Genomic DNA, 288358 nt, shown 5'->3' with positions numbered 1-288358 from the left:
CCCCTTCATCTCAAATTCTCTTGGTTCTTGGTTCACAACGGCCAACAGCTCTGTCACATTCAGCCAAGTAATGGGTTCATAGGTTTGTTCTCTACTGGATTACATGTTTCACCATGTTAGGAACAATATTCCATCTGTGGGGTACTCCAAAACGTTAGCTTGAATACATTGTAAAGATGAACCTTGCTCTCAAAAGACATTATACCCAACAAAGAAGAGAATAAAACAATGAATAATTAGAGAACAAACTAAGACAGGATATAATTAACTTCTAAATTACACAGTACAGATGCAAAGTGTTTTTAGGAGGTAAGAGAGGTGGGGAGTCGTGGTCGAGTACGGATCATGCAGGGAAAATTCACAGATGAGGCAGGATGCAAGCCTGAAATTCAGGGTGCAGGAGGAAATAGCTGGAGAAGGAAGTCGCATTTGACAGAGAAACCCGCTAGAGCTACAGGGCTGCTGTAAACAGGATGTGTCCACCAAAGAGTGAAGAGACAGACGCCTGTTCATGAGCCCTAGGTGTAGGGAACAGCTTCAAAGCCAGCCTGTCCTTAACATGAGAAATACGAATTCTTGTCTTCATCAGAATCATGAAGTCACATTATCCTTGAGTATAAAAATCATAAAGATATTTCCTAAGCTATGACCTGGGACATGTGAGGACAAAATATTTTAATCCAGCCTCGTTTGAGAAAGCTGAGGAAACGCTATCACCTTGCATGCTAAGGTCCTGCGCGAACATCTGTCCATTCCGAAGAATCACCTGCAAGAGAGTGCCTACTCCCTCAGCTACACCCAGCTAAAGAGCCCTGACTCCCCACAGTGTGAAGAACCAATGTCACGTTCTAAATGGAACCCTGCTGTTAACACCCACTAAGTGCCACAGACACAGCAGGGCGCTGCCTCTGAGCCTCCTCCTGCAGTGAGGCAGAATGTGGCGGGCTCTGGAACGGAATGCCGGTGCATTTCCCTGTGTTCCTGACCTCCACTTCCATAGAAGCAGGTAGCCTGATGGCACTGTCTCAAGCCTGGAGCAGCCTGGAGCCTGAGACATCTCTAGAAGAAAGCAGCCCTAAGAGGCTGTCACCTGCACCTGTGGGTGACTCCACGTAGGCGACAAGAGGAAGAGGCATCGTTAAGCCACCGGTTTTGGAGTTTGTTACTGCAACCCGGTGTGACCTCTTCTAACTAATCCTACACGGATTTACTTCGATGTGTTTCTGAAACAGAGCTTACCTTCGCCTCAGAGACAATGAACCCATGGCTCCGAGACACTTGGGTTTGAGTGAACAACCCAAGAGCCCATTGTCCGGTACTGAGTAAATCCTGCACCTGCAATGAGCTGTGCACCTCTGAGTTGGAAGATGAAGTCTAATACGGTGCCTGGCTATCACCTAGGAAACAGACTGCTCAGTGGAAGTCCATCTACCCATGTGTGCTCAGTGACTCTGCATGGCCAGGGAGATACTCTGCCCAGGCCCTTCATCCATGGAAGCAGAACACTGCACAGATGCCTCCATCCCAGGAGAACTGGGAGAGACTGGAACTTTCTCTCCATCCCTTGCTGACTCATTCCTGGGAAACAAAAGCAGGTGTACAAATGGTGTAGAAAATGGGGAGTCTAACAGCTGTCAGCCCTTTGCCGAATTGTCAGAGCTAACAAATCAAAGAAACTCTCCCACCCAAGGCTTTCTTCTGAAGACACCTGACCCCTCAGGCCACTAGCAAGCCATAGGAGGCCCTGGCCCACTGTGAACCATGTACTTAGCCACAAAGTTGAGCTTGGAAGAAAGGGAGCAGGAAGGTCACTTTGGCTTTACCAGTAAAGCTCCATGTATCCTCTTCCTCCAGCAAAGAGTGAAGCTGGTCACTGTCTGGCTTCCCTGCTCCTTCCCCCGTGAGAGAAGAGTAGGTTGACCCTCTCAAAGTCCTTCAACACCATCATCCTGAAAGATCAACAAAAACTGCCTCACGTGAGACTTCAGTGCATTAGCTTAGCACATAGAAAGGACAGCACAGTACATACCGATCATTCTTCATGACAGGCTCCTCATACTTCCTCTGAACTGGACTCTGAAAGCACAGCCCCGCCCCAAACAAAGCTCTAGGATCCATAGGCTCCAGGCCTGAGATTTCTCTTCCCTTTTTTTTTCTTCCTCTATTCTCTGTGTATACAGGAACAGGGCTTCCTGTGGATCCCGTGCTGGTGTGGGGGAGGGGCTGTTTTATTGTTTACAAAGCTACCACCATCTCTAGAAGAGGCAATGACTATTTAATTGCAGCCTCTAGAACATAGCAACATCTCTAAGAAGCCAGGTGGCAAGGATAAACTTTCATCACAGCTACCTTTAAAAACAAGAGCACAATGAAACAGACCTAGACCCAGAGTGAAGAAAAAACAGAACACCCCGGGGAGGCCACAGACTGTCTGCCAATCTCCTCCTAGATTGGAGGGCTTCAAGAGTACTCAGCTGACATCTCCATCCAGGGATGCTGGTCCACATGCTTATCACCCCTTCCTCCAGCTGGGCCCCAAGCTACCTTCCCTCTCAAACCTGGATCCATCCATATTCCTTCCCCACACTTCCTTTTCCTATTGACTGGCTCCAAGGAGAAAGCCTGCTTCAGAGAGAAGCCTTCACACTCCATCTCTGACCTTCTCTCCAGGCAGAGGTATCTGTGTTCCCAAGCTGGTCATTGACATGCACTGAAAATTCTCATCCAGCCAGACCCTGCCCATGTGATCTAATTTGTACGTGGGGTCCTTGCAGATGTCATCAAGTTAAGATGAGGTCATGCAGACTCACAGGGAAGCCAGCCAAGTAGCAATGGAGACAGAGAGATTAGACTCCTGGACCTACAAGCCAAAGAACACCCAGGAGCAGTGGTCCTGTCAGAGCTAGAAGCAGCTGGGAAAGAAATCCTTCTAAGACCATTCAGAGGGAAGCCTGTCCAGTGAGTCAGTGGAGGCTATGGATTTCTGCCCTCCATCCCTGGGAGAGAACAAGCCTTGTAATCTTAGGTCACGTAGTCCATGCTCCTTTGTTATAATAGCCCTAGGAAGCTATAGATACCTCTTTCTGGATTGTTCTCCTTACTTCCTTGTGGGAGTTAACACATCTCACCGCTCCATTCTTCCTGATGCTCTCCTTGGCGACGTCAACAAGGCAACTTCCATCTCTCCTCTCCCCTCTATTTGACAGTTGCTGGCCCTTCTCAACGGTTTTCCCCAGTCCTTACTATTTGTCCCACTCTGTCCTCCACACCGATAAAGACTAATATATATTTACAGCTTGTCTCTCTTCAGAGCTTTAGACCCGTATCTCTAAGCACTTACCAGGCATGGCTACTGTATGCAATTCCCATGCACCCATCCAGGATTGAATTTATTATTTGCATCTTAAAATTATTTTTACTTATTCTTTCACAATTTTATACACACACATAAAGCAATTTGATCATAATCTGCTTCTCTCATTCCCTTCTGTCTCTCCCCAAGCTCCACCTTCTTCCCGAGACATCTCTCTCGAACTTTCATGGATCTGTTAATGGCCCACTGAACTTAATGACATGAACATGGGTGGGAGGTTATTTACTTGAGCAAAGGGCAACTTGCCAGTGGCTTCCCCACGGAGGAGTGTGATTATCTTTTCTTCAGAAACCTTTGACTGCTACAGTTCCTCAGGGAAAGGTGGGGCTGGATGAATCCTTCCTTCCATGATGAATGTTCATGGGCATAGTCTTGGGCAAGTCCTGTGCAGATGACCACGGTTGCTGGGTTCACCAGTGCCAAAGCCATCTCATGTCTGGAAGAGAGTGTTTCACAGCACTCCTTCCGATTCTCCTGCTCTTACGCTCTTTCCTCTCCTTCTCCCACGCTGTCCTCTGGGTCTTGGAGTTGGTAATACAGATGTCCCACTTAGGGCCAAGCACTCAACAGTAACTTATTCTGCACACTTTGACCAGTAATGAGTCTCTACACTAACTGGCATCCACTCAAACAGAATCTTCTCTGGCCACGGCTAAGGGCCGCACTAATCTGTGGATTTGCTACCATGCCTATTTAACAAAACAACAGTTGTTGGCTCCCCACTAAGGTCTATGGATCCCCCAAGTCATGTGTTTTTGATCAGGTTTGCAAGACAGATGTGAACTCCTCCTGTGGAGGAGGCCTCAAATTCAAGACAAAAACAGTTAGTTAGCCCTGTAACAGTCATACCACTACTGTACCAAAGGGTGCACCTTGCCTATCAGGTTGTTGATTGCAGTACTCACGACTGGGTAAGACTGTTGATGCTTTTTCTCCTCCAGCAGCTTATGTAGCACTTTCCAGAACTGTCCAGTACTGTCCGGCTAGCCAACAAAACAATGGCTTTTAGTTCAGTTCCAGCTGGACTTCTCTATTCTGCACCCAAAATCTATAGTGTCTTAGGGAAGCTTATCATCTGGTTGAAGTGGGCAACCAAGAATGATGGCAATATTCTGTATTGTTTTGGAGGCCTCTGGGGTTTCCTTGACCAATGATTTATGAGGAGGTAACAGAATAGAGCCCACCTATTTCCCATCCTAAAAAACAAAGACTGTGAGCTCCAGCACTCAATGCAAACCACAAAGACAATAGGAATGTTTAGAGTATCATCTGACAACTTACTATGGAAGACACAATGGTAGCTCTACCTCATGTCAGAAAGTGGTGGCTGGTATGAGACCTGTGGTAGTTGCTTAAATGACAGCATCATGACAGTCCTAAGAACTAATCTTGTCTCTTACCTAAAGCACCCGATGCCCTATGGTGCCTAGCTTAAGAAAACTGCAGACATCTCTCGTCAAGAGTTCACAGTATTGCCCAGCACCAAAAGCTTCAGTGATCTCCTCAGCCCCACCCAACCTTAAATAAAGCCTGGGCAATTCTCTAACATCTCAGGGAGGGATAAAAATGGAAGGTGGCATCTCAACACTTTGAATTAGACATGAGTCATCTTTCCAAACCAACTTCGCCTTGCATTTAGATTCCCAGCTAAAACAAACTAGCAAACAAACGCCCAGACTCATTCTAAATATTCAGAGTTTGCTTTTCATTCCTTCTCCAAACAGGTGCAGAGGTTTCCTCCTTGAGCTCATTTTAGCTTAGGCTTACTCCGTGGCAAACAATCCCTCAGGGGCAGCAGACATGAAGGTGTTTGTGTAAGGGGTGATGAGAGAGCCCTCGTGGATCATCAGAACAAGCCATGGGCAGCTGCCCTCCAGCTGGGCAGAGGGCAGGAGGCCAGGCTCTGAGCAGATGGAGGACTCCCACACAGAAGCGTGTGGATGACTTCCACAGTCCCCCGCTGAGAGCCATAGAAACATCTGTCTCTCTTTTCACTAAGAGCCAACCATCACCATTTCTTCACCCCTGGAGTGATTTCTTTACGTAAGGAGGGAGTTCAGCCTATTGGCCACATCAGTCACAGCTGGGTGACAGGTGTGGCATGCACTGTCTGCCCTGAAGTGTTGGGTGTTCATACACCTTCACTATTATAAGAATGTCACATGTTCATGTATGCACTTAGGGAGAGGGCTTGGCACACTAGGTTGATGGAGCCGAGAGGTTATGGCTAAGATATATCATATGTGTAAGGGAAGCTTTTCTGTCACAATACATATTTTATAGTTTTAGGTCAACTAATGGATCCATTTTTTCCAAAATTCAAATTTAGCTTATCATCTACATAAACAAGGCTCATCATTTATCTTATCTCTTAAGTCACAGACAATGGGTCATCTTGAAGTGTATTTTCACAAAGTATGGAAAATTACCGTGTTGTACGAACCTGAAAGCCATTGGACCCAGGGACTTCTCATGCCTCATGAAACTTTGAGCCATGAAGATCAGGGAATCATCAGTTTGCCTGGGGCCTGGAACATCATGGAGAAGAGCAGATGGTCTTTTCTGCAACCCTAGGATGTTCTGCGATGCCTCAGAACCTCTCACCAAGTGCCCACCCACAGAAAGCAATAAAAAGCTGTGGAAGAAGGAAGAGTAGCATGGAGCCCGACACAACACAAGGGTCTGAAACCTCTTTGGACCCCACCGTCCTTGCATGGCAACATGGGGAAGTGGCGTTGAACAGAAAGGAACCAGGAGGCTCCTCAGGAACCTCGATCAGTGAGATCATTCCCGAAGGAGGAGATTAGTGTCCACTGGCCAGTGTGGCACCCAGGTGGCTCAGACGGCTGTGTTGACGCGATCACCACCGCCTTGAACCTGTGTAGCTAATAAGAGCCTTCCCCTGGCGGCCTAAATGTTGACTTCTGAACTAAGGTAACCCTCAAGCTCTTGGAAGTTTCCACAGAGAGGAGGGCAAGGGGAGCCTCAGGAGGGGACAGCAGACTTCCCGCTTTGTAGGAGGTTAGGACAGCAGAAGCTGAAAAGGAAAAGTTGTGTGACCACATCACACTGCAGTTTGAAGAGTGGATCTTGAGAACCACATATACACAAGCACATGCCACAGGTCTTTTTACATGCCTATATGTATATGCGTGTGTGTGTGTGTGTGTGTGTGTGTGTGTGTGTGTGTGTGTGTGTGTGTATGGGCATGTTCCTATGTGTGTGGGCACATGTTGGGGAAGGTGCTTGTGCACATGTGTGTGGAAGCCCGAGATTGATGTTGGGAATCTTCCTTGATCATACTCCCCCTCCTCCTATGAAGCAAGGTCTCTCAGCTCTCAGTATAGCTAGTCTAGGGAGTCTGCCTGCTCCAGAGATGCTCCATGTCTACCTCCTGGGAACTGGAATTACAGGCCAACTACCACACCCATCCAGCACCTTTGGGGGCTCTGGGGATCCGAACTCACGTCCTCAGGCTTGTATGTCAAGTGCTTTATCCACTGAGCCATCTTCCCAAGCCCTGTACTGTTACTTTTCAAAACCAAAATTAAATCTGCATTTTCAGAGATGAAATATGTAAAGCACAGTATTTTGGAGTATGTCTTTTAATGATTTTTCACAGTTACTGTGTTTTGTGGGGGTTGGTATGTGTGCATGCATGTGGTGTGTGTTTATGTGTGTGTGTGTGCATGTGTATGTGTGTGTGTGTATGTCAGAGACAACTTGGGAGATTGGTTCTCTCCTTCCACCACATGGTCCTGGAGACTGAACTCAGATTTCAAGGCCCGGCAGCAAGCCTGGCCCACTGAGCCATTACAAAGGCCTGGAGTGTGTTGACTAGAGAGGTTTCTCCTGTAGCAGTACACAACCTGCCCCAGTACAGGCTGGAATCCAGATGGAACCTTGCAGTTTGTATTTTTGACTCTTTGCTCTTTGGGGGCCCACCACCCAATTTCCAAATAAATACAGGGAGACTTATTCTTACTTCCAAATGCATGGCCTTAGCTTGGCTTGTTTCTAACCAGCTTTTCTTAACTTAAATTATCCTGTCTACCTTTTGCCTCTGGGCTTTTAGCTTTCTCTGTTTCTATATCTTTCTTTCCTTCTTTCTCCACAGCTGGCTGTGTTGCTGAGCCCTGGTGTCCTCCTTTCCTTCTCCTTTTCTTACTCCTTTCTCTTTTTCTATTTCTATTTATCCTCTCTGCCTTCCAGCCCTGCCTATCCTTTCTCCTGCCTTGCTATTGGCCATTCAGTTCTTTATTAGACCATCAGGTGTTTTAGACGGGCACAGTAACACAGCTTCACAGAGTTAAATAAAATGCAACACATCTTTGCATCATTAAACAAATGTAACACATATTAAAATACTATTCCACAGCAGGTCCTCATCGTTAGCCCAGTAGGACTAAGCTTGAGCTACTCCAGGATGGAAGCCGATAGCTCACTCTCAGGTGACGGTGAATCCTGTTGTCATCTTGTGTCTCAAACAATCTGACACCAGAGTCCAGGGTCTGTTTGAAGACAGTAAGCAGCCTTCATTTCCAGGATAGAGCTTTGTCCTCCTCACTCCTAATGACTCTAGAATCAGCATCTGCCCGTCTGTCTGCCTCCCCACCTCCATGCCAAATGGTGACTGATTAGATGTCAGGCTTCTATGGACCGGCTGTTGTCTTCAAAGAGACATCGCTGTCTTCAGGTTCCCACCGCCAGAGGATGCTTACCTGACAGCTTAACCGGAGAATATGGTCCTAATGTTGTCTGGGAAGTTGTGTTTTCCTTCAGCTCCCAGCTGCTCAGTCTGCCCTCCATCCAGGGAATTCTATTGAAAGGGACCCCAAACGCAATGCCTGTCTCGTGAGTCCCCTGCCTGGGTCAGGAAACACTGATACATCCCTTGCTCCAAAGCCTTCGAGACAAGCAACACCTTCCAGGCATATCCATCCTTTGCCTGGACCCACTTTATCTTTCTCAGAATGAGCTAAGCAACAGTCTCCCGTATTTCATAAAAGTCACATTGGAAGAGATGCTGGAAATCCCCTCACTACGCTGGAGACCAGGAGTGTAGCTCCTGGGACACCCCTCCCGACAGAAGAATGGAAGCAGGGAACCCTGGTGAACAGTAACATCCCCAAGGCAGCAGCTTGGGGTCCTCTGGATGGGGCACAACCCACCGGCATTTCCTAAATGCCGCTCCCCAGAAACACTCACAAAGCTGCTTGATCCCCGCTTAGGGGTTCTGTCTGGCTTTGAAGTTCAAGATTCACAGAAATCCATTTGCAAAGTTCCCGTCTATAAAGTTCACATCAATATTTGTCTCCTGCTCATTTTAATGTCTGACATTTACGAGAGTTGTTCTTCCATCTTAAGATCCAGTCATACATATTAACAATTTTTTTTATTAAGATCTGGACTTACTATTTTAACCCTACATTTATTTACAAACATATTGCCTATCCAGCTTTTGGTGACTCATCTCTGTACTTGACGTGACTAAGCCAGAAATTATTCTACTTAATGGTAGAAATTGGCTGGTATTGACTGACTCTGTGTATGAGTGTGGGTATGCATGCATGTGGGTTGTGTGTGTGTTTGTATGTGATGTGTGTGTGTGTGTGTTGTGTATTTGGGGGGGGTATGCCTGTATGTGAATACGGATGCATGGATGCCATGGTGTGTGTGTGTGTGTGTGTGTGTGTGTGTGTGTGTGTGTGTGTGTTATGTGGGATATGTATGCACATGTGTGTGTGGTTATAGGCATGCCATGATGTGTGTGTGTGTGTTATGTGTTACGTGTGTGCATGTGTGAGTGTATGTGTGTATGGATGCATGCATGACACAATGTGTGTTTTATTATGTGTGTGTGATGAGTGCATTTGTGAGTGTGGATGAATGTATACCATGATGTATGTGTTATGTGTGATATGTGTACATGTCTGAGTATGGTTGAACACATACCTTGATGTGTATGATATATACATGTGTGTGTGATATGTGTGTATGCATGCATATCATATGTAAGTTGTGTGTAGATTTCCTCCTTGTTTTCCTTAGCTATGTGAACCAGACTAATGGCACAGGGTGTTTCCAGCAATTCTCCTGTCTCTGCTCCCCAGTTCCTGGTAGGACCATGTGGGATTATAGATGTGCGTATTGCTGCATCTGGCATCTGCATGAGTTCTGAGGATCTGAACTCAGGTTGTCAGGTGTGTGTGGCAAGTACTTTACACAGTAAACCACCTTCCCCCATGACTCCTAGGTGTCACTCTTGTGTGCTTCCTCTCTGTGAGGATCACTGTGGACCCAGAGCTTGAGAAACACAGCCCTGCTTAAACTCCAGTGGATGACAGTGTTGACCTCAGAGCCACTGCTGACATCCAGCAAACCTGGTGAGCCTTGGAGAGGTTGGTGGATGGAGAGATCCAGTGCAGGGGTCTGTGATGTGGCTTTCCCATTACAAAATAGATTTATTGTGTGAGACTAGAAGGTGCTATTTGCAAGGATGTGTACCATGGCATAAAATAATATTTGTGAGCACATGAATAAGTTATGAATATAACATCAAACGCCAGCGCCTAAGGATTTCACGCCCAGTACTAACAAAAAGGGATATCTGTGCTCAGAGGTGCAATTTGGTGGCAGAGTGCTTGCTCACTCACTCCATGTAAAGTCCTTAGCTCAACATCCAATACTAAAAACTAATGAATTGATTAAAATAACTAATGAATTGATTAAAATAAAAAGCCACTTTCCAGACTATACTGTATTTTGTTCAAATCAAACACTATTAAGCAGGATTTCGAGGGTGTCTTGGTGGTAGGGCTAATGTTTACTGTGCACAAGACCCTGGGCTTGATCCCTAGGAACCATCTTCAACAGACATCATAAATCCACACAGATGGTATCTGTTTTTATGATTTTAAGTGATAAGTGGCAAATGCAGACTCTTTCTGATTATGTATGGTGGTTCTGCTGCTTTAACATTGTTGCCCCATGTTTGGAAATACTTTAGTTAAAAAGGAGACATTTTAGAAATGTCTGCATAATTTTCTTTAAAATTGTACAAAGAAAAACACACACACAGTTTGCAATCAGAAGTTCTCTTGAGTCTCAGACAGAAGCTCAAGCCTCTGCTTGGTGGAGCATCTCCAAGGCAACAGGAGTGGCCTGTCGTCCTGGAATCAGAAGGAATGCCTTCTCCTGGGAAAACAACAAGGGTAACTTTTGATTCGTAACACCCAACAACTGTCCATCAAAGAAATCCAACAATGATATTGTTCAAAAGCTCCTTAGAAAATGTGTGATGGGCTCAAGTCTCTCAGTGCAATTGCTGGGGGTAATCTTGCCTTAATATTTCACAAAATGTCACCAAAGTAACGTTTAACAGATTTTCCCACAGTTGGCACAATGGCCACTTTCAATCAGCGCTTTCTGTTTAATCACAAGGGACTAACCTGCGTGTGTCAGAATGCCCAGCAGAATGTCAATAGCAACCACCGCCACCCCCTTCTGACACCATAAATGTCTCCAGACATTGCCTAATGTCCCCTGGGAGGCCAAATGGCTCCAACTGAGAACCACTGACACCCGTGCACCACCTGGGACACAGATGAAGTTCAATTCATTTTAACCCGTGTTTGCTGTTATCTACACCCATTGCTGGGGGCTCTCGGCCCATGCAGAGCTTGGCCATGGGCTCTGCAGTCATGTTGCTCAGCATCGAATTCAGAGTTTCCTGTCCTAGCTGCCTCTCTCATTTAAGGGTTGGACAGTTCATCTGGTAAATGAGAATAGTAACAACACCTACCTCGCATGGTGGGGCTAAGTACTGGACATTTATTCCATACTACTGGTATATAGTTTCTCTGAACTCAGCTAGAAAGAAAGGATCATGAACCACTGCTAAGAACCAAAAGAATGAAATCATTGGAGTGTGTGTGTGTGTGTGTGTGTGTGTGTGTGTGTGTGTGTGTGTGTGATCACATGGATGTGTGGTTTTCAGAAGTTCCACTCTGTACATTCCTACTCTATTACATCATTCCTACTGTATAAAGATGTCAAGTGCATTGGGGGGGGCTTCATCTCTAATAAATCAGCCAAATTAAATTTGTTTTCTTCCAGCTCAGAAACACAGCACGCCTCATTGAGCTCTAGATAGCCCCCACACCTGCTACTTTAAAAGCTTTTTGTCCTATTTATTTTGGAGTTTAAGAGGCTTTGATGGACCACATTCTGTTTTTAGATTTTCTTTTTCTAAGGACCGTTCAATAAGGATGAGAAGTGGGCTGGGGAGACGGCTCCATGAGCAGAGCCCTGGCATACAAGTGTGAGAGCCTCGGTTTGGATTCCCAGCACCCACGTCAAGCCTGGAACAACCCCATAGTTCCTAAGCAAGAAGGGAGACAGAGACAGAGCCCCCGACACGGACATCCCGGCATATACAGCAGGAAACAAGAGGCTCTGTCTCTGCTGGGGAGACGGCTCCATGAGCAGAGCCCTGGCATACAAGTGTGAGAGCCTCAGTTTGGATTCCCAGCACCCACGTCAAGCCTGGAACAACCCCATAGCTCCTAAGCAAGAAGGGAGACAGAGACAGAGCCCCTGACACAGACATCCCCGCATATACAGCAGGAAACAAGAGGCTCTGTCTCAAGCAAGGTGGAAGGTGAAGCCTAAGATTGTCCTTAGGCCTACACACACACACACACCTGCTCATCATGGCCTATGAGTGGCCACAGTCACGGACATGAACACATGCACAAATATTAAAAACTACAATAGGAAAAAAAATGATCTGTGATTTGAAAATGGATACTAGTCCTTAAAACACCTTTAGATCTGCTTCTCTCTTAGTAACAGATGGGGGTGCAGTCCTTAGTCATTCCACAAACCCCAGAGCATGGAGGCATGATGGGGACCGCTGCTCTGATATCTCTGGCCCAAGGTTACTTTGTATACTGGTTTGAATGAATGGCCCCCATTTTTAGGCTTGTATATCTGAACACTTGGTCCCCAGTTGGTGGAACTATTTAGGAAGGACTGTTGAGTGACACATCTCCTCAACAAGGTTGTTGTCACTAAGGAGATGTGTCACTAAGGGTAAGCAAAGAGGTTTAAAATTCCACAGCACTCCAGCTGGCCTTCCCTCTGCCTTGTGGTTGTTGTCTCACCATGTAAGCTCTCAGCTACTGCTGCATCACTATGCCTGCCTGGCCACTTCAGAAGGTGGTTATGGACTCACCGTCTGAACTGTAAACAAGCCCCCAATTAAATACTGTCTTTTATAAGTTGCCTTGGACATGATGTTTGGTCATAGAAATAGAAAAATAACTAAGATGACTGGAATCCCCATAAATAGACCTGCTTGGGAAGTGTTGAGAAATGATCTAGCAGGGGTCTGTTTCCCTGAGGCCAATCACTACAGCCTTCTTGGGTCAAGACAGACCTCCTCCAGATGGGTGCAGCCTTGGATGAAGACACTCAGTTTAAAGACTGGACAATGGTCGGCATCAGACAACTCTACCAACCCTCTCAGGCTTTCCCATCTATGGCCACTGACCCTTGCAGGTCTGTACCTACAGGGCCATGTGGCTAGAAGGAAAGAACTGTGCTGAGTCCTACTCTGGCTCCCAGCACAGACACTGAACTACCTCCTAACTCCAAGAGAAGCACATGCCCTCTGTCACCATGCCTTTACTGAGAACCAGTGTACAGGGCCAACTGAGTTAGTTCCACCACCTTGAATCCATAGAAACTCTTCCTCTTTGTCTTTGTTAAGGTTTCTATTGCTATGAAGAGACACCATGACCTTGGCAACTCTTATAAAGGAAAACATTTCATTGTGGTGGCTCCCTTACATTTTCAGAGATTTAGTTCATTATCGTCACAGCAGAAACATGGCAGCCTGCAGGCAGACATGGTGCTAGAGGAGCTGACGTTCTTACATCTTGACTCACAGGAAACAGGAAGTGGTCTGATATATTGGGTATGGTTTGAACATATATGAGCCCTCCAAGCCTGCTCTCTTAGTGACACACTTCTTCTAATAAGACCACACCTACTCCAACAAGGCCACACCTCCTAATAGTGCCACTACCTTTGGAGGTCATTTTCTTTCAAACCACCACATTCCAATCCCTATCCCCCATAGGCTTGTAGCCACATCACAATGCAAAAATGCATTCAGTCCAACTTCAAAAGTCCCCACAGTCTATAACAGTCTCAAACTTATTTAAAAGTCTAAAGTTCAAAGTCTCTTCTGAGATTCATGCAATCTCTTAACTGTAATCCCCTGTAAAATCAAAATCAAAAAGCAGATCACATACTTCCAACATATAATGGCACAGGATATACATTATCATTCCAAAACATAGGGAAGGAAGCATAGTGAGGAAATACTAGACAAAAGCAAGACTGAAAACCAGCTGGGCAAACTCCAAACTCTGCATCTCCATGTCTGATGTCAAAATGCTCTTCAGATCTCCAACTCCTTTCAGCTTTATTGACTCCAACACACTTCTTTCTCTTGGGCTGGTTCCACTCGCTGTTAGCAGCTCTCCTCAGCAGGTATCCCATGGCTCTAGCATCCCCAACATCTTGGGATCTCCAAGGCAATCCAGGTTTCAACTTCACAGCTTCACAAAATGGCCTCTCTAGGCCTCCATTCAGGGACACCCCTGACACCTGCCTGGCCTCAGCAGCTTTCCTTAGTCACAAAGGAAGACTATACAACCCCTTTCTTCTGTCCTTGACTCTAAAGCCAGAACCACATGACCAAGGCTGTCAAGTTCTGCTGCTTGCTGGGGCTGGAACATGGCCCTCTTGTTCAATTACATCTTCATCAGCTTTCTGTTTTCCATGGTTTCCTTCATTGCCTAAGCTTGGCTGTTGTGGAATTTGCTCTGTAGACCAGGCTGGATTCAAACTGAAGAAATCTGTCAGCCTCTGCCTCTGGAATGCTGGGATTAAAGGCTTGCACCACCACACCTGGTTCTAAGCTTTTCTTTAATTCCTTTTCACAAGTTGGAAACTTAGCTGGGTGGGATCTTGCCCTGAGGTCACCATTCCCTTTATTCCAGTTCTTTATCTGTTTATCTCCTTGAACGCAGGACTTAGCTCCATTCCACTTCTGGTGTTCCTTTTCTCTCAGATTTTTACATTCTGTAATTTACCCGGCTCAGCTTGCTCCTTTTCATCATAGAGCTTCATTAGAGTTAACACTAATAACCACACGACAGAGTCAATACTAGGCTGTTTTAAGATGCCTCTGCCCACAGAATTAATCCAAATCTCTTCACTTTAGCCTCAGGCAGACACTTTAGACAATAGCAAAAAACAGTCACATTTCACCAAATTATCACAAGAGTGGTCACTAGGTCACATGTTAATATTCTTCCCCTCTGGAACCTCTTGATCCAGCCCCCCACAGTTCAAATCACACTCAGCACCACTGTCTCCCATGTTCCTTCTAGGATGCCCCATTAAGCAGCACTTAAAGCATTCAACTGCTTTCCTAATCCACAGTCCCAAGGTCCATATTCCTTCAAACAAAAGCATGGTCAGGCCTATCTCAGAAATACTCCAGTCCCTGGTACCAACTTCTGTCTTAGTTAAGGTTTCTATTGCTGTGAAGAGACACCATGACCTCAGCAACTCTTATAAAGGAAAACAGTTCATTGTGGTGACTTGCTTACAGTTCAGATCTAGTCCGTTATCATCATGTGGGAAGCAAGGCAGCATGCAGGCAGACACGGTGCCTTGAAGGAGCTAAGAGTTCTACATCTTGACTCATAAGCAACAGGAAGTAGTCTGTCTCTTTGGGCATGGATCGAACATATATGAGATCTCAAAGCCCGCCTCCACAGTGACACACTTCCTCTAACAAGGCCACACTTCCTCCAACAAGGCCACACCTTCTAATAGTGCCACTCCCTCTGGGGGTCTTTTTTTTTTTTTCCAGACCTCCACACTCCTCTTGACACTCCTATCCCACTTGGCTCAGAAGGAATCTGATGCTGAAGCCAGCCCAGCTTCCTCCTTCACCCAGATAATTTCTCCAACTAGCCGTGCATTGGGGTAACACTTCACTTGAACCCCACCCCACCCACCACTCACCCCAACCCACCACCCACCTCAAGCTCTCCATGTTATACTGGACATAGATGTCTTGATTGGTATCACTCTAGGCTAAACTGCTGTTTTGCTCCCAGAGAAATCTGTCATGTATTCTGGGTAATTGAATGTTTTCCTGGCAGAATCATCCAAATATGAAAATAGCCACTGTCCCTCAGAACAGGTCAGTAACCCACTAGAGATTGGACTGGTGGCTTCCGGCTCTCAGAACAGTTGTGACATTTGTCACTTATGCCAGAAAAAAAAAAAATGGTGGAGAAGATGCCATGCTGGTAAGAGGTATAACGTCACAAGGCAGCTAAGGGACCAAGAGCTAGGGAGCCCCTGGGCCCTGCAGAGCCCAGGGGAAGGAACTATCCACTGCAGCCTGCCACTCACTGATTAAGAATGTCTTTCTGTCCTGGGTGGGAAGGAAAGGTGACAATTCTGGAGGAATGTCTGAATCCTTCCCATTTGAAGTTCAGTCATGTGCTGGGTCAGGCTGACCTCTTCTATGAAGGAAAGCATCTCAGAGCTCCATCCAGGGCTCCCTACGGGATCCTGAGTTGCTGTGACCTCTTACATAGCAGACCTGTCTGGGAAAGACTGTGTCTTCAGTGCCAACAATGGAGTAGAAGAAAAGGCTTCATAAGCTCCTTAAACCTTGGCTTCCACATCTGCATCTGTAAGATGGAAATTGTCTAAAAAGCAAAGCAAAGAGGCCGGCGGGGTTCCCTCCTCACACTGGACCACAAATTTCACAATGGGAAAAATCAGAAACATTCTTTCTCAAAGTATGAATGCTTCTAGAGCACTCAGGCCCCACCAATCACTAAAACATTGGGGGCATCTGGGCAGAATCCAGCACTGTGCTTATAGCAGCCTGAACAAAACATCTCAGAGTAGGTTCTAAAGGAGGAGAGAGAGTGCGAATCCTTTCCTTAATAATCCCCTCTGCTTTCAGAACATGATCAGAACCTAATTTTAAAAGATTATTGCTTTCTCTGACCATCAAAACTAAAGCCACAGATTATCCTTGGGGAAGATAAAAATAAGAGGTCTTAGAAATCACAAGATTTGAGCCAAGATCGATCAAACAATTGCAATGTGCACGCTCATCAGCTCACATGTGCACGTGTACACACACACACACACACACATCCGAACACCAGTGTGATGATTGACACCTATCGACAACTTGATGAGACTTAGAATGACCTGGGAAATAGGCCTCTGGGGGTACTTGTCGGGGATTATCTAGGTTAGGTTAATCGAGGTGGAATGACGGCCTGCTCTGATCGGCACCCGTCTCTATGCTGGGAATCCTATTCTGTACAGATGGAGAAAGTAAGCTGAGCACCGAGTCCATTGATTCAACTTCCTGACTGTGGGTGTGATATAGCCAGCTGCCTTAGATCCTGCTGTTATGGCCTCCCCACCACAGTGGACTGCACCCCCAAAGTGGATATTTTATCCTAACAACAGAAAAATAATTAAGACAGCATGAATATGCAGATGAGACCAGAGAATCAAAAGTATGTGATTTCTTCCAGTTCACCAGAAGACTTCAGAACCTAACATCAAATTAAATCTCTCAATACCACTTTCTCCCTGAAATTCCAAACTACTTTGTGTTTAATTCCATCTGAGTATTTTATGAGAGACCCCTGAACCTGGGGATGATTACCTCGGCAGTCCACATGCTGGGTGCTCAGGTTGTAGCAAACATATCGGCGCTGGGTGGGGTTGGGGGGCACATTCTTTCAACTGGGCTCAGCTGGCATGGGCATCCACTGCAAAAATGTGTGGCATTCAGAACAGGACAACCAGTAGCGGAGGCTGGACACCATCCTGTTTAGAGTAAAACCTAACAAAATCATCACTGGGTGGAGGGCACAGTGTAGACAAAGAACAGTGGGTCCTACTCAGCATGCATGCCTTCCATATCCAGAGCCAGAGACATAAGTCAAAGCAGTTCTACACTGGATCATGATCAAGGAGACACTGTGCACAGGCTGTAGCCTCTGCCATCCCACTTAGCCTTCTGCCGCTAGCTACTGCAAAGAACGGAACTTAGCAGGCCCATCTGCTCCTTCGCTTGCCCAGTTGACCGACTTGTCTGTTCGTTGATTAGTTGATCAGATACTTGGTTAGTTAGCAAGTTGATTTCATGAAACCAAGAGAGAGTATTAAGATTTCTCTGTAGGCCTGGGAATGAAGTTCAGTTGGTAGAGTATTTGCACAGCATGTACGAAGCCCTGGTTCAATCTCCAGCACCAAAGAAAACCAGTGGTGGTACCCTCCTGCTATCCCAGCATTCCAGAGGTAGAAGGTACCCTCCTGCTATCCCAGCATTCCAGAGGTAGAAGCTCAGGCTCAGAAGTTCAAGGTCATCCTCAGCTACAGAGCTCAAGACCAGCCAGGGCTATATGAGATCTTGTCTCAAACAAGAAAATAAATACTATTTCTCTGTCGATGTCCCCCCTCATTTGCAGCTTGGACTTCCTGTAGAAGGGTTGTTCTTACATTGTTAATTCTATGAATGTGCCATACTTTCCAATTACTGTAAATAACCAAGCAATAGCAAGAAACAACGTTTCTACAAGATTAAGCTACTAAATGATCGTGTCCAGGTAGAACCCTCACACTCAGCCACTCTTCCTGAAGCTTGGGGAAATGCAATTTTTAAGGGTAGTTTTAAAAATTAGCAAAGGAAGTAACGGGTTTTGTGATAGAGCTTTCACACATACTCTTTGTTCATCCCACGCCCCACTCTTAACTCTCTCCCCTCTCCCCCAGACCTGGCTTGGTAGGTCCCCTCCTGCTCCAGTAACCAGCAAGTAGCACTTTCATCTCAAAGGTATCGTATTACCCCAACCCCACCCCAAGACCTCTTCTTCCGCTGTCATGGTCCCCAATCCAGTTTTATGACCCATGCCCACACTCCTCCACACAGCCAGTTTTCACTCAGGAACGTGAGCATTGTTGGTCAGGAACGAGAATGCCAAATCAGTGGGCACTTAGAAGGTCATCAGTTAGCTACCACAACCCTAATGTTTCCTAGCTCTGTTCCCCAAAGATTTTCAAAACACCCACTAACTTGTCCGAAGAAGAACAAAGCTCCTGACCAGGAGAGCAAGCAGAAAATCCCTGCCCTGTCAATCCCCAGGACCCTCAAACAAGGACACAGGGCATGAGCCAGGGTGGGGCTCAGCTCTAAGGGAGGGCGTGAGAGGCCAGCCACGGCTGTCCACTGAGAGAATACAGGACTGCCTGGTACACAGAAGAGCATCCTCTTTGAGCCTGGGAGGCAGAACCTCTGTTCGGTCCAGCATGGCTGCTGAGTAGCACTGAGTGGGGAGCAGGGGGATGACAGACAGACTCTGGGGGTGCGGGGAAGACCCCACAAGGGGACTAGTGACGGCTGCAGGCAGGCAGCCGATCACAGAGTAGTAGTATCATGGAAGGACTTCATCAAGATTTCCCCCAGAGAAGCCTGATGCTCACAGGAATCACTACGTGAGAGCAAGGTTAGAAGAGAGAATATGTAGACTGTAAGGCAGCCATGCCTCCAGAAGAGCAAGCAGAGTCCTTCAGGCTAGGAAACCTTAGTCCAGCAGGAGTACCCAGGGCGATCCCCTTTAGGGATACATGTGAACGGGCTTTATTTACCCCACAAAACCCTTGACCCGTGTTTGATTGACAGGGACTGTAGCCTCACCGTGTTAACACATTGTTGCTGTCATAGGACTCAGTAAGTATAGGCACCAGACTCTAACGTTGTGACTGAGTACCAGTCCTGTGCCAGTGGGTGAGCTACGCAGCTGCTGCGTACCTTGGGGAACTAGTTTGACTTCCATTGCTGTGACAAAACACCCCGATATAAAGCAACATGGGGGAGAAAAAATTTCATTCTGTTTACAACTCCAGGTGACAGTCCATCGTTGCGGGGACGTCGCAGTGGCTGGAGCTTGACGCAGATGATCACAAGACATCCCCAGTCCAGATCACAGAGAAATGAACATGTCCATCCTGCCTGCTCCCATATACTCAGCAAGTTTTCTTCACTCTTCCAGGGCCCAGCCTAGACGACAACGGTACCACCTGCGGTTGGCAGGCTTTCCCTCATCAGCTAACAATCAAGACCGTCCTCCATAGGCATGTCCACAAGCCCACCTGATCCCCATTTGAACTCCCCAAGCTGACATTTAAAACCAAGCGGCATCCTTGGTAACTATAACGACGCAGTGGCAACACATCTTCCCAACGACATTGCTTTGGAGAAACGTGGAAAGGATTAAACTCGTAAACATAAAATGCTCAAAATGATCTGGAAGTGTAATAAGAACTAGGAAGTGTTATCCGTCACCACTACCGTGATACTGGTTTTGACTGTGACTGTGATGGGGGAGGAGGGATCTGTGCAAGTACTTGAGGCTCCTAAGTCTTGTTACCTTAGCTAGTCGGTGGCACAGCCAGGAATCAAGAGTCTGAATCCAATACTTGGATGAATGCTTATTTAGCATATATTGTTCATAGCATCATGGGAATGTAAAGCGTAAACCCAATTCCTGTACTAGTAGGAAGAATAAGCTGCAGAGAAATACTACCTACATGCTAAATGAGGGAACTCAGCATCAGTCATTAAAAGTGCATGAGGACCAGGCATGGTAATATCTGCCTGTCATCCCAGCTACTCTGGAGACCGAGACACGAGGATAGTTAAGTCCAGAAATTCAAGGCTGGTCTGGGCAACACATTAAGATTCCCAGCTTGGGAAGGGAAGGGAGGGGGTAGGAGGGGAGGGGAGGGAAGGGGAAGGGAGTAGGAGGGGAGGGGAGGGAAGGGAAGGGAGGGGTAGGGAGGGGAGGGAAGAGGTTGAGGAATAGGAAGAAAAGAGGTGTGCAGATAGGGGAGGTGGCTTTCCCCTGTCAGTCTGGAAAGGTCTTGGGAGTGGTGAGCTCCGGGCAGGATTGGACAGGTTGGAAGGAGCAGGGCAGAAGAGGCAGAGAGGGGCTGTGCAGACAAAACGGCACAAAGCCCAGAGCTTGGCCAGTGAGACAACTCACAATGCAAAACTGCAGCTCCAGACGCTGGACAGAGTCACCTCACTTAAGAAACAATCCATTCACCTACTCAAGCCTGTGTGTTTGTACATAAATCCCCAAACATGGCTGTAACACAAATTGCTAAAGGGTCTTTTAATAAAAAAAAAAACCCGGAGTCAGATATTGGGGTAAATGCTGAAAGATCAGAGAGACAAAGGAACAAGCCATAGACAGCCACGTTTTACCTCTAGGACTCAGCCTGAAAAGCTTCCTCAGCCGAAAAGCCTCTAGTTCCTGTCTCCTCACGCCTTATATACCTTTCTCCGCCCAGTCATATTACTTCCTTCTTAGTGGTCAGATTAAAGGCGTGTGACCCTTCAAGCAAAACATGAGATCTCAAGTGTTGGGATTAAAGGCATGTGATTTCCACGTACTGGGATTAAAGGTGTGAACCACCACTGCCTGGTTCTGTTTCTCTCTTAGACAAAATCAATCTCATGTAGTTCAGGGTGGCTTTGAACTCACAGAGATCCAAATGGATCTCTGCCTCCCGAATGCTAAAATTAAAGGTGCGTGCCACCACTCTCTGGCCTCAGTGTTTAATCTAGGAGCTTGTTCTGTTTTCTGATCTTCAGGCAAATTTTATTAGGGTACACGATTTATCACCACACATGGCCCCACAACTACACAGCACACCTGGACATTAAAAACACCTCTTTGTGGTGTTGTCCATTGAGTTCCATTTCTCCCCAGAGCCGGCGTCATTGGAGCAATGGATACTGCAGCTGGCTTGCATTAAAAAAAAAAAAAAAAAGTTCTACCACACTGGCACAGCTGAAGGATCTTATTTTACAAATTGTGTAACTAGAAAGCACTGGCTTTGCCTTTTGTACTAGAGATGTGGTGGAATTAAAGGATTCAAGAGTGCAAAGCCTTCATGAATAATGGAGAAACTTCCAGTCCCGGCAAATAGTGGCTCCATTTTTCATGGGCCAATACTGGCATCTAACATTTGAGGAGAGCTTAGTAGTGCCAAGTGCTCCTTGGTTTAGTCATCCTCACAAAGGGCTTAGTAGTGCTGAGTGCTCCTTGGTTCAGAGTCATCCTCACAAAGGGCTTAGTAGTGCTGAGTGCTCCTTGGTTCAGAGTCATCCTCACAAAGGGCTTAGTAGTGCTGAGTGCTCCCTGGCTCAGAGTCATCCTCACACACACTTACCTGTTTGCAGCTGCTCTGTGGAACCATACATCTAAAATCCCAGAATCAATTCATTCTTAATATGATGAGTTTAGTAGGTAGAATTTAGTGGTACAATTTAAATTAATAAATAATAAATATTGACTACACACATCTCAAATCGTAGTTTTTCAAGGTTCTCAGAACAAACTCGTTGGGACAGAGCAACAATTATGCTCTTTTTATGAGTGAGGCCATAAAGGACAGGGGTCACTTCCCATATACTCAGGAAGGACAGGCTCGGGTTGAGAAGCCAGTTCTCTGGCCCAAGTCTACACATTCCTCCACAGAGTGGCCTTTCACACCGTTCTCTGAAGGAGGAGTAGGAACATCTGGGTTGGGTAGCAGACTGAGTAAGTGAAACACTTCCCACACGAGCATGGAGACCTGGGTCCAAATTCGCAGAATCTGAGGAAAAGCTTGGCACATAACACAGGTGTCATCTGTAATCCCAGAAATCTCAGTGCTCTCACAGCAAGATGGAAGCTGGGGTTATGAGCACCCCAAGAGTTCAAGGGCCACCTAGCCCAACATATGTGCCAAGAAACAACAGGGGCCCTGCCTCAAACAAGGCTGACGTGAGAACTGACACCAGAGGTTGTCTTGACTTTCACACCCATGCCACACCCATGCCACATGCCCATATATATATAAACACATCTACATATATATATATACACATACACACACACTGTACCTCTCTCACCTCTCACCTCTCTCTCTCTCTCTCTCTCTCTCTCTCTCTCTCTCTCTCTCACACACACACACACACTCACACATGTGTGTGTGCGTACGAGCACACATGCACTCACCCAGTAACAGCAACACCCAAGGGCTCCTATAGCCTCTCTACCATATGCTCAGAAATAGTTGGGACATTGGGCCTGTCCTTGCCCAATCTGAAGACTCCACTCTCAACTTGAATCTTGACTAGCGGTCACCATTCCGCCCACCTGCAGTGGAGAGGAGGCTCTCTCTATTGCTTCAGCTGGCCAACAGCAGGCAGGCCAGAGGAACGACCCCCCAGGGGTCCATGGGAAGTATTTCAGATTCTGAATAAGCACTGACTGTGTATGAGGGAGTCATTTCACCCTAAAGGTGTCCACAGAGGCTCCCAGGCCCTGAAGCGGGCCTCTGGGATAGTTACTTTTCTTGGAACTATGGGAAAATGCCTGCCAAGATACAACCTACCGGAGGAAGGACTGACCCTGCATCATTACCTGAGGGCACAGTTCTCCATGGCGGAGAATGAAGAAGTAGCTAACCACTGTGACAGCAGGCACCTTCTTCTCACATCAGCAGACCAGGACACAGAGAGAGATCCGTGCCACAGCCAGCCACCTTTCTCCGTTCCCCCCTTTTACTCAGTCTGGCACCCTGGCTCATTGAATGGCATCACCCACATTCAGGGTGAGTCTTCCCTCCCCAGGACGTCCTCCGTAGAAACGCCCTCACAGACATGCTCAGAGGTGAGCCTCCCAGGTGGCTCCAAGAGCAATCAAGCTGGCAGTGAAGATGAGCCATCACAGCCAGCGTGGAGCACAGAGAAAAGGGGCAGCAGAGTCCGGACCACAGACAAAAAAGATGCAGACAGGCCTTCCGTGTGTGCAGGGGGTCCTGTTGACCAGCTCTGGACACTGTCCCTGGAATGAAGGTCACAGGAGTCTGCACAGACTTGGGCTCCTCCTCATCACTTGGGAAGAGCAAGTTAAGCTGATGCGGGAGAAAACGCAGCACAAGGGAATCCACTTCCAACCGAAATCAGTACCTCACAGGGATAGAGGCCATTGGGTGAGGGGGGGTTATATAGAAAATACTTTAACACGAAAAACCTAAGAATCGATTGAGATCAACCTGCACCAATCATTCAGTTCACATTTAACAACATTTCAGGTTGTTATTAAGTGAAAACACAGTAAGTATGGACGGAGAGGGAATCACAGCAGAGCATGCTACATTTTATATTCAAGTTCAGCACCGTCACAAAAGAGGCTCAGTTTTGAAAACTTCATCAGAGTATGCTTAATCAGCACTTCCAAGCACACGCCCTTGATGTACTGAAAGAGACCACTTACAGATCCTGTGGACTTTGTACCAGCACCTGTAAGCAGACATCTCCTTCAAGGGCTGTGTGTAAGATCTGAAGAGTTCTCTGTCATTTCTGTCAACGCCACACAAGCCTGCCTCTAATGCAAGACTTGAAATTTTGCTCTACAAATGTTTGACTACACGGGCACGGATATGTCTGATGGGAAGGAAAGAAGGAAGGAAGGATCCACGGAAAGGACTTCTCCTTTCATAGATCCGGGATGCCTGTCTCGGCTGACTTGTTTTCTGAGAGTAAACACTGAGGAAGCCGAGCTCATACACAGACGCTAAGACCCTCCTGCTGTCTGTCACCTCCTACAGCAATAAACCACGGGCTTCTCTAGTTAGAATTCAGGCTCTTCCATGTGTTCATGGCGTCCCATCCGGAGGTCCCCCAGTACAGATGAGCTAAGGAAATTGCAGTCAAACTACTCAGGCCAGATGTCCCTAACCGCCAATACAGTTCCAGTACTTCCCATTTCCACCAAAATAACCAATGGCATTCATCAAAAGTCTCCAAATAGAGAGCCATTAAAACTAACATAGAAAAATTCATTTTTAATTCTTTTTATAGTTAACTTTGCAAGAATTTAGAGGAAGCCCTGACATTGTAAAAGTGAAGACAGGCTTGAACAGAAAGAAGTAATGGCTCAGGCTGAGAGATGTAGTGTCGGGCAACATCTGGGGCTGCGCAAAAAAAAAAAAAAAAAAAAAAAAAAAAAAACAGAAGGCCAAGCCACGGATTTATGTAAGGTACAAGATTGGCTCAGAGACCACCACATAATGAACACAGGACCCTCGGGAAATCACAGCCATAGGAAGGAGAGTGAAGTCTTAGTATTGATTCTGGGTTTGGGGTTTTTTCTTAACATTTATTTATTTGTGGGGGGGAGCATGTGCTTGCCTCAGCAGGAGTGTGGAGTTCAGAAAACAACTTCCAGGAGTCCATTCTCCTCATCCACCATGCTTGTTTCAGACATCAAAGCCAAGTCATCAAGATTGATGGCAAGCATCTCCACTCCTGGACCCATCTTGCTGACCCTTCATATTGATTCTTAAAGAAGGGGACGAAAAACTCATAAGGATTTCTAAGTAGATATTGGTCCTCACTGTGTTCAGGGCCATGACTCACACCACTGCGTGACCCCTATAGTCCCCGTCCTTTGTATCTACAAGCTCTAGACAAGAACCTTAAGCCCAGATCTCAAACTATGTACAAATTCAACTATGTATTTCACAATGTAAAATCAGGAAACATATGCAGGGATAAAAGCTGACGTGGGTAAAAATGACCAGAAGCGTTCTCACCAAGAGTAAACCCACAAAGCAGAAGTTGGGGCTATCAAGCACAAATGGCAAAGTGTACGCGTGCATTTGAAGACAGAGATGACCTCAAACGCGTGATGCAAGACTACCGGACAACCATGAAAGGGTGAAACATAAGCAAAGGGACCTGCTGAAACCGGAAAGTGAGCGAACAACGGAATAAATGAAAATGGAAAATAAAGTTAAGCAATTGAAAGATGGGTTAGAACCACAGATGAGACATCTCTGAGGAGAGACTGTGCGAGCTGACTGGTAGATTTCAGCATTCAGAAAGAAAAGGAAACATCGAAAACTGGGAAGTACTGGGAAGGAACGAGACCCAGCAGATCTTAGGGGAAATGTGCAAAAGCAGTACCGCAAAGAAGTATGAGGAGGTAACAGCTTGGGATATTTACATTCAGCTCCAGATTCAGGAAGCTCAAGAAGTTCTAAATGAAAAAATATATATATATGTACACCATACACACACAGTATTGATTCTGCTTTGTTTTAAGCATTTATTTATTTGTGAAGGAGCATGTACCTGCCACAACAGGTATGTGGAGGTCAGAGAACAATTTTCAGGTGTCCGTTCTCCTCACCCACCATGTTGGTTTTAGGCATCAAACATGTCTCCTTCTATAAATCTGAGACAATGCTTATCTGTTTACTTGATTTCTCAGAGTGGAATCAACATAGAGGAAGCCAAGTCCACACACAGACACTAAGGTCCTCCTGCCATCTCCTCCTACAAATCGTGGGGTCCTCTAGCCTGAGTTCAGACTCTTACATGTGTTCATGGGTCAGGCACGCCTTTAATCCCAGCACTTGGGAGGCAGAGCCAAGCGGATCTCTGTGAGTTCAAGGCCAGCCTGGTCTACAGAGTGAGATCCAGGACAGGCATCAAAACAACACAGAGAAACCCTGTCTCAAAACAGCAAAAACAAAAAACAACAACAACAACAAAAAAATGTGTTCATGGTGTCCCATCCTGAGGTCCCTTGGTATACATACATACATACATACCTGTGTGTGTAAGAGAGAGAGAGAGAGAGAGAGAGAGAGAGAGAAGAAAATAGTGTTGATTGTTGGCATTGAATCTTCCAGGTCTTGGCAGATGGCTCAGTCAGTAGATTGTCTTACCAGCATGAGATCCCAAGTTTGATCCCCTAGAACACAAACATACAAAAATCTGAGTGTGGGGCTGGCAAGATGACATTTCAGGTAAAATGCTTTTTGCACAAACCCTTTTTTAAAAAATATCCAGAAGAGAACACACTCATGTAGTCCTGAACCACACACACACACACACACACACACACACACACACACACACACACACACACAGAGTGCCACCACTACCACCACCACCACCACTAATAATAATAATAATAATAATAATAATAATAATAATAATAATAAAAATAAAAATAAAAATAAAATTATTATTTTAAAAGAAAGAACAGCCAGATGTGGAGTTGCACACCTGTAATCTCAATGCCAGGGAGGCGGGGCTAGGCAGCCCCCTGGAGGTAGCTGGCCAGCCAAGCTAGCCTGCTTGGTGAGTTCCAGGCCAACAAGAAATCCTGTTTCAAAAAAATATGGCACACTGAATTTAAGAACAGGCATCACACTGAATTTAAGAAAAGGCCTCTGAGATTGTCTTCTGGCTTATACGTACACACATACATTTAACACACACACATACACACTTACGTGTAAATATGCACACACTCATGCGTGCACACAAGTGCACAAAAAAGTCTAAAGTTTTAAATATTTTAAGAAGAAAGTAAGTTTAAATTTTGTTAACATAAGTGTATTTATGTTTTGAGGAAATTACTATAAGATAATACAGTAATTAACAGATAAATAATGAATGAATAATATGATTGCACAAAATGTGAACTATATATAAATAACATTAACTTTTAATAAACATGTGATCACATGTGTTATACAATATACAATGTGTAGTGGTAGATCAGAAACCCTTTCATAAATAATCTGGGAGGGGGAGAAGCCCCAAAAGTAGAGCCCATGTACTAAAATGTCCTCCACTTTAATCCAGAACACTCCCTTGGCTTACCCAGATCTGAAGCCCCCAGTTAAGATCTCGTCTCCCCAACAATTCTCTACGCAGTTGCACACTTAGCGCTCCACCTCCTGCCTTCTAACCTCACTCAAAGACGCCTCCATTTGTGAAATTTCACTTAGATCTGGCACATTTCCTTCTTTGGAAGACCATTTCCCTTTTGGGCGGCATTGGCATTAGGCCATTCTCCAAGGATACCCAGAGCTCCGATAGCTCAAAGTCGCTTCCCATCCCACTCAACAGTACAACGGAACTTGCATCAGACTCAGACTCACGGGCGTGCCTGTGAGGACGGCCACACTCTCAACACCACATTTAATTTGAATAGCGCTTCTTAAGAGGAGTCCTGGAAGATCAAACTCCCCTGGAAATCCTCCACTCCTCCTCCTCTAACTCTCCAGCTCTTTTTCTCTCTCCTCCTCACCCTGAGAACAACAGACAGGTGGACAGACAGACAGGAACTCCCATGTTGCACACACAAAATCTACTCTTCCACCGACGGAGGCAGTGAGCATGCTGTGCACACCTGTAAGCGCTAGCTGGTCACCACAGGTGTAGCAAGAGCCCGTGTGTCACACAGTCATTGCATTTGGGTGCCAGCATGAGGCTTCACAAAGCCTACGGGTACGATGTTAATTATTTACAAAAAGTGAGTCAGTTGCACCTGCATTCAAAACAGAACTAAGTATTAAATAAAATTTATGACGTGCATATGATTTCCACTCTCTTATTACCTATTTGTTTTCTTAAAATAATTATGTTAAAAGGTGCTCCCTCAGGTAATAAATCCTTGTGTTTAACTTACCTCCCATTTCCATCCTAACCAGGTTCCTCCGCAGTAAAAGCCAAACTCATCTGACATGTTTGCAGAGCACTTTATCCAAAGAGTCCCGAAGGCTTTCTGGGTTTCATTCTATCTAGGGAAGGGAGTAAATTATTCACGTTACTGAGAGCTGTGAATAATGCTTCCTGGCTACTCCAGTCCGTTACCTTAACCAGCATGAACTAAGCCAGGCTCGTGAAGCTGTTTTCAGGCCAAGATCCATCTGTAAGCTTGCCAGGACCAGGAGAGGCTAGACGCTTTCCCCACATGGTGTATCATCCATCTTCCCCTCTCCACTCCCATGACACCTCTTTCTCTCCCCTTTGATTTTTACTCAACAAGACAAAGTGTGGAGACAGAAAATGAGAAAATTTCTAAAACGAAGAAATAATGGACTCTGTGGTCCCCTGTTGACCTCAAATGTTAACGTCATCTCAAATGTTAACGTCATCTCGAATATTAACGTCATCTCAAACGTTAATGTCTCAACGGCCTCCACATTCTGAGTGCCTTCTCTCCAGTCAGCTCCAGAACCATTTGCTCCTCTGCAAGCTTCCTCGTCATCAGGGAATGCAAAACAGGAAGAACAAAAAAACAGAAGAAAAAAGAATGAATCCAAATAATAGTGTCTAAAGACAACTATGTTCACATATGCAAGTTATAGTGTCCACTGGAAACACAGCAACAAGCTTAAGAAAATGAAGGCAGGCAGACTGGCAGGAAGGAAGGGTGATCTCTAGCAAGGACCCAGTGAGAAAGCCCATGGACACCTCTTTCTAGTGGGAGATGATTCTCACAGAAGCAACCAGAACACCCCATTGTTGGTAAATCCCTTCTTTCTCATTAGTGTACACTAACTGGACAGGACCATGTGTTTCAAGTACGTGTAATGTGCACATTTGAGCACACCCACTCTCCTGACTTCTCCCTGTCTCTGCCCCTTCTATTTCATGTCATTTTTCAATTGATATAGGAATGATAGAAAAAAAGGGTAGATTATTAAATCTACTTTGATCCAAAAAATAACTATTTATCTCAAAATATTTTACATTGGTATGATTTGGGGTTATTGATACAAATTTAAATTTATTTTTGCTATACTGTATGTATGTTTCTACTCTTGTTTGGGGGTATTGTGCTTATGCAACTCATTTAAAAAATATTTATAATTAAAAAATACAGGTTGTTAGTCATCTATAATAATCAAACTTGTAGTCACATTTGCTAGGTTTTCAAGGCTAAACAGATATATTTAAGTAGACAGGTGGTCTTCAAGCACCTAATGACCTACAGAATATGGTATTTAAGATGTTTAATAACCTAAGGCTTTTCATGACAGTGAGACATGTCTGCTTCTAGCAGTATGAATCTACTTCAGATGAGATAATGGGCATCAAAGAAACTCCATATAGAGTTTGCTTTCTTTATGAAAAAAGCTAACCATTTGGGGAAAAAAAATGCCCTGCCTCAATTGCTGACAGTATACTGTCCAAACTGGACCAGAAAGACACAAAAAAGTAACCACCAAACTTTGCCAAGACAAGGTAGGACAGTCCTTCAAAATTCCCTGCACCTCAAAAAAAGTCTGTCATATATACTAGGCCTGTAGGCCAAAGATAGATGCCCCAAACATTGCAGAAGAACTTTGGGTATCCAGACAGCCAAATGTCCCTGGTCATTATGTAGCATTACACCCTTCTGGGGTCTTTGATGGAGTTAAAGACTAAATAGTTAAACTTACAGTTCTCCTTAATTATGAAAAAAGGTTAATTAAGTATAAAACTTTAGACTCATAAACATAAAATAGATAATGGAGTATTTTCTCTAATTTTGCCAAATACAAATGGACTGGATATTGTAATTCTTACTTGATAATTGTTTTTATTGTATATAATTTTGCTATGTTAAAGTTAAAAACCTTCCTTTTTAATTAGACAAAAAGAGGGAAATGCTATGGAACAATCTTTGTAAACTGTAAATATGTATTACTCTCATTGGTTAATAAAGAGCTGACTGGCCTATAGCTGAGCAGGAAGAGATTGGGTGGGAATGCCAGACTAGGAGGATGCTGAGAAGAAGAAAGGCAGAGTCTGAGGAGTCACAAGGAGACACCAGGAAACAAAGATGGAGCAGGATAGAAAGTATGTACATAAGGTAAACGAGCTTCAGGGCAGAACATAGATTAATAGAAATAGGTTAAGTTATAAGAGCTAGTTAAAAACAAGCCTAAGCTATCAGCCAAGGATTTACAATTGATATTAAGTCTCTGTGTGGCTATTTGGGAGTGGCCGCCAGGACACAGAGAAACTCTGCCTACATCCAATATTCTGCAGATGAGAACACAGGTGTGGCACTTGCCTTTTTGAGCCTGATGAGACATTACAATTTTCCATGTGACCCATTTTCCTCCAAATAGCATGATTTTATTCTTATCACTGAATAATACTCCACTGTGTAAACATATCACATTTTTCCTGTCCATTGATCAATGCACAAGCACCTAGGCTAATCCCACACTGGGGCTTTGTGAACGGTGCCACACTAAGCATGAATGTGCAGCTATCACTGCTGTGTGCTGTGTCTAAATACACAATTACCAGAGTAAAGAGACAGCCAACAAAGTGCATGAAAAATCCTTGCCTACTACTAATTCAACAGGAGATTTATGTAAATAACTAAGGTTATATATACATATATATACATTATATATATATATATTGTATATATATGTTAAACATCTAAATACTGAATACTCCAATCTATAGTTGGGAAAGTGAACAGAATAGGTGTGTGTGTGTGTGTGTGTGTGTGTGTGTGTGTGTGTGTGTGTGTGTGTTGTATATGATCATTAGTGTGGGTGTTGTGCATGTGTACATGCACATGGAAGCCAGAGGTTAATATCAAATATCTTTCTTTAATTATTCTTTAATTATTTAATTATTAGTTTTGAAACAGGGTCTCTTACCAAATCTGAAGCTCATCAACTGGGTTAGACCATTTGACCAGTTTCAGGGACCCACATGTCTTTCCCTCCCACATGTCTTCCTCCCTCCTGCCCCCCACTGCCAAGTGCTAGAGAAACAGGCAGGCACACCCCACCATGCTGGTATTTTTAACATGATTTCTCTAGTCCAAACTTCTTCCTGCCTGAGCCAATGGCCAACCGGACACTTCCCAAGGAGCAAACTACAAATGGCCAAGAACTGTATGAATCATTCCATTTTTGCCAAAGGAAAATAAAAATGGGAGGAGTATATCATTTATCTGCATTGGTTTCTAGAAGCTTCAACATCAACCACCCTAGACCCATCTATCCAGCCAACTTCAGTCATGACCTTTTAACATTACAAGCCAATCTTGGTTGTCAAGTCCACACACTTGGGAAGAGGGAACCTTGATTGAGGAACCATCCCTCATCAAACTGGACTGTGGTCATGTCTGTGGGGCAAGCTCTTGATTGCCAATTAGTGTGGCAGGGCCCCTCCCACTGTGGGCGGTGCCATCCCTAGGCCTGGGTTCTGTAAGAAAGGTAGCTGAACCCGAGCCTGAAGTAAGCCCATGAGCAGCATTCATCTGTGGTTTCTGCTTCAAGCTTTTGCCTTGAGCTCCGGCCCTGGCTTCCTTGGATGACGGAGTGTAACCTGTGAGTGGAGTACACCCTATTCCCCACATGCATGTTGCCTTTGGTCACGGCATTTATCACAGCAACAGAAAGTGAAGCAGAAGAGCCGGGGAAACTATAGATGGACACTCTCCGGCCAGAAGCCAAGCCATCAAGAGTAGCTTCTCTTGGCCTACCCTCCCACAGGCCACCTTCAGAAAGAGCAAACCACAGAACTCTGTGTTTGTTGTCTGGGACACATGCTCACCCCAAATATTCTTTTTAATGTTAATGTTGCTTACACCCTAGTAACAAAGTACATGTAGAACTGCAGAGACGACCTTCATAGATTCCCAATCAATGCACCAAGCACCTTCATGATAACTCCCATGTCCATCAATCCAGTAAGTTTACTACTGTATAGATGCCAAATCGATAAAAATATACACCTCCAAATACCTATAAAATGAAGTGCTGTAGAGCAGACACGGTGGGCCTATGAGAAGCAATTACACTGCACAATTACAGAGTATGATACAAACAGCAAATAGTTATCTAAACTGCCCATGAAAACTTAGGAGAGGTCCCAGGCTGACTTGCTTCCCCTTGCCTCCTGAAGGAAAGCCAGTGTGAGCAAGTGCATTCTTGTCCTTTATCCACACCTTCCGCTACTGTCCCCAAAACCGAAATGCTCGGCACCAAATAGGATGAACAGACTAGCTCAAAGCTGGGCTTAGAGCTGCCTTCCTCTGGGGCCATGTGGAATCAGGCCAAACCTTCAGAGAGACCTGACTGGAATCCTCTCTCCAGGGCCCACATAGTCAACCCACCATAAACAGGGAGCATGTGTCCTATGCACCCCACTTGTCCACAGCAGGTCAGCTGTGGGCTCCATCCCACTCAGGATCCAAGCTACCACCAGGATCATTTCCAGTGGTAGACACAAAGAGATCAAGGCAAGACAAACCACAGACAGGCTCCTAACACTCCATCCTGGGATAAACATCAACCTGAACAAGTCGCAGACTCCCAAAGGTGCTGGAAATAGCACCCCTGCTTGGAGCATGAACCAAAGCAGAAGTGAACAGTCTGAGCAACATCCCCAAGATGGAGTGACTGTCTCCACTGGCCTCAGTCCATGTGACACTAACTGCGCCTCACCAAGGTGGACAGGTCATAGAACCACCTGAATTCCACCAAAGAATTATGAGTCTACAATCCGGAGAAAACCTCAATTTTGTGTGCTGTTGGGGCGGGGGTCAGTGTGCACACATGTGTGAGCAGATACACACACGCATGCTTGTGCGTGTGGAGGCCATTGGGAGTCTGTTCCTATCACTCACCACCTTATTTTCTTTCTTACCTTCTAAGCCTCAGCTTACCTCCCCAGCCCCCTTGGGTATGATTCTGAGAATCACCAAGTCAAAGGCTTTCTGGGGTCTTCCCTACCCTCCCCACCCATTGCTCCCTCTCCCAGTATTCTGCTGGGAGACTGCCTGTTGCCTGGAATGAGAAAAGGCCCGTGGCCGACATTTGTTCCCACCTCACCTGCAGGACTGAGACCATCAGAGCATGAAATCCCTGCCCTGGTTATTGCTTGTCCACATTTCAATGTCACTAAAGCTCTTTGCGGTGTCCAGAGGCGAAAGCTTCAAGATGAGATGGAGACTAATCTTTTAACCCTTCAGTTCTCAGGCATGGCCACCACTCACAGCACACACATCTGTCCATCACCCAGACACAATTAGGCTCATCATCTTGAGAAAAGACAGAAGTACTTAAAGTATCTTTTTCCCCCTTGAAATTGGGTAGAATTTCAATTTCCTCCAAGAGCCCATTGGGCTGTTTTATAAACGGATGCTTTGTCTCTACGGTTCACACTACAGCGAAGCCTGTCGTTCAGAGTTCATCTCAAACCTTTGTCCTGCAGGGTCCCTCGAGGAGGACTTTGCCAGGCTCCGTCCTTATTAGATGCACGTCGAGCGGATCCCATGCACTCCCGTTCTGCTTGCCTCGCGTGGCATCAAGGGCAGGATATTATTTGCAAGCAGCCAAGGTAATTACCATCCAGCAGGGTCCAATTGTTTTCAATTAAAAGCTTTACTGCAGTCTTTAGTTTTAATACCACTGTGGCCATCTGCTCTCGCTGAAGATCTACCCGCCAAAAGCCCAGGCCACGTCTTCATGCCATTAACTCCGGAGAGGAGTTTCCACTGTGAAGTGGAAAAATCTCAACAATCTGGGGAAAATATGGGAATGCCCCCACACATCTTTAGGGACCTGGGGGAAGTTCAGGACTCCAAAAGATTTTCCCACAGGAACCAGCACTTGCCTAGAGTCCTGGGCCACTCTTCATTCTCCGCATCGCTTTGGCAGAGGAGGCTCAGCTTTGTGCCTTGGCCTGTTTGCCACGAAGTCTCAGTATTCTTCAGCATTACTACAAAGAGCCTCTGGAGCAGTTTAGGCTGGATCACTTTGGTACAGACATTTCCCATCACTGATATCCAATATTAATTGGCATCTTCTTAGGTCACCCTGACCCTAAATCTAAGCATCTCTGAATTGTAAGGCACGATCCAAATATCTAGTGGACTCTCCCACAATGGTGTGATGTAACAGCTGTCACAGCTAAGATCCTGCAGCCTGCTTTGTAGCTCATAAGGTTTTCTTTTGTTTGGAAATTCTTGCTGGGCAGCCTGAGTTGTTCTTGAACTTCTACATCCTGCAGACCAGCCCAGAGCTCTCAATCCTCTTGCCTCTACCTACCGAGTGTTGGGATAAATGGCCACACATGGCCGGTCCCAACAATGTTAGGAATCAGCCAGAGTATTCATTTCTAATAACTTGCACAGAGGTCTTGATTTATGCCTGCTGCTCTTTGTGAATAAGAGACTATCAGAGAAAAAGCACCCAGAGTGCCTTCCATCAGTTCTAGAGCTCTTAGAAGGGAATCTGCTGGAATCCTTGGCATCCCATAACTCCCCACACACTGTACCTCTGCCCTCAAGCTGCCAGCATTCCCAGTATCTGTTCATGAGTGTTTTGTAGCATTCTATGTCCAAAGGCAAAGACAGGGTAGGGGAAAAAGAAGAACTATGTTTACATAGCAAGAATCATCAGTCGTTTCCTAATATGCAGAGCCATGCTCAAGAGCATGTCACATCCAGAGCAGGATGAACGGCTGTCGATGAAGAAGCCATGCCAGGGCAGATGATGAAGACTCGGAAGCAGACGCTTCTGTGGAAGGACAGGTGGGGTCACTGCTATCGTTGCACTTTGAGAAGGAAACTGAAGAGCCAGCCATCCTCAGAGGAATACGGACAACAGCAACGTCACAGTGATCATCACTGTGACTTTCTCAACCAAGAAGACCTGGTCATCCTATTAGTCACCCCCCGCCCCTCTAGCCTCATCTCTTGGCTGTTGTTGGCACTTGGTACCAGATTTTTGTGGCTCTGGACTACAGACCGATTCATTTTCCTTTCCCTAAGCTGTTGGTAAAATCAACTCATCCGAAAGTGAGTGACTGGAGAGCCCCAGCTTCCTCAGTGGCACCCAAGTAACCGAGCCTGCTTTCTACTGAGGGGGAGTGGGTGACCTTGACAGTCGCTGTGCTCCTGGCTCAGGAGGGTAGACACTGGAGATGCAGCCTGGCTTGATAAGCCCTGACTTCAGCCCTGGTGGGACCACATCCTTTCCAGGCAACCCCGCCTCCCATGAGACTAATACCCAGAAAAGACCAGCATTTGACCAGCTCAATAGCACCATGAGGTCACACCTGAATTTAGAACTTGGCCTGGAAGTCAGTGTCAGGACCCTGATGAACCAAATCCAACCTGCCTGAGGGTGGGCTGGCAGGTCTCAAATACCAAATGAAGCATACTTCAGAGGGGGTGGGGGAGGGGTGCTCAAGAAAGCACCAAAGCTTTCCGGCCAAGGACAAGGCCAGGGATTTGCCAGTGAGGAAGACAAATCACAGAGCAGGCTGCTCAGAGCTGGTGCACCTGGGATGCATACACACTTGACAGTCTTGTGTGTCGCACCCGCAGGTCTGTCTGTCGGTGAGCATCCCACCCCGTCTCCCTTCCTCATCCATGACTTGTTTGCTTTGGCATTGGTTTTGCTCTGTGAATTCATCTTACCGACTTTTAGGTTAGCACACAAAGTCATGGGCTACATGGTGACATTGACTCACACACATGAGCTACATGGTGACATTGACTCACACACATGGGCTACATGATGACATTGACTCACACACACGGGCTACATGGTGACACTGACTCACACACATGGGCTACATGGTGACATTGACTCACACACATGGGCTACATGATGACATTGACTCACACACACGGGCTACATGGTGACACTGACTGACTCACACACATGGGCTACATGGTGACATTGACTCACACACACACACGGGCTACATGGTGACATTGACTCACACACACAGGCTACATGGTGACATTGACTCACACACATGGGCTATATGGTGACACTGACTCACACACATGGGCTACATGGTGACACTGACTGACACACACACGGGCTACATGGTGACATTGACTGACACACACATGGGCTACATGGTGACACTGACTGACTCACACACATGGGCTACATGGTGACACTGACTCACACACACGGGCTACATGGTGACACTGACTCACACACATGGGCTACATGGTGACACTTACTTACACACACAGGCTACATGGTGACATTGACTCACACACATGGGCTACATGGTGACGCTGACTCACACACATATCATTCTGTGTTGTTCTTATTTGCTCTCCACTGCCTTGCCCTGTCCTGGCCCCTGGCCCCTTCTTCCTGATCCTTCTCTGCCTAAGTAATCCCTCCTGTTTTCACATCATACCGATGTTCTTGTGCTGCGTGTGCCTTCCAATGTCCCTTTAGGTCCCTTCCTCCTGGCCACAGTCCTTTCCGCTTTCATGGCATTATGAATGTATCTAGATTTCACATGAACAAAAACAGGCAGTGTTAGTCTTTCTGAATTTGGCTTATTTATCATAATACCCTCTATTTCCATCCATGTATCTGCAGGGGCCTTAACTCTGTTCTTTTCCCAGTGGAATAAAATTCCGTAATGTGCATCTGTCTTCTAGGCCAGGCGTAGGGCTTCTGTGAGTAGTGCAGGATTTGCATGGATATGCAAGTATAGTGCTTGTTCCGTTCCAATCTCACTGATTGGCGTTGGGGATGGAGATAAAAGAAGGTCAAAATACATGTATGAAATTCTCAAAAATGAATTCAAAACAAATGAACTAAAATATTTTAACATAATAAATCTAATAGCTCAATCTTTAGAGCTAAAAAGCAATAAACAACAACAAATAGGCTGGGGGTTTTTGGTTTGGTTTGGTTTGGTTTGGTTTGGTTTGGTTTGGTTTGGTTTGGTTTGGTTTGGTTTGGTAGTTTTGGTTTGGTTTGGTTTGGTTTGGTTTGGTTTAGTTTGGTAGTTTTGGTTTGGTTTGGTTTGGTTTGGTTTGGTTTGGTTTGGTAGTTTTGGTTTGGTTTGGTAGTTTTGGTTTGGTTTGATTTGGTTTGATTTGGTTTGGTTTAGTTTGGTAGTTTTGGTTTGGTTTGATTTGGTTTGGTTTGGTTTGATTTGGTAGTTTCGGTAGTGCTGTGGTGGCTGTACCTCTCCTCAGCGGATAACAAGCCAGAGTGCTTAACAGTTGTGCCCACTGGCGTTGGATCTGCTGTGTGAAATTTTGTAACTTCGGACAGCTCCTAAGACATTAGTGAATGACGTCACACTGGTACTCTTCCACATGGGAGTTGGCTCGTGGCATAGGTTGTGAGATGGGTGTAGATTAAGTTGGTGTAATCAATCTCTGTAGGGCTGTCTGGCCCAACAACTGTAACTCCACTGTCAAAGTACTTACTGTGCACTGGTTCCCATAGCCACTGTGCGTGTGACCCTCGAGATCCTAGAGGCATTCCGCACACTCTCCAGCAAATTTTAAGTAGATATTTTCCTTTTGTTGTTGTTGTTGTTTTGTTTTGTTTTGTTTTGTTTTTTTGTTTTTTTGTTTTTTTTCTGAGACAGGGTTTCTCTGTGTAGCTTTGGATCCTTTCCTGGAACTCACTTGGTAGACCAGGCTGGCCTGGAACTCACAGAGATCCACCTGTCTCTGCCTCCCCAATGCTGGGATTAAAGGCGTGTGCCGCCGCCGCCACCCGGCTGAGATTTTCCTTTTAGAGACCCTATGAATACTGCAGGTACTTACCCGACTCATGGCTGGTAACTATTTGGATAGTGAGGAAAAAGAACATAAAAACTAGGATCTATTGTTTTAAATACTTCTGAAAATCTAAATAAAGTTTATTTTAAAAATTCGCACAGTCTAGGGTAAAGCTTTTAAATGACACAAAGGGTCACTGTCACTGCTTCCGAGCCCTCCTCTTGATGGTGAAAAGAAAGCCTTGCCAAGGACCTTTAAAAATGGGGAAAACAGAACCTCTTCGTATCAAAGGGGTGGCTCACTGCCCTCATCGCTGTCACGTGCACAGGCCTCTTGGACCTTGTTGGACAATATTGGCATGAGATTAAACTTGGCATGGAATACCCTCCTGTATTGTTTCTCCAGACCTCCCCTGCTCCGCTCCCCAAGAGAAAATACCAAAACAAAAGGTGCCCCATCTCTGTCCACCCTGGAAGAGGCTGGCACCTCAGCGCCTTTCCCCCTCTATGTTTAAGATGCTTTCCCAATCTCCTAGACATTCCATCTGTGGTGGTCTGAAAGTAACTGCCCCATAATCTCATAGGGAATGGCATTATTAGGAGGTGTGGCTTTGTTGGAGTGGGTATGGCCCAGCTGGAGGAAGTGTGTCACTGTGGGGGCGGACTTTGAGGTTTCCTGTGCTCAGGATACCACCTACTGTGTTTACTTGATTTCCTGTTGCCTGCAAGATGTAGGACTCTCAGCTACCATCTGCCTGCACGCTGCCATGCTCCTGCCTTGATGATAATGGACTGAGCCTCTGAAACTGTAAGCCACCCCAGCTAAACATTTTTCCTTTATAAGAGTTGCCGTGATCATGGTGTCTCTTCATAGCAATAAAAACCCTAACTAAGACACCATCCTTCTGTGATAATGCATATGCCATGGTGGAGCTCAGGAGTGTCTATAGGAACTGCCTATTTGTGATCCTTTACCTCAGAACCATCCTCTACCCTAAACTGGTTGCCATTGCCCCATACTGCTGTTGACACTTGCCAATTAGAGATCAACTTCATTTTACAGCAGAAGAAAAAAGAAGAGAACTTCCACAGAGGAGCTTTTGTCTCCTTCCTTTGTCCTTGACTCTTCTGTTTCAACCTAGACTGACTTGTAACTCAGGTCTATTCTACATGAAGACAGAAGTAGATGCTCAGAAAAGGGGGAAAGAAATAGATCATCTCTGAGGCAAGATGGCATCAGTGTAGCTGTGAGCTACTTGGCTCCCAGACCCCTGAGAATCAAGGCATGAGATCACAGCTATTTCAGCCAGGCCATGGCATCCACTGTTATTTGAGAAAGAAAAGTAATGAACCTTCCAGCCACTGGAATAATCCAAACCAAGGCAGCAGTCAGAGAAGAGCCTGAGAACCCTGGAGGTGCCCATGCTCTGACTCCAGGCCAAGTGTTCTTATCTTGAAACAGCCACCCTGGTCTCTAAATCCCAGGACTGCGAGGAACTAGCCAGACTGTAATGTAGTGGGTAGCTGTTCCAGCTTTGACCTTGAAACACTGCCCCTAGTGTGACAGCAGGTAACTGCCACACCTGCCTATGACCTGCCCCTGGGGCGTGGCTGAGAGGGAGCCCCTTAAGACTGGAGGTGTGTGTGTGTTTGGCCCCTTTTGGATACCTCACGGCCCTGGAAGCTGGATGGTAGACCAAGCCAGATTTCTCTGCTGGATGGTACCTCATCTCTCCTGGATCCTGTAACCAACCCCTATTGGCTGTAAGTGACCCCAGAAATAAACCTCTCTTGATTAACAGATATATTACGTGGAATTGCCTCATTAATTACAGTTATACTGTAAAATCTTGGGCGAATGAAGTCATCACCCTTGAGTCATGATCATTGCTGCATTCCTGTGATTTCTGCCTTTCCAGCTTCCAGGAACTTGTTAGGATTGTGGCTTGCTGTCCCTCCAACATAAGCATGCGAGGTTTGCTTGTCACGGCAGCGAAACCTAGCTGCCTGCCCATTGCACTGACAGGCAAGGCTAAGCAATGCATGGAAGGAGAAAGGTATAGAGAGATTGAAAACCTTGACAAGAAGCTTACATTTAAGCAGATACACCAAATGCCAGCCCTGGGTTGCTGCAAAAAGTCCTGATGCCAAGGTCCACACACCACATGCACTAGACTGGAATATCTGGGCTAAGAGCCAGGTTCAGGGCGTTAGAAAGATTCCTCCAAGTGACAGCAACAGGCAAGGAGGATGCAGAGGTATACAAAGTCTTTGCAGATACTTTTGTAATAAGCATAACAATTATTTATGTCAAAGAACTTGGAAAGCAACAGCTGGCCACGCTGCATAGGACAGGCAGGTCCTGTAATGTCTCCTGTCATCTCGGCCTGGGGCATCCTTTGGGGTCCACTTTAGTTACCTCCTATCTTCTCAGTCAGCTTTTCATCAAAAGGTGGCCCATCTCTCTAAGGTTCACACAGCCTCTGCCTTGAGATCGTGCGTGAGCGGCAGGGACACAGGGTACACACCCACCATTGCCCTCTCCAGACCCTCATGCTCAGGGGAAGCCCTCCCTGAGGGTCCTGGGAGCTTGCCTAGTGCTCTGAGTCAGGTCTGAGGTTCAGGAAGCTAACGGGCAGGTGACCCCCTGCAGGCGGTTGTTAGTCTGCTCTGAACCTGCAGTTTGCCTCGGCCCTCATGCAGAAATGATGGACAGGAAACCTTAGTGTATTGCACTGCCCTTGCTAGCCAAGAGTAAAGTAAGAAATGAGATATTTATAAGTTCTTCACCCCTGTGCCCAAAACTATTTTTCAGCAGCTTCGGCATACCTCTGCAAGGCCAGGCCAGCCTTCAGCCCCAGGAAAACCTGAGACAAGCAAGCCACAAACATCTGTTTGTGGACTATGCGTGCACAGGTTGTCTGTCCCCCGGGTGCTTGTGACACCCCGAAGTCTTTCCTTCTAGGCCTGGGGGACTACTTAAGAAACAGTGTGCGTAGTATAGCAAGCAGACATGCTCTCAGAGGCTCGGCTAATGGCCACTTCCTGTGCTTGTCAAATGCAAAAAGAAAAAGCAGCACATCCCTCTGACTTATTGCACTGCTTCCCGTATGCGACTATCTGGCGGCAGCATAATTTAACGTCTCTCGAAAATTAAAAGCCTCTGGCGAGGGTACCACCGCCGCTGAGCCCTCCAACCCCTGTTTCGCTGATTAGAAAGAAACCTTTGCCAAGACTTCCATTACGAATAGTCATTTTCTAAGATGGAAGTCCAACGACAATGACGCACAGCCATATATTAAATGAATGGACAGAGGTTATGTGTCCACACTCTGTACCTCTGAGCTCATTCTGGAGATTAAAGTGACGCCTCTAGTGCTCTCCGAAGCCAGCCTTGCACCCATGATGTCAGCTTCCCCCCATGATCCCACCCTTGGTCCTTCCATCCCCCACCAGACCTGAAGCTTCCCAGCTCTTTGCCCTGTCTCAGCCTGCTAGGGGAGAACAGTAGGATGGACTCAAGCTAAGATGCTGTGTCGCTCCAGATCTTCCCATCCCCTCAGGTTCGGTGGCTGGACAGTTCCATGAACCACCTGGCACCTCTGCACCCAGCCCAACCACCCCGCAGGGCTGCAGCCGGCAGAGGCAACGGCCAGGTCTTGCACAGTGGCTAGACCCCAGGCTGCAGCTTCCTCCCAAGGCAGGAGTGTGGGGTGGAGAGTCAGGTCAGGGGACTGCGGTATCAACAGGAGTTCTCTGTTTTGCTGCCCCGAGCTGAGGGCCCTCTCTCTCTCTCACCTGCTTAGGCTCAGGGGGAAAGGTCATTTTGATGTTCTCAGTGCTCCTGAGTGCCTTCGTTTCCCACCAGTCCCATTAATCTGCTTTTCCACGCAGGCTTGGGAATGGGGAGGAAGAGTCAGAAGCAGAGCACACAACTTATACACTGGCGGTGTCCGTTCACGGTATGGCCCCCTTGTAGTTATATTTGGGGACGTCAAAATCTTTTGGAACCTCAAGTTTCCCCGCGTGTCGAGTGGGGACAGCTCAGAACTCTTGTGGGGACCCACGAGCTAACCCAGGTGAAAATACACTCAGGACTGAAGACAGAGCAGCTTTCCCTGTTGCCAAAAATAGGGGTTGGCTAACTTCCCTCTACCGCGACCGCAGCTGATGGCCCTGTGTCTTCCCGTGTCCCCGAGTGTACCGTGTGCGTGCTGCAAAACATGAACGAGATGACTCGGGTGTGGCAGATGCTCAATATTTTGAGGCATGGCTGTCTGTCATGCACATCTGTGCTGTCCCCGGGTCCAGCTCCCTCTCACGGGCTGCCAAATGCGTGTGTGCAGAGCCGTGAGGTCCAGCAGCAGGGAAACTCTCCTGCACTTTCACTGAGATGTGAAGCAGATCAGATGTGAAGCAAGAGTGTTTCCTGGTAGAGTTAATCACCTTGCCAATACACCCGTGTTGATTAACTGATGGAGTCAATGCAGCCCTTTTTTTGTCGATTTCCATTCCTATTGGGTTGTTTCTCTCCTTCAAGACAAATTTGTCAGAGCATTAGAGGCCATGTACCCGAAATCCACTACTTAATTTACTTTTAATCCCACGAAAAACCAAGACTGATAAAAGTGCTGATGGGCCTTAAGCAATTGACTGTTCCAGTTAAGGGAGAGTGATGCTGGACCCAGCTAGTGATGCTGGACCCAGCTGGTGATGCTGGACCCAGCTGGTGATGCTGGACCCAGCTGGTGATGCTGGACCCAGCTGGTGATGCTGTCCCCAGCTGGTGATGCTGGACCCAGCTAGTGATGCTGGACCCAGCTAGTGATGCTGGACCCAGCTAGTGATGCTGTCCCCAGCTGGTGATGCTGTCCCCAGCTGGTGATGCTGTCCCCAGCTGGTGATGCTGTCTCCAGCTAGTGATGCTGGACCCAACTAGTGATGCTGGACCCAGCTAGTGATGCTGGACCCAGCTAGTGATGCTGTCCCCAGCTGGTGATGCTGGACCCAGCTGGTGATGCTGTCTCCAGCTGGTGATGCTGGACCCAGCTAGTGATGCTGTCTCCAGCTAGTGATGCTGTCCCCAGCTGGTGATGCTGGACCCAGCTAGTGATGCTGGACCCAGCTAGTGATGCTGGACCCAGCTAGTGATGCTGGACCCAGCTGGTGTGATGCTGGACCCAGCTAGTGATGCTGGACCCAGCTGATGATGCTGTCTCCAGCTAGTGATGCTGGACCCAACTAGTGATGCTGGACCCAGCTGGTGTGATGCTGGACCCAGCTGGTGATGCTGTCCCCAGCTGGTGATGCTGTCCCCAGCTGGTGATGCTGTCTCCAGCTAGTGATGCTGGACCCAGCTAGTGATGCTGGACCCAGCTAGTGATACTGGACCCAGCTAGTGATGCTGTCCCCAGCTGGTGATGCTGGACCCAGCTAGTGATGCTGTCCCCAGCTGGTGATGCTGGACCCAGCTGGCTTTGCTATCCCTCTGAGCCTTACCCAGGGAAGGCTTTCCACTCCTGTGGGGGCTGAGGTATTGGGGTTCTTGACATGACTATGCCTGGGTCAACAATACATGTTCATTCATGATTCTTCACTCCCTACAAGTTTGTTCTCCAGATTCATCCAGCCAACCCTCTTACCCAGAAGGGCCACCATCAAGCAGTGCTTGGTCACTACCTCAAGCCCACTGCTTAGCAAGCAGGCTCTCTAGCTGCCCTGACTCCTGACTGGGCCAAGCAGTCTTCACCTTCACCATAGGAAAACCCTACCCTCCCTTGTTCCTTCAACCCTACCCCAAGACCTGGCTCAGACCCTGCTTCACGCATATGACCTTCTCTGCTGAGCTTGACCAGATGGGCAGACAGAGCCCTGACCATCCAGTAAAAGGACCCTTAGCTTAGCTCCCAGTACTAGAGAATCACTGTGAGTAACGAGCTCTGCCGAGCCTCACAGGAAGAACTGAGACCCATTGAAGGCTCTCTTACCAGTAGCCATTCATAGTGGGAAAATCTGAGGACGATTCATACTCAGAAGGTCACCTCTAACAATTAGCCTATCTGACAGTCACACAAGGTCATGTTGCATTAGAGCCCAGGTTCCTCTTTTTCACTTGACGCATCTCCTCTGATCTGGGGCATTATAAGCCTGTATCTCTACCAGACCACCACGACTTGGCTCCTTAGAATGAACCTTGCAGGGGTCAAGGAGGACCCCCAAGGATGGCACTCCCCTGCCAGGATGCAGCATTTGGAGTTAGGCTAAGCTGCTTCTTTGTTTTGCTTTAAAACTATTGGTTAGTCAATAATTCTGCTTTGGGATCCTGTGATACTCTGCTCCTGAGCCCAGGAATAAACAGGGAAGTGTCTTGGTGACCTTAACCCTGTGTCATTGGGCCTGCGTGTCTGTGATGAGGACAGAGCAGGAAACATCGCGTTTTATCTTTTTTATATGTGGTAACAGGCTTTCCACCTAAGCAGAGGGGCCATCGCTGAGGCTGGGAGATATTATTGGATTGGGAGGCAAGTCAGCCTGCCCAGAAGAAAGACTCTGCCTGACTCACTCTAAAGCCCACCCGTCAGACACCAGAAGTCAGCAAATAAAATCACCCCCGTTCCCAAATCTCTGGGGATGGAGTTCGGGATGGCTAGATTGTTTGTGCTGAGGCATGATCCCTAAGCAGAACTGAGCAAGGCCGGGAGCTGCAAGGCCAGGTATGATGGGAAGGGAATCTCAGCTAATGCTTGGGATTGTAAACACATCCGAGACAAGCCATAGACCGTCAAGACCCATCTAGATGGCGATGGTTCACAGTGAGGAGACACGCGTGAGGTGGCAGGCTTTTGTTCTGCCATTGATTCCACAAATCCCTTCACTGTAGCGGCTTCTGCTTACCAGTTTACTTTGATCCCATCAGAAACACAGCAGGAGATGCTCCCAGGGAATCTAAGCGCGTCCCCAGCGCAGGCCTGACCTCTACTCTGACCTCTACTTGACATTTGCTTCGTGATTTAATTTACCTTTTCCCGCTCACCTTTCCCTCTCTTGTTTACCTGGATCTCAATTGGATTTAGCAGCTGAATTTTCATTACACAAGTCAGAGGTCTGAGGGAAGTTTATGAGATCTGAACCCCTGCCAGCTGGGCTGTCCGTTCTAGTCCATTCCCCTTCACATCTGAATCCGCCCGACCCGCGCTGGCTCACTCCAGACTTGCAGATTCAAGAAGGAGCTTGTGTTCCTCCCGAGGTTCCTTCGCTCTCAAGGACACGCCTAAGGACTGGGTAGATGGCTCAGTGAAACGCTCTGCCTGGCAAACATGAGGACCTGAACTTTCATCCCCGCACCCATTTAAAGCCAAGCCCAGCAGTGATCGGAGAAGCAGAGGTAGTAAGATCCCTAGAGTCCACTGCCCTCGGAGAAGCAGAGGTAGTAAGATCCCTCGAGTCCACTGCCCTCGGAGAAGCAGAGGTAGTAAGATCCCTCGAGTCCACTGCCCTCGGAGAAGCAGAGGTAGTAAGATCCCTCGAGTCCACTGCCCTCGGAGAAACAGAGGTAGTAAGATCCCTCGAGTCCACTGCCCTCGGAGAAACAGAGGTAGTAAGATCCCTCGAGTCCACTGCCCTCGGAGAAGCAGAGGTAGTAAGATCCCTCGAGTCCACTGCCCTCGGAGAAACAGAGGTAGTAAGATCCCTCGAGTCCACTGCCCTCGCTAAATTGATGGACTCTGGATTCAGTGAGAGACCCTGTCTCAAAAAAGGAAGTGGACAGCAATGAAGACACCTGACCCTGACTTCTGCTGGCCTCTACCTGTGTTCACACACACATGGCTAACAAACATGCGCACACTCTCATGAAGGACAAAAACTTAGACGGTGTCTCTTGCTGTGTGTCCAGATGGGGCAAAGCACAAGCTGGATGAACACAAGCGCAGGCCTCATCGTGTGCTTGTGACATAACTTCCTCTGGGGAAACACTTCCCAGGTCTTTGCCACCACGGGTGGAAACATGACTGGCAGGAGTGGGTGGGTGGAGGGGTGGCTTAAGCTCCCATAATCCACAACTCCCTCTCCCCTGACACCAGTACCCATCCTACAGGCAAGCACAGCGTCACTGTGGGAAGGACCACAGGACAAAGCCCTCCAGGGTTTTCCCATCCACACGTCCCAGCTAATCACAACTGTGGGAACTATGGGCAGGCAATGCTTTTCTACTCAAGTGACTGTGGAGAGAAAATAAAAAGACGGGACAGCAGCTTTGCCTAAGAGGCTCCCGTGCCCAAAGTCTGCAGCTCAGCCAGCTAGAGTCCCAGCATGGACAGCCACGCAGAGGTGGAAAAGCCAAGTGCTCCTGTGACCCAGTGATTAGAAGCGACTATAAAGAGACATCGCCTCGGCGGGAGGACAGACTGACCCCAATCAATCTTCAATCACCTCGCGGAAGGGTTCTTGGGCAGAACAGACGAGTCAGCCCAGCAGGCAAGAATCAGGATAAGGGCCTTCCACCCATGCCATTATTTTTTAGATGCCCTCAAAGTTGCCACTGCCCCGCCAAAAGCCACAATGGGCAAGTCACAGTAGCTTGGTTGGTGAGGTGGGGTTTGGGCACAGCCAGACCTCAGCATGAAAACTCTCCAGGTGACATCACTGGCTGGCATCTTACATCACGGAACTGGTCAGAAAAATAGACTGGACAACTCATCCTCACCCCCAGTGGACGGAATTACCAGTGAAACACCGACTGGCCTGCAAAGGGGCTGTGTAAGTAACTGAAATCTCTTGATGTCCCCAGGCCTGCAGGGGAGGCTCGAAGGCTATCAGCCCAAGAAGGCCACATCGCCAAGTGGGAAGGGGCTAAGAAGAGGACGTCTGCGAACATTCTAATCCCACAGAGCCCCCACGGACCAGAGAGCTGATTACTCCCAGAAAGACAATGGCTGGGAGGCCGAGCCTGACTGTCAGAACAGGACAGGACTGGAACACTATGGAGGGTCTGTGTCTCCTGTGGTTTCTCCATTGTCTCTGGCCAGCCAGGGCTTCCCTGAGGTTATTCTTCCAAAGATTGCGTAGGACTTTAACCTGGAGGCATTAAATGGATTAAATTTAAGGTCTCCCTTTCTTCAGAGGTATTTGAGAGGGGAAGGGAAACACAGGGCTCTGGGTTTCCAAGGGAGAGCGTGATCAAAACTCCAAGTGTCTCCTTCCATCTCTGCACTTCGGCAGTCATTTGAAAAGTGGAAACATAAGACCAAGAATAAGGAGTTCATCTTGCAACCCCTCCCCCTGTACACACCAGTGAGACACGGCCACATGACTAAGAATTCCCCAAGAGCATGTCAACAGCAGTGGTGTGTGCAACTTAAGTTGTGTCTGCTCATTATACAAGAGCTGGAACCTGGACACAGGCCTGGGCCTCCTGGATCCTAGAGGTAATGGAGCTGCAGGGTAGGATGCCGCCTGATACTTTAAAGACACTCGAGCGCTGGGACCCGGGGCCTCAGCTCCTCTGGAGAAGCTACACCCACCCCATCTCATAGCATACTGAAGATAAGACTTGAGTGGCTCTCCAGGGAGTGGAGAGAGACAGGAAGAGAGAGGATGCAGGAAGGGCAGGGATGAAGAAAGGAGAGAGGGAAGGATGGAAGGAAAGAGGAGAGAGTGTGCAAGAGAAGAGCACAAAAAAGGAATTTGGAAACAGGATCCAATATTCACATAACAATATGATATCCTCCACAGGATAGAGGAGAGAAAACAGAGAAGACATCACCAATGAAGCAACTCAAGAAACTTCTTTCAAGAGTGAAGGGTGTGTTGATAACTTGGAAGGACATACAGAAAGACCACCACCATGGTGGGAATAGGTCCACCCCAACGCACATCACTGTGAAATGAAAGCATGTTAATGGCTAATGTATCACTATTTTCATTAATAACATGAAATTTTCAAAAAACAGACTGAGAGGACACCTCGTTTACATTTGAAGACATTTCCAGAAGCCCCGTTCTTTACATCTGTGCTGGAGCAGTGTTTCCTTACTTAACATTTCATGTACGTGTGACCGCTGGGTTCACACTTATCCTCAGACACGGAACCCAAGGACGTTAAAAAAAAAAAAAAAAAGATCATTATACATTGGTACAGATGGTACCCATAGCCCTAGAAACTGTGCATGTCCCTTGTACCAAACGCAGATCTCCAGGGCTGACCTATAAGAAGGAGCAGTAACTAACCACATGGAAATCAAACATATGGGCATGCCATATTCAACAAAGACAGGAAACACAAAATGGGAGGAATGCCATCTTTTGGGTCTCCTGGGCTATCAATCACATAATCCCTTGTGTCACACACATTTACCAGGCAACATGTATTGGAAGAAAGAGAAGGGAGGTTTTCATGGACTCACCCTCCCTCAGGCATGCACTAAGCTGGTTAGTTCCATAGTGCTAACAGAATCCCATGTTGAAATCTCAAACAGACCTTCAACTTAGGTTTTGTAATTCAACTGAATTTTAATTCCTAATGTACTAGGAATGCTTAAAGAAAAACATCAAGAAAGGCCTTTCAATGATATAAAGTATCCTAATAGAATATAACTATATGGTTATTCCTTGTGTATTGCTAACAAAATAAATTATATTAATAGGTCCTCTAAGGTTAAATCATTCTGTATTCTTGGAACAAACATTCTTTCATAATGATTACCCTGCAAAGAGACCCTGAGGAAATGACCTACTATTCATAAGCAAGATTCACCTGTACACATTTTTGTGGCCGTTGTCATCATAACTGATGATGTCCCATTTGGGGCACATTTAGGTATCAAGGTAACGCTTTTTTCGATACAATAAACCTGGAATTTTTCATCCTACTGCATGCTCTCAAGCACATAAATAGGACAAGAATTACCCATTTGGACATAGGAGAGAATCAATCCATAAGACTATATATACATTCAAAGGGATGACAACATGCTACATTATTTGAGTTGTGTTTTCTCTTATTCCTTGATTTTTTTTAAAAAATCTTTCTAAATATTATAAATTCATTATTTTATTAAGTTTTTATATTTTTTCCTAGGAGTTTCCATTACATCGGCTTTCTTCCCCTGATGCCTTACTATAAAATGTACCTATCATTTAAATCATTCTCGTTCTTCCAAAGAAAAGCAAACTGATAGTGTGAATTTTATGTAATATATAACACATTATAATTCACATTACATAGAATGCATACACTGTATATATGTGCCCAAAGAGAAACAGAGACTCAGAGAGACAAAGGCTTCGGAGAGAAATGGGATGCACACTAAATGCCATCTATTCATGCAGATTTGGGATAGTCATGTCTAAAATCCACAGATAGGCAGGACAGTAGGCCAAAATACAGATAGGAGACAAGATTTATAAGACAGCGCTAAGGCCTTCCTTCACGAGCTGAGTGACACCCATGCACATTATGGAGGGCCATCCATTACCCTCAAAGTCCACTGTTGAAGACTGGTGTCTGGTCAAAGAACTGGGAGTCACCGCCTAGTCAAGTAGACACAACATGTTAACCATCACAGTGGGTATCGCCAACTCAAAAATGTGTTTTCTTTTCTGATTTTCACATGATGAAAAGTAGGGAATTGCTCCTGCCAATGTGCCACCCATGGGAAGATCTGACAGCTTCCTGTGGGACTAGAGCAAGAAATGTCTCTAGACACAGCTGCATCTCAAGCAGTCATACCACATGGATTGTATGACCCAGCAGGGTCTTCTATGTTGAAGCTGTCTTCCAGTGTTTGAACATAGAGCATCTGGAGGTTGGGGCAAGACCAATCAGAGGATCACAGTGAACCTCCTGTGAGTCTGCAGCAAGGGCATGCCATCTTGAGCAGAGAATTACATGTCTATTTTTATCACCAGATGCACACCGAGGTCTGGTAGAAACAGAATTCCTGGCCCTGGTCACAAGTGACCATGTGACCAAAGATGCCTGTGATAAGCTTTGATATTTTGTACCCAACACAGCCTAAGTCAAGACAGACTTACAGCAACCCATTATTAAATGGTAGTAGCTCATCTAGTTTCTAGCAAGAGTGAGATCACAGAGCATGCCAGAGACCACGGAGGGTGAGCATCAGTCTGGACCTCAGTGGCACCAAGCATCTGTCCCTCTCTTGTGTCTCTGCAGATAAAGGTTGAGTCTGCTCACTAGGGAAGAAGAAAAGGCTGAGCTTGGTTTATAAATAAGTCACGTAGGTGTGTGAATGTGTAGTAATAATCAGGGTATCAAGCCGGGCGGTGGTGGCGCACGCCTTTAATCCCAGCACTCGGGAGGCAGAGCCAGGTGGATCTCTGTGAGTTCGAGGCCAGCCTGGGCTACCAAGTGAGTTCCAGGAAAGGCGCAAAGCTACACAGAGAAACCCTGTCTCGAAAAACAAAAAAAAACAAAAAAAAAAAAAATCAGGGTATCTTTGAAAAGTACTCTCTATGGGCATAACTTTGGACAATGTGTGGCCATTAATTCTGAGTGATGAGAGAAATACTCTAGACCATAAATAATCTCATAGGCAGTTGTGAGTTGTCTGGATAGATCAGAAGCCTTGGAGAGGAAAAGATTAGATGATGCGAGTCAGAGAATGCTATGGTAGAGGCATACGGACATATGAACACATGGGTGGTGGACAGAGGAGAAAGAATCAGGTGCTAATGTCCTCTGGAAGATGTCCATATTTAGAGGGCACTATATAAATAAGTAGGCAAAAATTCAGAGTAGTTTGTGCCAACCTCTGTCCTTGGCCCTTCCAATGGCATGACATGGTCACAGTGGCCAAGATGGAAACTATGCATTCTATTCAAAGGCCTGTTCTCCCTGGGACTGATGAGATCACTGTTGTAACTGAATTCCCAACCCGAGGCCCATGCTGAGCCCTCAGTGTAGTGTTACCTCTCTGGTAGACCAGTTGTCCACCTGGAGCATGCTGGTTAAGTCAAACCCCCTTTCCACTTTGTAAGGGCTATTGATTATCTCACTGAAACAAATGTGCCTGTAGCCTGACTTGGCTGCCTTGTGATTTCAGGGTCTCAGGCAGATCCACTGTTGAAGTGAACCATGATTCTTCACTGTCCGTAATCCCACAGAGTACAGCAATTTAACAGCAGCCCCACCTCACCAGCAAAGGAAGTATAGCATGGTGGGTTCACTGTCCAAGTCACCACACTGCACTGACCTGTTCAGAAGTGACCGTCTAGAAGGAGCAGGAGCTGTAGGGACGGGCGCAGTGTCAGCTCAGGGTGAGCCCCACCAAGGGTGAATGCAGTAATGCATGCCCTGCATCAAAGCCACCTGTCCAGCATTCTCTCTCCACTAGAAAAACACCAGCCTGGAAGCAAAGGGACAGGAGAAGCAGCCACGCTCGTCACTGAGACAGGTTCTCCAGAAACCCTCCTCAGACCATGGGAATGTTCCAGGGACAGATGAAGCCATTGCAACCCCACAGCAACACCCATCAGACCCGCCATGCTCCCAGCCCCTCCAGAGGCAGAACTATGGATAAGAGCATTCTTACTGAAGGAGATCTGGGAGGCCAAAGCCTCCCATCCCGAAACAGATGCATGTCTCATTCTCTAAAGAGAAATTCCCTACGTTATCTTTGGATATTAAGAGAGTAAAGATATGAATAATTTAGAGAACTCTTTTAATCTTTTTTACCAAAATTGAGAGCAATTCTTAAAATAGCCAAGTTAATCCCCACATGGAAAGCCTCAGAGGTTGTGGGGGCCCACCCTCAGCCATCCTGACTCAGTTCTTGCGAAGGGCCAGAATCTGCATTTGTGACAAGGTCCCAGGGGTATTTCCAGTCCAGGTCCACTCTGAGAACTCCCTTAATCATTCCTCATGGCTCTTATTTTCCATATTTAGACACCTCTATGACCTTCTTCTGACCTCTACCATGAACTCTTTCATGAAAGGCTTGTCTCTGCAAAGCATGCTTTCAGCAGACTGCCCAGCACAGAGCATAAAAGAAGGATTACTCTGCAGAATGCTGTGTCAGCTGCTCTTATCCCCTCAGCATTTCACTGGCTGGGCCTCGCCTGCGGAGATGATCTGTGGGCAGCACCCATCCACCGTGACCCTGGCTCTCTGCAGCCCACAGCATCCTCTTCATCTTGCACTAGAGACCCAAGGGTGCATGCAAACAAATGCCTCAAAGAGTCCCTGCAAGGGGAAGAATTGCCACACACCTTCCAATGGAGGGACTTCCTTTATTCATAACCACAATGAGAAATGTGAAATATACAGCATTTCAAAATGAGTTAGGATAGTAAATACCTGCTTGAACGGAACAGAATTGAAATGAATTGTCTGAAACCCTGTCATTGGCTTTCACCCACTGCTATTCCCATCTTTCTTTGCACACTTAGGAAGAGCCTTTGTTTTCTGAGAGCCAAACTGTAACCACGTTCCAAGCGGCCAGGCTCGCCTCTGACTTCTGCAGTGGAGCAGCTGGGTGGGCCTGCCTCTTCTTTGAATTAAACATAATTTATTCTCAGTGATCCGTTTCTCATACTCTGTTCTTCTCCTGGACCCGGGGCTTTTAACCGCTCTGCAAACTGTTTTCTCCCATGGGACTATCAGAATTAGCACCCCCCCAAGCCCCCGTGTCAATATCCTTTAGGGAGCCCCTTCAACCTGACCCATCTTCACCCCAAGGCATTTTGCTGCTTAGCGCTATGGCGCCTATTGGTATGGGTGTCTCCCCAAGGCAGATATCATTAGAATAACTGAGTGGGTATGCTGGCTGCTGCTCTTCCGGCGTTCCCACATATTCCGTGTATTAACTATGGCTGCCAGCTCTCTGGCCCAGTGCACAGAGCTGCAGCTCAGGGGAGCTGTGGGCACAGGTTCTGTAAATGGGTCCCCCAGGAGGGTGTGGGGAGTCCCTGGAAGGGATGCAAAGCTCTCATGGATGGCTGAGGTCAACAGAGTCCCCTGAAGTGAACCTGAAGCCGAAGATGCCAAAGAAGTGGGATTTCCCTGTTAGTGCTCCTTGTGTTTTGGCTGTTGCTGGAGATGTACAGGCACAGGTTCCTGATGTGATCTGGTGTGTGGCTTTGGGGTCTCACCCGACAGGTGCGGCAGAGGTAGCTCGTGCTCCCTTATTTCAGTCTAGATGTGATTCTAGAACTCTTAAACTATAATCGTGTCATAAAAGCACATTATATGTGTGTAACACAAGACTTGAAAACCTTCAAAGGGGTAAGCTACACAAAGTGGGTCCACTGTGATGCAGTGTTGACAGACAGGAGTGTCTCAACCCAGGCATGTCTACTCACAGCCTACAGGCCACATGCCGTGGAAGAGGGCTATGATGGGTACAACACAGTCATAAACATACGCAAAGCATTATGAGGTTCTTCCTTGGTTTTTATTTTGTTTACTGCACAGTTCTCCCATGTGAACTTGGTAGGTGACAATGCTGTGTGCCAATGCCATAATAGGTTAGACACACCCGGACGGGGGCCTCAACCTTCAGCCTCCTCAGCCATGGCTACGGTTGAGACAGATCCTCTCACTTCATCGATAAAGTCCAAATTTTCATGTGACAATTCTTGGCTTTAAAATGCTGGCAACTGACGTAAGAATGTTAAAAACTCAACATTAAGTCTGATGACCAACTCGTCCCTCAAGCCCTCATCCTGTGCCTCTTACCATTTTACTGATGGGTGAGCTGGATATCAGCCCTCCCTTCCCCATGAGAGGAAACAGAGGTCAGATGGGCAGTGACTTGCTCAAGTCCTCACAGCTAACAGCCAAGCCAGGTTCAGCTCTTGGGGGCTCTGCTTTTGCCTAAGGAACATGGTGTCCTTACTAATTTTTTGGCTTACTGTGTTCAAGAGGGACCAGAGGCAGCCTTCCATCCCTGCACACCATCCCATGCTTTCATACCCGTATCTAGCTGGTTAGAACTTGCTAACATACAGCTGTTAATCCCACCAGTGGAGAATAAGACCACTACCACAATTTAAAGTCAAACTTGAAGCAAGCTTTAATTAAATATTGGTGAGGTTGATGGATTCTCCAGCCAGATCCATCTCTGGGTTTCCAGAAAATGGCCCCCAGTCATAGTTTTCAGGGACTTAAAAAGGCAATATCCACAATTCACTGAATTTTCCAATCAGGTCCAATCAGGGGCAAGTTTACATCCTGACATATTTCCTGCCTACATACCTTCTACCCACATGTGACCAAGCACATCTGGTGTATTGAGTCAAATAAACTTGTTTAGGGTAGTGAAAAAATATGACTTGTTATCTCCCATAAACAACAGCCTCCAGCATTTTAGGAACTCTCTCTCCTTGGGCAAGGGGCTCATAGGTCAGAGACATTTTTGTTTCATGGATGTCTTAGGCATAGTAGTTAAAAATTAAAACATAACTCTGGCTCTCGCACAGCACCCAGTTCTGGTAGCATAGTCTAGCTGTGTTCTTAGTGAGGCACAGAAACTGAGCGTTTGAATTGCTTTTCATTCCCGCTACAGTCCTATGCACACAGCAAACAAGCAGAAATGATTTGCTTTAGTGCATTAGCCCTGAGGGCTGACACGGCATGATGCGGACAAGAGGCTCTGCCCTCACTCTAGCTGACAGAGCCCTTGTTTGTGCCCACTCTTGGAGCTGCAGTGGAGTGCAAGGAGAACACAAGGTCCAACCTCTTGCTAAGCTGTGAGCAGCCTTGGGAAGTCCCTTCGCCTGTCGGAGCTGTAGCGCTCAGCAGCAGAGTGGAGATCATTGAACACCCCCCCCCCCCAGCACACTTCACAGACTTACCAAGATCTCACACCACGAGTAGGAGAAAGTCAGCAACCAGGGACAGAGGCTGGAGCAATCAAAGTCACCTTTGCTGCTGGGGAACTCCAAACGACCTGAATGGGTCAGTAACGTCATTATAGAAGAACACACATTCATACTTCCCACACAAATGGAGTTGTAGCTGTTGTGAGATGGCGAAAGAGAGGACTTGGTGGGTGGAGCCAAGGTGCCCCGTCTTGGTGGGTGAGAGACAGAGATGCCAAGCAGGGAGCACTCAGTGGAGAGTTTATTTGGTGGGGGGAAGAGAAAGAGGAGAGAGAGGGAGGAGGGAGAGGGAAAGAGGGAGGGAAGGAGGGAGGGAGAGAGAGAGAGAGAGAGAGAGAGAGAGAGAGAGAGAGAGAGAGAGACGTAGGAAGAGAAAGAAGCCAGCCTCGGTGGCACTGCCTGTCCTCCCAGCACTTGGGAGGCAGAAGCAAGAAGATCTCCAGTTCCAGGACAGCTAGACTATATAACAGACCCTGCCCTCCCCCACCCCACCCCCCAAAAAATAACTTGCTGGGCGTGGTAGCACATGCCTTTAATCCCAGCACTCTGGCTGAGACAGGCGGGTCTCTTGAGTTTGAGGCTAGCCTGGTCTAGGAAACCCTGTCTCTGAACGGAAAAAAAAAAAAGGAGGTGTGTGTGTGGGGTTGGGGAGAGAACACAAAGTGGGGGGAGTCTTTTCTTAAAGGGAACAGGAACACAGGATGATGTCAGGACTCTGGGCGGGCCAGGGTATTATCTGCTTATTGGCCAGGATTCCAAGAAGTGGGTTTGAATACTAACAGTAGCGGTGAATCAATAGAATTTAATGGCTGCCCCAAGGACTGGACAGGGCTCTCCATGTTCTGGGATACTTGGTTTGCTGGCAGATGCTGATCCAATGGCCCTCGTGTGTACCTGTGGTCTCCTAGCAGCCTGGCAAAGATCCTGAGATGCCTCAGGCTGCTCCTCACTGTGGAAACCCTCTTCACATGAGAATAAAAAAGTTGGGGAAAAGACTGTCCTTTTTCGGGCATAACAAAGCTTTCTCCTCAGAGTCCAGTTCACCTGGCATTTACACAAAGGAACTTCTCTTGCTGGGATAAGGGATGAGAGGAGCAAAGAGCAGGCCAGCTTAAACTAGTTTAAAGCTCAACAGTTGTAGGGTGAGGCTTTGAGAAGACAGTGGGTTCTGACGGGGGATAATGGCCGATATGTGGCCCTGAGAGGATGTACAGCCACCATGGGGTGTCCATAAAGTCGGGTTAAACTGAATATCAAATGTACCTTTAAAGTGGAAAATAAAATCTTTCCCAGCTTGAGCAGGAAGTGGAGGAAGCCATGGTCTTCCACCCTTGAAGAAGCACAGATGTGAATGGGATCTGTCTTCCTCAGACTCTGGACATCCCTGGCAGACCCAGGAGCCATTTTTTGTTTTTGGCGGGGGGGGGGGGGGGGGGGGGGGGGGGGGCTCCCATTATAGGGGGTCTCTCTTTTGAAAAAGTTAGAGGATACACACAATGCAGTCGCAGAACAAAGAAGTCTGATATTCATACCACCCCCTCCTTTCCCAGGAGGATACAAAAATAGCACACGGTGGGGCTACAGGCTATCAGGAGATTGACACAGCTCAGTCAGGGTCTTCAGGGACAGGGAGTGTTATCTTCTGTCATTCTTGCTGTCTGCTAGGGAACCAGGGCTTTAGGGGAAATTGTGGCTGTGTCTCCTTTATCTACCCCCATTCATACCCCAGAGACCTGCCTGTCAGTTTACTCTTCCAGGCTGGAGCCTGTCAGATCTAGGAGAGAGGTTGGCCCGATTCCCTAGGCTGTGAGCTCCAGGCTTAAAGCGACAAGTCCACAATCCATCATGTCCGTGTGTGAAGCTGCATTCAGCTACTCTCTCACTGTACAGACCACCCAGGGAGCTCAGTTTCCCACCTCAGCAGGTGCTCTCAGTGGTGGTTGGCCCTGGGATGACCCGCAGTGGATGCCTGGCCTGGACCAGACCTGAGACATCTAACTAGAAAGTCTGATAGATGGGCTCAGTGCCCACAGACTAGCAAACTCACAGGTCCCCCGTGATGCTGAAGGTTCAGAGCCACAGCTCAGGAACGACTGGGACCCTGAGCTTTGGGACAAGGTGGTGTGCATCATCAGAACCCTGAGCTTTGGGACAAGGTGGTGTGCATCATCAGGACCCTGAGCTTTGGGACCAGGTGGGACTGTACCATCAGGACCCTGAGCTTTGGGACCAGGTAGGACTGCATCATCAGGACCCTGAGCTTTGGGACCAGGTGGGACTGTACCATCAGGACCCTGAGCTTTGGGACCAGGTAGGACTGCATCATCAGGACCCTGAGCTCTGGGACCAGGTAGGACTGCATCATCAGAACCCTGAGCTTTGGGACCAGGTGGGACTGCACCATCAGGACCCTGAGCTCTGGGACCAGGTGGGACTGCATCATCAGGACCCTGAGCTTTGGGACCAGGTGGGACTGCACCATCAGGACCGTGAGCTTTGGGACCAGGTGGGACTGCACCATCAGGACCCTCAGCTCTGGGACCAGGTGGGACTGCATCATCAGGACCCTGAGCTCTGGGACCAGGTGGGACTGCATCATCAGGACCCTGTGCTCTGGGACCAGGTGGGACTGCATCATCAGGACCCTGAGCTCTGGGACCAGGTAGGACTGCATCATCAGGACTCTGAGCTTTGGAACCATGTAGCAGGAATCTTAAAAGTTCTTATTAATAAAATCAAACCCGAGGCCAGGTATTGGGGTCAATGCTGGTAGATCAGAGAGACAGAACAAGCCACAGCTATCTCACCTGGCCAACTTCTCAGCTGGTCCTGTTTCCTCAGACTGGAAGCTTCTGTGTCCTCATCCAGAATGAATCTCAGCTGAACTGCTGCTCGAAAGCCTGAAGCTTAACCAGCCACGTGCTTAACCAGCCAAATGCTGCTAGTTTCTAGTCCTCATGACTTATATATCTTTCTGCTTTCTACCACCACTCTCTGGGATTAAAGGCTGGCTTTCTGGGATTAAAGGTGTGTGTCACCATGCTTGGCTGTTTCCAATGTGGCCTTGAACTCACAGAGATCCAGGTAGATCTCTGTCTCTGGAATGCTAGGATTAAAGGCGTGTGCTATCACTGCCTAACTAGTGGCTTTTCTGTTCTCTGACCCCAGATAAGTTTATTAAGGTACACGATATTTTGGGGAACACAATACCACCACAGAACCAGGTGGTAAACATCATCAGATTGTCTCGTGCACACCAGGGTACCCAGCAGCCTCCCTGGCCTCTATTATAAACCTCAGCAGCGGCCCCTCCCATCACACCCCAAGCTACCCACACATGTTGCCAAGTGAACACTTGCCCCCCAAACAGGAACTGGTTTAGAGGGACCAATAGACCCAGAGGAACCAGCACTCTCCGAGGGCTCCTGGGGGAGGCCACCTTTCTCTCTGTGCACATGTACCCCGTTATCTGCCTTCTGACTGCTGCCATCCTTCCCTGCCTCGTTCACCCCAAGCACCAAAAGAGCACTCTTTTGGCTCCATAAAGAATTATTTGGCCGAACTTACCTGGCTACCAGCGTCCACTGGTCCTCTCTTTAGCACCTAGATTCAGCACCCTGTCTCCCCAATCCTAAAGGGCTGGGTGGGTCCTGATATCTGAATGGCAAGAAAATGTCCCCTAGAGATGGACGGCTCATGGGTTAAAAGCACTTAATGCTCTTGCAGAGGATCAGAATTCAGTTTCCAGCACCCACATCAGGAGGGTCTCAACCACTGGTGGCTCCAGCTCCAGGGCATTTTACACCCTCTTCTTGCTTCCATGGGTACCTACACGCCTGTGTACACACAGAAGTAAAAATAAAATTAAAAGAAGAACCCATCCCTAGCCATGTTCACACTCTGAAAGTCTGCCTTATAGGCTGCTACTGGGGAGCTGACAGGAAGGGACTCTCAATGGGTCCTGCTAATGACCAGCTTGAGTTCAGCATGGAGGCTGGGGCCGGGGGGGGGGGGGGGGGGGGGGGGGGGGGGAAGAACTCTGGGGAATACCGACCAGCTACAGGAAAGTGGTCAGATCCCAAAGCCAGCCAGATCCTATCCCATATATCAGGTCTCCAGCAAGTATTGGGGTGAGTGGTGGAGGTGGAGGTGGAGGTACAGGACAGATGGGAATAAGCACAGCTCAGGGAAAGCAAACTGAACATGGGATGTCGAAGGTTTCTGGGAATTCATTGGCCCTTCCTGGCCTCAGGGAATCTCTTAGTCTCTACATCTACTGTAAGTCTGACATCACCATTACTGTGATTTCATCCTTACCCTCTCACCCTTTTCCTGCCTTTTGTGAACCCAATTCCAAGGACAACAGTTCCTTCATCACACACAGCTTGCCCTTCCCTTGCTACTCACTGGGCTGGTGTTTGGAATCAGAACTAGCTTAAGTGGGAGTCAAATGTATCCACAGAGAGGCTCCATGATAACGCTTCCCTAAAGGGAAACCCGGCCTTCCCCAGGAGGAGTCCTTTGTCCTCTAGCACAGTTCTTCTGAAAGTATAATCAGCGTGTGAGGGCATAGTCAGAGACCGTGGACCACACACTCTGGGGTAGGGTTGGGGAGCCCAGCGTTTAAAATAGATCCTAAGCACAGTGAATGTATACCTTCTTAAAACCTGTCAGTGAAGGCAGAGCATCTGGGTGCTGATGCCTCCCAACAGCTAGAGAGATTCGAATCATTTGAATAGTTCTGCAGGTCACAGACTTCCTTAGGAAACGTTATATAAATTTCCAAACACTTGCAAATTCGGAAGCATATATTGTCCTTTTGATTTATACCCGTAATGACACTCGCACCTAAATTATTTATGCAATATGATAATGTTCAGTCCATTTTAGACTCTCAGAGGTGAGCCAACAGATAACCACTTTCCTACCTGAAAACAAAATGTGTCAGGCTAGAATAATGTGGTATTTTCTTAGGACTGAAAGGAAGGTGTGATTTGCAAATGTCATGTTTTCAGGGCAGGAGTAAAATTCTCATTATTCATAACCTGGGATCCAAGGGGCTGTTGTAAAGACAAACGAAGGGAAATGTTACATCCAAACATGCCAGGCACATCGGCCTTCTCTGCGGCTGTCTGGGCATGGTTGCCCACACAGGCTGATTGTTTTAGGTTTGACATTAATGACCTCATGGAATCAGCTCAATGCTCTAAGCGCCAGCTGCAGAGACATGTCAGGGATGGTTTCTGAATCAGCTGTGCACACGTAAGAACAAAGCAAAACAGGATAAAACTGTCACCGGGAGACCTAGGGAGCAGCTAACAAGATGTAAACCCACGAAGGCTTGCTCTTTTGAGGTGGTGTCACCTAGGATTGCCATGCAGCAAGGGCACCAGACGGATGCCTCCCTGAGGCTGGGTGGCATGAACGATGGGCATTTGTCTGGAGTCCAGAGTCTTTGTGACCACTCTTCTTGATGGATGGCCCTTTCCTGTCCCTTTAAGGATGGCTTCAGAATACAGAGCACTGGCAGATTATTCTCCAGGCATCTCCTATTTCCTCCAGTTCTTTTCTTCCAACCTCGTGGAATTAAAAGCCAATTCCACACAATCAAAGAGGAGAGGAAATGCTTGGTGTAGGGAAGGGATGGCCCTGAAGTCCAAGAAGCAGGCCAACCTTGAGCCATCAAAACACTCCACGAAAGGACAACAACACCAGCCACTCAATCTTCCCACAGCATAGGTCCTCTGACGGCCTCCCATGAGAAAGCTGAACAGTAGACGGCAGCCTGGCATGACACCTGAGTGGTAGGAAGCTGTCCTCCTCTCCCATAGTCACATGCTCACACTTGACCACCAACGTGATGTCATTAAGAGGGCGGTATTAGGCTTGAATATTAAGTCCTGCAGGTTTTAGCTTCGTGCATGGAGCAGTACAGTGGTTTTCAGTCTTCCTAATGTCCTTCATGTTGTGGTGATCTCCAACCATAAAATTATTTTCATTGCTACACATAACTGTAATTTTGCTACTGTTATGAATCCTAATGTAAATATCTGATAGGCAGGAGTCATGACCCACAGATTGAAAACCACTGGATTCATGCCTGTAAAGAGCTACAGGGAACTGGCTACATGTCTTCTCTACAAGGTCAAAACAAGGAATTCATCACTACATACCAAATGCAGGCTCCTTGATGGTAGAGTCCAGCCTTCAGCACTGGGGGAAATAAATTTCCATTCACAGTAAGTTAACCAGTCTAAAGTATTTTATTATAGCAGTATAAATAAACAGATACAACATCTTTCCAGGAACTGAGAACAAATTACACGCAGATGCCATGGAAGGCATGATTCAAGATGGCTTCTAAGACTTCTGAGCATTCAGACCCTGGGAGCAGGTTACTAACCCATCATCACTGGTAATTAAAAGGTCCTACTGAGCTGGGCGGTGGTGGTGCACGTCTTTAATCCCAGCACTCAGGAGACAGAGGCAGTCCGATCTTTGTGAGTTCGAGGTCAGCCTGGTCTACAGAGCGAGATCCAGGAAAGGCACCAAAGCTACACAGAGAAACCCTGCCCCCGCCCCCCAAAAAAAAGTCCTACTGAATCGGAGAGGACTCTGAAGAAGGTGAAGTCACAGCACATGTTTGTGAGATCATGGGCTGTCCATGTTATGAGCAGTCCCAGGAGCCAACTGCACGTGACCTCAGGATTCAAGACAGCACTAGCCAACAGCCACAGGAAATAAATTTCATCAACCTAATGCAAGCCTAGAGGCTCTAAGCCCTGAGCCTCAGATAAGACTCCAGTCCCAGAGACACAGTCCTTTCAACCTACGGAGAAGACTCTGAGCTGTGAGACCAGGGAGCACATGATCACCGTGTGCTGGTCTGAGCACCCAGATCTGTGGTAATTTGTCATACAGAAAACTGAGGCAAACACCAGCTATTACTGAAAGGAATGTTAGTTAACTCAGGGTTATTTACCTAATGGAAGCATGAGTTCATAAAAGGAAAGGCTAACTTGAATGGACTCTAATGAACCGAATCAGCTAGAAGAACTATTATAAGTTCTAGAGTTGGTAGACGAACGCTCTTGCCCATTCACTCAGCTGAGTATCTTCTGTGTTCCTGGCTTCCTCCGTGTGTCTTTGTCTCCCTTGTCTCTCATCAATACTGTGTTTAGAGTCAAAGCCATGGCCGTGGGACTGGCTCTGTGTGTCATCTTCTTCTGAGAGTGGTTCCCAGCCTCCCAGATTATCCCCACCTACAGTCAGCTCTGGTGACCTCCAGAGCTGTCTCACAAATATTGACAAATAAGCACCATGGCCTGGGGTGTGGGGCTCAGCAGTGCCCCTGTTCGTGCCCAGCCATTACTGAGCCCTCTGACGCCCTCTTGGCTTTAGCCAGGAGCATGAGCTTTCTCTTCAACGGACTTACCAAGTCAACACAGTGTCAGAAGCTCTGCCACCTCAACACATTGGAACTGTGTCGACCCCAGTCACCTGTGAGGCACTCATGTGTAACTGGGGCATTTACATCACCTCAATCGGCCAGTTGTCACAAGTCACCGCAATCCTGCAAAAATCCTCCACTCTGCCCCCACTTCCCCACCCAGCACCTGCTGCTTTTTCATGGATAGAACTCTAGTTACCTTGAGGCACTTTGGTCTCTCTTTCTGCCACAGGGCAACTCTTAAAATATCACCCATTCCAGGCAGCCAGTAGGGGCACACGCCTGTCATTCCGGCACTCGGGAGGCAGAGGCAGGAGGATCGCTGTGAGTTTGAGACCAGCCTGCTCTACAAAGGGAGTTCCAGGACAGTCAAGGTTACACCGAGAAACCCTGTCTTGAAAAACCAAAAATAAATAAACAAAAAACAAATAAATAAATATAAACAATGCCAAGTGTCTTTAACAACAACAACAAAAATCACCCATCCCATCCCAACTGACTAGCCACTATGAACTTGTCCCCTTAAGAGGAGTTCTCTTGCTGAGTGGCCAGCCCATCCTCAGAACACTTCGCTGATTCACTGTTTCCTTGTATTATGCATGATAGGTCTCCAAATATCTTACAGCAATTTTAGTAGAGCAGCTTGATACAGCTAGTGTTTGTGGAATAACCAACAGTCCCATAGTTCGGTAACTTAACAGCAGAGATGGACTGTGTTTTGAACGTCTGTGGGTAGACTATGATTTCTCCTATGGCTTTTGCTGGGCTTTCTCTTTGAACTGTAGGCCTGGAGGCTTACTGATGTGTCTGGTGGTTCATGCTGGTTACCACTGGGCACCCCGGTTGTCTTGTACAGAGCCCCATATTAGCCCGGTCTTCCCTAGTTTTCTCAGGTCAGCATTCCAAGGGACAGAAACAGAAGTCACAAACTGACACTTCCTCCACATTCTGTTGCTCAAGGCATATCAGCATGTGACCAGCCCAGACTCGAGGGCTAAGAGGGTAAGAGGAGGAAGTCAGACCTTGATGGGAAGAACAGTAGTCACACAGCAAAGACAGCCACACTCAGTTCAGGGCGATCGAGAGCAATCTACCGACTGGCTCTGTTCAGTTCCCATCTTTCACTCAAGTTCATGGGACATAGTCTCTGTCCCTCCTCCTTCCTTTCCTCCTTAACCCTCCCTCTTTCTCTCTTCCTCTGTCCTCCATCTCCATTCTCTTACACACACACACACACACACACACACACACACACACAGCACAGCACAAACCTTCAGAATCCTAAACTGGGAGACAAACTTGAGAAATAAGCTTGTCAGTATCTTGATTCTGTTTGACTCTGGCCAAGCTCGCCTCCCTGGCTCTTCCTGTAAGATGAGCTCTCAAGGGCATGCCCAATCCCTTAAACACATTGGTCCAGTGCGACAAGACACGCCCGAATCCAAGGAGCAGGCCTGCTCTTCTCAATCATGCAGCACTCCCTGCCTCCTCTGACCCTGAGCTGCTTCTCCCCACCTGCCGCCACCCCCCACCCCCCCATCCCAACCCACACCCACCCCCACCCACCCCCCCACCCCCCCTCACCCCCACCCCCCGCTTGAATCCCCCAGAGCTAGAGTTACAGGTAGCTGTGAGTCACGTGACATGGGTGCTAGAAACCAAACTGTGTCCTCTACAAAAGCAGTATGCACTCTTAACCACTGAGCTATCTCTCCAGCCCCATCCAGGGATTCTGAATGGTGCCTGGTAACCCTTTACTACAAAGAGAAACCACAGATTATCAGAGGTGAGAGAGAGTAAAGACTGGTCTGGCTTCAGAAATCAGGGAGAGACCAGGACATCACGACAAGAGATGGAGTTGGTTAGGTGGACAGCAAAGACATATGGTTAGGCAGGCCCAGAAACACTCAGCAAAGGCGCAGGACAGTGGGCAGATCACAGGCCAAAACTTCAAGGTAGGTGTTCTTGGAGAGCCTTGGAGAAGATTCTAGAAGAAATATAGATCATGAAGTTGAGGGGACTGGACGGCAGATGCATTTCACATCTGCGAAGAGCATTCCCATGAGGAGAGAAAACATGATGACTGGAGCCCTGGCCATGTGGCCTTCACACTGTCTCCTTGAGAGAGGAGCCCTCATAAAAAGGGAACGGCAGAATCTGATTACTCGGTAGGAATAGCCAAGTTAATTAACTTGATAAATTTCAGCTTTCCTCCGTGTGGTATAGACACAGGCATATTCTGAGAAAATACAGGATTACTTCTCCCTAGAGAAAAGTCCACTAATAAAAAGCCATTAACCTATGTTCTTTCAAAGTCTAAAATCACTGAAGAGGCAAGCTGTTTCCCCCTCTTGTGGGAGCTTTCTGGGCATCCTCTTGAACCCGTGTGGCCACTCAAATTGCCGCGGTCTAACAGAAAACAAGCAAATAAACTCAAAGGGTTACCCGCCAAATTAAGAGTTAGGGGAGGCAAGACTGCGGGGTGAGAGAGGGAAAAAGAGGGGCTTTTTCAAGGACACAACTTAGAAATTTTATTTTTTAAGGACTTTTTTAAAGAAAACCAGCTTGGTACATTTCTATTTTAAAATTAATGGCATATACTTCATCAAAAATGCTATTTCCAGCAAACTGCACAGATAATTAAGTCTAATTTCAATGATGTTTGAAATAAGGCCAATAAATCTTTATGGGTCTTATATGCAATCTATACTGAAAATTCATTTAAATTTCATCTTCATACAGATTTTTTTCAACTTTGGAATGTTTTATGAGTTCATTTAGCCAATGCTATGGCTGCATGGCCAAATTTAGGCAAAGAGGAAAAGGGGATCGTTATTAGAGTTCACACTGGACAGCTTCAACTTTTCATTGACCTCCCTTTCCGTCCCTATGTGTCAATTCCCATGCCTCAAGTTTGAGAAGGAGTGGATTATCATTCTCACCTGACTATCATTCTCACCTGATAAATGTTGTTTAAATGAAGTACTCAAGACTCAAAGTGATCTCAGGTTAGGAAGGTGAAAAGAGCTCTCACTTTAAATGGCTCCCTGGACAAACCGCTGTTAGGATAAGTCACGGCTAAACACAGCTCTGAACCGTCACCTCCCACAACATGGCACTTTACAGAGAAATTCCTTCTGTGATGTGCTTGTTTGTTTGTTTGTTTGTTTACTTGCCCAGGCAGGCCATGAGGCAGAGAAAGTGATGAGGAATGCCATGGAGGTGAATTTTCCCATAGCCTTGGGTCTGGTGAAAGACGTGGATTTCTCTTGGACCTCTCCTCACCACCCCCCACCCACTGTGGAGAGGGAGATGGCTTCCTGGGAAACTGTTGACTTGCCTCTGCACGTCTCTGCCTGTTGCTTGTGTGTTATCCGGCCAGCTCAAGCGGATTATATTTAGACATAAATTTCTAGAACACTGACGGTGTTTATATTTTCCTTTAGTGGTCAGTAAGAGTTTCCTGTAAAGGGCGACAGGATACATAGTTTAGGCTGTGCAGGCTGGGGCAGAGGTGGCGGACACAACTCAGTTCTGCTATTGCAATACAGAAGCAGCTGTGGAGAATCACTGGCAGATACGCTTACATCACAAATAAAACCGTCAGCCCACATGCTGTGGTGGCCAGTGACTGCTTTATGTGGCACCTGTAGACACAGAATGGATGTTGTGCTTTGGCCCTTTCGACAAAATGTCATGTGGGGAGGATTGTGTGAGGAGAAGAATTTTTGTATACTTTGGTTTCTGTTTCAATGCCTTCATCTGTGCATTTCCAAGAAAAACGCTTATAAAGGCTTACCATAAATCTCCATTTTCAAATGCAGAAAACAGATTTGAAGTGACCTGAAACTATCCAGGGACAGTCAGTGACCAACCGGGAATCCTCCCCACCCCAAATACACAGAAACTCACACTAAGGATGAATTTAGTAAGCACAAGTTCTGGCCCTGAGCCACCTGGCCTTCTGGCTAAGCAGAAACTTCATATAACCATTCTTTTCTCCCTCTATTTCTTTTCTAATTGAGACAGGGGTCTCATGTAGCCCAGACTGGCCTTGACAACCCTCTTACTGTAGCTGCCATTCATTTCTCAGGCACTCCCCAGCAGAGTGGCCGAGGTCATTCTGAAGGGCCCCTGGAGAGCTAGACACTCACTTGGGATGTGTTTATCCGTCTCCTTTGCCTTCCACCAGCAGAGATGATACAAAAATGGTTAACGATCACACTTGACATTTTTAAAAGATGCAATCAGATCTGAATTGTTTTGCATGTTGAAGGAGAAATTAAATAACTCATCATACTAAAGTACAGTTGTTTGAAGAAACACCGTTAGTCAGGAGCCCATTGTTGCCTTTGGTGGGTCATGAATTTGTCTTCCTAGCAACTAGGTCATGTATTACTTCCTTCCGATATCAGGGTTTAACTGAACACTACCGTTGAAAACAGACTCTCCGCCTCAACACAAAACCACTTCTTTTCAGATTCAATTATCTCACCTCCTGGTTCAATTTAACTGTGTATTCAACCCAAACGTTGTTGATTGACTACCATGTTCATGGTCCCTACCTCCCAAAAGCAGATATCCCGGTGAAGATTGTGCAGAAGCCCTACCTGGCAGAGGTTTGCATAACACAGATGATGGGAAACATCCAACTCTCTTCATGGGGGTTGGGGGGGTGGCCTGGAGAAGCCTCTCCATGCTTGACTCTCCTCACATGGAAAGTCAAGATAGTGCAGCCACATGGGCCTAGAGGTGTTGGAGAACACATCAAACATGTACTCAATGGTCTTGGCTCACAGAGGTCCAAGGAATGACCTTAAATGAAGACTTAAAGTAGGAAGCAAAGATCATAAGTCACACAGTCCAAGAGTCCCTTCGGGGAGAATCACAAGCATGAACCCTCCTACCAGAACCAAAGTCTGAGTTCTGATTTTAAGTGAAACTTCAGTTCTGTAAAGGATTGTAATGCAGCTGGGCGGTAGAACCTTTGCAAAGCCTCAAGTCCCACCCTTCCTGCTGAAAAGGAAAGAGAGACAGACAGGCAGTGAAAGACAGAGATCTGATTGCAGCATTTTATTTATAAACCTTCAAGTCTTTCCTCTTTATGTGCAGCTGTGAAGTCCCTCAACCCCTGGCTTTCAGAATCGTGACTTGTGTACAAACATCCTCGCCAACTCCAGGACTTTAAACAGCACCGTTCAGGCCAGAGAAAGGCAGAGAGCCTCTGCACACAGGGCAGCAATCGGGGCTGCTATTCCGCTGCACTGAGGCCTGGGGATACTAGGATCCTACATTACTCGCTCCCCCACTCCTTAGCCCCAGCCTTTCTGGCCCTTTCTCCTCCTGATGAGCCACTGCCTGCCGGCTACACACAGTAGGGGGCACCAAGTGTGGCCTGCCTACTCTCACTTCTCTGAGAACTGCTTCTGATGAGCATTCTGCTCTACTTTTAGCCTCTGGAACTCTGGAAACACAGCCCTTGCCTGAGTGATTTCCACCCAACCCTGCTGAAATCTGAAGAACCATGAGATCTTTATGTGGCAATAAATGTCCATCAGATGCTACCAAGACCACCACCTTACATGCCCATCACATACCCTGTCATACTTGCTCAGTACTCCTGCCATACACACTCATACACACTCAAGCACCCCATGATCACACACTCACATTCATACACACATTCACCACTTCCTATGCTCTACCACCAAGGCCCACCCTGACTCTCACTTCCAGAGAGGCCTGCCACCTAAGAAGGCAGAGAGCCAGAGGTTTCTTTGCCTTTCTGACTTCCCAGTGCTGGCCTGAGGGACACAAAACAATACTTAAGCCAGGCACGGAAGTTGGGGGATGTCTGTGAGGTCTCACGGCAATGCTTTGTGCACCATCTAGAAAACAACTCTTGTAAAAGGAAACTTGAGCGATGAGGGAGAGACACAGGGCAGGATGAGAGGAAGAGGACGGAGACTCAAGGTTGGTTTCCAGAGAGGCCAGGTGAGCCCCCACCATCCTCACCCAGGAAGCCCTGCACACCCTGCCCCAGGCTCTCTGTGAGAGCGGTGTCTGTAGAGGACAGACAGCTGCACAGACAGTTGGATGCACAGAAAGTCAAGATGAGTTGTCCCTGGGCAGCCTCAGGCTGTGGAGTCTTTGCGAACTTGAGAGCAAGCTGGAGACATCACATATGGCCTCTCATCTCAGGAGGAGGCCCATAATGAGAGTTCAGCTCCCACAGTGAGAACTACAGACTCTCCCTTATACCCCAGGGACCTGAGGCAGAGGACTTGTAGATACCTGCCAGTTTGAACCAAGGACAATTGAAGACCAGAGGCCACCTGCTGACCCTTTATCACTGGGGGAGCTCACCTACACCTCCCTGAAATTCAGGTGCAGTCTAGCAAGCCATGGGTACAACTGAGTTTTAGGAAACTATAGAGATGAACTGACTTCAGGAAAATGCAGTCACTTCTCTTGTTGCCCCAGGGGACACCTGAGAATCTGAGGCACTACCCTACACCTAAGCCTTGGATACTCTGAAAGCAGCAAGGAGAGCAGTTAGCAGAGCATATGGAATAGGTGACTCCCACAGAGACAGAGAACATCAGCATTTCCTACGCTTCCCTTCTTGGACCAAGGGAAGACACAGTGCCCTGGGCCAAAGCCAGACAGGGACATAGTGCCCTCTTCCAGATGACTGTCATTGGGAATTCATCCAAAGTATTGTTGGATCAAACAATAACACACTTCTCTCACATCAAAGACATGTTTTTGCTCAAATTTTCCTTTTGGCCATTCTCTAAAATGATACAGCATCACTTCAAATTTCTCTTCTCAAACAGCTTGAACAGAGAACAGTGGCTTCCCATCCTAGGGACAGACACAGCCTGGCAGGTGCTAGACATTGCCTCTGCTTGGCAGCCTGTAAGATTCCTGACGATCCCACCCTCTCCCCTTAAGTATGGCCTTGACCCTACTGGCTGCCATCTAATGATTAGAATACATCAAAAGTTGTATCAAAAAAAATGTCAGTTCTCAGGCTAATTCACAGGATGACCATGGCTTTCATTCTCTGGAATCTTCTCATGCTCTCTCCTCACTCAGGCTGGGGGTGTCAGGTGCCATGCTCCCTGATGCTCTATGAGAGGCCCATAGGGTGAAGAACTGAGGGCAGCCATGGGCCAGCAGCCATCACGACCTGCATCAGTTTAGAGCTCCGAGAAGTTGCTCCAGTCAGCCAACCTTCAGATCAAACCACAGGTCTCTGCTGTGGAATGTCATTCTGTATGCCGTGAATATGTGTTGCTCTGATTGGTTGATAAATAAAGCTGCATTGGCCTATGGAAAAGCAGGATGGAGCTAGGCAGGAAAATCCAAGGGAGACAGTAAAAGGAGAAAGGAGAGGCAAGAGATGCCATCCCACCATCCAGGGAGTAGCATGTAATGGCACACAGGTAAAGCCATGGAACACATAGCAACATAAATTAATAGAAATGGGCTGAGTTTAGTTATAAGAGCTGGCTGGCAAGAAAATTGAGCCATAGGCCATAGCCATACAGTTCATAATTAATACAAGCCTCTGTGTGTTTATTTGGGTCTGAGCAGCTGCAGGACCAGGCGGGACACAAGAAAACTTCTGACTACATTTGGCACACACCACATAGATCTAAGATAGCTTAAAGATTCTGAACGTACAGAAATAGAGCCACACTAGGCTTCCTAGTCTCACAGTCTCATGCCAGTATCAGCATAGAGACTCATCTCCTGAGAGCTGCCTGTGAGATGAAGCTGGCTACCAGCCACCATAAGCTAGCAGATTATAGCATGGCAAATTCCCGCCACAATACAGAGTGACGTCTCCAAGTCACATAGCGCACTGCATGATGGATTTAGCTTTTGCTAGTACAGACAAAAAAAAAAAAAGGTTTCTGGACTACATGCTGCTTGATGGAAGCATAGAACCACTGCTTCCAAGAGTCAGTGGTGAACAGGGCTCCCAGAGCTGGTAGTAAACGTAAAGTCACCATGTTGGGAAGCTGAGATGGGTGGAGTCAGCAGCCAAGGCTGCCACTTCTGTCCTAGCCACACTGCAGTTTAAAGCAATAGATTCACAATAAGATGGATTCAGATGGAATAAACCTCTGAATGGTTTACACTATGTGTAAAAATGCATGTAGGCTTGAAAGAGAGAGAAAATGCAATATCTGCAGTTATATAAACAAATAGATAGTTTTAAAAACTAAGTCTTTAAAGAGACAGTAAAAGTAATACAAAAATAAGCCATGTAAAGATGGAAATCACACAGAGAGTCTTTGGGATTTTTAACTGCAAAGAGACATTTGATTGTAAAGGCTACTCAGTTAAACCAATATGTATATTTTAAAGGTATCTTGACTTCAAAATTTGTGTCTAAGGATATGTTGCTTTGGAAAAGAGGTTCTACTTTTTGTTTCCACAGAAGATGAGAACCTATGGATTGCTTCCAGGCTAATATGGTTTGACCAGCCAAGACCCCCTGAGAAGTCTCTAGATGATCCAACATCCAGAACAGCTTCAAAGCAACTGGCTCAGAGAATTCAGCCTCACAGACTACTCCAGTCAGGACTTGACCATAATCCTAAAATTTTCTTTGTGTCCCCATAAGACTACCAGCGCCCACACTCAGCAGGAAGTAGCCTAGAACACTATACCCACGTTCCAAAAAAAAAAAAATGGATTATGGATGTTTGTCTTTGTTTAAGAGGTTGATTACAAATTGTTATTGGTCATAGTCAATATCTTTCTAAAGAAAAAAGGGGGATATGATATGGAAATATGGTATATAGATATGATAGGATAAAAGGATAGATTATTGAATCTCCTTTTAAAGAATAACAACTTATTTGAAATGTTTTATATTGCTATGAATTTTAGTTTATTGATACAAATTTAAAGTTAATTTTGTTATACTATATATATTTTTACTCTTGTTTAAGGTATTATGTTTGTACAGCTCATTTAAATTATAATGCATAATTAAGAAATACAGATTAATAATTAGTCATCTATGATAACAAACTTATAGTAGTGTTAGGTTTTCTATATATATATATATAGATATATTTCAATTAGGTAGGTAATCTTCAAACACTTCAAAGACTTACAGAATATGTTTTAAAAACTTAGACTTTTCTGGACAATGAGATATGTCTGCTCCTGGCAATACCAATTAATTCAAGGAAGATGATGGGCATCGAAGACACTCCATATGGAGTCTATCTTCTTCTTGGCACAAAATAGCCATTTGGGCAAGAAACTGTTCTTGCCTGCACTGCTTGACAAAATGTTGTATCAACTGGACATGTAGGACCCATGAAAAAATGACCACTGAATCTGCCAAAACAAGGCAAAATGGTCCTTCAGGTTCCTGCTTCACAGAGGAGACTGCCAGACATTCTACAGGACACAGAGAGAAGTGACTGAGAGACTAGGCCTGTGGGCTGAAGATGGATGACCCAACGTTACAGAGGAACTTTGGATGACTGTCCAGGCAGACAGCTGTCTCTGTCATTCTAGATTTTTGGAAGTTGCCTACAATGCTCTTCCTGTTTACTTAGGTAATATTATAGCCTTTCTGGGGTCTTTGATGTAGTTGAAGACTAGATAGTTATAATATTCCTTGGTAATGATAAAAGATAAATAAGTATGAAACCTTAGACACAAATATAGGATAGATAGAATATTTTCTTTAAATTTGCCAAATATAAATAGACTAGATATTGTAACTGTAATTCTTGCTTGATAACTGTTTTGTTATATGTAATTTTACTATGTTAAAGTTAAAAATCTTCCTTTTTGATTAGACAGAAAAGGAGAAGTGCTGTGGGATATCATTCTGTATGCTGTGAATATGTGTTGCTCTGATTGGTTGATAAATAAAATGCTGATTGGCCAGTACCAGGCAGGAAGTATAGGTGGGGCAAGCAGGGCGAGCAGACCAAAGGAATGCTGGGAAGAGGAAGAGCAGAGTCAGGAGTCACCAGCCAGACACAGAGGAAGCAAGATGACAAGGCAGAACTGAGAAAAGATACCAAGCCTGGTTGTTAAACACAGATAAGAGTTATGGGTTAATTAAAGTGTAAGAGCTGGTCAGTAGTAAGCCTAAGCTAATGGCTGAGCAGCTATAATTAATGTAAGCTTCTGAGTGACTATTTTATAAGTGGGCCTTGGGAGTGTGGGGGCTTGGTGGGACCAGAGAAACTTTCCAACTACAGGTCTCAACTCATGCACGATATTTGAGAGATGCAAAGACAGGGGCCAGCCAAGCCACAACAAATCCTCACCCACAGAACCTCTAAAGTTGACTAGGGATGGATCTTGGTGGCACAATGGCTTGTTTGGTATGTGTGGTACTCTGGATACTGACCCTGAAGGACAGGAAAAGCAACAAATAAACAACACCCAATGAATGCCATGGTTTTTGTTTTGTTTTTTAATGTGTGGGCCTTTTGTCTCATTTTGTCTTTTTTTTTTTTTTTTGTCTTTTGTCTTTTTGTTTGTCTTAAAGAGACAGAGAGAGAAAACATAAAGTTGAGTGGGGTGGATAGGAATGTGGGAAAATCTGGGACAAGTTGGGGAAGGGAAAAACATGACCAAAATATATTGTATGGAAAAAATAGTAAAAAAAGAAAAAGAAAAAACACAGAAGGCATACTCTGAGGTCCCGAATTAAATTGTTATTTAAATACATTTTTGGTGGGGTCACTTACCATAGGACAGATAACTAGCATATACCAGCTACATGTTGTTTTCTTTTAAAATAGAAATCTGAATTTCCATGGATTAGAGAATTAATTGACTTTTCTTGACTCATTTAATTTTTACCCAAGAACACATTGTGTGAGCTGCTCATTTTTACATAAAAGAAGGCAAAGAGTCCTTATGGTTTAAACTTCTTTCCCTTTTCTGTCCTTGTAAGACCCCTTTACATTCTAATGTTTTACATTTTTTAATACCATTGAAGTAAAAGGGCAAAGAAGAGGAAGCCAGAGGTGCAGTCTCTGCATGCGCTGTTCATCTCTCAGCAGAGAGCAGCGTTCCCCCTCAATCTCAATTTCTGGCCTCCTGCTCTATCAAGGGTTGCAAAATTACATTCTTCTCCACATTACCTGGTAGATTGTTCCTTTTCATATCTTACACACTAGCTGCTCTGACAGAACAATCTTTGTGCAAAATATAAAGAACCCATTATTTGGCAAATGAATGCTTCAGTTGCTGTGGCTATATTACGGGATTGTGACATTTTTCTCATTCCCGCCCCTCTGCAGAGGCTACATTGCTCATTACCAAACATCTCAACTGGTTTTGATCTCGTCAAAATGCTGCTGTGCGCATCGCGAATGTGGGCCATCTACTGTGGTTGCTTTCTGCAAAGGCAAGTTCTAAGTCAGGTTTATGTAAGATGATTCTGAGTCACAGTTTGTCCCCCTGTGCAAAACAGCACAAAAGACAGACACTACCATCAGATTGCCTTAAGCCCCCCTAAATCTGTTCTTGATGGAAATCCCCGTGAGTGAAGCATCCTGTGGTCCCAAGCCTTGTGCAGACTGGATGAGAACCTCTTCCTACAGAAGGGGGTCATCTGGGTGTCAGCACCTTACCAGCTCTGTGAAGGACCCTGACCCCCCCCCCATGTCCAGCAGAGCACCAACTCCCCTCCCTTCACTCCAGCATGCAGAGGCCCTCCAGACCTCTTACATGACTGGGCATCCTCTCTGCTGCCTGCCTTGCCCTCGGAGCGTCCTGGTGTCCAGAAGTCATGCATCTGCTACTCCTTGCTCAATAGTATTTCTCTTACTAAGTTATTTGGGTGCGATGGTAAATCTTAATGGTCAATTGATTGGATCTGGAATCAACTTCAAGACACACCTATGGGTGGGTCCAGGGGGCATTTCCAGGAAGGATTAACTGAAGGGAAAGGCCCCACCTCCGCCGAGAGGGCCACCCCTTCCGGCTGAGGCCCAGACATAAGGAGGTCTGAGGGAAAGCAATGCTGCCTGCCATTTCTCTGTGGCTCTTGCTGGTGAGAGATCTGTTTCCTTGTCGGTACTGCTGTTATCCTTCTGACCTGGAAACCTGACTCCTTCGCCTTTCCAATGTGCCCTGATGATGACTGACTCCCCAGGAACCCTCCAGCCTTCAGCGCCTGATCAAGGTCTCTGAGGCATCTTTGCGGGCTAAGCAGCTACCTCTGCGGCATGTAGACCGCCACTGTTGGACTACCCAGCCCCTGTTATACAAGCTGTTCTAATAAATCCCCTTTGCAATATATACTCATGTAAGTACCGAATACTAGCCGATTGCGCCACAGACTCCTGTAATACATATTCATTCTCTCTGTTCCATTCTAGAGAACACCGGCTAAAACAGACTTTCCCCCTCATGGAAACACCAAGCAGAAAGTTGCCCAGGAATCAGTGATGACTGAATAGATGAATGGATGCATTTCATCACATCACTGAGAGATAAAAGGACAGGCGTCTAAAAAAGAAAAATGCACACCTGCCAGGCACCAACTGCCCAAGGAACTGCAATATGAGAGGGTAGGACATGCTTTTCAGAAGTTGGAACATAGAACAAACTCCCGCTGCAGAGCAAGGCCTAGGTGGGCTCCTCTGAAAGGGGCAACCACTGAACTCCGCATCCTGCAGCAGCTTCACACTCCCGAGTAAGAAGGACAAAGGGTGCTCTTGCTGCCTGGGTTTTTCTTTACCTCGGCTCAGCTCGACATTTGCAGGCCTGGGGCCTGCTAACCTGAGTGTGATAGATTCATGATGAGGAGATGGAGACAGATGGATGGCTTGACCTTGAGTTTAGCTTGGAAAGTGGTCACAATCTAATCAAGTAAAATGCCATCCTTTTCTCTTTCCTCTGGCTCATGCCTGCTTGCAAGGTAGAAGGAGGCACCATGGCCCTCCCTGACCACAGCTCTGCTCTGTATGGCCAGTCAGTGATTTCTTGAGTCTCGGTGATGCAGATCTTTGCCCTGACTTCTGGCCTGTCCACTTTGCCAAAGGCCAGCATGTCCTCTTCTGCCCTTGTCAAGTCCCCAACTTCCCCCACCCTCACTGCTCCAGTGACATCATGAAGACAAGACTGAGTGGAACTATTTCATCAGAAATGCCATACTCCACCAAGCCAAGACTCTTATCACCCCTTGGTGCCCACAGCCCAGATGATCTGCAACACGAATCTTAAAAGGTCTTATTAATAGAAAACCCCCCAGAGCCAGACATTGGGGTGAAAGCTGAAAGATCAGAGAAACAGAACAGGCCAGCCATGTTCTTACCTCTATGAAATCCTCAGCCTCAAGAGAGAGACTTCCTGTTTACTCATGCCTTATATACCTTTCTGTGCCCTGCCATCTTCCTCCCTTCCTAGTGCTGGGATTAAAGGCGTGTGCCACCATGCCTGGCTCTGTTCCCAGTGTGGCCTTGAACTCACAGAGATCCGGATGGATCTCTGCCTCCCGAATGCTAGGATTAAAGGCATGTGCTACCACTACCTGGCATCTATGTTGAATATAGTAGCTGGCTTTGTCCTCTGATCCCCAGGCAAGTTTTATTGGGGTACATAATATATCACCACAAAGATCCAGCCTGGATGAAAAAGACTTTTGGATGTTACCTAACCTCACACCTGAGCACACTGATCCAAAGTCAGTCCTAAGACCCAGCTGATTGGGAAGGGGTTAAACTGTGGAAATATGACATCCTTGCAATCCACCGGGGTGCATTTTTGATCCGTGACGAGAGTTACCAGAGTAAGCACCGTGAGAGGGAGGCGTCTCCAGCGCCATCTCCTCACTGCATTCCCAGTCCTGTTGCCTCTCTCTGGGGTGACATGCTGCCCAGCAGTGTGGCTACAGCAGCTGAGACAAGGAGGTCCTAGGGTCTCGGGAGCTCCCTGGCTGCTTCACAGCCATCCTTGATTCCTCTCCGGGGAGATCACAAGTCTGTCAGGCAAGCACATCTCAGTCATACCTCTGTTCCCCAGGCTTCGCTCAGAACCTGGAAAGTGCAAGGTGCCTGTTAGTCCTGATGCTACTATAACGAGCCACAGGGCCCATGGCAGCACAGATTGAGTACCTAACAAACGCTTGAGGTTCAGAAGTCTCCTGCACACAGACAGGGCTGAAGTCAAGGTTGGCTCTTTGAAGTCTTCAGAGCCAAAAACTGCCAGTCAGGTCTTCCTACTTCATACCACATGTCTCACCTGCCTTGGTCTTCACTCCTGGGGCGCTTGTGACACCCACATTGGGCCCACCCAGACACCACAGGATAATCTTATTTTCAACTCAACTGACTTCCCATCATAACGGCATCTGTAACTGGATTTCCCTTGCCATCATTTTTCAGGCCACAGTGTTCGACTGGTGTTTTGTGAGTGCCAATTTGCCGATTCCAGATTAGCAGCTCCATCACGGTTTGTCAGAGTCTGTATTCTGTTGCCATGGCAAAATACTTGAGGCAGGGTACTTTATAGATAAGTTTATTTAGCCCATAGCTCAAGACAGGGTAGCCCTACCTGCTCAGCATTTGGAGTGTCTCTTGGTGGCATCACAGGGGTGAGAGAATGGAAGAGATGGCGAGAGGGAAGCCAGAGAGCTCAGGGCCTATGTCATAAAAGCTTGGTCTCTGGAGAACTCATCCCAAGGGTCCAGCATTAGTCCTTTCTAGGGGAAATGCCCACAGGAACTTTCTACCTTGCCCTTATTCTTTATGGCTTCACCATCTCAACAACACTACACTGAGGACCAAGTTTCAAGCACCTGACTCTGAGAGACACTCTCAGTTGTATCCAACCCTAGCACAGAACCTCCAAGTTCCAATTTCCACCCTCAAAGCAAAAAGAAATTGCAAAAAGAAAATGTTAGCAGAATTCCACTCCTAATCAGCCCCAAAGGCCACAACTGGCAGCACCGGACAGTGGTCAGAACACAATCAATGACTCACAGTGGTCAGAACACGGTCGGTGGTTCACAGTGGTCAGAACACGGTCGGCGGTTCACAGTGGTCAGAACACGGTCGGCGGTTCACAGTGGTCAGAACACGGTCGGCGGTTCACAGTGGTCAGAACACGGTCGGCGGTTCACAGTGGTCAGAACACGGTCGGCGGTTCACAGTGGTCAGAACACGGTCGGCGGTTCACAGTGGTCAGAACACGGTCGGCGGTTCACAGTGGTCAGAACACGGTCGGCGGTTCACAGTGGTCAGAACACGGTCGGCGGTTCACAGTGGTCAGAACACGGTCGGCGGTTCACAGTGGTCAGAACACGGTCGGCGGTTCACAGTGGTCAGAACACGGTCGGCGGTTCACAGTGGTCAGAACACGGTCGGCGGTTCACAGTGGTCAGAACACGGTCAGCGGTTCACAGTGGTCAGAACACGGTCGGTGGTTCACAGTGGTCAGAACACGGTCGGTGGTTCACAGTGGACAGAACACGGTCAGTGGTTCACAGTGGTCAGAACACGGTCGGTGGTTCACAGTGGTCAGAACACGGTCGGTGGTTCACAGTGGTCAGAACACGGTCAGAGGCTCACAGTGGTCAGAACACGGTCAGTGGTTCACAGTGGTCAGAACACGGTCGGTGGTTCACAGTGGTCAGAACACGGTCGGCGGTAGAACACGGTCGGTGGTTCACAGTGGTCAGAACACGGTCGGTGGTTCACAGTGGTCAGAACACGGTCGGTGGTTCACAGTGGTCAGGACACGGTCGGTGGTTCACAGTGGTCAGAACACGGTCAGCGGTTCACTGTGGTCAGAACACGGTCAGTGGCTCACAGTGGTCAGAACACGGTCGGTGGTTCACAGTGGTCAGAACACGGTCGGTGGTTCACAGTGGTCAGAACACGGTCAGTGGTTCACAGTGGTCAGAACACGGTCAGTGGTTCACAGTGGTCAGAACACGGTCAGTGGTTCACAGTGATCAGAACAGTCGGTGGTTCACAGTGGTCAGAACACGGTCAGTGGTTCACAGTGATCAGAACAGTCGGTGGTTCACAGTGGTCAGAACACAGTCAGTGGTTCACAGTGGTCAGAACACAGTCAGTGACTCACAGTGGTCAGAACACGGTCAGCGGTTCACAGTGGTCAGAACACAGTCAGCGGTTCACAGTGGTCAGAACACGGTCGGCGGTTCACAGTGGTCAGAACACGGTCAGCGGTTCACAGTGGTCAGAACACGGTCAGCGGTTCACAGTGGTCAGAACACGGTCAGCGGTTCACAGTGGTCAGAACACGGTCGGCGGTAGAACACGGTCGGTGGTTCACAGTGGTCAGAACACGGTCAGTGGTTCACAGTGGTCAGAACACGGTCGGTGGTTCACAGTGGTCAGAACACGGTCGGCGGTAGAACACGGTCGGTGGTTCACAGTGGTCAGAACACGGTCAGTGGTTCACAGTGGTCAGAACACGGTCAGTGGTTCACAGTGGTCAGAACACAGTCGGCGGTTCACAGTGGTCAGAACACGGTCGGCGGTTCACAGTAGTCAGAACATGGTCAGTGGTTCACAGTGGTCAGAACACGGTTTGGTTTTGTTTTTATGTTGGTCCCATTGGGTCTGCTCCATAAGTCCGGGGAATCGGATCCCATTAGATGACAGTGTGTGAGGGAGAAGGCTTGGAGGAACATGCCTTGTCTCTGTGGTGGAAAAGGCTGAATCCAATCAAGTACTCAATGTTTATAACCACTCTCCATGTTCATGGAACCCAGTTACTACCCACTTGATCCCCAAAGAAGTCATGAGTTTATGACGATTTATCACGGCATGTTGATACTGTTGTAACTAGAAACTGTTAATTTTCCTATGATTTTACCAAATAGGAAATATTGATAAGTTGGGAAATAGTCATATTTTAAAATGCTTTATAAAATTTTCATATTACTTTTAAAACTACAAATTTATTTAAATTCCTAAAACTTGAAAATGTATAGGTGGGTTTACACATTAGGACTATTTTTCAAGCTCTACTTCTTCTTTTTTTTTTTTTGGTTTTTCGAGACAGGGTTTCTCTGTGTAGCTTTGCGCCTTTCCTGGGACTCACTTGGTAGCCCAGGCTGGCCTCAAACTCACAGAGATCCGCCTGGCTCTGCCTCCCGAGTGCTGGGATTAAAGGCATGCGCCACCACCACCCTGCGCTGCACTTCTTTTTTAATTTTTATTAATTTTTAAAATTTATTTTACATACCAACCAGTTTCCCCTCTGACCTCTCCTCCTGTTCTCTCCCCCCACCTCCCTGCTACCCCGCCCCTCCCCCATGCACTCCTGCTCTGTCTCCATTCAGAAGGAGTAAGGCCTCTCCCGTAGAATAAGCTGTAGTTTTCTCTTACTACACGTAATGATTTTCTTCGGGGCCAATACATTCCAACCTGTATCTCTGAATACAAATCCAGAGAGTAAAACAAAGTCTTCTGTGGCTGTTTGTGTTCGTTACGATCTCTGAAGAGTTGTTGCAGAAGGGGTCCCCCCCCCTTTTCCTTACACCCGGTTTCTACTTACTTGGCCCCCTAATGAAGCCAGGGCTGGAGTTATTGATTCGGCTTTGTTTCAAACATGTGTGCTGCGGGTTTGATTGCAGTTGTAGAAGGCAATTTCTGTTTTAAATGTTTTGTTTCACAACACGCATTTCAAATACAGCGGAGCAGCAGCCTGGATGGCCGCTCCTGACTCAGGAACACCAGCCACGAGTGCGCTCATGACGAGGGTGTGCTGTTGTTGTTCGTGTGTTAACTCAGAGGTGCAACCCGTGGCATCTCTGCTCACAAACGCGTGTTTCCATCTCCTTAAATGGTGACGACCAAGGCTAAGAATACAGAGAAACATGCGTTCATAGCCCAGAATTCCATGGTTCATAATTCCACACATGGCAATGTAAAAGACAGTTTTGAGTATTTGTTACTAACTCAGATCACTAAAGTGAAAAATTTTAAATAACAACAACAACAACAAAAATGTCCAAATGAATAATTAGCTAAAAGCATCAGAAGTATTTACTAGGGAAGAAAATTCAGACTCATTATAAAGGTTGACCTCTGTTTATTGTGTATTTCCCCGTGTGCTGGGAAGCACACCCCACGGTGTGAAAACGCATTACCACATCAGATCATTGTGACAACAGCCTTCCAGGTGGATGTGATACCTGTGCTCAGCATTCAGGTTGCTAGCTACCCAAATACGAATTTCTTGTTATCTAATCTGTATTTGTAAAACATGGAATGCAGATCATTTATGTGCTGAGATGGTCCAGAGCCTTACATACGCCAGGACTCCGGGGAGCATCCAAGCCGACATCTCTTGTTAGACCTGAGATGTCCTGATGACTCTCAGTCCCAGCTTCCCATGGGGAGTGAAGGGTAGCCTCTTCTCTGTGGTTTATTTCTACTTCTGCTTCATTTTATTTTTACTTTTGACATTATGGAATACTGTGTACTGTGGTCACACTCACCCCACTAGCCCCTCCCCCACAATGACCCCTCACTCCCCTCCTTCCCATTGGCTCCCCTCTTCCTAAATAGCTCCTCATTTACACTCATGTTCCTCCTTTACTTCCTCTTCCTCATTTTTGATTTTTTTGAGACGAGGTCTCACTATGTAGCTCTGGCTGTCCTAGAACTCATTATGTAAACAATGTTGGTTGGCTTCGAACTCACAGAAATCCACCCACTTCTGCCCTCTGAGTGCTGGGATTAGGGACACGAACTACCGCCATGGCCAGCTCTTTTTCCTTCTGTATTACTGAATAATACATCTTTATACATACACACCACGTTTTTCTTATGCATCCATCTGTTTATGGGCATCTAGGCTGACTCATAGCGTGGCTGTCGTGAAGGATCTTGTCGATGGAACACTGGAGCCCATGTGACAAGATTCCAAAATTTACAGTGTGAAAAAAATGCTAAAATAACAAACACCATCATTTTCCCCCAGCATTGCAACTGCCAAACAGTACAAGTCGTCTCTAACACTCTTGTGATGTGTTCTGGGCCTCTGATGCTCTTGTGATGGGTTCTGGGCCTCAGCTACAGGCGTATTCTAAGAACAGAGACAAGGATTTCTGGGCACTGGTGAAACATACTCTGGGCTTGGTGTGCCTGTGTGGGCTGGCCTGATAGGTTTGGTGTTCTCTTACTGAATACTGTTTGTATTATTTATAGAAAAAAAATTCCATCAAAGGAGACCACTTTGTGATGTCATATGTAGAGATATGAATAAGGTGAATTTTAAACATATACAAATCATGGATATTATCTGGGCCACAAAATATCTGTTCTCTCATTCCAACTGATAGGAGAGACTATCTGCTCTTTACCAATTGAGGCTTTGGTTCTGTTTCAGGCTTCCATACTTTCAATGAGATTGATTACAATATCTAGTCATTGAGTCAGTTCCACTTCTAAAGAACATCCACTCTGGAGTCAATCTCTGCTCTCCCAAGCCCTCCCCTCACCCCAGCCACCCAACCAAAGCCCACCTTCTGCATGTCCTCCCCAAGATCATCTCTCTGGGTTAGTGTGCTCCTTCAGTACAATGAGTGCTAGACCAGGGTGTCATCCCAGCTGTCTGCTCCTGGCAGTCTTTGGCTGGGGTGAGGGGTGTCAGATGCCAAAACTATCAATCATTTGATCTAATTGACAATTGTGGAGATCAGCGCTTGGCAGAAATCCCTTAAATAAAATTAGTAGCTATGTAAGTTAGTTATCCTACTTTAATTGACTATGCTATTCTCTGGGGTGATAGAGGGAAAAATAAAACAAGATACTTTTCATCTTTAAAAATCACAGAGTCGGCCGGGCGGTGGTGGCGCACGCCTTTAATCCCAACACTCGGGAGGCAGAGCCAGGTGGATCTCTGTGAGTTCGAGGCCAGCCTGGGCTACCAAGTGAGTCCCAGGAATGGCGCAAAGCTACACAGAGAAACCCTGTCTCGAAAAACCAAAAAAAAAAAAAAAAATCACAGAGTCAGGGCTGGGAATACGGCCCAGGGCAATTGCCACACAAGTATGAGGACTTGAGTTCAAATCCTGAGAACCCATGTGAAAAAAAATGGGTTTGAGCATAGGCTTCTGTAACCCCATTGCGGTCGGGGGGGGTGGGAGATGGGGGACCACTGGGGTTACTGACTGACAGTCTAACTCCAACTTCAGTGAGAGGTCCTGTCTCAGAGAGTAAGACGGTGGGGTGGTAGGGCAGGACACCTGACATCTTCCTCCAGCCTCTGTGTGAATGCAAGGTCATGCCCGAGCACATGGTGGTATACACACACACACACACACACACACACACACACACACACACACACACGCACACACGCGCACGCGCACACGCACACGCACACACATGCACGTACACTACAGTCATAAATAAATAAATAAATAAATAAATAAATAAATAAATAAATATTAGTGTTCCTTGTTACAGGAAGATGAAACAAGACATGAAGAGAGAGCTCCTTGAAAGAAATTTAAACAGTAGTTGTAGGAAAATATGTACAACCTGGGTAAGAGTCGGGTCAACAAGATGAACAAAATTCTCAAACCTAAAAAACATTTTGCTGACAAGGGAGGAGAGCATCCCTCACACAGTGGGGGTTGGGAGGGGGGGTACAGTGTAACCTCCTAGTGAGGCTGCAACTGCAGGAGCATCACTTCTCTGAGCAGCAGAGTCTGACCTCAGCCCAAGTAACAAAGGCTCACCAGCAAAAACACACCATGGCCTATTCTCATCGGGACACTGTGGAAGGAATGGGTCTGTCTGTCTATCTTTCTCTGTCATCGTCTGTCTCCCTCTCCCCCACTCTGCTATGGAGTAATCTACAGCATGAATTCAGTGGGAAGACCTAAGATGCAGAACTGAGTTACCCGCTGAGACAAGGGGACCAGCAGGGATGCTCAGGCAGGGCCAAGAACACAAGCTAAGTCTTGTTGAATGAATGCACCTTACTGAATATCTTGACTTCGAATCTATATGATGTTTTGCAAACCTTCCAAAGCCAAGTTAATTTTCTAAAAATATGATCTATAAGATTGAAAATAAATAAAAACAGTATCTGTGTGTTGGCACAGCTACATAAAGAAGAAATTTTTACAGTAATCTCAAAGCATAGTGTCTTGCTGATGTCTCCATAATAGATGTGACCTAAGGCTCAAAATGCCTCAAAGGAAGCCTAAACTTCTGTCTCCCTTTCATTAGTTACAGCATTGATATTGTTATCTTGAAGTGTGTGTGTGTGTGTGTGTGTGTGTGTGTAAGAGAGAGAATATTGTGTTGGGGATAAAAATAAAGAATTATACTAAGATGAAGGCTTTTGGTGTTAACAAAATAAGCCAAATACATATGTATAAATTACATTTATTTACTTATAATTATTTTTAGGGATAAACTTGTGGGACTAGAGAGATGGTTCGCTTGTTAACAGTGCAATCAGCTCTTGCAGAGGAACCATGTTCGGTTCCCAGCACCTACATGAGACAGCACACAACTGCCTGAAGCCCCAGAAGAGCTTACATCTCTGGCCTCTGACAGCTCCTGCGTACATGTTCTCTCTCTCTCTCTCTCTCTCTCTCTCTCTCTCTCTCTCTCTCTCTCTCTCTCTTTCTCTCTCTCTCTCTCTCTCTCTCTCACACACACACACACACACACACACAAGCTCATGTGCACACGCACACACACAATTTAAAATAAATCTTTTTGGAAGAAAATTGTTATTACAGAAGTATCTAATGATTCTATAAAGCGTTAGCTAGGTGGCCAGCAGGAAGTTTTCAGTACATTCAGATATCACTGGGGATACACAGGAGTGCTCGCTCCATCATCTCTTCACTGCCTGGTGTTTCTGTCTTTCCATGGCTGTGTCTGGCTGTTTCTGCTATATTGCTTAAAGTTCTGGAGAAATAGAAAGTTTCCTAAAAGCCTTTGGCCAACTTAATATCCTTATGTGAGTGAGAACTGCAGTTCACATTTCTTATCGACTTTTCTCCTATATTTTGACCTTTATATTTATTTTATCAATCCCATAATATACTTGGCCTTTATTGTACTCTGTCCCAAATATTTTTTTAAAAAGTCAATATATGGATAATAAATAATATCAGAGTTAACTATTTTTCCAAATTTTTATGCACAAAGGGACACAAAAATATGCAACTGGGGATATAGAAATGGCTCAGCAAACAAGAATACTTCCTGAACAGGCATGAGGACCTGAGTTCAAATCTCCAGCACCCATGTACAAAGTCAGGCCTGACCATGTACTTGTACCTATAACCCCAGCACTGAGGGACAGACACAGGAGGATTCTGGGGCTTATTCACCACCAAGCACCTTAAATTTCAGTGTGAGACCCTGTCTCATAGGAATACGGCAGAGGGTGATAAAGCTGACATCCTCTGGCACATGAACATCCACCACACTCACAGAAGGATGGACACACACACACACACACACACACACACACACACACAATGATCCAACTGAGATTGTGTCTTCATAAAAGTTTAGCTCCAGAAGGGAAGAGAGATGAATCATATAACCTGAGTCACTAGGAGAGAGAGGACATGGGGGAGATGATAGACTATATGCACTCACAGTCCGAGGCGCTTTTCACCACTGAATTCTATCGTGAGGGTACAGAGGGCAAGGAATGTCACATGACAGCCACCCACACATGAAGGATCCCGCTGGAAGTATGATTGAATAACAGAGCATTTCCATTTGGCTATCGCAGAGACGGGCAAAGAGTTAGGGGAATGAAACTGATATTTTCCAATGAGCCCGGAATGTGAGGACAGGCTACGACAGTGTTTGGAATCCATTCTCTATCAACAACCAAGGAAGCATGGAAGAGGCCTGGAGGTGACGTGCTGGGGAAGGTGCACCCTCCTGGAAACCGTTGGGAAAGCTAGGCAAGGAGAGGGGGTAAGGCCGAGGTGGAGAAGGGTCAGAAGCAGTCTGAAAGGCACAGCAGAGAGAAGACAGGCTGAGTGTCTGCTGAGAGAATGGCCAGGGTCATAACTCACACCATGAGTGGAAGGAATCGCCTGGAAGGGAAGAAAGGCTACATCTTTCTCTGAGCTGTGAAGCAGCTGTGTGTCCTTGAAGATGTAGAGATATTGAAGACTGTCAACATTGAAAGGACTCAGCCTCAAGCTCTGGGTTTAGTGAGGCAGGAAATTCCTAGATGAACACCTGATACTAGAACGAGGGTCAAGAAGCAAGGAGAGAGGCCTTCCATGGGATCTTTGAGAAAAGTCCATTCTGGGGTGAAGAAAAGCTGTGTCTCCACGGCACCAAGAGTGCCAGCATCTGTGTGGATGGATGTGTGGCTGCAGGTGCAACCCTCAGCACCGGGCAGGAGCAGAAGGAGAAAGTGATGGAGACTCACCGATGGACCAGCTGGACGGAAGCAGTGCATCCATCCACTCAGCAGATGCTGTTCTCCGCCCACGGCAGTGCTCTAAGAATGCTACCTGCGTCTCCCCGCTTCAGACCCCAGGCTGATGACCCAGGGACACATCAAATGCCAGCATTCTTTTGTTCTCTCAGGGTGCATTCAACAAGAACAGGACAGGAAAAAAAGGATCAAAGGCACCTCAGAAGTGATGTGAAAGGCTAGCCAGGGGGTTAGCCGTAAACAGGCAAGTGAGGGACGTAAAGGATTGGGATGATGAAGGACAGCAAAGCCATTGTGTGCACTGCACACAGATGCTCAACCAAGGGGCTCGTGAGGCAGGATCCTGGCCTTCCCGCTTGCTCTTGGGTCTCATCCATCCCAACTGCTGCAACACGAGACTGGGTGGCCGAGACAAGAGACTTCTGTGTCTCCCAGACCAGGAAGCTGCAAATCTGAGGTCAGGACATCTGCATGGTCAGGTCCCTGCGCGATCGATCGTCACATGATGAAAGAGTGAAGGAGCTCTCTGGGGTAATTTATCGGGCACTAATCCTAGCACAAGGGCCGCATCCTCGTGGCTTAATCACCCACTGAAGGATTTTAATTAATGTTGATCATGGAATATACTCAGCAAAGTTTCTAGACGAGAAACAGTTATCGACAAATGGTGGCCTCGTGTCCTTACGATATCACACTAGGGGATTGGGATTTTAACAAGAGTATTCAGTCCAAAACAATAGGGGCTTGTGCCCTGTGCTAGAAAGGACTGCTTTCCCATTCTCTTACCCACAAAGGGGACAATTTCTCATTACCCAAGGGTTCTAGTAGGAGCTCCAGGTTGCAATGAGGGCCAGGGTCCCAGGAGGACGCGAGAAGAGTGCAAAGATCAGAGAGAATGTCCGGCCTGAGTTTGAACAGACGGAGTCAAGTGGGGAGGGAGGGATTCGAAGTAGGAAGTGGGAAGAATGTACCCTGCAGAGAAAAGGGATGGGAGAGCTGAAGAACAGCAAGAGGAAGCCCGGGAAGGGCCTTCCCGCTTTGTGACTGCCATGCCGCACTGAGGGGCGCGCCCGCTTTTGTAGCCCCTCACCTCCACACCGTGGAGCCCCGGCTCTGCCATCACTGTTCGGACTAAATCTTGTTGAGCGTTTGGCTCCGCTCACCCCAAACAGTAGAGCAAACAGCTTCCTCGCCCTGTCCCTCTTTGATCTGTGTGCATCGGCACCGTTAAACACAGGATGCCGCAGCAACGATATAATTGATGACTTAACGAGCTGGATTTAAATCCAAGTCATATTTCCATTCATCTAAAAGCCATCCCCTAAAAGTCTGTAAAATTAATTTATTGAAAAATTTTTCAGCATAGCGGTCCTTGAGAATGTCTCTGAATAATGACGCCACGGAATTGCACTTTTCATACCCATTTGTCTCAGCCCTTCTTCATGCAGAAGCGTTGCCAAAGATGAGGCCAAGAGCCTCAACACAATAAGCCTTAGACCTTGAGAGTCCATGGGGGATTTTTGAAGAAAAGTATCCCAGGCAGTCCAGGCAACATGCAAGATGTTGACCGCAGGACTTTCCACGGAGGAAAGGTGGAGTGCCTTTCCTATTGCTGCTGGGAGCCTATGTGAGTACCAGAGAGGAGCCATGTGCCTGGAGTGCAGTGGGTGTATGTGTGGGGGAGTCATGTGTCTTAGCCCTATTTATTTAAGTGTTGAAGATGCTGTGTCTCAGCCTGGAGCACTCCAATGGTCAATGAATACCAACAACAGCTCTGGATTCTAAACGTCGGAAATCTAAAGTTGAACTGCTAGCGGGCCACACACCCTCTGAAGGCCTCTTTCACCTTGCAGGGAAAATCCTTGTTTGCATCCTCTAATACCTCGTGGCTTCAGGCGATGCTTGGCAGAGGCCACAGGACTCCAACCTCTGCCTCCATTATCATGGGACCTGAATGTTTGTGTCATCTTCTCTCATTTGTCATGAAGACACTTGTCACTGGATTCAGGGCCCATCTGAATAACCCAGAATACCTTCATCCCAAGAGAGTTAACTAGTCCTATTCCATTCATAGAATCTGAGGGTTAGGGCATGGTCATATCTTCTTGAAGGTCCCTGGGGAGAGAGACAAATGGCACACCTCTGATGGACAACTTGAGCCGCATGTAACAAATTCAGTTTGAGCTAGATTTAATGACAAAGGAGCTAATGTGATCTCACATTAGAAGCTCAGTTGAGAAGGCACAGTGGCTGTCAGCCTTCTTTCTCCCAAGGCAGCAGAGCGACAGTGGCCTTTGAAGCAATACGTTTTCTTGTTCATGGCCAAGAAGAGTGAGCAAGAGCAAGCATCTCCCCAAACCACAGGTAAAGCACTTACTGCGCTGCATTAGGTCAGTGTACTCCTGGAATGGCAATAGTTCCCAGGGTCTATTTACAGTCTCACTTAGAGACCAACATCCTCTATCCTGGATCTGGAGGTGTGTCGGCTTCCTCCAAGCGCTAAGTTTTATGAAGATGGAAAAGATCTGCAAATCAAGTAGAAAGTGAGCAGAGAGAGCCCAGGATTGAGGAATAATGGTGGTTTTAAGAAGGTGGTCATTGGCTGGAGACCTCTGGTGCAAGTTGGACATGCTTGAACCTGTCAATCTTTTCTAAGAAAATTATCCAAGTGATTGGAGCAAAAATCGAAGAGAAACAGTGATGTCACTTGCAGAGAAGAAAAAGCAGAAGTCGAGCATTCAAGTAAGAACCTGTCAGTAAGATCCAACAATCAGAATGGTGTGTTATTCTCCTGCTACATTATTCTTGGAGCATGTAAACTGGATTAGATTTTTGTCTAGAAAGAGAGAAATAGCTAAAAGTCAGTGTTAGGATAATTTGAATGTGAAAATGTGCCATGGCTTAGATGGGGTTGTCTGTAGTCATCTAGTTCCTGGATTTTGGTAATTATATGGTGGTTTTGTAAGAGAGTATGATTACTCCTAAGAAATACATTCTAATGCACTCCAAGTAGTGGGGGATAAAGAGTCATGATTTGTGCAGTTACTTTGATATGGCTTAGAGAAGAGCGTGTATTGTACAAAGTGAGAAGGGAGCATTTTCTATGTTAACAATCCGTTGATCTGTGGAAGCAAGGTAGGCACTCTTTGAACCTGCCTTGTGATTTTTCTTCTAGGTACCCCAAATGAAATGTGATAATTTTCTGGATCTACTATAGCAACACACAGCCAGAGCTGCCCAAAGTAAGCTAATGGAAACTGGTATTCTATGCCATAGTAGCCCCAGAGCACGGAGTGGGTTAGACAAGGTGTGCAACATTGATCTCCCCTGTGGGTCTAAGTAATGTTCTTCCTTCACAGGTCTCCAGCACTGTAGCATGTGAAAAGCCTGGAAGCCCACAGGTCATGGACAGGCTCTGACCTGCCATGGTCAATCAAGCTCACAATGGGAGCAACCACATACCCTCACTCCAACCCTCCCCAAACACCCTGAAAGGAGAAGTCACATGCTCCATGTGTGCATTTAAATACACAGCTGCACACAGGACCAAAGGGACTCCTTCATGACCTCAGAGAACACATGAGGTCAAAGCCACACAGCTCTTGGGGAGCCAGGAGTCGTTGGAAGCCAGACCAATCCGACTGTGTTGAAAGAGCTGTGTGGGCAGCCACACCACTACTCTTCAGGACAAGTGAAATATGTCTCCCCACACAAGCATGAAACGACCCAGAAAGGAAGGAAAGAGCACGTTGGAGACTGCCCCATCACCCGGAAGTTACCAGTGAAACAAGGGAAGAATCCTGCTGCTAATGAAAGCCAGGATTTGGCCAACTAATCAAACAGAATTAATGTTCCTCAAAGGCAGCACACTGATACCATCATAAGGTAGGGAAAGACAGGTGTGAACGTATGACCATTTGATTTATTACTCAAGATCAAGGACGACACTAAGACACTTCCAGACATCTACGGATGAGGGTTATGACGCAGAGGAAGAACCACTGAAAGAAACGCCGCAAGAGACTCTTCAAGGGGGAGGGGGCGGACCCAAACAAGGGTGACAGAAATCAGTACGGTTGTGCTATCTATCTAAGTGGTGCTAGAGTTTTGTACGGCCCGTGCCTTCCGAAAACCACGTGAACGCGATTGCCACTGTGTTGATACTGGGGGAGGGGCCTTTAGAGCTGATAAAGCCATCAGAGACGGGGTTTGCTCTGTTGCGAGCTGGCAGTCACAGGTCCAGACAGCCCCCATGTCTAGCTTCTCACATTTCATTGCCCTTCAGTTTTTCACTCTTTTGTGATACAGCATGAGACCCTTGCCAGGGATGGACACCCAGTCTTTGACTTCAGCATCCAGAGCCAGAAGCCAGATGAACTCTAAAGTGTCCCACATGATATATTTAGTGATAGCTACAGAAAATGAATAGCAACACAAAATAGGAGACATAGTCACTGTGACAGACTTAAGATCACTTTGGAGGCTTTCCCTGGGCCCATACTTTCTTCCCTCCTCCGACCTCTGAGGAAGCACATATAGCCTTTGAGGTAGACTGAGCCAGGAGCCTCAATTTGCCCAAAGAACTTAGTGGATCTGACAAGGGTGTAGTTTGTCTGGCCCTGTGTCCTGTGAGTCAGAAGAGAAGGACTGTGTGTGGCTGCTGCCCTTGAGCCACTCAGTCTGACCCCTCCTACATCAGATATATTTTGGTGACCCAAGACACTTCTGTGTCATTGTGCTGCAGACTCAAGGGAAGCTTTCTGAGCCTATTTATAGCTCTAAGTGGCATGTAGATGTCCGTAAATCAGCTCTGCTTCCAGGGTGGGCCATGCAGAGAGATTGGGCCAGGCCACCCCAGAGCTTCTACACTTTTCTTCCCTCACAACGGAAGGACAGGCTGTCACTGTCTGGAGACCAGATTCTGAGTCTGGAAATAAATGTTTCATGTCAACAAGAAACATGCTTAGACACTGAGTTCAGATTGATAATGGATGAAGGACACTCCTGGAACTCCAAAAACGTCTAGAATGTCCAGACTTTAAAAGCCTATTCTGCTAGTTAGATTCTAAACTGAAGTTTTCTTGGAGGTGTTTTAGAACCAAGGTAGAGATGAAAGTTTCACTGAAGCCTGTTTAGAATCTAAGACACTTGGAGTAAACACGCACACACATGAAAAAGACCGACAGACACATCATTCATTGACAGTAGCTAGCCATTGTGTTCTAAAAGCTGTTGTGAAGAAGGGAGTGAAATCATGCATTAAGGGAACAGGGAGCTGTGAAAATGGACTAGTCGGGAGTCTGGACAGTCAAGCCAGAGCATCTAAGTTAACTGACTTATACGGGCCCTCAGAAGCCACATATAAAGCCAGACATGATGGTACGTACTTATTTGTAACCTAGCACTAGGGTAGGGGCAGGACACATGGATCCCAGGGTTCATTGGCCAGCCAGCCCAGTCAATCAATGAACTCTGAGGTCAGTGAGTGAGAGATCCTGTCTCAAAAACTGGAGAGCAATAGAGGAAAGTACCTGATGTCAACCTTTGAGATCTACATGAACCTGTGCATGTGCGCGCACGCACGCACGCACGCACGCACGCACACGCACACACACACACACACACACACACACACACACACCACAAATACAAAAAAGAAAATAGAATACACTTCTTTGGTTCCAGCGAAGAAGAGTCCTCCCATAATCCTGATGTTAAAACAGACAAAAAGCAAGCATCCTCTGAACTAATGTCAATCTTCCTGTCACAAAGCTGGTGTGTATCCATATTGTCACTTGTCTCTAGGGCACACTCAGCATGAGGAAACTGGAAACCTAGCTTAGCTTCCAACATCTGAGGCCAGCAGCTAGCCTCCAGTCGCCTCTCTGAACCCTCAGGCCCATGCCTCTCACTGTGAGATACTCTGTATGGAGCTGCCCCTGCTGATGGGCAGCTCATGGGCTGTCTGTGCCATGTGTAGCATTTGGTGTCATGTGACTTTTCCTGGGGAGTTATGAAGAAATGTTATTGACCCCAGAAAGAGAGGGCAGTAACAAACCAAAGAAGGGACTCTGTCCAAGTTCAGTTTGATGAATAAATTCATTTATTGGGGGTTACAGGAGCATGGGAGATTTACAGACAGCTATACAACCTAGGTAAGGATTAGATGATTCAGACAGCTACATCAAGAAGCCCCACCCCAGGCCAGTTGTTTATACCTTGCCTAACCCTGGGGATGGGAAGGGCCTCATGAGTATATGGTAACTAACTACCTTGTGAACAGGCCTCATGCATCTCCTCACTCCTTCCACCAAGAAGTATTACTGGTGAATGTAAACAGACATCTCTCTTCTGCCCACCAATTCCCAAATAATCACACAGAGGCTAAATATTAATTATAAATGTTTGGCCAATAGCTCAGGCTTGTTACTAGCTAACTCTTACATTTAAATTAACCCATATTTCTATTTATGCTTTGCCACATGGCAGTAGCTTTATTAGCATGGCACATTCATCTCCTGCTCCCTCTGCATCTGCCTGACGACTCCTGCCCTTCTCCTTCCCATTATCCGTAGTTTGATAGCCCCAGCTATACTTCCTACCCAACTACTGGCCAATCGGCATTTTATTAAACCAATTCAAGTAGCCAATCTTTACAGTGTACAAGACAATTTATTCCACAGCAGGTGAATCCCATGAGATCATATCCAACAGTGAGGAAACAGCTCTGCTGTACCCATCACCAGAAGCTGCTTCAACGGCAGTCCCATACTGTCTGGAAAATGGCAAGTCACTCAGTCCTCTACAAGGGAGCTTCCTCCCATGACACAGAGGCAAGGGCTGCTGGCATGTAGAATTGTCACAGGGATTTGATTAATCACTGAAGACCAGTGGCTCCATGTGTAGTTACCAACTGAGTGACACTACATAACCTGGGAACTGGTTGCATTCCAAAGCCTACAAGCCCCCGATCTAACACTCCAGGCTAAGGCCTGGCAGATAAGATGCAGTTATCTCTCCAGGTGACCAGGGTGGGTCAGTTTTGTGACTTGTCAGTGAAGCAATGAGTTGACGTGTGGGCACCCAGGTTTGGACGGTGTCTGACATTTCTTCACCATCTGTTACTATCAGACATTATTCTGTTTGTGGCTGTCACAGACATGACTACCACTGTTCTTGTACTAACATTCTGTTTTGCAGCAAGAAAAGCACAGAACACATCCATTCAGATCCACCTGTCAAATCCACATCCATTGCATTACACACTCCAGACACATGGGCTCCTGAGTGAACGTGGAAAACATCTACTTAGTTCATCTAAAGGCATGAGAAACATCCCTCTCCTCTTGCCCTTCCCCCATCTTCAGAGGAAGACTGTCTGGAACCAAAAACCTATGAAGTTTTCTTTTCCAAGACGAGCAAGGCTCTTACACTAGGCATTCTACCTGAGCATACCCAAGCACCAGAGAAGGGGCTGGGTGGGTCTTCCATCCTCTGCTGTCAAGAGGGATATTAGGAGTCATCATCCTGTACCACCCTCAGGCACTCTGTTTACTTTTTATGTGTTAATGAGAGGGCGTCCATCCTCTGCCCTCCCATTACTCCAGCCCCACAGCTCCCTAGAAAGGCCTGGGGGGCTGGCTGGGTATGTGTGGTGGCTCGGATAAAAATGGCCCCTGTAGGCTCATCTATTTGAATGCTTAGTCACCAGGGAGTGGCACTATTTAAAAGGATTAGAAGGATTAAGAGGTGTGGCCCCATCAGAGGAAGTGTGTCACTGAGAGTGGGTTTTGAGATGTCAAAAGCCCATGCCAGACCAAACCTCTCTTTTCTTGGCCCGCAGATCGGGATGTAGCTCTCAGCTACTACTCAAGCATGATGCATGCCACCATGCTCTTTACCATGATGGCAATGAACTAAACCTCTTTTTTAAGAGCTGCTTGGGTCATGGCATCTCTTCACAGCAACAGAACAGTGAACTAGACAGCACGCATGGCAGAGGAAGGACTATGAAAGGATCCTGTTGTAAGGAGGGAGCTGGTAATCACCTGCACTGAGCAGAAGAGGTCGGAAGTAACAGCAGCAACCACGTCAGCAGCCTCAGATTGAAGCTAGTCATGGAGGGGGGCTTGGTTTTTTTGTTCTCGTTCTTATGTTGTGTTTGGTTTATTAAAGACCATCAGAGCATCATGTGTGAAGCACAGCAGGGACCAGCAGTCCTGCCTGGCCACTCTCCTCCAGGGCAGCACCCTTTAGGCAGAGGCTAGAGTTAGATATGAAGTCTGCCTGCACCTAGGGTCTCTACCATATCCACGATCCACATGCATCATGGTGGTCAGCTCTTACCAGACATAAGGAGCTAAGGGTCACATGCTCCAGGGAACTGATCGAACTGTTGGGAAGTTTCATCTTTTCTCAATGTAGCCATGATTTGACAACCAGAAACAGGCTAAGATTGGAGAGAAATATCCAGAGAGTTGGGCTCCCCTTTCATCTGCATCCTGGAGGAGGTGCATGGCAATGCATCCTGGGAATTGAAAGCTTTGGAGTCCAACTTCTTTTTGGTATCTCTAACCTCATCAGTGCTGGTGATGGCCGCCACATCCTCAGAGGATAGAGAGGAGCCCATAGGAGGAAGCTGAGCCTTCAGGATAGTTCAAGTGGAGGTTATAGGAAGCAGAAGGCAGCAGTGTGAGGTCCTGGGGTGGTACACACCCTCTTCATAAGCTGTGGTGTTTCACAGGGAGGATCTGGCCTAAGCAGGTCTCCTGAGCACCTTCCATCCAACACCCATCCTTCCTGGACTTAAGAAAGAGCCAAACAAGTACGAAGGGAAGGGAGCCAGCTGGCAGCAAAGGAGATGTAGTTCCTCTGAGGTCGGACAGAAAGACAGTCTGATCTACGTGCTTTTAATCAAGTGTGCTTTCTGCAAAGTGTGTGGCTGGCTCCGAGAAGGAAAGACTACGAAACTACCCTCCCGGGAGGCTTACTCAAGACTGTGATCAAGTTCAAGGCAGCCACTCAGCCTCCTGGCCCATCGTCGCTAAATTGTGGAAGCGTTTATGTGAGTGAAGCAATAAAAAGGGGAAAGAGATGGAATGGAAGAGAAGCCTATAAAGATGATTAAGCTTGTTAAAATAAGGGCCATTAATGGAATAAATGACATCAGCACTAAGTGCAAATTGACAACATCTTTCTCAGGTTGAGATAGTTGCTGGAATGATAATTCCATTATTGATTATATTTAATTATTAACATTTTTCCCCCAAATGAAATGCAAACTAGTTTTTTGGACGACAGACTGTTATTAACTCATGCAGCTAAATAATCTTAATGACTATCATGCATGAAAATAGAAAAATTATCTGGCTTTTTATATTAAAACAATACAAGTGAGGGGGGAAACATAGTTTATATGAACACATTAAAATGTAAGATTGAAGCTTCTAAGAGAAAACTCTGCAATTTGAATGTGAAAACAACCACATGTGGAAGGCTGGACCTGCCAGAGTCAAGGCACAAGGTCCACAGGATGCCCATTTCTGCACGTCTCCTCCCTCAGCTCTTCCGGCCTCCACCTTGAGCTCCTGCTGCAGGGAGGGAGAGAACCTGAAATCGCAGGAAGAGTAGAGTGGTTAAGGGCTAAAATGCAACCCGCTCCGGGGGAATTTGCATTTTAAGGAAAAAAGAAAAACTTGAGTGGAAAGTGTACATCACAGAACGTCAGGAGCCAGAGAGCCACTTGGCGCTGACAGACTGGAGAGGGACTGGGAGGGAGAGGGAGGGGGAGTTTCTCTGCTTCCTGCAGCAGGCCCTGCACCACAGGGACCCGGAACAGGAGCCAGCATCTCCGCCTTTGCGACGTCAACCCACAAAGCCGTCACCTGCTGTAGCAGGAACCTTAAAGGTCCTTATTAATAAAAATCAAGCCTGAGGCCAGGTATTGGGGTGAACGCTGGAAGATCAGAGAAGCAGAACAAGCCACAGCTACCTCACCTCGCCAGTTCCTCAGCTGATCCTGTTTCCTCAGACTGGAAGCCTCTGTATCCTCATCCAGAATGAATCTCAGCTGAACTGTGCTGCTCTAAAGCCTGAAAGCTTAACCAGCCAAATGCTTAACCAGCCAAATGCTTAACCAGCCAAAATGCTTCTAGTTCCTGGTCTTCACGCCTTATATACCTTTCTGCTATCTGCCATCACTCCCTGGGATTGAAGATTCACTTTCTGGGATTAAAGGTGTGAGTCACCATGCCTGTCTGTATCCTTGAACAGATGGATTTCTGCCTCTGGAATGCTAGGATTAAAGGTGTGTGCTACCACTGCCTATCCTAAGTATCTAGTGGCTGTTCTGTCTCTGACCCCAGGTAAGTTTATTAGGGTGCACAATAATTTGGGGAGCACAATACCATCACAACCTGCACTGATGTCGAATCAATAACCCTGTCCCCACAAACAGGAGACTCGAGGCCAGGACTGAAGAGCAGACAAATCAAACCCTGTTGTTTCCTTATTCTCTGCTACACCAAAAATGTGTTCTAAAACTTAAACAGAACATACTTTGGTCTGAGAGACAGTCTTGGGCCAATCACACAGACTATCTAGAACCTTATGTTGGGGGTCAAAGAAGCAGCTCAGCCATCAAGAGCATTGTCTGGTCCTCCAGAGGCCCTGGGTTCAATTCCCAGCAACCCATGTGCTGGCTCAGAGCAGTCTGTAACTCCACTTCCAATGAATCCAACACCCTCTTCTGGCCTCTGTGAGCACTGTACACACATGGTGCAGAGACATACATGCAGGCAGGCAAGCATGTACAATAACTTTAAAAATACACAGGATGTTACATCTTCTAAACTATCACGGGAAGCCTTGCTGCCCGTTTTCTTCACATTCGTGTGTTAGTGATTCCTGCCAGCCCCAGCACTTGGCTACAAACTCCGAGATGCTGTCTGGTTCCCTGTTCTACTCAATTAGTTCCCCAAGCTTCACCCTGGCCCACAGCCTCGGCACTGATGGAACGAGGGCAAGCGCCTGGTGGCAGCTGCTTCCTACCCACCTTGCCTGGCCTCTCTGCATCTCTTCCTCCCAGAGGCAGGTCACTCTTCAAACACCAACTCTCCTCACTAATGCATTTGCTCTAGGTGACTGGGCGGGGAGTGCTGGGAGCCCAGGCCACCCTCTCCATGGGCCAAGACCCTGCAAGAAGAACCAACTGCCAGTGGGGCCCAGAGGAAAGAGCAGGGTCCCTGTTTCTGATTCCTGTGGAAATTCTAACACAGCCACAGAGCTGCCAGAATATAGCCCACAGGCTTCAAAGGCCTGGAAGGTCCCCGCAGACCATGCCTGTGTGCCCGCCTGTCCAGACTCTTCCAGCCTAAAATGTGTCTCTATCTGGGGTACAAGCTGAGCGAGACCTGACTTCAGGGAGGGACAAGAACTGTGGCAAGTGACAAGGGCTTTCTTGAGCTCAGGAGGATACCAGGCCCTCTGGCACTTCAGAGGTTCAAGGACAGCAGACAGGAGAACTCTAATTTCTCATTCTCTGTAGGGCTGACTGCTCGTGAGAAAGGCAAACGGACACTCCTTCTCCATCCAACTTCATTCAAGGCCCCTGTGTATGCCCTTCGGGGAAAACGATGCCAGTCACACGTAAGACAACACCTGCCAATTGACTGTGGGGAAACAGGGCTGCACATACTAGCTAGGGGATTTATGTGGGGCTCAGACTGGGCCCAACCAACCAGCATTCCTGAGGACCTGTGGGCAGAACCACTGACATCAGCATGATGTATACAGAGACCTGGGCGCAGACGCACACAGGCTGCAAGCGCAGCCAAACACACATGGTCCGAGATGGCACCCAGCTCCCCAGCCCCTGGACTGAGCAACCCTTCTCTCGCTCCCAGAACTCACTCCTTATCCCCGCTTCCCCTCTTGGCAGCAGGAGCTCCACAGAGGCTGCCTGCCCGTCTCTGCACCAATGGATTGGACAATGAACTGACATTTTCTGAGCAGCCTCTGCTCCACCCTTGATTAGAAACTATCTTTAATTAAAACGCCCCATCAGAATTCGGAGCCAATTTCATCCTGGCTCTCCTAAGTGTGCTGTACAAAACATTAACTCTGGAATCTCATTACACACTTTCAACCCCTATGACAAACACAAATGATAATTCAGCTCTAATGCCTTCTTGAGCAAGCCATATTTTCAGAGGCTCGTGGAGAACAGGAACACACTGAGGGGAGCACATGAATGGTGGATCTCTCCTTCTCTGTGCTTTCTGAGCTGGTGTTACCGTGGTCTCATCACTGAGTGCACATCTTACAGGCCCCAGGTGATGCTCACCCCTGGCAGCTAGTGAAGTTCCTCATGAGTGTGAATTCTTGGCTGCCAACAGAATGTTGGTAGAAAACGATCAGTTGGGCCAATAAAAGAAGACTAGGAGATACTCAGCATCCTTCCGTGGGGTACACTGTGCTGTTGGAGACTAGGAAGTGTTCCCAACCTCTTGGCCAGCAGACTCGATTCATGAGCCTTAAAAGGTCTATGGCTCTAAGGCTGATACCGTCACTGAATTCGCTGGTCACGCCCTATCAGCTATTGGGCTCGGTACCACTGGTCACACCTATGCCCTCTCCTTATTGATTAGGAAACTTGTTTCATATGACTTGATCCTATTCTCTCCAATGTACGGTGAGTCGACTGACTTTGAGCCCGTGATTCCACCAGGAGCACCTCACCCTTTATTCCTTTATAGCCCGGAAATCAAATGATGTATTTAAACAGGGACCCTCTGTGGTAATCTCACGCTCAGTGCCAAGTCTGCAGAACCAGACAGAAAATGAGGAGGCTGCGGCTGAAGATGTGAGGGAGCTGTGGGCTAAAGAGTAGGCCAGGATGAACCCCAACTTGCTGGTGAGGCAGCTCTGAGGAGCATAGAGGCTGGGCCCTGCAGCCGGAAGCCGGTATAGTGAGAAACTGCACTCCACACAGGGTACCCACAAGACGAGACACAGATTCTTCAGATCCTGACAACTACTCCACCAGGGTTCAGAAGGCCAGAGCCAGGGGGACATTTCTACAAGATTTCAGCATCCTTAGTTCAACTATAGCTTCATCATCCATTTTCTAACGACAGCAAACACATGGGCCTTCCTAGGCCTGGCCACAAGAGGCAAATATAGTATTCCAGAACGCTGGCCAGTGAGAATATGATTTAATAAAAGCCAAATCACTATTGGTCTCCATCAGGTAGCGATTTCCCACCATGCCTCATTCTCATCTCTGTAATATCCATCTCTCACATGGCTGCAATCATTTCTGAAAACAATTTCCAGCGTTCCGGCTCCCCTCGTGGCTCCTGTCCACGGTGGGTGCCCGAGTGTCCGGGGCTGAAACTCACTGTCATGTATGAGGATTCCAGGCTACTCAACCTCTGAACTTCAGTTTTTGCCTATAAGCTTAGGAAAAAAAAAATAAATAAATAAATAAAAAAAAACCCACAGGCTCTCATGTTTGTGTCATTCATTAGGTTGTCCTAGCTAGTGTCAGCTTTGCACAGCCCGGTCATCTGAGCAAGCCTCCACGGAGGAACTGCCAAGATCAGACCGGCCTGTGGCCATGTCTGTGAAAGACTGTATTCACTGATGGCTGATGCGGGAAGACTCAGTCCACAGAGGGTGGGGTCTTCTCTAGACAGGTGGGCCTGGGGTATAGAAGAAAGTAAGCTGAGCGTGAGCAAAGAACAAGCCAGGAAGCAGCATTCCTCCACGGTTTCTGCTTCATTTTCTGCCCCGACTTTTGCGAGCTGGAAATGTGAGCCAAACCAACCCTTTCTTCCTTGCATCAATGAGAACGGCCCCTCATACAATTATATGTTCGAATACTCGGTCCCCAGTTAGTGGAGCTGTTTGGGAAATATTAGCAGGTGTGGCCTTGTTGGAGGAGGTGTATCACCCAAGGCAGGCTTTGAAAGTTTAAAAACTTAATGGGATTGCCAGTTAGCTCTCTCTGCCTTGGGGTTGTGGATCAAGATGTGAGCTCTTAGATGGTCCTTCACTCTGCTGTCATGGACTCTATTTCTCGGAAACCATAAGTCAAATTGAACGATGTCTTTTCTAAGTTGCTTTGGTCAGAGTGTTTTATCACTGCGATAGGAAAGTAACAAGGATATTCAAATGGCTTTTGGTCAGAGTCTTCTATCACAGCAACTAGAACAAAGGTCAAATAGGACAAACAATAGAGTGATGGTTTGTGAACTACAAAGAGCCACAAATTGTGATGGATTCCTAAATCTCTGTGGTCTCTGTCGGTTCTCACCCACAACAAAAACCAAATTTCTGATATCATATGGTACCAACACGAAAGCCTATTGTAAGTAAAGAGCCTGCTCTTCCGGGAATGAAGCACAGACCTGTTACACAGGAAGACACCAGTCTGCCTGTCATCTGGACCACACTTGTGAAGACACTTTCTCCACTGTAACAACTGTATCTCCCATACAAACCCTTCTTCCCCACACCTTTTGTCAAGTATTTGATCACAAGGACTTGAAAGCTACTAATAAAATATGTTATTTTAAGCAGACTGAAAAAACATAAACCAATTCAATTGGTAGTTACTGGATACAGTAAAAGACACTTGCCTGAAAAAAGAGATATCACAACTCTATCCTTTTATAAAGGGTGTGTCTATCTGAATGAAGATTGGGGGGGCAGGCTGTGGGAAAGAGGAAGAGGTTGAGCCTTGGAGACAGACATCTTCCATATCACAGGAAGCTAGTTCCAGTGCACTAGGCAGGAATCAGCAACAAGACTGTGTCAAGTTGATCTCCTGTATTAAGGGTACCCATCCTCCAGGGCAGGGAGTTGGGGTGACACGCGCTGTCAAAGGACTCATGATCTTTCTGTAGGATGCCATCATTTAAAACCCCATCCCTCTAGAAAGCAACTGCTCCCTTTTCAAATAGTCATCATTTCTCTGAAGAGGTCCTTGGCTCAGGATGAGGTTTTTCCTCTAATCCCAAGGGAAATTCGGACAAAGACAGTACAGTGATACTTCATAAAGTGTAATTGAGGTCTGCATGACTTTGGGATTGACCTAACTGGGGTGACCTAATAGGGAATGAAGAAATGACAGAGTCATTTACAGAAAAGCTGGGACTGGATGGGCCAAGCACTCTGATGGAGATACACCAACAGGCTGGGAAGCCAGACTGTTTATTATATACAGATGAACGAAGGGGCAGGTTTGCTGATCTTAGTAGGAGGGTCTCTGTAGGGGAGCAGTCTCAGGCTGCAGTCATCCTGGAGGAGAAAATCTGTAGTTCATACTTTCTGCACAGTCAACATCTGTACTCAGACTAGAAGGCCTTGCTATCCCCTTGAGCCTGACATGGAGAAGGCCTTGCCATTCTTATTAGTTTGAGGTGTGGGAGTCCTTACATGGCCATGCTCATGTCAATAATATACATTCACTCAGGACTTCATCTGCTCCCCTATAAATTCCAGTTAAAGGCTTGCTCTTTATTCTGAAGCTGAGCCTTTTAAGTCTTAACTTCTCCTTTATGTTATGGAATTCCCATGTTATAAGACAAGGAGTGTAGAGACCTACAGAGGTTTCCTAGTGAGAACTTACTCAGGGTCCGAGAATCTGAGCTTGCTTTACCCAGCAGGGCTGCATATGGGGATGATTTGACCACAGGCATGGTTACCAGTTGTTTGGAAGGGTCTATACTTGGCTGTGTGGTATGCTTAGATCTAGCAAGGGGGAGGTCTTTTGCTCCATCCCTTGGCATTGTTATAAAAAGCACTTTTGAAGAGGCAGAAGGGACCGTTGGGCTTTGATCCAGATCCTCCTGAAGCTATCCTATATTTCTGTCTTTCTCCTCTTTGATATCTTTCTATCTAAAAGTTTCTTATCCCTTTCTCCTCCCCATAGGAGCCTTTTTAAAAGGTGGGAGCTGGCCTCCCACAAAGGATTTTCAAAACAGAACAAACACTAAAGTTAGGGAAACAATGGCAGCCTGTTAGTGGAGGTAGGAATCCATGAACCCCCAGGTAATCCATCTATCCTGCTGAGAATTTCAAGGGACCCCTCCCTCATCTTCCAGTTCTTGGCTTCTAGCTTCTAGCGGTGACTCTTGTTTCTTCTGTTGCATGGAATGTACATGTATCCCTCCATCCAGTGGCAGACAGACAGACAGACAAGATATAAACCATCCAACCCTACCCTTGGCAACTAGAACAGCCAAAGTACATCTTCCTCTGCAACATGGTGCACACTGAATGTTTGACAAGAACATGAGAAATCTGGCTACTAATAATCTCTTTTTTTCTCTCCACATATGCTATGTGCATAACTTATAAAATATTTTTCAGGAAAAGCAAAATTCCTTTTCCTTCTCTTTGTTGCTGAAAGTTTAGCTCCTCAGCATGCTGAATCTTTCAATTAAAAAAATTGTTCTGCAACAATTTCTTACATTTAAATGTGGGGGATGCATATGTCCCAACCTAGCTTCAAGTCCCCAAGTGATATTTGGTTTAGCAATTTCTTTTTTTTGTAAAAGACTCCTCTTAGCCTTTTACACATACATTTTTCTAATTTACTCATTTTAAAAATTAAATACTTTTTTACTCCTTCCCAATTTTTAATAAGACTAATCAAAAGGACACACAGTGCTCCTGTAGGTGACCTGACTTTAGTTTCTAGCACCCACGCGAGGCAGCTCACAGCCACCTACAGCTCCAGTGCCAGGGGACCTAGTGCTCTCTTCGGGACTCCTGGGGCACCTACATGTATGTGCATAAACCCACATGTAGATACGCACCCAATACACATTCAAAAAACAAAAAATTAAGCCGGGTGTCGGTGGCACACACCTTTAATCCCAGCACTCGGGAGGCAGAGCCAGGCGGATCTCTTTGAGTTCGAGGCCAGCCTGGTCTACAAAGTGAGATTCAGGACAGGCACCAAAACTACATAAAGAAACCCTGTCTCAAAAAACCAAAATAAATAAATAAATATGAATTTTTAAAAATTAAAAAAATTTTAAAAGAACACTTGGAAGTGGATCTGAACTACAAGTTCAGATTCAGTCCTGTTGGAAACATCATGGATTCTTATGTAAGTGTGCTGTGTGTGTGTGTGCTGTGTGTGTGTGTGATGCTGGGGATTGAACCTAATACCTTGGGCATGCTAGGCAAGTCCCCCACTACTGGCCTAAATCCCTAGCCACCACCACCGTCCCCCTCCCCCTTTAACTGCTAATTTTGAAATAGGTCTCACTGTTTCCCAGGCTGCCCTTGAACTCATTCTGGAGGCCAGGTTGGCCTTGCTTTTGCAATCCTCCTGTCTCAGCCTCTGAATTGCTGGGATTCCAGGCCTGTGCTACCAGGCCTGGCTTACATGATCTTCTCTATTAGGACTATACAAAGAAAAGCAGAAAATGTGTGGACGTACATTCCGTATGCTCTTCAAAGCTAATCTTAAATAAGCGCACGGCAGGCTTGTTATTAAACAGCCCATGTTCTGCAGTGTATGTCCAGAGTCACTGGATCACTTCTTCTCTGTGAAACCCTTGATTCATTCACAGCCCCGTGGCTCACCTCAATTCCATATCTTTCTGTAACTGGAAACTTTATATTTCTAAAAGCATTCTTTAATTTTGATCCATCTCTTTTCTACTAGTTTCCCAATAACAGACTATTCTGGTAGTCTGAAGTCTATCAGTCTTATCACCCCAGGGGTTACTTTGGTGTTATGATATTCTTGTAGCAAAAATTACTTGAAAGTTGGGGGTATTTTCATTAATTAGACATGATGACCATGGTATTTGTAATGGAATGAAAATGGTAAAGTGGATGTGTATTACATTCCTCATGCATGCACACACACTTAGGAACTATTTAGCTCTCTGAAAGATTAGACAAGCTAGAAAGAGACTTGACACTTGAGTTCATCAAAGATCCAAGGCGACTGCAAGGAAATCAAAAGACAGTTTTCAGCAAACCATAAAGAAAACTTGATTTATAATAAGGAATAAAAAATGAATGTATGGATGAAGATGCCTGCCTTGTGTCACTGACCAACACTAGAAAGGGAGGGCAGAGACGTGGGCTGTATCATGTTCAATTTCCTGCTCTGTGCTTGAGCTAAGAGTGCCCTGTTTCTCACTGCAGCAGAACCTGTACCCACTCTGGTCCATTTGGTACATGCTCAGCAGACCAGGCGGCTCGTGAGGCTCCTCAAGAATTCTAACCTAAAAACCTTTGTTGAGCCCGTCAAAATGAGCCGAATGGCTTAGATGGAAAGCAGTTTCAAGCAACCCTGGCAGCTGTCAATTCCACCAGGCTGACCATTACAGTCTCTGGACCCACCTGGACTGGGCATTTGCTTGTTTGCACACTTACTTGCACATGTACACACCTACAATTACTGACCTCTGAGCAATACCTGGAGACTGAACCCTAAGCAAGCAACAAGACAACCTCCCAAAGACCACCGAGTTTTAGCGGTGTTGATGGCCGAAGCACCATGGGAGCATTGAGTGCTGTGGAAGGAGCGTCCTGGAGACGTCCAGGGGGCTGGGACTCTCAGGTGTCCTGCAGTGGCTCTCCCATGCTCAGATCTACTCAGCAGAGGCCTCTATGAGAACACTCTCTCCTCCAGTGTGAGAAGGAAGAAAATGTGTCACTCTTAGAACTGTTTATGAATTTTAAAAAATTCTATTCTGATTTTGCTCTGGGTTCCAGAAAGTGTAACTATCAAGAAAAGAGTATAAACACAGATGTCTGAGGCTGCCCGTAACATCTTCTCCAAGGAAACAATTCTCTCAGAATTGTCTGAGGTGCTGTGCTTTCTTGGCCTCATCTCTAAAGGACATCTGGACAAGGCTCTTTCCTTTGCCTGTCAATAGAAGTCAGGCTTGGAGGTCAGGCAGACCCTGTGCATTAGTTCAAAAAGGAAGAAAGTTTCTAACTTTTCATTAGGACAAGAGTGAGCCACAGGCACTGTTCCATGGAGGCAGCACTCTTGAGATCCTGCAGGGAAATAAATCGCCATCCATGTGGTTACCCCTTTTCTTTCTTTCTTTCTTTTTTTTTTAAATTCACAAACAGTTTTGAGAATGACACTTTTTCTTTTTTTTTAGAATATCGTTTATGTGTGTTTGGCTTACATACATGTCTGTGTGTCATTTGCACACAGTACCCATGAATCTCCTAGAACTCGAGTTACAGAGTTATGAGTCAGTAAGTGGGTGCTGGGAATTGAACCCAGGTCCTCTGGAAGAGCAGTCAGTGCTCTTAACCACTGAGCCATCTCTCCAGCCCTGAGAATGACACATTTTCTGTGATATGGTATCAAGGGGACTGATATTTGAACTCTAAGAAAACAAATACAGTTGTAGAGTGTGTCCTTGTTAACATTGCTTCCTGTGTGTCTGAGAACATACACCAACTTCCCGTCTTCCTCAGACATCAGTTTCCACTTTTCCTCCACCTCCTCTCATTTTATTTAAAGTTTCTCTTTTTAAATTGCCTTTGTGTATACACACACATTATTTTACACAATGTACAAATGCTCTTCTCCCCTTTCCTTCCTCTCTTTGTCTCACCAGGGGAGACAGAATGAATAATAATGTCACCACTCAGAAACGCCCACACCCTAACCCAGAGACTCCTGAATGCTAACTCACAGGACCAAACAGACTTTGCAGGTGGGGTTACTTTAGGTCCTTTGAGTTGGGAAATTATTCAACAGCATCCAATGGACTCCATGGCATAATCAGGGTCTTAATAAAGGAGAAGCCAGAGTGTCAGAGTCAGAGAGAACAAAACAAGAAAACACAAGCCCCGTGTCCTCCTCACAGCCTTTAAAGGATCCCAGCCCTACACATGTATTGGCTTCTGATCTTTAGAGTGAAAGATAAAATAAATAAATAAATAAATGAATAAATAAATAAATAAATAAATAAATAAATAAATAACTCTAAACCACTAGATTCATGATCATTTGTGACAACAGCCATAAGAAAGGAATGCGCCCTCTCAAATATCTGCCCACTCCTCAGTAAACCATGCATCCTAATTGGCTTTGACTGTCAATTTGACATGGCCTAGAGTCCTCTGAGAAGAGTCTTAATTGAGGAATTGCTCAGAAAAAAATTAGCCTATGGTTACATATGTCTGTTGGGGTTGTCTTGACTGGCAATTGACTGTGGAGGAACTGGCCCACGGTAGACGACACCATTCCTTGGGTAGGTTGTCCTGGGCCGTATAAGAAAGTCAGCTAAACATGAGACTGTGTGGGAGCCTGCAAGCAGCATTCCTCCTTGATTTCTGTTTCCAGACCCTGCTTATGTTCCTGTCCAAACGTCTTTCAATGATGGATGATTGGTCATGGTATTTGTCATAACAGAGTGAAACAAGAACATTCTGCGAGTTTCTGGGATACTACTAGCCATTATACCAAAGACACAGTAGCTTAGGGTCTAGGGAGGTAGTTCAGTCTTGCCTAGCAAGTATGACCACCTGTGTTTGGATTTCTAGCACCAAGTAAAAAACCAGGTGAGGCTGCAAAAGTCTGTAATTCTAAATGCTCAGGAGTCAGAGACAGGAGGATCCTTAGGGTTCAAATCAGTGAGCTAGTCCAGGTTCAGTAAGAGACCTCATCTCACAAAACAAGGTGGGAAGCAACGAGAAAAGTACTTCATGTTGTATTGATTTCTGGTCTCTACACACAGGTGTACATGTGCATATACCCACATGAACATGAACATATACTACACACACACAAAAGAAAACATAACACCTTGAACATCGCAGTGTCATTGTCTCAGGCAGGCAGGTAGCTGTCCACCTGGTGAATATTCAGGGCCCCAGGGACCTAGGCTCTGTAATCTGTGGTTTCTAAGTTCTCAGCATCTCCATTTCAGTAGCAAAGGGGTAGGAACAGAAGCCCACAGTCTATTGAGGAGAGCCTGCTCCTACAGATGCACTTAGGGGTAAGAGAGAGGCTGTGAAATGCCACCACCCGATTTCCATATCTGCCTTCCAAAAGGAGACAGCCCTGAAGAGCCTTCTTACAGGAGACAGCCCAGAGCCTCCCCGAAACACTGCATCTAGCTTGACATCTGACCCACATGGATGGCATTGTCTTATCGAATTCAGATGTCCATCCATCCTCTGGTCCTGGTGACATGTGACTGAGAAGACCATTGTCCCTGCTTGCTTTCTGTTGCTGTGGTGAAACATTGTCCAAAAGGAACTTGAGGAAGGGTTTATCTTACATTTCCATGTCACAGTCTATCACTGAGTGACATCAGTGTAGAAACTCAAGCAGGAATCTGGAGACAGTACATGAAGCAAAGGCCATGAAGGAACACTGTTTACTGATTGGCTCAGCCTTTCATGTATTACCTGCTCAGGGATGGCTCCTCCCACAGTGGATCATAATCAAGCCAATGCCCCACAGACTTGCCTACAGGCCAATCCAAGTGAGTTATTTTCTCAATTGAGGTTTCCTCTTCCCAGATTACCCTGGCTTCTGTCAAATTAACAAAACAAAAACAAACAAACAAAAAAAACCACAAAACAAAACAAAACAAACCCTATCTCTTTTTCCTGGGCATTCCCAGGGACCTTTCTTCTATATGGACATCAGACTAACTTTGCATTTCTCAGGAAGTTTCTTGCACTGTTTTTAAAGGTCTCTCCTAGTCATTACTTCTTCAGGACTGAAAACTGTTCAAACACTTCTTTGCCTGAATTCATCTGTCCTTTCTCTTTATTGTCTTTTGCCAGTACTTGTACTACCCTTTCTTCACTTCCAATCTCTTCTCCCTAATTCCTATTTTCTCTATTAGTATTCTTACTTCCCTGCTTCATCTGTGCCCTTTCCAATATAAAGGAATTTTCAGTTTTTCCTTCAAACTTTTTTTTCTAAAAATCTTTGTTTCTATTGAGCAACAACTGTAGTTTAGTACATAATTTATGCATCTCATCTACAATTATAAAGTTGTCCCTTTAATTGTGTGTATTTAAACCTTTTCTGTAATGTTTTCAGGTGACAATTTCTGTTACCCCTTTTGTGATTTCATTTTGGGATGCTGTCTGTCACTCGCTTTGTAAATTCTTTGGTTTTCTTGTCATGTGACATTTTACTTTCCTCTTTCTTATATTTCTCTGGATGCAATTTTGCTGTTAGTATCTGTATGGTTTAAGTAAGACTTTATCGAACTGGTTCTAACTAGAACTCAGCTACGCACTAATGGACTTCTGCTGGCTCGTCAGTTAAAACACTTTCATCTGGTAGCTGGAAGCAAGTTCTTTAACCTCTTAATCCCTTTTCATTCTCAGACCTAGCCACAGAATTTCCATTCAGTTTGGAGCATTTATCTGTTTGAGGTTCCTGGGTGGCTTTAGGATCAAGCTTGATCCATCTGTTCCTGAATATTATGGCATGGCCAGGCTGAAGGAGGTCATGCCCCTCAACAATACTTTTAAAAAGATATATTTACTATTTTTATGTGTGAGGATGAGCTTATGTTAAAAGACTCTTAACTTCTGAGCCATCTCTCTACCCCCGCCCATATTTTATTTTTGTTTGTGTGTATATAATTATGGGCAGGTATCCATGACATTCAGGTGTCAGATCTCCTGGAGCTAGAGTTACAGGCAGTTGTGAGTCATCCAACTCAGGCACTGGGAACTCGAGTTCCTGCAAGAGCAGAAAGCACTCTTAACCACTGAGACATCTCTCAAGTCTCTCTCGCTATATTGGAGGTTTTGTTATTTTGGACAGGGTTTCTCTGTGTATCTCTGGTTGTTTCAGAACTCACTTTGTTCGAGGCTGGTCTTAAGTTATCTGCCTCTGCTTCCCTAGTGCTGGGATTAATGGCATGCACCACCACCACCACCTGGCCTCTTCAATATTCTTAATTGTGTCACGCAAACAAAATTTCTCCAAGATCCTGAGTATAAGATGAGGTCCCTAGCAAGACTACACAACTGACTTTCGATGTCCCCATCGTCACTTAGCCTACATTGTTTTTATCTGTCCTTGGTTATTAAAATGATAGAGCCCAACCTCACAATTCATCATTTGGACCATTTCCACTGCAGTCTCCTGTCTATATTCCCACAAGACTTCTGCAATTCACTGCAAGACTCTTGGTCTCTGCTGAGCTTCCTAATCTCCTCAAAGAAATGCACACTTCTAACACTTGTCTAACTGTGCAAGTATACTATGTGCAATTCAAGGAATGTAAAGTTGATAAGTAAAATATCTCAACACCAGCAACTTCACCTCCTGTCCACCTTCCTCCAGCTGCCCAGCTGGGAAGAGTCCCTCTGTCTACTCATTCTCAGTCTTTGCCTCCCCTGGGTCCCAGCCTCAGTATGAATCTTCTAGTCTCCCTAGTACATGATTTTCTGAATTCTTCAAAAGCCTATGCAATGTTCCAGGGAGTGTTTTGTTTTTCTGTAGAGTTGCTCAAAGGGGCTAGACTCCTTGTCAACCAAAACTGCTCACCCAGGCAACACCACAGTCTGTCAGAGGTGCTTTCCTGCCCTGTGCACGATCACCCCTGAACCAAGTGCATGGTGCTTTTAAAGACTCCTAACTTTTAAGGTATGCATCCTGGTCTAGTACCCATGGAAACTCCGAAGCAAAAATTGTAGTACAATGAAAGAAAGAGCCACAGGGGAGGAGAGTGCAGATGCAACTCTTTATCCTGTTTGCTCCAAGCACCAGGAGGACTAACAAAGCACTTCAATCACTGTGTACTTCTCAGGAGAGAGTTGCCTCTGGGCTGTATGTAAAGCAGACTGCATAAAGGAAGTCATCAGTTTCTTGGGAAGTCAAGAATGTATTCTTATGGACAGAGAGAGTGAGGTCTTGCTGTGTCAGTAGCCCTTGTCTGGGGCTCAGGGAACATGCTGTGAAGATCAGACATTCCTCCTCTATCTTGATCTGCTTATTGTTGAATTTTTAGGCTTGTTTCATTGAAATTAGTATTTACAAACAACTTCCAGTTGCCACTGAAGCATGTTAGGAACTGTGGTGATGGTTGGGAGGCCAAGCCCACTGGCCCTCAGCATGCAAGCAGAGGACTTAGCTATGGACATGGCTCTACACATTTGAAATGCACTTCTACAAATGTTCTTGGCTGTTGGTGGGAGGCTGATGGCACTTGGCTGGCACCTGGAGTATGACTACTGGTGACTGACTACTCGAAGACTTAGCATACATACTAGCATGTTTTTAGAACAGTCAATCAACAGAAGAAATGCCTGGCAACATGTGTCTGCATGTATTCCTGGGGGTGATGTCTATCTACGTCTTACATGTTTTTTTAAACTGTTATCTCATGCACAAACAAGAACATGTGAATATGTTTTAAATAATCACACTAATTTCTAAGGCAATCACAATTTTATATGTGGGAATTCTGTATTTTACTTCAAAGTTTCAGCTTATAGTTGCAGAATGTATTAATGAATCACACACAAAACATGTCAAACATATTGTTACTTAACCCCATGGGATGTGGCTCAGAGCCCCTTTCAAGGCATGCATTTCTTAGGAAGGTGTGTTTATTCACAAGTGGAGTGAATGTAGGACACAATCTCCTTCCCCCTACAGTGACTCCACTTTTAATGCATGCCTTCAAGACAGCGTCAGGAAACAGCAGAATGAAATGGTAAGGGCAGATGTTCACATTCAGACCTAGGTTCTAGGCAACGTTAAGAGGGTCATATCAATGATCTCATGTAATTTCTTAGGAGCCCTATTAGGCAGGAATTGCACCCATTTTACAGATGAGAAATCTTAAGGGATTTTTGTTCCCTATGTCCATTCCTATGTGTATGCTTGCCCGAATGTGTGCACACACATATATGCATATTTGTGTACATGTATGTGGTCTCGAGAGGTTGATATGAACTGCCTTTCTTGATCTCTACCTTACATACTGAGGCAGGGTCTCTCACTTGAAACCAGAGCTCACTGATTTGGGTATTCTAGCTAGACAGCTTGTTCTGGGGACCCATCTCCACCTCCCAGATGCTGGGGTTGCAGGTGAGCCATCACATTCACCTAGCATTTACATACTTGGGTGCTAGTGATTTGAATTCTGGTCCCACATGTGCGGCAATCACTGTGCTCACTGAGCCTCTCCCCAGCCTCTGTGAGACTTGAAGTTGCAGTTACATGTTCAGAATCACCAGTTAATACAGACTGATTCTTCTTCTAAGAACAGACAGATTAGGATTCAAGTATTCAAGTAACTCATGGAACAATGTAAATATGTAGGTTTCTAAATGCAAATTCCGAGTGACTGACAAGCACTTTCTTATCCCTTCAAAAAGTTTGTTTTGGGCTGGGGATGTAGCTCAGTGAGCTCTATCAGTATACTCAAGGCCCAAGGTTCTACATCCAACACTGAAAATACATGAATTTAAAAACTATTTTCTATCTTTTACTTGGCAGACTAGTGACTTCAGTCCTGCAGTTAGAAAGGAAAACAGCTACTACTGAACAAGGACAAGCTCTTCTTTCTATAGGTCCATGGCTAAAACACTGCGACATCAGTGCTCATCTCTACACAGAACTGCTGTGAACACAGAACGGTAAAGCATGGGTACTAACTTGATATCTAGATCCCCGGAGGCAAACCTCTGGACATGTGTGAAGGACTTTCTAGATTAGGTTAATTGAGAGGGCCCACTATGAGTGCTGGCAGCACCATTTCAAGAGCAGGTGTCCAGGACTGAATAGAAAGGAAATGGCCGAGCAGCAGCATTCACTCCGCCCTGTTCCACACTGAGGCTAAATTGTGACACTGTGACCAGCTGCTTCATGGTCCTGCTGCCAGCTTCCCAACCACACTGGACTGGATCCTAAAACAGCAGCCACAATCCACCTTCCCTTCTTTAAGTCCTGAGTTCTGTTGGCTGCTGTCAGCTCTTGTTAACCTGAACTCTGACAGCCATCATACATGTCCCTTGTTCTTTGAAAGCACAGGGGTGAGTGTTGAGCTAACCCTTAAAACAATACCCACATTACGAAAAAGTGCTAAGTAGGACAGAAACATGGACACCCAGATGAATGGACTCAAAAATGGAGCCCTAAAGGTGGCACTCACTTCTTTTCTTAGGTCCAAAGGCGAAAAGCAAGCCTCACACAGGGAAGATGATAACGCTACACAAATCACGGTATTAAGTATGTGAGGCAGCCCTTCTCTAAGGCCCAACTTTTCCTGTTTCCTGCAAGACAGAGAACTGTCCTGAGAGCAGCTTAGCAAGGCCCCCACCATGGTCCTTGCAGCACTGGCTGTCTGGTCACCTCATGCTGAGAGTACACTTCCAGCCCATGCTGTTCATGTTTAGTCATTTGAGTACTTTGGAGTCCTCTCTATACTTTTGGTTTTTTGAGACAGGGTTTCTCTGTGTAGCTTTGGAGCCTGTACTGGATCTCGCTCTGTAGAGCAGGCTAGCCTCGAACTCACAGAAAGTGCTGGGATTAAAGGCGTTATGTCACCACTGCCTGGCCTGTCTATACTTCTTAATGGCTTCTAATAACTGGTTTTAGTTGTTGCAAAAACAGTCACAGGACAACTAAAAACACACATGATACTTCTGAGCACTGGATTATCATTCCAAATCAGTTGTGATTTTCACAATTTTTAGTCAATGAAGCATTAGTATGCCTTAGTAATGGTTTCTATAAGTGACTTTTGGGACACCTAAGCCAGTTTTAGGCTGGGGCTCCATCTGACTGAGGTGTCACGTTTCAGCTGTAACCCGAGTTGTGTGGAAATTGTGGACTGCTCAGTTTGGAGCAAGTTTGGAAAGAGCTTTGTGAGTGCAGAAGTAGGGCTGATATTTTCTGATGGAAGCTTCAGCATTAACAAACGGCTCTTGAACAGAATACCGATTAGTGGAGTCATGCCCACCAGTGACTTGAGAATTTGCCCCTTTAGAGAACAGAGACTTCATTCCCTTCCCCCCATGCAATGCTGCTTCAATTATAAACTGAGAGCAATGTGGGAGTAATGTCTCACTCTAAACCACTAAATCTTACTGATGGCAGGCCACTTCTAGATAGATTACATTTTCTTAGGCTTTTTACTTTTTTTAATTGATTGTCCTGATAGTAACCAAAACCTAAGACCAGACTGTTTGACTTGCTGATCTAGCTTTCTTTTCTGAGATACTAAGTTTTATGTGTGTGTGCATGCCACAGCATGTGTGTAGAGATCAAAGGACAGCTTTGGGGGAAGTCAAAGTAGTCTCCTACCATCTGGGTTTAAGGCTGGGTGGTGAATGCCTTCACCTGTTATGTGTCAACCAGAGAGGCCGATTTTAATCTTAGCTTCAGATCTTCCATGTCACACTTCACTCACTAATTTCAAGTTTTACCTTTTCCACCTGAAATCCTGAAAGTTATTTTTGGACATCTGCTTGCAATGTGTTCAAACCAACTTTATACTCTTTCCACTAATCTGTTTTCCATTTTATAGGCTGCATTACTTAGAATTCTACAGCACAAAAGCAACTTTTCAAATATGTTTCAAGTATAGCTAAGGTGTTGCACTCATTACCAACATAAATATGAGTTCAAAATGATCCTGAGGATTTTAGGATTAACTCAGTCCTGCAAGAAAACATGACTTGTGAACGTTTTCCTCATTTTTGTTCCCATTCAGTTCACCCCCTAACTTTTTAATACACGTAGATGAATCATAGTCTATGAATCCATGCAGTTTTTCTAACCAGACTGTTACTTTAAAAAGTAGTAATTACAGAAATCCCCAAATGCCACCCAATTCTGAGTATGCTCTTCACTGTAAGAAATACAAATTGTATAAAGGACAGTGGTTTTTAAAAATTCTTTATTGTGTTTGTGGTATGTGTGAACTTTGCATGCCATGGTACACATCGAGGTTAGAAGACTCTGGATTGCAGGGATCAAATTCAAGTTGTCAGGGTTACAGGATAAACATTTTACCTGAGTCACCTCCCAGTGGTAAGATTTTCAACCAACTCATAGATCACTATCACCTTATTTATTTTTTTACCCCAGAAAGATCTGTATAGCATGACAACCTTTTTTGAGAAGGCAGGGTAGTGTCTAAAGAAACAAAATCATATTTCTAGACCTGGGCAGACAATGCAAAAACTGCCCGTGTGTAACTCTAGCTAGGTACCGTAAGGAGTGGTGGTGGGCTTACCAAAGATGTCTTTGGAGACCAGGAAAACAATGAATCTATTTTAGCTTAACTACTGTGAGAACATGGTCTTTCTTTGAAGGGAAGATGTGGCAAAAATGTCATCTTTAGACTTTTAATGCCTGCTAAGTCATCAAAAGATCGGGGCTGCCCATCTACACACTTGGTACCATGGCTGCCTTTGGAGGTGTATGAAAAGGATGCCCTCCCAGTGATTAAGCACACAGAAGGCAGAGGAACTTACAAGTGTAACAAGAAAAAGTACCTTACAGTACAAAGAGTTGTAAATGTTACATGTCAAAAGGAAACTTTTAATGGTGTCAAGCTACTAGGAGAAATCTTAGCAATTTTTCCACTTTGTTGAAGACACACACCTATATTAGTCCTTTTCATGTAATAGATGACACCAAGATTTGGTAAGCAACGCCTTTTGTTTATGGTGACATGAAAAGCTAGCAACTGAGCTACATCCCTCTTGCAAGAAATTCTTATATTTAGAAAACTACCTAAAAACTGTACCAATGTTTCTTAAAGACTAGCATGGTGTTTTGGATGCACAGACCAGTCAAGGAGCACATCGCAGTTTATCGATTTCCTTCTTTTAAACAGTGATCTGTTAAAAACGAGAATTCTAGAATGTGAGATTCTTGAATTTTCTAAGCAGTGTTTAAAGGATCAATAAAAACTTAAAGTGTACTCTTTACTTCGGTATTTCTGTGAAAGGGCCAGGCACACTTTCAGTTTATTTTTGGCTTGAGAAGATGTAGCACATGCACACTGTCCAGTTTTTTATTGTACCTCATGTACAGTCATTTGCAGTTTCCCATTCATGTGTGATTTGGGAACATAATTCATATCTACACACCCACATCTATATAGATATATACACACACGTGTATCTATTCATATATATATATATATATATATATATATATATATATACACACATATATATATGTATACACACACAATTTCCACAAGTTCAAGATTTTTATACATACCAATGTATTATAACCCACAATAGATATATTTGGCTCAAAACTTTGTAATAATAGAACCTTTTAAAGAGATATAAAGTTAACATTTATCCTGGGGGCTGAGACTATCCCAGTACTCACCAGTGTCTCTTCAAGTAATGTGACCTGTACTTTGTCCAGTCACTATTTGCAGCGCCCACAGTCTACATCTACCTACCATGGATTAGTTGCTGCTCCTCCTCTCCCAATCCCTGGCAATTAGTGCAGCAGAAACAAAGAAAGGAGTGTATTGTGTTTCAGGTTAACCAGTTTGATTCAGCATTGAGCACCAGCTGTAGATACTTTTAAAGTCTCTTCAAAATAAAGACAACTCAATTTAGGTAATTTTATATAGAAGAAACCAGGTACTAAATATACCATGGATATTTCTAAAATGATATCGTCCATAAAATGGGTTAAGCTATTATTCCCACTTTAAAAGTATTAAATACTTTGTGACAATATATATTATTCTATACACTTAACGTGAGAGACCAGGAAGTTTTCAGAGAATAAATTTTGCTCAATTAATGGATAATTTGGTAACATGTTTCATTCCATCATGAAAAAAATCACAGGCTGAGAATGCTATACTAGTTAGCTGTCATCAAGGAATACACAGGCATCCCATTCCAACAACACAAGCCAACAACCCCTCCCAACGCACACATCAGTCACATAAAATAACAACAAAGCACAGACTTCACTGATGAAATGTTGATTAGGCAACGCAACCACAACCAGCAATTTTATTTATACCTATCATGGTTTTGTTGCACACACACATAATCAGACCCTTTACACCAAATACCTCGTGTGCATAGACATTTTTTTATGGACAAGGTACTTCAACAACTCCCTCACATGGGCACTGACATATGAAGATGCTGCACTACACTGATGTGAATATACTTTTCCTATCATGTTTTCCTAGATATTTTACCTAAAGAAAAAGAAAAATGCTTTACTAAGTACATTAGTATCAACAGCCTTTTTTGAATGAAAACACATCAAATAGCATCAACTAATGAAGTGCCTCTAGAACTTTTCATCCCATCCCAGGAATTTGGCTGTTGTACTATTGCAATGCTATGAACATGTGATCTGCAAAGCTAGCTGCATCACGTCAAACTGTCTTTGAACAACGTTTTCAGTAAGGATGGGGGTAATAAGGCACAGCCATACATGAAGTACTCTCACTGCATGCTTCAGAGGATATTAACTGCACAGAAGTTCAAGATACCATAAAAATGTGTGCAGCAGCTGACAGCATCTTCAAATTTTCAGAGTACTACACATATTTGTTATGGCAATGGCAACCTGTATAACCAATGATACTACAAGGCCTCCTCCTCTCAGAGATTATTTCATGTGTGTACAGGGTCAAAAATGATCAGTGGTTATTAAACCAGTCTCACTATTCTGAGTTTCATATATACACAAAATATTTTAGCAGTATGCTTTCACAAAGTCATAACTTATAATTTAACCCTTCATTTTATGGATTCTAAAATATAGTTTCAAAATAAAAACCATTACTTACAAAAGTAAAATTCACCATGTTTCTTTTTTTTAAAACATGTAAAACAATTTTTTTTTCCACAGACAAGGAAATTATGAATCTGTGACATATATGGACTTGAGTGTTAAAGAAGTTATACGTAGAGGGCCCTCTACACAGGGCATACCTAAGTGAATCATGGGATAGTGAAATAACCCTAAATGTAATTCTATGCTAGAAATTAACCACATGCATGTCAGATTACAGTGTTCATCCTTGTGTGCTTCTTGTGTAATTGCCTAGGCTGTTCTGAATGTGTGTAAGAGGAAAGCCACCTGAGATCTCTAATACGGTGAAGTGGAGGTGGGGAATTGGGGGGGGGGGGAGACAAGACTAGGTTGTACTCCTAGAGAAGCAGCCTAGCTTTAATAGGAGCAGATGGCTAAACAACACAGGGAAAAAAATTAGTTGACTCTTAGTGATGTGACTGAAAATGGCCTGTTTGCAGAAGAAGTTAAGGTAAATGGCTCAACAACGAATCAAACTGGTTTCTCAAGGTGCATCATTACAATAAATCTCTTGACTCTATGCTGTCAGCAGACAGCGAGTATTTGGAGCAGGAAAACTCAAGTGTGGAATTAGTATTGCAGATGCTGAAAGGCCAGTGGCATGACTACGAGACTGGCTCAAAGGGACGCCACTTTGTTCCCATCTCCACGGCACCTACCCTCCAAACGGCCAGAGCCCCAAGCTTTCAGCAGTAGTGTGCACAGCTGTCAGCTGACAGACAACACAGAAAACAAGTCACCCTGTGCTATCTGTGGTCACGGTCTTCAGTGTTAGTCCAGAACTCCAGATCTTATTCATCTGTTTATTTTCATTAAACACAAAAAGGTTAATAAACAGACATAGTCCAGAGTTAGTAGGTTGGTATTATAACATTTATTAAAATAATGCTATGGGTTAATAGAAACAGCAAAGAACCAAAGAATTAAAATGCAAGCTATGTAAAATCCCAACTAAAACCCAGAAGTGTCTAATGTTTTCATTCATCAGCTAACTAAAAGCCCAAGAAAGACAAGACACCCAATATAATAAAGTACTGCAAAACAATTGGCAATTTTCAGTTATCAAAATTGTGGATTTTGCATTTTGTATCCTTTTCTCGATCAAGAAAAAAATTCTTTTGAATGTTATATAACATACATATAAAACAAGATAGAAAAATACATTATAAACTTGTAACAATGGCTGTAAATACATTATCTTACATGTTTCTCATAGGCAATAGGTTGGTTATGGTACATACATAGCATGAAACTACTAAGATAATAAAGAATAGACAAAAAAATACATGTCAGCTGTATGGTAACATACTAGCGACACTCCCATCTACCCACGCTAAAAAATTACATAATACTGTCAGGAAAAAAGTCTTAAAAACTACATACTTTAATAAGAAAAAAATTCAATAGAGTGATAATACTGAGAACCAAGGCATTCAGAGATTCCAAAAGTCATGCTTTTTCAGTTGACTCAAAACACTTGTCAACTAAGTTTTCAACGTTTGTTCAGAGCCAGCATTACTCATAAACGTCACACGTCTATTGTTTTACATTTACTTTCTTCCCCATAAAAGACCTTTGATAAACATCTAAAATGTCCAGGTATAACACAGCTGAGATGAGACTGGATCAAATACTGGTACTGTTTGTTTACTGTCACCTCAAGTGTTCTGAGTGTCGCAAATTTATTCAACCAACCAAACAAAATAAAAATCAAAATGGCACAGCATATATCGTAAATAAATCAAAATCACCACGTGTATAACAGAAAGACAAAGCAGTGGTACATTAAACCAAAGCTAGCTGAGTACAAAACAAGGACTGTCTATTGCATAGTAAATAAACTGAAAATGGTTCCAAGTGAGACAGAATAATGGCGAGGTCACCATGAAGGTGCCCAATGAGCTTCCTGCTGACCTTGACTGTGAAGCCATGACGGTATGGAAGAGGGCATGAGTTGATGAGCCAGGAGTCCACTATCACTTGAGATTTGCCACATCTGGTACTGAGCAGTTAATGATTGATTAACTCAAGTATTTAGATGCAGGCTTTGCATACAAACTGTTTCAACTACAAAACTGTTTGAACTTTATAAGAAACTTAAGATGAAAAGGAATGTAGCTGAGCGTTTATATGCACTGTGACACTAGCTTTCCACATTCCTTTAAAGTTCAAAAATGGGGCAAAAAGGTGTGTTACTAAAGAGCAGTTACTGAAGCCAGCAGAGATGGACTACACAAGGTATCTGGTATGACATAAAGTCTGATCAAATTGGGGTTATTTAACACTTTTTCTACAATAAAAAATTTCAAAGATTTGTTTTTGTGAAAAAGTTTGTTATGCATTACAATTATCTCCAATTACTAAGAAAAAAATTCAATGTATCCCTCTTCTCTAAATAAAATAAAGCTCTAATTTAATTTTGTCTGTAAACTGATGTTCAGATCTCACATAATTTTTTCTAACCTCAGAATCCTCTGGGCTAACTAACACTGAAGACGGTAATAACCAAAAGTACTCAATTATGATTTGTAAAAGAATGACGTTTTAAAATTTACTAGTCAAACATTAGAAAAGCTATCACATTTTTTTTTCACAGTATCAGATTTGGCAAATTGGCATCAAGATAACGAGACACAAATCATATAATTTAGACCATCAACTCATCTGTTTCCCCTCATATCTCCTTTCACATACTGGGCGATGGAGGACATGCACTTTTACTCTGAGGGAGGAGCTGATCTTGCAGGACACTTGACTAAATGACCATGAAGGAAAATAAGGCACTTTCTTTTTCTTTAGACTTATTCCAATACTTAAAAAATAAAAAACAAAGACAAAAAGGCTCTTTTGGTCTTTTGTTTCTTGACAACCACCAGAAAAAATCATTTAATGAAATAAAGGGTTTCTTTGTTCTTTTTCTTTTTTTTTATAACACTTGAAAGTATAAAATGCTACATTTCCAAAAATATATATATTTTTTTCTGCACCAGCACCCTTGTATAGTAAAAGTATCTACTTTTTGTTCATTTGTTTCAATGCACTACACTTTATCTACAATTTCATTACATGTATACAGCAAATAGGCAAGCATGGCTTTTACATCCTTAATGATATTTTCTATACAGGGAGGTTTAAAAAAAATATTTGAACAGTTTGCCCAGTAATGTGACACATAATGCATGTACCTTGTTCTCGTATAATTTTTAAGGTGGTGTAAAATAAAGATTTGGAAATTTTAACTCAGATACTCAACTTTTTAAAAATAGTGTTGCAGTTTTGTTCTTTGCATTACTTTTCAAAACTCCTTGTTAAGTTTTTCTCTCATGGCACACTTTGTTCTAATACTTCAAATTTTGGCAGGCAATATAAAAGGCTGCGATTTCCGCCCTTTGAGGGCACTGTAGTGACTAAACAAAGAGCATGTCAAATTTTGAATACTTGTGAAGTCACTTCACCAATGACATCCCTGACCGAAGGTTCATGCATGATGCATTGTCACACAGTACATTCAGAGAGAGCTGTGACTTCGCTAGGAGAAGAAAAAGATTCCTACAAGTCTCTCACAGTAACTGCCTCTGTCACTGAGTAGTTAGGGCCATCTGTCTCCCCTTCTTAAGAGAGGCCTTCTTACCGTTCGCTTGGGGTGGGACATTGAAAGATGATCAGTGCTGTGGGATGAATCGGGCCTTATTGCTTTACTACTATTCAGTGCAGGTTCTAGAACCACTTTCACCCAAACAGGAGGGGGGGAGGGGAAGCTGAGTTGGAGGACAATTTCTTTGTCTTTTGTTTGGTTAGATGGTAAGACGAACGGACAAGTGCCTCAGCTCGCTGCACTGACGACAGGCAAGCAAAGGCGATTACCAGTTAACTGATCAGCAGGCAGGCATGGTCAGGTCATCATTGGGTGAAGAGTTCAGAGGTCAGAAGGTCATAGGTTAGTTGCCGGTGGCGGCTGGGTGGTTAGAAACAAAAAAAACAAAAACAAAAAACAAAAAAAAAGAAAAGAAAAGATAGAGAAGAGATTAGTTTCAGCTAGTGACGGCTTAATGACAACATGAAAAACTAATCACAACTAATAAAAAAAAGCATGTTGAATTCTGACAAACTGATTGACACCATCTACAGAATACAATAAAAATCATGACAATTTCATATCATGATTTGAACAAATGAAGAAGAGCCCACTCCCACAAAAATAATTTGGAAAAAACCCAACTTGTTAACAGAAAAAATAGAAATAAAATACAGCTAACAACTAATAGTTAGTAGCAGTCAATGAAGGAAACTGGAAAACAATGATGAATAGGTTTGGTATAAAGAACTTTGAACAGTCAGTGCAGTTATGAGTATCTGACTGCTATTAAGCATTAGTATTCTCTCAGATGCAAGCAATAAAGCAACTATTAATGATGGATGTGATTATTAATAACTGATGATTAACAGAAATGAATCTAAAGAAATTTAAATTACTATGAACAATTTGGTTCAACATAAACTCTGGGCCAAACAAGGTTTCTTTTGTTCAATAAATGTTTATTGCTTTTTCAATTATTCTATTTACAAACAACATGGAATTTCTTGGCCTCATGATACAAAGCAATACTGTAGTCTAGCAGTGTAGGCAACATCATGGGAACCAGAAAAAGGCCAGGCCTTTTGCACCAGCCAACACTTTCCAGTTGAAAATACTAATTTACACATATAGAACACTTATAAAATGCACTTGCATGTAAACACTGTAAAATCCTGCCATTTAAAACTCTATACCTCAAAGAACTCTAAGTACATAAAAAATAGAAGAAATTTCTAACTGATACCAATAAGGCATTTTAAAACTACAAACAGCTTTCTTTATTGAATTTCAAAGCTAATACTCTGCAAATACAATAAAATCTGACATTTCATATACATTCCTGCTTTATATTTTAAAAGAAGCCACCTGTAAATACTATTTTCTTTTGCAAAGTAACAAAAAAAGAACAAAAAAATTAAAAAAAATTACAGTAAAACATAAAGTAGTTCTCAAGTGGAAAAGTTATCCCTCCAAATGTCCTTGAGTAGCTCCTTCTTAATCAACCTGTCACCTTCCACTTCACCAAACTTGGTCCACTTAACAGTAGTATGATTTGTAAGACTCATTCAACAGCTTCATTATTTCTACTATATTCTGAGGTTGGACAGAAGAATTCTGTCCTGTTGCCCTTGTAACAAAGGCAGGAGAGACGTGAATGAAAAGATGCTCAGTGCAAACTTAGATTCGATGCCACTTCATAATCAAACCTAGTGGGGCAATGTTCACAGGGTTTAAATGTTCTCTATAATAGATTTATTCACCTTTGTATGACAAAATGTTTTCTATAGTTTATCAATTAGGACAGTTTATAAATACTACAAAAATACTGTATCTTCAATATAATCAAATCTTCCCTGAATTTCTTAAAAGAAAGTGGAATTTTATTTAAAATTTAAAAATAAAAATGCTGCTCTCCAAAATTTAATTTGTTTAAGCAACGGTTTTGATCAGATCATGACTTGGATAATTTCTGATTATGTTTGAGTGTAGAATATTTAACAAAGAAACCATCGTGTCCAGTCCATCTAGACTCACCCTCTGCCATGGCCTAGCCTCCTACAGTGCACATGGGTATGTCAACTGTGCAAAATCACTCATCGTTGTTTACAAGTCAGTTGGTCTTTAAGTTTCAAGCCAATTTTGAAATAAGCATGGAGGTGGGTTTGTTTTCAGTAAGCAACCACTTTAAATGCTCACACATAGTTACATGGTTGTGTGTCCTTGGGCTGTGTCCTTGCATCAAATGAATGCTAATAATAATCTTTAAATGATTTTTTTTAAATAAAAAAATAGAGAAAACAGTAGTATCATAAAATAATGTAAGTCAAGGACTTCGGTCATCTCCCTTAGACCCAATGAGTATATGTGGTGATAGTAAGCATAAGCGATGTTTATAGAAAAAGAAAAGAGGAAGGGAGGGAGAGGGAGAGGGCATTTCGGTTTGCTGACATTGCATTTCAAATACAAATATAACTAATCAAAATAAACACAGCTACGGATGAGCCATGTATGGAATGTGTTGTCATTTTCCAAACAGAGTAAGAAGATCTTGGTCTAATATTTTCAACTACCTGAAGGCTCTGGAGTACAAAGTGAGAAAGAATTATTGTGTTAACAAAATTATAGAAAATCTCCTAAGAGGAACACAGGGAAAGAAAACCTAAGAAGAAAAATTACTTCAAAATCAAAACACTTTGTAAGAGAATTATTTTAGACTTTAGCAGTATGATACAGCGTCAATTACTTGTAAGATTGCCCACAACTAAAGTGACCTTCCCCCATCTAACTTCCTATCTCTAGGTGATTCTGATAGAATGGTTGATACGCTCACACTTGCAACAATTGCATGGAGTATTATTATTATGGATGTTCCCACAGGTAAGGATTTATTTTGTTTAATGAATAACCACTACAGAAAAATGTATACATTAGCTAAAGTTTTCAGTATATATGATATTATATAAATACCATAAATGTCTTTGGAAAGGCATTTTATTTTTAATACGCAAAAAACAAGTGTGTCCAATATTTATGATGGGTATTCAGGGTAACCATGTCAAGTGAGCTAGGTCCTTTTCTACTATGCTTGGGATTCCAATCTTGCAAAAACAAAATCACCACACAAAAAAGTAAAAAACAATCCAATGTCAAAAAACCGAAACTACCATTCCTCATTCCTCAAATAAGCATAAATAACTTTAAAATGGGTCCAAGGGTATGTATAGAGCACAAGTTTCAAATATGAAAGTGAGAAAAATGAAGACTTGTTTTCCAGTCACAGGTTAGTCAAAAAGGATATCCAAACAGCTGGATCTCACATACCACAGAACTTCAGGATAGTTTACCTTCAGGTACTATATTTTAGCAGCAAATGACAAAAATCAAAGAATCCATTTTGGCAAGAAAATAGAACAAGAGGGAACTCATTTTCTAATTCATAAAAAGTATCCACCTACATGAAAATTATTTTCACAGTCCTGACTGTTAATTTTAGCTAAGTACTTGACATGTATACCCTCATATTTATACAGTGGCTCAATGTTTTACTATATAGAAAAATGGAAATTAAATCTTTAGTTTTCTCCAAAATTACACAGAAGCAAATTCCTTTACTTCTCTCATGAAAACATAATCTGTTCAATTCATTCTGCAGTACCAACCCAAATATTCAGAACAATTAAAGGGTAAATTTTAGCAATAATTATTACTAAAAATTGCCACGGTAATATAAAAATTTAATAGCTCCTCAAATTGAATAATTTATGTTTTAACTGGAATCAATCTTAGGATATGTAATACAAGATTTAATAAATTAAAATATAAGGGGGAGGGGTAAAAACCCAAACGAAAAAAAAAATCATAAACAAAACCAACCTTAAATCAATCAATTATTAAATTAATTAGGGAAGGAAAAGAATGGTGTGCAGGTAAACAGTTACATCTTTCCATCAGGTGTGGTGTTGCAAACTTGATGGACACCCAGCGCATTGCTTATAAACAAGAACTGCAGAACTAAACTAACCTCGGTCTGCGGTCACAATCCTTTGGTAAGGATGGACACGCATATCGTGCCTTCGAACTTTAGTAGCCACCGCACCTAGTTAAATTGCAATTACCAAGACAAAGTTAGAAAACATACATAAGGGAAACATCGACAGCAGGTTTATCAAAATGGATCTCAAATGTTCACTTACTACAAAAGCTTAAGAAACACGTTAAGGCACAGTAGTTTTAAAATTAACTGTAGTATGCCATGTATATATGCATCTATCAATATTGCATTCATTTCAAACAGGTTGGCCTTCCACCTACTTTATCCCTTCATTTACAGTCCCCAAGTCACAGTGTCTCATGAGCTCTATTAGAACCAGACGTAGCTGAGCTTTACTAGTCACATATTCACTGAAGTGCCTTTCTTGCAGCAGGACTACTTAAATAATGCCACATTTAATACTGACAAGTATTTGCTAACCTTAACTTTCAGAGTTTATCACTTAAAAAAGGTTTAAAAAGCAACTCTTAAAGCCTACAGATTGTGGTTTTAAACTTTTGAGTCAATAAGTATGAACTGCAATGAATTAGGTGATTAGTAAAGCAAACAGTACAGTACACTTAGCAGTCAGTATACTACTATACACTCCTTTTATAAATTACCGTTGCTTTGCAGTATTACAGACTAATCCAAATTAATAACATCATTTTACTTTATATCTATGTGCAAAAGTGCAAGTAAGTCACTGACTGCTAGGCTAAGCTTTTCCCCGGAGGCTGCTGAGACTAAGCATTGGTTAAATTCAGATCTGATGAGGGTTCGGTTAAGACCGTTCTTGAATTCTTAGCCTTTCGTTGGGAAAGCCATACCTAAAGATAAAAGGAAGGGAATTAAACATTAGTCATCAATGAAGATTTGATGCTAACACCAATCTCCTCACTACCACTAACACACATGTCTGCATCTGTTTTGAAGGGCACTGCTTAGTTTAAAATAATGTGAGACTTGATACATAAGCATGCATGTTATCTGTGTGCAAATTTACTGTAAATTGGGAATTTAACGTAATTTTCTCAGTTCTCCAGAGGGCCGATATCATAGTTTTACTGCTTAGGTGGTAAAGCAAGAAATAACAATAATCATTGAGTATTTTTCTCACTTAATACTTATTATTAAGAACTTTGAGAATGCTAATTGGGCATCTGCATATTTTGCTCTTAATTTTGCTGGTTTATTTAATATTCAAGTGTTCATAATTATAAATGTCCCAACCAAACCAAACTTACAATGAGAAATTTTACAGCAGTGCCTCTTGCTGTCTCTAAGCAGTAAACTGGTTGAGAATCTATTTTTCATTTTAGATATGCAGATTGCACAGAAATAGAATTCTATCTGGTAAAACCAGAGAGCTCTTGTACTAAGAGTCAGGAGCCCCAGACTTGCAGAAAGCCAAGAGTGAAAACTCCTCAGGAACAGATGCTGTGAGTAGAGAGGAGTTCTAGGGAAGGAGCATGCACAAGGCCACAGGACAGAGTATTAATGGAAAGGAAAACTTAAATAAGGTTACAGGTTACATGTTATTTAAAAAAAAATGCTTCAAGAAATGTGCAACAGAACACAGACTCTCACTAACATTTCTGTGGTATAATTCTGGCTTATTTTATACAATGATTCAGACAGAAAACATTACAATAAAATGTATTTGTAAAACAAAAGGCACCTATGTGCATGCACACACACAGATAACATACAAAGCATTGTGGCTTTCTTTAAATGAACAACGAATTTTCAAGTTTAAATCTTTGTGTCCAAGTTCATTAAAGATATTCCAATTAATATTAAACTGAGGGGAGCCCTTTAAAAGATCAAAGTTCTAAAAAGTCAATAGCAAGCACGCAGCACCAAAGGTCATACACAATTCAGGAAAAAAAAGTTTCAAAATTCTGACTGGTAAAACAGTGGGGATGCACAGAAACAGTTTGTTTTTGTTTTTTTCCACATTGACTGGTCGTGTTCTAACAGCTGCTGTATTCTAGTCCTTCATCCAGCAAGTCAATGGGCTGAAATATCAGGCATGACTGGCATTTCAATCCACTCTATAAAAAAAAGGCATCAGTAATGTCTTTTTCAAGAATATATTGCTTTTGATCATGTAAACCTATGAGTTTATATGACTTTAATTTTTGCCTCTAACCAGACAGAATTTATTAAGTTGATGTGTGGTTATCTAGGTCATAGTGACTATGGAAATTATAAAACATTGGTCATGTTAACCAGAACTTCAAAAGACAAAGCTGAAAACCCTTAAAACTGCAACTATTAACTGCAACCTTTAAGTGATCAAAAATATTTAAATACATACACAAATAACAGAAATGTAATAAAAATCTCAATATGATAGAACTTTAAAATTGAGCTAGCAAGTAAACCTGTGAGACAAAACCAATTTTGCGAGGTAGAGCTGATGAGGCCATCAGGACAAAGTGACAAGAATGGCCTAAAACTCAACAACTTCAGTCACCTAAGTAATAAAAGCATTGTCTATTTGAGAAAGTACATGGCAAGGATATCTATAGTGATTCTGAGATACTAAAGCAAATTCAAAACAAATAAGTATAGCTAACTTAATAGGAGAACTCTTGTGAAGAACTAAAATAAAAACATATTTAGTTTTCAACCTTTCCTAATAAAAATTACATTGCCTCTTTAAATTTGATAAACATCATTTCAAAGTCTGGGGCACCACAATTTAGGAATGAATTAACCATCTAGTACTGAACTCATACTTACCTAACACACCACTGGGTTCAATAGGGTACTCAAGGATTGATGTAGCTGGTGCCAACGTGTAGGGGTATTCATAGGGTGTGTAGATTAACCCAGCTTCAGGCCCCGGAGGGACTATTGCAGCAGTTGGGTGAGGAGTTCCGTTTGGCATGACAGCGGTCTGTATTTGTCTGATCAAAGGCATTATGGTAGGACCAGCTGGCGTAGGTGTACGCAGAGCAGCTGGTGGGAGGACAGGCGCGGGCCCAGTGATGATCCTTGGGGCAGCCTGGGCAGTTGCTGCAAGAGAAAAGGCAAGGGCTGCTACAGTAAGCAAAGAAATTTAGAAAGAAGTATAGGGAGAGCAGTATACAACATGGGGAAATGAGAGGGAAGTAGGAAAAAGAAAGGAAAAAGCAGGAAAGAAGAAAAATAAAAGGAAATCATTAGAACATGCACTGATCACACAAAAATGCCAAAGCACACCAATCAAATGCAATCAGCTTCCCCTTTACCAACATGATTAAAAATAATGCAAAAATTAAAAACCCACTGTAAAAAAATGAACACCATTAAAATGTTATACTATTCATATCTTTGATGATATATCCACTATTAACACATTTTGTGAGACTATAAGGGCATGCAAAGCCAAAAAAAAAAAAATCTCAAATTAAAAGATGCAATGTAAAACCTGTAACAGGAGTCCACAGAAACAGATATGGTTTCTTTCCAAAGCACAACTTTGGCTCTAAGTCTCTTGAAGTCTAGGAAAACTCCCCGATTAAGTCAGCTAAGTAAGCACTAAGGGTGTTTCCAGCATGTCAGGAATTACTGCATAAGAAAAGGAATGCAGAAAGCAGTCCTACCACTAAATTCATGACTATTAAGAGTAAATTAAAGGCAACCATTTATAAAGCAACTATTGCTAAACTCACTGGGTTGCCTAACTTTGGGAATTTTGACTATAACTTTAAACTTTAATGCCTTAAAAAAGAAAGAAAAGTATTACGTGTTCGCATAAAATGACAGATAAACTTTATGTTGTCTCAAACCACAAATTTTATAAAACACTATTCTCTCAGATAGCTTATAAAATTATGCCACAACCCATGGTAGGTAAGGAGAACATGAGCTGAAAACAGTTCTCACACACTGATCTCTGTGAACTCACATAGGAACTTCAACAGCAAAAACAAACCAACAAAAAAAAAAAACCCAGAATACAACATGAGTGCAAACATGCAAGCAAGGGAAAGGAAAGACTTCAATAGCAGGGCCACTTCATTTAGACACTTGAAATGAGATCTTTTTAAAAAAAACTTTCAAGATTTTGTCTCTTGCATAATGTGATAACGTAACAAGTTTAAGTAATAACGTAACAAGTTTAAAGTCTTAACCAGATAGTTAACAAGATAGTACATTTCTTGAACCACCTCCATCCACACACACCAGAAAAGTAAATTTACAAACCCAAACTTGGTTTGTTGGCATAAAATAAAACTGAGCAGGGCACTGTTTACTGAAGCATTAAAAAAAAAAAAATGGGGCTCTTTGTCATACTGTAAATGCTATTTTATTATTACTTCAACTGGTTTTATGCTGTGGTACCAAAAGGAAACAGGATGGCAGACAAAACAGCTGTAATTCTGCCCCAGGCTCCTTACGTGATTTAATGTTGGCATCTCTGTAGGTGCCATTCAGAATTGCAAGCTCCATCAGCTGCATCTTCTTCAGGCTGTCTTCTCCTTCGGCCTACATAAGAGAAACAAGAGAAAAAAGGATTTGAGACTGTATACATACATAAAAACCAAAACACTACACATCACGAGACAGACTCTTAGAACTACAATAGTGAACTAACAATAATCACTCAATTTCTAAATGCTTATTTCTGCTTCCTTATACCGCTATTCTTGGTTTCCCTCAATGCACCTGGCAAGTGCTATCAATTCTATCTTTAGCCCTCTATCTTTAGGATCATCATGAACCCACACAGGATGTATTTATAAGTGAATAGGGCACTAAGGCTAATGAGACTACACAGACAGAAACCAGGATGGCTATACCATTTACCACGGTTTTACCCCTCTTCCATTAACCACTGCTACTCTTGGTAAGTCATTACTGTTAAACTACCCAAACAAGTGAATTTGGCGGCTAGTAGTGCCTATCATTCAATACATCCACAATCTAAACACCTGATCTAGATCCAAAGGCCTGATACACTTCCCCAAACATAGCTTCTCCCTCAATGTTCCGTAATATTCTCATGTCTACAGTGATTTCTTACTATCTGAACAAAGACTGTAAACCTTCCTCAAACTACCACCTCAAGGTGATCTTGCTCTTTCACAGAGATTTTATAGAGCAATAGACCAGAATAAGTCTGTTAATGTCTTAGTGTTTATTCCCATTTGCCTACTTGCAAATGCTCTTTATATGTTCCTACATTGCTGTAGATATCGCTCTGTATAAATAAAATGCTGATTGGCCAGTAGCCAGGTAGCAAGTATAGGTGGGACAAGGAGAGAGGAGAGTTCTGGGAAGTGGAAGGCTGAGAGAGACGCTGCCATCCACTGCCATGAAAAGCAAGATGTAAGGTACTGATAAGCCACAAGCCACAAGCCACGTGGCAACTTATACACTAATAGATATGGGTTAATTTAATATATAAGAACTAGATAACAAGGAGGCTGGTGTGGCCATACAGTTTGTAAGCAATATAAGTCTCTGTGTGTTTACTCGGTTGGGTCTGAGCAGCTGCAGGACTAGCAGGTAAGAAAGATTTGTCCTGACTGTGGGCAAGGCAGGACTGGAGAAAACTCAGCTACAAATGATGCCCAACGAGTTGGCAAGAGTTTCCACCTAAAACCTGAGAAAAAAAGATTCTAAAATGGAGCTACAAACAGCTTCCTAGTTGTCTTTCTCAAGTTATTGGCAGCCTGTGGGTTTGAGCTACTCTGTGGCAGGTTCATGGTGTGCATGCAGGCTTGACCTACGCTATGTTACACAGAGGTGTCTCCAAGCTGCGCATTATTCTGTGTGTTGGATATAGTTTTTGCTAGTTAAAAAAAGAAAAAAAGAGAGAGGTTTCTGGGTTACATGCTGCTTTGATAAAAGCATAGACCCACTGTTCCTAAGAGTTGATGGCTCCCAGAGCTGGCAGTAAATGTACCACCGCAATGTTGGGAAGCTGAAGTGGACGAAGCCAGCAGCCACAGGACCATTTCAGTCTTAGAATGCTGCAGTTTAAAGCAATAGGCTCACAATAAGAGAGATTCAGATGGAATAGTTTTACAATGTGTGTAAAATATATGTAGGCTTGAAAGAGACAAAAAAAAAGTGATATATACAGTTATATAAAGAAATACATAGTTTTAAAAAAATAGTCTTTAAAGAGTAAAATTAATAATAAAAAAAAATAAGCCACGTAAAGATGGATATCACACAGAGAATCTGGATTATGTTCTCTTTGATATTCTTAACTGCAGAAAGACATTTAATTGTAAAAGCTGTTGAGTTAAGCCAATGTATATTTTAAAGGTACCTTGACTCCAAAATTTGGATTTAAGAATATGTTGCTTTGGAACAGAGGCTCTGCTTTTGTTTCCACAGAAAGCCAGAGACTATGGATTTGTTCCAGATTAAGATACATCAGGTTTGACCAGCCAAGACCCCCTGAAAGGTCTCCGATGACACCACGGCCCAGATGATCCAACATCCAGAACGGTTTCAAGGCAACTGACTCAGACGATACACCCTCAGGACTACTCCATAATCCTAAAATTTTGTGTCCCCATAAGATACAGCACCTCCCTCCAGTAGGAAGTAGTAAGAGAAGCTACATCCAAATTCCCAAATATACCAAGCTGGCTTTGGAGATGGAATTGGCTCACTCCTTCTCTAAACCCAAACATATTGTTATATGTAATTTTACTATGTAAAAGTTAAAACCTTCCTTGTTGAAAAAAAAATAAAAGAAAAGGGGAAGTGCTGTGGATATCACTCTGTATTAAAAAAATGCTGATTGGCCAGTAGCCAGGCAGGAAGTATAGGCGGGACAAGCAAAGAGATTTCTGGGAACAGGAAGGCTGAGTCAGGAGACGTCAACCTGCCACCCAGGGAGCAGCATGTAAAGGCAACAGGTAAAAAAGCCATGAAACACGTGGAGACATATAGATTAACAGAAATGGGCTGAGTTTCTGTGTAAGAGCTAGACAATGGTAGGCCTGAGCTAATGGCAAAACAGTGTAAGTAATGTAAGCATCTGTGTGTTTATTTTATAAGTGGGCTACGGAACTGCTGGGGCTTGGTACACTGTATGTTCCCCTTTCCAAGATCTACTAATTCACACAACTCCAACGCCACGGTCTCCAAGAACCACCCCTACCTTCTATGATTTCAGTCTTTAATTAGATTGTTGAATGTCACCACTCCCACATTAAGAGCCACTAGAATAGTCCTGATTTTGTTACTTATCGCTACCTAATCCCTATATACTGATCCCAAAATTATGTTGGAATTAATTTTTGTTTGTTTTGAGACAGGGAATCACTACACAGTCCTGGCTGTCCTAGAACTCATTGAGCTCCTCCTGCCTTCCTCCCAAGTGCTGGGTGCCGGGTTAAAGACATGCCACCATTCCTGGCTAAAATTTAATTATTAAATGACTGGTATGAGAAACCTAACTTTACTGACAAAGCTCAAATGTCTGAGTTCTACATCACAAATTTTAACTAGCAAAAGCAAAACACAAGTGGTTTAAAAAAAAAAAAAAAAGGACTAGGAAGTTTGTCCTTTAAATATTATGGCACTCAGGGTCTCCCCACTATAGGATTAAGTCCAGCTGAAAGATGGGAGGGGTATTACTAAGACATATGCAAGTTTCTCAGTCTTCTATTTCCAATACAACTGAAATGATAAGCTCTTTACAACAGGGATTGATATACTATAATTTGTAGAAAACAGAATTGCTGAGTGGGTATTTAATAAATCACACAGAATTAAAGAAACATATAAGTGAAACCATTATGAAAATAACATTTGATGTGCCACTGACAACTTTAAAAAGTTGCCTTTGTAGTACAGGAAGAAGATACTTGCATATTTGTTGGATTCCTTGATCCTCATCAATTCGTATAAAGATCAATAAACTAAATGACTTATTTGGTCAAATATAAAATATGTGAGCTATTATTTGGAGGGAAGAAGTAGAAATCTATTATGATCAAAGTTCCTAAATCTGCTCATTAAAAGTATTAATACTGTCAGGCAGTGTTGGAGCATGCCTTTAATCCCAGCCTTCGGGAAGCAAAGTCAAGTGGATCTGTGAGTTCGAGGCCAGCCTGGGCTACAGAGCGATGTTCCAGGAAAGGCTCAAAGCTATACAGAGAAACCCTGTCTCGAAGGGGGGGGGGGAGAAACAACCCACAAAATAAAATTGATCAATAGTTGTTTCAAATTCAAACTATGTAATAATGAAATATGAAAACGTTAAAAATGAAAAAAGAAAAAAAAAGCAGCAGCAGCAGCAACAGGCCCACTTTCAGTCACAATGAAAAAGATGTACAAGTTACCTCCATCAAAAACATAAAAAGGACCGAAGGACCAAATGGTCTGTAAAGAGAACACGTGCTTGCGAACATGTTTGAATTAGACTGCTTATTATTATGATGATGATGATTCCCATCAACTGTGGGGATAATGCCAAAGAGAAAGATGGTAGAAGAAATGCACGTATTTTCATCAGTATATGTACATACACACGGCCGAGTCATTGGTAGGTCTCAGAATACTAAAAACTGAGCAGAGACCATTGAAGTGGATAAGCAACAGGACCACCTACATGATGATGATGTAACAATAACTTAGGGTGTGACCACTGTGGAAGACTGAATTAATTAATGTGTCTGACCCCCATCAAAAGTTATGTGGCAGAATTAGAATCTAAACCCAGTTGTCACATTCCAGAACAAGCTTTATTATTTTCATATTCTACCACTTGTTACACTTTTTATACTGGGTTTTATTTCCACACAAGACAATAAAGTTCATTACAGAATTATTTTCACATAAACGTGGTTGTTTCAACTTTATTGTCCGATTTTTAACAGAAATTTAGCATATTTAGTTGCCTAAAATTTTTTTCAAATGTAAATTCAGATAAGAAAACTTGCTCTCAACTAGTTCCTCTAAGAATTCTCTCACAGACCACAATTGTCTCTGAGACCTCAAGTTATACACCTAGATGGTATTTTATCAAGTCAGCGTATCTATGTCAGGTGTAATAATTACTTGGGGTGGGGAGTTGGTAACACAACTGTTCCTAAGAACCTGTATGAGGTCAAAATTTGTACTTTATACTGTTTATGCAATTATCTTCAATTTCCTTAATGCTTCAATTTTATTTACCCTACCTTAAAATCACTTTAAAATCTGAGGCACAATTTACAGGCAACGACGCCCCAAGATTTAAAGTGACACACTTGGCCAGTTTTGATGAATGTACACGAAGACAGAGCATTTCCACTAGCTTCTCCTTGTGTTTAAGCACCAACATTAATATGGCTTTTCTCATACCATAGTTCAGTTTTTCAATTCTAGAATTTAAGAGAATGGTACATGCAATTTCAGTGTTCAGGTTTTCTCAGTAAGGTGTTTATGATACTCATCCAGGTTGTTTGTAGGAGCAGACTGTTTTAATGGCAAAGTAGCATTTTTTATCTATTCTCTTATTATAGATTGTTGCCTGCTTCAAGTTGGAGGACATGGTACGAATATAGTCACTCTGAAAAGTCTCACACAGGCATTGTTGTGAGTCTCAATTTTGACTTATTTTGGATTAGGTATCTAGAAGTGGTATTGCTGAGTCAGAGGACAGATAATTCCATGGGAAAAATATAAAGAATATCAGGACACTACAAATAGCATAATTACCTTTGAAATATGAAAGTTCAAAAAATAAAAACTTAAAGTTTTTAAGTTAATAAAACTTAAAACTCATAGCATCAGGAGTCTTGAGATTATAGAGATTTTTAGATTTGCAAAAAGATAGTATACCACAGATAACATAGTATCTCTATTGGTGTCTGGGGGAAGTCTCTTACAATAATACTCAATGATTTGTGTGTGTGTGTGTGTGTGTGTGTGTGTGTGTGTGTGTGTGTATTAGAATAAACAGTTGCAAACACAATTTTCTTAGATTTTTCAAATTGTGGATGGAAGATTAAGACATATAAATATGTATTTAAATGTATGCGTATGTTACAATACTTTGTTTAACAAGCTGTGTCAAAGTAACAAACAGGCCAAATACCATTAGACTAAAAAGGTTTTGACATTGTAAAGTACTGTTTTACTTTAATAGAATGAGACAGGAAATCTTCATCATCTAAGCATCATCTTTATAAAAACTCAGATAAATTAACTTTTCTACAAGGCCGTAATACAGAACAACCTCCAAAGCGGAGCATGTTGAGCCAAGCCCTTAGGCTTTAACCATTACATGAATGCATTGGTACTGCCACATACAGCACTATCACAGTATCTCTTGTGAGGAATTGTCTTCTGAATTCATCAAAAACTTCACATTATTAAGACAATCATGCTTGCTTACTTACTAACAACATTGAAATTGATGAAAATAGAGCTGAAGGCCAGTAAGATTGCTCAAAGGGTAAGGGTACTTACTGCTGAGCCTGACAACCTGAGCTCAATTCCAGGATCCACATGGTAGAACTGATTCCTGCAGCCTCATTTCAAATGCTTTCTTTAATCAAAATCAAGTCCAAAGACCCTTAGAACAGACTATGTAAGTGAACAGGCTCCTGTTTAGAAGCATCTCATAGCTATCGTCTTTCAACAGCCTTCACACTGTACTACTTTTCTATAGTACAGACACCTCTCATGCCTATCACAGACAATCATATTACTTTCAGAAACTTACCCTGTTTAAGGGAGCATCAGTTATACAAAGCCACATGCTGTCATGCCCTTTCTATTTTTACTTTTCTGTAATTGGTAAATATTTTCCAAATAACTCTCCTCCATACCACCCACCGTGTGTGTATGTATGTATGTATGTATGTGTGTGTGTGTGCGTGAGAGAGAAACAGAGACAGACAGACACAGACAGACAGACAGACACACACACACATATACACACACACAGAAAAGGGGAAGGGAGATAGGTCTGGAAATGTGAGGGGGAGAGAGACTGGAAATAAAAGATGAATAAATAAATGCTTAGAAAAAGAGACCACATTTTATAAGAAAATTTTTATTCTTAATTTTAAATTAAAATATAATTATATAATCCTTATCCTTCCCCAGTCTTAAACTCATGGTCTCTTTTTTAAGTTACAAAGAATTTTAATCACAACACTTTCATTTGCTCTGCTGTGGCCACTCCTTTAAGTTTCCGGGGCTAAACAGTAACACATCAGTGGCTTCATTCCCAACTCTGCATAGAACTTTCTCAGAGTCTAAGATCTAAGAATAGTAAAACCTCTTATGTTTCATCTTCTAGCCCTGGGGTTATAGCTGCTTCCAAATCTGTATTACATTATCCCTGTGTCCATTCTCCTCCACTCTCAAGAGCTCTTCAACCAATTCCTTTGTAAGTTCTCTGTTGAAATAATACCTACTACAGTTCCTATTTTCTTGCCTGACACAGAAGGCAACTGGTTCTCCAATACCATTCCACGGGACCTAAATTTCCTAGATTGGTATGTGTGACCATGTTAACATCCTCTCTTATTAACATCACCAACCTCATTCTACGACAAGTTTTTGTAGACTTTGCCAGCCATGTTCCATTATTTCTTCTAGATTATTTGAAGTTTACTTGATTTCAATTTCCTTTCTTTTCTACTCTGGTTTTTATTCTACCCAGAACTTTAACAGTTAAAACCTTCATCTGTCCTGCCAAGCTTTTGTGGACAGAAGTCTGTCAAAAAACTTAACTGACTTGAACTTAGGTTTTTAAAAAGGGGTTAACTCTATGTGCTAAGCTCATCCACAAAGATTACAAATGCATCCCAAGTGCTTCTGTAAGACCCAGAGGTCCTGCTTTACTTCCTTCTTCCTCCCACATGGCTCCTTCTCAAGTCTTCTGGTTTAGTTGCTAGAAATGCTCAATCATCTACTGTGATGCAGCTTCTATGCTAAATCTAACCCTGAAGCAGGGAGGTCACAAATGGAGCACCAGAGAATTCCCAACAGTGAAGAAGAGCCGAGTCAACTACTGAAGAGCTCTCTTGCATGCGTGCTAGTGTCACTGTTTCAACTGGGTCATAGAACCTTGTTTATCTCTGCAGAAAGTCCTTGGTTCAATATAGGTTAGACTGCTGTTGCACTAACAAATTCATAAGTCAAAGTGTTAGACATATGCTAAGAAGAAGTTTCACCTATCTTTTTCTAGTCCCCTTTAAACTAACATATTCTACTTAAATGTAATACTTGGCTTAGTAGTAACTACTCACCAGCAAGTTATGGTAGAAAGTATGAAGTATACTAATCTAACCAGAAAATTTCAAACACCCAAACCAACATGTAAATAATGAATGCTACATGCATTAGGAGTATCCAAACTGCAGCCCACTGGTCACATCATGGGGGAACAGCTGTGAATGAGGCTCAACAGATACTGTAAAGTTACTTAAAATACTACAAGATTTGGGGGTGGGGGTGGGGAGGCTAGAGCATTTTTGTGTCTTGACTGCAAGGCAGAGCCAAACAAGACTGGTTTTTCTATACTGTAATTCTTGTTCCAGACTGTTGAAACTTTCCTTGGTCAGGAAAAATCATCTAATTAAACATTTCTTCATGCAAAGTGCCTTAGCTGTTTATAGTTTACAGAGAATTGAACATTTCTTATTTCATTTCATCTTAATAACTCATGAAGCTCACAGCACCAGTATTAGTTCTCCTACTGACTGCATTATTTTACAGTAAAACGAGAAGAAGAAAATATAGCACTGTCTTAATAAAGCATTTACTTTGCTTAGGTAGTCAACAAAAGCTATAGTTTATTCACAGTCAAGAATAAAACAAATTTAGAATGAAAGCAACACATTTCTCTAAGGAAGAAAAACATGTTATGAAATCCAGTGTCCCCTTATCATCATTATCATCATCACCAGCAGCACCAGGTTTAGCTTTTTGTTGTTGTGGTTGACACACAATCTCCAAACTGGCCTCAAACCCATAGAAATCTCCCTACCTCTGCTTCCCAAGTAATGGGATTAAATATGTACACCACCACGCTTGTTTATTGCCCCAAATTCTCAAATGGGAAACTATATAGCAATGTAAATAATCCATCTTAATAAAAACATTAAACAAATTGGTGAAACTATTGAAGTTAGCTGCCAGAACACAGGTCAAGTCTAGAGCTCAAACTCAGGAGCTTGAGCAATGTCAGCTGTGAACCAAATGCCTGCAGCACTAGGGTTACCACTCTCTCAAGAGGAAAATTTCATGAGGTCACTTTGTGTTTGATCCACAATTTTACACACTGTAACTATGTCTACTTTGTATTCTCAGACTTTATAACATTAAGAACTGTGGCATATCAGTCTGGGCGGTGGTGGCATACACCTTTAATCCCAGCACTGGGGAGACAGAAGCAGGTGGATCTCTGTGAGTCTTGAGGCCAGCCTGGGCTACATACAGAATGAGTTCCAGGAAAGGCTCCAAAGCTACCCAGAGAAACCCTGTCTCAAAAAAAAAAAAAAATTGCAGCCTATCAATTAATGTGATATCAAATGAACCTATGAACTTAGTAAGTACTAAAAAGCATGTCAGAAACTCAGGAAGGACTGGTAAGGCGGTTCAATGAGATCAAGAGAGACAACCAACTCCTGCAAGTTGACCTCTGACCTATAAAACTGTGTGTCCAAACAAATGTGCAAAGAACTCAAATACTAACACAGCAAAAGGGCCAATGCAACTTGTAAGCCAGAGATGACAGTGGCATGGCCGCAAGGTCTAGAAGCATGTTTAAGTTAAGTCAGTGTCCACATAGAAACTAACAAAAGGCTAGGCACACCAAAGATGCAAGGAATTCCCTGTGGCACTTGAAATCACTAAGGGAGGTAGCCTCTCTCAAACAGTTTTACACTTACACACACACACACACACACACACACACACACTGACCTATTCTAAGAAAACGATCAGTAATCTCTGGTCCACGCAGCTCTGGTCAGCCTCAAACTTGATCTCTCCTGCTTCTGCCTCTTCAGTGCTGATGTTGTAAGTGCAAATCACCATGTCCAGCTAGAGTGACCATAATTCTATTTAGCAGAACATAATCGGGGCCTTAAAAAAAATTTAACTTACGAATGGAGCTATATTTGGAACTAACAAATAGACAAAGGTGTTTCCATTCCAAATCTAGGAGAATTTATATTATGTTTTAAAAATTTATTGATTTATTTTCTAGGAAAATTGAATAGCTTTATTACAATCTAGATTTCACTGTAAATGGTTATTTCCTATTAACAGTTGTCATACAACTTTATTAATATTAAATACTGATTTGACTTTTCCTTTTGTAACAAAGGCTGGCCTTTAACTCAGAAAAGCCTGCCTGCCAGTATGCCTGCCACACCTAGCTTTGCACGTACATGTAATCGATCATCAGACAATTTTTTCACATTAGTCTTTGAAACTTTAAAAACTGTAAAAACATGATTATGGAACAATATTTTCAAGAATATAATTTAACAAATCAAATCTGCTTTCTTGGGAACTCATGGGGAAAGAGAGGATAAAGGGAAAGAAAATTAATAAAAATGGCAATTAAGAAAAAATTGATGACAGGGACTTTCTGGAATGCAATGTAAGAGTACCAAGGCAACTTTGGACTGGTACTGAGTAGAACCGAGTCACTGAAGTGTGACTGTGTGTGTGTGTGTGTGTGTGTGTGTGTGTGTGTGTGTGTGTGTAAGGAGAGTTAAAACTTGATACAGTAGATGGGAAGGATGAGAACGAGGGTGGGTCATCTGTGAATAAAGATGAATGACTTTAGGCAAAACTGTCATTCATAGTGAAAACAAAGGAGCAATCACTATATGTAAAAGACAGGGAAGAATTTTAGAAATATTATGTTTAAGATGTCTTCATCGTGTCCAGATACAAACAATGAATAGTTTGTTCTGGAATTTCAGATTAGCCAAAACAGTAGTTGGAGATATCATTATGGCTGTGATTATCCAGAAGGAACCAAGTGCAAAGAGATCTGACTCAATGAAAGTGTAACATTTCTCTATAGTGGACACCATGTCAAACAAGGAATTAGGAAATTCAGTTACTCTCTCCCCCTTCACCTTTTCTCACTTGCATCAGTAAAGAAGAATCTTTGTTGGAAATCACAGCATTAAATTCTAGCCTAGTAACTAGAAGGGTTTTCAATAGATGTTTATGAAGAGAACTAGTTTTGGTAGTCATTTAATGCTGCTTTTAATACAAAAGTTGTAATTCCACAAAGGCTAAGCCAATCAAAGCCTTTTTTTAAAGTAGAGAATATCATCACCCATTTCACAGAATTTGTTAGGAACTAATACTGAAAAGTGAGCTAATTTGAAAATCTGCTAGCTGGTTATTATACACTACAAAGGTTATCAAAATGAAGCTAATAATATGTCAGCTTGAAAGCATAACTAAAAAGTTTACATATTTGACTTATAAAGGTTAAATGTTTTGTTGCCACAAAGGTGTAATAAAATAAAAACAATCACCTTTACAATTGATTAATATGGTTTCAAAATTAATGCATAGGATAATCAGAAAGCCACTTTCAAATTAAATTTCAATTTCAATTATCAAAACTACATTAGAAAATAATGTTGAAATATGAGCTACTAAATAAGCTGATCTGAACAATTCAAATTACAATGCTTATTTGAACATTAATATATTAAAATGCTACATTTACTATGAATGATCTTGATAAAAAGTATCACTAAAAATTTGAGATGAAGAGTTAAGCAAGCATTAAAAAGTACAGAACTTTGACAGACATTTGATTTTCCTACTTTTGTCAGTTCAGTATCAAGTGTGTTAAAATAGTGTATGGTCCACAAATACTTCACCTATAGACAAAGAACATGAGGCTACTTACCAACCATCAGAAGAGCATGCAAACAAATTAAAGGGATGTATGAAAACAATTGAACTAAAGGAGATATACTGAGAAATTATTCATCTATGTTTTCTCTATTAAATACATTTTAAATATTAAAAATAGTATGTATATCATATACTTAATAGGGAAGTATAAAAGAACTAAAATGTATTAACCTAGCCAATGAGGTGCTTATTTAAATATGGGATATAAGTATTATTTAGGTAACAATTTCAACCAAGTATGAAGTTCTATATAATGAGTTTAACATGCAAATTCTGAGGGAAGCACAGAATACATGGTTGAAAATAAGGCATTGTATATAACCCACAAAAATTTTTCTTAAGGAATAAATACACCACCCTATTTTCTAGAGCCAATGTCATTATCTTCTATTTGTTAGCAGCTTCAATCTGGAGTTATAAGCTATCTAAACTGTTTGTCAATCTCAACATATACTGAGATGAGGTGTTCTTCAATGAATCCTTACAGGAATGGCAAAGAGGCCACTTATCCAGGCTCTTTGAAAAAGCTATTCAGTATATTAGAGACAAGACATTTCAACACCACAATGCTTTCTCAGGCTACAAACTCAAGTGTGAGGAAAGCTGCTTCCCTTATTAAGAACCTGTCTGCATTACAGCCAGTGTATTAACTCTGATTAAAGTCTTAGAATAAATAGGAAGTATATCACACTTCTCACCCCTTTGGATGGATTGCTAATCAGAAGTAAAAATCACCTAGTTGGAACAAATGTTCTTTCCCTAATGTAGAATACAACTAAAACAGAAGTGGTATAAAAAGAGAACTGATTCAAAACTGGATTAAATTTTATTTTAGAAGTCAAAAAATAAACCTCAGGAAAACTAGCCAGCACAGTTCAATTTCTGTAGGTTCTTTTCTGTCTTGTCATGTTTCCTTAAACAGCACAAGCAGCCTTCTGTCAGCTAGAATCTCAGGAACTCCAGAGACAGTGAGGGCTTCTATGGCTTTCACTTGACACTAAGTTCCTTTAGTAACTTATCAGCCATTGAGCCAAGTTTCACCAATGGTTCAAATAAAGTATTAAGAGTACAATATGCTACTCAGATGATGCTGATGTATAACTGAACACTACACACTAAAAACTAATGAATGATCAACAAAAAAACCCATTTATTTTACTTTAAAAATATTTTACTTTGCCGTTTATTTATTTGTTTGTTAATTTATTTTCCAAATATAACTGCATCTCTTTGGTAATACATTTTGAAATATGCAGCAATATTTTCAGTCAAATTATTATTTTCCTTATGAAACAGCAGCCTAGTGACTTAAAAAAATGTTAACGGCCTTCCTAAAATACTTTATCTATCTTATAAATAAATCAATTATACAGTCTCAAAATTTTTAAATGCTCCAGCTTTGAGTGTTTTCCTAAAAGACAGATGAAAATGCCAGCATAGGAACTAATTATTATGACTAGTGTCTTGCGGATAAGTGATGTATCACTTTGGACATTTAGGGAGGGAGTCATTTTCTTACTCAAAGTTATATTAAAATATAATTCTTTGGAGACACAGGGGAAAGTTGAAGTTTGTTCTAAGAGCATGTACATGAAACCTGAGTAACACAATTTAACACAGTTTGAAAACCACATTTGATTCCAAAACTGTTTTTTTTTTTTTTTTAAATTCCACCCTTTGGGTCTGGTAGGTGTAAAAATATATTATTTATTATATACACTGTATGAAATTAAAATATCACCTTATTGTTTTTAAAAACAAAGTACTCTTCACACAATACTCTGCAATGCTAATACAGGAGGAAAATGTATGATGAGAGCTCTTACATTCTTTTCTAGAGATTTGGAACAAACTGTTTTTCCTTAAATGTGCTTATCATCCATTTGTTTGGGGGTGGTGAGGGGCACAAGCCCTAATAAACTGTGGCCCTCATGGGAGCAGAAATCAATTCATTCTCATTAAGGATTTATAGGGCCATTGGCCTCTACAAAAACCCTGCCTATAGGAGAAAGACTGGCTTCTTTTTTTCCAAACCTGTAATTTATGAGTTTATTCAAACCCATCAAACTGCTTTAAGTAAACGCCTCTCGCATTTTGAAAATTCCCATGGCAACTCATTTAGTTTGGCAGACAGGCAGACCCACATCCACTCCTTTCATCCTGTGGCTAAGCCATCACAATGGTAATTCTGCACTGACACTCTGAAGAGACTAATTACTGCACTTGGAGTCCCATTCAGATGAAAACGGCAGTGAGAACACAGCAGAGGAACACTCTTTGCAAGCTCTTGCTGTGGCTCCATCAGGGACCACATGTATTTTGGTTAGATGTCTTCTACATCTTTTAATTTCTACCATTTTCTCAACAAAACAAATAAAGCCAAAATGCCATACATTTCAGTTACTAGTACTTGGTCAAGAAGTTAAATGTAAGAGTGCCAGTTCATTAACAATTCAGCTTAAGAAGGTTTTAAGAGGAAACTATTTCAGAGTCAAGATACCTCTTACTTCATTCATTACCTCTTTAAACTTATTTCCAGGCTATAATTAAAACTGTTCACTATGAATCAGATTCATAGGCCACTAAGAAAAGGAGAACACCTGAGAAACATGAAAAACAAACTTTAAAAATATATACTGTAAAATATTCTTTTCTCCTATTTTTTTCTCAATTTCAGTGACAGTGATAAATAATATTTCTAAAAAGCAAATTAAAATAATTTTGTTGTGAAAAATATTTTCAAATTTCACAATATTCCTTGACTAATCAGCACAGTTTTAAATTTCAAATTTCTTAGCTGGAATTTGTTGTAAGGTATTAAAGCCAATTATTTAATTCACATTAATTCAGATCCTCATACATGTTAATGCTTCTAAAAAAAATCAACTGTGTATCAAAAACTCATTCATATTTAAGTTCAAAGTACCACTGAGTAAACATGAAAACAGGAGGAGTATCATGAAGCCATACAGCCAGCAGATAAACACTTTATGAACTGTCTGATAGTAATGACATCTGGTATGTCAGAATCTGCTAAAATCATGAGTGTAAATTTCTGCTGACTGAAATCATTAATCTCTAGTCAGAAGTTAGCACCGTACAGGTCAATGCTCCAGTTTAGTGCTGGCATCTCATACAGAAAGATGGTAAAGTACAATGAGATCACGATATGAAGGCGCACATCCTTTATCTCCTTTCTCAGTCTCACATCAGCAACAATACCGTTTTCTTCATCTGCTCTACTTTTTAATCTTTTCTGAAATTATAATATATGTGTGAAAATGTTTACTGTTGTTCCTTTTTTCTTTTTATAAATTAGAGTTAGCACACTGTGTAATGAGTTTCATTAGGGCATTTTCATTTTGTGGATCAGGAAGAGAATCGATTCATTTTATTTACAGTGTCTCTCGTTATCAGGAACTGAATCTACAACTGGTTTCCCAGATGCTGCAGCTGAGGTAACCAATCCTTTTAACGCATAAAAACAGGAGTAAGGAAGGACACATGTCTCACATTTCCACACAGCTAAAATAATTACTTTCACAATACCACTCAAAGATTTGTAAGGCATGTGAGTCAGAACACTGATGCAGGAAGTAACTGGTGTTTGGGGTGGGAGGGGTTAGAGGTCAAGACTATATAACAGGAGAAAAGCTGCTCCCATGCAAACAAAACATCTAAACAAAACAGCAAACCCTGTTCATACAGGTTTTGAGAATTAGAGACACATGTGTGTGCATCGAGCTCATCTGCCTTTCAGTACCTCGGAGGAGATCTTCTACAATGAATGAGATAACTGAGACATTCGCAACACTTTTATATAAATGAGACTTACAAACCATAGACCCAACTGCTGCAGAATATACATTCACAGACAAGTATGTATAAGTCAATATGAGATGTACACTAAACAGAACATATTACTAGATTATAAAGAAATTATAACCAGGGCTGGGATTGCAGTTCAGTGGTAGAGTCCCTGACTAACCTCTATTTGAGACATGGAATCCAAGTCCTAGATCTACCTAACAAAATAAATAGGTAAATACAAAAAGTGTTATAGTCAGATTTAAAAAGACAAAAACACACAGAATATATTTACCAAGAGTAAGACTAAAAAGAAGCAATGAGAAACAAAGAAAAGTTCTAAAGAATACAAAAGAAATTAGAAAATACTTTAAACTGAATAATTATAGCATAACCATACTTGTGGGATGAAGTATAGTTATACAGATAAAATAGTTACACAGATAAAATTTAGAGCTATAAAAGAGAAGTCTCTGATCACTGTCTACCTTTAAAATGCCCATATAAAGCAGAAGAAAACCAGGATCAATAAAACAGAAAGAGAAAAATTAACAAAAGTCAAACTTGGAATTTAGAAGATTAATGAACTTAACAAGAAAAATAAAATCACAAATTATTGACATCATGATGAAAAAGAGAAGTACTACAGATTCTCCATACTTAGAAAGATAAAAAGAAATTACAAATGAACAAGTTCATGATAAAAAATTTAACCACTAGGAAGATATCAGAAAAACAAGAGAAATTCTAGGTATCAAAACAGCTCATTACAAATAGAAAAAAGCACTAGTTTGACATGACTCAAACCTAAAATACTATAAATTTTGAGAAAGTCAGTAAAAGACAAGAAGCTGGGCTGACTTAAATAAAGACACACAAAATCACCTGTTTTAGTAGGTAATCTATTACACTTGATACAGAATTGGAAAATGCCCTAAGTTGGTTCCTGTCACTGTGATAAAACACTGATCGAAACAAACTTGAGGCAGAAAAGAGTTAACTTGGCTTACAGGTCACAGTCCGTCACCAGGGGAAGCCAATGCAGGGACACCAGGCAGAACTGAGATGGTGATGATGGAAGAATGCTGTACTGGCTTGCTAGGTACATGCCAAGTGCTACCACTTGTCTGCAACAATTACAACAGGAAAATACCTCCATGACAAGCACACAGCTAATGTGTGATGGAGGCGATTCCTCAACTGAGGTTCCCTCTTCTCCGATGATGAGATAAGCCAATTAATACGCAACCTTTGTGAGAGATTAAATATGCAAAATAATTGAAAAGGTCCTACAGTGAAAGTGAATCACACACACAGCTCGCAGCTCTGTAGTTAAGACTGTAAACCAAGGAGTACTGTGCTAAGATCTTAAGAAATTTTTGACCCAAAATAAATTTGGTAACATAACAATTTATTTTTAAAGGGGACCAAGTTTTCTATTTTTTTTTTTTTTTGGTTTTTCGAGACAGGGTTTCTCTGCGTAGCTTTGCGCCTTTCCTGGAGCTCACTTGGTAGCCAAGGCTGGCCTCGAACTCACAGAGATCCGCCTGGCTCTGCCTCCCGAGTGTTGGGATTAAAGGCATGTGCCACCACCGCCCGGCCAAGTTTTCTAATGTTAAGAACATAGTTCAACAAAGTCTTCTCTACTCAAAGTTTACATACATACACATGTGTATATACACAACAAAAGGATTAAAGTGATTATCAAAAGGAACATCTGAAATAAAAACATTATTTTTCTGGAAAACATGACTTCTAAATATCTGATTCTAATGAATAATGTATGACCATTACAAAACCTTTATTAATTATGCAGTTAGATTTGAATACTGAACTATTATCTGGGGTGACTGGTATATTTGTCCACTGTATACTTATTGGAAAAGGGGGGATGAAATCTACTTCATAAGGTTGTTTTAAAACCCAAATTTAAGCACAGCATGGTGGTGTATATACCTTCAATCCCAGCACTCTGGAAGCAGAGGCAAAGGGATCTCTGAGCCTCTGGAGACAGCCTGGCCTTCACAGTTTGCTTCATACCAGCCAGAGCTACATAGTAAAACCCTGTCTCCAAACAAAACAAAGTAAAAACAGAAGTTTAAATAAAAAACAACAGAGTCAGGCGGTGGTGGCAGAAGCCTTTAAGCCCAGCCTTGGGAGGCAGAGCCAGGCAGATCTCTGTGAGTTCGAGGCCAGCCTGGTCTACAGAGTGAGTTCCAGGAAAGGTGCAAAGCTACACAGAGAAACCCTGTCTCAGGGGGGAAAAAACAGAAACCCAAATGTGGGGTTTGGGTATTGCTCCAGAAGGTAGTAAAGTATTTGCTGAGAAAGGATGAGGACCCAAGTTTCTACCCCTAAATCCACATAAAACTGGGTATGATAGTGCATGCCTGTATTCCTGGTGCGCCAATGGGGAGGCAGAGAAAAAAGAATCCTTAAACATACTCCAGGAAGCCTAGCATACTCAGCAGAAAAAGACCCTATCTCAAACAAGGTTAAAAGGTGGAGACCAACATCTAAGGTTGTCTTTGACCTCCAACACCTGACTCCCCATTCAAACAGATGAACACTTGACCTACATGCACACATAATTTTTTTAATTAAAAAAAATTGAACCAAAGACATCTAAACTGACTTACTAAATATTAAATTTAAAATTTCAAAATTAGGTAAGCTATAACTGCATCACAAGTGAGGATACAATGTTGGTCAGACTTATGAGCCTTCAAAACACCAGCAGACATAAAAACACAAAGACAATACTTTAATTCCACTTAATTATAAAGCTCTGATCAAGTAATGTTGACAATGTTCCATGACTCATCCATCCCACACACCCTAGATTTAGCTCTCTCTACAAAACGGCCACAGAATAGTCCTTTTATCTTTCGAGAAAAGATGACGCCAAATTCAAACAGAAACAAGACAATTTTGGGCTTTAGCTGTAATTTAATCTTTAAATGATATCATAAGCAAAATAACATACCCCCCAACAAGATGAAACCAGAGGCTGTAGTGTATGTATCACTTCAAAAGATTAAAATAGATAAATAAAAGTTGTTGCATTAGCCTGTAATCCCAGCACCTCAGAGTGCAAGCTTCAGGCCAAGCAGGGCCAAAAAACAAAACAAAGCAAAATTACTTTTTTTTTTTTTTAAACAGAACTTGGCAGTGGATTTAAAACCTAGGATAACACCCAGGTTTGAGACTGTCAAACAGGCATTTTCATATAATACTGCCATGACTGCAAACTAGTACAGATTTCCTAGACAATAACTTAGGAGCATTGTATTATCAATGAAGTTTATTAAAATATAAACTGTACTTTTAAAAGTAAAAGTATCCTTTGACCTAGTAATTCTTCAAGAGATTTATCTTTGTATATACACAAATTAACTAAATGTTCCATTCCTTCCTGGGGTTATAGGGCAATCAAGCTTTTAAGCCCCCTACACTAAATTAGTAAAAAAATAAATAAATAAACCAATGCCTGGCTAAATCCAGCAGTCAACCCATTCGATTGTCATGAGTGAACAACTGTGTAAAATCAAGCACTGTGCATTCCTCAGGAAGGATCCTAGTTGGTTCCACTCCCAAGACTGACTACTCCCCGTTGAACCGCACCTCAGGAATCCATCTCTTCCTAACACCTAGACCAAGGTAAAGATTCCCAAGTGCAGGCTGCAGTCTTTCCCTTGCAACCTATATTTAATTTCATGGTGACATATATGCATCTCCAGTCCTCTAGCTCTAAACACTTGTGACACGATGGCTCTACATTCTTATCTAATTTCCATTTGGTATTAGCCATGTGCAGCTCACATAATTCCTTAACTTCCACATTTCCAAACTCTCTTGCAGAATAGCTCTTCTAAATAGGATAAAAGTCATCATCTATCATCAGACCACATTGAAGTCTAATCAAAATTCCTGTCAACTTCAGCTTCAAAATCCACCCCACCCCAGTCAATTACCTCCACCACCTGACTATAGTCCAAACAACTTTTCTGTCTCTAGCTATGACTTACTCTGAATAAGCACTTGAACTTGAATGCTGTCTAACTGGCATCTGAGCTTTTACCACTGCCCTCAAAGTCCATAAGCCTAGCAGCCAGGAGAATCCTTTGAACAGGTATCAAATCATGGCATCCCTGCCCTCAATTCCTTCAAAAGGCCTATCTCAGAATAAAGACAACCTGCCTTGACCTACTTTCTCAATTACCTGCCACATCTCTCCAGCTTGCTCACCTAACTCTGCTTGGCACCATAATATTTTCCAAACATGTCACAGGACCACTGCATTTTCTGTTGTTCTCTGAAACCGAGAAACTCCTAAGATATGCAAATGGACGTACCACACATTTCAATTAGGTATTTCTCAAATGTCACCTTTTCAAGAATCATTTTGTAATCATTAAATAGTGTTTCCCTAATCCATGGTTCTCTATCCCTTTTTATCTTGCCTTGATTTTCTTAGCACCACTTTTGTTTATTGTTAGTAATCAATTCCAAAGGTAAGCTTTAAGATGGCAGGCACCCTATGCTTTCTCTCCTATGACTTCGCTTAGCCTACAGTAAGCACCAGTAAACTGTGCTGCATAAAATGCTCATAGGTGAAAGGACTGAAAATCCAAGAAATTTAAATAATAAAGCAATGGCTCACTCTGTGGGTATGTTGTACAATGAATGTGCACCTTAGGGATAACAAAAGGCTGAAAAGTGTACTATGGAATTCTGGGCTCTTTCCTCAGCAGAAAAACCTAAACTAAACGAAACACTAATTACACACATACACACACACACACACACACACACACACACAGAGAGAAAGACAGACAGACAGACAGACAGACAGAGGAAAGACTGCAATGTAAACAAAGATTTGAGGGGCCTCAAGATTAGAAATGGGCACCTGAGCCAATTAGGGGTTTCTGAGACAGCTGTGGGTAGAAGTAGGACAAGGGAAATGTGTGAAACAACGTAAGCACACTAAGCACATGGAGGAAATAACAGCCAATGTTGAGAAGACACAGCACAAACATACAGAACAAGATAGGCTAGGCAGCAGTCTCCACATTCTCCATGTGCCAGCTCATTTATTCCTCGTTATTATGTGTATGTGGAGGGGTGTGTGTGTGTGATTATTCTGCTATCAGTGAGGAAACAGGGTAAAGAGCCACAACAGTGGGATTTCAAATTCAGAAGTTATTTCTCAAACAATGTGGATTCTGTATAATACAAAAGCACATGTATTTAAACTAAAATCCTTGACTTCATGAAAAGCCAGCTGTCTTATCATTTTAAAGTAGAAATGAAGTAAGACTTACTACTGACTTGCACAATGTGGATCTCAAATGTAATAACGTATGGACTGTTACAAATGGGGGAACCTTTAAGAGGTGGGGCCTACTTGAAAGTCTTAGGAGGAAATGACAGGACCTTAGACCTAGTCTCTTCCTTTTTTGCTTCTCTATAATATAAAACATCATAAGAAAATAAACTAGTGGACACACCTGAAACTTTTAAAAATGTCAATTTGAGCTGGGCGGTGGTGGCGCACGCCTTTAATCCCAGCACTCGGGAGGCAGAGGCAGGCGGATCTCTGTGAGTTCGAGGCCAGCCTGGGCTACCAAGTGAGCACCAGGAAAGGCGCAAAGCTACGCAGAGAAACCCTGTCTCGAAAAACCAAAAAAAAAAAAAAAAAAAAAAATGTCAATTTGATTAAAATTATAAAAATCAAACATGTAATCACAAACTAAAAACATATCAGCACACACAAATGCCTTTGCTACAAAGATCATATAGAGCCTATTAAGAAAAAGATTGATACTCAAGTAGAAGGCAGGATAAAGTGTGTAAGATATTGAAAAGGCTACATTATCATGAGCTATTCAGATGAGCACATTTGAAACTCTCATTTCCTAAATCCTCAATCCAGCAATTAAATGTAATTTTAAATAAAATGTTGCAAATTATTATGAAATTGTCTCAATGAATGGTAACAATCCTTAATGTCTTTTTATTTCTAAGAGGAATTGAATCCAGGGTTCCCCACACATACTTGGCAAGCATTAGGCCACACTCTCAGTCCCTCAGAGTAAAGTTTGTCAAGTGAGATTATCAAGTCATAATGTACAGATATACACTACCAAAGTGAACATTTCATGTAGTGTCCTTATAAATCTATGCATAAAAAGGCACCATTTAATCATGGTAATTTTATTTCTGGAAACATTTTAAAATATTCAGACAGGTTATCTAATATTTCCTTACAAAAAATATTATATGCAATACTGCTAATAAGCAAGAAATTGAGAAAAAGGGATGAAGAGATGGCTCAGAGGTTAAGAGCACTTCTCTTCCAGAAGTCCTGAGTTCAATTCCAAGCAACCACATGGTGGCTCACAACCATCTATAATGAGATCTGGTGCCGTTTTCTGGCATGCAGGCATATATGCAGGCAGAACATTGTATACAATAATAAATAAATAGATCTTTTTAGAAAAGAAATTGAGGGAAAAAATCTTAAATGATTAATAAAGAATGATTGACAGTATAGCCATATATATATATGATGGAATTTAAAGCATTTCACCAGGAGAAACCATGAATAACACTATTAATGAATCTTTAATGACATAGAGAACTGTTAGTGATATAATCACTAGAATGATTATTCTAGCGTCTAAAATATGCACTCAGAAAATAAACAGGTAATATTAACATCAGTATTCAAGTGTGGGTAGAAGTATTTGACTAATTTTAGTTAAATTTCTAAGTTTTATTTTCAACAAATGTAGTGAATAGAAACTAAAGATGTTAGCCATATCTCATATAAACAGCTGGTCTCACAGATAGATCCAGGAAATGGAATAGTGAATACAGAGACAGAAGAGTAAAGGGGGAGACAGATTATTTAAGAGGTATACAGTTACAGTTAGATTAAGAGCAATGAACTAGTGCTTTGTAACACAGAAAAGTGACTATAGGTCATAACAATTTGAGTGTTTCTAAACAGCTAGAAGACTTCTACCACAAACCAACTGAAAAATATTTGAAGTGATATAAAGACGGGGAGGCATGGGGATAAGGGAGGAAATATGGGGAGAGATAGCTAAAACTAAGGATCATTTGAGGGATTGTATAGAAACTTACTACTACAGTAGACACTTCATAAAATGTATACATATTTGAAAGAAATCTAAATAGAATCACCAAATAACGGTGGATAGATAGCCCCAACTAGACATCTATCATCAAATGAAATATCCAGTCCCCGGAATGAATTACATCTAATTGAGTTCTTGGCGAAAGGAGCCCTATGAAAACCTCCAAACAACAAAGATATTGCCAAGGCTATTTATTGTTTGTGCCTTATTTATTGTAAGGCCCTAATGCTGGAGATAATACCTAATATAAGTCATTCAACATGAAGAGGTTAAGCTGTTACTTACCTAGAGCCTTCACCCCACTGTTCATGGTAATGGAAGGACTCTGCTCTTACCAGAGGAGAAAGGTAAACACCAACCCAGCTACATACCATTTGATCTGCAATGGTGGCCTACAAGATACACTGGTACAATAGTGGCACAAAGGTTTTGGAAGTAACCCACCACCATCTGACTGAAATGAAGGCCCATTCCATGAGATCTAAGGCCATCCTCAGATGGCCAAGAATCTGAGACTAGATGGGCCATGGACCTAGGGGAAATCCAAATACTACTGTTCTGCTAAAATGACTCCTAATGGCATTCAGCTATACATCTAAATCAGTGTCTTGCTCAGCCAGCATCAAAGAAGATCCCTCCTACAGTGGAAGGGAACAAATACTGCAACACAAAACTGGACAATGTGCAGAGAGCGAGCCCCTTTATTTAGGACACTCAACTCTAAACGAGAGGTCTCCATCAAATCCTTCCCTTCTGGACCCAGGTAACTCTAAAAGAGGAAGCAGAAATATTCTAACAGCCAGTGGAAATGGAAGACATCAAGGAAACAAGGCCTTCTAGACAGAACAGGACTGATAGATAGGAATTCAGAGACTGTGGCAACATGCACAGGGAGGGCCTGCACAGGTCTAAGCCAGTGCTGAGAGAAGTAGGCACAAACCCCCATCCCCAACTCAGAAGCTATCTCCAATTGACCACTTGTAAGGAAAACTTCTCCAATGCAGTCTCACCAGATATACAAAATCCACACTTACAGGAAGACTGCATGCCCAGATGGGCAACACAAAATGAACCTAATGAATTTTTGGAGTGTTTCCCACCCCTTTTTCTCATAATGCTTTGTCTGGATATTTTTTATTTTGTCTGGATATTTTTTACTGGATATATTTTTACTTTTTTACTTTATAGATCTTTTGTTTGTATATTATGATTTCTGATTTTGTGTTTTTATGGGATTTCTATTTGTGTAAATGTATGTGTCTTTATGCCTGAGTGTGTTTCTTATGCTTTTTCACAGGCTCTTTTTTTTTTTTCTGTTTAATTTATCTGACTCTAGTTTGTTTTTACCTCATTTTTAAAAGATGCCTGTTTGTTTTCTAGTAAGAGAAAGAAAGGATATGGATGATTTAGGTTAAGTGGGGAAGTGGGGAGGATCTGGAAGGAGTTAATGGAGGGGAAACTGCACCAGAATATATTGTACGCAAAAACTATTTGCAACACAAAAGAAGCCTTAAAAAAATTGAAGTAGTTTTTATATCACCTTTATATCACAAATGTGTGATTATTATTCATCAATAATAAGAACAAATGCAATTGTTAGGTGCTTTTTTTTTTCCCCAAGAAGAAATAGTAGTCAACAGATCAGAAGATAAACTATAGGAACTCAGGCCTTACAATGCAAAACTTTCCTATTTGCTAACTGGTTGGAGGAAGAATAAATTATTACCAATTGCTAAATAATATTTCTCAACAAGCAAGAGTTAATTGAAAATCAAAGAAATGAGAAGGGCATGCTGGCACTATGTAATCCTAACATCTGGGAGGTGGAGGTAGGTGGATAAGGAGTTCAAGAATAACCTGAACTACAGGAGACTCTGTCTCCCAAAAGCCAAAGAATGGCTAGTGGGTACGAAGAACAAGCACCCGCCCCCCCCTTTACTTTTTTTGAGACAGGGTTTCTCTGCTTAGCTTTGGAGCCTGTCCTGGAACTCACTGTGTAGACCAGGCTGGCCTAGCACTCACAGACATCTGCCTGCCTCTGTCTCCTGAGTGCTGGGATAAAAGGCGTGCGCCACCACCGCCTTTTCTTTTTTTTTTTCACCATCTCCTCCCTTCTAGAATATGAAAAGCATCTGATTTGAAAGACAGGTTACTACAATGACTAGGGACCTCCATGTAAGAGACACCCAGAGTCAGTATAAAGAAAGGACCTGTGATGGGCAATTCTCAGTTGCATGACACTCCAAATAGGTGAAATTCGGCAAAATGCATGAGGTGCTTCACGACATAGCAATCCAACATTATACCTTCACTTTTTGTGTGTGTGTGTGTGTGATGACTTTTTCTAAAACTACAAATGGACAGTTCATTTTATTTCATGCTAGTGTAACTATCGCTTTGTATAAAAGACTATTTTCCTCTTGGCTAAGCTTACACAAGGGTAAGTATCATAGAACTGGCTAATTATGGAGAAAATTTCAAATAGTTAATCTGTTTTCTTTAAAGTCTTATTATCTTGGTATAGGCATCAAAAAATATACATTAAAACTTCAGTTTAATTAAGATAAATTATTTAATGTAATGTCTACATTGAATTAAAGACATAAGTAGAAACATACCAGAAAATGAAATTATTATTCAGTATTAAATTAATTCATTGGGATTTAGCTCAGTGTTAGAGCACTTGCCTAGCTCAAGGCCCTGAGTTCGATCCTCAGCTCAATAATAATAATAATAAGAAGAAGAAGAAGAAGAAGAAGAAGAAGAAGAAGAAGAAGTGTGTTTTATCCTATAGTTTGTAATTCTAAAGTTTTATTTCTTTAGTGTAATACCAAGTAGTACAATTTAAAATCAGTTTCCTATTTATTAGAAACAGCTATAATCCAAAAAGCCTTTATTAGAAGAGAGCTACCAAAACTGGATATTTTCCCATAAAATACGTACTATGCACTTTCTTAAAAGTTTCATTCATTTATTTGCTACCACCTTTTCATATTCTAGACACAAATCATTTTTATTAACTAATTAATTCTTTGTGTGGGGGAATGAGAGAGTGTGGGCATGCACATCTTGCCACAGCTCTCAAGAGAAAGACAGAGGACAACGTTCAGAAACTGCTTCTCTCCTACCACTGTAGAACCTGGGAGCAAATTCAAGTAAGGCTCACTAAGCAACAAACAATTGTATCAATGATTTATTTTCTTTTGGTTTTTCGGGGTTTCTCTGTGTAACAGCTGTGGCTGTCCTGGAACTCACTTTGTAGACCAGGGTGGTCTCAAACTCAGAGGCGTGCCTCTGCCTCCCTTGAGATTAAAGGAGTGCACCAGCACCACCAATGACAAATAATTCCACAAATGAAAGAATTGGTGCTCCAAGGTTTTACCATTAGTGTTTTGTTACTGTTGTTACCCTAAAGTAAAGAAACAGAGAGACCAACATTTTCTCAAACTCATTAATAAGCTTCTAAACCAACATTCTTTTTCAAGATAGTATCTTTTAGAATAAAAGTAAATTACAGAAAGAATGGCTACAAAAATTTAATGTGTAAATAGGAGTGTAAACTATTAAACAATTTTCTTTTTGCTACATTAGTAAACATTTGCTCAGGGTAATGAGAGCTCTGCAATGTTGGAGACATAGCATTCCAGTATTTTTCTGTTTATGAAACTAGTAACAGAATATTCAAAAAAGTCCCCTCTCACTGCTTTTCAAAACCACACAATTACTAAGGAAAAGAAAATGATTTAACAGTGTGCAAAACTTGCATTTATAAACAATCTGCCTATCCATGTTCCTTATATCAACACAATTCATACAAAATTCTTTCCTTGCAAGGAATTAAAAGTGTACTGTCAGGACACAGAAGAACAAATTACTGGGATATAAAGAACAGATCCCAAACTCATTTATGTAAGCAACAAAATGGCTCCATTAACAACACATTATCAATTTTCCTAGCTTCTTTAAGAGCAGCCAATTGAATATTTTCATGTTATTAATTATGAGAGAAAGAGAGCTTAATAAATTAAGCTCTGTAAATCCAAGACCAGCCTGTTCTACAAATCTAGTTCCAAGACAGCCAGGGCTGTTTAAAAAAAAAAACAAAACCGGTGGTGGTGGTGGTGGTGGTGGTGGTGGTGGTGGTGGTGGTGGTGGTGGTGGTGGTGAGGAGGAGGAGGAGGAGGAGGAGGAGGAGGAGGAGGAGGAGGAGGAGGAGGAGGAGGAGGAGGAGGAGGAGGGAGGAGATCATTTGTACAACTGTTTGATGGCCCATGTGCCTTACTTGAGTTTGATCCCCAGGTTCTACAGTAGTGGAAGAGAACCACTTCATATCATTTTCTTCTCATTTCCTATCAAAAAGAAACAGTGTGTAGCAATATAAAAAAGTGAAGAGGAGCTGAGGGAGAAGATGGGAAGAGAAGAATAAAACGAGGTAACATAAGAACAGAGACAATTGGACAATTTCTCAGGCGACACCAGTCTCAGATTTATTCTTAATGTCTCCTCTAAAGATTCCCAGATATACTTGTTAGCTTAGATTAGCAAAGTGTGAAAAACATTTGGAACACTGCCTATGAAGTCAGCAAAACCTTGCTTTAACAGAGTTTTATTAGTCAACATTAACTTTTCTACTGGGGCTGGGGGTGGAGGAATGGGGGGAGAGGAGCCAGAAGAGAACCTAGCATATAGGCAATTCAAATAACAGAGTTCCCACTAAGTCTTCTTTCCCAATACAGTAAGTTTCACAGATCTCTAACTTACTATTACTTTTCTTTGTGTGGTTTTAGTTTAAAACAAAATAAAAAACCAGGCAGCCTTGACTGTCCTGAAGCTCACTACGTAAACTAGGCACATCTGGAACTCAAGAAATACGACTGCTCCCGTCTTTTGAGTGCTGTGACTATAAGCAGGTGCCAACAAGTCCAGCTTACCCAATCTTTTAAGAAAAAGAAACAAACCCAACAAAAAACAAAATACTTTTAGCGTCCTACTGACTGCTAAGTCTAAATTCTTCTTCTAGAACAAAGCAATTTTAAGTCTGTGACTTTAAGAAGTAGCTTAATTAGGTTTGCTTCTCTACCACACTTCCTTCACAAAAATAAACCAGGGATTCCTGGTTAAGAATTTGAGCAATCCTGTCTTTTACATTATATGTTTCATGAGCCATCCATTGTTTTTATATTTTGTGGTTAAATAAAATCACAAACACATAACAACCCATTCTTTATTAACCCAACAATTTCAAATCAATCTGAAAAGGGCAATGTTTAAAAAAAAAAAAAAAGAGCCGGGCAGTGGTGGTGCACGCCTTTAATCCCTACACTCCGGAGGCAGAGCCAGGCGGATCTTTGTGAGTTCGAGGCCAGCCTGGGCTACAGAGTAATATCCACAACAGGCATCAAAACTACACAGAGAAACCCTGTCTGGAAAAACCAAAATAAAAATAAATAAACAAATAAATAAGAATCCAAATGATGAAAATTACTTACTGCAGGTACCAGTAACTTCTTTACTTCTTCAACTGCTCTCTTCAGCTTGATCTCTGCTCTGTTCTGAGCATCTTCCACAGTGATTAGTACATGTAAATCTTCATTTAGATGCTCCCAATTGGGCTTGCCTCTGTTTTGCTCCTCCTAAAAAATATTTTACAAAACACAATGTCACTAATACTTTTTTCCAAAGACAGAACGTGCATTCTGTAACATGAAGCTATTGCTAATTGCTTAAAGCCATGTTTTGTAGCAGAATCTATTCTACTACAATGCATTACAAGGCTTTTCAATTATTTTCCAAACCCAAACCAAAGTCTAGCAATGGGACTAATCAGTCAAATGAGAACTCATTAAATATTCATGCCATACCTACTATGTATCCAGTGAGGCTGGTGACCAAGACAACCAGGAGTGCCATTTCTAGACTATAATGAGTAACTTTGATAAGCATGTCACTTCTCTATTTTACTTATAAGGAAACAAAGTTATCAAGGTTGAACAAGTATCACAGTAAACAAGCTGCCAATTAGGAGATGAATCAAACTTAATTCTCCAATTTAGTGATGTTTCCACCCATTACTACAGCTTTAAATAATACTGGTTCTAGTCAATACTAGAAGTATTTTTAAAAATAGGTCCCAAAATGTTAAAGAAGTACTATTTGCTGTATATCACGTAGTAATTATGGCAACAAAAAACCACAGCAAATGACTGTAGGAATTGTTTTAACTATATATCCATTGGCCTTAACTTTTAAAAGTGAATATACAGTTGACATCTACTAGGCAAGGGAGCAATGTTCTTCTTCCAGGAAGTGGCCACTGCTATTACCCATGCTCAAGTGGACACCATGCACAAATAGGTAGCACAAAACGGACTTAGTGGGTTTTAAAAAATAAACAAGATGGACATGAAGTTTGGAGACTAATGTATGTATGGGTATCCTGGGGGAAGTAAAGGGAGTTAGAGTTAATATTTTATTGCATACACATACTAAGTTTTCAAATACTAAAATAAAAATGAAGTATAAAGTCTACTCTTGCACTGTATCAAGTCGTGTGTGTGTGTGTGTGTGTGTGTGTGTGTGTGTGTGTGTGTGTTTCACAGACAATTATCTAGGTTTCACTTCTATAACTTCTGATTACCAAGCAAGGAACATACATACATGATGAAAGACTTATCAAACTATTTGTAAGATAAGGGCAGGCAACCACATAGACAACTTATGAAGGCAACAAGTCTTAAACTTGAGAAACAATTTAAGAATGTGAGTATAAATATGACTGGTACACAGACTTAAAGCAAATTATCAGAGGTGAACCATAAAAATACTCATTGTCGGACCTTGCTTATGAAGGACATCAGTCTATTACTGTGTCAATTACAGTCAAAAGAAGTAAACTGGTATGATAAAACAGGCTTTTCTATTCTTTTTTGTATTATTGAGGACAAACAATGACAATAGAAATAAGATCTACCAAGTACAGGATTCTGTTTTATCAGTTAGTAACTTTGGTAGGAAAATGTACCTACACAGTCAAGGCTAAATGGATCTCCAGGAAAAACAGCAATAATCAAACACTAAGCAAACTAGTAGCGCAGAGCCTATCTGTTTCAGTATTAGGTCACACCACATTCCTTTTAACACATCTTGGCAGAGCTAGGTTTTTGGCGGTTACTATATTAAAAAGCAGTTCCATGAAAACATCAATGTGGAATAAAATGGTGGTAATGTATCATCGGAGAATCTAAAAAGCACCCAAGACTAAAACAATTACAAATACAATAATAAATATTAATGTGGCTACTTAAAATATTTTCAATTTTAAGCCGGGCGGTGGTGGCGCACGCCTTTAATCCCAGCACTCGGGAGGCAGAGCCAGGCGGATCTCCGTGAGTTCGAGGCCAGCCTGGGCTACCAAGTGAGTCCCAGGAAAGGCGCAAAGCTACACAGAGAAACCCTGTCTCGAAAAACCAAAAAAAAAAAAAAAAAAATTTTCAATTTAAGAGATTATATAATACCAATTCAGTTACTTATCAATATTTAATAAATGAAGGCATGGGCTGTTTCTTTTTCTCTAAGGTACACCATAAAGAGATGTGAGGATAAAGAGTCAATGAATCAAGAAACTGGGAACCTTGGGGTCATTTCCATAGCAAAGAATACAAAACATATATAAATACTTCTGTGATAAGAATCAATTTAAAATTCAAACTTTAATGTTAAAGAATGGTTGTATTTCTCACAAAAATATCTATTGTTATCCCTGTGGTAGACTTGGGAAAGTTGGCTGTATTACCTGGTGAACTAAAAGTGTGCCCATGTCTGAATCCATATATGTATAAGGGACTTTCACTTCTAGCCAAGACAAAGAAGCCAGAGAATGACTCACCTCTCACTCTCTGTAGAACAACCGAAGTGTATAGACAACAACTACCAACTATTAAAATCAGGCACTGAAGGAGAGAAAGGACAGTGGTGAGGGAGCATAGGCCAGCCTGCAACTGCCCAACTTCATAGCTGTAGTCCTGACCCACACAGAGAAGATACTAAAAAAGGTAACAACCTAAGAGTCCAGGAAAGTAAAGTATGCAAGGTTGAAAACTACTGGGGCTATTAGGAGCCCAAGTACTACACTCAACAGTTCCTAATGCATGTTAGGAAGAGGGTTCTAAAGGCCAGGAAGCAGCCGCCAAAGGATTTCACATTACAAAAAATTTAGCTCTCTCTCAAATGGAGCTAGACTGAAACATCTCATGATTCATCAACAGTATATCAAAGGGAAACAATTCAACCTAGTATGAGCTATAGTTCAAGTATTCCTCCTAAATTACAAAATCAAGACTGAAGGGAACTAAACTTTTTCCAACTAAGTCAACCACTTCCCAGAACAAAACTAAACAGCATTTTTAAGAATGAAAATTGGCCGGGCGTTGGTGGCGCACGCCTTTAATCCCAGCACTCGGGAGGCAGAGCCAGGCGGTGTGAGTTCGAGGCCAGCCTGGGCTACCAAGTGAGCTCCAGGAAAGGCACAAAGCTGCACAGAGAAACCCTGTCTCGAAAAACCAAAAAGAATGAAAATTCTATCTTCCCAAATAATGTTCAATTCTCTATCTGCTATCTAGTCAGAAATTAAACAGTCATCAAGGCTGGGGAGATGGCCCAGTGAATAAAGTGCCTGCTTTGTAAACACAAGAACTAAGTTCAGGTCCTTAGCACTCCATAAAACACAAGCAGGGGTGGCGGCGGCATGTGCTGCAGACAGGAGATGTAGAGGGCTTACTGGCCAACCAATCTATCTATAACAATGGACTCCAGGTTCAGCGAGAGACCTATTTCAAGAAATAAATAGTTACAGGAGAGATCAGTCGTTAAGAACACGAGCTGCTCTTCCAGAGAACCTGGTTTAATTCTGAGCACATGGCAGCTCACAACTATTTTATCTGTAACTTCACACTCATGACATTTGACTCACTTTCCCGGCCTCTTGTGGACACTGCACATAGTGTATAGACATTCGTGCTGACAAAACATGAAAAAATAAGTAAATGAATGAGTAAGGTAGAGACCTCAGGAGGAAGGTGCCAAACCTCATGCTCTTGCCTTTGTACACATGCACACATGCGAGAGAAAGAACGAACGAACACACACACACACACACACACACACACACACACACACACGTTGGAGGTCATTAAACATTGCAAACTAGGCACGTATGAGATGAAAAAAGTAAACTAAAACAAATCTAATGACACGTGTTATACTCAACAAAGACTTGAAGAGCTACCATGTATATATGTATGTATACATTACACTAATGGAAGGAAAAGCAGACTGTAATTCAAAACATTTCAGAAAAGTTTAAAAATAAAACTGAAATCATGACTTGCCACAGAAATCTTTAATCCCAGAAAATACAAAAGCCAAAGGACTTTAAAAAAAAAAAATATCTGCCTTGTAGGAACACAGAACAAGGCTGCAATATAATCTGACATTATGCTTTATTGAATGAATAAATTTGAGTTGTAAAATACATCAGCAAATGTGTCTTCTTAATAAATTTGTGAGTGTAAAAGCTTTGTTAAGAAAAAAGCTCCACCTATCCTTAATGTTTACTTCAAAATAAAAATTTTTGCTTACAATTAAAAACAAAACCCACAAAAACCAAAGCTTTCACTGATGATAAGGTTGATAAAAATCATGGTGCAAGCCAGCTGTGGAAAGCAAATGCTTGGAACTCTAGCATTCAGAAGGCTGAAGTACAAGGGTCACAAAGTCCAGACCAGCCTGGATCATACAGGACTCTAACCATAAACTATAAAATACAAAATCACATTTTAGGTGTAGTGGCAATGTCATTTCAAAACCACAAGACAAAAATTATTTCTAAATATAACAAAAGATACAGTATAACTACCATTATATACAAATGTTTAAAGTTTTCATTTGATGTAGAAAAAAATGACTAGAAGATTAAAAGAAAAGCATTATGTATGAAACCAATCAGAATTCAGCAGCAAATTAAAACCATTTTACACTATTCTCAACTTGATAAAAAAACAAGACACACTTTCTAAATAATGTTTTATAATGTTTATATTATGCAAAAGTAAGTTTTCTTTCTTTCTTGTTTTCTTTCTTGGTTTTTTGAGACTGGGTTTCTCTCTGTGTAGCCCTGACTGTCCTGTAACTTGCTCTCTAGACCAAGCTGTAGACTCAGATCCACCTGCCTCCAGAGCTCTGAGATTAAAGGTGTGCACCACCACATCCTGCTAGAAATATATTTCGAATAATATTATCCTCTTAGTTGAGGATAAAGTTGAAATGATGATGATAATCATGGCAGCTAATTTTTTAGTGAGCACTTACTGTCTGTGACATAAGCATATCACCTTGTGTAATCTTCCAACTAAAATTGCTTCAGTGTAGTACTATCACTCTTAGTAGCATTCCAATCTGGAGGCTGAGGGAGTCACAGCTTGCCCAACCCATAACAAGCTACTGGGCAAAAGAGAGGGCACACTCAGGACCTTCAATCTCAACAGCAAGTCCCTAGCATAAAATGTTACCTATATGGGAATCCTACAATTAAGCAGATAAGGCTAGCAAAAAGAACAAATTTCTTGAGTCTTTAGAATTCTGCTTTGATATTCTAAAACACATTTGAGTGGAATTCTAAGCACATTTTGACCAGAACACAGACATAATAGATTATTGGTCTTGTTTTTTAAGACTGGTTTTCTCTTCTAAGGTCAAGCCAACCTCTTTTCTCACAAGTCATTTCCTAGGTTAAGTGAAGAGTATCAAAGAGTGGAAGAAAAACACATGGCAAAGCAGACATACATATAACATGTCTTTTCTTCAAAGGAGAGGACCGTGCATGAAACATCAATGATACAAACATTCAGAGAAACACGCAGCCATGTAACACAGAGAACTCTTCCCAATTCCAATTGTGGGTCATTTTTTTCTTCCATTTTTTGTTTTTATGTAACCTTAATACCACTGTCTGTGAACAACTATTTCTTTTTTAAAAAATTATCTGATTTGTTATTTTTGAAGCTGCTACATCTAGTGACCTAACAATATGATTTAAGAAACTATTTTAAACATTTGAGAAACTACTACTGTGTTTGATTAGTTTGTTATCCAGTCTGCCTGGTTTTATAGTCTACAACTCTGCTCTCATTACAGAACTTGTTTAAACAAAGGACTTCTGTAACATGAAGCATCAGAGCAAACTGACTGCCCACCCGGGCAAAGACTGAAGTCTGAGCCTGCAGTCAGGCCATCAGAACGAGACCCCTGCCCCTCCTGTGCTCTGAAGTGAGAGTTCACAGGCTTAGACCTCTGGTGAAAGAGCTGTATAAACGTATGTACTGAAACAAACCTATTTCTTATAATAAGCTTTATCATTAGGTCAAATATCAAAACTCAGATATAACAATTTTCAGTTACACATAGCATCTTAAATTAATTTCAAAAATATTTGTTGAATTAACTTAAAAAAAACGAGGCCAAGAATTTGAAGGAGAGCAGGGAAGGGAAATATGAGAGGATTTAGAGGTAGGTAAGGGAAGGAAGAAATGCTATAATCTCAAAAGAGAGTATTTGATGAGAAACAGCGTATAAAGTACATTTCACATTGTACAATTCTTTCGGTCATAAAGCAAACCTCAAAACCTATTTCTTAAACTTAAAGTCAAACAAAAATTGTGCTTTGTAAACAAAAAAATTTACTCATATATAAACACCAGAATAATTTTATATTTAAGAAAAATACAGACAGCAAGAATTAAACAAATGCTTATTAAATGGAGTCAAACCAGAACAATTGTTCATTCAAAGAATTTTTATTATTTAATATCAATTGTTTTCTTAAGTTAAAAACAGAAGATGCCAAGAGTGGGCGATGCATGTCCACAAATTCACCACTGGAGCAGATGAGGCAGGAGAATCCAGTTTGAGGCTAGTATGGTGGTAATAAATCCATTTTAGTCTGAGCTACACAGTAACACCTTGACACAAAACAAAACCAACCATGGATATAAGAACTGACCCCAGCACTGACTCTATACAAGAATATGCCTAAAAGAGCATCTGGTATACAATGCATAATCTATTACTCTACTCTGTTCTCCAGATTTGAAACTTTTATATCTTCAAGAATTTTCTGGATATTAATTCCCATATATGTTATTAACAGCTCTACATTCAACCTATGAAATGTCAAATATACTAGTTTCTAACATTTACTCTGCTATCAAATATTAAACCCAGTTTTATCATTATGTATTTTAATTCACTGTATGCTAACATACCATATTTATGCTAGAAATTACTTTCTAAAATATACAGGAAACAATTTTTGCATATAATAGAGAAGAAACATTTGACAATAAATTGCTTTACTATAGACTGAATATAGCAAGTAACACAAAACATACTGGTTAAATACTAATTTTTGCCCTTGACTCTGTGTTCTACAATGCAAATGCTAATTTACAGCTGCCCTTGTGGTATTTTGAACCCATCAGTACCAAACAATTGCAGAATAATGAACTAAACTTATGACTACACATCTAGGTATGCCTCTGCACATACACCTGAGAGAGCTGTGTTATTATAACTGAACTTTGGGAGCCTTGGCAAGATAACAGGTACATAATTTTTAACTGTTTTGATTCCATGGTGTTCAATACACTGCCGAGCACTCATCACATAGTACTACTTTACGATAACTGGAGTACTTAACACATATACTTCAAACCCAGGCACTTTCCCTCTGTAGAATATACTCACAATTTTGGAATGTTAAAATTCTTTTGATTTCATATTGTTGCCTTAGCATCAAATTTTCAGAATCAATTATTTTTTAAAAAGTATATCAGACCATGGTCAAATAGTATCACTAAGCTTAAATTATTTGTAACGTTTAAGATTATCTTAAAAGTTACCTGCTTTTGTCTGAATATCCATAGTTAGGTAACCAACTAAGACCACAGAGGTGGTCTATAGGAGCAGTTTTCAACTCTATAGGTATTTCTATTGCACAGCTAGAAAGCAGAACACAGACACAGCAAGGGCACATCTTTGTATTTCTTACCTAATGATTTGAAAGAAGCTGTCTGATTGTGTGTGTGTGTGGAGAGAGAGAGAGAGAGAGAGAGAGATCAATAGTATTGGATCGTTCAAATGGCTACTGTATTATTAGTCCTTTCTCTAATATTTAAAAAATCTTCACTATTATTTCAGATATCCATATGTAGGTGGAGCTTCTCTATGTCTCAGCAGACGCTCCCAAATAACCATTCAGAGACATAGTATTAATTATAAATGATGGGCCAATAGCTTAGGCTTGTTTCCAGCCAGCTCTTATAACTTAACCCATTTCTACTAATCTATGTGCTGCTCCAACACTAGTTTACCTCATCTATCCCATGTTGCTTCTTCTGTGCCTGGCTTGCGACTCTGCAGATTCCGCCCTTCTTCTTACCAGTATTCTCTGTCCCCAAAACTCTGCCTGGCTATTCACAATCACCTTTTTAATAACAATGAGAGCAACAGATTTTTCATGGTGTACAGAAGGATTATTTCACAGCATCCATACTTCGCAGTATTATTTTTTCAAAAGTTCTATTTTACACAATTAAAAAACTCAAACTCTATGATTCTTTGTGCATTTCTCATTTGCTACATCTATTATGCAAAACCTATAAAACTCCAAGACTTTTATTCAATACTTCGTTTATATTTGGGTAAAAAAAAATACAGAAAGTTCTTATACTTTTCTATAATCTGACAGGTAAAGCAGAACTGTAACATGGTACAGTGAGTATAGCACAGCACAGCAACACGCCCGTCCCTTTCTCTTGACTATGTTTTCATTTCCTTTGGGTCCTACCACAACATCACTACTAACAATCAGACAAGTGCTGATTTTTTAAAATTCAAAGGCATTATTTTAAAAACACATTCTTTAATGCTTTTGGCAAGGCCTATGTCAAAAGCATGAAAAGGTGCATATAGAACTAACAGTGTCCATGCCGAAATAAAGTAACATTGTCAACAACCCCCCCCCCCATTTTATAAGGTTTATAGGTAAAAAGTTTCATGATCAATTACTGAGCAAGCCTCAATGAAACATCTCACTATTAAGATAAGAATTCATACTATCAAGCTGATAATAGAGAAATTAATTTTAAACAATAAAAATAAAAGAAAAATTTGAAATATTAAACAAACAAACATTTTACTAAAGTTAAAAAAAGGGAGAACTAGGGACTCATCATTCCTCTCCACATTCTATTCTTTCCCTTGTTTTATATATTTTAAATTTTTTTATCGGTGGATTCTGCTGGAGGATACGATGCAGATAGGCACTGGAGGGTTCCTCTTGCAAATCACCCTCTGGAGCGATGGAAGGATCTTTCTACTAGCACATGGAGGAGACCCGATCTGGTGTTGGTGTGGCCCCGGAGTTTGGTTTATGTCTTTCCTCAGGACAATGAAGTTCCTCTTTGGATTCCTGAGCACTGAATGCGCCCCATGGCTGCTGCTGAAGCCCAACATGACAGAGACCTAATGGGTATTCATGAAAAAATCTACCCTTCTGCTGCCAACGGAGATTAAGAGCCCAATATGGCCAGCTTTGGCAAGCATTAATGTAAGCCTAGGAACTGTAGCCACGAGATTGGATTCTCCAGAAGAGCTGTCAGCTAAAGTCATGTTGGGATAAAAAAAAAACGGGCCTTGGGTGTTCATGTTACTGGAGTTGTATCCATGCCAGTGGATGTCCACACAATCCAGAAGAGAATTTGACATTGCTGCTGCCGCTGTTGCTGTTATAACAATGGCGCACACCGCTGCTACTATTTCTGGGATTACCATTTCATAATTGCTTACTACAGCTAGCACAGTGGAGACCCTGGCAACAAAAGTAGCTACCATAGTTAGTTAATCTTTCATTCTATTGGGCAATTTAATTCAGTAGTTATATACCTCTCGATTGGCTTTGAAAATTATAAATTTATAAACTCAAGTTCCAGTTACTTTTGGGATACTATCTTACAAGGACTCCAATGTACAGTATGGCTCGTTAAGGAAAGAAATGGCTCAGTTGCTTTTAGCCTACTAGCTATGGGTGACATAGGACCTCTGTTGGTCTTTTCTGTATCGAACACAGACTGCAAGCCCAGTGCCACTTTGAGATCATTGGCAACAATTAACTATGTAGCTCACACACGATTGAGCCACTATGATAATGAGTATTCAGAGACGAGTAATGCCTGGGGGCACTCACCAACCTAAGACAGAGCACCTGTGTGGCCTGGGCAGGCATCTCCATGATGGGTAAGGTGACCTGCTGATGTCCCACACAACCCAAGTCAGAAGTTCATTTTTTAATAAAAGGGGGACCTACTGGGCCCTGGCCCCCGTTTTGGGTAGCTGTTGCCTTGCTTGCTGACCTTGACCTTGATATCCTCCCTATGCTAATTCCCTGCCAGGTTCCACCCTCCTGAATGCTTAAGGGAAGTTCCTTGTCTGTGTATCCTGAATAATGGGCGTTAACAGCTTAGATGCAAGATTGTTAAACGTCAGTAGCGAATTTCCACCCTCCGGGGTCTTCCCATTGTGCTGTAAGCCTGTATTTAAGACCTCCTACCCCCTTCAAGAAATGATGACATTCGACATTTAAAATTTAAACATATAATTGAATGAATACTGCGAATGTAATCTAAGAATACCACAAATGTGATTAATATCATGAGTGTAAGTAATGAATATCATGAGTGTAATTTCAAAAATAAATAAAATAAAAATTTTTTAAAAAAGTTTCATGAATCCTCCTTTGTGAGTTATAGTTACATATTAAAATTTTGTAATTTCCCAGAAACCATTTTTTTAAAATGCCAAAGTTACTTGCCATCTAAAAATCCATGTTATTTTCATGGCTTTTTACTGGTACAAAACTGAACTTTAGAAAATGTTCTATACATGATCAATGTTATAATATTAATTAACTACCATTAAATGTTACCCACCACATTGCTATTATTAATGATTTCCCTGGTCAGATACAGCTTCACTCCATTTAAGACAAGAATGTCTAGATTACATAAATCTTATTAAATAATAATTTTGCTCACACCCTTACACTAAACACTAAAAGCAGTCTATATTAACACAAGACCTAGGCTGGAATGCAGTGACTTGACTGATCCTCATCTTTCAGAAATAGTTTGTGTTATTTAACACCATTTAAATTCATATTTCTTAGTCAACATTAACCAAACTAACCAGAACATGGGAGCCACTATTAAGGGAGTTATTTGGTGTTGTGTCTTCATAAGGTGTGGTTGGTACCTTAGGTTGAATCTAGCTGCCAGGATTCCCTTTCAGGCTTACTGCTTACAATGGCGTGTAGGATGATTTGTTCCTTCTCAAGAGCAGAAAGACAAATGAAAGGCAGTAGCCATTTTGCCACATTAAACTCTGTTCACTAACTATGAGAGATTATTAAATTTTCATGAAGTCAAGAAGGCATCAAAGGCCCTTTATTCTAGTTACAAGCAATTTAACATGAGTTTTAAAGTCAGCTTTTATTTTAAAAAAAAGTCTCCACACTGACTTGCAAACTGCAGTATTGAGCCTACAATCACCTGGACATCTAAAGGACTATCTTAACAAAGCACCCTTAATAAGGTATTAATAACAATTTTTAACTTAAACCTAACATCTAAGAATATACTGTATTTAATTTGCTACAATTCCATTGTGAGAAGATATTATCTCTAAAAAATAATGCCCACATAAATGACCAGATTATGTATCATAATGAGGTGACAGATACAGGAAAAAAGTAAATAGTTTTCTATATTGTTATCAACTACTAATTGCTGGACATAATTTATATTTCCTGCTCAGCCTATTCAGTGCTGTATTACCGTGCCACAACATTCTGCTAAATTTCTTAGGAAACTGACACATAAAATAGTTTGCAGTCACAGGACAACTCCACAGAAGAAACATAGATGTAGTATTAAAAGAAACGGTCCAGCTGTTTTCCAGCATGGTTCTAGCCTGTTGACACTCTGACTCCAAGGCATGGGGACTGCTATTTCTCCTTATCCTAAACCTATGGAATAGACTGACAATTCAGGACATCCTACAGAGAATTACTTTCATTAAATATACTGGTACATCCTCCCAGACTATCTTTTCTCACTCTGCTTATTTGGCTTTCTTGTGCAGTGAAATCGCCCGCTCTGCTCAGTTTTAGTCTGCATTTGTAGTCATTTTTAATTGTTTGTTATCTATACACTTTGAATACATGCTTTGTTATATATATAGCAAATATACCCCCTCCTATGGCTTGGTTTTACTGATTAATGGTTGGTTTTCTTCAAGTGTTTAAAATACCGGAAGGAAAATAAACATACATATACACCCAACCATCCTAACGTCATTTACTGACCGGCCAGACTTCTTTTGTCACTGGCATTCTTCCCACATCTAGCCTTCCCTTCTTCCTACATCATTTATATTCACATGTGTAAGACTGAAAGAGCTTGGCTTAATGCCCCGGGTCTACAATTATGAACAAGAACAAAATAATCTCAAGACATTCCTCTATTTTTTCTTTTCGGAATGCCTCATTTATTAATTCATTATTTCCTATTAGAAACAAAAAATAAATAAAACTTCTTGTTACATTTTTTACCATAAGCATCAATACAAAAACAGTATTTTACAAACAAAAACATCATGTATGTTTTTCAAAGTCCTAACTCTAAAATCTTTCACTGTACTTTTCCTAATGTTTCAACATCTACACTGTATCTACACTTCATTCTACTTATTTGCAATATTTCAGTCATTCTAAGAGTTCCATTTTTTACATTTCATATATTATTTATTGTGTGTATGATGTATATGGGGGGGGGTGCATTCGCCAGATCCTGCAAGGGGAAGTCGGGGGACAACTCTAGAGAACCCATTCTCCCACTGTGGATTTCCAGGGTTTGAAATCACTTTGTCATACTTGTACAGCAAGCATTTTTACCCACTCAGTTATTTCAAGGACAAATTCTAAGACACTTAAATAACACAGCAACATTTTTGAAGCCGGACATGTCTTATTAATGTCAGTAGAATACTGCTGCTCTTGTCTAACTATTGCTGCTGTGATCCGGATACTTTAATCCTCACCAAGCCACCCAGAGAGTAAGGCTTAGCCATTTTTTCAAATAAGTTTCTAGCCACAGAGGATATTAAGAAGGCTGAGCAGTGGTGGTGCACACCTTTAATCCCTGCACTCGGGAGGCAGAGCCAGGCGGATCTCTGTGAGTTCGAGGCCAGCCTGGTCTACAAAGCAAGATCCAGGACAGGCACCAAACTACACAGAGAAAACCCCGTCTCAAAAAACAACAACAACAAAACCCAAAAAGACGATGGGGTCGGACCATCTTGTCTACTGCTTGCTTAGATGGTCCTGGTCCCTTGGCCAATGCTCCCCTTTACAGATGTGATGATATGATGACAGAAGCAGAAGTAACAACTCTCTGCAGCATCCCTGGTACACAGACTCAGAGAACTAGCTGTAAATACGAGGACACGGCTCCTGCCCTTCCGTCAATCAGAAAGTCTGGCTTCTAGTCAGGAAGCACTGAAGCCCGTTTCTTCTATAAACATGTGTTGAACTGTGCCAACAAACTAAGTTGTTAGTTTAGGTAAGATAAAAACCAGTCTTTTCATAGTCCCTGAAACAACACATATTAAAACTTCCAGTAGCTTAGGAGGAAATATGATCATTCTTAAAGTTCCGATATTATCAACACTCATGACAGCATAGACATGACATAAAAAAAAAAAACATCGAAAATAAAGAAACTGCAAGTTGATATCTTCCTTTAGTGTGTATTAGAATACAATGAAAAGATTAACTCTAGAAAAAACTATTAAAATGGCACTGCAATTAAAGACAACAAATACATTGTTTTTCAGTTTAATGCATATTTTGCTAATTTTCAGAGAAACAACCTGAGTTAATCTTTACATCCTCGTTCAATAAATGTCCTACCTATCAAAGCATGCTCTTTATTGCTTCCTTCTCCTAGCTCTTTATCTACTTCAGTGTTCCTTACAAAGTGAAAACACACCTCTATGAGGGACTCCTAATTTTCCATCTCAAGCTGATTTCTAGCTCAAGCCTTCTATCACTAAAGAAAAAACTGCAAACTGTAACGAGACTCCTGAATCTGACAAGACTTCTCTTCTACAACGATACACAGTGAGCATGCCAACAAGCATCCAACATACACTTCAGTACAGTGTTTTTATTGGATTTGCTACACAGAGAAACCCTGTCTCGAAAAACCAAAAAAAAAAAAAAAAAAAAAAAAAAAAAAAAAAAAAAAAAAAAAAAGATTTGTTACTTTTTATATTTTTTATAATTTGTTTTTCAAAGAATCTATTCTTCTCATCTAAATTGCCTAATTTTGTCCCAAACTTCCTCATGCAGCGAGATATACTGGCACATACCTGAAATTCCAGAGCTAGTGTTGCAGGAGGATCAAGAGTTCAAAGTAATCCTGGGTTACATTAGACCCTGTCTCAAAACTGTGTTCATGTTATCTATTCCCTCAAGAGGATCTTTAGTATACCGTCCTCCATTTTTTTCAGATAACTGGTTTTCAGTATTCTCTATCTGTTATGAATCAACCTAATTAAAGCTTTATCTATTGTGCTGATATTCTAAAACAACATTCAGTTTCTTTACATTTCTTTATTGTCCTTTTTCAATTTCAGTAACTTTCAGCTTACATTTCTTAGTTTCTTTTTAGTTATACTAAGCTTAGATTATTGATGTTTGATGCTTCTAAGCCTGTAGAACATCTATAGATAAAATTTCCCTCTAAACAAAATTTTTAACCTCATAAATTTTGCTGTCTTGTAATTTTACAATCATTCAACTAAATTGCTTTCTGGTTCCTCCCTATGTCTTGGCCAATAAGTCACAGAGAGTTGTGTTGCTTATTTTCAAAATATTTGGTATTTAATTCCTTGATGGCCAAAGCTTGAATTACACAATTCTCATCTTTTCTTACTCTATGACACAGTATAGGTTCCATTCTAGTTTACTTTGAAGAAAATGTGGTTCCTAGTAGGCAATCATGCTGGTCAATGGAGAACTATGTAAGCTCTGCTCTAGTACAACAAATGGCCTCAGTGTCACACCTTCAGCTCAGATCATTTAAGTTCTTTCAAGCACACTGTGAATCCTGTAGGAAAATCTGAGGACTCTCTTCATCTCTTCTGCCCCCTCTCTATCAATGGCATTAGGGATTCCTCCCGGTAAACTTCATGCTACTCACTGTGCTGTCAAGAGGCCCAAAAGCCAGGCCTACACGTATTTTGTATACTAACATCCTTCCTCCAAGAACTTCACTTGGAATTCTGAAGTTCTTTCTTCAGTTACTTGTAGGAAGTTGTCCTAACAGAAATTTATACATTCACAACAAGAAGTCCCCAAATTCTTACACTGACAATTCAAAGCTTTCCCTCATAGGGACTAGCAATAGCTCAGCATTCAAACATCAAGCAGCTGTGGCCTTGGGGCTGATTATAACACTCTTTCTCCTGACAACCAGGGCTTTTTCCTAGACAGCAAGTACAGCTTTGTCTCTATTCAAAATGATGTAGCCACTCAAATTCCATGTTACAGCTGTGTAACAGCTTCAACACTCACTGCCCATTCTCAAAACCATTCTCCTAACCATTCTCCTGGGTACTTTACCCTTAAATCGTCCCAGTACTGAACTGATCCTCTAGTTTCTTCCCGGAAAATACTTCTAGGTAACAAGAGGGCATACACATGCAGTCCACCCCACAGAACTACTAGCCAGTGAGGAGGAAGTGACTAAAGGTAGGTGTGATCTTAAAGCATAATCGATAGGGTGGGAAGACAGCTCAGTCAAAAAACGTGCCTTCTGCACAACCTCGAGGACCTCAGTTCAGTCCCCAGACTCTGGGTACAAACCACAGGCTCAGTAGCATCATGGTAATTCTAGCACTAGTAGATGGGGATGGGTGGCTTAACCTCACACCAATCAGAAATCCTACTCAAAAAATAATGGACAGTGTCTGAATAATAATACCTAAGGTTGGCTTTTGGCCTTCACATGCACACACATGAATACACACCCACACATACAAAAGGGAGGGGGAAGGATACTAAAGGGTAGGAAAGCTGTTTCAGCAGGAAAAAGAGGTGGCCATGATAGCCTGGTCACCTGAGTTTGGTCTCTGGAATCTACAGTGGAAGGTGAGAAACAACTCCTGAAAGTTGTCCTCTGATCTCCACAAGTGTGCAGCACAAGTGTGCCTTGGCACAGGTACACTCACACACAGGCAGGTGTGTATATATGTGCATACACACACACTATGCCTGGCTTCAACAAATTAAATCTTAATTAAAGAGGTAAAACTTCATGACAGTAACTGAAACATCTGTTAATTCCACCTCAACTAATAGTTTATAAAGCCTTTATCGTAAGAATGAGAGAAAATTTTCAGTAAACAATGTTTTTAAAAACAAAGTTTAATAATCATAAATTCTAGATTTAGAATAAACTTTTTTTTTTAAAGAAAAAAGGGAAACTTCTGAAATGAGAAAAAATAGTTTAAGGTGATTATGGTTTTTTTTTTGGGGGGGGGGAGGTGGTTGCAGTAGTCTCCTGGCTCAACGCAAATCCTTGAATCTTAAAGATTTTGGTCTCAGGCTGAATGTATCTTTTCCACAGGGACTGAATAACTAAGAAGAATGGGCTTGACACTAATTGAAACTAAAATATGTTTTAAGCCTGTGTTAGATGTGTAAATTCAAAAGAGGTTTAAGTAGTCTGAAAACCTTGAAATTAATGGCTATAAAACTCTCTGACATTTAAGGACTTTTAAGAATATAGCATCTCTCAAATTAATAATGCAGTGAGAAGGGAAATGTACAATAACCCAAAGACTCATATTATGGTAAACAGGTTTAACCACAAAGGGTTTGCAAAAAACAAAGCCATCAACTAACTGTGTGTGTGTGGGGGGGGTCCTCCCACCAGAAAACCAAGCATAGTCTAGTTGTGCAATGCAAGTTTTAGTTGTAGATGAGTGAGGTCATTGGTGTAACCACTGCTCTTCATGTCAAACAAAGCAGGTAATTAATAGTCATTCTAGCACCATCCCTTATCACCCAAACACACAATGGATACACAGCAATGGCTTTCAAAGCTCAGGCTGTTACAACAGAGCTCCACTGTGTGTCAGAGTCACATTCACTTCTTTATTACACAAGCATACATTTACTGCTCAGCCAGACACCTATAATTAAGCATAAGAGCACTATAATGCTAATATTCAGGCTAGCTTAGAAGTTAGGGGGTCCCCCTCCTCCCCAGAAGGATGATTGCCTTTCATTTTAAAGTTTGAAGTAGCTACAGTTCACTTAGTTTTGATTACATAGCAATTAGATATGCAAATACACAGATCCAGAAAAATGCATTTTCAGGCTTCAGATTGTGAGCAATCAGGCCCATTCTCTTCTCTTGTACATACAAGCAAACTCATTAAACAACTATTGTCTCAGAGCATCTCTGCCTTAAGCTCCCCCACCCACTTTCGCAATGTCATAAACATCCCGAATACATTGCAGCTGCCATCTATCTCTTTTGTAACTTCCTAAATGAGTACACAGAAGCACTGGATGGGAAGCAAGGAAAACTACCAAACAGAAGAACATATATATTCTAGCCCTACCACCATGTCTGAAGTTTAAACATAATAGGTAATCTGAGGCAGAACTGTCTTTAGTTTAGGCCAGTATGAGCTATTTAGTAAGTTCCAGGCTAGCCTGAGCTAAAGAATACAACGCTGTCTTTAAAAAATTATTCCTATTATAATTTTTTGATGATTTAATTTAATGATATCAGTAATTAATAACCTAAAACACACAATAAAATGTAGGATCAGCAAGATGGCTCAGCAGGTAAAGGTGCTTGCAATATGAGCCTGGCCAACTGAGTTTGGTACCCAGAACCATCTTTATTAAAGATGGAACAAGAGAACAAACTGCACCAAGTTGCCCACTGACAACCCCACACACACACACACACACACACACACACACAAACCAAACCAAATCATTGTACAAACATATCATACATACAGAGTCAATAATAATTAAAAAATATTTAAACACTATAAAATATTACTTAGGCCCAGAGTTAAAAGGCTTGTATATACATTAGTGATGAGGTGAAATAATGGGCTTGGGAGAGTTCTTTCAATTTTAAGATTATTTCAAAGTACCAAGTTAAAAAAGACATTACATATTGCTAAGCTTACAAATTTACCCTGAAAAAGCCACCCTTGAACAACAAAATGTTATCAGTGGAAATAGACCTCACTTTTCCTATACAAAAGGAGCCATGTGTCACCACTGAAGACATCAACCAAATCATGTAACTGTTTAGCTTTTTCTTTCCTCGTGGCTTTCATTTTTACAGCCATATGTAAACTAGTGATATGATATAGTCTGGATTTGCTGCCCCAAATTCAGAGTAAGAAAATCCTCAATACAACAGCGGCAAGTTGGATCTTTTAGGAGGTATTCTGCCCTCAAAAGGAGGGAAATATCTCCCTTTTTGTTCCTTCCATCTGTTCAACCACATTTCTTTTCTGTGGAGGACAACATCAGTGGAGGTTCCTATGGAGCCTAACACTCGGCAAATACTGAGCCTGCTAGTGCCTTATCTTGGGAATTTTACAACCTCAACAAGAGTAATAAGCTTCTACTCATAATATACTACTTATTTTTAATACATTTGGTTACAGTGACACAAACAGATCTTACTGAACAATATGGTTCTAAAATTTTACTTTACAAAAAAAGCACAGGCTTAGACTAGCTAACAGCAACCAACAATAACACCCTTGTGAATATAGAGCACTTAAACTAGTTTCTAATTGTACAAAGTCAGTACCAAGGATTTAGGGCAATCTGAGAAACCAGGGACAAACATCAGGAATCCTGACCTTTTTCAAAGAGATTACCATGATTTATCTTGTAGCTAAGGACAATAGAGTGCATGAAAGATAATGTGTGGATTTACACATACATACCTCAGCATACAGAATGCACCATTTCAAAATACTATCAGCAACCTCATTTGACAATTATCAATGTTTATTTCCCACCAAATGATTCCTAACACCATGGCAAATATTATATTTATATATGTAATATATTTGCCATAATCACAATTAGATGATTCCTCTCTGTCAGTATGCCTGTTTTCATGACTAAATAAATGCTAAGTGTCACAAATACTCATTTTTTAATTACAAATAAGTTTTAGCAAGATAGTGAAATTACAAGTAGAAATATTGCAAATAATGATGATCAGCTATGTGTGCCCCCCAAAAACAAAATGTTAAAAAATTACACCAAACATACATTAAAAGAGTGCAGAAATTCACTGTACTACTTCTTAAAAAATTTTAAACAAGCAAAAGACCCCTATGTATTTTATTTTAAATGTATATCTATCTATGCACGTGTGTGCTTATGCTCCCAGAATCCAGAAGTGGCTTTAGATACCTGGAGCTGGAGCTGCATGCAGTTGTGAGGCACCTGCTTTGGGTGCTGGGAACCAAGCTCCAGTCCTAGGAGTTTGCTCAGTGATCTCACAACTTGAATGAGACGGTGATAGTACCAGTCAGAAATTAATTCTATTAGTTTCAAAGATAACAATCATTAGAGTGTCTTGAGAGTTCCCCATTTCAATTGTTAAAAAGAGTAGGCAGTGATAACATCCTGGTTCTAACATATGCTTAGTATGTAAAAGACCATAGGTATAATACCCAGCCTCTAAAATATATAATAAATAAAACATCTTCAAAATAAAAGAATTTCATTTGTCTTAAAAAGCCCATTTCTTTAATAGCTAATTTTATTGCAACTAAGAGTGTTATACAATTCAAACATTTTAAAATTAAAGAACAACAAAATTTGCAATAGCAGTGTTTCACAGCTGAAGGACTAAATTAAAAAAAAAAAACCTACTAGGGATAGAATATAGAGTGGCTCACTAGGCTCATGAAATTGCCCAATAATTTGCTGTTAACATGGCTAAAGATGTTTTCGAACTTAAGTTCTTCATTACAGTATTATGGAAAGGAAAACCAAGCAATACAGCACAGTGATATAGACAAATGGCACTTCCCTATCAATTCTGTCACCACTAAACTGAACATTTTAGAAAGAATATGTGCCATATGTTACCAAACTACAAGGTATTCAAATATTCCCTAACTAAACAGACTGTAATCCAATCAAGACTTAATTTTTAAAGGCTTATTAAGAGTATCTAGTGATAAGATGGACTCTCCCTTTACTGAAACTCATGTCTGATTTCATTAGACATGGACAATTAACTTACCCTGTGATTAGATCTATGGCAGAGTAATTAAGTTTTACAGGTTACTTAAAATGTTACTTCATTTTAATAAACAAAGATAATTCTATTTTGGGCCCATCTTTTCACCCTTAAAAATTGCCTCACAATCTTAATGATTATACATCAAAATAAAATAATTATTTGAAATTCTCCAAGTCCTTGATTCCATAGTGAACATGTAAAAAGAAATGGAGCTAAAAAATCTAGTCAATGTTCTAAAGTTATTTTCTATTTTTCAAACACACATGATAACAAAAGCAGTGTACAGGCACCACTGGAGCAAGTTAACAACCTTGAAATAATCTGAAGATGCCACAAGCTACACTGTAGACTGCAAACGGGTAAGTCAAGGAGATTTACAAAACCCTGACCGCATTCTGACTGGCCATTTTGTTTGTTTGTTTGTTTGTTTGCAAATTTTCAAAGATTAAATTGCCTTAAAAAAGCACATTTCTTGGCTACAATCAAAAACACCAATGACAGCCAATATTGGAGAGGATGTGGAGCAAAGGAAACACTCCTCCACTGTTGGTGGGAATGTAAACTTGTACAACCACTGTGGAAATCAGTATGGCGGTTTCTCAGAAAATTAGGAATCGAACTACCTCAAGACCCAGCCATCCCACTCTTGGGCATATACCCAAGGAATGCTGATTCATACCATAAAGATACATGCTGAGCTATGTTCATAGCAGCACTATTTGTAATAGCCAGAACCTGGAAACAACCTAGATGCCCATCAACGGAAGAATGGATGAAAAAAAATGTGGTACATACACACAATGGAGTACTACTCAGCAGAGAAAAACAATGAAAGCATGAAATTTGCAGGCAAATGGATGGAACTAGAAAAAATCATCCTGAGTGAGGTAACCCAAACCCAGAAAGACAGTCATGGTATGTACTCACTCATAAGTGGGTTCTAGATATAAAATAAAGAACAATCAGACCACAACCCATAGAACCATAGAGGCGCTATATATATATATATATATATATATATATATATATATATATATATATATATATATATATAGTATGGAGGTCCCTAGGACGACAGTGGCTTATAATAAATTTCGGTTCTGCTCAAAAAAAAAAAAAAAAAAAAAAAAAAAAAGTACATTTCTGTGATAGGTAATTTTATTGCATTTAACAGAGAGATTGTCTCCAGTGAGTTTTTTTCTTACAGTGGTCTTTTATCATAGATGGTTTGAAGAGAATGGAGTTAGTCTTTTGCCGAAGAACAAATGTTCCAAGGGTTCATGTGTCTGAACACTTGTTCCCCCCACTCCTCTTTGGGGAGGATATGGAGCCTTTAGGAAGTTAGGTACAGCTGGCAGACACACACTACTGAGGTGAGCTTGAGAGCTTATCCTGGCCCCACTTTCACCAGAGCTGTTTCCTCATTGGCTGAAATATGAAAAGCAAGCCACACTAAGCACTTTCCAAAATGGATGCTGTGAAAAGACTACATCCCCTGAACCATGAGATAGTACATAGCCTTCCTCTCTGAAATCACATTTGTCAATTACCTGACTATAGTAATTTAAAAGTAACCAATAGGGTAGGTTTCTTTCTGCTTTAAAAACCAACCACTTTCAAAGTTCACCATATCTCCAACTGACAAAAAACACAAGACCAAAAGCAAGTCGGTGAGGAAAGGGTTTGTCTCACTCACAGGTCCACAGAACAGTTCATCATTAAAAGCAATGAGGTCAGAACTCATGAGGGGCAGGGATTGGAGGCACAAGCTAATGCAGAGGCCATAGAAGAGTGCTACTTACCAGGTTGCTCCTTACAACTTGCTCAGCCTGCTTTCTTACAGAATCTAAGACCACCAGCCCAGGGATGGTCCCATCCACAATGGGCTGAACCCTCTTCTATCAATTGCTAATTAAGAAAATGACTTACAGCCAGATCTTATGGAGACACTTTCTCAACTGAAGTTCCCTCCTTTCAGGTAACTCTAGCCTGTGTCATGTTGACATAAATCTAGCCAGCACATAACTAAATCAAATTATTAGCTGTCAGCTACATAGACATCTAAGACTGGCAGTGTAGAGTATAGCAAAAGGCTCTGAGGGATGGAGATGTGCTATTAATTTAATATGGTAGTACGGCCAAAGGACTGCTAAGATAGATGATCCTGAATGCATCTTTTCTTTTTTCTTTCTTTCTTTTTTTTTTTTTTTGTTTGTTTTGTTTTTCAAGACAGGGTTTTCTCTGTTAACAGCCCTGGTTGTCCTGGAACTTGCTTTGTAGACCAGGATAGCCTGGAACTCAGATATTCATCTGCTTCTATCTCCCCAGTGCTGGGATTCAAGGCGTGTGCCACTACCACCCAGCAAATTTTCTTAACACAAAGAAACTTGATGCTGACTGGATGGGTAAACATTGTATACCCTAATAAAATGACAAATTGTACCCCATAAAAGTATCAACTATGTGTAAATTAAAGATAAAATTTCTATCCACAAAAAGATCAAAGAACTGAGAATTCAAAGACACTAATCTTAGTTTACTACAAGAATAGAATTTCTAAGTGGGTTATCTGAAGTTTCAAGATCATTTGTGACTTCCCTTCAGCCCATTTCTTACAATTAGCATATTATATTAAACTGCTTCCAAAAGGAAAATGAATTTCTTTAACATAGCATTCAACCTTGCATTCAATGTCAACACAGCCTTTGACCTCCAACTTTTCACTATGGCAACCCTCAACCACCCACAGTCAATGTCTTGTTCCTAATGTCTAGAAATTCATCATCCAGTATCCATAAAATCTTCAACCTACAAGAGAATTCATATGGTTAAACATAAGTAAATATTATGGGTTAATTTAAGTATAAAAGTTAGTAATAGCCTGAGCTAATGGCCAAACAGTTATAAGCTTCTGAATGATTATTTTATAAGCGGGCCACAGGACTGGGGATTGTGAGGGAGGATGCACCTGGCAGGACCTGAGAAACTTTCCAAACTACAAAATGGCTTAGTGGTTAAGAGCATTTGTTGTTCTTTCAGAGGACCTGGGCTCAATTCTCAGCATTCACCTGGAGACTCACAGTGGCCCAGAACTCTAGTTCCAGAGGATATGTATAAAAACAAATGTTTTAAAAGAATAACATTAAAGTACACAGGAGATGTGTTGAGGGAATTAGGGTGAGTAGGAAGGGATAATTTGAATCCCATATGACCAAGGTTAAGTTGTATACTTTTATGAAATTGCCAAAAATGAAAGTACAAAATATTTTTTTAAAAAAGTAATCAGTAATGGATAGTAAGACAAGAATGTAAGTACAGAGAGAAAAAACATTCCTTACAAAGTACAGCCTTTTTCAACTAAGGATTCTCTGAAAAAGTCAACACTTAATGTCCAGTCCAAGGCATAACTATATATAATTGGTTTCTCCTCAATGTCTGTAATTAATTCTGTTGGTGATACAATGCAGAAATTAGCTATATATATATATATATATATATATATATATATATATATATATATCAGAATGTAATTATAAACTGGTAACTACATGTACAAATAAACATAAAAGAAATTTAATACAGTATCATTTGTATGTGCAACAGCGAAAGATTAGAAAGAGTGGTGATATACCACAAGTGAATGTGAAGCAGCTTAAAAGAAACATTATCTAAATAGATGTGTTCCTACTAAGTGATGTAAACAATGGTGTGAAGTAAAAAATAGTAATAAAACAAGGTGTAAAAAAATGTGTATGTATATATGTGTGTGTGTGTGTGTGTATATATATATCTCGCCATCTATGGAACCAATGAAAAATTACCCAGTGTGCAGCAGCAGATACACCTAAGCATATGTGCCACTGCTCCACAACTGCAGAGTATAAGGAAGAAGACAGGTGATGAGGAGAAGAGGAGGAGGTAGGGCAAGCTAGTGAGGGTAGTCAGTGGGTACAGACCTGGGTTCAATCTCTAGACCTCACAAGGCGAAACAGAGAAACAACTCCAATAAAGTGTTCTCTGACACCACATGAGCATCGTGGCACACACTCACCACACAACCTCATCCCACTCCTATACACAAATACGTGTAAGAAAGGCTTTTTACAAGATGAAATTAAAGGAAAAATTCAAATGAAAGAAAAAAATCTATCCAATGGTAAGGGACAGAATTAGTAAAGTGGGATAAAAGCAAAAATTCTCTCAAAATTTACCAACCAGATACATTTGATTTTGAAAGCATATAAATATTTTAAAGCATAAATCAAGGCAATGGACCTGTATGATGTTTCTAACTACCACTATTTTAAGTATTTTAAGAGAGTAATTTATATGGATATGAGAATAGCAGGGTAAATTGCTTTCATTGCCTACATCACCGACAACAGTGTTTTTCCTGTTACTAAGATTATTTTATCTTACCATGGGACAAATGAATCATCACTTTACATCAGTTGGGGGAGGAGGGGGAGAGAGGATACAGTGAACTGAGATACATCCCAACTGTTAAAATACATTCACAATGATAATGAAAAAAAAAAAAAAAAAGCCTCGTACTTCACCTTTAGAGCATTTCTGGGAACTGATTTATTATGTAAGAGCTAGTGAGTATAGAACTGAGCATTTCTTCAGACTTTTAACATAAAAACTCTATCATGCTAGTAAGAATCAGGGCCTGTTTTGCCACAAGTAAAAAAAAAAAATAGGAAATCAGTGATTGCAACAATCAGGGATAAATCAGACTTGCTATCTATCATGACACCATGAGATTGTCTTTTACAGTAGAGAAATGAAGACAGGTAAAGATCTTATTGACTAAACTTTTCTCATTACAAACATCCAAGAAATACAGGTGGCAGCAATGTAAAATGCTACCATCAAAAGCCATAGAACTCTCATGACAGATCACACACAGTCCCTCATATAAAGGGCCAGTCTCTCTCCTACTCCTCCCCCGACCTGCCACTCATTCTGAGAAAGGTAACACTACCCTCTTCCCTGTCTCTCTCTCCCTTTTTCAAAGTCTGTGTTTAAATTTGGATTAAAAACTCACAATAAACTCCATCTTTGCTTTTAGAAATATTCATAATTGAGTATAGTTCAGTGGTAGAGAAGACATCTTGGGTACATTCTCCAGCACCTCAATAAATCAAATGTTTTTAAAAACCACTAAGTCCTTTCCATGCATTTGTAAATAAACATCAAGAAAAAAAGAATGGGGCTGAGTGGAAGGGAAGAATGGCGTAAGACACCGGTTCTCAACCTTCCTAATTCTGCATCCCTTTAGTACAGTGTCTGTATGGTGTTATGTTATGGTGACTCCCAACCACAAAATTATTTTCACTGCTACTTCATAACTGCAAATTTGCTACTATAATGAATCCTAAGGTAAATATTTTTGGAGATAAGAGATTTGCCGAAGAGGTCATGATCCATAAGTTGAGGACCACTGGCTTGAGGGCTCAGGACAACTGGCTTAAGGGCTCTATCAATCCATGAAGATGTAGATGGCACTAGACTTGATGCAATTTATGGGTTGTGGGTGGTTCTGTTTTGTTTTGTTTGAGACAGGATCTTACTCTGTAGACCAGACTGACCTTGAACTGACAGAAATCTGCCTGCCTCTACCTACTTAATGCTGGGATTAAAGGTGTGTGACTGGATATACTTTAAACGAGAATTTTTTTTAAAAGAATACTTATAGGACATGAGAAGAACTATGAGTATGGACTACACATTTAGTGATATAAAGAAAAATTATTATTATTATTATTATTGAGATTATTTTAGAGCTACATAATAAAATATTTAAAGTTGAAACTGCATGTCTAGAATTTGCTCCTTTAATAATCTAACACATAGTGGAGAGGAACAGGAAAGGGGTAAGAAAGAGCCCTCCTGAAAAAAGACAAGTGGTGGTGGTGCACGCCTTTAATCCCAGCACTCAGGAGGCAGAGCCAGGCGGATCTCTGTGAGTTCGAGGCCAGCCTGGGCTACAGAGTGAGATCCAGGACAGGCGCAAAGCTACACAGAGAAACCCTGCCTCGAAAAACCAAAAATAAATGAATGAATGAATGAACGAACGAACAAACAAATAATAAATAAATAAGAAGAAGAAATAAGTTAATAACTCACTAATGTAAAAAAAATTACATTTGAGAAGTACATGACCATTTAAGAATTCTATCCTAGAAATGACTTTATAAAATATTCTATTAAATTTTTTAAGACAAAATTCAAGAATTCTACCTGTTTCTGTTACATAATATGTCTGTAACATTTTATAAATCGGTCACAAAATACTGTACATCCTTAAACAGTTAAACGGGACACAGTTCTAAAACAAGACAAATGGTCAAATATACAAACAAACAAGGTTAATTTTAAAAATTAAAGTGTTTTTTTTTTTAATCAGTTTTATGTGGTTTTGAAAGCTCACATTCCAAAGGAAATGGCATATAGTGCAGGTGAATTTGCCAAGGAGATAAGTAGGCTTCTATTTAGAGCAATATTTTGTTTGAAACAAGGGAATGAATGGGCTACTACACCCCCCTTTAATCGAAGCCTGTGAGACAGGACCAATGCCACTCATTAGCTCTTGAGGCTGATGTAGAGCCCGAATCAGGTATTGACGACAGCGACATGGGCTGGTGCTATTAGCAGTTCTAGAATGACAGGCAGACTCTCACCCATACATCCTCCTTCATAGAGAACAGGATCTAACTAAAACTGCTGAGTCTGAGAACTTCTGTAAGACAGATGTGACTGACCTAGCTTCATCAATTCTAAAGATGTCAATCATAGCAGGATTTGACTAAACAGAATGAGATGTGAGGCAGGAATTTCCAGGCATGGACATTTGATCCCTTCCATTTAGGACAAGGAAGAGCCCACAGATCTGTAGACTGGTAATAGAAATCTAAAGTGTTCCTACAAAGACTTCCTGGGTCACTATACTAACTATCATCCCACAAAAATGAGTAAGCGCCTATGGGATGTGCTGGGATTGGTGACTACCCCAACTGTCATCAGTCTTCATCCAGTAACTCAGGTATAGTGGATCCACAGCCAAACATCAGGCTGATCTCAGGGAATCCTGCTAAAGAGTCAAAGGACCGTATGAGCCAGAAGGGTCAAGGACATCACAAAAAAACCCACAGAAACAACTTACTTGGGCTCATAGGAGTTCAGAGTCTGAACCAACAACCAGGGAGCCTGTATGGGAGCGACTTAGGCACTCTGCATATATGTGACAGTGTGTAGTTTGGTCTACTTGTGGGACTCCTAACAGTGGGAGCAGGAGCTCTCCTTAACATTTTGGCTGGTTTTTTGGGAACCTACTCTTCATACTAGGCTGTGTTGCCCAGCCTTAGTACATACTGCAACTTGATATGTCATGTTTTGTTGATACCCTTGTGAGACCTGCCCGTTTCTGAACAGAAACATAGGAGGAGTGGGGGGAGGGGGGGGAGTTGGGGGGAGGAGATGAGTGCAGAGGAAGGAGGGGAAACTGCAGTAAGGATATAAATTAAGTAAATAGATGTAATTAAAATATCACTAAGTAGTTATGTACAGAATACAGTTCTGTTCTATTACTTTCTCTCCCTAAACTACTGAGTATCAAAGAATTACTGCCTAAGTTGAAGCTCCCTACTTAGAAATTATTAAGTACTCTAAAATACTTCAGATATTCCTGAGTATTCACGTGTCATAAACAGAAAATTCTCTAAGTGACCCCGTGTGACAGATGGTAGTCACAAATTAAGTGAACAACACAAAGTTGTACACAACTACCCTCAAGGTATAAGAGAAAGGTATACAAAACATAGGTGAATTTCATGTTTAGATTGGGTCCTGTCCCCACTCCATATTTGAATATTCTATTTTTTAAACACACAATTAGAAGATTTCAAATGAGAAATAACCGGTATGATACTGTGATTCATTATGAGTATATCTGTTCTTCATTTCTTGGCAAAAGAGCTTTCATTTAGACTCTTTGTAATTAATGGGTTAATAGATGATAAAAGGTATGGAACAGTCCCAGCATGTGAGTGGGTTGTCAGGGAAACTAACATCATTTTAACCAAAAAGGCTGACACTTTCTTGTTTCCAAAAAGAGAAAAAGAAAGGAAATAAAAGATAATTTTACCATCAATGGCCAATGATGTTACCAATTACCATTCCCCAAAGAAGCCTCAAAAACTCTTAAGGACAGAATTAGGGGAATTTCTATGCAGCTCAACAACCAGAAAAGCCTGAAAGGTGTCACTCCCAGAAAATGCTATGGAGACTCTACCTTTTCCTCATGACTTACTCTGGACATCCATTCCATAAAGCTGTTCATCTGTCCCTTCAATATCCTTTAATAGCAAACTGCCAAGCCTAAATGGTATTCTGGGTAGGTCTTTCTAGCAAATTAATCAAACTTGAGAGAGAGAGATCAGAAAAAAAGGCTTAGAGCTCAACAGAGACCACAGATGGGGCTGTGCTTGGCCTCTGCAGTGGAGTTCACTTCTATAGCTTCTATAATCGGACACAATCTCCAGAGAGATAGTGCTCAAATTACATGGTATCAATAAATGCTCCCGACAGACCTGACTGCTGATTATTATAATGTAAGAAGTCCCTAGACATCTAATATCAGGGGTGCTTCCTGTTCTCCGAGTATGAAAAATAACTTGCTTTCTTCTCATCCTTAAGTCAAACAATATTTAAACCTATTATCACCCATGGAAAAAAAAGAAAGCCTGAAAGAATTTAATAAAATACGATAAATTGGCTTCCTGAATTCCAATGTTGCAGTATTTCTGCAGTTGGAAACAGTTTACAGCTAAAAGGTAGCCCATCGAACGACAGACAGTGTAGGCTCCGCTTCAAGGTCTGACTACCACTTTTTTGGCATGTCAACTCTGGGAAATTGCTCAACCTCCATTATAGAAGTTTCTTCACCTACAAAATGTAAATAATAAAAGCCAGATTATCTGAAACAAGTGTGTGTCAAATACTGAGCTAATGGAAAATACACAGAATTAAATCAGAAGAAATTACCACAAAGTAGCTGATTTTTACTTATATTTTCTAGCAATGCTGTTATCGCAAGCATACTCAACCACAGACATATGAAGGAACTGGGACACTGCTTCCTGGTACAGAAAAGACATTCCTACTAGTATTCCAAATTCTATCAGTCCCTGTCCTTGGGTTCTATGACTCCATCCTGCTGGCTACTTAAATTTTAAAACAAATAAAACAGTGCTGGTAAGTCCACCAATAATAATTATTATCAATGCAAGAAAATGAAAACTAAATTGACATATTAACTCATGTGCTTAAAACCAGCATCTTAGAATTACATGCTACTACCTATCTTCCAGAAAGAATTAAAAGCAGGGACAGCCTATAATCACTGTTTGCCAAACCTTTGGGGGAGGGGGAGCCAAGGAGGGGTCCATCTATATCATTCTTTCATTACCTGAACTACAGGACCAACTGTTCATAGGTATCTTTTCTAATGCTTACTCAATGCCAAGTATTCACCAAATAGCAAGGGAATTCCATAAAAGACAGTATGTGTTGTGTTTAGTGAAGGATTCCGTCAACAAACATCATTTCTATCATAATGTTTTTGTCAAATGTCAACGAAGCAGTAAGGATTGTTTTTCTAGCTTTCTTAGTATTTTAGCACATACACATAAAAGCATTAAAGACAGATAAATTTTCATTCTTACTATTAAAACATACTTATTAGCCTTGTTATTTTAACTTATTTATGTCATTACTTTCCTGCTTGTTATATTTTTACCAAACAGATAAGCACCAAGTGAAAACACCTTTTTTCTTTTTCATTTTATTTAAAAGCACACTGGGTTGGAGAAGATGGCTCAGTGCTTAGATGGCTCAGTGGTAAAGCAATTGCTTTTCAAGGGTGAGGAACAGTTTGGATCTCCAGAACCCATGGAAAAGTCCTATGAGTACGGGACCCACCCATGATCACAGTACACAGGAAATGAAGACAACTAGACTAGCTGAATCAGTGTTCAATGTTCAAATGAGAGACCCTAAATGAATATATAAGGTGGAGAGTTCAAGTGAGAGACCCTGAATCAATACATAAGTAATCAAAGAAAAGCTGAGACATCAAGCTTTGGCCTCTATATCCATGTGGGTCATATACATGTACCCACATATGTGAGCACATGCCTGTATACACACATACACATCATACACGCAAAAAAAAGCACATATGAATTATCACATCATAAACAAATATGACATGGTTAAAAGTTATATGCCACAAAATTAAAATTATGAAAAGATTTTGATGATAAAAAATTTATATATAAATTCCTCACAAAATTCACATAAAGTCATTCAAGTTAGCAGGTTCATTACAGCATTTTAACAATACTGACAATGTGTTTGGCAACTAATTCATATTCAGGTGTTCTCATTATTTTACTATTGTTTTCTATATGTGTGTAATACATACATATATTCTGCATATGTATGGCAGGCATGCTTTATATATGTGATACATATATAAAATATATACATATATAATGTGTATAATCTTAGAGGTTTCATAGCTCAATAGACAACAGGGGGAAAAAAAATTTTAGGGATGGTTTCTACCAATAAGGTTAAGAATTAGTAACTCCCAACACTGGAGAAACCCTACAATGACTGGGACACTAAAAAGTGACCACACCAGACAATAGGAAATGCTATCACTTACAAAAAAGTAAAATAATTGTCTTTTCTCCTATTACATAAGTATCTCCACCAGCCTGTATTTAATATATTATATATATATGTGTATATTGCCATGATCATTTATTCGACTAATTATTAATATCCATCTCCTTGTTCTAAGAGCTTTACATTCATAACTCATTCAACCCTCAAACAAGACAAGGCAAAACCAAATTCAAACCTACAATCTGATTAAAGCTCAATCTTTATCATTCTATTCTGCCAAAGACAGTAGAAAATATTCTTTACTCATGTCTAAAAATAATTTCTAATTCTCATCTGTGAGTACTGTATGGCCAGGGTTTAACTTAAAAGGGCCAACGCAAATTATCAGCAACTTAGAAAAGGGGAATCATATTTTCTTTAAGAAACAGTATTTCTTTCTTTTTTTTTTTAAGATTTACTTATTATGTATACAATGTTCTGTATGTCTGCAAGCCAGAAGAGGGCACCAGATCTCATTACAGATGGTTTTGAGCCACCATGTGGGTGCTGGGAATTGAACTCAGGACCTCTGGAAGAGTAGTCAGTGCTCTTAACCTCTAAGCCATCTCTCCAGCCCCAAAAGAGTATTTCTTAACTAGTGGATATACATCACTTTTCTGGTGAAGACCAGTGTACTCTTAAGTTATCAAAACTTCATTCAATGTCCTTAGGCAACTACATTAGTACTGTTTAAAGCCAATGCCACCCTAAGGCCACATACTCATGGGAGCCAAAATTTCAGAAGATTATAATGCATCTAATTCTGAATATGTTTGTTTCAAATTTTTATTTTAAAAAATATAAATACAACACCTACAAATGTTCTAGGGAAAAAGCATCCTATAACTCCCACAAAACTATCTTTAAATTCAACTATATAAAAAACATTATTAGAGATATGATCAGCTTTCCTTCTAACCTTCTGCTGCCCGCTCCTTTGTAGGGAACTAAGGACTACGGTGCAGTCAACCTGAGTGGTTAGGTGGCAGCACATCAGAACCAAGCCAGAACCTTGGTCAGTCATTTCCTATGTAAACTCTACCAAGTGTTCCAACACAAATGGACCCCAGACTTACCATGTGATAGCTCTTTAAAAGAAATACTATATTAAAAAAATAAAATCACCCTTAAGAATAACAGTTTTGGGGGCTGGAGAGATGGCTCAGAGGTTAAGAGCACCGACTGTTCTTCCAGAGGTCCTGAGTTCAATTCCCAGCAACCACATGGTGGCTTACAACCATCTGTAAATGAGATCTGGCGCCCTCTTCTGTATACATAATAAATAAATCTTTAAAAAAAAAAAAAAAAAAAAGAATAACAGTTTTGATCAACAGTAATGGAACTCACAGTATTTAAAATCACTTTTTTCTTTTCTCCAGACAGAAATTTTAACATTCTAGATAAAAGAAATAAAATCTCCCTAACAACAATATTTAAAGTAAATAGTTCAGCATCAAATAATTAATTCAACTGACAAAACAATCCCTCAAGAGTTCTCTTTCCCTCTCTCAATTACACACAAAATAACAGAAGTGGTTGGAGGAGCAGGGGTTAAAAATAGAAAGTAGATTCATTTACTAGACTAAAATGTCTAGAAAGCTGCTTTCAGTCAAGAAACATTGCTGAAACGAGCTGTCCCCACTCTTCTAGGAAAGCTCATGTAGGGTCTATAAAAACAAACACTTTAGGAACTGAGCACAGTGTTATACCTGCAACCCCAGCTATGCAAAAAAGTGAGCTAAAACGTAGCCAAACTGGGCAAATTATCATGGTATGATCTTTTAAAAAAAGAAGTGTGGAGGGGTTGAGATGTGAAACCTCCAACTAAACTCCAACTAAAACTTAAGGACCTGGTGCTATAACTCTGTGGCACATCTCAAGGCCTTGGGTTTTGTTTGTTTTTTTTTTTTCTTCAAATTTTAGTTGGATATTTTTACATAAAACACAGCAGTCAAATTTTTATTGGCAGTTCTTAAATTGTAAGTTATTAAAGCAGGTTATCATACTAGAGTAATGATCATTTAGATACTTCAGTTCTTGAATTAAAATGGTAACATAGAAATCAGGAAAATGTCTTAAAACAATTTCAAAGTTCTCACTGTGAGGATCACAATGTCTATGAGATGAGGAACTTGATTTAATAATCAAGGGGGCAAAAATGCTGGAAAACATGCCTGTTTATCACAGACTTACCTTCTTTTTATCCCTCATGGAGCCTTTGCCTCGGACCATGATTTTACATCCTGTTTCTGCTTCAAGTTGTTTAGCTGTAAGTCCTCTAGGTCCAAGGATTCTCCCAACAAAATTAAACTGTGGGGAAAGATAATATATATTATTCACTTTCTGAAAGTCGTATCAAAGTTATTTTAAAGCATACATATTCATTTGCTTACTCCATCTCCACTGAACATGAACCAAGGAGAAGTGAAACCTGGAACTCATTTATTTCTTGCCAAATGAGATGTAAGTCATTGCTTTACGAGGAATTTCTTATGTATTACTGCAAACTCTATAAAGAACAATCTAGCTAAACAAAGGTATTTTACTGAGTCATCCATCAACACATAATCTAAGCCAGAGTGTAAAGTAAAGAGTTAACAAAACACTGAATATCACACAAACTGTGATCCTCTCTTCAAAATAAATCCTGTCCTTTAACAATAATACTTGGGTAAGAGTCCTGCTTTACTTTCATAACTAGAAAAGTTCTGTCTCCTCTGTAAGTGACAGTTCCACATTGCTGCTAGAACATTAATGTTCAAACTAGGATTCTAGCCTGAGCTATACTTACTTACTTTCTCTCTCTCTCTCTCTCTCTCTCTCTCTCTCTCTCTCTCTCTCTCTCTCCCTCCCTCCCTCCCTCCCTCCCTCCCTCCCCAGTATACTTTTTTTTTTAAATATTTCTTAAAAAGGCCTTATTTGCCTTTTTTTTTTCTTCCAGTCCAACTTTTAGCTTATACTTCTAAAAGTTTAGGCAAGGAGTCTAAACTTTCTATGAAAAAGTCAGTGACAAAAGTAATTGTATAAACAGAACTTTAGCATCCCTCAATAGAAGCTTCTATTACTCATATTTACACAATTTTAAAGGTCACTAGGAAGGACATACCTCTACTCACCAGATAAAAACAACTAGCTTCCTGTAAACATGTAACATTACACCTATATTAGCCTTACACATCTGATGGGTGACCAATCAGTATCACCTGTAGTATATTTTATGCTGTCCACACAACAGCAAAATTGTCAAACAATGCACTTCTCAGGACATACCCCATCGCTAAGCTACATACGAGTATACATGTCAGTATTTGGGGCTTTCTATTCCATTAATCTATTAGTTCCTACTACATCATACTATACTATCTGGTGCAACTGTATTTTCCATTTTCCATTACAGCATATATTTCATTAATTTTTTTAGATACTCATTAGAGAATGCATTGGGATCAACTACTAGAACTTTAAAAACATGAATAATGGCCTAATTTCTTCATTTAGTTGGACCTTCTTTCATCTCTCAAGAATGTAAAAGCTTTTGTTGTGCCTTTATTATTTTTAAGCTAGTTCTAAAAACTTAAGTGTTCCTATCAGCCTGCATATATTTTTGAAATCCACTTTGTTTCTAAAATGTGAATATATAATTCATTTTCTTTATCAATCTTTACCCAGAAACACTGTTTCTTGATTACTGATTTTCATAATTGTTCCAGGGGGCTCCCTGCGGGGGGAAGGGGCTTATATAAACTGCCATTGTCACTTGCAAATCATAAGTCGTATTTTTTTCTGTTCCAACTATATATTTTTCTTTACTTCTCACACAGCACACCGAGTACACAAGCAAATGTGTATCATTCTCAACTTGCTACTAGTTTCAAGACCAAGGCTGATGAAGTTCTAGGCAATCTAAGCATCTTACATACTTTGTCAGATCAGAGGGTTACTAATTTTTTTTAAATGCTAAACCAATCTTAGAACAGACTCAACTTGGACATTATACATTTACTTTTCTTTTTATACCCTACTAGATTCAGTTTCCCAACATTTTGGTGGCTGATTTAAAAATATGTACATTCATTCACGGGGCTAAGGCACTGGTCCAGCAGTTAGCACTGGCTGTTCTTCCAGAAAGCCTGGGTTCAATTTCTGGCACTCACATGGCGGCTCATAATCACCAGTAATTCCAGTCCCAGGGATCTAAAGCCCTCTTCTGTCTCCCCAGGAACCAGTCATGCATGTGGTACACAGACATACATGCAGGCAAAAAAAAAAAAAAGATTCATATACACAAAAATAAAAATACAATCAGGAATGGAACCTAATTATAATTTTCTTCTCCAATAATAAGGGCCTCAGGCTTAGACATTAAGGTTATTCAGGCCTCCAAACATGTTGGAATGTTTCCAACTCTCTGGATAAGCTTATATGAAATTAATACAATTTTTTTTCTTAAATACCAATTAGAACTCACTGGTGATAGACTCAGCTTCATTGATTTTGTTATTTTTATACCTTAGTATTATCCATTTTGATGTACTGTGGTTGTCTTTCTTACAAATGTGACTATATTCCCTAAATAATCAAATCTATAGAATGAAATGTATTTAAGTATTTGTTAACCCCAGTGTTTGCTTATTAGTTTTATGTGTATGAGTATTTGCCTGCATGTATGTCTATGCACCATGTTCAGGTATGGTGCCTAGAAAAGGCCAAAAGAGGACGCTGGTTCCCCTGGAACTCTAGCTACAGATGGTTGTGAACCACTCTGTGGGTGCAGGGTTTCTGAAAGTACAGCTAATACTCTATGTCGAGGATTTTTTTATTCCTGGTTATCTATGCTACCAGTCTTCCAAGACATCGACTGCTAGTTTTGCTCCCTGGAGTAGATTTCATTTAAAATAAAATGGCTACAACTCCCCAAGCCTCATTATATTCTTTTTTATTTGTAATATAAAGGTGTACCTTTGTTGACCTCTAGGAGTTAGAATAACACTGTGACTTGTTTTGAAAGTACAATGCAATAGAAGAAATGCTATATTAATTAAAAGACAGAAGTGTTTATCTTAAGAACCACCCGCCTAGTGGGTCCAAAAGCTGACTGCAGACACGAACCACAGTTGCTCTAATGAACTCAGTTGCAAAGGTAAAAGTTCAGTAAATGATTCATTGAAACTGCCATTTTGGGGTTTGCTTATTAATTTACTTTGGTTCATTTCATTTCATACATTCTTCCTTTGATATCTCTTCTTAGCTTTTTATTTCTTTTCTTTCTTCCTGTAAGGTTTAATCTGGTTTTCTAACCCTGAAATAGATACTTCCTTATTGCATGCTTTCCACATGCTACAAATTATATGACTTCTCAAAAATGTTAAGAATTTCCCAATTATCTTTGGTTTGATTTCTACCTTCTTATACTTTAGATAAATATATATATATATATATATATATATATATATATATATTAATATATACACACTATATAAATTATAAAACTTTTAATGTTTGTTCAGACCTGGATTTGTTCAGACACAGGATTTAGTCAATTAAAAATAAAAGTGTGTGTGTGTGTGTGTCTCCTATTGTTGTCTACCTTATTTCCTCGGAAAGGATCTCTCATTGAATCCAAAGCTCAAAGACTCACCAAGGCTGATGGACCAGCAAGCCACTCAGGATCTGACTGTCTCAGTCTGTTTCTCCCCCATGGAACTTTTGTGTATGTGGTGCTAAGGATCCCAACTCAGGTCCTTTGGCTTTTGTGAGCACTCTACTCACCGAGCATCTCTTTAACTGCCCCCACAGTCAAGTTTTCATTAATATTAATGGATGCTTGGAAATGAGGTACTGTCTGCTATGATTATGGCTGTTCTTATGCTGCAGATCCACTCAGGACCTCAGCTACATTAACAAGTGTTCTACCACTGTGCTATACCTAAGTTTACTTGTTCTTCTACTTTTATTTTGGCTTTATGTCTTTAAAAGCTATGTTATTTGACATGTACAAATGTAAAAATCTTATCATTCTGTAGTAGGCTTTTTTATTTTCATTAATGGCTTTCCACCATTAATCCTACATTGCTATTAATAAAGACACAAAATTTTTGCTTGTCTTTCTGTACTGTATTTCTTGACTGTGTTATTTTTAATCTTTTAAATTTATCAATTTTTGTGTATTAAATTACCCCATCTGCACCACATGATTTTATTTACTGTCTTTCTAATATGTGCTTTTCTACACATCCTACCTTTCTGTGTTGCTTTTTCTTTTCTGCCCCTTCTCCTTTTCTCACAACGAGAGAAATTTGCACAACAAAGTATATATTTCCTTTTCCCATTAGCATGGAAGTTACATACCTGCTTACCTGTCTTAAAAGTTATATGCTTTAAAATCCATTGCTAATTTTTAAGTCTTTTAAATTCATGAGCACTGACTGTATTAACATCACCACCCCAACTCCTCCTGTACCCTCCCCCCCCCCCCCCCCCAGTTCATGGCTCTTTAATTAATGACTATTGACACACACAACCTATCCCTACCTCTCCCTGATGTGCTCATGTATAAATTTTCTGGGCTGATTACTTGGTATTAGGTATTAAGTTAAGGGACAAGACAACTCTTTATTAAGTTAAAGTCAGAGGACAAGACAACTCTGAGTGTCAGGTGCCTTCCACCTTGAGACAGGTATCTCTTTGCTGTTTGCCACTCTGTACCAGGAGAGTTGGTCTATGACTGTCTAAAGATTCTGTCCTCTGCCTCCTATCTCCCTGCAGAAGCACTGGGATTAAAGATTTGAGTTCTTGGCACAACTTTCCTTGGTTCTGGGGTTTCACCATAGGTCTTCATACTTGCACAGGAAGCCTTTTACCTACGGAACCATCTTCCCAGCCTCTACGGAGACATTTTCGCAGGTTAACTAATACTTATGTAGGTCTGACCTGCATCATTTCATTTATCAAACCAGTTGGTCTACCCTATCACTTGTCCACTGAGAGGGCACATCTTACCATTCTGACAGATTAAATATCTTTGCCACAGCTACAGCCATGAGCCTAGAAGGGGGGAAAACCTAATTTGTACAACTCTTACTTTAAAATTGTTTGTAAGGCAGATAAAACAGAAACATTGAATCTGTGAGAGATAAAATTTCCTTAACTTTAAAAACCACTTACTCTTACACCCATGAACCAACAAAGAGCTCAAGTCCACTAACGTGCACACCACAGGGATTCTAATGCAACTGAAACTGTCAAGGTCATCCTTCTCAAAATGTTGTAAGCAGAGAATGAAAAAAAATAATAATCATAGCAGCTGCTTTGTCTATTGCAACCAATTTCCAGGTTAATGTGCTATGCCTTGCATTAAAACTCGTTCTGTGTTGATTTATCATGTCAGTTCTGCAGCTTCATTCAATTAAAACAATGTCAAAATGCTTTCAAAGAAAATCATTTCAAAGAGCCTAAGCTAAGTACAACTTGAAAAGCCAACAGAAGGGAAAGAAAAAAAGAGAAAAAAAAATAAAAGATAGTCATTAACCCTACTGTTTAAGTACAGACCTTTGCTGCAACTTACCAATTATACTTCTACCAAGTGGCATGTTAATTTCTAAAAGTTTAACAATTATATCTAATGCTATTAATTTTGCTCACTACATTTTAAATACAAATAATGGATTTTTTCCAGTGACAAAAGTAAATAATAAAAACTCCAGGAACCTCCTTAAAGAGTACAATTAAAAACAAAGCCTCCTTGTAAGACATTACCAAAATAAATGACTGATAAAAACTGCATTTCCAAAGGCAGGCAGTGGTGGCGCACACCTTTAATCCCAGCACTTGGGAGGCAGAGGCAGGAGGATCTCAATGAGTTCAAGGCCAGCCTGGTCTACCAAGGAGAGTGCCAGGACAGCCAGGACTGTTACACAGAGAAACTCAATGTAAACAAAACAAAACAAACAAACAAAAAAACACTGCATTTCCAAAAGCATCTCAGAAGCACTTTTAAGAATTACTAGGCAGTAATCTCTGCTTAAAATTTTAGAATTAAGAATAAAAAGTTATAAAACAACATGCAAATTTTGGGTTGCTTTTTTAATTTTGGTTTTGTTTGTGTGTGTGGGGGGGGAGGTTTCTCTATGCAGCCCTGGTAGTCCTGGAACTTGCTCTGTAAGACCAGGTTTGCCGTGAACTCACAGAGATCTGCCTGCCTCTAAAGGCACCACACCACCATCACCTAGCACTGCCGTTTGCTCTTTTGTACAAGAGATAATCTAGGGGCCAGATAGATGGCTCAGTGGTTAAGAACAAATACAATTCTGGCAGGACATGAGTCTGGTTTTCAGAACCACGGTCAGACTGCTCAAAACTATCTCTAATTGCAGCAACAGGGACTCAGACATACTCTTCTGGGCTCTGAGGGTTATCTTAGCAGTGCTGGAAATGAAACTGAGGGCCTCACACATGCTAGGCAAGCACTCTACACTGGGCTATATTCTCAGCCCTCTGTCTACCATTTCTATAATTTAACTAGGTATTTTACAAACCCTTATATTATACTAAATAATCAACAGAGCAGGCATTAAGCCTACCCAGTCAAAAGTATGTATATGTAGTTGTTGCAGAAAACAGAACCGGGACACCAGTAATTTATTTAGGCAACAACAGAGAACTTATTTTGGTTATTTACCCGGGTTAAACTTTTTAGCAAAAAATACCTAAATAAATATATCAAGATCTATGGGGAGTGAGTTAGTGTATCTTAACCTGTTTATAGATTCATTCTTATCAATTCCGGATAAGTAGCCAAGGTCTCCTGGAGAAAAGGCCACTTTACATTACATATAGGAACCATTTAACAAACCATTCACATACTAGCCATTTGTAAACATCTGTGTTCATGTCCCATGATTTACAAGTGCTATGTAATAAAAGGCTTCTTATAAAACTATTCAAGTCAAGTCACTGACACCAACTGCTACTACAAAGAAAAATTGCTAAGTAGTTAAAAACAAGATTTTAAATTGGCATATGAATAAGATATTCTAAATTTAAGGAAAATCTTCACTCAATAAGATGATCTTTAGAAGCAAAATATGTAGGTCAGAAAATAAAATTGAGTATGCAAGGTTTTATGCCACAAGCAGACAAGATATCTCTGACAGTGTATGTTAAAAAAAAAAATCTTATACACAAAGCCTTGTAAAAAGACCCCACATGCTTCCCAAAGTTTAAGTTTTGCTACTGCTCCGTTATGCAAACCTTTAAGTGACTTCTGTTCCAGCTGTCAGGTACTTCTAAACCTTTCGTCCTGTCATCCTCTCCCTTCACTCCTGCATTCCTACCTGACTTCTCACTCATCGCACACTAACGAACACAGGTTCCCTTTCTGTGACCTCCTTTGAGGGACCTGAACTGAAAGGCAAATGTTTCCCTCCTCTGAAGAATTTGACATGCCCCTCATATACCCCTTATCAAAGTGGTTTATGATAATCTACAAGTCTCTTCCATCATTCCTGAAGTTAGAGGCCATTATCTAGGTTTATTAAGCCCATGGTGCTTTACACAACATAATGCAAGCTTAAACAAATAAATAAAATAGTAGTTTTAGACAATGAAAAAGCAAACAGGGAAAGTGTCTCCAACTTGAAAACACAAAATCCAATGTGTTTTAAGCACCAGAAACCCACTCAAAAAAATCTTGCATTTTATAGCATTTTAGATTAGATAAAGCTAACCAGGTCAAATCCATGTAAATATTCAAAAACCATCCCAAACAATTGAAATCTGAGAAAGGAAAAATTAATAAGTATTGCCAAAGGGGGAAAAAAAAAAGGTGAGACTTAAGTTGTTTTGGGGTGTTTGGTTTGGTTTGGGGGGAGTTCAAGACAGGGTCTCTCTGTGTAGTTTTGGTGCCTGTCCTAGATCTCGATCTGTAGACCAGGCTAGCCCCCCAACTCACAGAGATCTGCCTGGCTCTGCCTCCCAAGTGCTGGGATTAAAGGTGTGCTCCAACCACCACCTGGCATGAGATTTAAATTTTTTAAAAAATGAGTAAGAGATCAACTGGAAATGGATGCCACATGTATAAACAAGGAAGCAAAGGGCAGAGAAATGGGGTCTAAAAAGATGATTAAGAAAAGTTACTTTTCAAAGGCTTAATTAAATAAATTTAACAAACCATTAAACTAACCAAAAATAGAGAACTCAAACAACAACATACCTCCAAAGGAGATAAGTGAAACAAGAAAGAATTAGAAGAAATTAAAGACTACTATAAATAATCCCATCAACAAACTGGACAAAATAAATCTCTCAATTCCTAAGAAGCATAAGACTTACCAAACTGACTCAAAGAGTAATCTAAATATGGTAAGGAATAAGATTACAAAGTAATTCAAAAATTCCCAATAAAGGGAAGCCTAATGACGAGATAAAAATAAATTCCAAATGTTTAAAGAATTAAACTAATCTGTCCCAAATTCTTCAACAAAACTGAACAAAAAGCACCTCCAAGTTCTTCAAGAACATATGAACACACAAGAATGCCAAAAAGTTGCAAGCTAATATACTTGATAAAGAAAGATGCAAGAATTTCAAGCAAAATCATCCTGAAAAGCTGAAGTTTGCTCTTCAAAGATTAGAGACAATTCATGGATGCCCATTCTCACTACTTCTAAACACAGTACTAGAAGTACAAGCCAGACCATTACCAATCAGGCCAAGGAAATGAAATGGGGGGGGGGGCGCGGGCGGGCAACAACGACGACAACATGGCCTAAAATTGCATAGGACACAATCTTCTATGTATTCAAAGATTTAAATTTAAAATTTAAAAATTAAAATTTAAATTTAAAAGATTTCATTTTAAAAAGCAAAACTTAGGATAAATTAAATACACTTGCAGGATATAAAATTACATACCAAAAAAATTAGTTTCATATCTATACATTAACAGCAAATAGCCAAAAAAACAAAAAACTACAAGGCTGGTGCTATGGATATCACTCTATATAAATAAAACACTGATGGCCAGTGACCAGACAGGAAGTATAGGCGGGACAAAGAGAGAGGAGAATTGGGGAAACAGAAAGAAGGGAGAGAGACACTGCAGCCACCGCCAGGACAAGCAGCATGTAAAGACGCTGGTAAGCCACCAGCCACGTGGCAAGGCATAGATTTATAAAAATGGGTTAATTTAAGATAAAAGAACAGTTAGCAAGAAGCCTGCCACGGCCATACAGTTTATAAATAATATAAGTGTCTGAGTGATTATTTTAAACGTGGATTGTGGGACTGCAGGGTTTGGTGGAACCTGGAGAGAAGCCCTCCAGCAACAGGCTGAGAGAGATGGCTCAATGTTTAAGAGCATTTGCTCCTCTTCAAGAGGACCAAATTCAGTTCCCAGCAACCCACATGGCAGCTCACAACCAACTGTGACAGCAGTTCTGGGGAAAAGTAACACCCTCTTCTGACCTCCTTGGGCACCAGGCAGGACGTGGTACACAGACATATACGTAGGCAAAACACTTACATACATAAAATCAGATTAAATAACAGAGAGAGCGAGAGAGAGAGCGAGAGAGAGCGAGAGAGAGAGCGAGAGAGAGCGAGAGAGAGCGAGCGAGAGAGAGCGAGAGAGAGAGAGAGAGAGAGAGAGAGACAGAGAGAGAGAGAGAGAGAGAAATTAAGAAGGCTATTCCACATATAATAAATACCATCAAAAAGAAAGCTAACACACACTAGTGAGTTCAAGTAATTAGTACTGGAAATGTGCTAATTAACCAGAATGATCTACAGAGTCAATGAAAACCCTACACAAAATCCCAACTGCATTTTTCATAGAAACAGAAAAAAAATACTTTTTAAAACTTGCATGGAACTATACAAGACCCCCAAAAGTACAGCAATCTTATAAAAGAACAAAGCAGAAGCATCACACTCATTTAATCAACTATACTACAAAGACAAGTAATTAAAATAATTAGAACTTTTTTTAAAAATCACAAACACCTAATGAAGCTCAGAAATAAACACAAGTAGAAATACTCAAAAAAAAATTGAACAAGAATATCAAGAATCTACACACAGCAGATCAAAGAGAAGTCTTCATTAACCAATTTGGGTATACATACCAATAAAACTTGGATTTCCACATTCAGAATGAAACGGGACCTTGACCTTAGACCACATACAAAAATTAAATTTAAATAAGTCTTAAATGCTTGACTTGAAATAGTAGAAATAGAAAGAAGCAAGATTTAAAGCTCTGAGAGGCTTTGTCCATCTCTAGATAACTCAACAGGTAAACCATCTGCCCAACATGTCTGAGAACTGGAGAACGGACTACCAAAAACTATTTAAAAAGCCAGATGGGTGTATCAATTCACCTGGAATCCAGCACAAAGAGTTGGGAGTCGGAGAGAAGCAGTTAAGAGTGCTTGCTACTCTCTTGGAGGACCAGAGTTCAGCTCCCAGTACTTACAGGTGAGATGGCTCACAACCACGTGTCATTCCAACTCCAGTGGCTCTACAACCACTTATGGCTCTCCTATCACAAATATGCACATACACACAGTAATATTAAACTGTAGCAAAGTGACAGGTATAAAGTTTTCATTATGCCATGACTAAATTCTGAGCTCTAGATATAACATGACTGAGGATTTGTTCTCTGAGTACTTATTCCCTCGCTCGCGCTCTCTCTCTCTCTCTCTCTCTCTCTCTCTCTCTCTCTCTCTCTCACACACACACACACACACACACATACACACACACATACACACACACACACACAAAACTGTGAGGCAATGGATGTGTTCCTTAGCTTGAGTGTGGTATCATTTCACAATGTATATCAAAATGTACCATTAGATGGGATCCCACAGACCTCCTCAAACATGACCCGCTACTGCCAAGGCTACTATTGGCTACTCTCTAAAACCTGATGGTAAGACTCTAAGGTTGAAGACACTTATGCCATCAAACACAGAGAAATGAAGTTGATGCCCAACTAGAGGCTTCACCCATACTGACTAGCATTCATGGCACTTGATTTAGTATTCTCTACGCCACCAGGAGAAAAATGACCATCAATATTACCCACTACAAACTCTGCAATATACAGGAGCAACCTGCCTGCAAGATATACTGGATCAATAGTGGCATAAATGTTATGGGAGTAACCAACCATTTTTAAGTTGTACTTAGGGCCCACTTAATAGGATGAAACCCTTACCTGACATTGACAGCGGCCAAGAACCTGAGATTAGATAGGTAATGGAACTAAGGGATAATACACTACTATTGTTCTACTAAAGGAACATAGCAAGAAAGTTGACTCCTAATGGCAGATTTCTAAACCCTCATTAGAAGCTTCTTCGTACAGCAGTTGATAACTGACACAAAGGCCCCATTAACTAGACAGTGTGCCAGAGTGAAAGACTGACTTTGAAGCACTCCGCACATCCCCCCCTCAAGGCTCAGAGATCCATGTGCAAGAGGAAAAGGAAAGATTCTAAGCTCCAGAGGTGGTAGCTGACTCTAAGAGTATCATCTAGACACAGCAGGACTAATTCACATATGTCCATATCCGTAACCAAGAATCTACTTAAAGTTGATACCTGCTTAGAAAAATAAAATCAGGGGCTGGAGAGATGGCTCAGAGGTTAAGAGCACTGGCTGTTCTTCCAGAGGTCCTGAGTTCAATTCCCAGCAACCACATGGTGGCTCACAACCATCTAGAATGAAATCTGGTGCCCTCTTCTGGCCTGCAGTGATACATACGGGCAGAACATTATAATTAATTAATAAATAATACATAATAAATAAATGAATGAATAAATAAATGGAGAGGGAGGGGGGAGAGGGAGAGAGAGAGGGAGGGAGGGAGGGAGGGAGGGAGGGAGGGAGAAAGAAGGAAGGAAGGAAGGAAGGAAGGAAGGAAGGAAGGAAGGAAGGAAGGAAGGAAGGAAGGAAGGAAGGAAGGAAGGAAGGAAGGAAGGAAGGAAGGAAGGAAGGAAGGAAGGAAGGAAGGAAGGAAGGAAGGAAGGAAGGAAGGAAGGAAGGAAGGAAGGAAGGAAGGAAGGAAGGAAGGAAGGAAGGAAGGAAGGAAGGAAGGAAGGAAGGAAAGAAAGAAAGAAAGAAAGAAAGAAAGAAAGAAAGAAAGAAAGAAAGAAAGAAAGAAAGAAAGAAAGAAAGAAAGAAAGAAAGAAAGAAAGAAAGAAAGAAAGAAAGAAAGAAAGAAAGAAAGAAAGAAAGAAAGAAAGAAAGAAAGAAAGAAAGAAAGAAAGAAAGAGAAAATAAATCAGTTTTCTCCAATGGAGTTCATGGTAGGTCCAATGTCCATGTGCAGGGACCCCCCAAAAAAGAACCCGACTCCACTGCTTTTGATGTGCCTTTTATTGTGTGTAGTGGGAATTCACCCCACCCATAACCTTGGGCTATCCGTGACCTGTTGGGCCAAGAGCTGCCCTTGACTCGGCTGCTGACAGTAAGCACACTCTACATTCCGGACAAGCAGGACAAGGAAAAGTGACTGCTGAACTTTGCTAAGACAGGGTAAGATGGTCTTTTAAAATATCCTGCTTCTAAAAATGGTCTGTCAGATATTCTAGGCCTATAGCCAAAAATGGATGCAACAACATTGCAGAGAAACTTTGGGTGACTGTCCAGGAGGCCAGCTGTCTCTGTCTTTTCTTGCATTTTTTCAGAAGTTGATTGCTTCCACTTCCTGTTTACTCAGGTAATAATTTTCCTTCTCAGGTCTTTGATGGGGTTGAAACTTACAGTTATAGTTTCAATAATTTCATATCTTAGCTAAGAGCATATCAGGTACTAGATTTAGATTCTTCAGGATAGGACAGCTTTTGGAGTAATCTCTGTAATTTTCCATTTACCTGTGGTCTGGACATTGTACTTGTTGGTTGTAGTTCCACTTGTTTGTTATTACCCTTTCTTTATCCTGGGCAGTACTTGATAATCGTTCTTACTGCATATAATTTTTGCATTAGGTTTAGAACCTTATTTAGACAAAACAGGGAAATGCAGTGGGAATTTGCTCTGCCTAAGACCTTGGGCTAGCTGACCTGAGAGAAATGTTGCTTCTTGTCTGCCTAAGTGACCTCTTAAAAGGGAGGAGGAGGATGTCACATTTCCCTCTCTTGGACATGAAAGGCTTCCTGGCACATGGCTCAGCAACCAGGTCATGAGCTTTCCTAGGGATACAGAGACAAGAGTGTCGCTTCATTTTCTATCAGTGAAGTCTGTCTTCCCCCAGAGAAACCCTTAATAAATTGGTATATATAGAGACCATTGAGACTCTTGTTACAATTTTGTTTGGGTTTTTTGTTTGGTTGGTTTTTCGAGACAGGGTTTCTCTGTGCAGTTTAGGTGCCTGTCCTGGATCTCACTCTGTAGACCAGGCTGGCCTCAAACTCACAGAGATCCACCTGGCTCTGCCTCCCTAGTGCTGGGATTAAAGGTGTGCGCCATCACTGCCCGGGTTGGGTTTTTTGTTGTTGTTGTTGTTTTGGTTTTTTGTTTTTTTTTTAAGTTGTTTATTTTGGTGTTTTTTGTTGGGTAGGCAGGTAGACAGAAATCTGGGAGGAGTTGGGGCAAGGAGAAAGAATGTGATCAAAATATACTATATGAAATTTTCAATAAAAATAAATCAAATAAAAATTAATTATTCCATTATATATCTTAAAAGTACACAATTTTACTAGCTCACTATACCTCAATAAAAATTAGATAGCAGGTTATATTCAGCACAGAACCCACAGTCAGAAATTCCTCAATAAAGTTGACTCATGTCCTCATTCTGTTTCAAAGAACAAAGTAAAAGACATTGTAGGAAAAATAAAAATCAGTTATCTTCACTTTCCACTTCAACTAGAGTATAAGGGCTGCAACAATTTTTAGGTGTTAAGAATGCAGAGTATTATGTTCAAAACAATGAGCCAAATTCTATTTTGGGTAAGGCACATGCACTAAACTACTGAGTTCGTAAAACAACACTGAATAATGGTTACTATTAGTATTATCTACCTTTAAAATACAAGAAGTTACTAAATAGACAAAATCCTAATATACCTAGACTGAATCAAGTTCAGACACTTAATACCACATTATGTATTCCTTGTTAGGTCAGTAAACAAATTTTAACAACCTCAGGATTCTATATTACTAATAGGTAGTTTACATTTAAAATCTTCAAGTTTCTTAGAATGAATTCAGGTGTTACTTCCTTAATTTTTCCCTAACTACACTATAAAATGCACTACTTGAGAAAATGGTGCCTTGACTTATTATATGTTTTCAGTCTTCCTATCACTGGATCACATCTTTTTGTTTTGTTTTTTAACAGAGGATCTCACTGTATAACCATGGCTAGCTTTGAACTCACAGATTTTCTTACTCCAAGCAAACCTTTCCTAAGAATGCAAATCATTATGATGTATTCATCAGCATATTTCTATGACAGTTGTTTGTTAAAATAGAGAAAATAAACTTTAAAAATAAAAATACAGTGAGTCCAAATGTCACCAAAGACTACAGATGAGTCTAGGAAACAAAGTATGCTTGTGACCATAAAAAGGGAAGGCTCTTAAAGCCAACATCTTGCTACATAAACATCAGTCTAATAGAAGTTTTATTAATTAACAGGAAAACTAATTTTTACAGCACAAGTTTTCACTTGCATCTGGTTTACTGTCAACTGTCTTTTACACTATCCTGTTCAATATTCTACATTACTCTAAGTAACTCATTTTGCGGAAAGGCCTTCCTCCTCCTCAGTCTCCACACATAATGGAGGCAGAAACCTTTAGATGCTTCACTACAACTCCATGCCCTGTTCTTCATTGAACAATCACTGTCGAAGTTCACGTTCTCATTAGTCCACAGCTGCTCACATATTTAAGCATTCTGTAAAAAGATTATATCTTTTCATATTGTTTTGTACAGTTATTTACCACAGACTACACACGAGTATTTCTAGACTAAATGATACAAAATGTTTGATTTACATTTACACCTTCTTTTAAGCTTTGTTAGTGGTAGTGGTAGCTTTACAATTTGTTGGTTCGTTGGTTTATGCTGGAGACTGAGTCTAGAACGTTAAATACACTCAGCACAAACTCTTCCACTGGACTATATGCCCAGACCTAGACTCTTACAATTCTAATTTCTTTTAAAAGTCAAAATGGTTGATTTATACTACTTAGATACAATCGTAAATGATAAAGTTTAGAACCTAGTAAAAATGATCCTCTCTTCCACTAACCACAAATAATAGAGCATCGACAAATTTTTAAAGGATTTATTTTTAATTGTATGTGTATGAATGTTTTGCCTGCATGCATAGCTTTGTGCCATGTGTATGATTGGTGCTTGCAGAGAACTGGGGAAGTGGGGGATGGGGGTGCTGACAACCTAATCTGGGTCCTCTGGAAGAATAATAAGGATTCTTAACTGCTGAGACAGCAACCACCAGCATAAATTTTTAAGATAAAAAAATTCCTAACCAAGTAATGAATCTTACTAATGTGAAAACATGGCCAAGTTAATGATAAAGAAACTTGATTCCAGGAAGTCTCAATTGAACTGCTCTGTTATAAATGGCTAAGTTCGTTAAGACAAATTATACTTTCCCAACAAAACAACCAAATTTAGTTCCAAGGTTACTTGATGTCCCTATAAGAAGAGTTCTCTCTTTTTTAAAGACAGATTTCTGCTGACAATTAAATCAAGAAGATATAAATGGCCTCAATCACTTATAAACAAAATTCAGGACAACTGCTACAAGCTGAATATTCCTAACTTTGAAAATGCTCCAAACTACTAGAGTACAGACATAATGCTACCAAAAGTGGAAAATTCTATACCCGAACTCATTTGTCTGTATCCAAAATGCAGTTCCATTAAAAATGTTGTGTAAAATTATGTTCAGAATGTGTGTTTTAAGATGCATGTAAAACAAATGAATTTTATATTCAGGTATGGGTCCCATATCTGTTTTTATACATGCAAATATTTCTAATCTAAAAAAAAAAATTAGATCCAAGCCTTTCAAGTAATTAGTACTCAACCTGAATCACCAGGCTATGAGATGACTAGCAAGGCTCAAGGAAAATAAACTTTCCTTCATAGCCCACTCCAGGTGCCTACTTGGAGGGGTCAGGACAGGAACAACCCTGATGAACTACTTGGCTCTCACCTACAAAAGATGCAGTTTGCCCAGGACGGGCATAAATCAGACAAGCAACTCTCCCCCTTTAATACCTACCACAAACAGACGAATGTCCCTGAGAACAGGGTTCTTCCCAATTTTTCTGTTAGACTCCTTTGGTTAGTTTAGTGAGGACTTTAAGAAAGAAATGTAGTGTTTAGATACCTGTGATTTTTGTATTTAACTGGTAAGTCCAACTGAACAAAGCTTTAACACAGCAGATCATAATACATTTGTAAGATAAGCCAAACATTCCATCTCAACTCAGGATGACAATCAATTTCTTACAAGTAAATCTCCTCCAAAAATTACTTTTAATTATTGTTTGGAATACTAGTTATTTTTAAATATTGAGATATATAATTCACAAAAAAAAAGCACTTGCTATTTTAAAGACTATGAAAAGGCTTATGACATTAGAAATCATTAAACTTCAAAAAAAAAAATCAAAACAGGTCTAAAGAAAATTTACTAGTCTCAGAGTATCCTGAAACTCACTGAAATAATATCTACTACTATCCTCAGAAATTCAGTATAGCCAAATAGGCACAGGTGGAATATAACCTTAGAGTGAAGCCAAATATATATAATATATATATCACTGAAAAGTCATAAAATTAGCCTTCTCTGACTGATTATTTGAAGTTTTTAAGTCAATAATAGTTCCTGTACCGAAAACATAAACATATTTTACATTATCAAATGACACTAATAAATTAAAACTACCACAGATCACTATGTAATCTGAAACTTTCATAACTTTAGGTAAAAGAAAAACACCAGGGAACAACATCATCTTATTTTCATTCTGTATGTCCTGTATGTGTATAAATGCCTATGTGTACAACTCTGTCTGTGTGCTCAGTTCAGAGGTTGACACTGGTCTTCCTCTATCACTCTCCACCTACTTGTTTGAGAAAGAGTCATCTCACACTGAAACAGAAACTTGTGTTTCCAGCTACACTGGATGGTCAACTAGTCCCTGGGATCCTCATGTGCCACCACTCCTGTGCCACAGTGTGGGGATATCGGCACATACTTGCTGTGGATGACTGGTTGATAAATAAAGTGCTGATTGGCCAGTAACCAGGCAGGAAGTATAGGCGGGACAAGGAGAGGAGAATTCTGGGAAGTGAAAAGGCTGAGGCAGAGAGCCGCCACCATGAAAAGCGAGATGTAAAGTACTGGTAAGTCACGAGAAACGTGGCAACTTATAGACTAATAGAAATGGGTTAATTTAAGATGTAAGAACTGGATAACAAGAAGCCTGAGCCATTAGGCCAAACAGTTTAAATAATGTAAGTGCCTGTTTATTTTATAAGTGTCTGGGTGGGACCTGGAGAGAAGCTCTCCAGCTACACATCCTGCCTGGCTTTTACGTAGGTATGGGGGTCCAAAGTCAGGTCCTCCTGTTTGTGCAGAAAGCACTTTACTCAAGGAGCCATGTTCCCAGCCTTGGTTCTAAAGACAGAATATACACATTTTACACTGTGCATGCCATTAGTTTATGCAACCCCAATGAACGCTGCATGAAATACCTCAGGGAAGATTAAAATCTACAGTTAGGAACTGCAGTGCTTTTACTATATAAACAAAGTTTACTGCTCTTATAGAAATATATGCATAACAAAGACAATTCTTTTCCTAGTGTCATTCCTCAGTACGTAAGACTTAATTCTATCTTTATATTGTATTTTCTTAGAATGTTTGATTTTAGAAACTGTTTGAGTTTCATTTAAAAAAAAAAAAAAAAAGGAGGGGGGGTGCCTAGAGAAATGATGGATCAGCAATTAAAAGCATTGCCTGCCGTTCCAGAGGACCCAGGTTTAACTCCCAGTGCCCATATATTGGCTTGCAACCAGTTACAACTCCATTCCCAAGGGATCTAATGGCCTCTTCTGGCCTCCAGAGGCACTGCATGCATGTGATGAACATACATACATGCAAACAAAACACCCTTACACATAAAAATAAATTAAGAAAGTTTTAACTGATGAATAAATTCTGGCTTGAAATTGGGACAGAGTTTCCAACAATTTATGAAACGCCCAAAATTCTTCTACAATTTTGTACTATGTATTTAAAATAAAACAGCATTCTCTGCATTGATGATTATACAATTAAAATATCAACCAGCCCTGAAAAACATGAAAGATATTCTATTTAGACAATGTTTAATTCTTATTGTGTACATACATATGTATGCCCACATTTACACATGCACATTCCTGAAGAGGCCAGAGATTAACTTTGGATGTCTTCAATAATCTAACAGATTATTGTTCAGAGACAAGATCCACAAAATCCTGTCAATGAAGTTCTTTCCCAAGTGTCCTTGCTTCCCACCTTACATAATTTCCTATAATACCTTATAATTATCCAACAAAGCCTTCTTTTAGCAAGATTATCCAGAATTGTGTATCTGCAACTAAAACTACTTTCAAAAATAGAGTAAATGTATAAACTAAGACATTTATACTCCATCTATAAACTAATGTTGTCTGAATAACAACTAATGGGTCTAAAAACCACTTTTAACATTAGAGTCACTCTTTCTTTCATTTGTTTTCCAGTAAGTATTCTTAAATGTAACAGCCATCATTTTGTCTTTACATACTCAGGAAGTGATGAATGGCTACTATGTGTCTGTAATACACAGAGTGATTAGTAAAATTATGGCAGTGAATTAAAAAAGACAAGATTCTTGTTTTATGTATAATATATTATCGTAGGAAAGCAGTTCTCAACCTTCCTAATGCTTCAACCCTTTAATACAGTTCATGTTGTGGTGACCCCAAACATAAAGTTATTTTTGTTGTTATTTTGTAACTATAATTTTGCTACTGTTATTAATCATAAATATCTGATAGGCAGGATATCTCATATGTGTCCCCTGTGAAAGGGTCATCTGACAGTCCCCCACCCCTGCTGTGCTAGGTAGAAAGAAAACTAAAACATTAGATAACAGTACTATAGAGGTGGAGTGTGGGAGGTTAGGGTTTGGTGGAGGGGTGGAAATAGACAGAACCAGGTGGCTTCTACTAGAACTGGTCAGGGAAAGCCTTGCTAATGGGATATTTAAACTCAATCACACTTAAGGAAAAAGCAGCAGCCAGTCACAGTGAACGGTGTATAAATGACACAAAGATCTTGAAGCTGGGAATAGATTTGACTTATTCTCAAAGTCAAAGGAAGGCCAATGTGATTACACTGGAGAGAAGTGGGAAAATCATTTAAGATGTGGGCAGAGAATTAGAATCAATGGTATCACAGAGGGTTTTTTTTTTAAAAAAAAAAAAAAAAGAAAGAAAGAGAAGAGAAGAGAAAAAAGGAAAGGAAAGGAAAGGAAAGGAAAGGAAAGGAAAGGAAAGGAAAGGAAAGGAAAGGAAAGGAAAGGAAAGGAAAGGAAAGGAAAGGAAAGGAAAGGAGAGGAGAAAGGAAAGGAGAGGAGAAAGGAAAGGAGAGGAGAAAGGAAAGGAGAAAGGAAAGGAGAAAGGAGAAAGGAAAGAGGGGAAAGGGGAAAGGGGAAAGGGGAAAGGGGAAAGGAGAAAGGAAAGGAGAAAGGAAAGGAGAAAGGAAAGGAAAAAGGAAAGGAAAGGAAAAAGGCAGAGCCTGGTGGTATAAGAGGAGACTAATTCCACAAATATACTAGAGACTGGTTCAGCAACTGACTAAGTAAGAAAGACTGGGGGAAAAGGAGGAATCAGATTGAAAGAGTCCTTTTCATAGAAACTTCAGAGAGCTGGAAGCAACCATGAAACCCAGCACTCTCATTTACACAAAGAGTGACATGGTCCAAGCTGGGGATGGTCTGTGATCAGACTGGAGACCACCAGAGCTGCATGTAATCTTTAACAACCAGGACAAAAGTCTTCCCACAATTCTTGACCTCATTCTGAAATCCCAAAGTCTTTACCATGAGTTATTTCCCAAAGTGACATAGCAAAAATCAAATGAAATATACTTTAAAGAGAAAAAAATTTAATTAGCCACATAAAATTATTCCCATTTCCAATTTCATACATAACTTTTTTAAAGCAGCTGATAATATAAGTTATTTCATTGCACATTGTGTAAAGCAGAAAAAATGAGCAAAACAACAGATATACTTACATCTGGGTATTCTTTTACAGGCACATAAAGTTTCTCTTGTAACTGAACAATAGGTCCCACGGCATCAGGCAATTCTGCACTCCTTTTCTCTGTACTGCCATTTAATGTGTCATTGTACATGTCTTTCCGTACTCTGCTAATTTCTGTTAAAAGTAAAAATTTTAAATGTGTTAGACAAAAAAATAGTCTTGCTAATCCAGGAAAGGGGGGAGGAGGCTGTGTGCTTCACTGATAAAATATTAACTCCAGTGAATAACTGTTGACCTATCCTGTCATTCTCTGGATTCAGCCTGTTTACAAGATAACAGCCTTCATTTCTACCATAAATCAAATTTATACCAGCCAAATTACACATCTTATTAAAACATAGTTCAGAGCAAAGACTCGTCACTGTAATCATCTTGATTTTAGTTTAGCTAAAATATTCGTGCTTAAAAATGAGGCCAGTCGTTTTAAATGATAGCTTTGTCATAAAAATACATAAGACAAAATACTAAAAGCTCTTTTATTCCTCATAAATAATCTGTCTCTATAAGATTTAAACTGGAGCTGGACAGTGGTGGCCCATGCCTTTAATCCCAGCATTCGGGAGGCAGAGACGGGTGGATCTCTGTGAGTTCGAGGCCAGTCTGGTCTACAGAGCGAGATCCAGGACAGGCTCCAAAGCACACAGAGAAAGCCTGTCTCCAAAAAAAACAAAAAACAAAATAAAGATTTAAACTGCACACCACTTTACTGAATAGTTTAGGTATCTGTAACACATTCATGATGCTCACCAGACAACATATACCAAGTTCAGCCGAAGTCTGACTGTGCAAATGACAGAACTAAATGAACCCTAACTAAAGCAACATTCCAGGGAAGAGGACAACAGCACCTAAACAACACAAGAGCTGCCAAGAACTCAGGGAGACAAATTCCTAGTACGCCACAGTGATCAAGACACTACAAAAACTGCTGAGTCAGAGGATGGTAACCTGGACTAGACCACCTTAACAGAAAGCAAACCACACTGGTTTACAGATATACAGACAAAAACCAAAATCAATGTTCTGTACCCAAAAAATCTGTATTATAATTCTCAGGTAAAAATATATTAATGAAAATTATGAAAGTTATATTTTAATGAATCCCTCTAAGTTATTTTTATACTTCATGACTCCTTGGGGGGTTGTGTATTAGATATCCTGAATATCAGATATTTACATTACGATTCATAACAATAGCAAAATTACAGTTAGGAAGTAGCAATGAAATATTTTATGGTTGGGGGTCACCACAGCATGAGGAACTGTATTAAAGGGTCATAACATTAGCAAGGTTGAGAACCACTGATGTAGATGAGTTAGTGGTTAAGAAAGAGTAGACTGTAACCTCCAGTTCTATCTTCTTCTGAGCTCCTCAGACACCAAGTATATACATTGTATACTAGCATAAAGGCAGACAAAACACCCATACACATAATCTTTTTTTTAATAGAAAATTTAATCAATTTAAAACACACACAAAGGGGTGTGTTTTAAATTAAATTTAATGCTCTTAACCACTGAGTGCTCAGTGGTTAAGAGCATGTACTCCTACTTATAAAGGACCTGAGTTCAGTACCCAGCATGCATCTATCAGGCACCTCACAACATGTACCCTCCAGCTCCAAGGAAATAAACACCCCCGGCATCCAGGCACATGCACTCAAGTGCACATACTAACATGCAGACACATTCACATAATTAAAACTAAATCTTAAAAGTATGTATAAAATTTATATACCAATATAGGTGGGAAAGCTGTAAGTAAGGTTGACATTTAAAAAAGAAAAATAGCAACTGAAACAAGTGGAAGGCTGGGGGCTGTAAGCCAGTGATGAAGGCCCTTGGTTCAACTCTCAGCACTGAGGCATGACGAGATGGAGAGTGAGGAAATGGTACTTAACTGCTATAAATGGAAAAGCAGTTCTAAATAATCCAAAAAAAGACAGCACCAAATCACAGGGGAAGACTGGAGAAGTGGTAGAACAGCAGAGTGCTTACACCGCATGTGCAAAGCCCTAGATTCAATCTCAGGGGAGGGGAGCTTGCTATTATAAATGAAAGAATAGGTCAGTATTTGAAAATATTTTATTTTAAAATAATTTTATATTAAATCTTTGAAAATTTCATACAACTCATATTCCCATATACTCCTTCTTCCCTGATCCAACCTTTCCAGCCTCAGCTCCCTATCCACCCAACTTGTAGGGTTTTTTATTCTTTTTAACCCATCAAGTACAACTACTTCTTGGGAGCGACCCTGTCCTGGTGAGTGACCGCTATTAGATGCTAAACAGGTCCTTAGCTTGTAGTAGCATTTCCCTGCATTCCCTCCTCCATTCTGGAATTCTATCTGGCTTAAGCTGTCACCACAGCTCTACATTCGTATGAGCAATGGCTGTGGTGACAGCGTAAAGAGAACACTCTTTCCTCGACGGTATCTTTCCACCACCACCACCCCACTCCCCTTCAGCCTTGGAGATATGCACATCCCATCTGGGGTTGACCACTCCACGGGCTCTTATTCTCTGTGCAGTAAACTAGGTGAGGGTTTCTGTATTGTTGACTGCCATCTACTGCAAAATAACTTCTCTGGGGATAATTCGAAGAAACAATTGTAATAGATCAGAAAAAGGAGGAAAAAAACATGACTTTTCCATGTAAACACACTTAGAAAAATAAAGAGAAATAACTGCATATAATTAGAAAAATTCAAGTAAGATGGCATTAAAATATTCATATAAATAAAACAAATGTCATACAGACCATCATCCAATTAGGTGATAAACAGCACCTACCTCTTAACTTGTATTTCTATATAGCTGCACAATTCTTTGATCAACAACTGAAAGTTTTCCAAGTTCCTGCCACCCACTGTGTCTCAAACTCCTAGACTACTGCCTGGAACATAGTGGGTCTTCAATAAGGACTAGGTGGGTTGAATACATGGGTGGGGAAAAAAAATGAAGGGAAGAACAGACTAGGCTAAAGTTAAAATTAAAGCTGCACAAACCATGGTCCTAAGCTTCTAAAGAACTTAAGTCTAAAGTAGGTGTTGCACTCTGACTGTTCAGTCTTAAAATTTTATCACTCTAATAATAGCATACAAATTATATACAAGAATAGTGCTGACAGGAATGTAAGAATAACAAACACATTTGCAGTCTTCCAGATTACGAACTAATTCATCGCTGAATCTAAGCAGGTGAGTGAATACTAGCCAGAAAAGCCTGAGCAATTGGGGATATAATATTCATAAAGCTCCAGCCAGAAAAAGTTCTGATTCCAGTTCTAACAGGAACTCTTTCTAATTTGGGATGTCTCTGATTCAATCTCTCTGTACTGGTGCCTCACATATTACAACTCATTAAATTATTCAACCTAGTATTTTTTCCCAAACCACCATGCTCAAAATTTCATTACCTAAGTCCTAGCAGAGATTCTGCTAATGCTATCCTATCCAGATCACCACAGAAATATGCAATGGGCTATCCTTGTGGTAGACTCACAGATGTTTCTTTATAAAGCAAATGAATGACTCATGACAATTGTGTTGTACATTCTCGTGTCAAATATTACATAATAGTGCTGAAATGCTTCACATACATCCACATGATATTCAAGCTACAGCAATGGTTCAGAGGGAACAGAGGGAACAAAGTTCTGTACCATTAGTATTTAAAATTTCTACCTACAATAACTCCTAAATTGGGCATTTATCTTCCAACTAAATAGTCCTATGATTAAGAAAGACAGTTGGTTAAAAGAAAATCTCTGGAGTTCTAAGCATTAAATTTGTTTTTCTGAGTTATATAACTCTCACTCCTAAAATATGAGCCACTCACTGCCACTTAGGAGCCTCATAAATACTCAGCAAAGTTCTAAGGTATATCTTAAGTACCTGTGAACTACCCAACATGGTTTTATGCCTTTCCACTTATTTAGAAACACTCCAATTTGCTAAAATTTCTTTATAAGTATAAAAATCACACATGACTTTCCATAACAACAAATAATAGTATGAAGACTAACTAAAGTTGCCTACTCCCTGCATTAAAGATCACTAATGCCTTAGCAAACTTAATATATTGTGTGTTGAGGAATATTATTTTAAAGTGTGTTACTTTTGTTTATGTTGCATTTGTTTAGCTCTGTGAAGCTGTGTTACTGAGCCTATCTAAAACACCTGATGGTCTAATGAAGAACTGAATGACCAATAGTGAGGCAGGAGAAAAGATAGGCGGGGCTGACAGGCAGAGAGAATAGGAAGAAAGAGCAGAAGAACAAGGAGAGGATGCTAGGGGCCAGCCACAGAGTAAGAATGAAAATTAGATATACAGAAGAAGATTTGGGGATTTAGCTCAGTGATAGAGCGCTTTCCTAGCAAGCACAAGGCCCTGGGTTCAGTCCTCACCTGGGGTCGGGGGGATATACAGAAGAAAAGGTAAAAGCCCAGAGACAAAAGGTAGATGGGATAAGTTAAGGAAAGCTGGCAAGAAACAAACCAAGTTAAGGCCAGGCATTTATAATTAAGAATAAGCCTCTGTTCATGACTATGGATGCCAACGTGACTAGGCTCCTTCATGTTCCCGTTATCATGGCTTCCCTGCCATGTTGGACTGTATGCCCCATAACTTATATGCCATAAGTAAATGTCACAGAGAAATTCCCCTTCAAAAAAAAAAAAAAAAAAAAAAAAAAAAGAATAAGCCTCTGTGTAGGAATTATTTGGGAGCTGGTAGTGGGACCCCAAAAGAGTAAAAACAACCAACAATTGTAGACATGTTGCTGGTGGAGCTGTGGCAAGTCTCTACAGTTCCCTCTCTCCACAACTGTTCATTCAGACAGCAACAATTTACACTTTTTCTTGTTAAGTTTCTACTATATATACTCCTTCAGTCTGATATTAATCTGCTGACATTCCTTTCCACTTACTAATTTTGAGTCAAGATGACTACAATTTCATAAATCAAAAATTTTGAGAGCTTGGATATCAAAATAGTGGCATTCCTTATTAACTACCTGATAAAATCTCAACACTAGATACATATTCTCTGCTTTGGTATGAGGAGTGTGTGCATTTTTTACATTGCCTCATTCACTAACATAGCCCAGGCTGGCGTCCAATTCAGAACCCCCTGCCTCAGCCTGAGTGCTAGGATTACAGATATACTCTACCACATATAACTCAATCTTCCTCTAGGTTCACCAGATTACAAGGAATCTACAATTTGTGTCATTAAATTCAGAAATAAAAACTTCATCTTTATTACATTTAAGCTTTCTCCTATTTTTCCACATTTTTCTCAACTCAACAGTAACCATACATTTTCCCCTTCAAATTTCTGTATATACAAAACTATTTGTTTATTACTAAAAACTTGATCTAGTTATACCATCTGCAGTCATCTTCCATTTCTTTGCTTTAATTATCTTGACTTTTTTTTCCTCTTTTTCTAACTACACTCAACTGTCAGTTAAATCTGTTCCTAACAGAAAATTACCAAGGAAACTGGACTGTTACAGACATAAATATTTTATCTGAGTAGCTATCTGCTTTTTCTTTGTGTATCCCACTTAAATCCATCACGGCATACCATAGCATTGGATATACAGAAATACAGAAAGGCATAAAGAGGTTACACTTGACTTGATCATGGCCACCTCAATTTTTAAATTAATATTTTTCCATTGATTTGAGTAAAATAAGAGCCAATATTTATACATGCATGCTTTAATCATACAAAGGTTTAATAAGGAATGTTAACATAAAAGTTTTCAGCTTTCAACACAAATTTAAATAGACTTATTTGCTATTTTCAATTTACTTTTTGATGGCTATCACAGTAACACACCAACACAAATAGCACAGTAGGGGTTTAATATGTAAGATTATACAAATGAGTTTTTCTTAACATGATGCTTACTAAATTTTAGAACAGTATTAGAAATCTGTATCTGAAAAGCAACTACATTCATAAAGTAGCAGTTATGTAGCTGTATATACTTAGGATTATGCCCTCCTCAAAAGAAAACAACAGGGGGCTGGAGCGATGGATAGCTCAGCGGATAAGAAAGAGCACTGACTGCTTTTCCAGAGTTCAATTCCCAGCAACCACATGGTGGCTCACAACCATCTGTAATGAGATCTAGTGCCCTCTTCTGGCCTGCAGTCATACATGCTGTATACATAATAAATAAATCTTAGGGGAAAAAAAAATCAAACTCAGAATTTACCAAATACAAAGAAATTTTAATGTTATTTTGAGCAGAGAAAGACATACAATGTATGACTTCACTGTCCTTATTTTAAGAAGCCACACCCACAAACTGAACCAAATAAATTTAAAAACAAATTACTATACAATACACCACTACTTAGTGGGATGTTTTCCTTGCTCTAAATAAATCTGGTTTAATTTAGAAGCATTTGCTTTCGAACTAGCAAGGGGAAAAAAATTCAAGCCATTGGTGATTTCCTAGGTGAGCTTTATTTGCAGAGTTAAATTGTACTCTACAGCTCAAAATTAAAATTAAGCTTCTTTTAAAAAAACTACAATAAATAGAGTTCATTAAAAGGCATGAAAATTGACAATATACAATGAACAAACAGCACTGCTCATGAAACACTAGAATATTGCAAAACTGCTACCTTAGTAAAAATAAATTCCAGAGCCAAGTCAGTGCTCATCAAAATTCCAATGACATTCTTCACAGAACTAGAAAAAACAACACTAAAAGCATGCCAACAAGTGTGCACATACCTTAAATAAATCAAAGCAATCTCAAGCAAATATAACAATGCTAGAAGTATCAGCACCTTGTTTTTACTAGAGTCATGGCAACAAAAACTTGCATGACAGGAGCATACAACCAGACAGCAAGACCGATGGAACACAAGGATACAGAGACCAACACTGCTAGAGCATTGGATTTAAACAAGCATAGGAAAGGAATACATTAGAGAAAGAGCACTCTAAACAAAAGGTGTGGGAAAACTGGATATCCAAAGGGAGAATAATGAAATTAGATCCCTATCTTTTATCCTGTACAAAACTCAATTCAAAATGGATCAAAGACCATAATGCAAGACTGGAAACTCTCAAATGCTACAGGGAAAACACATCAAGGTACAGGAATAGACAAGAACATTATGAAAAGGACTCCAATAGCCCAGGAAATAACAAGAATTAACAAATAGGATTATTAACATAAAAAAGCTTCCGTACAGCAAAGGAAAAAACTAACAGCAACATCCTACAGAATGAGAGAAAAGCTGTCAACCAGACCCATTTGACAAAGAATTAATAACTAGAGTCTACAAATAAACAAACTAACCATCAAAAGAACAAATCATTCAAAGAATGAGCATATGACATGAGGAGACAGTTCTCAAAAGTAGAAATGGCCACCTGGGCAGTGGTTAATCCCAGCACTTGGGAGGCAGAGGCAAGTGCATCTCTGTGAGTTCGAGGCCAGCTTGGTCTACAGAGTGAGTTCCAAGAGAGCTAGGGCTACACAAAGAAATCCTGTCTCGAAAAACCAAAAACAGTAGAAATGGCCAATAATAATGGCCATGAGGGAAACTCAAAACTACATTGAGGTTCCGTCTCCTTTCAGTCAGAATGGCTATCATCAAGAAAACAAGCACTGGCAAGGATCCTCACACACCACTAGTGGGAATGGTGCAGCCACAATGGACATCACTAGAGACTCTTCAAAACACTAAAAACAGAAATGTCATATGGTATAGCTATTCTACTCCTAGATATATAATCAAAAAAAAAAAAATCAAAGTCAGGAGCTGAAGAAAGACGGCTCAATAGTTAAAAGCACTCGCCACTCTTTCAGAAGACTGAAGTGGAGTTCTCTCAGCACCCATGTCAGGTAGCTCGGTCATCTTTAACTCCAGCGCCAGGAGACCCAATGTCTCTGGGTTCTGCACAGACCTGTACTCACATGCATGAACCTACACGCAGATGCACACACCTACACATAATTAAAAATAATATAAACTATTTAAGATTCAAAGTCAGAATACCATAGAGATCTGCACACCCATTTTTATTGTAGCACTAATGACAATTGCCAAGACATGAAATTAGTGCAGATGTCCATCAACAGATGAACGTATAAAGAAAATATTACAGAGAGAGAGGGGGGGGGGTTATTAGCTATAAAAAATTCAAACTGAAATCACATGTCTCCTCATACAGGATACAAACGTAAAAAAATCAACATGGTGTGTGTGTGTGTGTGTGCGCGCGCGATTTAAGTTGCAGTGGAATTACGAGTAGGGAGAAAGGGAATCATCAGGGAGAAAGGGAGAATGAGAGAGTAACGAGAGGGTGAAAGTAGGTCGCGTAGGTATCATATATACATTAAAATGAATAGCTATTTTAAAGACTAAAAACAATTCACCAAGGGCTGGAGTGATGCCTCAGCAGTGAAGAATACTGGCTACTCTTCCAGAGTTCAATTCCTAGCACCCATGTGGGCAGATCACAATCGTCTGTAAAAAGCCAGTTCCAAAGATCTGACACTCTCTTCTGACCTTCACAGCACCAGTCATACACATGGATGCATAGACATACATGCAGGCAAAACACACATACACACCAGGTGAACAAATGCTGCTGATATACACAGACATAAAAAAAGTCACTAGGAGAAGTACAGAAATCGATAATCATCTTCTAAAAAAGAAAACCAGGATTTTAAATTGGGATAGTTTTCTTCACTTAAAACTTAATTTTGTTTCAATTTAACAACAACAAAAAAAAAAGTGGTTAGTTTTATATGTTAAATGTCAATTGTCATACCATAAAAATGACCCTGCTGATCACTGAGTTCTCCAGAATACTCAAAGAAAAACATCGTCTTTATGCAATTCCAATTCTGCGAAACTTTAAGGTAAATAACTCAAAAGGTTGGTCGCTGATTATTAGAAGACGATTAATAAAAAACCAGTAGTTACCATGAAATCCAGGTTTAAAAGTAGTACTTAGGAACACAGCAGTTTTTATTAACCCTTCCCCTTCCTAATTACAAGCAAAGGGAACAGGTACTATTATAAACTTTTACACTGTTAAGTTCTTTCAGAATTTGTTCTCTTGGGGTTTTTGACTTGTTTAATGTGCACATGGACGTTCATGTACATGCCTGTATAAGTTAGAATACAGTTCCAGGGATTGAAGAGCTTCAGGCTTGCTTAGCAAGTGCCTTCACCTGCTGCGCCACCTCAAGTTTTTTATTTGTGACAAAACAGTAGTAATGAACTATACCATGAGAACAGAATAGAATAGAGTAAAAGAGATTTACAGATTCCAATTAATAACTGTCAAATTAAAGATAGAATTGTTTTTAAAATTATCATTAATAGGAAACTATTATAGTAATAATGACATACAAAAAGTTTATTCAGTGTATGTTAAAAATCAATGAGCAACATGAGATATGGAATACCATTAATTACAAAGGGGAAATGCCAAGACAAGGTAGGACAGTGCTTCAGAATTCCCTGCTTCACAGGAAAGTCTGTCAGATATGCTGGGCCTATAGGCCAGAACTAGATGCTCCAACATTGCAGAGAAAGTATGAGTGTCATTTGGTAACATTTCATCCTTCTAGGGTCTTCGATGGAGTTAAAAACTAAATAAACTTATAGTTTTCCTTAGTTATGATAGAAAGCTAATTGGATATAAAAATTTAGACTCACCAAGATTAAGATAGATAATATTTTCTCTAATTTTGCCAAATATAAAAATAGACTGGATATTGTAACTGTAATTCTTACTTGATAATTGTTTTTGTTATATATAATTTTACTCTGTTGAAGTTAAAACCTTTCTTTTTAATTAGACAAAAGGGGGGACATGCTGTGGAATAATCCTTCTGTACACTGTGTGAATGTGTCAATATGAATGGTTTAATAAACAAGTCAACAAGCCAATAGCTGAACAGGATAAAGTTAGGAGGGAAAGCCAAACATAGAATGATGGGATGCAGAAGGGCAGAGTCAGAAGAGTCACCAACCAGACGGGGAACACTAATCAGACTGAGAGCCAGTTGGACATACAAAATGGGATAGAGGTAAATGCCAAGCCTCTTGGTAGCACAGAGATTAATAGAAATGGGTTAAGTTGTAAGAGCTAGTTAGTAATAAGCCTGAGCTATCAGCTGAGCATTTATAAGTAATGTAAGCCTCAGTGTGATAATTTGGAAGTGGCTACTGGGGCAGGAAAACTCCACCTACAGGGGGAAAAGGAACTATATGGTGAAGGAATATGTCAAATATAACCCACCACAACCAAGCAATTAAAGGTAACACTCATACTCACCCTTCCTAGTCTGTCACACCAAAGTACTTGTGTGTGATTTTCTTTCCAAAATGCATACACTCAACCTAATCATAGAAAAAGCAGATTAACTCAATACTTAAAAAATGTTCAAAACTGCTGAAGTCATGCAGGGAGGAGGGTGTCATAAAATAAAGGGAAAAAGCACCACCAAAGAATTACAGGCTCCTGAAGACGGGTAAGTGCATGAGCTGAACTTGGTGGTGCACTCCTATACTCCCAGGACATGGGAGGCAGAGGCTGGAAGACTAGGAGTTTAAGGGTGAGTGGACCTGAGTTGTATGAAACCATGACTCAAACCAAAGGGGAAAGGAGAGAATGAGAGAAAAGAGAGAATTAAGCAAAAATAACTAGTTTTAAAAACTGAGAAAGATTTGAAGAACAGTTAACAATTTTCTGGTTCCCAAATTCTACTTACAATTATATATGACTTACTATCAACTTCCATATTATTTTTTTCTGCTCTTTTTTTAAAGATCTAAATTTATTTCAAAGTCAAGAATTAAAATTTAAGAAATCTGCCGGGCGTTGGTGGCGCACGCCTTTAATCCCAGCACTCGGGAGGCAGAGGCAGGCGGATCTCTGTGAGTTCGAGGCCAGCCTGGGCTACCAAGTGAGCTCCAGGAGAGGCGCAAAGCTACACAGAGAAACCCTGTCTCGAAAAACCAAAAAAAAAAAAAATTTAAGAAATCTTTGCTTTGGCCTTTAGATGCATTTATTCCAGTGAGTGAAGAGGAACATTCATGAGAAATAATGTCATAAAACATCTTACTACCTAGTAAAACATTTAACTTACCTAGTCAATTAAAAAAGGGGGAAAATGCTTATTTATATCAGCTAAAATAAGGAAATCAAAATCATCCACATTCTTTCCTATGGTTGGAATACACTACTAAATTTTAAATTATACAGATTATCTTTCACTTCACCAGGCTCCTGTGTACCTATATTCTTAGGTTAGTGCCTTCTTAAATATCATAAAACACTCAAGGCCAGAAAAATCAGAGTAAAAATTAAAACATGACCTTCCAAGAACTTTGAAGAAGTTAGGTCTGTAGGGGTAGGGAGTAATGGATTGCTTTATCTACATAATTATTCTTTTTATTTTCCCTTTTTTATTTGTACTCCAACTTTCATGCAGTTTCAGGAAAGAAAAAGGCTTAAGACTAGTAATCATCTGCCACAATGTTTTGCACACACCTTAACGCCATAAACAATAATGATGTCAAATTACTCAAGTGCTAGAGCAGCCCAAACCTAGGAGCAATCATTCATACTATGAAAATACTAAAAGTTGTTTAAGCATAATTTAAAAAAAAAATCTATGATATACAACATTCATAAAGGTCCTTTACAACAAACACCAAGATTGAATTACAAAGGTGAAAGATATGTCAGCAAAAATCTTATTTATCTTTTTATGACAAGAGCCAACTAATAGTGTCCTCAAAAATCCAAGCAGCTGGAGCTGAAAATATCACTGTAATTAATACAGTAGAAGCCCTCCAATTAAACCTCAGTTGGTTTAAAGTAGATTCAGAAAACCTACATACATTAAAGTTATGTTATTGGAAGAAATATATTTACTACACTTTTACTGTCTCCTAAAATGTACGTTCTACTATGGCAGTCTTGGAAATCAGTTTTAATGAGCTGAAATGCAGACTAAAACTTTTTGAAATCATAAACACTGAATTTATCAAAATACAGTAAATGCCACTGTGGAAAAAAAATAAATAAACCCAGCAAAATCCCTGATAAAGAATATTCTAGACAAGCCCACTACCCTCACAGCTCCAATCATATGCAACTTCTTAGCATGTTAGCTTCACACACTGAAATCAAATTCCAATTTTTCCTCAGAATCTGTTCCTTCTGGTATCAAAATAGGCAAAGTCTTCTCATACCTCATGTCCGCACTCAGTTTTCAGAATACATAGATTAGCATCTCACCACCTCAACCTGTACCACACTAGTTCTATCCACAACTATCTCAGTAACACACTAAATGACACAAAAATATATCAAGCTACTTATCTTATATCTTCACACCTTCACCTAAACATCTAAAGGATATATGCTTGACAAATTTACTTAGTCTCTTCCTTAACATAAAGGCTCTTCTCAGCAGAGCTCATTCTCTTTATTTGTGGTTTGCCAAGAATAAATGTTCATAACAGTGATGCTAAATTCCTTTACTGTATCTCAGACCAGGTTAAGAATTTCCTATAAGTACAAACTTAACAGAAAGCTTGCATAAAATTAAACTGTCATGACACAATCATACAATAAACTTTTCAAACAAATAGGTACCAGGGCACTGGCCAAAGTCATAGGCAAATGGTATTATGAAAACACAGACATGGTTTCTGTTCTATCAGAATTTATGTGAGGAAAAAATAGTTGAAGCAAAGCACTGAGGTAAATAGCCTCTCAACAAAGTATCAACTATTTCCTAATATCAAGGACCAATAATCTTACCTTTTACTGAATTTCTACTCTTTAAAAAGCCTACAACAGGGCTGAAGAGTTGGCTCAGCCTTTAAAGGGTAGACTCACAAACAAAAGGGAAAACAACCTACAACATAATCTAAGGGATTTATGCCGACAAGTATTATGTTGTCTATGGTCATGCCATCTATGTGAGTAGGAGGTGCTCTTAGAACTTCACTACTCGGGGGAATCTGAGTCCTCAAGTGAGAAAACTGAACTCTGACCTTTTCTGATTTATCTTTAATGCTCAAGACTGAGCTTATGAAAGCACACACATACAACAAAGCACATGGAAAAGTAAGCCCACCAGAACACTGTACAAGAAGCATAGACACAGATCAGTTTTGAATTCATTCATCTAGTTTTAACTGTATGGGTGTCTTGGCTCCATATATGTCTGTGCACTATATACATGTCTCGTGTCTGTGGAGGCCAGAGGATGGTTTTGATACCCTGGAACTGGTATAACAATGGTTGTAAAGCTATTATTTGGGTGCTCGAAATCAAAGTTAGGTCCTTCTCTCTCCAGCCCTCTACACGTAATTTTTTGCAAACCCATTTTTCAGCTAGCTCTACTCGACCACTATTCTGCCATTAACCAAACCTTTCCTATAAAAGAATTTACACTTCACAACCAGGTGTTAATGGAAATCAAAGACTTGAATTGTGATAGTTATAACAGCACAGAACTTAAGAGTTTAAGATAGCAAGGCCTTATTTCTTCCTACACATCTTTCTAATAAGTCAATCTTGGATATGAGAGATTTATCCTCATAGTGTAATTAGGAAGATTTCCTTACAGTTAAGGACTACTCTTATCATTTTAAAGTTAGAAAATTGAGGTATGAAGTTTAAGTACTTTTATTTAAAATCACTTAACTTGTAATTCAAAGTCATGTTTCAAACCTGGGTTTTCTCTAATGTTGTATTCTTTCATTCATACAACATATCTCCAGCATTACTCTTCCATCGTCAAAATAAAATTTGGTAGCTTCTAGAGCAAGTGGCCATGAGTAGGAAAACCAGTAACAAGAGCCAGAGAGGGAAGAGGAAAATAATGGGGAAAGAGATGTAAAATTGAAGCTAGGGAAAAGTAGAAAGACAGTGATAATGAGGCAAAGAAGGGCATACCCAAGTTAAAACTGGAACAAAGGCTGAATTAAAAATACTCATCCAAGCCAAGCCTATTTTTTTCAAACTGTCATTTGATCTGTACACCATGTTCAACGATCTACAGAAATATCTGAAGTCACTCTATGGGTAAACTTTTGAATTGGACATATTTTAAACAGCAAATATTTATATAATGCCTAAGAATAAAACATGTTCTGTTATTATTGACTGAATACTTTCTATGGAACCAGGAACTTTAGAGTTTTCCAGGAGTGAGAATTGGCTTCCATGTTAAATAGGTTGGAGGGTAATGGTAATAGAAATAATGCATGAAGCTGGGTGTTCTGGGATGTATCTCAGGGCCTGAACACTAGAGAAAGCCATTGCTAAAAAGAGACAGAGGCAGTCACAGCTCTATAGCCTCATTTGATCTCTACACTAGAAAAAATACTAAACTCTATAAACACAAAAATTCTCATGTTACTGATTACAAAGAGATGAAAGTAAGAGCAGAAAGAACTGAATTTCTAATCACTCTGATGACAAAAAATTAAGTTAATGAAACAGTTAATGAAAAAGACATAAAATAAAAGGAATAATTATGAATACCTCTAGTGTATTTTTAAGTTTTCTGATTACTAATGCCATTTTTGTAGCAACTGTTCTTTTAAATAATAGCTATCATTTTGAGGGCCAAGTGGTTCTGTATTTCGTGCTCAAGGCATTTTCTATTTTATTCAGAGACCTGTCAAAGAGGTTAATGAACAGTTGTGTATTTTACCAACAGCCACACTAAGATTTAGACAGGTAGGTTATCATACAAATTAGGCATCTGTTTCTTGATGTTTTCTTGAAAATATTCAGAACAAACTCAACTTCTACCAACAAAGAGCTGTCTTTGCCAAAGGCCTACCTTGGCTAAATTATTGACAAGAAACAAAAACATAAAAGGGATGTTTAATTATTCCAAACAGTACTTCATTAGTACTGTCACACAGAAATTGAAAAACTAGTTCAGTCCAGTTACTGGAGATGACTAATCTTTACCACATAATTTACTACCAAGCCCCTCTACCATCTGGGTAATTTCACAGGCATGAGAATGATTCAAAGGACACTAGCAATCCCCAGTATATTTATTTCCAAGCAAGTGATAAGAGGTGGCAGAATCTGTCAACTCTCAGATGCTGGCAGCCACAGTAAGAGGTGCACCAAACATCAAAACATAAAGTAAACACAGTTTAAGAAAAATCAATAACTGAGATGGCTTAGCAATTAAAAGCACTGGCTGCTGTTCCAGAGGACAGTGGTTCAATTGCCAGCATGTCAACTCACAACTGTAATTTCAATTCCAAGAGACCAGATGCCATTCCTGGCCTCCATTAGCAGATCATGCAATGGTACATAGACATACACAAAGGAAAAACACTCATACGCACAAAACACATAGTTTTTAAAAAGAAAATCATTATTAATGGAGTAAATAGTGTTGAAAGAAGCCTAACATGCATCTTCTAAGTATGTTGTTCTGTTTTTTTCTCGAGAAGAGGAATGGCACAGGTCTGACTCTCAATGTAGAAACCCCACAGCATTCAACAGTTCATGCACCTCTGCCTCTGACCAGTTTTTAAGTAAAAAGAAAAGTATTTTTTTACAGAATGACATTGTTAAATCAAGCTATTTACAGTCAAAATATCCTTAGAGAGGTAGTGACTAAAGACAATTTAATGTCTTGTGCACATTAGGAAGGACAAGGAAAGATAAGAGAAAAAACTGACTCTCCAACTCTGTTCAGAACTAAATAAACTTATCAGTTCATAAATTAAGTAAAATACTACTTTAAAAAAACATATTTTTTTTTTCTTAAGGCAAAGTCTCGTTATAGCCTTGGCTGGCCTGGAACTCACTATGTGAACCAGACCATCCTCTAACTCATAGAAACCCACCCACCTCTTCCTCTGGAGTTCAGGGAGCAGGGATTAAAGGTGTACACCACCATGCTGGCTACAACTTTTACAAAACAGGTGACAAAATGATTAAAATACAACCAATAGTGAGGAACATTTTTTTAAATGTGCATCTATAAAATAAAGCTATTCCCAACTCCCCCCACCCAAAAAAAATGCTGTGAAGGTTAAGAGCATATATGTATATGATAAAGAGATAAATACACAAACACATGTCTATGTATGTTTTTCCAAAGCAATAGTATTAGTCAATGCAGTAGTCTGAATATAAAGTGTTTCCCATAGGCTCCATGTTACATTTTGATGGGTAGTTTACAGCACAGGTTGAAGATCCACTGAGTAATTATCTAAAAAGTGTTTCAGATTTTAGGTATATTCAGATTTTCGAATGTTTTCACATCCATGATTAGACTGCCTTGAGAATGAGACCAAAGTCTAAATAAGAAATTCATTTATGTCTCATGTACATCTTATACACATATTTTACACAATATTTTTAATGTGTTCCAATTTTTATGGTGAACAGATGAGGAATTTTCCACTTACAACATCACATCAACCCTTAAAAAGTTTTGGCTTTGAAAATTTTTAAATGTTCAGATTAATGCTGTTCAACCTATATCCACTGCTATAGTAGATTATTGTTACGCAAAAGCTCTAGGCATAAAGAATACTCGGACAAAGCATCTAGTATATACTATTTGTAAATGAGTCATAAATAGGAAAATGAAGGTATAATGTAAAGACATAGTAACACATTTACCTACATTCTCAACTATCATATCTTATAAACTACTGAAATAATAACCTCACACACATTCAGCATAATATATATATATACATACATACATACATATATACACACACACACACAAAATATATATATATACACACACATACATATGCACACATGCACACACACGCATGCACACACACACACACACACACGTGCACACACACACACACACACACACACACATATATTCAGGACAAATGGCCTCTTTAGCACTTTTCTCACACTATATTCTTTTAAAGGGTCAAAGTTTTTTTGCTAATCTTTCTTTAGATTAACTAGTTTTCTTAAGTCTAAACCTATTTTGGCTTCAAATGAGTAACATGGGTAAAGGAGGACTGAGGGTAACATTTCAGTTTTTAATATATATTGAAGCTTACAAGGTGCATTTGTATAAAATCATAATGAAAATGGTCACCTAAAACAAAGAAAACCATCTGATAATGTCAACATGAAACTATAGTACTACAAGCACTGTCTTCCTTCACAGCATACCAGAGAGCTTGTGATTGTGAGCAATCTGAATGACTGTTCAAAACACATGATTCCCAAACCCTTTCCCAACAACCCAAGATCTTAAATACTTGAGATGCTTTAATTCTGACATCAAGAATCTGAAACAGTGTAGGAGCATTTACCACAATAGTAACTGTGCTCTGAACTTGATTTGGCATAATATAAGAAAATCTTTTCTTAAAAAAAAAAAAGAAAAGAAAGAAAAAAGGACTTATGGTGCAAGTTCTATGACAATCAGGGCTATACAGAGAAACCCTGCCTTGAAAAAACGAACTAGAGAAAGGAAGAAAGGAGTAAACCTGTCAACCAGGGTCAACAGGAACTGAATTTAGTACCAGCTTACAAACAAGTGATTCTTACACTCAACCAGTTATACTCTGATAATTTATGCTACATTTACAGCCTACTACACAAAACAGTAACTATTTAAAACTTAAGTACACATACACTATTTCCAGTCTTCAAGTATATACAAGCACATGCAGATTATATGCCTGTATATACCTGATTTCATCTTCATCTCAGATGTCAAACCATGAAATTTTAAGTTCTGCTACAAGTAAAAATAAAGCTGCTGAGCCGGGCGGTGGTGGCACACGCCTTTAATCCCAGCACTCGGGAGGCAGAGCCAGGCAAATCTTTGTGAGTTTGAGTCCAGCCTGGTCTACAAAGTGAGATCCAGGACAGGCTCCAAAGTTACACAGAGAAACCCTGTCTCAAAAAAAAAAAAAAAAGAAAGAAAGAAAGAAAAAGAAAAAGGAAAAGGAAAAGGAAAATAAGCTTCTGGTGTGGTGGCACACACCTTTTAGTTGCAGCACTCAGAAGGCAGAGGCAGGTGGATGTCTGAGTTCGAGGCCAGCCTAGTCTACATGAGTTCCAGGACAGCCAGGGTTACACAGAGGAAACCCTGTCTTGAAAAAAATAATAATAATAAATATAAATAAAATAAAGCTTATCATACATCAATTGTCTGATCAGGCATAAGAGGTTCATATAACTGGAATATTAATCTTGGCTCTAAGTTTTAAAGTTGCCACAGTATACTAAAGTCAAACAAAACAGATGACCAAGCAATTGATGTGTCACCAATAAATGAATGACAGCACTGACTTTTTTTTTTTTTTTTTTTTTAAGTAACTTGTTTCTGTTTTGCTTTTCAAGACAAGGTTTCTCTGTGTAGCCCTGGCTGACCTGGAACTCAAGAGATCCACCTGCCTCTGCCTCCCAAGTGCTGAGATTTAAAGGTGTGCGCCACCACTGCCTGCCAGCATTGACTTCTTTTACACTGCTCTCAGTGCAAATTTCAGTGATGGTAAGATGGGTTATGTTCAAGATTACAAGCTAAGGTCTCCTTTCATATGGATGTAATATAATCACTCTTCCAAAGACTTATTAGCACTTAAAAATAATTAAATGAAACTACTTTCAGTAAAAAGATGCAATTACTGGTTCGTATTTTAGTGTTTTTAAAAGAAACACTATTTCTTGATTTTCGTATCATTATAGTTAATCTATAACATCAATAAATTGTCTCTGGACTACAGGACATCTGTAGGGCCCTTTTCTTCCTTCTACCCTATTTTTTAATCATCAAATATTAAGTTCCAATGTCTGCTTTAAAAACTGAACTAATGCTATACTTGAGAACAAATTTACCACAACTACACTCTTCATACTTATTATACTGTATTGCCCAGAAAGTAAGATCAATTAGATCAGGGGTATAAATTCAAAAGAAAAAAGTCTATATAACCTTATCAAAATAATCTTTATTTCCCTTTAAAATCCTATACTTTTAATATTTTAATTTGAAATCACTCCTCCCCATTTGTTTTTGTTGTTGTTGGTGGTGGTGGTGGTGGTGGTTTGTTTTGTTTGTTTTTGTTTTCTTTTTTGGTTTTATTTTTATGGAGACAAAGTCTCATTATGTAGCCCTGGCTGTCCTGGAACTCACACATAAGTCAGGCTAGCCTGGAACTCAGAGATCCATACCTTCCTTGCCTCTACCTCCTGAGTGCTGGGATTAAAGGTATGTGTACCACTACACCCAACTTAATAATGTTATTGTAACAACTTTTTAGATTTTGCATTAGCACTTTCACATTTAGAACATTTACTATCCTTGGATGGTTTTCAATTTTCACTTTCACAAATAATTCTCTGAATCTGAAATGGCCATCTACTAATGGCTATGTATAATCATGGATATCTGGGGAAGGTACTTCAAAATGCATGCTACAATGTACCAAGACTCAAGAGTTAAACACTCCAAATACTGTATATTGTATCAAGGGTTGGCTTACCCCTCAGAAATGACAAGCATTAATCACTTAGAGTAAATAAAAGAAAATGAGCTTAGATTCCGCCATTCTGCTCAAATTTGATAGCACAATTAGGTACAACACAAGCAGTATCAACACCTATAGAATGTGATAGGTTTTTAAAAATTACGACACAAAGCTGAATGGATATTAAATGATCTGGGAAGAGATGGAGAAGGGAAATGAGTATTATCAAAATACAATGTACAAAATTCTCAAAAACACAAAAAAAAATTTGTAAAGTAATGACCAATGGCATTCTGTAAGTTTCTGCCTCTTCAAAGTGTAGTTCCTCATATATGTAGTACAATTCCTCACATACACAGAAGAAACATGAAATACAGTCCATAGTAGTAAAAGGATTTTAATTCATTAGGAACATCATGTACTGAAAAGGTAATAACTGTTTGAAATAGTTACTAAAAAGCAAAAATGTATTACTAACACGTAAGCTTATAAGGAACTGTAAAGTGTCTCTAGCTTTTAAGTAGAAAACTCAAGTGTCATTTATCTGAACTAAGCAGGCCAAACAAAATATCCTCTGATTCCTATGTTCTCCTCAATGTCGAAATGGGTGGATAAATTTAAAGCCTCTTCTCTCAAGAGTTGCTTTATAGGCAATTTTCTCCCAGTATCAAGGCCTGCAGTTTCCATTTGGCTGCCAGTTTGTGATTAAATTCATCACCTTTATTATAAAAATGTGCTTTACTCCATGGCCTGCTGCACAAGAACTGTAAGGAAAACATTTTTCACTGCTAACAGCAAGACCATTCTAAGGAAACCACCACATCCACTCAAACATTAACTTCTCCAACCCGCTGCAGTAGCCTATCACACAAAGAACATCTGTAACAACTGTGAAACCTACGGACACTAAATTCTATGGAAATACCAATCTTTAAGGCTTTTTGATAAAATGTAACTAAACATTCAGTTCTCAATGTTTCAATTTTAATTGTTTAACTTACTTTTCTTACTTTGTCATGATAGAGATTAAAACCACAACTAGTGTACTAACAGGTGGATGTTCTACTACTGAGATATAATACTTCCAGCTCCCAAACTTGAAATCTGTAAACAACTACAAAGATGAAGTCAATATCTAGAATATTTCCAAAGTCCAATAAAAAGACACCATTCTTGGGTGCTAGAAAATAAGTGCTTATCTTCTTATTCCATTGTGTACAAGTTTATGGTTTCGTTCAGAGTTTACCTTGTACCATCTGGGCACATGGCCAAGAGTCAAAAGCAAACGTGTACATAACGCTCCTGCCTGACAGTTTCTTTTCAAGATGTGCTTGGGGGAGGGGAGTCAGAAAAGAAACACTTCTCAAATAGTTACAGTTAAACTAGTTAATATATTTAGAAAAACAATCTTACTTGTGAAGTTTAGTTTTTTTACAGATTAGCTATGCAACAGCAGTTAACAAACTTGGCTAGTAAGCTAAAAATTCAAATCTCATAAGCATACTTGGTATTTTCATTTTAGAATGTAGAGACAAGAAAAGAATTCAATCTCACACTTAAGCTTTAGAAAGAGGAATTATCAGATTATAAAACATATGTCCCTCAAAGAAATTGTAATGTTCCTGCAAGAAAATAAGGTATATCCTTAAAGGTGGGCATGTTCTGTGAAATCTTCTCCAGACAGTTAGTTGTATCTCACTCATCTCTATATTCCTAGCATCCAATAAGATGCTTAAGGGGAAAGACTTTAAAAATTAAACTGTAACAAAAGTCAACATTAACTTTCTGGTAACCGTATAAGCCACAAACATTAAATTAGTATTATTAATCACAACCAGCATTTTTAAATGAAATATATTTTCAAAAACTAGTTGTATCACAGATGTTTTAATGTCTGTGTGAGGATGTCAGATCCCCTGGAACAGGAGTTACAGACAGTTGTAAGCTGCCATGTGGATGCTGGGAATTGAACCCAGGTCCTTTGGAAGAGCAGCCAGTGCTCTTAACCACTGAGCTATCTCTCCAGCCTGCATATTTTACTTTTAACAAAGCATTTCTCTTGATTAACATTTAGAATTGTTTATTATTTATAGTCAGGATACAAATATTGCTAATGGGGACAATCAAAGAGACTCAATTTACAAAATCACAAATGTCTAGGGAGACAGGATGAAAACACAGCTGTAATCAAAGCCCTCGAGAAGGAATTTAAGGCCAGCCTGAGCTACAGTAAGATGTATTTAAAAAAAAAAAAAAATTGGGGGAGAAAATAAAGAAAGCCTCAGGACACAGTGAAAATCCTCTTTTTTATTACTACCACTCTCTCCAATACCTTCTTACTCTTTTCCCCTCCTCTGGCTTCAAGCCATCTTTACAGAGCTACAAAGTAACTTATAATTCAATATATTCAAAGTTGATTAACTTGAGACGAACCTTTAGCTATCATGTGACAAAATAGCTTGTTACAATTATATGGCCTATGGCATTCAGCTAACTCATACCTGGAAAATTAAAATTCATATAGATGAAAAGAAAATGTGAAAAATAAAATACCATCATACTCCTCCTTACCACCATATAAAATACTATTTTCCTATAACCTAAAAACTAAACCGGGCCGGGCGGTGGTGGCGCACGCCTTTAATCCCAGCACTTGGGAGGAAGAGCCAGGTGGATCTCTGTGAGTTCGAGGCCAGCCTGGGCTACAGAGGGAGTTCCAGGAGAGGCACAAAGCTACACAGAGAAACCCTGTCTCGGAAAAAAAAAAAAAAAAAAAAAAAAAAAACTAAACCGGGGTTTTTCAAACTCATATCTTACTTTTGATCTTCCTTAATTACTATTATTCTCCTACCCAATACATTCACTTTCTATTTACTCATCCGACCCAGTACTGGACTGAACTCAGGGCCTTGAATATGTAAAGCAATGTAGACAGTGTTCTACCACTGAAACAGATCCTCAGCCCTCACTTCCCTTTTCTGTATTTTTAAGTCAAGAGAAGACAAAAAAACAAAGCAACATAATAAGCTTTTAGAGTCTCTCTCAAGTAATCATCTCCCAAAATTTAGGGAAAACTTCACCTTAGCCTACAAAGTACAGATAATATAGAACATCAACACAAATGGTACTAAATAGTAGCCAGCTGGAAACTGCAAAAGAGACTATCACCATGAACAAGAGCATCTTGTCTTTGGTTTAACGTCGGTTTTAATGATAGTATAACTCTGTGTGCACTGGATGCTTAATTTTGTTCTTATTTGAAAAAAAAATGTTTAAAAAAAACAACAAAAATACTTGGGAGATACGTTAAGTAACAAAATTTAAAATAATTGAGACTTCACATCTGAAGGTAGGCAGCCATATTGCAGAAATTAACAGTTACAACAAAATTCTCCTTAGTGATCAGGCTTAACCATACTCTTACTTGCTAACAATATTACTTACATATATTGTGCAGAAGAGCCAAATTACCATTCCTGAAACCAGCACTGTCTAGACCAGTGGTTCTCAACCTGAGGGTTCAACAACCCTTTCACAGGGGTCACATATCAGATATCCAATATATCAGATATCCAATACATCAGATATTTACATTACGATTCATCACAGTAGCAAAATTATTTATGAAGTAACAATAAAAATAATTTCATGGCTGAGGGTCACCACAACATAACTGTATCAAAGGGTCACAACATTAGAAAGTAACCTAACTGAGGACCACTGGTCTAGATCATAAAGTATCTTCACACTTTCATCAATGAAGTACATATGCATATAAAATCAAGCTGTGGATGAGCTGCAAAATTCCAATTCCAAAACTTCAGAATTGTAGTATTTCTGTGGGGGGAAAAAAAGCTAACTTAATTGTTTACTTGCAGAGCAGATTAAACCCAAAGCCTTAACGTGGTAGATCACCACCACTCTACCAGGTCTTTAGTCTACACAGTGACTTCAGGGTCAGTCCTGAGACCCTGTCTCCTTCATTCCCTCAAAAGAAAGATAACCCGGTATCCAAAAGGAGTCAAAACCAAGAAAAAAAGGAAAATCTGAAAGGAAGAAACAGCAGTAGTGAGTACAGCAACCTGTCACATTAAGGTATTGCACTATAAATGAATGCTCCTAAAACTAAAGAAAGCCTAGACTAAAAGCAGAACTATGGAAGAGATCAAAGGGAAAAACAACTAAGAGTCATGAAGAGGAAAAGCTTTAAATAGCTCTTGTGTTATCTCTAGTCAGAGTATAAACTACAGGTATTTAAAGTTTAATTCAGAGAGAACTATTTATTCTATTTAAACTATTTATACTCAAAATGTCCTTTACAAGAACACCGTTCCTAGGTCTAGTGCATATCCCCATACAGCTTCTCCACTTAAATCCTGTAAATCCTCTGAGAACAGCAAGTCCATCTCTTTTCAGAACCACTGGTAAACTCCTAAAGTAATCTTTCAAGCAAGCATCAGGCTTTAGTCTGTTTTAGTTACCTTAACTACTCAGTAACTATGGAATAATTCTGAAGCTCTAGTATGCCCTTCATAATATCCCACACATACCTTTAATAAAGTTGCAGTATGTTAAGTCACTAAAAATTAGCAAGTGAAATGGGATACTCCGCAATTCAAAACACTACATCACAATAATCACTTTCTATTTAATACACCAATAACACTGATTTCACATTAAACACAATGCAAACTCTGAGTTTGGTATTCATTGGCCCAGTCACAATATTTAGTAACTAAAGGCTTTCTGAGACTTAGTAATGGACTTCGTAAATCATTTACATTACATACTCAGGCATCCTAAAAGCAAAATGGCTTGTCAAAAAAAAAAAAAAGGAGAAAGAATGTAAGCTAAAAGACACACAGGGGGAAATGTCCATTGCGGTTTTTTGTTTTTCTTTTATTTTAAAGAAACAATACACATGGATAGTATTTCAGTGTGAACTCAAGTCTATCACATCCATTAATAAAGTGTAGAAGGAAATTCACCAAAATTCAGTGCCTATTAATTATATGTGGTTTTTCATTTTAATTGGTATGTCTGAAACTTTTCATAAGGAGTATTTGATCAGAATAAAACAAATCTGTGGAGGAAAGAATTCAAGCTCCTCAAAAGTTTACAGGCTAAGAAACAATATTCAAAATATGCATATCAAACTTATCATTCTTTGTCTTTGTTGTTGAGGCAGGGTTTCTCTACTTAGTCCTAGGGCTGTCCTGGAACTCACCATGTAGACCAGGCTGGCCTTGAATTCAGAGATCCTCCCACCTCTGCCTCCCTCCCCAGTGCTGGGTCTAACATCTGTGCCACAACACAAGCCGTGCAAACTGAGCATTCTCATCTACTTTCTGCTCTCTGAAGACAAGTACAGCCCTTCTCCTACCAAACCTGAAAACGTCTGCATTCAATTATCTCTACTATAAGCAGGACAGAAAAAAGAAATCCACAACTAAAATTTAAGGTGGTATAGTTGTACCAAGGTTCCTGTCAGTTTCTTCCTCCCTGGGTCTCCACATAAAAACAAAGGAAGAAAAGATACATTCTTTCCTTATGCTGAGTTTAATTTCTAGTGACTGAGAAATAGTGGTATTTTACAACTGGAAAAAACTAATACAATAAACCAGAAAAATGTAAGGAAATGTATCAACTATTAAAAAGGCACACATTTTCCAATCAGTAACAGCATTTTTTCAACAACTGTAAGACACATTTTAAAAATATATATATAATATGTACTTAAGAATAAAAAAAAAACTGACAAGAAAATCCTATAATGCTATAAACTCTAGCATTAAGATTATGGTTTAACTGCTGATAATTTTTTACTGCCGTAATAAACTATGATAAGATTATGGTTTAACTGCTGATAATTTTTTTACTGCCGTAATAAACTATGGTCCTGAAAAGAACTTTCTTCTCATATAAAACCTAAGAGTACGCTATGAACAACAATCACTTGATCCAAGATCCAGAACTGTATGGATTATGCCCAAATGCTGTGCTTAGTACGTAACTTAGTATCCCACCCCAACCTTTCAATAATATAAAAACAGAAAACATTGCAAGGAAAGAAAAAAAAGTGTTAGTTACATTAAATAGTCAACATATAGTCTCTGAAAGACTAACTCTTTAAAGATACAACTTAGGAACATTCTACATCAGTAGCACAATTAACTGCAACTCATCCTATTCCTGAGGAACTTTCCCATACAATGTAAAAGATAAAAGGTTCTTTTCTGACAAGTCACTTCCCAACACATTTTAGTCACTAAATGCGCTTGTGTGTACTGACATCCCCATCTGCTGGAACATAAGTTCCTTACTGTTAAAGATTCTTAACGACAGAAAGGTTGTAGTACAGAGAAATACAGCTTCAAAGCTGCATTTCTACCAAGGAGGTCTATCTACTTCATACAACTTTCAAAGTATAAATAACTTCACTGGCACAAAACTCTTCCTGGTATTTTCTATTCTGTTCCTATGCTTCATGATAAGATACAAAGCACTGGTCTAAAGAGAAAACTTCTTCCTTTTAAAATATGGTGTGGATCGTACTTCCACATCACAGGCGCACAAACGTATGTGCGCATCACGTCTCATTTAAAAGATATGTCTTAATCTCTGCTGGATTTGACTTAAAAGCTACTAAAAAATGATACAATAAAAGAGCTTATACAGCAAATGAGGACATCAAAAGGTCAATAGCAAGATTTAGTAAAGAATAAAAAAAAAGAAAGAAAAAACACTACACATAAAATACGGCAAAACAAACCAGAAATATGAATCACTAGTTACACATAAAATTTGTAATGTATAAAACAAGAAAATTTAAATTTATTTAGCAGCTTGCTGATTTTTTTGATTTTGAGAATATCTCCTTTCTACGGTAAAAAGAATCAAGTAAGCAGTTATGTCACTATCAAGAGTATTATTTTGGGGGCAGAGAGATGGCTTAGTGGTTAAGAGTACCGGCTGCTCTACCAGGGGACCCAAACCCGATTCCAAGCACCCATACAGTGACTCAAAGTGTAACTCTAGTTCTAGGGGGTCCAACACCCTCTTCTGGCCTCTGTGGGCATCAGGCACATATGCTGTAAACAGATATACATGCAGGCAAGACACCCAAACACATTAAGTAAAATTTTAAAAAATTACTTTGGTACGGTAAAAAAAAAAGATAAGATGGCCGTGATAAAAACTAAATCAAAAAATGCAAACGCAAACTGATTTAAATAAATATTACTTAGCTGCATCAAAAAAAAAAATGATCTCACACCAACAATAACAAATACTGTTAGCACCTAATACAAGTCTGTAACACCATTCAGAACTGAAAAGAATCCTAGTGAAATGGCTAGTTTTACATATGGAGCAGAAAACATACACAAGGTAGCTGAAGAATACAGTGTCCCAAAAAGCAAGAAACATTCTAAAAGACAAGGGAGCCAATTTGATTACCCACAGCCACAACGTATCTATGAAAATCCATGTGCCTATAATGCTCAGTTTAAAAGGTCACCAGAGCAGCTAGCAAATCTATGACTAAATAACAGTAAGAAATCTATACAGCTTTCCCAATAGGATTTGATTTCAAATAGCAATACCTACCCTGTTGTTCAAAGTTCAACCTTTCAAATACCAAGATAACGGTTCAAAGAATATTAAAATGAGAAAAGCATCATGGTGGAAGTTATAATGAAATGAATTCAGACAGATTAGCAACCTTTAAGACCACAGCATAAATGATTCATAAAACATAAAGCTGAATTACATTCTGATCAAAACAAATATAACCTTAGTTTTTAAAACCAGACCTACTATATGACCCAGTGGTAGCTCTCCTGGGTGTTTACCAAAGGATTCCAAGCAGCACAGAGCAGAGAGATCTGCACATTAGTGTCACTTCAGCACTATGGACAAATCCTAAATTATGGGGCCAACCATGGCACATGTATCAACAGAGGGATGGGTAAAGAAAATGTAAAATGTGGTGGATATGTATGATGAAATCTTTGCATCTGTGAAGAAGACTGACATTATATCATTTGTGGGGAAATGAATACAACTGGATATAATCACATTACATCTGAAATACAATGTATGTTTTCTCTCAAAAAAAAAAACAAGTTTTACAGAAGAATCAACCTGACTCTTATACTGCACTCTAATCCAGGTAAGAATCTGAGTTTCACTAATACTGAAACTGACTGTCTCTACTCATATGATACAATTTAATTAAAGAACACAGCAACACCTCTGGTATATTCCAAAGATGCTATACTTCAATCTGCTTTATCCTTTAACTCCCTAAACCAAGTGCCATGACCCTCAACTAATCTTTGTCTCAGGCAGGAGTATCATCATAAATTTGAGGCACTACAAAAATTCAGCACTACATGAGTTCAAGGCTAGTTTGATATACAAAGCAAAGACCCTGTCTTAAACACACAAAACAAATACCAAATTAATTCCAACTTACTAAAGATACAAAGCATAAAGGAACAAACAATTCCCCCAACACAGAAGGTAAAGTGAGGCATTTTTCAAAGATGTTTCCAAATTTTAAAGGATTTTAAATTATAACAAGATTCAACTATTTGGTTTGGACATTGTAGGTATAAAGAACATTATAGATGCAACTACAGAAATCTGAGTATTGACTGTTTACACATTAATCTATTTTGTTAATGTGGTGTCACTAACTGAAAATATTAATTTTGAAAAATACAAAATTTAAGAATGGGATACCAATGTATCTCTACTGTATTTTAATCAATACTGAAAATATAATTAAGTACAACATAACAACTATAGTAAGGTTCTCAGAAAATCTTCACTATACTTTGTAACATATACTGAACACACGAATGACATCACTTTCACAAACACCTCACCAAGCCAAGCCAATTAATTCCAAAGAGACAACAAAAGCAAGAGTTTCTTCATTCTTTCACTTAGAAAAAAAAAGTTCAATTCTCTCTTAAGTAACCAAAACTGGGGTTGCTATACACACATACACACACACACACACACACACACACACACACACACACACACACACACACTTATTCTATTCTATTCCCATTCACTTCATTCAAGACTACCAAGCCACCAAGGCCAGGTGCCACTACTCAGGAAGTTCTACTTGACACTTCAGCTCTACATGACCACTAAACTACTAGTTAGGAGATTCTCTAGTACATAAAGCTAGCAGACAAGCACGTGGATAAAACACCTTCCTCCACCTTTCATGTTTCTCTACCCAATGATTCCTACCAAAAGGAACCTAAAAATGCCGACAGAAAAATCTTGTATAAGCAGTCTTCTACGTACTATATCCTTCTACCTCAGAATATTTATTTGGATTTTGTTTGGAAAGGGAGTTAATTCCATTTATAAGAATAAAACAAATGATACAGCATTTGCCTAACATATATGAGGCTCGAGATTCAATCCTTAGCCACAACTGTAAGTAATAAAATGACTGTAACATGGCTAACAAAGAACTGAACTTTCTATTTCGTCTCTTTTTTTTTTTAATATAATTAAAAATGAACAGCCACTCGTCCTCCACCTACTTCTCGGCTCACAATCGTCTTCCCTTAGAGAAGTGGTTCTCAAACTCTCAAGACCCCTTTGGGGTCAAACAACTCTTTCACAAAAGTCATGTATCAGATATCCTGCATATCAATCTTTACATTATGATTCATAATAATAGCAAAATCACAGTTATGAAGTAGCAACGAAAATAATTTTATAGCTGGGGGAAGGTGTCACCACAGCATGAGGAACTGTATTAAAGGGTCCAGCATTAGGAAGGTTGAATCATTCTCCAGTTACCTCAACGATTTAAAAAAACAAACAAATAAATAAGTAGATAAACAAACAAGCTATTGCCCCATTCAGATCTGAAACTGAAGCAAACTTATGTTCCCAGCTTTAATCACTTAGCAATAAACCTCCATATTAAATTGTTTAATCAAAAATATTGCTTCCTTTGAGTAGTTACCAAAAATAACAGTAATAAAAATAGCAACAGTGGTAAATGAAAACTGAATTCATTTGTATAATAATATTTTAAAAATTGAAGTCATATCCTTTGGTTACAGAAATGTTGAGTATATTTAAATCCTCTAAACACACCTTTAGTTTCTCACTTTCAGGATCCCAATTGTCAAACAACAGTCTTATTTTCAGCTATTTTAGAAAGAATATATATTCTAGCTCCAAAAATTGACCAGCATTTGTTAAAGTCCAACACAGGGCAGAATTGGCAAAAAACATTCCCATTTTCTTTCTGTTCACAACTGGAAGCACTAATAGTTTTTCAGTGTATGGAAATCTGCTGCAACTCTTGTCTTCTCAGTCTCCCTCCAGGAGGGGCACATCCTAAAACAAACCAGCGTAGAGACTGAAGAGTCCAGCGCCATCTCTGCTACAGTCTGGCTTATGACAAGGACAAGTCCCCACCCTCTCCAGACTGCTCTATCTATACAGCCTTCTGATCTCAGGTCCTAACAGTTCTGAAGTACTGATACAACACTGATTTTCCCTCCACTAAAACACATCCCAGAAATGTCTTTCTACCCATTAATCCTATACTCCCTTCCACACTATTTAAGAGACAATTTTGAAACTGGGTAAACAATAGGATATGGAAGTTTATGAAACATTTCAAATTTTAAAAATCCACTTTTTTTAATTTTTACTTATTTTAATTTTAATTTTACTTATTTATTTAATTTTACTTATTTTAATTTTTACATATGACTGTGCACTGTGTAGAGTTACTGGCGCTCAAAGAGGCTAGAAGGGGGCGCAGATCCCCCTGGACCTGGGCTAACAGATGGTTATGAGCCATCTTGTAAGTGCTGGGAATTGAATCCAGGTCCTCTAGAAGAGCAGAGCCAGTTCTTAGCTGCTGAGCCATCTCTCCAGCCCCCAAAAATCCCTATTATTTTTTCCTTGGTATACTCTGAAGACTGTAACAAATGTTTTTGCTTGATTTTGGCCTATGCATTTCAAATCACAAAATTAGCTCAACAATAACTTACCACTGACTAAGGTGATTGTGCCACTGACTCTACAATGACTTGATTTTAAAGCCAGAACATAGCTTAAAACCTGACACCCTGGTTCAATGCTGAGCCCAACAAATTAGTCACTACCTCCAAAACCTGCTTCCTGCCTTCCACGAAGTTCACCAGCTTCATCATGTTCACTAGCACGCACTTGCTGTCTCCCTTTATGGACACACACAGACTTGTACAAGCACGCTCAAGCGTGCCTTTTCCTTATATCATGACCATAACACAGGACCAGATTGTGGACTGAACTGTCTTTACATGTTTTTGTGGCCCTCTACTCCCTTAGAAGAGGATCCAAAACAATCTGAACTTGACAAATTCTGTTTTTAAAATGGCAGTAATGATGCAAGGCCTATATATTGATTTTAGGAGCAAATGGCCAAAAAAAAAAAAAATTATCTAAATAATTCCAAAAATGCCAAAACTTTCAAACACTAAGCACTGATTCAAGATTTTTCTATTTATAGACTGACGTTTTGGGATAAGAAATGGCTAGAAACTTACCCTACTTAAGCAAAGGAATTTTATACTTCTAATTCCTACTCTCATTGATGGTAATAAAGTAAAATCAACATTAAACACCTACAAATAGTGATATTACAAGGGGTGGAGGGGATTTTTAAAGGGAAAAAAAGACATGAACCTTTGTTCTCTAACCTCCCAAAGCTATCACTAATTATTACAAAATTTCTTTACATGTTTAAAGTATTAGTGTTTAATTCCACCTCTGTATTTTATTTAAAAGCATATTAAGAGAAACTAGAAATCAAAAGTTGTTGTTGACATACTTTTAAATTAAAACATCAGCGTGTCTGTTACCAGACTCTGACCTGGACCAAGCAGCGAATCACTTCTACTAAGGCACACAGAAACCAATCAGATCTAAGTTCCAATGGTGATAACTACATAAAAAGTAGCAGCGGTCACAAATGGTGTTTATAGACCTTTTTCCTAACACAGCTATATCAACATGACAAACTATATTGACTTACAAGTTTAGTGCTTATGCTTATTTTGCTTATATTTAGTGAAAATAATATAAGTAATCTTACTTGGACAGCAAATAAGCAACATGAGTTTCCCAAAATTAAAAAAAAAATGTAAGTTTTTATAAAGGAATATAATTTCCTAAAAGACATCAGTGCAGAGGGTGAAAATCTTGCACTTATAATCCCTATTGCACTGCCCTAATGTCAAATAAAGAACGGAGATGAAATAGTCAAGTCAGCCATGTAAAGAAACTGGCCCACAGTTCTAATCATGACCTCCTAACATGGGTCCATTTCCCACCATCCTCCCTCAGCCTTAAAACAGGTTCTTAGCTATTCCCACAACAGATGACAATACTAAGAGCAGAAAGTTATCTCCTGAGCTATCGGCAAACAAAACCCAGTACCGTCACAGCACATTCCATTTCAGACAGAAAGGGGTCATGTCTGCTTACAACTGCATCATCAAACAAACTGCGTTCACTACACTGAATTTCTCAAATCAAAGTGCAGTTCCACTATGTTTATAAAAAGCTGCCCATATAATAATAAAACGGTCTAATTACCATTCTCTGAATACCTAAATATACTAACTAGCTGGAAAGGGGGGCTTCTTAACCCTGTTTCAGTAAGAGTCTCAGCAACAGTTATACTTATTTTGTCACAGGACTCTATTTCCCTTAGGATAGTAGAAACCGTTTGATCTGATGGGAAACTAATGAAACTGGCTCCAGAACAGTGACAGGACCACAATTAACAGGGATATACAATGTTCAAAAGCCACCTAAAAGGTCGAATGCAGATCTGGGACACAGCTATGAAGGTCCTTATCATCGCACACATTCACTTTCACTGAAACCAAAAATTTTAAGTTGATATTCTCATATTCATTTCAGAAAAGGCAATGATACCATCCATATACACTGGGAAATGTGATTATCAAAGTTTATAGTTTCTAGTATAAACTCAACTGTGTTATATGTTTAAGAGTACAACCTTCACTATGAAAGATGTAAACCAGATAACACTTAAAGACCACACCACTCTCCTCCTCTAGAGCAGTTACGGTTTCAAAGTGCAGTGTGAATGTAGAGAAAGTGACCTAGTGCGAGATGCAAATGGTCCTTTCCGCGGTATACATAGAGCTGCGATCTCTCCAGAGGAGCATACTGGAGAGAGCGGTGGCAAATACCAGCTTATTACAGCTCTTCTTTTCGGATCACAAAGCAGTGCTTCAGCTCCCAAAACAGACTAATTACCCCACCTTAAGTAAAATCCCTTTGTCACAAATAATAACTACAGTCAACGATAATTTGTTTTTTAGACAAAAGAAAAACTAAAAATTTAACAAAGTACATAACCTAAGTCCTCTCAATATCTAAGGCATGCAAGGTTTTAAGCCATAGCATTTATGAACAAACAAATTTTCCCAAAAAGAAACTAGATTTCAAGGAAAGGTATAACATGTGCAACAATGAATACATCCTCAAAGATAAACATGATGGAAAATACCTAGCAAAGCCAATTTTAATTGAAAATATTCAATTAAAATAAATAAATATTAAATTAAAAATATTCTCACATTTTAAGAGTGGGAAATTTTATTTTAAAAAAGGGCTACCTGGAGATTAAAAACATTTTCAAACCATTAATGGAAACACTTATATATATATATTTGTTCACTTTTCCTGAATTATACTCTAGGCTTTCTGATAGCTCCCATAAAGATTCAAACTGCCCCTGTTCATCAAACCACACACTTCACTTTCATATAAGCAGCTGCTCTCTCTCATAAACCTGCCTAATGAATTGAAACTTGAAACGTGATGGTTAAGTATGACTTCTAAGTATTCTCTTTTCCTCTGCTTGATATTTTTCTGAGTTACATATTGTTCATTTTCAACACTAAATTGCAAAATGTTTATTTAAAAAAACATGCTTTGCATTCAACTACTTTAAGAGTTTCATGACAAAGAAAAGTCTTTAAAATAATTTGTGTGTAACTGTTCTTTCTTAGGGATGGTATGGAGGGTTAGTTAAAATCTGAAGAGGAAGCAGTTTAAGACCCACGTTTCATTTGTAGTCCTGGGCTAACCTCTAAATAAACGATCCTTTAAGTCTTAAGAAGTATTAACTCAAGTTATAGCTTTTATTTCAGAATTTACCCAGCCTAAAATACAATTTCAAACTTAAAAAACACCCCTGCTGAAGATACTGGGAAAGACTGACACAGCTCACCGAGTGGAATCAACAGCCAACAACTCAAGAACTGACTGACTACCTAGCTAGATTTCGGACTACAGCCTCTTTATGCTGGCAAGCATCAATGGAGTCTTTCTCTATCGTTCAAGTTTTAACAAGTAGGAAAAAATAGAAACACTTCATTCCCAAATCTACTAACTAGCCAAGTGAAAATTCTCAAACAGGAACTATATTAAAAGCTCACTTTTAATACTGCTTGAAAAGTATTTTACAAATAAGATTGCTGGACAATTAATCCCATTCAAAATTTCTCATTATCAAAGAGCAGAGTATCTTAATGGCACTGAACAGTTTAATCCCTAAAGTGAAAGTTAGTTTTATGTGAATTTAAAAGTAATTTTTCTGCTAAGCATTATAGACAAAGGAGAGTGTAATCCCTGACCACAAACAGAAGTCGTGATTAATTTGTTGTGGACAATGAGAGGCCACCAAGGGGGGAGCACAAGTTGCCAATTTTCACAATTAGGCCATCTAGCAAGAAGATTAGGACGAGGGTGGGGAAGAAACCAGTATTTTTAAGTCAAGTTAAACTTATAGTAAGACTAACAAGTACAGGAAAAAGCTTGTAACACCTAAGGACTGGCCTCTTTCCTGCGCTGGTCTGATGAAAACAATCACACTTCCTACTCACTCCACTGTCTATTGTAAACACCCATCTTTACACTGGCCTGATGCAGAAATTCCCAAGTACAGACAGAATGAGGTGTGAGATGGAGAAAACATGAAAAGAGAAAAAAAGCAAGTATTATTTTGACTACTGTAATCCTAAGCTTTCTTCTACATCGCAAACTCAAACGAGCCTGCGCAGAACAGTGACACCCTGAAATTCCCCCAGGTGGCTGCTTCCCCCAACCTCACACTAAGGTAGTCCGTTCTGGGCAGTCTGAAGGGCACACGAGCAGCCTTCCACAACTAACCCAGGGAACGCCTACTAGTTTTCTATATCGCATATCCAAACTTTTTATAATCTCCACTGTCACTGGAGTAGACACAGCATTTTAAAAATGCATTGTAATTCATTTTAAATGCTGTCTAGTTGTGTAAGAGATTCCCCATAAACTATACTTTTAAAAAAATTATAATTTTCATCATAAAATGGATACTAATACCATGAAAACAACCAATAAGCCAAGTGAAAAAATAACAGTGTATTAGGTGTTTTCTCTGTAATCACAGTTGTGGATAAATAACGACAGATTAAGTCACCTAAAATTTAAGTTTCTACTGAATTCAATATAGGTCAATAATTAAGCAAGCTACGTATTTTGTTCCAAACATTTCCAAGGTTAAAAAAAAATAACTGGCGCCCCTTAGCGCTCACATTTGGAAATACTCAATTTAAGAGTTCCAGCCTTTTTTTTTTTTTTTTTTTGACATTCCAGAAAGTTTTCTGCCTCCACAATCTTTCAAATGCCAACACAAATAGGAAAGGCAAAACCCCTTAAAGGGGCAGCTCAAGTTTTCTCCGGGGCATTTGAGACTAAGAGACACGCGGTCCCAACAGTGGAAAATGCCCCTTTCGATGTGTTACTGTCTACGTTCACGCGGAATAGCCGAGTGTTTTCTGTTTTAAGTCCTATGGCTCCTACCCAACAGAAGCTCTTAGGATGATTGTTTAACCATCCTTTAGCTCGGACATATCCAGTCTTTTGTTCTTCCCTGACATGCCAGCTGCTTAAAAGCAGAGGATTTGCTTTCTCCAGCTAGATTTGAAAATTTCCCAGATTCTTCTCAAGATCCTAAAATCCATTGTTCGACTGCACAGCAGCACCCTTTTTAGCTTCCTTTAGACAGTCCTCCCGCAGACTTGAAAAAACAGAAAAGAAAGTCCCCGCTCCTGGATGTTCGAAATGAACTTGTTGGTCCTATTTTCCGCGCTCCCCCCCCCCGCGCGCCCCGCCCCGGGAGGCCACACAAAGCCACAGCTACTGGAAACTAACACTCCAGGTCGCCGCTGGGAGAAGTTCTGAAAGGAATTCCAGAGCTGACCAGCACTCATCTCCTAGCCGTTCTTTGCTCCCCACAGCGCTCCCAACTCGGCTCCTGCAAACTTTTCGCTCTATTTTATTCTCGTCCTTTCAAACTTCCAGCTCCCCGCCCTACAAACGCAGGCGGCCACGCCGGGAGCTAACCCTCCGCCCCAGTTCTCCCAAACTCGGATTCCGTTCAGGTCTGTCATCGCGGTATTTCGTACTCCCCTCTCTCTCTCCCCCCCCACCACCACCACCACCATGACCAAAAAAAAAAAAAAAGTGAAGTTAAACTCCCGAACAGTTCTAGCTTCCCTAAACAAAGGACAAAAAGTGCTCCGCTCTGTCATCCAGTCCTCGCCTCCGGCCACACAAGCACTACTTCTCGGTGTCCCACGTCATGTCTGAACCTCTCCAAGAGTCCGCTCCCGGACTGCGGGGCCACTCCGCCGGGGCCCCCGCGGGCAGGCGGGGCGAGGCGAGGCGGAGCTCGGGGAACTCGCGGGGCCCGGCCGCAGCGGCCGGGATGGCGGGGCTGCCCTCCGCCGCGCCGTCGGGAATCGGGAGCCGGCCGCGGCCCCGCCGTCCCGCCCGCCCCGCCAGCCTCGCAGCCCCGCGCGCTCCCGGGTCCGCCTGCCTGCCCTCGGGCCTGGCCCGGCCCCGGCCCCGCCGCGAGCCGCCCGCGCCCTCCGGCCCGCCCGCCCGCCGGCCGGCCTGCCTGCCTTTGTGCGTCCGCCCGCCCTCCCGCTCGCCTGACCTTCCCGCCGCCCCGCCATCCCGGGGCCGCCGCGCCGGGGGGTCGCGGGAGGGGCTCACCTTCGTCCAGCAGCCGCTCGAGGTGGTTGAAGATCCCGCAGAAGTTGGGCAGGCTGCTCATGAGCTTCTTGTCGTTCATCAGCTGCATCAAGTAATCTGGGGTGGGCTTCGGCTTCTCCTTCGTTTCCATTTCCCCGACCATATTCCAGGCTCCGCAGCTCACTCCGCCCGCCGCCGCCGCCGCCGCCGCCGCCGCCGGAGGAGAGGAGGGAGGGGCGGGGCGAGCTCCGGCCGCCGGCCGCTCGGGACGCGGCGTCCCGCTGCTGCTGCTGCTGCTGCTTCTGCTGCCGCCGCTGCTCCGCGCCGGCTCCCGCTCCGGCTCCCGCGCCGCCGAGCCCCGGGCGGCCGGCTCCGCGCGCCCGCCCGCCCCCCGCAGGCACTTTCGCCGCCCCGGCCCCGACGCGCCGCGGCCGCCGCCGCCCGCCGCTCTTGGGCCGCCCGGCGCGGCTTTTCCCCCTCGCGAGGCCGGCGGCGGAGGCGGGTCTCGGCCGAGCGCGGCGCTCAAGGGGAGGGAACCCGCTGCGCCGCGAGGAGCCGGGGAAGGGCGGGCGGCCGGGCGGCCGGGCGGGAGGGGGGTGGTGGTGAGGGGGAAAAGAGCCGCCGCCGCCGCCGCCGCTCGTCGGCCGGCCGGCCGGTCGGTCGCGCCCGCCGCCCTGCCCCTGCGCCGAGGCTCGCGAGTCTGCGGTGCTGCCCGCCGCCGCGGCGCTCGCCCGCTCTCTCGCTCGCTCGCTCCGCTTTGCTCCGCTTTGCTCCGCTCCGCTCCCTCTGCCCGCGTTGCCGCCGCCGCTGCCGCCGCTACCGCCGCCGCCGCCGCCGCGCTCCGACTGCGCTCCTCCTCTTCCTCCGCGGCTCTCCTCCTCCTCACTCACTTGGCGGCGGAGTTCGCCTCAGTTCAGGCGGCGCTGCCGGCGGCGGCGGGGGGGAGGGCGCGGGCAGGGCCGGGGGCGGGCGGCGGGCGGGGCCGCGCAGGGCGGCCGTTACGGGGCTGGGCGAGAGCTCCCGCCCCCCAACCCTCGGCAGCCCCCCCCCCACCTCACCCCACCCCGCTGCCGCCGCCGCCGCCGCCGCCGCCCCTGGCCGCTCGGGGAGGGCGGGACGGGCCGGAGCCGCGGCTGAGGGGGACGGACGCGCGCTGGCAGCGGCGGCGGCGGCCTGCGCGGGGCCGGGGTCGCGGCTGAGGGGCGTGTGGGGGGGGGGCGATGCGAGCGGCGGGCGGCGGCGCTGGCTCCTCGGCGGCGCGCTGTGGCTGAGGAGGAGGCGGCGGCGGGCGCGGTCGGGCGCGGCGGCGGAGAGGAATTCCGGCGGGACCCTGCGCTCGCCGCCGCCGCCGCCCTGGCCTCGCCTCTCGGCGCGTTACTATAGTTTGGGGTTTTTTTTTTGTTTTCTTTTTCAATCTCTCGTCCACCTTCCTCGCTACCCCTCAGAGAAACAGATTTTTCTTTTTTTTTCTTTTTCTTTTTTAACGTCCTGTTGCTTCACTAGGGATGGGGAGGGGGGGGACGGACACACACACGACTCTCGGGTGGGCGTCACGTGGCCCGACACGTAGCCGGGAGGCTGAGGGCGCGTGCGCGCGTCGAGGGCTGTGGCCACGCCCCTTCCGAGGGTCGCTCCGCCCTGTCGGGCGGAGAGCGCGCCGGTGGGGGGGGGGCGGGCCCGGAGCGCGCCTGCGTGGGGGGGAGGACTGTGATGATGGGGGGGGGGGATCGTGTGCGCCGCGAGGGCCTCGGGACGGAGGAGGAGGAGGAGCGGGGCGGGACCGTTCTGGCGCGGCGCCCACCTTGCGGGACGGGCGGGCGGAGGGACGGACCCGGCGGCCGTCGGACCCCAGCCCGGGCGAGCCCGCATCCCGCCCGTGATGCTGGCGGGCGGCGGACCGAGCTGGCGTGGGCGCCCTCGCCGCAGTCTGTCTCTCTCTCTCTCTCTCGCCCGCTGCGGCGGGACTCCGGGGAGCTTTCTCCCCACCACTACCACCACCACCACCCCGGGGAGCCAGCCCCCCACGCGTGACGGGCCTGGCGTCGCCGGGAGCTGCGAGGCGGGCCTCCCCAGGACCGTGGGCGGAGACGGGACACGGCGTGCGCACCCACGGGCGGGCTCGGCTCCACGCGGCGGGACGCGCGGTCCCGTTAGCCTCCCGGCGGGTGGGTTCTGGTGGGAGAGGAGCGGAGCTGGGGGGGATACCCGAGGATGGGGTGGTCAGTGGTGGCGGAGATGCAGAAGAAGGGAGACTGCGTGAGGAGCACACGGTCGGGGGAGTGGGTGAAGTCAACCTCTGTTTCTGCGCACTTGGGGGGGGTGGAGAAAAAATAAGCAGTGCGCCAGAAAAAGGGCTTTCTTTCTATGCAGGATGACGGAGTTCTGCCTTTTACATTTGTTTGGGAAACAGTTTTCTGAATCGCAGCAATGAAGTCCTGTGATTTACAGGAGCTGTCCGTCATTTAATCTGCATCATCCATGTTTTGTTGCCAGTTCTTTATAACGTGCTCCATTAAAATGTAGACGAGATTATCAAATTAGCCGTGTTGAGAGTTGTCCCTGCCTTTGATTCTGTGAATCATGTCACTGTATTTTAAATGTGAACGTAAGTAGGTTTTTTGGGTTGGTTTGTTTTTTTTAACTTTGCTTTACACAAATTCTAAAGAGCATTGCTAAGATTGTGTGATACCAAATGTATTTGAAGCGATTTCAAATGCTCTTTCATAGCCGGTAGCTTCTGGCAATTTCATTTAAAGACCACAGAGTTTGTTTTTTGTTTTTAATTAAGTTACTTTGATAGAGCAAATGAATTTGCCTTGATGAACAACGTTAAAAACACAGAAGTCAAATAATTTGAATTTCCAACAATAACTATAATAGTCCTTAGTACTGTAGAATATTCACCTTAATTATCTCTTTAAACAAATTATGTAAATGCATGAAATAGCAATTTGATCAAAAGGGTGTTTTACTTTTTCTAAATATGTTTCTTCAGAACCTAGAAAAATGAGAAGTTTGTATCTTGCACATTATTAAAAAATATGTTGTTGCTGAAGTATTCATGGGCTCTGCTTGTGCAAGATGGAGTCCCCTTTCTAGGTTGGTTTTCTTAGCTTCCTGGGCCCGTGCTGACTGCTGTGCCTCTGCAGTTCAATCAGAGCAGTCCTGTGGCTTAGGTAAGGCTGGCATCCCCATTACATAAGAGGAAACCCCGAAGAGGAAGAGGTAAACTAAATATTTACACAGCACTATGGCTGATGAGTCCTGTCTGCCGTTCAGTCCAATTATATTTTATTCCAGAGCGCCGTTCTCACTTTACCTCCCGTATCCAGTCCATTGAACCCATGATAGTGTCCATCATTGTTGACCCGTAGGTTCAGCCGCTTTTAGAGTGTAGTTGGGACAAAAATGACACTGTCGGGCATCTTCATTCCCGCGGATTAATCCCTGCCGGCCCGTCGTTGGTATGGAGTGCAGAGTAAGGACTTAAAGTACGCGTGGATCTCTCCCCTGCTCAGTTTCCCCTGATTTCTCAGCTAAGGAGAAAACATCCAGAGTTTACCATGACCCGCCAGGCCCCAAGTGCTCTGCTCTCCTCATGTTGCTGGCCACCCTCACTTCATGGGTTCTAGTCTCCCTGGGACCCACCCTGACCTCTACACCTGCCTGACGTCTGTAGGGCCCTGGACTTGGAATTCCCCTTGGAAAGCTCTTCCACTCCAAGTCTCATGCCACCACAACTTTTTGTTAAATTTTCAGGTCAGATTTTTCTCACACGCCATGTCAGACCTGTGGGTCAGTTTGTTTACCATCAGAGTAAAGACTTCACTTTGTTCTTTTGAGAATTCCTAACCCCCACAACAGCACATGATGTTTGTAGGCTTCTGTGACAAGCAAGTTCAAAGAGGAGTGTCAGGTACTTGTTGCATACCAGAGGTCCAGATTCTTACCTAGATTGTTTCTTTCAGGACTCACCCAACATGTCAGGGAGGCCTGAGTAGCCCTATCTGAGAGATGAGGTGATAGGCTGCCTAAGAACAGCTTGGTGGCTGGTGGAGGGCTGTGCAAGTGCACATGCTGTCTTTGAAGCCACTGCCCTGTCCCAGGCATCCATCCACAGGAAAGATCCCGCCTTTATCTGTCCTACACTCCTGTTTCCGCACATTGTGGACATCTTATAATATTGATCACTCAAAATGATGAATGCAGTGTAGACCACAAAGTTTGGTGGGATGTGCACCTTTCAACCTTACCATTTTAACAATTATTACAGATCTTTTAGTTCTGTTATTACAAACATATCTTCTACATACAGTATTCAAAATGAGCAGGATAAATAGACATGACGCTGTGTGTACACAGGTATGTGAAGATCCTTGTCATAGCTATTTCAGTGAAAAAGCATGTCATCTATTTTATTGACACTAAAATTGGCTCTTCATTCTAACACTGTAATTAGCCAGGAGTGGAAATGCACTTTCTGTTCTCTTAGTTTCATTGGCCCTACCAGCTTGCTGCATTTCTTGACATTTAAAATAAAAACTTACAGTATCCAAGCACTTCTGTCTTTATCACCATGGCGTCTTTACAAGAGCTAAAAAGTATTTTAAACTTCAGATTCAATGTTTGATGCCTTGGTTCCAATATTCTTTATAAAAAATAATTTAAATTTCCATTAAAGGGATGGGGGAGTCTAGGTATGTTAGTATACTTTACAGAACTTTTGAGTGTCCTCTTTTATTGTTGAGAGGTTTATCAGATACTATTGGAAACATCGAAAATGATCTGGGACTCTGGTGAACTTCAAATGTCAGATAACTATGTAGATTAGGGCCTTGAGGGCTGTTTTTGTTGTTATTTGCGGGGGGGGGGGGGCGTTTTGGTTTTCAGCATGCCTTCTTTTCACTGAGGCATGTTTGTGTCTCTTGTAAAATGGGAAGCTCGGGCCCCCTGAGCTGCTGTAGAATGATTGTGCCACCTTTAGACCCCTAATGTGTCCCTTCCAGATGTAGCACCAGCATCCAGCTTCCACCCCTGCCCAGCAGTTAAATATTAACTGGCAGTGTAAGGTTTCTGCTCATCTGACCCTGTGGAGGTAAAAACACTCAGGCAGGATGCAGGCCCTCGTGCTCTGTAATCTGACCTTCACTCCACGTTTAAACAGATCTCCAAGGAAAAAATAACTGTTAATTATAGGACTGCGAGAATGAGCTTCAGATGCACTCTGTTTTGATCGGTTCTCATACTGACTCACAGCATTAATTTCAGTAGTGCTTCTCTGGATTGGGCTAATTTCATGCTTTTTTCTCTTCAAGATCTAGGTCCCTCAGAATGAGTCAGTGGGGAGGTTATTTTAGCATGTTCGATAGATACCATTTGGTTCCCAGCGTGTTAATGTTAAACAGCTAATGTGGCTAAACACTTTATAAGCAAAGGATGTAACTACTCCTGTCATCCCCAGACATTTAATCAAATGCCATTATCCTTACTACAACTTAGAGGCTGAATGTATTTCTCTAGTCATCGTGGCATAAGTGACTTCTAAACTGGGTTCCCTGACGGTCAGTGAGAGACGGAAAGGAGCCCTCTGGGGTGTCCAGCACTTTGGTTATTTCCGTACACTGCCTCCCTTTTACAGTGGAAGACAGTGAGGTTCAGAATGACTGGTCTCTCGGTCCGTAAATCCTGGAGGCAGGGTTCTCGTCAGACTTTCCAAGTGAGTGACTGGACGTGCAGCTGGCCCTTCCACAAGTCAAACCCAGATGCCTAGGAACCATGGGCTCTTTTTCTCAGTACGTTACCCTGTCACTGATGTAGGATCTTTCACGTATGAAGCTCTGGTCTCTAATAGTGCTGGTGTTGTACAAAGAAAATGAATCTGCTCGTGGCTGCTGGGCCAAGGAGAGTCAAGTGTGGTTGGTTACCCATGCTGCATTAGATAGCCCCCCACATGAGAACACAGGCAGTGTCGACTGGACTTGATAAGTTATTAAATAAAAGAGGAGACATCAAGGGGAGAGAGGGCCATGTTCAGGGAGTCAGTGAAGAATGCAGTGGGGTGGATAGGATCAAGATACATTGTATAAACCGGGCGGTGGTGGCCCACGCCTTTAATCCCAGCACTCGGGAGGCAGAAGCAGGCAGATCTCTGTGAGTTCAAGGCCAGCCTAGGCTACAGAGTGAGTTCCAGGACTGGTTCCAAAGCTGCACAGAGAAACCCTGTCTGAGAAAAAACAAAAAAGGATACATTGTATACATGTATGAAATTTTGACAATAAATATTTAATATATATGTAGCTCTCTGTGTGTATAAAGAAAGCCCTTAGGGTTCCTTCCTCACAAAGCCTGAGCCAGGGGCTCCTTGTATCTGCAGGCTGGACTGGAGGAGCTCTGGTTTCTGGCTCCGGATTGTCTTCACCGAGAAGAGCAGATTGCTGTTGTATAGTCTGTGTGGTGGCCCTCTAAGCAGATGACAAGGGATGCATTTAAAGCCGTCAGCATCGGGCTGAGGACAGAACTCTAGCAGAGCGACCTGCCTCCTGGGCCAGACGTCCTGGGTGCCATCCCCAGCACCGCAAAAACAAACATCTTTAAGTGTCCAATTTTGTACTCCCAAATCGTTCTTAAGATATTTAACTGTTTTCATTTCCCTTAGATGTGTAATACTTAAGGCTGGAAGCTTTATATTTTTACATTTTCCAAAAACAAATTTCCCACCCAACACATCATAACTTTATAGCGTAACTTGGTAACAGTGGAACACTAAGACTCTTCCTGAAGAAATCTACTGCAGGCAGAACAGAAGGACCCCTTGAAGGCGGGAGCTGAGCTTTGCTCCTGCTGTTCCCTTCTTCACAGAGAGCCCACTTCCAACAGCTACTCTGAGTATCCTTCTAAGACCATGTAGACAAACTTGAAATGAGGGTGCTGGGGGGGCAGCTTCCGGGAGTCCAGAAGGTTTCTCTGCCTTCACTACAGGGAAATAGAAGGCCTGAGAGTTGGCTCCATGCGTTCAGTATTTGCAGGGATTTTCAGGGCTGGGGATCAACTGTTCTACCAACAAACCGGACCCCCACTCCTTTTTATTGGGGGGAGGAAGGGTGGTGCACTCGTGTACCATGTGTGTGGGGTAAGAAGGTAGCTTTGAGGAATCTCCTCACCTTCCTCTTGAGGCAAGGCCCCCTTGTTTTCCCTGCTGGCTCTCCAGGAGAGCTCACAGGCTTGCAGACAGTACCTTCCACCTTCTATCTGCTGGGACAAGTACTAAGATCACAGATGCAGGCTACACTAGTCAGCTTTTTTTTTTTTTTTTTTTAAATCTGGATTCTAGGGATCAACTCAGGTCATGGGGTTTGCAGGGCATGTTCTTTTCACACACTATGTCCCCACCCCACCTTCCTTTTTATGAGACAGTTTCCTAGCTCAGGCTGGCCTTGGTCTTCCAGACAGGCCGCACACTGGTAATCCTGCCCCTACCTCCCAGTTGCTGGGATGAGAGGTGTCTGTCCCATCCCTAGCCCGATTCAATGATTCTTTGGAATATAAGAGATTTCTCTTAATAAGAAATCTGTGGTCCCCCTAAACCTGTAACAGCTCAGAGATAAGTTACCTCTAATTTCAGCATTAAAGGGGAACTGGCTGGTGTACAGTGGTGTTACTTCCCCTTTATAATGTGCTTGGCGGTTGTGAGATGTCATAGGGGTGCTGGGAACCACCGGGTTCCCTGAGAGCAGCAAGTGTTCTCAACAGTCTTCCCAGCCCCCATTATCATGTATTTGAATATAAGATTCAAAGCAGTTATTCACAACCCTGATACTTATTCAATACAGCTGTATAAGTTTTCCAATGGTGGTGTTTTGTTTGACTTTTGAGACGAAGTCTGTAGCCAAAGCTGCCTAGCCTAGATCAACCTTGAACTCAGTACAACTCTTCTGCTGAATTTTGAAAGATTGGCATACCACTCTTTGCTACAGGCTGAGCCATGCAGTATATTCCATCTCCCTGTACCCCCTGGCTCTTCCTGTAGCCCTGCAGCCTAAGGTAGAATCTGCCTTCCAGGGCTTGGGGACATGCTCATCCTAGCATTCTTTAAAAAGTTTTTAGTATTATCTCTTTGTATCAGTCTCTACATACTTGGAAAACTATTTTGTTTGTATGTCCATTAAACCTGGATTTACTAGGTTTTACAAATTACAGTGAAGGTAGATAATATTTTGTCAAAGTATGAACAGTTTCTTTAGGTACATATCCCAGTTTAGAAAGATTAAAGAAGGGCCCTTACCCTATTCCAATGGAATGTGGAAACCTTAACCCTTCAGCATTGTCCTCTGCTTCTCCCAGGTTAATACTTGCAGAAATAGGTTGTTGGTAGAGTTAAATACTAATTAACCACCACAGTGTGTGTGTTCAGCAGCCTGCAGCCCTGCCTTAGCGGCCCTCATCCCCCTGCTGAGCCACACCATGGTGCCAGCATCTACCGTTTCCTCTTCCTTCTGTCCAGGCCAATCATCAGATATGTACAGTTATATAAGTAGACTTTAAGGGCCACCAGCTTAAATAATCATCACTAATTGCACCGTGGTTCTCGGAACAGCTGTGGATAGCATTGTTTTTGCATGGAAATAAAACGTGGCATGGGAAAAGGAGTAACACTTTCTGTCTAACAGTCCCACACTGTGTGCCCTCTATTTATAGTGTGTGTCTGGAATTAAGTAGCAGTGAGAAACTGCAAGCTCCAACTGTGGCAGACAGTGGGATGGGGTGGCACCCATAGAGTAGGATTCTGGGTCCAGAAGCAGCTGTCCGGGGATGAGGACAACTGTGGGGCGGAACTAGGAAAAGAAACAACTCAATTGTGAAATCAGGACCGAGAAGAAGGAGCAAAGGGTTTAAAGACAGCCTTGTAGCTCTCATCAGCTGATGTCCCTCTAGTTCCCCTCCGAACAGCTAGGCAGGCCGCTGGTAGGCAGCGACAGTAGACCTTTCCTTGTGCCAGGTTCCTGACCTCTGTGGCCCAATGGCCAGACTTGACTTTCTCTTCTCCCTCAGCTGACCAGGTTTCAACACTTCAGCTGGGCCTGTGCCTAGCTTCATGAACAGTATTGGCCCCAGCCAGGCTCTGACACTTCTCCAGCTGGGGGCAGGGCGCAGACACTAAGTCTGAAATGGTGAGAGGTAGCAGCCAAGTCTCAGTAGTGAGGGTGAGGAGGACTTCCATGGTTTGAGCTCTCCTAGTACGTGCCTCCCTCTGCACTGGACGGTAACACTGCAGCCCACAGCACCTCCATTTGCCGAGTCCTCAGCACTGCTTGCCCCCGGGTGATGTGGGTGTACTGCCATCTTTAAGCCCTGATCCATAAGGCAAAAGTCTTGAAATGTTCTTCCCAGGGAATGAGTGTGTCACCCAGCCCACGGGTCCAAAAAAAAAGCAGCAGAGGAGGGCCCAGGTTCAAATCCCAAACTGATGTGTGAAAAGTGGCAACATAAATATATCAGGGTTACATGCGTGCATGCCTCTGTCTCCCATTGCTACCTAAAACACATACAGAGCAACATTAGGGATTTCTTGGAGCTCACAGTTTGAGGGTTCACATTACTGCAAGGCAGTCACAGCAGCGGGGAGTGGGGCCGCTGGTCCCAGTGCATCCACAGTCAGGAAGCCAAGAGGGGTTGCCAGGGCTCGGCTGGCTGTCTCCTTTTTATTCAGTTGGTCTGAGAGCCCCAGCCCAAGAAATGGTGCCACATACATTTGGTGGGTCTCCCCACCTCCATTAGCTCAATATAGAAATTCTCTCACTGACAGACAGAAATGTGTCCCCTAGGAAATTCTAAATCCCATCAAGGTAACTAGATTAAGCACCACACACTAAGTTTTCAATAAGTATTACCATTTTATAAATCACAAGGGACCTGCATAAGCTCATATTGGTCAGCATGCATGTGTTTTGGAGTATTTGTAAATATCTCTTCAGTACGTAGAAATTTTATTCACACAGCTCAAAATCCGCGGTCATCATTTTTCTGTGGCTTCCAATTGCATAAACCACTTCCTACTGCTGATGCAGGAGGTAAAGGTCCACAGCCTGTTGGGAAGGAGCTCAGACCCCTATGCTGTCTGAAGCAACAGCTTCTCAGAAAGCGGGCCAGTTCTTTAACTCTCCACTACTGGATGGGATAAGCAATCTGCAGTAGTTAGGTAGAGGCCTCTGTGCCCCTACCACTGCCCTGGACGCAACTGGCCAGTTCCTAGAGGGGTGGAGAAGATCGTATCTTCTAGAGAGCTCAGTAGGTAAGTGGACAATTGCCGTCCTCCAAGCTGTGCTGGGACTCACCACACCACAGTGTAGACGCCACGGGGGAACTGCATCACTGACCCAGAGGCCTAGGGACAGGAACCAGAGGTGACATGGAGACATCCGGCATGCTGACCCAGGCTTGTGATCCCAGCTCCTTGAGAGGTTGAGACAGGAGGACCAAGAGTTCAAGGCCTGTCTGGGCTACGGAGTGAGTTTAAGGCCAGCTGGGTAATTTAGATCCCATCTTGATCTTAAAAAAAGAAGGTCAAGAATCTACCTCAGTGGTAAAGCGCCTGCCTAGCGTTTGCACACCCTAGGTTCAGTTCCCAGTAGGGGAGAGATGGGAGCCAGCTGCGGGCTGTCTTAAGCCATGCCAAGATGTCTCTGGTCTCTACCCCTAGGGGCACAGTCCAACTGCAGGAGAGTGCCACAGCCCTTACTGCCCACTCAGCAAGCTGCTGCTTCCTTCTCACCAGACATTTGGTCAGCAAGAGTCACAGCCACTTTTTTTTTAATCAGATACAATGGGGGAGAAAATAGCTCTTCCTTTGAGGAACTTAAACATCTTAGAGTGAGAAAACAGGGAGATGAACACATAGTCACAGGCGGCTTCTGCAGACTCTTGTCCTTACACGGCATACGGCTCACTGTAGGTTCTTCAGATGTCCCCTGAGGAGCTCTTCATATCACCAAATGGACCCCTGGTGCCTGACATTACAGCTTCCATGGCTCAACTACATGCCACCATCACTACCACCCACCTCCTAGGCCACGTGACCTGCAAAAGGAATTTACCACTGCAGCCAAAGGCATCATTTCAAAATGAAAGTCTGAACCATTAAACCAAGATACTGAAAAGGAAAAAGAAAGCACTCTCGAAGAGTGTGGCTTCCCAAGGAATCCCACACCCCACTGTAGCACTAACGTTGAACAAGCTTTGCATTGGAATCGTATGTTTTATTCACCAGGAGGGCCACACTATCAACAGACCCTGGGACACCATCCAGTCTGTTGCAGCTGCAACCCTGACACCGTAAGGGACTTCCTGAGAACTTTCCTCTATAGCTCAATTTCTGCGGGAGTGGTTTACGGTAACCCTTACACAGCACTTATGCAATAGTAAAGTCAATGCTGTAGCCCACAACACAAAATTTAAATGGCCTGTTTCATACCAGATTTCCCCATAGCAAAATCCTAATAATATTACAAGTTATCTGCACTCAGTTCCAACCCCCACCCCCATCCCCTTGGGCTTTCCTGGCTCTGGGCCTCAAGGTCTCCCCAGGGTGTCTCCTACTCTGTGTCATCATGGGGTCCCAGTATTGGTGCCCATCAGGCCTAAGGTCCCAGGACAGGCTACCAAAATGGTTGCCAGTTCCTCTAAGCATGAAGCTTGCTGATTTAACATGATGGGACCCCTTACCCTGAATGCACATCAGCACTGTTAAGATGTACCCCCGTGAACCTCGTTACAGCTGACTGCCAATCGCACCTCCTGAAGGTAAACTTGGATAGCACATTGTAGACATAGCTTGCTTGAATTTGATTATTATTTGCTCTCCACCTGACATAGGATTCTGTTGTCTAAACGCGGTCTTGACAACGTTCATTCAGGACGTCATTATGGCGAAGGGAACCGCAGAAGAAGAGGAAAGCGTCCCAGAAAGAGCTGAGACAGGCCGAGCACCCCCCCTCCCCCACCTCCTTTGCTGGGAAATAAAACTGCAAGCAGTTTGGGTTGGGTTTTTTGTTTTCCTTTTTTCCAAAGGTCCAAACACCAAGAGACCACTTCTCAGCCAGGAGCCCAGCGTGAAGCTCCTCCACTCCGTGTTTGCATGGCTGGGTCCTCCACCCCGTGTGTGCACGGCTGGGTCCCCCACCCCGTGTGTGCATGGCTGGGTCCTCTTGCCTGTGCCCCGAAGTTCAAGGCAGCAGTGTAAAGCTACAGTCTCGGGGCCTGTTTGGAATCATGTGCAACATCTAGTTCATTGAAGAAGAAAAAACCCTGATGTCTGCATAATGTTGGGAAACAGTCCTTGTATCTATTATTTATTCTTAATTGTAATTGAAGTAAATTACTAATTAACTTCAGAAAAACTAAAAATAAATAAGTATTTTTTTTTTAAAGGATGGGACACTATGTCTTTGCCCTCAAGAGTCAAATGGAGACAGTGTAGTGGCCTGCTTCTGTGATCCCAGCACATAGTAGGCAGGGGTAGGACTATCTAGAGTTCAAGGTCAGCCCATCTCAAAAAGCAATACAAAGCCGGGCGGTGGTGGCACACGCCTTTAATCCCAGCACTCGGGAGGCAGAGCCAGGCGGATCTCTGTGAGTTCAAGGCCAGCCTGGGCTACCAAGTGAGTCCCAGAAAAGGCGCAAAGCTACACAGAGAAACCCTGTCTCGAAAAACCAAAAAAAAAAAAAAAAACTTACAGCCTATTCCACCTGTCCTGGTGTGCTTCATAGCCAAGAGCCACAACCCCACAGTCCGAACGACTCTAGGGCCCATGCTCACCCTGGGCAAGGACACACATCGGACACACATTCAGCCCTCAGTGTCTTTGACCCCAAACTCTCACAGGGTACTTGCTTATCTTGACACCCTTCCGCTCTAATGTAACCTGCACTATGATGGGAGGTCAGTGCGGGCTCTGTTGGAATGCCTGCGGCTGTCTCCGCATGCATCCACTCAGTGATCTCCAGAAATCCACCCGTGTCTACTACAAACGTCTACTGTGCCCAGGGAGCTCTCAGCCAGCTGCCACCTGGCCCTCCCTCTCCACCTCAGTAAGACCCTGCAGCCCTGCAGCCTCCGCAGTTCTGCACCAGATCGCCTCTCCTCAGGCTGCCTGCAGAGCTCAGCTCAGCTTCCACAACCTCATCCTCATCCCTGCTGCCTCCAAAACAAACACAAATTAGCCAAAGGACAAAAGCGTTTCCATGACAGAAAGGTCAGAGCTTTAGAAATGACCAAGCCTGGGAAAATCACAAGGTTGCTGAAGGGTCCGAACCCCCCAGCAGTGGTTTCCCCGAGGCTGTCCTCATTTACATTTCAGCAGAGACCTGGGTCAACTGCTTCCAACCTTTCCTAAACATTCTTACCAATCTTAAGTATAAGTGCAGGCTCCAGGCACCTTCTCTGTTCTTGGTTTTTGTCTACTCTTGGGGAGCCTAAGCTCAACCCCTGACATCCATTCTCCTGCCCCTCAAAGGGTCCTCTCTCTCTTGGGCATCTCTCTTGGATGTCCTGATTGATGTAGTGGGTAGCTGTTCCAGCTTTGACCTAGAAGTACTACCCTCATTGAGGCTTCCGGTAACTGTCATGCCTACGAGGCAGGGCTGAGACAAGAGCCCTTAAGACCTATGATCCGGCTGTGCCGGCTCTCTTGGTTCTTGGATCCTGGATGCTGAAGGTAGACCAAGCAGAGTTCTCGAGAGAACACTGCTGGACTGCACTTCACCTCTCCGGGACCCTGTAACCTATCCCTTCACTTGTAAGTTACCCCACAAAATAAACCTCCCTTCTAACTATGTGGAGTTGCCTTAATACTTCCACCAATATCCTGACTTTTCATTTCCCACCATGTCTCTCAAGAAGCACCTGACATCTGGTGTCTTCGGAAATTGTCCTAACTATAGCTGTTTGAATGAGCTATCTACCATAGGCTCAGGCATTTGAATACATGGCCCGTAGTTGATGATGCTGTTTGGGGAGGCTTAAGAGTTTGGGCCTTGTTGGAGGAGATGTGTCAATGGAGGTAGGTTAGGAAAGTTTAAAGACTCTATTTCCAGTTCTCTCTCTCTGCTCTTTGCTGTCAGTTCAAGATGTGAGCCCTCATCTTCCTGCTCCCGCTACCACATCGTTACTCCACAATCATGGACTCTGACCTTCTGGAACCGTAAGCCCAAATAAACTCACCTAAGCTGCTTTGGTCATGCTGTTTTACCACAGCCACAGAACATAACTAAGACACTGCCCCTCCCTTCTCCCTCCTGGGGAGAGCCTCATTTAAGAATCTTCCAAGTGCTTTTCCAGTCTCTACTGGGTGCCTATCTATTCTTACATAGCCTGTCACTCGACTTAAGCTGGCCCCGAGAGGTAAAATGGCATGATGACCTAAGGCTCTGTCCCCTTTGTGTGACCTTGGGCAGGCAGCCTGGGCTCAGCAGTCCTCATGTTTCTCAGCTACAAAATAGGAAGGCCAGTACCATCTATTCAGAGACAGTGGTGGGTGCCCAGAACCACATAACCAGGCACGGTAGCACAGACCTAAAATCCCAGCTATTAGGGGACAGAGCAGAATCACAAGTTCAGGATCATCCTTGGTTACATAGAGAGGTCATGGTCAGCCTGAAATGCATGCAACCCTGTCTTACAATAAAAATAAAGGCCCTCTGCCTCTGTGTACATATGATGATTCTTCAATACATACTGGCTTCTACTGTAATTCTTACTAACATCTAGTTATTACTCTTAGCCTGGGATGCCCATGGGATATTGGTGGAAGTATTACTTGGCTCCCCTTGCCAAGTACAGTGGGAAACATGGGCATTTAGAGATGAATGCTAATCTGTACCTTCAAGAAATTCCCCGGTTACTATAGGGGTGAGCACCAAGGAATGGGCTGCCTCTCAATGGGAATATGCTTGGGGTCTTTTTTGTATGTTTCTGTGAGATAGGGTCTCTCTATGTATAGCTCTGGCAGTCCTGGAAATCTCTATGTAGACCAGGCTGGCCTCTAAGTCACAGAGATCTGCCTGCCTATGCCTCCCGAGTGCTTGGGACTAAAGGTATACACCACCGTGCCTGGCCTATGCTTGGGGATTTTGGGGGACACTGGACAGAAGCAGCTACCTCCACCAGTGAGTAAGAGCGGAGAAAGGTTATGCAGAGAAAGCTCCTAAAGTTGCTGACCTGAGATAAACAGGAGACGAGAGGGAGCTGCCTCTCACAAATGGAGGAGAGGACACCCTAGAGCAAGACAAGGCATGCCCTTAGTGGTATGTGGCTGCCTCACCAACTCCCGAAATATAGTTTGTGCAGATTGTCTCCATAGGCTGTTGTGGGAAAAGGCCCTCTGGAGCCTGCTCCCCTGGTTGTGGCTCAGCTTTAAACCTCCACCTCCAGATGAGCCTTCCTCTGGGACACTGTGCATGAGGCGCGAAGCATTACGGGGACGGCATGACTTCCCCTGGTTGAGTGCTCTTTCGGAGCCCGGCACTCCCACACCTTCCTAAACTTCCCTTAGTGTCCCCAACAGCAACTCCATGTCGTCAGCTCATCCTCTGTCAGATCCTGGCTCCACCAATTTCTAGGTCTGCAGGTGAATGACCTCTCTGACTCGGCTTCTCCCTCTCCCCGGGAGGGTGCACCCCACACGCTGTTGTGGGGCGGTAGATACTGTGAGGGGGGCCTATGGGAACCGTCACAACAGTGCAGGAGTGCAATCACGGCTGGGGTGCTGCAGCAGCATGGGTGAGGAGGAGAGGGGTGATAGCTTGGTGAGCTTTATTCCACTTTCCTCCTGGACACCACGCCTCCATTTCACACCTCCCCGGAGGCCGGGCGTGACCATGTGATGGGTTCCAGTCAACAGGATATGAACTGAAGTGGTAGTGCCCCTTCCAGGTCTGGCCAGAGCCCTCATCCCGCTCCCCATCGTTGCCTGACTGGTTTCAGCCAGCTGGGAAGAGGAGCCTTGTGGAAGACATGGGTCCCACAAGTGACAGCATGGACAAAGGCCATCCTTCAGAATGCTCCCTTGCCATGCTTCCCAAATAAAGTTTTGTTGTAGCTACGCAAACACACAGGCCATGGACAGACATCCTGAGCTGAAGGAAGGGCCAGTGCTGAAATGGAGTGTGAGTAATACGGTTGTTGTGTGTCCAGCATGCTCCCCATCCTTCACCTTCCTATAACAAGAGTTACCTCCCCACCCCCTTTCTGCTGAATGATTTTGGTGACCTACTGCCACAGTCACCAAATTGACCAGGTGGTCCACGATAGGTGGAGGGGTGCACACCACTGGTCACACTGACTGGTTCAAGGATAGCTACTACCTGACCCAAAGCAGACTAAATCGAGCACCCTGGCAAGTGTTGTTGAAGCTGGTTGTCAACAGAAAACGGCCTCAGAGTTGACCAGATAGCCCTCGATCCCCGGCCTCTGGATAAGGCACGGTGCCCTACACACACTCACACACTCACACACACACACACACTCACACACACACACTCACACACTCACACACTCACACACTCACACACACACACTCACACACACACTCACACTCACACACTCACACACGTGCACACACACACTCACACACTCACACACACACACACATACACACACACACACACACACTCACGCACACACTCCCTCAGAACTGTCTTGACAATCCTATCTTCATAGTACACAGACTGTTAAAATTCTCTAACTGGTCTTGAGCCATCTCAGACCTTCCTCCTGTGTGGCCACAGCTGGTGATAGTCTCAGGAGGGGCTCGCTGCTGCTATGTGAACTTTACAAGACCCTCTTAAGACACCCGCAAAGCGACCACCCATGCTCCTTTTCAATGAACTGCCTTATTGAAGGTTTCTTTCTTTCTTTTTTTTTTTGTAATTTTTAATTTTTTGGGGGGTGGGGGTGAAGGAGTGTTCGAGACAGGGTTTCTCTGTGTAGCCCTGGCTGTCCTGGAACTAGCTTTGTAGACCAGGCTGGCCTCGAACTCAGAGATCCACCTACTTCTGAGGTATATGGCTGCCACACCACCTGGCTTTATTAAAGGTCGTTTAAAGTAAGTAGGGGACTGGGAGGAGATTGGAACTTCTTGTGAATCTTTGCTCATTTTCTTAAAAAAATATATAAAAGGTAACCACTAGTATCTGTACACTTGCGTTTAAAGCAACATGGTTGCAATCTCAGGTATTTCTAAAATGTGAAATTCCAAAGGGAGTTATTTTCTCCAGTTAACTATTCAGGCTATCCTCACTATGTAGTGTATGCCCCAAATTGAGCAAGACAGTTTATAAGACCTGTAATCCGTTTGTTTTGTCTCAGTCACTGTAAGGCATCACAAGGCTTTAGCTGGAGAACCAATCCCTTTTCACAGTGCAGAGTCTTCAGAAGCTGCGTGCGGTTCTCTGTCTTCCTGATGAAAACCAGCCTGACCAATCCATCCATGTTTCTGCCCCTGAATTCACCTCCAGCTTCAAGAGCATGGTTGTCATCCCAGGGAGGCGGTTCTTTGGGTGTGTGTGTGTGTGTGTGTGTGTGTGTGTGTGTGTAGCTGTTTGTGTGCACACTTTGTCTTGGGACCCTGGGTTCTGTCGGTGGAACATTTGTGGAGTTATCACCTGAGGGTGTAGTGAGTGTCACTGTACTGTATATGATCTACAGAGTGATTTTGTGTACATTTCCCCCGACAAAAACATTCTGCTCCCTTTTCTTGCCTGGTGTGTTAGTGGAGATCCGTAGATCTACACGCTTCACGTCTGTGGGTGGCAGAGAAGAAGGCAGCCGCCAGCCCAGCGGAGAGGGCAAGGCAAATCTGTCTGTAAGAAAGTGCGGGACAGAACAAAGAACGCACATCCTTTGCCAACTGTCTTTGGAAACAGGCTCAGTTCGCTCATGCGCAGGAAGAAGGCAGGCCCGGGATAGTGTGGGCAGGAACAGGCAGAATGACCCCCGGGGATCACGGGTTTGTTGGAGTTTCCAGCACCCTTCATCCTTTGTCCCCCTTCTGATTCACATGCATATTACCCCACTAAATAGTCTCCCCCCCCCTACTCTCTGCAAGGTGGTGGGAGCTTCTAAATATTTATGAGGCGTCCCGGCCTCTGGTGCTCCTGTGGGTGTTGGGAACCGGCGCTAATGAATGCGTGCCTGCGCAGGGGGACCCGAAACCAGGCAAAGGGACAGCCACACAGCGCCTGGCCGCTCAGTTCCCAGGCCCGGAAGAAAGCGGGAGGATGAAGGGTGGGGAAGCTGTTGCCAGGAGAGAAACAAACGGTCCGGCCACACAAAAGAAAGCACAGAGTTCCATCTTTGCCTGCTGGAACGCTCTGGAGTGGGTAGGAATGTGCGTGAGGCAGGGGACTGGCCCGCTCCGGTTCCCAAGTCGGAAATGAAGAGTTTCCTAGGAGACAACCTACCCACATTTCTTTCAAGCCCCACTTTCTACTGTTAGTTGAGTCTGGCCCCCTCGCAGGAGGTGTTAGGGTCTTTTTGTGTGCTGTTTTTGTTGGGGTAGCTACATTCCATCTTAAAGTGAACTCTCCCTCAATTTGTTTGCACGAAAGCCTCTCTCTTCTGGCTTGGGATGTCCATCACCTGTAATAACAGGTGGACTGTGGTTTTTTAATAGAAAGAATAACGTATCTGCGCACTGGAAATGAGTCGGGGACTTTGTAACGGCCTGAATATCACACACCACCAGAGCGAACCATCCTCCTCACCTTTATTCATTTGCCTACCCCTCCCCACCCTTCCCCAGGCAAACCGGGCTGAGTGCTCCTCAATGTCATATCTGCAGCGGTGCTTGGCGTCACCCATACAACCGTGTTTGTTTTCATTTGTAGGTCTCAATGTACAAAAGGATTAAGCTTTTGTTACTTTCAAAAATTCATTCTGGATGCAAGAAATACATAACCTTGCCTCCCCTCATCTATCTTCCTAGGTTGTTTAAAAAAAGAAAAAAATTAGGAAATCCTACCTCAGACCTGGCCATGGCCCAGACTTTTGTTCTTGCCAAAGACAGGCAAAGCAAAAAAATGAGCCCTAACTTTCCTCTGAACACATGAGGTATTCTGCACAACTCTGTGACATTCTGTAAATCAGCCATGGAAAGTTAAGACTTCATGTTGGAAAATTTAGAACATGTCTCCAATATCCCACCAAATCTGGCTATTTGATTCCTGATAATTCCAAGCCCAGATGACAACTGAGTGAGTACACACACTCACACTCATATGCACACAGGCACACACACACACACACACACACACACACACACACACACATGCACGCACACACAAATGCTAAATTCCACATAGGAGAAAGATTGTGTTTCTTAGATACTTCACAAGGGCACTTTGTAGAAAGCAGGAAGTTAGTAGGGATATTTAGTAAATGTTGTAAATGAGCATTACATAGCTTTGATCAAATGAATGCACAGGTAGATTTAGTTGTGAATTCATAAGCACGGCTGCCTTACGACAGTCTGTCACTATAGCTCTACTCCCGTGCTTCAGCTGCTGCAGTGTGGGGTCCTCCCAGCTTCCCTTGCTGGGATCCGCAAAGGATTAGAACAGAGAGCTCTTGACTGAAAACGTCTTTTAGCACCCACGAACAGACCCCTTACGATTCATCTCAGCTTTTTGTTTGAGTTTTGATGGGTTTGTCTGTTTGCTTGTTCTGATACAATGTCTTCTCTCCCAGCAACCCTTTACTGGCTTGGAACTTGTAGCCATCCCCCTGCCTCTACCTTTCTAGTGCTAACAACATGGGTGTGCCGTCATAACTTGGCTTGCTGTGCGTTATGAGCCTTTAACAAATGTGTCTATTTTTCTGGAATGATGTCATCAATTAACTTCACCTTAAAACTACTACATTAAAAATAACATGTGCAGGAATGGGGTGGTGGTGGGAGCAGTATATTAAAACAGAGAATTCACAAAAGGAGGAAAATGTCAGGCCCTTGTTCTACTGTCCTGTAGTAGAACATATTAAAATATGCTAGGATAAGGCTCCCTGATAGCCAAGATATAACTTTGGGGCTAGGGAAGAACTGAAGAGTGATGACGTCTGAAAGGGCACAGGGAGCTGTGGATAAACATGGAGTTTATGTTTGTCCAGGAAAACAAAAACACAAAAAGCTGTTGCTATCTATAAAATCACGTATTTTAATCTATTGTTCACATCAGGAAGAGGAAGTCGCAAGAATTCTCATGCACCAAATGAGGCTTTTCGAATTGATAGATTTCTGCAGGCAATTTGATGATGAATGCCAACAGGTTTAGGATTCTGTATGCCTTTGGGCTATAATCTCACTTCTAGGAATTTTGTATAAATTATCATGAATGAACAGAGAACAATATTGTTATTTCAAGTGGAATAAGTTAGAAGGACAGATTTGTATTTGATTATTATTTACTTTATTATGTTTGGCTTAGCTGTCTCTGTAATAAACATGAATTAATTCTGTTAGAAGAGACCAGTAATAAAATTAGTTAGAAAAAAAAAAACAGGTCTGTCACGTCTTTGAGCTCCATTCAAGGGTTCTTTGTCTTGTGACTCTGGAGGTAGACCCTAAGGCTGGCACACTCCATGCAAGCACACTGTCCCTGTGCGCCATGCAGCCAAATCCTGGAAAAGTTCCGGGAAGTGGCCATTCTCTGAAGTTATAAATAAACTCAAATGTAAGTGTCTAAAGTCAGTATTCAAACAATCTCTCGTTTGCTTTTTAAGGTGCAGTCAACTATGCAGAAAAGTCCTGTTTCGGTTAACAGTGATGTTCTCTGAACCAGGGGTGTTTCTCAAACTCTGCCTACTGCAAACACATCACCATGGAGTCCCACAGAAACAGAAGAGCATCACCAAACACGACCTGTCTCAAACCAGACAACGTTACAAACAAGAATAAATGGACCATTTAACTTGGTGTGTCTGTGTTAGAGGGCATACCTCCATATTCTTTCGTCATGGAGGCCTTTCCAGAGGGCCTCTCTTAGGGCACGATTTTTACTCCTTAAACACTGAGGAATATGTGACTCTCGAGAGGTTCAGCCAGATCCTTACAAAGCTTACAGTTTGCACATCTTTTTCCAATGGGACCAGCAGCCCAGCCCCCAGAGCCTAGAGTGGCTGCCACACACTTCTCCTGTCTGAAACTGTTGCTGAAGACTGGAAACATCTCCCAGCTGAGTGTAAATCCACGCTGAATTGAAAAGTTTGCTGGCTAACTGCCACATTCCAAACTACCCTGACCTGTCTTCCTTTGTTCTCTGATGATGCTTCACACACGTACAAACTTGTTCAAAAGGAGTCACTTTGTAAGTAGGGGGAGGAACTATCCAAGAAGTTACACCCAGGATGATATAATCACCACCACCACCATTCAGCCAGCCAGTGCATTTGGTGGGAGGGGGAAAAGGTAGCCATTTTCTTTTTCTTTATTTTTGCTTGCTTGTTTGCTTGCTTGCTTTGTATTTTTTAAGGTAAGATCTCTTATAATCCGGGCTGGCTTCTATCTCTCTGTGTAGCTAAGGCTGGCCTTGAACTCTTGATCCTCCTGCTTCCCTACCTCCCAGGCACTGTGTGGGCCTGCACCACCATGCCCAAATACTTCTTTTGAAACTTTTTGATTAGTCAACCTAATTGCATGGTTTATTCCTATCATTTAATCTTTGAGTTGTCTGCAGAACTGAATCTTAAACGTGAATTTTTACAATACAAAGAATTCCCATTGCATAATGCTTTAAGTTTTCTGTTCGTTTGCTGTGTTTTTTAACCAACATTCAAGCATGTGGCTAAAGGCATCTAACAGTGTCTTCTAAAGGCTTCATGTGAGAAGTCTTGTGGCTTCATGTAGGAAGCCCCAAGGCTCTCAGCTTGGCCAGTGACTAACAGGGTGGGGGTGGCCTCAGGGGTCACTTCCTGGAACTCAACAACCTGGGCCAGTCAATGTTACTTCTACTGCATTGTAATGCTGGGCTTGCTAACGGGAAAACAGAAAGGCAGATCGCAAACCGATCATCTATCTAGACTTTTACCCACGTCACCCCTGGGCAGCGTTTCACTAAGACACAGGAACTGGAGCAGATCGAATTCAGAGCCTGCCACCTCGGGCCACCGGCCTTGAAGGGGTCCCTGCCCTCACACAGCTGTTCTAACTTAACATCGTTGAGCCTTTCCTTTGCTGGCTGGTTTGTTTTGTTTTTGTTTTGTTTTGTTTTTACCTACCGCTAATGTTTCCAGTAAACAAGTAGGTGTCAGTGCATGGCTTTTCTAGGTTGTTAGGACGAACTCATAAAAAGGAGAAAAAGAAACCGAGGAATAAGAGTTTCATGACCCTCAGTTTTCAGCAGAATTCACCTATAAAATTAGTCTTCCTAAAACTATGAATGGAATGTGTTTGCATAACTGTAATTCCGCCAAAGGCTTCTAAACTGTGAACTAATTACGGGATCTAATTTTGGAGCCTCCCAAAGTGAGTCTCTGAATTAGTTATCTTTTGCTTTTCTCTTATGTGCTACCTTTTCCCCCTTTTTTTTTTCTCCCACATTTCGTTCGGAATTAAAAACCAAGAGAGACAATGTACAAGCTATTTATATTTGATCAAGTTTCAAGATAATGGGAAATATTTTATCCTCGTTAGTACCGAGAACGGGTCAGGTGACTCCTAAACCAGGGGATCTTGTCACGATAGAAAGTCACGGGGATTGCGAGCAGCGACTTCCCAGAACGTCAAAACACAATCCTAGAGATGTCAGTGTACTGATCTTGAGTTCTCATTTTTAATAGAAACACACCTCTGCGTGCACTTGCTCGTGCGTTTGCATGGGTGTGCAGTGAGGCGTGGCTATGGAGATCACCAGAGGGTGAGTTCGAATCCCGGTCCTTCCTGTGCACAACAGCAGACCTTCACCTAATTCTTTCAGCCATAGTTCCCCCACCTAAATGTAGAGCTAACAGTGTTTGGTCAGCCTGGCTTGAGGGACTTGCTACCAAAGCCAAAAGGAGACATGTTTGTGCTAATTGCTGAGAGAGGCCTAATGGCTATCCGTGGATACCATGATTATGCCAAGAGTGCAATGCAAGACTCGGGGCACTTCATAACTCCACTGAGACCTGCTTTCTTGTGTGTGAGAGGGGGGGTCACCGACAGTGGGTTGTAGGACAGAAGCGATCACTGAAGTGTAACCTTGCGCATGGATATTTTAGTTACAATTCGTTTATTATTATTATTATTTTTTTTTTTAAGTAACATGAACTCAGCTAGAAATAGTTTAAGGGGAAAAAAAAGTGTTGTAATCCTGGATAAAGCAAAGCAGCCACTAAGCTTTAAAAGTCACGACAGGGGCCAACAGAATACCTCAGAGAGTAAGGGGGCTTGCTGCCAAGCTGCCAAGCCTGAAGGCCCAAGTTCAATCCCCAGGACCGACACGGTGAAAGGCGGGATTTACCGGTTCTCATGAGTTGTTTCCTGACCAACAGAAATGCATGCTCCCCGCACACAGTAAATAAGTACATAAACATAAAAAAGGAAATACTTCTCTCTTCTTATTGCATATTGTTTTTATCCTCTCGGCCAGACCTGTCCTTGCTTGAGGCTGCCAGGATCCCACAACTACCAGAAAAAAAAAAAAATAGCACACCTGGGCTCACCTCCGTGCCCCAGCCTCAGGCAACTTGAAAAGTCCTCAGAGAAGAGGCCTTAGCACCCGCCACCGGAGTCCGTGGAGAGGAGAGGGGCTTCTGAAGAGAGGGGAGCCCCCGGCAGGCGAAGCTCAGAAGAGTGACCCAAACCGTATGCGCTCTGTCCCCTCTCCACTGGCCTATGTGGCCGTGGTGCCAGGGGGAGCAAGTCATCAAATACCCTCCAAGCACTTGACCAAGGGAGGGTAAACCAAGTCAGCCAGCAGCCTCCGCACGTGGCGAGTGCTCACAGCTCAAGACTGCTGGGATGCAAACCTCACGCACATGCAGACGCCGCTGTCTCTGTTGTGTTAGAAAGCAGCACCACCTCAGAGATTTCTCTCATTCCTCACGTTGCGTTTATTGTCTATGAGGTCGCCCGGGAGAGTGAGTCATCTGGGGGTGAGCACTGGGACGTTTTCCAACGGGAAGAGCATAGCTTACGGGGTGCTTGTACCGAGTCCCGCAGCGGACCGTGTTCTAGGGCAGCGGTTGTAGAAGCTACAGAGAAGAGCACACACAGCCCAGGGGCCTTTCCAGAGTGTTCCACTACTGGACAGTTTTCTCCTGTAAGTCTTCTCTGGTGTGGGACTTTCTGCCATCTGCACGGAGTTGGTCGTGGCCGGAAGACAGGGGCATACATCCTGGACTTCAGTGATCTCAACTCACAGTGGTGCCTCCAGCTGTTCTGATGGGTTCCTGTGGATGACCGCTCTACAGGTCGAGTGTGCCTCTGTCTTCCTCTCCTAACCCGCCCTCCCCCCCCAAATTGGGTATCTCAAGTTCTTAAAGATGGCCTGAGGCCCACAACCTGAGGTCTACTGCCTGAGGGTGTGTGCAACAAGGACCTTCTCTCTCGGGAGCTCATCAGTATGTGGATGTGTAACTCAGCTCTCCGGCCTGCTCACTGGCACGTCTGCACGTGGCTTGCACCTCTTCCCAAATTTGCTTCCTGGGAACACTCTGTCTCTCCAAAGGATGAAGACCTGAGTGATTGCACATTTCTTCACAGTAATGGTGGTCTTGAGTGCTGCTAGAAGACAAGTGTTAGACCTCTCATTGTAAAAGTGGGGCTCCCAGCAGACCTTGACACTGTGCTTCTCTGCCCCACTTCATTGGGAGCCTGTTGGGGAACGGGAGACAGAGAACCTGGAATAATAGGTCTTGGCCTTTGTGTCTTTGGACCTGGGGTGCGTGGCTGTGATGGGACAGAGTACTTTCTGCCCAAGGTTGTCGTGGGAGAGCCACAGGATAAACGCTGAAAATAATCTCCTGGGGTGAGGGCCAAGGTCATGGCCAGTGAGTAAATCCAAACCAAGTCATAAATTAAAGTAACCTGGAAAATCAGAAGCTAAGGTACTGAGCCAAAATGAGGCACAGGGGTGGCCAAGAGTGAAGAGAGGAAATTGGTGCCACAGCTGAAGGTCACCTCAGAGTCTTCACTGTCTGGCCACAACAGAGCTGCATTCCCCAAGGCAGAGAGGACCAGGTCTTTTCAGGCAGCAGCCAGGAGCTTGCAAACCTATTTGCTAGAATATTCCACACGTTCCCAGATGGCACCCAAAGTTGACTCTAGTACCACATTTAAAGCTCATCACTCAGGAAAATCTCCAGTTATTCTAAGTCCAAACAAGCCCTGATACCTGAGAAGCCAATTCCGGGCTCCAGAGAAAAATCAACCCCCCACTTCCGTGAAGCCCTCCACAACACCCAGAGTTCAGTGAGTCAAGAAAAGAGCCCAAGCAGCTGAAAGAGCCCACAACGAGCCATGACGATAAACTCACAAGGCTGTCCAGAGCAGGAAGGGACTGGCCGTCCCTTACTTTACCTAACCATCCACAGAAGTCCGTCTCTTCCCTCCTCTCCCTTCTGGGATATTGTTCTACGTGCCAAATGCCAAAAGATTCCAAAGGAAATCTGAGCTCTTGGCAATTGTCTAAATCAAAGTCTGGCAGACAGGCTGGGCTCTCTGATAGAGGTGTAATCAGAGTATAAAAACTCACCGTGGGCTGGTGAGATGGCCTAGCTGGTTAAGGTGCCTGCCGCCAAGCCCAATGGCTTGAGTTCAAGTCCAGGCCCCACGTGGTGGAGGGAGAGAACCAATTCCATATCTCTATAAAAGACTTCCATATTCACACTGTGACACGTGTGCACCTACATATGTGCAAGCAACACACACACACACACACACACACACACACACTCACAATAAAGAAATAAACTTATTTTAAAACCTCACCACACACCCTGAAAAATAAAGACATTTCAAAGTCCACTTCTACTACTTGGAAAAATTTTTCTGGAAAAAAAAAATTGAACGCATCCGGTTATCTCCAGTTTGCTGTCAATTATAACTATAATCTATTAAATTGACGGTTGATGATTACTCTTCCTGTACTATCTGGATTGAAATTTAACAAGTTCAGTGGAATGTTTCTGTCTGTTCTGTCCTTTCTCCTTCCTCCCTTCCTGCCTTCTCTAGAAGAGAAGGACAGAAGAGGAGAAACAGAGCCCAGGCTCCTCACTGGCCTGAACCCTGGCATTGGATAGAGACTCACTTTGGTGACAGACCATGAAAGAGATCCAGGTGGCCCAACATTCATCCAGAGTTGATTGTGACTTTCTTTCTCTGTGTTTTCTCATGGAGACCTAAAATAAAAAGACTGTAGAGAATAGGAAAATGAAAAATAAACTTTAAAAAAAAAGCTTTCTTTATGCAATTCATTGGTCATTGAGTAAAATTTATCACTTTTGTAAAACTTTTTATTTTCTGGATTATGTTCCCTGCTTTGTACCCAAAGATTTAATCATATGATCTCTCTCTCTCTCTCTCTCTCTCTCTCTCTCTCTCTCTCTCTCTCTCTCTCTCTGTGTGTGTGTGTGTGTGTGTGTGTGTGTGTGTGTGTGTGTGTGTGTGTATGTCTGTCTGTCTGTCTATCTCTCTGTCTCTCTGTCTCTCTCTCATTCTAGACAGGGTCTTACTATGTAGCCTTGGCTGACCTGGAACTTGCTATTTATCCAGCTGGTGGCCTCAAACTCACAGAGATCCCCCTGCCTCTGCCTCCTTCCCGAGTGCTGGAATTGAAGGCTTGTGTCACCACATCCGGCCATGCAATTTTTTTGTCATGAATTCTCCATCTCCCAGAAGTGGAGCATGCCACTGGAAACGGTTACAGACGAAGACTCCTTTTCACCCAGTGACCAGAACAAAGGGAAACTCCGGGTGTCCCCTCACAAACCACACTAGGTGCTCCCAACACCAAACCAAGGCGGGGTGGGAAAGCGGCTCCCCTGTACACTTCGTGGCTGGAGGAGGAAGCTGTGAGGCAAGAGGAAACAGAGGACACAAACAACAGCAAGTGGAATGAGGTTGGGGAAATGGTCCTGCGGTCCCTGTGGGCATCAACACGCCTGGGTCCCTGGGCTTCCCGGGCACGTTGATGTTCGAAGTGGGAGGAATGTATTTACTGTCCCGATGGGTGGCCAAGAGTGGTGGGAGGTGATTGTCTCTTGGGAGGTCGGTCAGCTGTCATTGGGAAATGGCTGAAACACTAACAGCACTTTGTCTGGTAACCAGAGGGCCACACTCTGTCCCTTGCTTTGCCACTGACTTCCTGTGCCACTTTGGGTAAGTCACTGAGTCTCCCTGAGTTACATTTTGCCTTGTTTTCTTAAGAACTTTCTCCCCAGATCAGTATATTCCCTCTGACATGTCTTCATCCTTCAAGATCCCATAATCCCAGCAACCAATCCCATCAGGAAATGTTAAGATTATTCTGTGAGCAACTAAATCCTATATGTGAATCACAGAGCCATCCTATAGCATCTTAAATGTTACTTCAGTATCATTTTATGTACTCACTTCTGGGAACATTCTGAGTGTGTCTTTATACCATACCAATAAATCCCAAACAGTGGGGGAAATATCTTACTCTATGAACGGAGCAGCAATTAGGAGAACCGATTCTTATCTTATCAAGGGGAGCAGTAATTTATTGAACAGCTACAGTGCCAGGCAACGGTTATACCTCGACATCCATTTCTTTTATTATCCTTGCAGCAGTCCCGTGAACCGTTCTCTTGTTCTTTTGTGCTGGTTTGCCTGTGTCCCCTGAGAGTCTGTAAGCTGGGGCTTGGTCCCCAGTGTGATGGCGGGTCCTCCAAGAGGGGAGAGCAGACAAGTCATCTGGAGGCATTGCCCTTGAAAGGACTCACGGAGGTGTGTGGAGCTGTAAGTCAGTGCTCAAGAGGGTATTGTCCAAGGAGCAAGTTTGGCCTCTGCACCTGACCTGTCTCAACACATGACCTCTTTCTCTTACAAACGCCCCTGCCGTCTCCCATGACACCATTGCCAGAGCCAGGCAGAGAGGAGCTGTACTGTTCAACTGTGCAACCTCTAGAATGTAAACCAGATAACCTCCTTTCTTCCAAATTGCCTCCAGATGCACCGTCACCATAATAGAAAATAGGCAAGGATAACATTTCACAGAAGAGGGGTGTGAGCCCCAGAAAGAAAAAGAGATAAATCTGTACGAGTCACTCAGCTCAGACTCAGAGTCATGTCTCTGACTCTGCACTACTATTCCTGAGCACTGCTCTGCATTTCTATACTCACTGGGAACATTAAGGACTTTATGATTTGCTTTGAGACACACATGGTCTTGCTGTGTAGCCAGGCTGGTCTTGAACTCACAATCCTGCTGCCTCTACCTAAGATTCTAGGTGTGTGCTATTGTGCCCACAGTAGGGAAACTTGTTTTGAATAATATCTCTGCTTGGAACAGGAGCCACACACAGTCTGTTCCCACTAAACATCTGGTTCATGAGAGCTAGCACCTGCTTGCTGGCAGACCCTTTCTCCTTATACCCATGTTCTGCATAGTTCTCTAAGGCATAAAAATCTTTTTTTTGTTGATTATTTTTAATCATGTGTATGTATGTGTTTGTATGCTATGTGTGTGAGGGTGCCCACAGAGCCCAGAGGCCTTGGATCCCTTAGAGCTGGGGTGACAGTGGTTGTGAAGCACCTGATGTGAGCTGCCAGATGTCGGCGGTGAGAATTGAACTTGCGTCCCTTGGAAAATCAATATGTGATCTTCACCACCAAGCCATCTCTCCAGCCCCATGGGAGATATTTTTTTACACGTGTTACACAGTCAGCAACCACTGGCCACATGTGGCTATCAAGCGCTTGAAATGTGGTAAGGGTGGCTGAGGGCCTAAGTTTTAGATTTCATTTAATGTTTATGAACCTGAGCAGCTGAATGTGACTCGAGGCTGCTATCTCAGTCACTGTGGCCTGAATATATGACACACAGGAGACATGGCAGGAATTCGGTCTGCCTATAAAAAAAACACCCTGTGAGATTAAGTGCATTGGCCAGGCATGGTGACATGCCTCCCAAGTGCTGGTTTAATCCCAGCACTTGGGAGGCAGAGACAGGTGGATCTCTGTGAGTTCGAGGCCAGGCTGGTCCACAGAGTGAGTTCCAGGACAGTCAGAGCTGTTACACAAAGAAACCCTATCTCAGGACAGAGAGAGAGAGAGAGAGAGAGAGAGAGAGAGAGAGAGAGAGAGAGAGAGAGAGAGACAGATAGACAGACACAGAGACAGACAGACAGAGACAGACAGACAGAGACAGACAGACAGACAGAGATAGACAGACAGAGAAACTACCTTGTCCAAGGACTCATGAACGAGAAGGGCCAGAACTGTGATTTAATGTTGCCTTTTCAGTACAACCCAAGCTCACACTTTCTCTATTAATTTCCCCATCGCACTACAGGAAAAACAATGGAGAGTTGGAGAATCTTGGCCTAAAGAAGCCTCCGAGCATAAACAAACAGGAGCATCAATTGACCACTCTGAATCACTGCAAATGGCTTTACGTGGAAAGACTGGTCATCCCTCAGGAGAGAGGACTCCTTGTCTGTTGACAAAAGCTCACCCAGGAGGAAACACCCCTCAGCCAAACAGAATTTCCAGACCAGCAATGGTGCCATCCACGCACAGTCATGAGAACGCAATGGAAGGATGTAGGGTGGTGACCCACTATTGGGCTCCAGGGTAGAGAGGTGATCTGTGTGGTGTGGTGTGGTGTGTGTGTGTGTGGCTGCAGTTGTTCCAGAACAGGATTGCTCCTGATAGTCCCTTCCACCTGGGTGGTCCTAGGCTCACTCAAGGTGGTGAATACTCACTGGTAGCTTCACTAGTTGAGGTTCGAGGTGATCTCTAATTGGTGGCTAGATTATGAGTTTCATTCACACAAAAACTCTGTGGCAGTTCAGCCAATTCCCAAATCCTCTGTCTCCTGGTGGTCGCCGTTTTGAATTCTCTGACTCTCAAGGCTCTTTACAACACTTGGGAGGAACCTCAGGGTCGAGGTTTTAGGAGTCACCACTCAGGTGCAGGATGTCCACCCTTCTGGCCCAAGTCCACTCTTCTAAACGCTAATCTCCACAAGCTTTCAGACATGACTGGATAAAAGTCACACGCAGTCTACTGTAAAATATGCACAGTAACTCTGTCTTAATTAGATGTACATGTCTCCGAAGACATAAATAAATGCTTCCTTTTTGATATGTCTGATTTAATAGCCTAATAACAGGGGGATGTTGCTGAAATATAATTCAGGGGGTGAGGGAGAAATTAATACACTCCAATGTTTAAAGCCCAACAGCAATTAACAATCCATTTAAAGCCAATTTCTGAATTGTAATGTTATTTATCCTTATCCAACCAGGACTAAGCCTTGGTTCAGTGTTAGTCATCATCACCCCCAACAGGATGCTCTGCCCCTTGCTAGGAGAGCACTTATGATCCTGTTACATAGTGTCAGCTGACATGTTACCATGATACGGTGGCCGCTCCAGTGGAACTCACTCGACAGCCCAAGGTGGCTTGGGACTCACCATGCAGCCCAGGCTGGCCTCCAACTTAGGACAATCTCCCTGCCTCAGCCTCCCCAGTTCTGGTATCACAGGTATGAGCTGTTACGACCCAGCTGTTAATTTTGTTTTATTAGATTTCCTTCGGCGGCACAGGTGCTTGCTCGTTTCCGGGGAGAAGATCTGTGGCTGCCTCTGGGGTTATCTGTTGTTTCTCAGTGAGACTTTGAGACCGACAGAGGAATTACGACGACGACACGAAGACCCATCAGACCCTGGGCCCCTGGGTCCCAGCTCACCCACTAAAGCGGAGGCAGGAAGCTGCCTTTCAGTAGGTATGTGGTAGGCTAGGAAGAGGAGGAAGAAACTGCCTACTGCCACAGCGTCGATGTGGCTGCCGAGGCTAGTGTGGGATGTGTGGCCAGACAGTCACAACTGATGATGACAACACACGGCCGTTTCGGGCAGGAGCAAGCAGCTGGACCAGTCAACAGAACTAGAGAGGTAAGTCAGCATCTTATTCCAAGAAGGTAAAGTGGGGGGAACCAGGGGGGTTTCTTCTTTCTCTACTTGCTAGGCTGTTTAAAACAAACAAACAAACAGACAGTCGAACCAAGCAGCCTTAAGTGACAACAGAACACAAACCAACGATTGAAGCAGCATGGAGAACTAGGGAGAGGCTGAGACGCCCGCCTCAGAGAATACTGGGGCCGAACAAACCTGTCACCAAGGTCTACCATGTTCTACAACTCTACATGACACACTGCTACAAAGACACCAGTCTGTCCTTCTCTGTGTGTTTCGGGAAGGGAGAAAGGTACTGGCCATCCAGGATACAGTCATGGTCACCCTGGAAACTGGGAAAGTCACAAAAGCCAGGGTCTAGGGCAGTGGTCCTCAGGAAGTCTGTGGACAGGGGTGGCCAAAGGGTCTGGGGCTTTCGAAGCTGGGCAGTGACTAGATGGGAGCGGGGTAGGCAGAAGTAGCTTTGGAGGTGGATAATCAGGGGCAGGCTTCCCAACGTGGTTTTTGTCTAAGGACCTCTTTGTACTCTTTATTTTTTAAATTTCTATGTATGTGCGTGTGTGAGTTCTGGTGCACACACATGCCACAGCACACATGGAGGTCAGAAAGGAACTTTGGGAGTCAGCACCTAATTTCCACCTTCTCCGAGACACTCTGTTGTTTAGCACCACCTGCACCAGGCTGTCTGACCCACAAAGTGCCAGGGGGGTCGTCTGTCTCCAGCTTCAGCTCTTCACAGAAGCTCTGAGATTAGGGATGTGCGCTAACACAGCCGGCTTTATGTGGGTCCTTGGGATTCGAACTCAGGTCCTCACGATGGCACGGCAAGCCCTTAACTCACTGAGCCATCTTCCCAGCCCTACTTCTTCATACTCTCAAAAGTTATCCAGCCGCCTGGAGAGGTGGTCTGTATCTGCCAATACCAACGAGGTTGGAAATTACATGGGTGTGTTCTACATCCCACGGTCAGAGCAGCGAAGTTCCTCATCTTCTCAGGAGAAAATAACGTGGTCTACTCCTGAGAGAAGAAAGAGACCAAGGGCATCTTCACCACACACTATGAGTGATGTTGGTCTTGGAGGTACTGAGAATAGATGTAGTCAGGAGTCCCAGACACATCTGGGGAACTGTTGGCACAATCGTGTAGAGAGCTCCGAGGGCATAACTCCCAGAGTCTGGAACTGGGCTCCATACTGGGGGATGCTGAAAGTGTCTTAGTACCTCCATGTCTTCCCTGAAAAGGAAGCGGGACTGGGGCCATCTTTGTCGTGCTGTCTGAGGGAGTAGAGACGAGGTGGGCAGAAGCTCTTCAAAGCATACCCAGAACCTCCCATCAGGACTCAGGTTCAGTTCCGGCCACCGCAAGGCTGTTCTGGTAGAACTGCAAAAGCTTTGTCCTCAGGAAGATCGCCAGAGATCTCTGGAAATTGTGTACAGTCTAGTTTTTAACAAAGATGATTATCAAAATATCTTTTAAAAATGATATGCATGGTGGGTATCACCGAGATACATCCATCAATAAGAATGTGAAACTGAGCCGATTTATGAATATATCATAAGTAACAAATCTAAGTTCTTTTTTCTTTCTTTCTTTCTCTCTTTCTTTCTTTCTTTTTTTTTTTTTTAAGTTTTTTTTGGCTTTTTGAGACAGGGTTTCTCTGTGCAGCCCTGTCTGTCCTGGAACTCACTCTCCAGACCAGGCTGGCCAAATCTAAGTTCTTAATGTTTAAAAGTGATTTAAAGTACATCAGTGTGCCTCTGACACCCGAGTCTCTCTCTTGGCCTTGGCTCAGTTGGAGGTCAAGAACCAACTGGTGAGGCAGGCTTTGCCGGGGGAGGTGACCACACAGCACCTTAGGTACCTAGTCCAGCTCCTGTGACCCAGGATGTCTGGACCAGCTTCCTCCCAAGGACAGCTGTATCTGAATGGACAGTCCTGCCTGCCCACCAGGGAGACAGTGGAGCTGATAGACAGAGCTCCATTCCACGGAGCCTGGGTTTTATTGCAGAGGCAGTTCACAGCCACAGCCACGGGACCATAGCCACAGCCACGGGTCCACAGCCACAGCCACAACCACAGGTCCATGGCCACGGGTCCACAGTTGCAAGACCTAGAGTTAAAGTTTCTGTGGAGGCTGTCTCTTTCCATCCTTAGTCAAGAGTTGAGAACATTGACTTGAAAGGGTGAAGGTCTTTCTTTCTGTCTTGCAGTTTGGAACCCCGTGACCGTGGGCTCGAGACTACAGAAGAAAGGGAGCTGAATATAGGATTCCTGCTCTCAGCGTGCATTTCCTCCTTAGCTACGAGGCCCCTTGAGTGGGTAGGGAATACTCATTTCTAGCTTCATGAAATGAGAAAGACAACTACCCAAACAAGTGTGTGGCCTATGTGTTTGAAAAGATAGTAGCGTTGTCTCTAGTCTTACGGAGGAGCAAGCTGGCTTCTCTCTCATGCTCTGCTGGCGCTCTTCTCTTCCTGCCAATCACTGGAGCCCAAGATGTTGGCTGATAAGGGCTTCAGGAAACTCATATAATAAGTGACTCTTAAAGGCCAAAGTAGCTCAAAAGGCCCAAAGGGATAAAGTTACCAATGTGATAATTAAACTCAGAGCTGCTGAGCTCCATGGGGCTTCTCCCAAGGCTGTCACAGTGTTCCATGGGTGTGCGGGGATCTGTTGAGAGCTCATATCATATCATCACGACTCTACTTCCTGGGAAGGTTTCATCCTGCTCCCAGCACTAAGAGTTCTTGAGTCAGAGAGGGGATGTGATTTTTTTTTTTCCAGGTCACACAGCAAATTAGAGGTGGACTTAGAGCTTAGAACAAAGTCCAGCCAGCGTTCTCTCTGTGAATGAACATCACTCCTTGATTTCTAGTCTCGGAGCTGTAACTTTGGATCTCAAATGTACTTGGTGGGGTTGCCTGTAGTCCCAGCTACTGAAGAGGCTGAGACAGAAGGATTGTCTGAGCCCAAGAATCTGAGGCTAGCCTGGGCAGCGTACCTAGATTCCATCTCTTGAACTCAATTGTGAATCAATCCTTTGATGACACGTGCTTTGAGAGCATGGCTGCACTTGGCCCCTCTGACGAAATCCTGAGTGACAATGGACGTAAACAACCACACTGCCCCCACCACCCCCTTGGGCTTCAGATTCTGGAGGCTTCTTCCCTTCCTGAATGTCCTCTTTTCACCCTAGACTATAAACAAGAACTTGTCAACATGAAGTACTGACTTTATTTCAAGTTCTACAGTAAAGAGACCTTGCCATTAGTCTCCCCTTACCTACAGGGCACACAGGCGACCCAACCAAGAACAGTGAAAAGATCTACACGTACTACATAAGTGCCTATGACAAAGTTTAACTTATAAATTAGCCACAGTAAAAGACTAAGAACAAAACTAACACTAAAGTAAAATAATCATAACAATATACAGTAAGAAACATTTGTGCTTCAGTCCATCACTAAGTGAAGTCAGAGTTATTGGCACACATGCTTTTCAGTAGCAGTAGCTTTGATACCAAGCAGGCTAGTAGTGTCTGAGGGTGGTATGGGTGCACAGCATGGATACCCTGGAACAAGGTAGGATTTGAGGTCATGGTGGGAGAGAGTGGGGGCATTCAGCATACCACCCAGGTCAACAAAAATTTTAAAATTGTTGAGTCATGTATTTGAGTCTCCATTTAATCTTTTCAGACTGTCAATGAAATAGGGAGGTGTGTGTGTGTGTGTGTGTGTGTGTGTGTGTGTGTGTGTGTGTGTGAGAGAGAGAGAGAGAGAGAGAGAGAGAGAGAGAGAGAGAGAGAGAGAGAGAGAGAGATATTAATGAACAAAAAGAAACTAAGTTTATTTGACCTGTAGGGTAACACAGAGATCTTGGCCCTTTCAGACCACTGCTATTCAACATGGAGGACTAAGTTTAACTTCCTCTGACTGGGGCTAATTTAGAAGAAGTTCATGACACACAAGAACAGGATACACTCTCAGGGGCTCCAGATCACGTTGGAGAACCTTCTGTTTCCTCAGGAGTCAGCTTGTGCACTCTCACACCTATTGTGTTCACATGTAGAGTTTCTGCTAACTTGGGGTGTCCACTTGAGCATCACTGACATTTGGGACTTGTTATGAAAGAGCGCGCTGGAGGCCTTGGTGGGTTGGGCCAAGGTGCCCCAGTGGGTGAGGGAGACACGTCATGCAGACGTGGTGGTGGGCTGTGGCGTGGAGTGATGGGAAGTTACTCACACCATGCAGACACATGTCCACGTGGAAAGTTTATTATTAAAGGGAGGAGAGAGAGAGAGAGAGAGAGAGAGAGAGAGAGAGAGAGAGAGAGAGAGAGAGAAGTCAGAGGAGTTTTTTCTTGAAGGAGACTTTACATAAGATGAAGTCAGGATGATGGGCACTGGGCAGGTCCCCGAGGGGTGGTTCAGAATATTAATAGGACTGGGTGGTTCTTTGCTAGGGGCAGGCTTATTATATGCACTAGCTTTATCCCTGCTGGCCTCTATCCACTAGACTAGAGGTTTATAAGCTCTCCAGTCCAGTTTCCAATATTGGCTTAGAGAGACAGCTCAGCTGACAAGGCACTGGCCATACAAGCATGGAGACTTGAGTTCAATCCACAGACCCACATAAGAAAGCCCAGATGTGGCACATGACTGTATTTCCAACACTTGGGAGGATCCTTTGGGCTTACTGGACCGACAGCATAGTCTAATCTGTGAGCCCCAGGCCAGTGAGAAACCCTGTTCAAAAAAAAGGTGGAAAGCTCCCGAGGAATGATAATCCAATGATGATCTATGCCCCTCCCCACAATCCCTCTAATACCATCACGTGTCCTTAGCCGGCAGCCAACCACTATCCCTTCTGTCTGTCTAGGGGGTCTTAATCCTCTTCCTTGGCTCAACCAAAGCATCCTTTCATCTGTGAAACCTTCCAGAATATGCTTCCCCCACCCTCTCCCCCCAGGGCAGAACTCCGATGCTGTGCTCATCCATGGTAGTGTAATCGCTTGCCTCCCCTCGTCACACTGAACTCCTAGAGGTCAATGATTACGACTTCTAGTCTATATTCTCCACTCCTCAGAACTCAGCATGTGTAATCCATGGGAACTGAGAAAATGAGGAATAAAAGAACCATATGCTGACACTCTCTGCTGGCTCTTCCTGAGGGGTGACTCCTGCAAGATGCAGGCTCCTTTATCTTCAATATCAACGAGAATTTAGTCCCACCTTCTTGTCTTTGATAAAGAACAAGCCCTGGCTTTTGTTTTTAGTCACAGTTTTAGGATCAAGGCCACAGTGGAAACTGCCCAGGAGCACTGTGCTGGTTAGCTGTCCTTGGCCACTTGACTTGGCCTTGTGTTGTTGGGAAGGGTCTTAATGGGAAACTATTGATATCAGGTTGGCCTGTGGAGCATTGTCTTGATTGTTAGTTAAGGTGGGAAGACCCACCCTGAATATGGCTGGACCCTGAACTATACCAGGGTAAAGAAAAACAGCTGTGCATCCACAGAAAGCAAGCAGGCAGAGAAGTGTGTTCATGTCTCTCAGGTCAGGACTGTAGACGTGCTGAGACTTGCTGCTGAAATTCTGCTGCTTCAAAATGGTGGACCGTATGGGGGATTGTAAACCAAAACAAACATTTTCCTCCTCAAAGCGACTTTGTCTGGATGTTTGATCACAGCAGTAGAAGGAAGACTTCTACTGTGTCGGCCTGAGGGAGCAGAGATCCCATTCTACAGGTGAGGGTACTGAGGCCCGGAGGGTTCCTTCCTGTAGCCTTGGGATAACAGCCCAAGGCAGTTTGATGGCAAACCCCAGTCACTGCCCTGCCTACGGGCTCCAGAGTTTTTCTTTTGAGACAAGATGTCACTGTGTAGCTCTGGCTGTCCTGGAACTCTCTCTGTAGACCAGGCTGGCAGAGAACTCACAGAGATCCGCCTGCCTCTGCCCCCGAGTGCTGGGATTAAAGGCACGTGCCACCACCCCTGGCTTTTGGGTTATTTCTAATTTTCAGGACTACACTTAACCTGTTGGCACACGAAGTCTGAATGGCTTCTTTGCTCAGACAATGGGCGGTTGGTACCCTTTGTGTCACTTCCTATCACCGAAACCAACATCAAAGTCTACCAAAATATGGGCAAAATCTTCTTGATGTTGAATTTGCATATCCAAGGACTAGAGGATGGTTTGGATAATCAAATTATGTGGAATTGTAAAAGGGAGCAGCGTTTAAATAGCTTACAAAATTACTTTGAAGACACACATTAAAATCTAAAGAACCCATCGCATTCGGGCTCTGTACAGAAAGTTCAATGCTAATTGATTATGACAGCTCTGTCTTTATCGCCGGCACCATCGCCGCTGTCTCTGCTCTGTCAAGATCACAGCTCACACGTCTGTCTTTCCACCCTCCACCCCTCTCCTAACCACGTTCAATCCACGCTAATACGAACAGATGGGGTGTTATACAGGCCTGCCCCCCATCCTATAGACAATCAGAAGGAGCAGCCTTAGAAAAAAACCAAAACCAAAACCCCAAACTAGAATTTGCTGAAATTCTGATTTCTTTCAGCAGCTTTACAGATTTTATAACTTATTTTATTGGCGATGCAAGGTCTCTGGGCCCAGCATCTGTTTGTTGCATCTGGGGAAAAAGATAAATTCCCTTTTTTATGCCACTGAACCAAATTTAAGAGGTTGGCAGACAAGCAAGTTCTAACGGAAGCGGACGGCAGCACACCTCTCTGTCCAGGCTGTCCTCTGTCACCGTCTCTGTGTCCTGTGGGCAGGACAGGGAGAACAGAGGAGAAGCTGGAGCTCAAGGCTCTGCAGGGTTGTCTGCTTAGAGGTGAAGTCCTGAGCCAGCTGGGAGCACGTGCCCTAGGGAGGGGACCTGGGGGACTATTGGTCTTGAACATGGGCTACAGGGAGCTACTCTATATACTTTTTTTAAAAAAGGCCCTACACATCATTTACAATTTTTCCAGACTTAAAGAGTTGTGCCTGGTCACTAAGAGCCATGCTTACACATCCCGGGGCTTCATTATCATAATGGCCCAGTACGCCAACTTCTTTAAAATCTCAGCTGTTCGATTCAGACTCTTCAGCTCCATAGCTGTTTATAAGATTAATAGATGCATAATTGACTCTCCAGCCGACAGAGAGAGAGAGAGAGAGAGAGAGAGAGAGAGAGAGAGAGAGAGAGAGAGAGACTTATCTGAACCTTCTCAGAAGCAGCATTCTGACAGTGAGATAGCATCTGTCTCCACTGACAGGGTCAAGGGTCAAGGGTCAGGAAGAATTGCTAGCACTGCAGAAGGCTATGAAGGGCTGATGGACATTTCCAAGTCCTGCCAAGGCTTTCGTAGACATCCTAAAATAGCCTTCGTTGTACAGCCTGTGGGGTGGGCTCCTGCTCTGTAGCCAGGAGCAAAGGTGACCTGGGCGGCGGGCATGTGTGTGTGTGTGTGTGTGTGTGTGTGTGTGTGTGTGTGTGTAAGGCAGAATAGAGTCTCCCCCGGAAAGGGAATCATGGGAGAAGCATGAACAGGGAGGGGCGGTGGCCTGACAGCTGTGGGCTGTGGGGCTCAGAGGGAGCCCATATCAGGCTCTGTTCTCTCTATCTGAGGTCACAGGTCACAGGGCCTATGATCTGGTTTTGCAAGACTCCTGAAGAGATCCCCACAGGTAAGAGTGGCGGAGGAAAGCTTAGGGTGGCATCCTGAAGACTAAAGGCGGTGAAGCCCTTGGTTAGCAGGCGAAGGAGGACATGGCAATAGCACTGCCAGGGGCACGCCGAGACTCTGATGGAGGGTCAGGTGACTGTGTCAGAGCCACACAGGCTGTCTTTGGACAACAGGGACCTGAGACCCATGGGAGGCAGGGAGGGGATGCCCTTAAAGGTCTAGGATCCGCCAGGCGGTGGTGGCGCATGCCTTTAATCCCAGCACTTGGGAGGCAGAGAGTTCAAGGCCAGCCTGGTCTACAGAGAGAGAGATCCAGGACAGTCAGGCCTGTTACACAGAGAAACCCTGTCTCAACATAAATAAATAAAATAAAATAAAACAAAAGGGGTTCTAGGCTCCATGGTCCCGGGATCCCTAGGGTGACAACATTTGAATAGAGCATCCTCTGTAGACTTGTGACCTGAGAAGGAAATGAGTCTGACTCAAAGATGGAAGCAGACATAGAATGCTAACGGCTGGTCTACCCTACCAATCCTTCCAGTTCTACACCTTTGCTCAGAGCTTGTCTGAACGACTGGGAAGGAGACCAGACTGACTGAGTGAAGGGGGAGCTCAGCAAACAGGAAGAAGGGGAAGCAGAACAATAGGTCGAGCTGCAGAGAGAGCCGCCATTTCCCCCACCGGAGCCGAGAGCCTCCATGCGCAGAGGACGTCAGGAACTTTGCTCCCTAGTTTGAGGAACAGACATGAAGCCGATCTTTCATCGTCATCAGATCTGGGATCCTTCCTCTTCGCCTTAAATAGCCAGCTGCCTTCAGCTGAACGGCCACACGTCTGCTTCTCCAGTGCTCTGACAGGATGGGAGACTAAGACTTATCTCTGCTTCTGTTTTCCTTTAGACTGACCACCATGTGACCTCAGTGTGGGCACAGGTCAGGTCTGCTTTAATGGGGGGCCCCGTGGAAACCCTATCTCAACATATGTGGACTGAATCTTTCCTGCTGACTCTAGGATGAGTATGTCACTTCTGCCTGTCTCCAAGAAGAGAAATTTCTGAATTTTTAATTGTATTTCACTTTGATCAAGGGGAAATGAAACACCTGGGATGTCAACCCTCTCCCCAGTTCATCTTTGTGAGACTCGGCACATTTTTGTATTTATATATACATGCATATATGCAGATGGGGTTGTTTGACTGCACATACGTGTGTGCATATGTGCATGATGTGCATGTGATATGTGTGTGAGTGAGATAATGTGGTGTGTGTGTGTCTATGGGCATGTGGTGTGTGTGTGTGTGTATGTGTAATTGTGTGCGTGTGTATGGTGTCTACGTGTATGTAGGCGAGAGTCAACCTCAGGAGCTGTCCACATTGTTTTTAAGACAGAGTCCCACTGGGACTTGAAATTCCCAGTAGACAAAGCTGCCTGGTCAGCCAGCCCCAGGTGTCCTCTTTTCTCTGCCTCCCCGGGCTGGGATTACAATCATGTGCCGCCATACCTGGCTTTCTTACTTGGATTCTGGGGATTGAAATTGGGCTCTCATGCTTACTAGGCAAGCATATTACAAACTGAGCTATTTCCCTAAATCTTAAGAGTATTATCTTTCTATTTTTTTATTCATTAGTAGGGTATGCGTGGCGGTGGTGGTAGTGGAGTGTGGGTCCATGTGAGGTCAGTGGACAACATTTGGGAGCGGGTTCTCTCTCTTTCCACTGTGGGTGCTGGGGAGAGAACCCAGGTCGTCTGCTGAGTCTCACCAGCCCTCAGCTTATTGTACATCATGGGTTAAAAGGCCAAGGTCTCACAGTTAGATCTGTCGTGGACCCCTCCCTTCCTTGCCCATGGGACTTTGCAGTTAACCCTTGCTGCTATTTTCAGAGCTACAGAAGCAGAGAATGTCCTGCTCCAGTTGACTGACACCCAAGAACTCCTGGTTTTTGCAGAGAAGTAATATAATTCCTGTCAAACCAGGTGTCTGAAAGGTGTTAATTTGACATGGCAATGAGATAAAAGTTGGGCCCAGGCTGTCTTCAACCTCACCGGATCGGAATGCTGTCTACTTAGCATAGGAGTCAAACATTTCCCTGGCAATAGACTGCTTTCCACTCCCAGGTCCACTGAGTAAACAGAAAAGTCATTAACAGTGTGCTAGTTAGATGTATCAGATGGAATTTCATCAAGGCAGGAAGGACACAGCCAATCAAGAAGTCCCGTTGTGTCCACCATGGGCCGAATCTTTCCTGCTGTCTCTAGGATGAGTACGTCACTCCTGCCTGTCTCCAAGAAGAGAAATTTCTGAATATTTAATTGTATTTCACTTTGATCAAGGGGAAATGAAACAGAAAAGAAAAATCAGACAGCACCTAAAATTGGTCCAAAAATAAAGAATTCTTTTCATTTTCTGGTGCGATGATGCTGGTCTTGAATCCTGTGCAATGCCTCCCCTCCCCTGGCTGCATGGTTTTAGTTGTTATTTTTTTCTTCATCTATTAAATTTCTTCACTTTGAAATGAGATCTGAGTGCCTCATTATTATCCCCCCTCCATCTTTGGAAAATAAATGGTATTATGCCATTTATAATGGTAGAAAGAAATGGAATTTCCTAGGGAGGAAATTTACCCTCAGCTGGAAAAAAAAAAAAAAAGCAGGGGTGGGGTGGGGGTCGGGTGGGGGGAGGATTAAGGCATGTATTTTTAGCAACTTTTTAAAAAACACATTCGAAAGTATTAAATTCCATTTCACATATCCAGAATAGTATAAAGCAATGTGAGCATATTAATTAACAATAAAAGTGGTGTTTTGCTTCATACAAAGAAAAAAAAATGGGGGGTTGGGAGGTCATACGATTTTGCTTTGAGAGGGTAAGGAATTGCCCTGAGTGACTATGACAAGAAAGAAGGCTTTGCAAAGTGGCCCAGGCTGCAGGGCCTCTTTGGAATTCTTTGTTAAGTGCCTAACCAAGAACCAGTTTCTCTGTTTCCAAATGTGACCCATCTTGACCCAGGTATGCCACACACCCTTCAGCCAGGCTGGCGACACTTCTTACAAGGAATGCTGGGTGAGGGCGAGGCGGCAAGACTTGTCACCTTTCAAGGGTCACCTGAGTGCCCACCTGTCCCGTAGGTTTGCCTAGCACCAAGCTGTCTTTTACGTGTGGAAAGAACTCCAGCATTCCATATTTTACATATTTGGACCTTTGAACTGGGAGTATTTTCTTACATTTCACATAGCTTGGCTGCCTGTGGGGAGAAAACCCTCGTCTTTCAAGTGATTATTATAAATCTTAGTGTATAAATATGCACGAGAGGTCATCACTACTCCAAGATGGCACTTAGAAGGTTCAAGTGTCTCTCAGTAAGATTTTTTTCAACTTGTTCAGTGACAGTGAATCAAAGTCTGCAGTTTTCTGTGGTAAGACTTTGCTTTTGATTGTTCCTTCAACATTTT

At 42.2% G+C, this 288358-nt stretch overlaps 1 protein-coding gene across 5 annotated transcripts; it reads right to left on the bottom strand.

The window, feature by feature from the left end:
• Positions 1-113493: 113493 nt before the first annotated feature.
• Qki (QKI, KH domain containing RNA binding) lies at positions 113494-246327 on the bottom strand. 5 transcript variants are annotated; one of them, XM_028866651.2, is made up of 8 exons: positions 246111-246327; positions 209433-209575; positions 189296-189412; positions 156368-156511; positions 128433-128520; positions 126790-127065; positions 124030-124104; positions 113494-120386 (listed from the first exon to the last, which is right to left on the bottom strand). In XM_028866651.2, exons 1-8 carry the CDS (start codon positions 246250-246252, stop codon positions 120370-120372), a joined length of 1002 nt encoding a protein of 333 aa, XP_028722484.1. In that variant the 5' UTR covers positions 246253-246327; the 3' UTR covers positions 113494-120369. The 5 variants fall into 5 exon arrangements, with proteins under 5 accessions (XP_028722484.1, XP_028722483.1, XP_028722487.1 ...); XM_028866650.2 differs by having other exon boundaries at positions 126790-127089; positions 246111-246325; XM_028866654.2 differs by lacking the exon at positions 113494-120386 and having other exon boundaries at positions 120947-126095; positions 246111-246326.
• Between the last annotated feature and the right edge of the window lie 42031 nt (positions 246328-288358).

Source organism: Peromyscus leucopus, chromosome 8a, assembly GCF_004664715.2.
Source record: "Peromyscus leucopus breed LL Stock chromosome 8a, UCI_PerLeu_2.1, whole genome shotgun sequence".
In the NCBI taxonomy this organism is placed as follows: domain Eukaryota; kingdom Metazoa; phylum Chordata; class Mammalia; order Rodentia; family Cricetidae; genus Peromyscus; species Peromyscus leucopus.
The sequence above is the reverse complement of the archived record's forward strand: the minus strand, read 5'-3'. Positions and strand labels throughout refer to the sequence as shown.

Bases quoted from the DNA above. Each gene is read 5' to 3' on its own strand.
- Qki (XM_028866650.2), bottom strand. From the start codon at position 246,252: ATGGTCGGGGAAATGGAAACGAAGGAGAAGCCGAAGCCCACCCCAGAT. The intron at 189,413-209,432 runs GTAAGTATATCT...CTTTCCCCACAG, and splicing joins CTGTAAAAGAATACCCAGAT to TTTAATTTTGTTGGGAGAAT. The intron at 128,521-156,367 runs GTAAGTAATTTT...TCTCTTATGTAG, and splicing joins AGAAGTTACTGGTACCTGCA to GCCGAAGGAGAAGACAGCCT.